This window comes from Nymphalis io, chromosome 14, assembly GCF_905147045.1.
Source record: "Nymphalis io chromosome 14, ilAglIoxx1.1, whole genome shotgun sequence".
Classification (NCBI taxonomy): domain Eukaryota; kingdom Metazoa; phylum Arthropoda; class Insecta; order Lepidoptera; family Nymphalidae; genus Nymphalis; species Nymphalis io.
In genome coordinates, this window is record NC_065901.1 from 4128442 (window position 1) to 4416799 (window position 288358).

Consider the following 288358-nt stretch of genomic DNA (forward strand, 5'->3'; position numbering starts at 1 on the left):
TATATTCCACCAAACCGCACTGGAGCAGCGTGGTGGAATAAGCTCCAAACCTTCTCATCAAAAAAGGGAGAGGAGGCCCTTTAGCCCAGCAGTGGGACATTCACAGGCTGTTACGGTTACAGTATATTAGCGAATATTTTTTTTAATATAAAACATAATCAGATAAGTTGATACTATCATTTAAATATTCTGGATTTGGATTTTTTATTTTTTTATAACGGATATCACACTTCAACGTTTTGTTCATTAAATATATCTTTCCACGAGTAAAAGTCAATTGTCTGTTCTTAAAAGTATAATGTAATAATCCGTGACTTAACAAGCTCCAACTCAATTTTCTACTAATTAGGTCAAGAAAGGGTTGTCACAAGGGCAGGAGTATTTAAGACAACCTTAATCATTTAACTTAATTGACAAACATCAAAGCTGAAATACGAATACCTGTTAACGTGGACATAAAATTTTCGTAAATATTGCTATTATTTTGAATTTTGGATTTTATTGTGTTAAGCGATACATATCTTGCTGATTGTACTGAACGTATTTTTTATGATACCACTGATTCACAAGTTTATTTACTGAGAAATACGAGTATATTACGGCAATAGTGTAATTATACTAAAGGTGATAACGCTAGTTTCGTAGAAAGAGTAGAGTTAGTTCCAACAAGTGAGATAAGGGATTATATAATCAAAATGGCAATTTGTGGCTGAGACTAGACCGTGATGTAAGCGCTCACTGGAGATGGGAATAGCTAACTTGAACATTGAAGCTCCCGAAGTATCAACGCTGCATCTACATCGGAAATCATTACATCGATAAGGGGCGCAAAGCCGTTAATATAACACATAATAGTAAGATAAAATAATTGCTGTTGATTTAATTAGTAAATGAAAAAATAATAAAATCAATTTAATTAAGCAAGAGCTTGGACGTTTATTCTGTGGTAAATAATTACATATTACAAAATATTTTCTTTTTAATAATTAATATTTATTTAATATAATTGTATATTATATGAGAAGGTTTTTAAATAATAAGCCCATATAATTACATAAACAAGGAACACGATATTAGATTCCATGGTTGGCAGCGTAGAAGTGGGTTATACATCTGATATTCCCAGAATCTATGTGTGATGGTAAGCTTAGCATCAGATAGGCTATCTGTTTGTAAATATTTCTAAAATAGCTAAACATTAATTAATAACGGCTAAATCGAATTATAGAACATATTCTTCTGACATTCATATTGCAATAATGCTCCAGAAAAAACATTAACAATCATCGTTTGTAGGTTAGATCATCAGATTTTACGTGCAGGCTCTATGTAGATTCGTCTGGGTGAGTACCACTAATACGTCAGTAATTTTAGATAAAGTTTTTTTTCAACGTTGAGATAAAAAAATCTGTGGTCTTTATATTATTTATTTACAAGTACATTGCATAAGTGTGTGTTTATAATAGTTTGGCTTAAGTATTTCTAGAGGTTACTTGTGTAAAAAGAGGTGTGGCAAGTTTTTAATTAATAAAGGCTTAACGAAAACGAATAGTGTGATAGTTGCTTAAAAGCCTTCAAAAGTATTGCTATGTGGCAGTAAAATTATGAAACGAATGAGCGTTATGCACGACCTATCACAGGATTTTATCATTTGTATTAAAATCCTTATAATTTTTGTGATTCCTATTAAAATTCGTGAGATGAGCGCACAAGCAGCTCAAACACTTTTTTATAAATTTGTTATTCGTATATCGATAATATTCAAAAAGAAAAGTATTTTCAGCTTACAAAAACACATACATACATATATATAAACACAGACAGGTTTGTTATATAGACAAGGCGATATCGATATATTCACGACTCAGCAACGTTGTTCCGCGGTTTAATGTCGCATATACGTGGACAATTTAACACGATTGCTGTAGTTCGTTCCACTTGACTCTTTACGCTTCATATCTTTGCTTGCAAAGTGACAACATATTGCCCATTGAGCCTTTAAATATAATAAAAGATACGGTCGTACTTGACATCTTTGTAGATATTATTTTCAGTACATTAGATAAAATAATTAAATAATATCCTATAATAATATCCTAGGACATTTTTCATACACGGCCATCTGATCCCAAATTAAGCTTGTACAGAGCTTGTGCTATGGAAACCAGACAACTGATATACTACATTTACTATTTTCCTTTTGTAAATACATACTTATATAGATAATTACACCCATACTCAGGACAAATAGATATGTTCATGCACACACATGTCTGTCCTGGGTGGGAATCGAACCCACAACCTTCGGCGTGAAAGGCAAGCATCCACCAACCACGCCAACCGGCTCGTCAAAATGAAATAAAGTAATAATACTAAAATTCGTATAAAGGTGATCTTATCTTCTCGGACGTCTTAGTTCCCAAGGTTGGTGTCGCATTGGTGATGTAAGCGATGCTTAACATTTCTTACAATGCCAATGTTTATGGGCGTTGGTGATCACTTACCACCAGGTGGCCTATATGCTCGTCCGCCTATTCTATAAAAAATAATAATAATAATAAAACATTTGATACATTCTTTATTAAATTAGTTGATTTAATATTACAAAAATATAATCACAGTAACAGTAACAGCCTGTGAATGTCCCACTGCTGGGCTAAGGCCTCCTTTCACTTTTTGAGGAGAAGGTTTTGGAGCTTATTCCACCACGCTGCTCCAATGCTCCAATATAATCGTTAATTTGAAATTAAAGAAATAATTGGTAGCGACTATGTTCGAACATAAGAACAACAATCACACATTTTAATTTCATGAAAATTAAATATGAAAATCAAATTATACTATACTATAACTAACTAACCTTTTCTTCCATTTTCAAGGTTGCTTGCAATATGCCCATCACAGGATGTCATCATCTAACCAGTAAACTCGTGGAAAAAAAATATAAAACGTTTTTGGAAATATTTTTAAACTTTAAATAATATGTACATCTCTTTTACATCTGTCGTCGTTTTGCCAGTGTGTTACAAACATGTTGAGACACGATATTTTATTTATAACTATAAAAAGACAAGAATTCACTAAATGGATAATACGATACTGTCTAATAAGTACGTAACACGCGTTTTATTTTAAAAGAAAATGATGAATTAAAATTATGTCAAATTTTAAGCGTTCCAATAAATATTTTTGCCTAATGAATAATATAATAATTTATTGATTCTGAAAACGGCTTAAGCGTATTAATCTCGTTTTCAAATTTATAATATAACTAAAGATAGTAAACACAAGCGTCCTTGCATCAAATTATTAATGTCATAGTAACAACTGAAATTTTGCATAAATCATTAATAATAATTTAACCAAAGTATAATTCTATATGAAAACTTTTATATAACAATTAAAAATACCAACAAATTACCACGAAACAGTGCAAAGCGGAGCACGCCCACGAAACAGACAGGTCGAGTGAGATAAGGCGTTACTTCATAATTCATCGGCCCCATATTTTGGCTCTCAGAATGTATAGGATTTATGTATAACACGTTTGTAAGACGTGTTCGGCTTCAATTTTATCACGAGAGTCACGTCAGGATAAGATATATTTTAGCAAATTAGAATGGATGAAATTAATAAGGAAGATTGCGTTCACCGCATAGAAATATGACGTAAATATTATATTAATATAATATTCTCAAGTACCTAATAGCAATACATTAATCATGGCCCTGTTTTTGTATGTTTCGATGGATAACATGTAGTGTAATGAAGTACACATAGATATAACTTTCAAGCAAATAGTTGAGTCAATTTTTAATTTAGTTATTTAGAATTTTTCTTAGCATTTATCGGGATTTCTCGTATTAAAAGTATGCAAACATTTGCATATACCTAGTAACGTGTGAATATAATCTCGATTGCGTCCAATTAGGGGTAATTAAAAGCACCTATGTAATGCTTCGACTAATTAATTTACATTAACTTTACACTATTTATATAGATTGTATATTAACTGCAACAATTTAAATAAATTTAACATTTTGCTTTATAAATTCTCGGAAAATTTATTCAGATAAAGTAATCAAAACTTTTTTTTACATTCTATAAACCATGGTATACATTTGCAGCGAATGATAATGTAAAACACCGTTATTTCTCTACCATCTACTGAAACCAGCATAACCCTTATAAGCCTTAATGTAAAGATATGGCTCCGTCCGCGCCTTCTCATTTAAATCATCAGCTCATAAAGTGACCACTTGAAGAGCGAATAAAAATCCACGTCCACGTCGTTCTTATAAGTCCACAAAATTTCGTCCCTTGATTTCGTATTACTCCACCGAACGTTTTTTATTCCTTAATACGTGTCCTCAGGAAAAAATGATGATCAGTAATTATGATGTGAGTAAGTTATGTGGCTGACTTATATCTCCGAATAGCCTTTGGTCAATATTCAAGATATTATTGTTTTAATTTGCTATGAAACTATTTTGGATATCAAACATAAGATCCTCGGAATGAAAAAGTTTATGTACCATCATTTAGTACCAACCTTTAAATATGTTTCGGACTACGGACAAAATAAACAGTAAGAATACTGTAGATAATAATCGTCACATTTAAATTGAATGAAGGAATGAACGAAATTCGATAAACATAACGAATTGATTAAATCAATGACTGCTAAGGTTTTGTTGTAAGTCGGTATTCGTTTCTATTTTTTAAATGAAGCAATATCATTTCGAACTTTTTTGATTTAAATTTTGAGCGAATCCTCTGTTGTATTTTCGATATTTTGCATGTATTACAATATATTCTAGGAGGCACATAATAATAATGTCCTCCAGACTGATTTCAGTCACGGAGAGTTTTTTAAAATTGTGTTTATTTTGAAATTGTAATATAAATCCCATCCGAAAATTTATACACCGGTATTTAATAAAATTTGGTGAAGAAATATATGAGTTTATGAAATAGAATATTTCAGCTATTATTTCTTTAATTTTTTAAATGATTTTCTATGTTAGTTCAGTAAGGAGCAATTATTGACTTTGAAACAAAAATCCTAAATTGATTACACAAACATTTTCAAACAACTTAAAAGAACATTCTAATAAACAGCGTTCTAGTAAATAACAGAAAATGTCGTAGTTAAATTTTAAGTTCACAAAAGAAAACAGTTTATGATTTTTAATATAACACTCGTACTTATACTCATACTAGTTAAATTAAATTTTAAAACGGTAATTTTATAAGAAAAATACGTGCCTGAAAAATTTACCGAATTTATAAATCAATTTAAAACAGTAATTACAGTTTGTCCGATTCTTTGTTGAATTACATTCCGGCTCGTCGGTAGTTTTTCGACAATTTACAAGTGCTTGCGGAATACTTTTTAAATAAATCATATTTTAAATTGATGCAATGAAATATTTTTGAGGATATTGTTTTTGATAAAGCATCATATTTTATATAAATAGATAATAAGAGGTTTGTAAGGTTGTTTTTGTTATTTTAGTTCACCATAATCGCCATTAGCCAATTATATAATCCACTGCTGGACTTAAGCCTCAATCCAGGTGCGCTTAAGCTCTCGTTTCTCCTCCCTTCCCCTCCAGTTAGGCCCCAACCTTCTTCAGGTCATTGAACCACCTGGTGGCCGTTGCAGTTTTAGTACACTTTTTATAATTTATTGTAACTAAAAAAATTGATACAAAATAGCACTAAGAATATAAGCCTTATTATTAATTATTGTGTTCTTTTATCTAATCTATTAATAATCTATTAAGAATCTTAATTCTTGTTAAAACGCTCTTTTGAAGATATAATATATTTGTATTTTAAATTAAAAAGCCTTTATTTTTTGCAGTAGTTAAAATAATATAGAACGTTAAACTAAAAATAATTCTACTGAGTACAGAATACATTAGATGGATAGCTTAGTGCATTTAATTAAAAAGCAATTTCCTTTCTTGCAAATTATGTAGTTCGTGATATATTTATAATATAATATTTCATTAGAACACGTGAATCGTATCAGAAGGTTGCGGGCTCAAACCAGGCCAAGCGCCACTGAATATTCGTGTGCGTTCAAACCCACATTGCATGCTTCGGATAAAAAATCTGGCACCATGTGTATCCATAGTTTTTAATGTAGCATTGTTGTTGAAGCGAGGCTATAGCCTTACCAGTTGTCCTAGGTGAGCGACGGAATGCGAATGTAGCGACACGACGCGAAACGACATAATGCGACCAATACTTCACAGACATGTGAATGTGACATGTGTCTATTCTGGCGTGGCGTTTTTATTTCATTATTGTTTTTACCATGGGTAAACGTACCGCATTATTAATCAAAATTTTGAATACATAGCTCCACAAAAACTTGTTAAACAAAGAAAAAAATATCAAAATCATATACTTAGAGCGAAATAAATTTATTGAATTTTGTCATTTATATGCGTCACAATGCGTCGTCTCGTCGCGTAGGAAACAAAGTCGCACTTCGTCGTGTCTAATAGCAGACTGAATAAAGCAAAAACGTGGCCACATATACGAAAGTAATATTGATAAATCATTAAGACGAATTCGTTATATTTGTTTGTACCTTGACACCGTTTAACTTTTATCTATACTAAAGACAAAGCTTTGTTTTGTTCTCAGAATCAGTAAGAATTTTAAAAATATTTCAAATTTGGGTCTTCTTTTTAATTCATTTGTTCGATCGTTATTAAAATATGGTTCGGTCATTTGAAATCCCTATTATAAAGTCGACATCACATATAATACATGTTGATTTTATAATAGGGAAATGAATGTAAATTCAGTAAATATATTTAAAGTATTTAAAGTTCAGATGCGCCGTTATTGGTCAAAATGTTCCTGATTTGGTTTCTCAGGAAAAATGTCGCATTGTGAAGGATCAGACACTTTTCCGTATATTACTCCAGAACGTAATCGATTCTCTATTTCTCTTTGATTCCCGATGTACTAGATAAATTTTGCGATGTAAGTCTTTATTTGATTTATATGTTACACGTACTAAATATACACAAAATGCCTTTATTTTTATTTATTTCATAGTTCATATTTTAAATAAAATAACTAATTCGATTCGATGTATTATTTACTTATATATAAATGCATTATGTTGCACTGTTGGTGTCCTAAATAAAATAAAATAAAACAAGGAAATTGAAAAAACTAACGAATAAAAATACTGGCGAATAATAATAATGATCCGCGCAATATTCAGCATTCTGCGTGAAATTAGAATGAGACATATATAGCAATACTTAAATACGCTTTTTCACACGCATACCAGTTAAATCACACACATTAGCAGATCCATAAAAATAATCATGCATATTTTAGTTCTGTCCCACACGACTCTAGGTAATTGCAAATTGCATCAATTTGCATCAAGATGCCGTGCCACGTAGTACTTAACAAGCGGTATCTCGCGCCGCATCGGGAGGGGCCCGCTTATTTCACCGCTAATCGGTTTATAGCGGGCTAATGCAGCTGAATGAACTTCCTGCCACTATCTAATCTTAAAGCTTTGTAACAACGCTAGTGGCCGACTTATTTCGTGATTATGAAGTACATTCGATGATTAATTGAACAAACATGGTTGTAAACTATTTCCATTAAAACTACAAACTTTGTTTAGCGCCCTCTATATTAAAAAAAGTATGAAATATACGCCGGAAGAGACACTCATATATTTTTGTTAAGTTTCTGAATATTTACTGTCCATCGTTTAAATTAATTTTATAAAATATGCAGTTGAGATATGTCATATACCAATGATAGATTGAAAGATGAATAAGCAAGTGTAAAACCCATGAGATATAACACCTTAGAACACGTGGTTGGCCGCACATTGACGATGTAAGTAGTGCCTTATACTTACAGTGCAAATGCCTTACCTGAGCTGGGCAACGATAACAACGCAGCACCACGAAGCAAATTTGTTGTCTTACTAAAGCTGCAAATACATATAAAAAATCGATTACGGTTGTTATATATTTTATACTTTTCGGTGGGTAATTGAATAAGTTTACCTTTCAATACGAGTACCAAAACAATTATACGAAACGTTACTACGTAGTTACATAGAAACAAGTATAACTCCTCTATTTCCTGAAATGAACAGTTAGGATCACTTGATAATGTTTATGTCTAGTTTCCCCAAGTGTATATTTTATTACAGTCATAGGCAAGTGCTCAAATGAAGTGGATGTCGGCAATTGGGGGTATAGAGAGTGTTGAGCGCAGTGCTATCTGCGCTTAATGAGGGACAATTAACGGAGTGGCTCGCTTGGATGGTCTCATGCGGTTTCATGGATACATATGTTTAACACGTATGCGATATAATATTTTAAATTACTTGTTTTATTATTAAATACCAAATAAATAAATGGCTCGTAACAAAAACGAAACTGATGTGAATTAGAGTTACTGGAATGCATGGCGAAATTTGAATATATTTCGAAAATATTTTTCAGTATATTTTATTAATTACCCTATTTATAATATTAGTAACAGAAATAAGTTTTTTAATTATTCATTTCTTCAATAAATAAAGCGCAACAAAATCTGGTATATCTATTGATTATCATAGCAACAAAATAAAATTTTCGTTTTCAAAATTAACTTGATGGATTTTAAGTTTTATAAATTAACTTAATTCGTCAAATAATTTATTTTTATTGTATTAGGTTCGTCGATTAAAATTTATATTGTTTACATTATCAATTAATTAAATAATCTAAATATAGAATTATTAGTATAATGATGATAGGTACACTGTAGACGGAGGACCCTAATGGAGCTATTCTTTATCAAAACAACTCACCGTAGGACTCGATTTAGACATATCAAAACATTAAAATTTAAAATAAAAAACACTTAAAATTATTATAACAACGTATGACGGTTTGTTTATTACATAACTGACTTAATTGAAAGGTTTCATAAATGTCATTATTTGACGTTAACAAATATTTATTTAATAAAGTAGTGATTAAACGATAATAAATGAATAAATAAATGATCCAATTTCCCTCGATATTTAACTAATTCTTTTTTCAGGTAGAAAACATTTTATAATGAAAGTTAATGTAAGTCTGTGAAAAAGGGGCTCATAAAATATCTAGGATGAATAAGCAATATCCAATGAGAAAGTATAAGAATATATTCCATAGCACGAGATGGGAATTGAGGAACGCGACCCAGATTTCGTCGACAATTTAGGAGAATAAATGAATCCAAGTACTAGGTACATATTATGATAATATAATCTGTCAGATCTGATTTCATTTTTATTTTTACAGCTTCAAAGCGAAATAAAGTTATATTTTGTTTAAAAAATATTCTTAATTGTTTTGTTTACAGTAGAAGTTCGTAACAGCCTGTGAATGTCCCACTACTGGGCTAAGGCCTCCTCTCCCTTTTTTGAGGAGAAGATTTGGAGGTTATTCCACCACGCTGCTCCATTGTGGGTTGGTGGAAATGATGCAGAAGTTAGAACTACCTAACTATTTTGTTTATAACTATGTAATGATCACATTTTTAAAAATTCTCATATCATGTTTGGTAATAGGAAAGTCCCATATAAATCAGATTTCGTATATCATAATAAGGATCAATACAATTTAATATTCATTACAAAATATATATATAGAATTTTCTAAAAAAATCTAAAATCGAAAATAGAACTTAAATCAGTATTAAGTTTCAGGCAGCGACTTAAAAATTATCATAACCCTTACGCAATGCCCTTGAAACGGAGCACAAAAAATACTGCGTTTTAAATGGCGCTGAATAAGTCGTATTACTGGGGTATAAAGTTGTTTGATATTACTATCATAAAGTTGGTAGTTGTTGGTGGCTCGTATATTGGCGTTGGAAGGATCGGTCGACTGAGTTATATTTTATTCATGAGGAGAATTGGTGTTTGTCTAAATTTGACGTACTATAGCTCAAGCTGGATTGAAAGCGTGCCAGAAAAGTTTCCTTTAGTTGGCTACACGTTATGCCTATCTGTTATACTTTGAATCATATTTCGTTGAAACCAGAAATTTGAGAATGAATATTGAATCGGATGCAGAAAGATTTTAGGGTACAGAACGGCTCAATCAATTTTGTGGAATATTGGCGTTAGCATTTATTAATTTAAAGTAACATAAATATTTATCTATTTATTTAAAACTAAAATAAAACAAAAAATGTGTATGTACATATAATTTTTTAACTGTCATAGATTACCAATAAAGAGGCCAAGACATATTATTTTAAATTTTCTTTTTTTTCATCCGTGCAAAAACAACGTGGAATCTGTTGAATTCATTAAAAATCAGCGTGGATTTTGTGTGTGTGTGTGCGTGGTAGTCTTTTACTATACTAGCAAAATTCGGCTGATCTTTTATTGTCTAAGTAAATACATTATAATATATTATTAAATCAATTGTCATAGTGATATAATTACAGAGTAGTGTTCGCTCGTAGACTCACACGCGTGTTGAGAGAGGGGAGGCGTGCGTAGGTGTTAGTTACTCTATGCCCTTCTTTGTCATTCAAAATTTCATGATGGTCGGTTGAGTAGTATAAATTGTGAATTATATATATTATGTGTCAGCTTTCATTGGTCAAACGGTGTCGAAGTCTGGTCATTTCAATCAAATAACCAAACATTTTTATATATAAGCTGCGGTCAGTTCTTTCATCCGAGTTAAATTTGTATTATAATATAATTTCCGTTTTATGTTTTAAAGTTAAGTAGCGTCATGTTAGGTATGCTATATCTAACATAAAAAACGGATTATATTACACAAAGAGAAATATTTAAATCGGACTAATAGTTACGGAGATTAACGAGCACGCTCAAGCATAGTATCCAGTTTTATAGTATAAACTAGATGTGACATAATATACTATAGCCAAGCTTTTTCAAACAAATTTATTTTTTACTAGAAGCTCATCACCCGTGTTAATATTTTATCTATGTTATATCCAGCTTACCGTATTGATTGACGTTTATGGTCACAGGGGACCAATATCACTAAGCTATAATGATTAAGTGTTCCCGTTTCTATTCCGCTTTAAAATAAACTTCAGTTGAATCTTAACTGGGAGCCAATTTTACTAATTCGTAATGGTTACGATACGTTTTCGATTCCATTCCGATCCAACTTCGACTAAATCGCAACGGATAGCTGTGTTAGTAGAATAGAAAACGGCTAAACGGCAACGATCACGTTTTGATTCGATTGCGATAAAGTGACAATTTGCCCACTGTTCCGCTTCTTATGGTCGAGCTTTAGTTATAATATAATCTTTCTCTAAAAACAAATGCAAAAATATTTTGTTGAATTCAATCGTTATTTGCTTATGTAAGCCAGTTCTATTATAATAAAATCTTAGCTTAATAATATCGATCTCTAAATATAATGAAACAGTACAAGTGTGTCTATACATTAAATAAATTTATCCCAAAAAATGAGTGCGGGCGATAAAAAAGAGTAACAGAACACGAAATATTTTTTTAAATATTTATTTATTTATTTACTAGGGAAACATACAGCATATCGTATATTACAACTTAATATAATAATCATATTTTAACACTTATGCCAGTTAAGTTTCCACTACTGTTTTAACAGGGAAGTGGACTAATTTTGATGTTACATAAAATATAACTATTTATGACAAAGTAAAATTTAATTATATCGCAGTAAAAGCGATTTTCACCCAGATAAAGTCGCGGATAATTATATAAGTATTCCTTTTGTTTTCGTAGAGGTTTTTTATATATTTGCATTGATTGATTTATTTTAATAAAGTAATGTATACAAATATTATAATATAACCTTGTTCCACTGTAATGTATCTCCCTACGCCTACTACATCAGCCTTTCACCCATGGCTAATACATCTTTCGATGTTTTCATTTGCGTTCTTTAAGACAGGCATGTTTTGTTTACTCCATGTAGTTTGCCATTCAATTTGCATAATTAAATGTTTCAAACAAGCCGAGATGGAACAAGCCGAGATGGAACAAGCCGAGATGGCTTAGTGGTTAGAACGCGTGTATCTTAACCGATGATCGTGGGTTCAAGCCCGGGCAAGCATCATTGAATTTTCATGTGCTTAGTTTATGTTTATAATTCATCTCGTGCTTGACGGTGAAGGAAAACATCGTCAGGAAACCTGCATGTGTCTGATTTCTTTAAAATTCTACCACATGTGTATTCAACCAACCCGCATTGGAGCATCGTGGTGAAATAAGCTCAAAGCTCAAAAGGGAGAGGAGGCCTTAGCCCAGCAGTGGGGCATTAACAGGCTGTTGCGGCTACGGTACAATTAATTATATTTAAAAAAAATACGAAATATTTCGATCTATCTGTATGCAAATCTCACAACAGGTCTAACTACACGACCAGATCTCGTTGTCATAGGCTTATTGTTTTTATTAGCTTCTACCTTATTTGGAATTCGATCAATGCTATCTTCGCTGGTAATTAGAAACGCCGCCTTAAGGCGATTGATGCTTACTATTTTTTTCGATACCATTAATCACTATATTACAACTACTAAATGTTTCATGTTTACAGCTATTATTTATTTAGACATTTTATAAATGTTTATCTTAAAATTAATGTTGGTTGGTATAGCTGTTTAAGATAAATACAATTTGATACTTGATAGACATACATATACATATGTATGTGTAAACAATATATACACAAGCAAGGTAGCTTCTGCTGGGTTTTACTAGGTTAAATGAATTTTAAATTTAAGTTTTCATTCATTTTTTATACATTTTATTTCTAAATAAAAAAAGTTATGACTTGATATATAAAACAGGCCAGTAAAACTTCAGCGAAGAAATTTTTGAAATTTACATAGTGTCTTTACATAGTTTGCCTCTTTTATAAATGTATTAATATATTTTAACGAAATCATAAAATAAATTTAATATATAAGTCACTAATGAGAGTAGCGATGGTAGAAGAACGACATACAAGTATACGACAATATAACGAAGACGATACTCACAAACAAACTATATAATACGCAAACTTAATTTACGTTCGAGTGTTTCCTATCAGCGCGAGCGTCTCTTATTGACGGAACGAAGGAATTGTTTTTGTAGCATCTCCTATCAAATTGAACAATGTAAGTTATTCCGTTCTCGGCCGTTCAGATCAGATTGACGCGCATCTTTTTTATTTATCACCGCCGCAGCGAGCATTCGCGGCTTTATTGCTTCTCTACTGCTAGGAAAGTGAATTTTGATGTGGCTCTTTATGTGTTTTAGAGAAACGTTTACAGAATCCTTTTGTTTTCCGTTCTTTGTCTCCAGCTGATATTGCCTATTCCGTTTTTGCTTACACTAACATTGTACGTTTGAGGACGAAAGCTATTTTTATTGGAGTTGCGTGTAATGGTCGGGAACTTCAACTATCATTTGGTATTTGAGGTCTATGTTATGTTAAGTTGTTTCGAATATAGCTTGTACAAAAAAAATACAAACATTGCTTATATCAACAATATTACGCAAAAAGGCATATGTAATATAAAACAACCAATTACATTAAAACGTTAAATAGTCCTAACAACCTAAAAATATATAGGTACGATACAAAAGAAACGCTTATGCTAAACATAAGACATTATAAATACTCACATATTTATTTATATATTCATCTAAAAGAACAGGAACATTGAGGACTTCATTGTAATTTATTTATCATAATTTTGACTTTCAAAAACTAACGAATACAACAACTTTCAAGTACTAATCGCCAACAGACGTTGCTTTCAATAAGAAGTTTATTATGATTGCTTTTTAACTATCTATATTTACAACAAATAATATTGTTAAGGATATATTTTAAATTATATACACATTGCATATTCTCGTAATTACACAATGCATATTATGACTATTGACGTGCAACATATAACTTTCTTATCTTGTCATAAGATATTTCAAAGGTAACATCAAAATGTTCAAGGCGTTCGGGCTGAAAATGGTTTAAAAATAAACTTAAGGTGTACCGTCATCGGGTAAAATCAACTTTCTATCAAAATTGCCATACACGGTATCAGTTAAGTTTTATTTGAATACTTTAAGAATACTCCAGGAATATATTAAAGGTGGTAGGGATTTAAAAAGCACTACTTGGTATTGTTGTATCCGGTTTGAAGAGTAAGTCAACCTGTTTAATTATTGAAGGCGCAAGAAACTTCTTAATTCTCAAGATTGGTGGCGCATTGGCAATGTAAATAATGGTTAATATTTGTTAATTACTACTTACCATTAGCTGTCCCATTTGACTACGTTCACAAATCTATTAGGGAGATCCAAAAATATACATAAGAATGATTTATAATATGTTGCTCGGAAAATCGACATAATATCTACAAAAAATAATGTAAGAAAACGTAATGTACAGACGGACCGCAGTAATACTTATATACAAGTAAAATATAAGTATTATATACAAGTAAGCTAAATATTCTAGTATTTCCTGAATTACTCGACAAAGGAATTGTAGCTTAAATATTATATGAAATGATCACTTTACACAAAGCCCTGGTCGTACTCAAAATGTCAGTAAAAAATATTCTCAGTGTAGTCGGTAAATAGGTCAAGTTTCAAAGGCCTAGGGAGCTCCCTAGAGAGGGCCCGGTCGCATTCGGCGGGTGCAAGGCTACCATTTGTCTTCATTGCGAGGCTGATGTTATTGGACACATTTTAGCGACGATTTGGGAACGCTTCTTGAAGATTACATTGAGATTTTTCGGCAATGCTGGAGATTAGTCGCAGTTCGGATTTTAATACAGGGTTTCAAAACTATTTATTAATATCAATCCTACATTGATCAAAAATTGAATTTCAAAAGATAAATACCTTTCGACTACCTTAAGAAAGTGTAATAATATTATCAGATTGTGTTTTGATTCATCATCACTTATGTTCATGTTTTTGTAATGATTTAATGAATATATTTGAGGTGAAAAAAAATCACATTTCATTAAAATTATAGGACTCTAAAACCTAATACATTAAAAAATATTGAAAGTAGCTACTTTACAAAGCATGAAAGTACTAAATATTTAAAATTATAATCATAAAGCATACTGAGTTTATCACCTGTGCAACGGGCGACGACGAATGCAATGATCACTTATTGCCTTTTAAGTTTATTATCTCATAGTAAACGGTTTTTGTCATAACCTTTAATCAGCAAAGAAAAGGATTGACGTTTGTACCCACATAGAAAAAAAAATCCTCCATGTGAAATATGGCTCATGGCTCATAATCCAACACTTATATTTACAAACAACGATGACTTCTTAATGACTATTAGTTAAGCAATTGTGCTTATCTGTTCCAACATTTTAAATAAACGTGAATGTTTTAATATAGAGCATTCGAACAATAAAGCACTTCATGTCAAAAATAAGAATGATTTCGCGTATACAAATCCATAACTGCACAATCGATTTTAAATTGTAGAGAACTTTCGAGAAATCTCAACGAATTACCGATTCAATGATTCGATTGAGCCCACTCAGTCGGACAGTTTGCGATGTTTTCAAGTCCCTCGAAGAAAGTTATTTAATTTCACGATAAACGAATGTTCTCAAACAATTGCTCATTCAACGCTAAATTGGAATGCTTTAAGAATATTATGACGTCTATTAATAAAGCGTACTGTGAAATACCATTGTTCATATTATGGTAAAAAATTATTTATTCAAATAATTAACTCAGCTCGTAAATATTCCGTTTATGGGTAAAGATCTCTTCTATAATTGAACTGGTTTTGAAGTGTATTCTACCACGGTATGCTTCTTACATAGTTTATTTTGAAATTATTGACGAGCATAGTGAAACAATGCTTTTAAATAACCAATGATAGAGCACTACCACACGATTCGTTTCGTCTATAAAAATATATGAAAAAAAAGTGTGGTCGAGAGACCCAGTCAGGAACGAAGTTCTTTGCGATATTTTTTCGACTAAAAACGTATATTTTAACTGATTAAGGTACTGTAATTTTGTCAGACCAATAAGCGCCTTCACCTCCTTTATTCAACTCTGTCTAATCAAACATTAAGAAATAATTTAAATTTAAAAAAATTATGTGACATTTCATGTGACCTACTAAATTTGAATAAATTACTATTTATTCAAATTTAATAAAATAGCGAATTATAAGTTATATATAAAAAAAAAAAAAACTTACTAAGTTTTTTTTTTCACAATTACACAAAACCGTAATGTAACAATCAATATAGGCAAACATTATTTTAACAGGTTCACAAGAGGCGCTGCTAACAGAATTCAAATAGTTGTATTTGATTTAGAATAATGATAAATTCAAACGGATTTTATTTTGAATATTGTCACAGTAAATTAAATATTTTAACAATATATTAAACATCAAAAATGTATTTAAAGGTTTCAAACAATCAAAGCAGTCTACTATAAATTAAATATATAAATTATATATAAATTAAATATATAAATAGCTTGAAAAATAATGGTCTAGTACTTTACAATAACTATCGAAACTATATATCGTATTTTAGACATTTATAAAATAAAATCGTATAAACGATAACTTAGAACAAAACTAATTCATATTCAAATTACATCAGTATGGCCTTGGAACTACTCTACTTAGATGGTTTCAGTCATATTTGACACAAAGATCTCTTACAGTTGCCGTAACCGGGTTTGAATCTCAGATATATTTTGCTAAAAGTGGGGTTCTACAGGGCTCACATTTGGGTCCTCTCTTGTTTCCCGTTTTTATAAACGACATAATTGAGAATGTAAAGTATTGTAAGTGTTCATTGTTTGCAAACGATCTCAAAATATACAAAACAGTAAAATCCAATTCAGACATAGATTTAATACAATACGACCTCAACAATATTATTGCATGGTGACATCTCAACAATGTGACTCCTAATGTAGGCAAATGTTTTCATATACAATTTACTCGTAAGAAAAAACCGCTTGTTTCTAGTTACTCAATTGCAAATAAAATATTACAAGAGTTATTGCAAATTAAAGATTTAGGAGTCACTATTGACGGGCGTGTAGCTTTTGTAACGCATGTTGATAATATAGTTGTTAAAGCTGCTCAAAATCTTGGTTTCATAAAGCGGAACACTCAAGGCTTTTCAGGGAAAACTAAATTACTATTACAACTAGTTCAATTCATTAGTGCGTAGCTGTTTTGAGTATGCCTGTGTTATATGGAATCCACTTTATAGCGTACATTATCAGCGTATTGAGAGTATTCAACGAGCCTTTACGAAACATCTTGCTTTTCATGAAAAGGATTTTTCGCACGGATATTTTTATATATAGTTATGCAAAGAACGTTTTGCAAAATTTAATATGATTTATCTTCGAAGTAGGTGCGAATTGTTAGAACTTAAATTCCTACACAGTATTATTAATTATAAGTTAACTAACTTAGAATTAATTGTAAGAATACTGATATCGGTTCCGTCTAGGGCACACAGAAGTACTCACACGCACAAAATATTTCATACTCCTAACGTAAAGTCTCATATTGGGAAACAAGCTCCCTTAGTACAGTTGTGTAATAAATATAATAATATCGTTAAAACAATTCCGGACATTGACATTTTTTGTGACTCTCCCTCTATCTTTAGAAATAAGTTACTTAATTATTATAAAATTGATTAGTTTTAATTAATACTTTTAATAATTTTTAATTATGATTTCGACGATTGATTTTTTATAATGGCATTATTTATTATTTAATTTTGACATTTTTTTTTTAAATTACTGATGATTTTTTGTTACTTTTAATTTGAATTTGTTTAGATGAATCTGGAAGTGCTATACACTTCTAATTGACATGCATATTAGATATACTATTATTATTTTATAAATTAATCTTTTCAATGCTTTATATGTATGTTGTAAGTGTGCTATTATAAATAAATGAATTCATAAAATATATTCAAAAAGATAGTTTTCTTTAAAATGACAAATACTTGCATTAATCTAAGAAAGTATTAACATTATATATTTAAAAATATACTAACCTTCAAGAAAAAGAAGCAATGTTTAAGTATCTTATTTGTTTATTTAGTCTGTTGGAAATTTAGATTTACCTTACATATATTTTTTTATAATTTTTTTTTATAAAAAGTTTTTTTTTTTTATAAAAGCCGAGATGGCCCAGTGGTAAGAACGCGTGAATCTTAACCGATGATCGTGGGTTCAAACCCGGACAAGCACCTCTGAATTTTCATGTGCCTAATTTCTGTTTATAATTCATCTCGTGCTTTTCGGCGAAGGAAAACATCGTGAGGAAACCTGCATGTGTCTGATTTCACTGAAATTCTGCCATGTGGTGTATTCCACCAACCCGCCTTATAGCAGCGTGATGGAATAAGCTCCAAAACTCCTCAAAATGAGGAGAGAAGGCCTTTAGCCTAGCAGTGGGACATTCACAGGCTGTTTCGGTTACATATATTTTTTTTATATTTTTGCTAGTTATACAAGAAAAAAAAGAAGCGCCATCTATGGCATACGATATATAGTTATTGTGAAAGATCTTGTCATAACAACTTATACCCATTATTGCCGCCAGAAATATGACGATATTAATTTAATAAAACTTAAAAAACATTATATATTTATCCATGACTTCCTTTTGTCTTATTTAGAGTATTTTTTTAAGTTTGAATAAAGTTTTATCATGTTTTAACTAATTTTACTTTTGTTTACACATCAACTGTATAAAACAGAAAGAAACAGTAATAAAGAAAAAGAGACGGGTAAGCATAACGCTATTTCGTTATGCGACATTTTCTGCAATTTCACTATACTGTTAGTCGCGTAAAATAAAATAACTTCGTTCCAAAAATAAAACTGATGTCTGACTTAGCTATATCATTCGTGAACAGACCCCATAACTGAGTTAGTTATTTCCTGAGCAAGTATGAAACACCAATAAATTACTTTTAACCTTTTAAATTGATATCCTCCTGACCTGTTTTAGCTACGGTGACTAAACTCAATAAACCAACTGCAATTTAGATATTATGGTACAAGAGTATATAGGTAAACACAGGTGAAGTTTTTTACACTTCACCCTTATAATTATATGACAAGCTAATCCGATATAACCACAACATAGAGTTCAGACGTAACAACAATGTACTTTACGGGATACGGTGGTATCAGATAAACATATCTATTATTGCTTCAACCATGTGTGAACCTTATAATATAATCTTAGAATCTGTACAGTCTTATAAGCTAGTTTATAGAATAGGAATAGGAAGGTGGACGAGCATATGGGCCACCTGATGGTAAGTGGTCACCAAACGCTCTTAGACATTGGCATTGTAAGAAATGTCAACCATCGCTTATAGCCAATGCGCCACCAACCTTGGGATCTAAGATTTTATGTCCCTTGTGCCTGTAATTACACTGGCTCACTCACCCTTCAAACCGGAACACAACAATATCAAGTATTGCTGTTTTGCTAGATTACTTTATATATTACTTTTTACTAGATCTACGAGACAGTAAATGAAAATGTTCTTATATTATATAATTATAAAGTCATCTTATATACCGTAGCTGTTCTACTATCATGTAAAAGCCCTTTGCGTTGAAGTGGATCTGTATAAATATTAGTTCGTTGTATGTGTGAATTATTTTTACTTAAATTTTAATAAGTTATAAGAAGAATTGCTAAAGTTATTTCAGTCCAATGTTGTTTTGCACTTTAACAATGATTAATTGAATATCGCTACGAATATATATTGAAGCAAAGAGTTATCTGAACTTCATTCTGGTCTAGTAAATATTTAAGAAAACATTTTAAAGTTCTAATTAATTATTATGCAATTTAGGTCATTGTGTGGTAAGAAAAAGTATTTTAATGAGAACGCTAAGTTTTAATTAACACGAGAGATAACTTTATTGTAAATCTACAAGAAAAAAATATAAACCCTATACAGAAAAACCTTTGAAGTAATTGGATGGAATGATAGCTTAGCAATACTTGAGGTATTTCCTATTTAAGCTATTTTATTTAATATTATTATTACAAAATATTAATACCGACTTCTAATTTAATTTTATTATAACAATATCTAATACCTTCGAAATTGAAAACGGTTCACCTAGAAGATATACTGAAACAAATAGTCTTTAAATATGTCACTGATGGGCCAAGATCGCCTCTCCTTTTTGAGGAGGTTTGATTGAAGGTTAATTGTTTTGAAGCTTATTTCACCACGCTGCTCCAATGCGGTTTGCTAGATACATGTGGCAGATTTTCATCCGCCACATACAGGTTACCTCATAATGTTTTTTTTTTCACTGTTGAAAACGAGATGAATTATAGACACAAATTAAGCACATTAAAAATCAATGGTACTTGCCCGGGTTTAAGCGCGGAATGATTGGTTCTCGTCTTTTAGCCACTGGGACATCCGACTCGAAGCAAAAGATCGAAATTATTAAGTACAAAAATATTTATACCCAAATATAACCCATAAAAATACATTTATATGTATTTTTATGGGTTGTATACAGACAAATCTTCTTCTTCTTCTGCCTAGCGTTTTTCCGGCCAAGTAACGCCAGGGTCCGCTTTCCTGCATCTATGCCTCCACTTTGCCCGATCTAAAGCGTCCTCCTTAGTTAGATCGTGCTCTCTCATATCGTCCCTCACAACATCGAGCCAGCGCTTCTTGGGTCTGCCGCGGGATCTAGGGCCTTCGACAACAAAGTTCAGGCATCGGTTCCCGACATAGTCTGGTGGTCTGCGGCTAATGTGGCCAAGCCAAAGCAGATGGATTTCCTGCAACTTATCCGCTACATCGCAAACTCCAAGGCTACCACGGATGTGCTCGTTACGAATGCGATCTAGTCGCGTAACGCCACACATCCACCGCAGCATCTTCATTTCCGCGACGTGAAGTTGCTGAACATGTCTCGCGAGAGCTGGCCACGTCTTGCTACCGTACAATAAGACTGGTCGGTTGATGCACTTGTACACAATGCCCTTTAATTTCACCGGTATCCTGCGATCACAGATTACCCCGGTGACTTCCCGCCATTTGGCCCAGGCTGCGTTTATTCGAGCTCTGACGTCGTGGTAGACTGTACCAGAATCATGCAGTACGGACCCGAGGTGTTTAAACTTTTCCTTCTTGATAAAGGATTCTCCGCCTATCTTTATGGGTTCGGGGTTCTTACTGCCACAGGCCATATACTCGGTCTTCGCAACATTTAGCATCAGACCTCCCCTCTCCGGCACACCCTTCCACTGGTTCACCTTTTGCTCAATACCTGTTTGTCCTCATCTACCAGTGCAATGTCATCAGCATACGTCATGAGCCAGGGAGACGATTTTCACTGTGACAACGTCAAGCACTACACTGAACAGAAAAGGACTCAGGGCCGAGCCTTGGTGGACACCAACTGTGATCGGGAAAGGGCCGTCTGTCGCCAACGGCAGTCCTTACCATTGATTCCGAATTATGGTACATGTCTCGGATAATGTCAATATAGACAAATATACAGACAAATATAGTATATAATTTAAAAATAAAGTTTTTAGTTATACTAGAGGAATGAAGCTTACTGAGGAGTAACGTATAAAGTGTTCAAAGTGTTCAATAAATCTAGTAGTCCCATAATATGCTTGTTGTAAAACTATTGCAATGATGAATGACATAATCGCCTGTTTAATCATAACAATAAAGATAGATTTGTAAAAAATGACGTATGTGACATGTTATCAGGATGTACTTAGTACATTTCGAGTTTGTATAGTTGGAAAAATATAATAAGAAAAATTTAGTTTAAATGTTTTAGATACGCATAGAGAACAAAAATACAAAGAGCATTTTTATTTATAAAAAAACACGTTTTTAATGTCATGTCGTCATAAATAATAAATAACTTTTATCAAATGTTTTTGAAACGGTATAGATTAAAATTTATATTGAGAAATAATTATAAGGATTCGGAGTATTAATACGGAACCTTGAAATAAGTTACATAAGCTAAATAAACTTTGCATACATGCAATGACGGGTTTTTTCGTTTATTTTCATTTACAGTCTAAGAGCTAAGTAAAAAAACGAGTTAAATTGTTAAAATATTTTTTTTATAAAAAAAATGATATTAAGGAAAAAACATTTCGCTTCTTTAGTCTTTTTAAAAATTTTGTTGGCTAAAAAATTACAGAGAAATATATGTAATTCTATTTATATAGTTTATTAATATAAAGTTCATAATTTTTTTTTAAAAAATTTAAGCGTTTTGTTATTTTTAGGCAACAACGTCTTTTATTTAAATGAGCGTTTTACAATTTAATAAGATCCAACGATAGATATAATATATATTCTTAGAGAATTTGCAAGAAAATGAGACATATCCAACATCCTACCCTCCAATTATTTGTCAAAGCTTGACAAGTGTCCGGTAGAAAAAAGAAGCTACGTTACAGGGTTCACGGCATCCTCAAATTCACTTTTGTGCGGGCGGTTGCGAGCGGCAGCCGTTAGATAGTTGTTTTTACAATATTCATGTTCCTTTTTATTTTATCAATAATTATATTAGTTTCGTAGTTCGTAATAAGTGCCTAGTTCCAATTAGTTAAACAGTTGTGTTGGTTAGATGTGTCCATATTGGTTATAGTCAGTGCAAGATTAGAATTAGCGAATGCTATAATGAATGAATATTCACGATATTATTTTAATTAATTAATGGTTAGTGTTAATGTTGAATAATGGTGATTTTATAATTTTGAATTATAAGAAGGTAGTAATTGAATGTTGTTTATTTTTTATTTATTTTTTATTATCCTACTTCTGGTTTTAAATAATATATTATAAAAGGGGCGGATGCAGAAGTTTGTGGAGATAAAAAGAAATAACAGTACAAATTTCATTTAAGTAGTTATCATGTGGACTATGCACGATTTTTAGAAATTAAAATATTTTAAATCCATTTATCGTTCATCTCCTAGACTATAAGAGACAAGATATACATGGCTAGGGTACAAAGAATCAATCGGACAGCGGCGATGCTGTTTTCTTTTTCAATCAGTACCCGCCCCTTGAGAATGTTCGTGCAGATGTAGACTACAAAACATTTTGAATACCACAGGTAAAATGTATATTGTACACAAAAATCGGTACTCTGCTTTTCAACATTCATACTTGATGGCACATTATTTAGTCTGTGGTCTTAAGTTGCTGCGTCTGTAAGGTCTTCGGGTGTGTTAGTTAGAAAATAAATTGAATATTGGAATTGTATTCTGGGGGGGTTCGTTTCGCTAAGATTGACTGCGGTTGTATGTTTTAAGAGTAGTGTTCGTTTACATGTTACCGAAAGATAGAAAGCATTTTTTCAGTTGAATATTTGTTACTTGTTTTTAACGTTTTTTTGGAATAACATATTTTTCTTTCGATAAAATAAGCTTTTATTTAATTTGAGGAACTGGAATTTTACTAATTTATTTTCAATGCACTTTATTAAAATTTTCCGTTGAATTAATCGCTTTTACCGTTAATGAGTTTTGTGCAAAGCTTTACAATCCAAGATAGTTCATGGATTTAAAGAAGCTTGTGGTCAGCTTTCATATCAAGTGACGGGTTGTAATTTATTAAGCAGAGACAATTTTGTACTTTATAGGTTGTCATTACTAAAGATTAAATCTCTCTCCCTTGTCGTCAATCTTTTTAATGTATTCAATAGTACACCCAAAGATAATTAGTCAATAGCACTTTAAATGTTTCATGAATAGCTTTTGTGGAATAATAAAAATTACAAAACGTAATTATTTATTATATACATTATTTATCCAAAGGGTTTGTAGACCCCGTTTTTTATAATGATTACGTGGTTTAACTCGTCGCTCTACGTGGCATGGCTTCACTTGCATATGAAAGTGCTTTGTGGGTCAGTTTTAGTGGAAGTGCAAATAATGAATCCATAGACAATTGACTTTCAAGCCTTAAAATGCAAGCACTGAGAAGCTGTAATTTAATTATCGAATTTATAAAACATCTAGCCATCAATTTTAGTTTAGCACGTGGATATAACATAAAACGGATATTAGTATTTTTAATTGCACATCAATACTAATCGATTAATACATTCGTGCACTATGAAAATATACATATTATACTTAATCGTATATACTATATTTATTTTATTATATTAATATGATCTTAATTTCTTATTATTTGCACTCCAGTATTAGAGTGGGCCAAATATAACAACATGCATAAAAATAAATTCTTATCAGACCATGAAGAGTCCATAAAATAATGCGGTCGTACTGTTAGAGGAACCGTAATAAATATTGCAGGCATATGCGGACAGATCAATCAACTACTATATAATTTAGATGACTGCAAATAAGTTTCGTGTTCAATACAACTAAATAAGGGTTATATAATTCTATTTAAATGGCTACGATGCTGCAGCGCACTCGCTATGTTTTTGTTTTCCGTTTTTTTCAAAGTGGTCACCAACGCCCATAGACATTGACATTGTAAGAAATGTTAACCATCGCTTACATCACCAATGCGCCTGTAATTTCACTGTCTTACTCACCTTTCAAACTGGAACACAACAATATCTGATGAGTGGGTGGTAGTAGGTACCAGACGAGCTTGCACAAAGCTCTACCACCAGTAAAACAGATAGAAGACTTCATGACATTATGATTCAAAAATTGTTATAGAAAATATACATCTAATTTCAAACCGACTGCAATCAAATGTAGAGATTAATAACAGTTTGTAACTTTGTTTAAGTGCACAACTATTATAATAACCTTAAACTTTTAATATCAAAACAATAATGTTATAATATTTTCCTTCATTTAATATTATTTATATCCAAGTTTTCCTAAGATCATTGTCTTTAAACTGTTTAATCATATTTAAAAAAATAATATATAAAATATATAAAGAACAAGACATTTAAATATATAGAAGAAGAAAATATATAGAAGTGTTTACGTAAACCATATCAGTAACATTATCATTTAAGACAATTTCTTAAGCTTTTTTAAGATTTCTACGAAGAAGTCGTGATCGGAATATATTTGTTGAGTCCCTTATTTTTCACTTCATGCAATTTTTTTTGCGTTGTGAAAATGGATTTGTAAAAATTTCTATTGTAGTCATATTTTATTAGGATTGACTGTTATAAAGGTTTATAAGCGTAAATTTATTTATTAATATATTTAGATTTTGTCATTACTACTATAGTATTTTAATAATAATTAATTCACATGATATCGATACTAAGCTGAATCCTGGGTCTAGTAGCTAGCTCAAGATGGTAAAAAAAAGACCGGAGTCTGGAAACAGGCAGTGCTTTACCCCAATATCTTGGCATGTATAGTGCTGAGTCTTATGCCTGAACTCTTTTCGGTTTTCTTGAGCTTATCATCACACACATACACAATTGTGCTCTTGAATATAGCCTGCCCGTTGATTAATTTTTCTTGGGTGTCCGGAATCTGTCAGGAGGACATTTTTTATTGTCACCCTGATGGATGTCTGTAATGTTTGGGTAAAAAAGAACTTTTTTTATATAGAATCCGAAGGTGAAAAGACAATTAGACTATCTGATGGTATATGGTCACCATCACCCGTAGACCCGGCCCGGTAAGAAATATTAACCATTCTTTGCATCATCAATGCGTCGCCAACCTTGGGAACCGCGCGATCTCGCGATCTCGCGACCGCTTGTCGTGAGATCGCGAAGCATGCAAGTGAAATCTGATAATATTTTTATCTCGTTTAAACTTTGCGATCTACTTAAAGTCTAAATATTCTGCAATATAAGATTCGTCGTACAGAGTGGTTGGTTGTAGATTAAACAAATCAAATCTGTTTCAGAAGAAACAACACAAAGACCATCATCAACTAATCTCCAAGTACTTTTTCTTAAACATATTATCCGTTTTACTTTCTTGACCTACTAAATGAAATAACAAAGAGGAAACGTAAGATCTGTGAATGAAAACAATTAGAAAAGGAAAACAATTTAAATATCGGAAAATCCAATAAAAAATATCAACTCTTGTAATTCATCATAATCATTTAATACTTTTAGGATTATTTTATTGCAAAAAGGTTCCAGCTTACATGGCTGGTGAAAAACTTGATTTATAAAAAAACTATCAAACCATTGTATAACGAGTTTTATGGCTATTTCGTTGTTTTTCTGAAATAATGTAGATGTGTTTTTTTACTTTGTAAAAGCCTCAACGTAAAAGAAGACATCAGGTCCGTTTATTTTTTTTTTTTATATAATAGGAAGGTGGACGAGCATATGAGCCACCTGATGGTAAGTGGTTACCAAACGCCATTGGCATTGTAAGAAATGTCAACCATCGCTTACATACTTATTACCATACATATTACATAGCCAATGCGCCACCTACCTTGGGAACTAAGATTTTATATTTAATCGTTGTAATGAAAATAGAGCTCATTCTAATAAAAATATTTAATAAATTAAGGTAACAATCTCAAGAACTATTTTTAAGGACATTTAAAGAAATCTAAGCAACATAAAAACATTATTTAACATTCTTAGGCTAAAATTTTGAAGATAACTTCATTTACTTTGCATATAACGTTTCATGTAGCTTCATCTACGTCTCTCAGTTAAGCTCATTTAATTTTCTAAACCACACAAATGTTTTGTTTTAATAATAATGCATATGCAATGATACTGTTTTATTTATTATTTATTCATAATAATTATATATTTTTGTTTATGAATAAAAAAATCAAAACTATTTTTAAGTATAATATACTTTAGATTAACTATCAAAGAAAATATTTTTTTATTAATTAATATAAATAAAGTATAATACAGATAAAAAAATGAATAGCACTGTTTCTTAAAAGTATAATCACCCTTGAAATTTACAGAATATCAGGCTACTTTTAATCACTCAGTTAAATGTTTTATTGGTTCTATTCCACCCGTGTATAGCTTAAAGAAATCACTAAAAGCGGACGTATATAATTTCAGTAAGAACAACATTTTTAGATTCATTTTCGTGGGATATTAGTATTTATTGGTTTTCGCCGCATCCAGATCAAGATAGGGCAACATACAATTGGCCATGAGAAAAACTGAATTCCCTTAAATCTATTTCGACATATTTTAATGTCTGTCTCATTGCTTTATTTATTATGACTGCAAGCGATACCTTCATAAGAAATTGTATACTTTTAAAACTGAAAGGTAAATCTGTATTAAAAAATAAGTACTAATGATTAACTAACTATTAAAAAAACGAGTAATTATAAATTTAACAAAACAATGAGAAGAAAATCTACGCAAATAATGGACTTTTTTAGAACTAATTTGATTACCATAAAAAAAGGTTATAGTAAGTCATCCTTAAATGATACATATATGATATCGTGGATGCTTGTTTTTATCTTTTAAGAAAAAGAATTGTGACATACGTGATTGTTGCTTAACTTTAACCGTTTAGGCAGCGCACGCAACGGAAGCTCTCAAAAAGAATACATTTTCTCCGTTTCTGCAACATTTTTTATTGATGCTTAGCTCCTATTTTTTATAGCTTGATGGTAAATATTATGTTAATAAAAAAATAATGATTATGTTAGTGTTCCCCTTTAAATTTTCAATTTGAACCGGTATTTTTTGAGATTAGCGCGTTCAATCAAACAGTCTTTAGTTTTATAATATTAGTAAAGATTAGTTACCGAGTATAAAATTTAAAAAAAATCTTATGACTCAGCAATTATGATCACTTTCAAACTACTTCTTATGGAAAAAAAAAGAGATCAAAACGTAAACGCGTGCGAATAAACTTAGTTATTATTTAAATTCTGCGTCGTCAACTGCTGTTGATTCTAATACGCTACTGTGTTTGATATTTTTGTAAAAATCATGGTAGAAACTAATATTTTAATATATAATTTTAACAAAAAGTGCGATAAATTAACCGCGTAACCGCGTATGCGCAAGAGTGTGATAAGTGACTGATGTCTTTGTTTGCGGTTCAATCATCTGTGGATACTCCAAAGTAAAGGCGGACAAATTCAAATATCCGTTTCTCCTGCGGCGTTTTTTAAAATTCGAGTGTATATGTATTCATTTACGTACCAGAAAATTGTAATTACCTTTAGAATTTACTAGAAAAATTAAAAAACTTTAATACAGACTTTTAGATAAAGTTAATATAAGCTTATTTTCGTAAAAAACCATTTTCACAAAAATGGAGATGTCCGTATCTACTTTGCTGCCATCGATATTATATATATTGCATTAAAATGCAAATATCAAACGTCATTAATGGTTACTAGAACTAATAAAACTAGTATGGGTGATAACGCTGCCGAGTATCTTTTTTCTATTTTTTTATAATAAATTATAATAAATGTTTATATTGCCAATGCGCAACCAACCTTGGGAACCCAGAAATTATGTCCTTAGTAATTACAATTTATAAGTGTAGATATATTTTACAGCTAAAAGTTTTCAGCAGTATTATTATTCATGTCAGTTTTTTGTGACAAAAAAAAAAGAAAATTATTTCTTAAAAGTTCTGTGACAAGCCGTGCGGAAGTGCTGATAGGTTGACGTTACGAATAAAATGAGGTTAGTCAGTTATAATAATCCTTTAAAAATATATTTTTGATAGGCATTTTATTTTAAGCTAAAATTTTCAAAACCACAATAGCCAGCCAAGTCACCTACTGTCTTAATGATTACTACGATTATATCACATGAAATATTTTATACATTTTCTTACAGAATATTACGAAAATAACATTGAAAGAAATTAAACATAAGATGCATCAAAAGCACGGACAACACGTTTGAACAGATATATTTACAGGAAAAGTAAATACGACGATTATTAAAGCTTTTTTTTATATAACTAAGAGGCAAACGAGCAGACCGCCCACCTGAAGCAAAGTGGTCACCGTCACCCATGGATACTTACGACATACAGCTTGCTGATACATTATCGGCCTTGACTTGTGTCCTCGATGGTTGAAAGCTCTTATACATTATACCACTCCGGAAAACCCTCAAGAGGAAGATAATTCTACAACCTGTAGGTGCGTGTTAAGAATTATCATGACTCAAAGGGCGAAGCAACGAAGGGTGCGATGGCGGCTATGACTGTAGTACCATGTCAAACAATTCCTTCGAACTTATTATGATGTAACAATTTGGCACAAATTTAACTTAAATTATCCTTTATAATAAAGATATAAATAAATATTCTTAGGAAATTTTCGGTAAACTTTTTCAAGATCGAAAAATCTCATACACAACTTTTTTGTTCATATTAATACTATCATTATATAGCAAAAAAAATATAGTGTCTAAGAGACCGAGTTAAAAATGCACTTATGTACCTCATTAGTTGGAGTGGGTAAATACTATATCATACTCCGCTGTGCCCCAGGGGGATGGAACTCCGAAGGTTAATGCAATACAAACAAAGAACAAACTATTGTAGCTTATAATTTCAGGAAGGATGAAGTGGATGTTTTATATAATTTGAAATATACATTTTTGCATGAACCCGGAAAAACAAACTAATGAAATCCTTCTTTGTAGGATTAGAAGGATGAGCTACGAGTAAAAGACAGGTACTTACTACTAATAGACTGGCAATTCGGCCATATGATGGTAAGTAGACACCATCCCCTATAGATATTGGCATTGGAAGAAATATTAATCATCCCTTACATCGTCACCACTGACCTTGGGAATTAAAATGTCCCTTGTGTCCCTTGTGTATTGCTTCAAGTCGAACATATCAATACAAAGGTTTGCTGCTGGTGGTAGAATATGTTATAATTCGGTAGTACCAGTCTGGGTACCATCGATTGTTCTTGCACAAAGCCATAATACCAAAAACCATCACCACAAAACGATTTTAAGAGTACATTTATAAATACAATCAAGGAAGAAAGATGTAGCAGAGATTAATATTGACGCTTATAAATAGTGGTTTTATGAATGTGTGGTATTAAAATTAACATATTTTTAGTTATTACTAGTTTTTACAATATTTTAAGATCTTAAAATAGACGTAAGAAAAGTGTAAATTTCTTTTTAATACGAAATACTGGTAGCTCCTTTAAATCTGGCTTTCCTTAGCATTCATCGTCGTATTCGTGACACCTTTTTAAAAGGAAATAAAAATATGTGACATAGATTGTAATAAGTGGAGGGGAAAAGTGTTATACATAGTGCGAGTTCACATCAAAGATGGCGGTATGTGGAACATCTTAACTTCCCTGAAGGCTGGATACGAGCCAGAAGGCTTACTCTTACTAATAGACTAGGAGACGAATGTTTTAAACATATTTATATCTACATTCAATTTCTTGTATGTTTTTTATATGATTAATATACTCGTGTGGAATTAGTATCTCTTGTTGATGGGTACACGTACTTCAAATGTAATTTTATTTCAATAACTCAAAGATCGAAAGTCGACTTACGAATTCTATTTAATAAATAACTTATTTTTATTTTATTACTATAAATAACTTATACTTGGATAATTATTTTGCTTCTAATCTAGAATGATTTATGGAATCTAATTGATTGTAATACTTATTGATACTAAAATAAATAAAACAAATTCACCAGTTTACAAAAATTGTCTTATATTTAAGAACGAAAAAATATATAAAGTCATTTGGTGGAATTGCCGTATTTCTCTTCTTTTTTTTTAGGAACTAGTCTTTTAACTTTTGTCTCCTGGACTATCGTCTCCGCTAGTATACAGACAGAACGTTCTGTCAACGTCTCCTCGACTCGAATTTAATAACATTTCCTCTAGACGCCGTGCAAAATTTATTAACTTCTTATAAAATATTATCTACTTTAAAAATTGAGTTCAATCAAATTAAATGTGTGTAAAAATATACCACTTGTTCCTAATGCGCAATCATACAAATTTATTTAGCTTTATATTAATATTTAAATATAGTACTTGATACAAAATATTTGTAAATACCAAAAATTTCCAAAATCTTTTTTAAAAAATAAGTTTTTTGAACTTTAGTTAAGTAACATGGTTTAAGTTATTAACATGAGGCGTTAGGTTAGTTTAAACATACAGTAACAGCCTGTTAATGTCCCACTGCTGGGCTAAGGCCTCCTCTCCCTTTTTGAGGAGAAGGTTTAGAGCTTATTCCACCACGCTGCTCTAATACGGGTTGGTAGAATACACATGTGACATAATTTCAATGAAATTAGACACATGCAGGTTTCCTCACGATGTTTTCCTTCACCGTCAAGCACGAGATGAATTATAATCACAAATTAAGCACATGAAAATTTAGTGGTGCTTGCCCGGGTTTGAACCCACGATCATCGGTTAAGATTCACGCTTTCTAACCACTGGGCCATCTCGGCATTAGTTTAAAAATAATTGTTCGAAATACCGACTGTCACGATACCTATTGTAAGATAGTTGAATGAAATCAGAAACCTTCTTGGGTGGGCGCACAACACAACACAACTCAAAGTTTCATCGCACTCGAATGAATGATATACTGACAGATACGGGACCAAATCAAGATACACTTGTTTAAGGGGTTCCGAAAACATAGGATGAAAGCCTATCGCTAAGCCCATTCCGTTTGTCTATCACGTCTCTATCTTTAAGACCGCAATAGCTATAGTTGAAATTTTCACCTAATAAGCATAAGAATAACACTGAAAAATTTATATTATAGACTTGAGAAATATAGTACGAGGTACGTCATTAGAAATATATATCCTCGTCTGTTATTTGATGATGGCAAAGCTTATATTAGATTTACTGGTGGTATGGCCAAACAGGAGTACATGGTTTTTTTTTATATCTTGGGACATTTTTTACACACGGCCATCTGATCCCAAATTAAGCTCGTACAAAGCTTGTGCTATGGAAACCAGACAACTGCTATACTACATATACTCGTCAAATATCCCATGTGTCTGTAATTACACTGACTCACTCAACCTTCCAACCGCAACACAACAATACCAATGACGAGCCGGTTGGCGTGATTGGTAGAACACTTGCCTTTCACGCCGAAGGTTGTGGGTTCGATTCCCACCCAGGACAGACATTTGTGTGCATGAACATGTCTGTTTGTCCTGAGTCTGGGTGTTATTATCTATATAAGTATGTATTTACAAAAGAAAAGTAGTATATGTAGTATATCAATTGTCTGGTTTCCATAGCACAAGCTTTGTACGAGCTTAATTTGGGATCAGATGGCCGTGTGTAAAAAATGTCCCAGGATGTTATTATATTATTATAACATCTTTGTTACCAAGGTTGATGGCACATTGGCGATGTAGGCGATGGTTAACATTTCTTACAATGCCAATGTTGGACGTTGATGACCACTTACCATCAGGTTTACAAAATTTCTTTTTATCTAGTTTGTTGCATATGTTTTTAAAACATGTGATATCTAACGTCATTAACGCTTATACACTGTTTGCTCCCTATATGCTCCATGAATAAGAGCAGTAAACTCCTGAATACATTCAATTTGGTCTTCGACGAAAAGATCTGCTGGATCTGTCAATTATGTGAATATTTCCTGGAAATCCCTTTGTCTTGAAAATATTTTAAAAGGCATAATTATTTAGAGAGTAAAATAACCTTTTATTTAATAAACAATAAATATTATAATAAATTACTACTGAGGGTATATTAATGACGCTATTTTACCTTTTTGTACCTGGCAGCTTCATAGTTGGGCTAAAGAGAAGTAGAAAACCTATATTTTTCCAATTCCTCGTGTAAAATTCTCTCGATTAATGTTAGTTTTTCATAAATAACAAATCAGGAAAGTTGATTAAAAAAGTGAATTAATGTTAATGTTAATTAAGTGTTGGCCCGTGATTTAGCAGGACTACCTATTTGCGATTTATCAATGTACACATTATCTAACATATAAGCTTTGTCATCATCAAATAATAGATGAGGGTATATATTTCTAAAAACGTGTTTTAGACTTATATACTTAAAAGTAAAACATATTGCTGCAGGTGATCTTTTTTCGTAACAAGGAAAAAGGATTTTTCGTTAGAGGTCACATAGGTTATATACTATTAAAATTTGTTGCGGATATTATTAAAAAAAAAACGATATCATTTAAAATATTTAAGTCAACAAAATCGAGTTATTTATTATAGAGATTTACTAAGATTTAAATTTGATTTCGGAAAATCTTTTCAATTTCACAATATCAATCTTATGTGGAATGTGCTTGACAAGAGTGATATATTAAAAGTATTAAAAATTCAAGAAATTTCAAACGAAATCAATCTATCATATGATGTTTGACGCAATACTGTTACAACATTACGTCGAATAATACGTCCAACGCCCACAAAAACGGTTCCTTTATATATTTAATATAAAGGAACTTTATGTGTATTTAGAAAGTTTTCACTTTCAGTGTCATTTAACTCAAATGGTTTTAAAAACAAATTGAATCAGTTTCGTAAAAAATATCTATTTTTTTGTTCTCAATAATCAATAATAATGTATAAATTTATCTTTTTAACTTCTTTTTATTTATAAATGTACCTCTTACTTTTTATTGCTTTTAATCGTATTCAAAAATTTTAAATGTTCTCAGATATTTATATTTTATTTAGTTTATACCAATCATGTGATATTTTTATAATAATTTAATTGTTAATATCTTTTCTATTTGTTACAAATATTTTAATTTTTAAAATTATTATTTTTGTTAACTCGTAATGTTGATATATTTTGCAACACCTATAATTTAGGAGACACTTGATTTATATGACGTTATGTTTAGAGACTCAATTGTATTTATTATTGTACTTCATGTTGGTGTTGATATTATAATATATAAATAAAACCCGCGTACAAAATTATAACATTTATTTAGATATTAAGTACTTTAAGCAATTGTGTTTACGTAAAGTAATTATGTATCGTGTTAATTTGAATAACATTATAACGTTCTGACGCAAATAAAAACCTCTAAAAAGTAAAATATCCTTTTAACTTTATTTAAGAACCTAGTAGTAATTTAATTTACAAGTGCTTGCGGAATACTCTTTAAATAAATAATATTTTAAATTCGGAAGTTTTTTATAAAGCATAATATACTTTATGTTTACCTCGTAGAGTAGACATTTAATGAGTAGTTAAAATATAATAAAAAATACAAAAGAAAACTAAATATTAAACGCATGCTTATCCCTAAATGAGATTTCTTCGAGCACATCCAAAAATGATATGTAAAAAAGGAAAACAAAGCGCTTAAAAGAACGTGGCTGACTTCCAATACCATTGATAAAATAGCTTTTACATGCTTTTGTAACTTCGACTATTTCCATAAAAATTTTAATATGATAGAAATGTTAAATCATAAAAAAGATAAGACGCATTAAAAAAATTGCGTTTACCCAAATCATTGATCTTACGTGAACGATGGAATAAACATTATGATGTAAAATGTCTGACATTGTTTAAATCAAGAATATATATTTTTAATTCATTAAAATTTTTAATATACAACAACATTGATTTAATGAATTTTGCTTTATATCAAGTTAATTAAGCTGTATTCAATTAAAGTGTCTGAATTCTTGTCATAATTTTCATTTATACAGTTACATTATTTAAATTGCTTTATCTACTTATTAATATATTTCAATATATGGCTTACAGCTGTGAGGCTTGGTTAATACTTCAAAAAATGTTTTTTCATGCTGGTCAGATTTTTTTATTTACAGTTTTATTATTCTCGCTTCTTATTCATCCTATATAATAATATTTTTTTATAAAAAAAATTGTTTAATGTTCTTGCAAGATTAATATTTTGGGCATGTCAGTGACAGCACTTTTCTTATATTTATTCAGAAGGCAACCTAAGCTTGCTGGTAATAAAAATCCTTTTTTAGTACGGACATTCAAGTGTTTCCGCCGTGTAAGCTCAATTCAATCAAATAATCGCTATAAAACTTCCATAACATGAGTTCGGAAGAGTAATAACTTATTTGGGCGCGTTGAAGTGGTTCTGGTAAAGACGAAAACATACTAAAGAAATCTGCCTACAAAGAAAATGAAATGGAATCAAATAACTTTATTATTTGAGAATTTTATAGAACTCACGATATAGATATATTTTTTTTTATAATAACTATGACTAGTTCGTAATGACTGACTTTTAATAATTTACGTAGTATTGTTGTATATATTACTTTAAATAAATTATTCTTTTTATTATGTTGTTTTAAGTTAATTAGGACAGTATGTAAACTTTTTTTTTCATATTGTCTTTTGAAGCGTAAATCACAACTTGGAATGCATGGAATTTAATGAAGTAATTCTTCTTATTAATTTTGCCAAGCCAATAAACCGATCAACTTCTACATTAACTGCGTAAGATATGGTATTATAGTGCACTATTGTATGCAAAACACAGGTGCACTGTATATTACCTTACTTTCATGATTTAATGGGACGGCAATCCAACACGACCAACCGGGGAGATCAAATAATGGATTTATATTTTTTTCGTCATTGGTTTGCTTGGTAAAAGGTTTTAAAATTAAAAAGTCAAGTTAAAAAAGTTGGGTGCAAACGCAGTCTCTATTTCTTCACACTCATATTTAGTTACGTCGAAAATTAAATATGACACTAGAAAAAACAGACGGAGAAATCACAGCTTTAAATTATACCGTAAAGTAAATTCATATACATAATTTCACATCTTCCAACTATACATGTGTTTTATTTAATACATGTCGTTTAATAAATTTCTATTCAAATATACATTAAAAGAATTATGAAACACCCCAGTAATACTGTTAACAATATTATTTTATAACTCCAATATTAACAGATGGAGTTTCAATGAGCGTCTCCCTTAAGATCATTATTTGACTAAAAGGCATAAAATAGTCGTAAAGATTTCGCAATCGCAGATAGTCTGATCTTTCAACGAATACTGATCGGAAAATCGTAAAATCGAGCGAAATCATCTGTATAAAAACAAATATAGGAAAGAAGTTTTAGAATATATATGAATTTATACTTTGATTTGGCCAGTAATTCAATTTCAAAATGGTAACAGGAAGGTTCTCTTATACCGCATTTAAAATACTTTGTTATTCATTTTTATAATTATTAAACGTCATCACCAGCTATTTTTGATACATTTCCACGGTATCTTGATGCTTTATTTATGTTTATGGTAGTAAAAGAAAACGCGTTTATGCGTTTCCTATACATGAAGTCGAGTGCGTGAGATTCGCCGGCACTGAGTATACCTTGGAATAATAATAAAAAAACAATCGATAGTCCGTCTCTCCGGGGGCGTCACGTGTCCGCTTGGGCATACTACCGTAACAACCCGACGGTTGGCTTGTTCCTGCGAGTCTCCAATTCCTATCGAGTTTTTCGGGAGATAGAGACACCATCTAGTCCTTAGTCTCTCCATTTTGTCTAAGGACGTTCATATTTCGCAAGACGCGTTTTTCTTCTATGGTAGATGTGACCGGCCCACTTTAATTACTCAGCTTACTAATCCTCTTGGCTATCTCGGTTACTTTAAATTTTTATCAAATTAATTAAATTTTTATTTGATTTACAGAAACTCCAATTATAGTCTTTTTCAAAGCTGAATGAATTGGTGAATTAGTCGCACTGTGAGGGTCCACATCTAGGCTTCGCATATCATTACAGCAAGAATGTGTTGATTAAAAACGGTTGCTTTAGTCTTTGTAAAAAATATAAGAAATATTCCAAGCACTAACCGGCCCAGTTGAATTCTTTAGCGAACCAATTTCTTGAAGTTGTTTTTACCTAGTTGCAGTATCTGACCGACGTACATAGTGTTTCTTGATAAGCGCTCAGACTTTCTCTCTGATTACATTGGCATGATATATTTCAAAATATATACACATACGATATGAAACTAAGCCAGGTCTTAGTTAATGTTTTTTTTAAAGTACCATAACAATCAGTGTAATAGTTTTTGCATGAATCCGAAAAACAACAAGTTATTCTTTTTTAAACACAAACCAATAAAATATTATTATTTATAATGAAATTCTAAATTTTTATTTTTTATTAGCATAATATAATTATAATAATATTGACTTGCATATTTGCATAAAATAACTTTGGTTTACAGTGATATGATACTGTAAATATTTATAATTGCTACACAGAGGCTTGCTCCACATGTACAAGCATGATGAATAACCCTTTATTAGTCAAAATAAATTAAAATTTATAATATAAAAACAATAAAAATTACAGATAACAGTTTTTCTGCGGTGGCATAGAAAATAAAACGTTCTCATTTCACTGCATAAACTCTATTCCATACTCAAATAGAACAGATAGACAAAAGACAATATGAAGGCGCGTCTTAACATTTCTGGAATAAATCGCAATTTAAAATAAAACACTGAACTCTGCCAAGAAAGCTTTCACCGTAAGCATTTCAGAACATGTTGTAAGTCGTTCCTTTGAGATACATGTGCCGACATTTGATTTTAAATCCAATGCCTTACGCATTACGGTTCAAAGGCTCACATGTCCTTGTGTGTTATATACAAGTGAATAGAAGCTTTATGGTTATTAGTTAAGGTTGGTTTTTAAATATAAGTGCGACGTATCACCTGTAATAGGTCCCAAAAGTGGAATCCTGACGGCATAACATGTCTTGCAACTTGTTTATTGTCAGGAATTGCTTAAAGTAGTGACACTTCTCTTATATATGTTAGATTTGTATATTTTTAGTTTTGTACGATTCCATTTACAGTACCATTATATGTATTTCACAGTTTATAACAATTAAATTAATCTTATATTAATACCGAAAGTAAACGAAGATCAAAATTAGTTTTGAAATCAATATTATTGTAATATCTTACTGGTGGTAGGGCTTTGTGCAAGCTCGTCTGGGTAGGTACCACCCACTCATCAGATATTCTACCGCAAAACAGCAATACTTGATATTGTTGTGTTCCGGTTTGAAGGGTGAGTGAGCCAGTGTAATTACAGGCACAAGGGACATAAAATCATAGTTCTCAAGGTTGGTGGCGCATTGGCTATAAGCGATGGTTGACATTTCTTACAATGCCAATGTCTAAGGGCGTTTGGTGACCACTTACCATCAGGTGGCCCATATGCTCGTCCACCTTCCTATTCTATAAAAAAAATATATATATATAAAGTCTATCTTTACTATTATCACACCACTTAAAATTTAAGTACAATTTAAACCACTTTTTAGTTTGATAGACTACCGGCTGTTTTGAAATTGATAAAAAAAATATTATGCCACGTTACACCCTTATAAAAATATATTAATGACGCAATATAATATCAATAACGCAATTTAAATCCATTGAGTAGCTTACAAGATGAAATGGCTTTGTAGCCCAAGAATTTCTCGTCTCACAGAGACTCTTTAAGGTGGCACTAAAATTTTATAGGATAACAGAAGCTATGCGCAATATTGGGTGCTATTTTTAATAGCCTACTGTGGACATAGAACAGCTTAGTATAAGAGGAGGGTGACAACAACCATATAAGTACAAAAACAACTGATTAAATTTTATTTACAAATTGACGGCAAATTTTCTAACGACTAAATACAAACAGCAATACTGAATAATTTGTGAATATGAAATACATACGAAACAATAACAATACAGATTACACTTATTTTATGTACTGTAATTACCTGATATCGATTGCAATCTTGTCGCTAAAATAGTTACCGCGACCTTAGTGTAGTTTTCGATCGGTGATTGTCTGTTCAAATTTGATTTGCAGATCTTTGACTTAAAAATTCAAGCAGAGTGGTGAAATAAGAATATTCACCTCAAAAAATAACCTTTACGGGCTGTCAGATTTTTATTTTTGTTTGTATTAATTTTAAACGACTATTACTTCAAGGTCAAGGTATATTATTTATTAGATATATAATTTGGTGTTAAAAACGAATAATTAATTCGTTTGCCACTCTTAATTTATTATTAAATAATATCTCCTTCGTAGATTAATAGTATTTAAGATTGGCCGCTATGGCCGAAGTACGGTCAAGATGGATTATTTTTTCTGACATCATTTATTACAAATCCTAATCTACACGAGACAACCACTATAGACTGGTAATCCGGTGGTATTCACTAATCAATGATTGTACCGTCTCAAAGCAAAAACGAGCTTGTTTATTTAGAGAGATTCACCACCAATTATAGCATCCAGTTTCAATAAAATCGACAAGAAGTTTTGTCGATTTTACTGAAACTGGATGTTTTTTTTTTGCATTTCGACGACATTAATTATCTTGTAACATATTTTACAGGTACAAATTACCTAAAATTTATGATTGTGAATAGAATTTATCAATAGATGTCGTCATAAAATGATACAACATTAATACAAATTTTCCACAAAGTAATATTTAGTATTGGCACCCTATTGTAAGGACGCCACAATTTTATTGACGTTATATCAAACAGGTACTCCTGTGGCAGTGAGTGGTAATGGCGTCTTTAGAAAGGCAGTAAAAGACATTTTGAGCAAAATGTAAAATTCATGCACACTGAAATGAAAAATTATAATAAAGCCTCTTTAGATAACTTTCATGTTTATTTAAGGTTACAAAAAGATAGAAATAAAAAATTACAATTATTGTAATGAACTTAGACGGAAAAAAACTGTAATAAAGTATTTAGTTAACTGTAATATCGTATTTACCTGATTAAATATATACCTACTTTTAAGAAAAAAATATTCATAGGTTTAATTTTTAGTCGCACATTAAGACTTTTAAACAAAAGAATATCGTAAACTAAAATGTTTTGAAATTGATAAAAAAAATATTATGCCACGTTACACCCTTATAAAATATATTAATGACGCAATATAATATCAATAACGCAATTTAAATCCATTGAATAGCTTACTGGTGGTAGGGCTTTGTGCAAGCTCGTCTGGGTAGGTACCACCCACTCATCAGATATTCTACCGCAAAACAGCAATACTTGATATTGTTGTGTTCCGGTTTGAAGGGTGAGTGAGCCAGTGTAATTACAGGCACAAGGGACATAAAATCTTAGTTCCCAAGGTTGGTGGCGCATTGGATATGTAAGCGATGGTTGACATTTCTTACAATGCTAATGTCTAAGAGCGTTGGTGACCACTTACCATCAGGTGGCCCATATGCTCGTCCGCCTTCCTATTCTATAAAAAAAAAAAAAAAATTACAAGATGTACTAATCAGTATCATAATTACGTGTGAATTATCATACTAGTTGTTACACCTGAGTTATTTTTATCAAAGACAAACGGACATGATCTAATTATGCATTCAGTTGCAACAGATACAAGCTATTAATATTAATAAGATTGGAAGATGCACGTCTACTTAGTAGAAGCGTGTTGATGCGTAATTTGCGAGGTCAAACACCTCAGCTAGTTGAACAGACTCATACATATTAATTAGGCATTATCACACAATACGGAGCAAAAAGTAAACATTCTAAACCCATCTACATTAAACGCGAAACCCTAATTAGATAAACATAAAATAACTATAACTATAGAAGGAAAGGTTATTATAAGGTCCTTCGTTTATAATGATACTTTTTATCATTTTGTGCCACTGATTCATATTTTTGTTGTTACTATCGTGGATATGATAGTTATATTATTTGACAAATTATATAACAGAAAAACTAGTTAAAATATATGATACTATATTACTTAATTATTGTAATGTACGACAAAATATGTCTTTTGTACATGTCATGTGTTTTCAATATTTTACTCCTTTTTCAAATAAGTTTCACTTAATTGAGCTGAAATTTTTATGTATTTTCATTATATATTCATCTTACAATATGATTTTATTTAGATAACTTATTAAATACTAACACTTTTTTAAATTTAAGTGTACCTTAATTCCTTGGTAAATAAAGCGTAATTTTGATTTAAAATAAACGTTGGTTTATCACAAGCGTGTTGTTCCAAGGAAACAAATGGAACAGTCACATTGTACATTAATTGTCGTCAAAGCGTACAAGTTTTAATGTTGCCTTGAAAATAAAATGGCACGGCCACTAGAAGATTATGAACCCATTAGTTGCTTAGATGTATGGCGTTGATTTATGTGCTGGAAAAGTAGTCTTTTATTATTTAGTGAAAGCTTTCAGTGCGGGGATTAATGGGTTCGTCTAAGAACAGATCAGTTGTTAAATGGACTTTGGAAATTTGAGACGAAAGTGATCAGGTAATTCTGACAAATAATTGATATGAAACTATAATCGTTTACAAGCGTTTATCAATATTTTTAACATAGATTTGATAAGCAAACAATTTTAATTTTCATTTGAATTATTTCAATAAAATTTTGCCTGTTAAGCAAATGACTTCTGCTGTTATATATTTTAATTCAACTATACTAATTCAGACTATTTGGATAATTGCGTTGACAATAATAAACATTTAAACTAGATTAATTATCTGCATAATTCACACTTCAATTCGTAGCAGAATGTCTTGTAAAGACGAAATTTATTATAAATACCAAGTGTTTCTTGCCTCGGGAACTATAACCGCCATAAATATTTTACTGCTCGTACAAGAACTAACTCATGTGTATGAATTCTCAGCAAATGCTACGCCATAAAGTTTTTATTGACACTAATGGACGATTCACTACAAGAATAGTTTACTTTTGTGACATAATATTTCCCTTTTTACTTTGAATATAAGTGATTTGTTTTTTTGTTATAATTATTAAAAATTAAAGTTTTAATTTTATAAGATTTTACTCACCGTTTTTGATAAATTATAAGCGTCGTTTTCATTTACCATAACTGAATTAATATTTATCCAGTATTTTATGCAGTATTTATTTAAGTACTAATTTCAGCTCGCGCCTTTGTCCACGTGTGTAGGGTGAAAGGTTGGCAGGTATCAGGTCCCCTATGTCTATTTTCTATATCCCTGATAACGCGTATCCAAATTTTCATGATGATCTCTTGTGTAGTTAAGACGTGGGAGCGGAACCAATGAACTATCAAATAAATAAACTCACTTTCCAAATTATAACATTAGCAACGAAAATTTTTACATTGAGACAAAATATTCAATGATAATATCAATAAATATTTTTCATAATATGACGTGATAAAATGTATATATTCATATTATATGAGTCACATAATTATAGTGCTAAAACCCAAAATATATTTTCTTTTATATTAAAAACTTAAATAGCACAGCTCTGTTGACTGACTCTTAAAATATTTTATTTATATATTCAATAATATATATTATATATATTCAATAAATTATTAAGAAGTTTTAATTTATTAGCAAAAAATATTTTAAGAGTCAGTCAACAGAGCGGTGCTATTATATAAATATATATAAATAAATAACGAACAATAAATTCTAACGATAAATAACGAAGTATCTCATGAAATACTTACAAGTAATTAAACATACTCGGTGACCCTCATTTAAAATTCTACCGATAAGTTAAGCTCTGTTCATCTCCTAAAATAACAAAATATGCTACTTTCACCTGAAAAGATTCATTACTAAAGTTGCCGATACGAAATCAGGACGACGATCTGTCAAAGGGTGTCCGTGATAACTCGCCTTCTATCACGGGAAAGTTAAATTGATAATTTTTTTAGTTTTCACTTGTTTTTTTTTATGTACAAGTCATAAGCTTGGAAATAACCTTTTGATTTTACTTCACGTATTCCGAACCGTAGCGAATATGTATATTGTTCCTGTAAAACATTATTTCCTTGTTTAAAAGCAGCCTGTTCACACCATTAACAGCGGAGCGATAGATCATTTTAATTAATCTATTGCTGTTCAAAAATTACTAGTGTAAATTATAGTTTGTTAGCAAATCCATCATCTTTAAAGTTAATTCTAACTTTTTCTCATTTAAAAAGTTTTCTAACATGATTATCAGCAGTTTTTATGCATAAAAAATATTCAGATATACATTTTATAGTATATTTATTACATTTGATCTTATGTTTTAGTGTCGAATTTAATAAAACTAAAGTACTTATTTCTTTTAGGTGATTAACAATTAAAATTTTTATGGTTTAGATTTAGATTTTCTTCGTTCTACGTAATAAAATCTAGTTATATAGTTTATAAGAACACTGTACTTGTGAAATAATATGACAATATTGATTTATTACTATGCATTAGTTGCTATGTTTATATTGCCCAATCCTAATAGATATCTCAATTAACAGTAATTATCAAACATGGCTCCCCTGGCCTGACTGAAACCAACGTTTGAGAAATAGTAGAAATAATATTAATATTTCCAGTAACCAGTAAACCAGTAACAGCCTGTTAATGTCCCACTGCTGGGCTAAGGCCTCCTCTCCCTTTTTGGGGAGAAGGTTTGGAGCTTATTCCACCACGCTGCTCCAATGCGGGTTGGTGGAATACACATGTGGCAGAATTTCGATGAAATTAGACAAATGCAGGTTTCCTCACGATGTTTTCCTTCACCGAAAAGCACGAGATGGATTATAAACAGAAATTAAGCACATGAAAATTCAGAGGTGCTTGCCCGGGTTTGAACCCACGTTCATCGGTTAAGATTCACGCGTTCTTACCACTGAGCCATCTCGACTTATAACTTAATATTAATATTTGTTTTGAGAAATAGTAATAATATTAGTTTAAGGTTCAAAATTATCGATTTTTACATTTTTCTCATAAACGGTGAGAGTTATCATAAAAATAAATAAGATAAAAATTGTAGATCATGCAATTGCATGATTAGATAAATCGATAATCTACAAAATGGTTGAAAACTTTTTTTAAAAAAAGAGCCTTTGCAGAGTTATCACCCTTTGAATCATCGAAAATAATAGCATGCCTACGTTTGATGATGTGTATAGATGGTTTTATATTTATAACGTCCAGTACTTAATGGATAACCTAGCATGCACTTGCAGATTTCCCTAGATGCTCAGAAAAAAATGATTACTAACTACTATGGGCAATATGATACTCTTAAAATAATAATCGTCCCGGCTTCTCGGGGGTAGGTAAAAGGAAGAAGGATGGATTTTGGATAAGATTTGCATAAGAACCTTTTAACTGTGACAAATTTCAAGTCAATCGGACAGATAGTTTAGGAGATTTCGTGATGAGATTTATGTAAATAGTGTGGCTTATGAGATGATAAGCAACAAAATCTTTTATAACTTAGACCACAAAAAAGTGAAAGAGTATTCCGTAAGTTTTAATCAAAATATCTTTTACCGGCACCGAGACGACCCTCCCTGTTTATATTATCATAATCTTGAGCACTTATCAAGAATTTTAAGGAATTACATAAAAAATATTTCATAAAGTTCAATTTACGTTTATTAAATAGGGAGATTCAGTTTTATTTGTTTATAATATTACCAAAACGGACGGACAGTGTTTTATGCAATTCAAGAAATGTGTATTTTGTTTCAAGTAAAGACAACCAGTAAAAATTATGTGTAATAAATAAAGAAAAAATTATGAAAGACTGACATGAAAGCCGATTCAAAACTCTTTAGTTCTAAGGTTTCATAAGCCTTTCAGACACTTTATTAAGTATATTGAAAATTAAAATGCATTTTCATTCGTTTATTATACTGTTCATTTTAACTAACTCATTGATCCTGTTACTGGCTTTTAAGGCTTCAGAAGTCCGAAGTCAAAATTCCGGGTGCGACTAGTGGAATATTATTGAGTTTTTGCTGTCCTATATCCGAATTCTCCTTGGTCGCGTTCAATTGCTGTTGTATCGGATTATGAAGAGAAGATAAAAGTGATTGCATGTGTCTTTGTATGTTATAATATCTTTTGTACAGTTGGCCTTCGTTGAGAATAGCCAACATACCCAAAATCAGTCAGGAGTACTATAACTTATTGCTATAGTGTTCATATTTATCTCTGTAACGATAATTAGTTTTTTATTAAATCAATGATTTAACATGATGTAAAGTAATACACTGTATCTAGTATAGTATTTTTTTAACAAAAAAGAAGATCTGAATTTAGTTAATCTGTATACAAAATCGGTCAATGCCATATCGATATTAAGACAGGTAATTTATTGGGTATAATGCACTTGTCAAGGTTTAGAAAATTTAAGGGAACTGCAATATAATCGTCGATAATTATAATTTGATATATTCATGTTCTCGCATTTGTGACATAGAAATTACCAAAAAAATGTAATTGTAATTTTATTTCAATTTAACACAATGTTCCGAAAAACAATAATAGAGACATAATAATTAATAAAAATGTTGGTTACTACTAATCCCAAAAATGGTTCAATTATGCGCGAAATTCGTACACTATATATAATGACTGGGCATTACTATAATCAATGTTGAATGGCACGAATGTTGCTGATCATTATAGCCATAACGCACGGCACCATTCCACATTAACTTGGAAATAAAATCGGAAAATAAAACAATCGTTAAGTTGGATCTGTCATTATCGCAAGTCATTTATTTCCGCTTTAATTATTTTGTATTGATAAATTTAAATTAAATGATTTTGTTTGTTCCAAATTCAAAACAAAAATTTGTAAATCATTATGGATAATTATATGAAGGTTTTTAGATTATATTGCTTTTAACGACCATTAATATTATCACATGAATATTCGATCCGTGATCATTAATCACCATTATCATTTAAACATTTTAATTATTTTTGATTATAAGTTATAGGATGGAGAACAATTTATGCAACCCATTTATTATTAGTTTATTTCATTTTGTTTGCAGCTGTTCATCAATACAATAAATAAACATCTTGTTTAAAGATTACTTATAAAACAGGTCAATAAGGTTCAAGTAACGTAAAGGACATTTTCAAAGATAGTTTTAGAATGACGATGGAAGTTATAAAATAAAACATGTGGATAAATATTAATTAAAAATGTTAACAAAATATTCAAACATCATTGTTTATACTCCTCTTCAAAAAAACACGTCCTGGTTAATGATATAAATACAATTATTACGATTCACTATGACTTATTTTAAGCATACACACTATGTATATAAAGTACAATAATTAGTACTCTTACAATTTTTAATTATATAAAGAATCGAGCATCGTAACGCCTGCCTAATTGTCACCAATATTGGGGGCGAATCTTTTTTTTTAAATCATAGTAGCATATAATATTAGTAGTTAGCTAGTAAATAAAATTTAAAATAATATTTTATAAATATAATAATAATATAATGCTATTATAATTTGTAGTCATTATCATTAGTAAACCTCACACGACAAAAATGCACCACAATTATAATAATAAAAAAAATATATATGTCAGAAGTGGGATTTGAACCCACGCCCTCAGAGAGGACCAGAACAGCTCAAACCTACTCTGTAGGCAAGGTAACCTTGAGTCTGGCGCCTTAGACCGCTCGGCCATCCTGACTGTAAGATATCTAGCGAAAAATTGAATAGCGTTCATAGACTGATGATAAGGCAAAATTACGTTCTATTATCTTAAGATTATTAATTTATGTGTATGGTTGAAATATATTTGCGGTACATATTTTTGCACTGTAACAACTCCTGCGCAGAATGATAGTCATCGCGATGGGTAAGAAAATAATAATTTAACGTTGCAATATATTATACTATATTCAATAAAAAAAACGTATACAACTTTCATTATTTTAGTGCGATGATTACCTGCTTGTAAAAACTCAGAAAGACTAGTGTACTTTTATTTGAATTACAATGACATATCTAATTGGGTACCTATGCATAAAATATAATTTTTTATATTAATGTCATTATTTTACGTCACTCTGTATCTATATTTTTGTCTGTCTCTTCTACTTTTGAAACATACGAAAAATCTGGAAAATTCGCATTTCAGACTTAAATGAAATTTTCAAATCGGTATCTTTGCTTCTACACAACAGAATTAAAATCATAGAAATTAAATAATGTGATAGAGAAGCTTAAAAACGCGTTATCTCAACATTCAATTACATAAAAGAATCATCCAACCGATTTTAATGCTCACATATTTCTCCAAAAGCAAAACCGCTCAATCCCAACAAAACATTGAACTACCCATTTCCTTTAATTTACAATGCAAAAGATAAATCCCTCGGGTCACAGGTCCTTGAGAGCTCACAATGGTTTTATCAGAATTAATCATCGTTTTAACTCGACTGCAAAGTCTGACGAAATTTCATGATATTTTTTCAAACGTCCCGCGTCAACGTTTTGATTTTATTCGTTATCTTTTTAATAATTTCGTGCAAAGACACAAGTGGGCTGACGGTCTTATTTTTCGTATGAAACTTCGTTTGCGTGGGGTGGGAATTATTTTATTTCCTGGGATAGAAATTATGTAAAACATTTATCATATACCGTAACCGTAACAGCCTGTGAATGTCCCACTGCTGGGCTAAAGGCCTCCTCTCCTCTTTTTGAGGAGAAGGTTTGGAGCTTATTCCACCACGCTGCTCCAATGCGGGTTGGTAGAATTCACATGTGGCAGAATTTCAGTGAAATTAGACACATGCAGGTTTCCTCACGATGTTTTCCTTCACAGTAAAGCACGAGATGAATTATAATCACAAATTAAGCACATGAAAATTCAGAGGTGCTTGCCCGGGTTTGAACCCACGATCATCGGTTAAGATTCACGTTCTTACCACAGGGCCATCTACCATATGTTTATAGTAAAATCTAATATATTCAAAATGTAATACCGAGGTAGTGAAATCCGTATTATTATGTCTAGTATATAATTGATTGGCTTTTTTATTCCTTATACGTTATCATTCATATGACTACGGTAGATTCACGAAAATTGAAGCATTTATTTAACACGATTTGACTTTGTTGTTGTATTATCATAACGTATTAATAATAAATGAAAGTGTACAAATTAAAATAATTAAGAATATTCATATATATATAACTTTGAAATTTTATTACAACATGCTTAATCTAATAAACCAAATCCTAATAAGCAAACTAAGCCGAACATTCAAGTGTAAGCACATAAAAATAACATATTGATCAAACGAAAATGATTTCGATGAAAAAAAAATAAACTAGGGACCGAAAGTGAATTCCGGAAAAGTTTTCTACATGCCCAGTTTATTTATAGTTTTGCGCGTGAGTGAAATCGAAAGATAACTTTGTATTGTCATCCCGTCGTAACTCTTCAACGGGCGAAACAAAATGAGACCGGTGTAAGTACAACATCTGCGAACTATCGAACGCTTAAAATATTTATTTTCTTTGACTATATGTATATGTTTCCAAATTAAAATGTACTTTAATCAAATAGGCTTTTACTTTTTTAATAGAAATTTTACAAGATATAATTAAATTTTAAGTTAGCCCTGGTTTAAAATATAACGAGTATATATTAAAATGTATTAAATATCCACTATTTTCTCATTAGTCTCTAGGAAAATGTCTACGGGTATGTTTATAACATGCATTGTGTACCTCATGTAACACACAATGAACATTATATGTGACAGCAGCCAACGGTTCTTCTACCTATGTTTCAAGTACAGTTATAGCTCACAATAGCTTCTGGACCTCTAAATGTCCTATCTATATCAATATAGACATCATATGACCGTAAACGAACATGTCGGAACTGAACTCGACCTTGAAGTTTATAGAGATCCTTCTTTACTACATCTTTCATAATTATGTTCGTTATTTGACCTCAGAGTTTAACCATGAACATTCCATTTGATTCCATTGAAATAAATATCTCGTATAATAACATCTTGTTTGTTTTATGTGGTAAATTTCGAGAGAGAAAATAATAAAGTCGTCTTCTTTTAAAACGGAAAATGATTTTCTGGCATATTATCTGCATTAAATGACTGAATCTGTGCATATCTTCTATTGTAGTTGTGTTTGAAAACCAGATTCTCTAATGTATATACTGGTGGTAGAGCTTTGTGCAAGCTCGTCTGGGTAGGTACCACCCACTCATTAGATGTTCTATCGCAAAAAAGCAGTACTTGGTTTTGTTGTGTTCCGGTTTAAAGGGTGAGTGAGCCAGTGTAATTACAATCATAAGGGACATAACATCTTAGTTCCCAAGGTTAGTAGCGCATTGGTGATGGTTAACATTTCTTACAATGCCATTGTCTATGGGCGTTGGTGACCATTTACCATCACATGGTGGCACATATGCTCGTCCGCCTTCCTATTCTATATAAAAAAAAATAATCTTGTTTCGAATTATTACCAAAAATGTTTGGGCCCGTACATTGTGTCCATGATTACTTGGTTGGCATTTAATAACGTGGCATTGAATTGGAAAACTTATCATCATATGGGCGATGTGCGATTGTTATGCACATTTCTCAGTAACATTAATTCCCTTTTGAGTCTTCCATTAATAACTTCCAAAACTCAGCTTACAGCGTACGTATTGTACTTATGAATTACATACGTAAGTTGCGTTTCATTATTATGTTTTGGGCATATGTACAAAGTATTACTAAATAAAAACGTCTTCCAGTTAAAAAAAAACAGTGAAATGCGCTTTCTCTATTACACTGATTGCGTTCTTTTTCTTAAACGTAGAAACAAAAATCTTTTTATTTTTGATCGAGGCATTAGAGACGCTTTACTTCCACTAGAATTTCTCGGAAACTCTGTACATATGCCTGCCATATAACTTATCTCATATATACAGATATATTATACGTGTTTACATAATATAACATATTCCTCGAACTAAAATTGCGCTCTGGATAATATTTTCCCATTTTTATTTAATGAATTCAGTCATTTTTTTCGTATAATTATCTCTAGTTCACAGTTATCGAAGTTCACCTATCCGGGCAGATAGCTCATAAAGTGTCGGAGCGTTCTGCCAATAAAAAGTTTTATCTCCTAATGGCAGAGTCTCTATCTTCGAGGCGATCGCTCCTCCAGAAATATAAGACCCCTTGTATTAGACATTCAGTTAATGAGTCTAGTTTTTCAGTGGTAAAATAAATTAACAAATAAAGTTTGCGTAAATGAATTGCTTTTTCAATCGAAATAAAAATCAATACTTTAAATTAATCTGCAAAATATATTTATTTTATTGCTGTTTATTTCCACTAAATAAAAATCCATTTCTAAAGCAATTACTCTTTCAGAAATATGAAACCTTTCTTGGATCTTAATGAATCATGTTTTACTAAAGTAAAATAAGATTGAAATACAGTTTTCTAGTATCGTTTCAAGTTTATTTATTACTAGTATTTTACTTTAAAAATTGTATTTAATCAAATACATTATGTACTATGTAATAAGTATTTCTATTTAATTTTATAACAATTAATTAATTAATTAGGTACAGTAAAAAGAGATGAATAAAATTAATTAATCATTCTGACAGTTCAAGTTTAAGTCTTTAGCCGATTTTTTTTATAATTATTTATTACTACCGGTGCCCCGCTGTACCGTTTAAGGCCTATTTTAATTATTTTATAAAGCAACTTGGTTTTCTTATAAAATGGACAAGCAACGTTTCATTAACGTATAACGACATTCGTTAAGTCAACCTGGCCTATATTGATTATGGCTGCTATCACGAGGGAGATTAGCCAACTGCCCAACATATATTAGTAGTAAGTATTATTGTACGAGTGTGTGAGTAAGCAGTGTACTGTCTATTCCTTAACTCTCATAATCCGATAGAACGGGATTTCTTGACAGGCAGTTAGCCTCTCAAGAAATTCAATTACTTTTCATTGGTCTAGATACACGAGGCAATCCTTTAACCATTAATAAATGTATAATTGAATATAAATGAGACCTTCAAGTAAGTTATCTTAACTTAATTTTAATTTATGGCACAATACATCGTTCATCTTTGACATTGTTTGCTTGTGTTAAATTATAATTAATGTTAAATTGTATAACAATGTTTGTTCATTATTTTGATGCTATTTAATATAATGTTGCAGAAAAATAACTATTTATTAAAATGGCCGTAAAATCTGTGTTATAATTTTAATAAAAAATATAATTAATCCATACATGTAATCAAACAAAATGTAAAGAAGTTATTTTAGATATTTATATAAAAACATACAGCAAGCCTGTCTGTGTACAGGTACCGGTCACTTATCACATATTCTACCACCAAAGAGCAATACTTGGTGTAGTTGTGTTCCGGGTTGAAGGGTGAGTGAGTCAGTATTACTATAACAACAACAAAGAACAAGGGACATGATATCTTAGTTCCCAAGGTGGATAGCGTATTAACGTTCTAAGGAATGGTCAATATTACTTACAGTACCATAGTCTATGGGACGCGCTGAAAACTTAAATCAGGTGGCTCGTAGGACGGCAGCCGGGATGACCTCGCCCTGCCGTACACAGTAGTGAGGAGTGCGGGGAGGGGGGGGCGGATTACCTTTGTCCCCTGAGGAGAGCTCCGCCGAGCCACGAGCGGAACAAATCACGGGAGAGGCCGCGGATACGTTATATCAACACGATCCCGCAGCCTCTCCGATCCGTGTCGAGGACGGCCATCGCAGTGGTTTTATGTATCCCACATAACCCACTTCCCCCCCATGGGAGCTGGGTACCTTTCTGAAGGTTTCCACTGTGTGAAAAAAAAGTGGCCCATATACTTTGACACAAATACGTGAAATGTGTGAGAGATTCTAGTTTAATAATGATGATAATTAACGAATATATTGATGAAGAATATATTCAGATAAAATTACGATGTGATAGGAATCAAAAATTTATACATCAACGACAAAATTATTTTTCTAAACTTAATTTACCGATAACAAAATTCATCTCATCATTATTTATTTAATGCTTTGGTTATATCGAAAAATGTGCATAAAGGTATTAGGATAGATGTTATGTACAATAATGGCTTTTATGCGCTACGTGATAAGCACTTAGATTTTTATTGTATGTGATCAAGCAATGGGGATTGTATGGCTGGTTTTATGGAGTTTTAAATGTTTTATCGGTTATTTCGACGCCCTTTATGAGTTAATCTGACAAATCGAACGTAAACTCTTAACCCAACGTTCTTACGTTACTTAAATCGACCAAATGTCTAACCGATTTTAATAAATAACATGACATTTATTTTGTGACGTCATCAATGAAATTTTAATAAGGACAATTATTCATGATGTTAGTAAGTATCATTCTGTAAATGTTCCACTGTTGGGCAAAGGCCTCCCAATAAGGCAACGTGAAGAGTTTATTTCAACACGCTGTTCCAAAGCAGAATTTCATTATACACGTCCAAGTTTTCTCACGACGCTTGCTCAAGTTTGAACCCGCAATCTTCGGTTAAGATTCGTGTTTTAACCACTAGGTCATCTCGGTTCAGTCAGTTACTACCATAAAGCAATTAATACCCAAACTGTAGCTCATTCTATTTACCAGGTTATCAGGACACGAACAAACATATCCAAGCCGATAGTATCGCCGATAATTAAATTTCATACTAGTGTTAAATATATTGATATGTTTTCAAAAGGACTTGAAATTGACTTATATATTAAGATATCTAAAATAATTACTTATGTATATATATAAAAAATACTCATTACAAACTTATAATAAAAATATTAAATTAATACATATAGGACCTCATTTTAAATACTAAAACATTAATATAAAATAAAACATAAATTCTTTATACATAAAAAACCGATAATTTCTGTCTGTAAATAATGAAACTCGAATAAATTTTTGTATATATATATAATATAATAATAAATGAGATTATCCGGAAAAGAACCGGAGTCACCGACATAGCTTGCAAAATTAGCAGGCTGAAGTGGCAGTGGGCTGGTCACGTATGTCGTAGGACCGATGGCCGTTGGAGCAGACGAGTCCTAGAGTGGAGATCGCGAATCGGCAAGCGCAGCGTAGGGCGCCCTCCAGCCAGGTGGACCGACGACCTTAAGAAGGTGGCGGGCACCAACTGGATGCGGAAGGCGGAGGACAGGGAGCTTTGGCGCACCTTGGGAGAGGCCTATGTTCAGCAGTGGACAACGATTGGCTGTTGATTGATTGAATAAATTTTTCACAAAATATATTGACCTTATGTATAACTCTATCCATCTCAACAAGTAAATTAATTTATACTATTTCATTCATTAAATTTTTATTTAAGAGAAAACTTTGGACCCATATTTAAGCTCATTTCACGCACGGAGGGCTGTAAGATGTATAAGCATATTAGGCAACGACACATTGGAATAATCATTATGATTGTTTTCTTAATAATTTAGTAGGGTCTTGACTACAAATTGTTTAGCCTTTTAATGTTGTGCTGTACGAATACACACAGTAGTACACACTTGTCAAAAAACAAACTCAACTATTAAGTTAATTAAAAATCATTTTAATAAAAAATCCAATTGAGTTTTTCATTCAATTTTTAGTACAATTTATGTTGTATTTAAAGTCAGTTTATTACAGTACAGTAACACTACAGTACAGTAACAGCCCGTAAATGTCCCACTGCTGAGCTAAGGCCTCCTCTCCCTTTTGAGGAGAAGGTTAGGAGCTTATTCCACCACGCTGCTCCAATGCGGGTTGGTGGAATACACAAGTCTAATTTCATTGAAATTATGCCACATGCAGGTTTCCTCACGATGTTTTCCTTCACCGTCAAGCACGAGATAAATTATAATCACAAATTAAGCACATAATATATTTCAGTGATAAGCAGATAATTCAGTGGTGTTTGCCCGGGTTCGAACTCACGATCGTCGGTTAAGATTTACGCGTTCTAACCACTAGGCCATCTCGGCTTTATTAATTGTTTTGTGATTTTTATCGATCGCATTTAGTAGAAATACCATAATTGCTATGAATGTTAATTATTCTACTTCAATGTTTGTTATCGTACTGCAGTATTACTTATTTATAAACGTTACACAGATAAATTATGGCATAAAATAAGCCTATTTTCGTTAATGTTAACGTACCGTTATCTATATGTAGTGTGTATATTATAAACATTATTCATAATTGTTTTGACATTAAGCTGAAATAAAGTGCTGAAAAAATCTACTTAGCATTTTGGTATGCGACGCGCGTCTAATATTAAGTACGGTGAGTAACTTAGGTTTCATTGTAACATTTTATGATTTTTTTTTCTTGTGTTTTTCTGTGAGAGGCTCCGCATAGCCACTCTGCACAGCACAGGGAGGGGATGGCACAACATGGCACAGCTGTGGATGCGTCATAACAACACTCCCGTTGCCTGTTTTTAAGAAAGTCGCTAGTTAAAATTGGTCAGGTAGTTATCGTCACTATCACCATCATCAATTTTTTTTATATAAGTTATACATAATGGTCTGAAATCTAACTTTTATTTTTTTTATAACGAATGCAAAACATCGTAAGAAAACTTGCGTAGCGTGTGTTGGAAACAGTTAAGACGGATCTTATCTACCGTATCTTACCGTAGAAATGTGTTATAAATGAAGATTATAATCAACCATCTTAATAAGAGTAAGTGAGACCCACCGTTGAATATTGACCTAATTTTGTATATTTATTAGGTATGCTTTGCAGTTAATGAGTAATTACGACTTTATATACTAAAATTGACTATGGCCTTACCTCCATGATCACTGTTCTGAGACTGCTGATAAAATGCCCAAAAGTCTCAATTTCAATCATTAATACTTAGTATTGTTGTGTTACGGTTTGAATGGAGAGTGAGGCAGTGTAACTATATACAGGCACGGGACATAACAACTTAGTTCCCAAGATTGTTGGCGAACTGAGGTGGCCTTGCCACCCAGTTGGCACAAATGTCCGCCCGCCTACCTTTTTAAAAATAGCCTTAGAAAAGAATCATTAAACTAGTTTTGTTTTTTAAGATTATTTTTCATAAAATCATAGAAACAGTTTTAAAATGATTCTATGTATTTTTGCACAACGCATTTCAGTTTGAGTGCAAAACTCGTGTAGTCGTCTGTATCAGCAATTGTCACGCGATACGACCATCTACTACAGTTGTGTTGTAATTACTATTATTCATTCCGCTCGATACAGATAATTGTTGTTTGGCCGAAAGCATTGTTGTAATCATACACATTGGTTCAATACTGATTGCTCTTGATTATTGTGACTTATAGGTTAGAATTCTAATACATAAAAAAGTAATGTATTCTAACAAAATTTATAACATATTTAAAAAAAAGATATAGATTAATATTTGATGTTTTGATGTTTATGTTTCGATATACGTTTACTATTGTTGTATAGTTGTTTTCATTTATCTTTTTAAAAACCTATTTCTGTACTGATTCCTAAAAATGTCAAACATCGCTAAAAAAGACAAGTGTGGTAAGTATAAAAGTTTGTTTTAATTTGTTTCTTCATACTATTTTAAGACCTTAAGAAGAGAGTCCTTTCTCGTAATGTTGTTTTCTAACGTTAAGTATTCGTACAGTCTGTATAAATGTATCATTAATACCATTGAATAGACTTAAATTGATTCGGTGTGCTCAAAAATTTTTATGCTATAAGATCAGTTCAGAAAATCAGAAGGTCAGAAGATGTCTACTGTTGGTAGAGCTTTGTGCAAGCTCGTCTGGGTAGGTACCACCCACTCATCAGATATTTTACTGCAAAACAGCAGTTCTTGGTATTGTTGTGTTCCGGTTTGAAGGGTGAGTAAGCCAGTGTAATTACAGTCACAAGGGGACATAACATCTTAGTTCCCATATGATCCCAGGTGACCCATATGCTCGTCTACCTTCCTATTGTATAAAAAAAAGATGTCAATAAAGTTCGTGTGAAATGTATTTTCTTATATATAAGAACTGTATAACATAGCTGTTAGTCTCGGAAGCTGAAGAAGCAGAATCATATTCTGACAGGAAATAAAGTAAAGAATATCAGTTTAATCGTTTTTTTTCAAACAACGTACACAAGCTGTTATTTAATTCAGTGAAGCGTATGGGTAAAAGCTATTTACATATATAAAAGCAAACATTCCGGATGCTGTGGCTTCTGAAAAATGCCACCCAAATGCGAGTTACGGATGCGGAAGAAAAAAAATGCGAAAAGTTGGCGGTTGAGTCGGCCCCAATCGCTCATATTTTGGGCATTGAGCATGAATTTTAATGTTCATCTGTTATGTAACTAGTAAAAGTAGGTGTTCAATTATTCTTGGCCTAAATTCTTTATGAATCACTAAAAAGTTTGTAAAACTTTTGTATAATAATTTTCTTAAGAATGGGTTAATTTCATTCGCTTATTTACCTTCATTTCTCAATACCATCTTGTGATTCAAAATTTAATTTAAATAGAAAATATTAATTAAATTTTATTAAAACTTAATCAGTACTTATTTAAGCCCGAAGTAGACAAAGACACCTAAAATCTTGAATGAAATCACTCTTCATTGAACATAAAGTTGATCAACATATTAAATAACATCTTATTCATCTTTATTTCTTATATTTATTGAAAATTATTTTTAGATTTTATTGAATTTAGCTTATAAGTCAATATCATCATTATCTTTAGATTCAAGGTACGTTAAATATAAGTTTACGAACATGTATACTCACTTGAACATGCAACTTGTGCAAAGCTGCCTGGGTAGGAACCAACCACTCATCAGATATACTACCGCTAAACAGCAGTACTTGGTATTGTTGTGTTCTGGTTTGAAAAGTGAATGAGCCATTGTAATTACAGGCACAAGGGACATAAGATCTTAGTTCTCAAGGTTGGTGCCGTATTGGCGATGTAAGCGATGCTTAACATTTCTTACAACGCCAATGTCTATGGGCGTTGGTGACCACTTACCATCAGGTTGGTCCACGTGCTCCTCTGCCTACCTATACTATAAAAAAACCACCCAATCATCGCTTATCGTAACGTTAAACAGCATTAGTATTTTTTTGTTCTGTTTTAAAGAGTAAGCGAGCATGGGTACTTACTTGAACAAGGGACAATTACGTAGTGCCCAAGATTGAAGGCGTATTTTTTTTTATATTCGCCGAGAGGGCAAATGACTCTACTCCACCTGATGGTAAGTGGTAGTAGAGTCCAAACGTGACGACGGCCAGTACAGACGGGAAGAATGTTCTGTACTAGCCGCCTTTGCCTTGCTGGCCCGCAAGATGCCTCTTCACGCCTTGTTAGAAGGAACCCGGGTTGTAAGAGGGGGAACACGCGAGCTGGTAAGGAATTCCATTTTTTGGAAGTACGACAAAGAAATGAGTTGCCAAATTTCTTTGTGCGCGATGGAATTGATGTCACAGTTAGGCGGTGACATCGAGAGCCAGCTCGTGTAGATTTATAATAGAAGGAAGATAGAAGATATATAGAAGGAAGGGGGAAGCAGGGATTAGAAAGAATAATTCCTCAGAGCACTCGGCGTGATCCAGTCGATAGAAAGCGCTCAGCGCTGCTATCTCTCGACGCAATTGTAAAGGTTCAAGGGTGTTTGTGACCTTTACGTCGCCAATAATGTTGACCGCACGTCGCTGCAACTGATCGAAGGCCTCCAGTAGGTACTTAGCGGAGCCATCCCAAAGGTGCGAGCAATATTCCACGCAAGACCGTGCCTGTGTTTTGTATAACATGCGATGAATTGGCAATGCTATCTCTAATTAACATGGATAAGTTAGTTACATCATTCGAAATATATTTGCAATTTACTTAGTAACGTAAATGCATTTTTTATATCAGAAATATTGTGCGCGCTGCCAGCAAAATAGCTAATAAATATGAATAGAAAGCCAAGTTAATGAGCCCGTGAATCTACGCCATGAAGGCTTATCCCAAAGCTATTTCGGAGCAATTTTCGCGGAAAACGCGACATCATCACGAAAAATCTCTTTTCGTATCACTTACTTACCATACGACTTTGCTTCGATTTTTTTTTGCTTTATGATATTACATAAATTATACTTTCGTTGATGCAAGGCAGCCATCAGGTCAATCTAATAGTAAACGACCACCTCTGTTAATAGATATATTGTTAGATATAACAAAATACATTAAAATATACACAGTTTTTTTTAAATTAATTAATTACATTAAGGCAAATAAAAAAACTGGGTTATCTTCCAAAGCCTCTGTTTACGCCGTAAATTCGCTGCTAACCATAGAAACTAAGATGTGCTTTTAATTACAATGGCTCACTCACTGGTCAAACCAAAACCCAGCAACATTAAATATTGATGTTTGGTGATTGAATAACTGATGATAAAGATGGTACCAACATCGTCTGGACTGGCCTACACATAACGATCAGTTAGTAGTTTTCTAAACGAACTGTAAACATTATGTCTCTAATTAGTAGTTTTTTTTAAATATTTTTATGATATACGGTATGTTATGTCATTTTTATAAAATTATATGTATTTCAAGTAAAACATTAACAAAATCGAGTTGAAATTTTGTACACGCATATTGTTCTGCTGATTGTACATTATTTAAATGTCTAAAACGTAGTAGTATTAAGAAGCTATTCGTAAGGGGACACCCCTTACTATACTATAGTTAATAGTATTGGCTTATATTTGGCATAAGCATAATGTACTTTGTACATATTTTATTTATTACCCTTATAATAAAATAAAATAAATAATAATATTTAATAAATTTTCATTAATCTACCAATTAAATATAGCATTTTTGTATCAAGTACTTGTTTATTAATATCACTTAAAAAGATAAAATGTTATCGTTTGTGAAATGTTTCAAATATATATACAGATATTTACTCGTAAAACAAAATATTTTATGCTTTCGCAAAATAACGCGATGAAAACGCAAGGTCGGTGTTGTAAATATTTCTCTATTTTTACAAAGATAAGAACTCTTTGAAGCGTATTTTGCTAGATGACTGATAAGTTTATCGCTTTAGTACTCTAAGTAATTTAAATCATACGAATATTATAAATATTATATTTTCTGTTTTAAGTTAAATTCATATTAGAAGAAGAATTAACAGATACAATTTTCAAAAGCGTATACTTACCAAAATATGCACTATGTATATTATGTATGTATTTATTTTTATTTTTATAAAAATAAAAATCGTTGTAGATCTGCCGTCCCATTAGATTATGAGAGTACGGAAAAAAGATAACGCACTTGAGTTCACGTACATACTTGTGCTCTATAATATTTCCTGTGCAGTTACTATTGAAAACAGGTAAGAAAAAATTTTATAATTATCAAACTTTAAAATTTGAAGAGTAATGAAACATTGCAATAAAAATGCGTTTAGTAAAATGACTTGATGGCACTCGTTTTTACCCGTATTACGATCATTTTAAATAATATAATATATATTTCTTTTAATGGCGTTATATTAAAAATGACTAAGATGGCCTGGTGCGATAACATCGAGCGCTTTCTTAATTTATATATACACATACATAAAATGACGAAAAAAAATAAAAGCATATAATTTTTTTGTTTCTTTTTTAACTATTGCTATATTATATTGCATTTATTAATTATTTTTATGAAAACATTATTCCTTTGTCATTATTTTGTTATACGTACGTAGAAACGATAAAATGAATTCTAATGAAACTTGCTAGAATTGAACCTTACATACATACAATACATATTCTGACAAAATACATGCTGACTTTTGTAGAAAGCCTTTACCCTGTGAAATAAAAAAAAATAAATAACGACACATATACTGTACATTTTTTAATTTTTAAGTGACCAAGAGCACCAAGAGACCACAATACATAAATAATATGACTTATTAACTAGTTTTTTATCTTGATATACTCATATGCTCTATTCTGCTTTTATAATAATATCATAATGCTTATACGGTCCAGTCTTCGAGGATATAAACACACATTATTTGATTTGAATCTTAAAAAACTCACACAATGGCTGTTTTTGTTGGAGATGTAATGTTTCTGTAAGTTTTTTGTTATACACATTTTTTTTAAACTCCATTCCATTTTTGAAATGTATATTTAATATGCCTGTCATTCTTAATAAGTACAAAATATGTATTAGGGTGGGGATATGTGATGGATGTAAATTCTGAGTGTTTTTATATTACGACGACGAGATCTGTCTCTCGGAAACTCGTTTATATTTATAAAAAAAACACTGTCCTTTTTATTTTTATGTCTTTGTTCATAAAAATAAAGAGGTATTGTTAAGTATTACATTACATTGCCTTATATTATATCAATAGTTCACTCAACGTCTTCCATAAATTATATAAAAATTTTCATTAGCTTATAAAGTAGTTAAATTCTTGCGCTAGTTTTTTTAAACATCAACATTTAATAATAATAATAATGTCCGCCAGACCGATTTCGACCACGGCGGCTAATCTTAAGAGAGATTAGCCAACTACGCAGGAGATATAGTGCACAAGTATGTGCGCAAACACAAGTGTACTCTCTATTCCCTAACTCTCATAATTAGATGGGACGGCAATCCGATACGACCGGAAAGAGTTCAGGCGCACGACTAATACCTTTACGTGCATACCGAGGCATGGGAACACACTTCCAACTTCCAGACTCTGGGCTGCTACTGAGAATTTTCTGACAGAAAAACCCAATAACTTTTTATTGACCCGACCTGGGAATTGAACACAGGACCTTCGGATCTGCGGCCTTACATCAAGCCACTAGACCAACGAGGCATCAACACATAATACGATATTTTACGTATTAAATAGCTCCCCAAAAAAATAAGCTTACTAACTAGTGAAAATTAAAGCAGAGAGACAAAATCTTATCAAAATATATAAGAAGTGTTCGTAGTTCTACTACAAATACTTCATATTTAAAAATATATTAAATATTAAAAATATTCTACTGATAAAGTTAATTTTCGCTAAACTTAATGTCTTCCACTGTATCTAAATCAAGTGGAGAGTATAATTCATCCGAATACGTTTGTACATACTGTAATAAAATAGATAAAAAGGATCTGTTGTACAAAATATGTATGAGCAAATAACGAATAAATATAACACGTGTATCACATTAAATGGCTTAAAAAAATCTTTGAAGGTACAACTCAAACAAGAAAAGGCCTACTTAAAGGATTACTCGAGAAATATAATTTTCAACATTTGTACTTCAAAAGATTTGTGCTTATATAGCAATTTTGTATATACAGTTATTGTGAAGTCATTTCTTTTCTCGAAATTCATTTTATCGTTTCGAAACATCGTCGCGAATTTTATTCCTCCTTTCTTGTTAACGCCAAATTTGGATACCATTATGCGATGTGTGTTGCGAAAATTATTTTTTCCTCATGAAAATCATAACGACGTAAGATGGGAGATACATAAACTTGGGGAATATAAGGATTCAAGAATCTAAAGTACTATGAGGCAAAAAAATACAAACATATGGAAATAAATGTGTTATTATTTTGTATGCCAGAAACACTGTAACTTGGATTCATATTCTGCTCGAAAACATCAGATTTTTAGAGACGTCCTCATTTCAGTTAGTGTATAAATAGTATCTTAAAGGTACCAAATTATTTCGTACAAGCTTCACGTCTTGACCTAAGTTAGGGTGAAAGTTAAAGGAACACTCCTGAAATTACCCGTTGCTGGCCAAAGACCTCGTCTTCTTAAGCAGGTTTGAGTTTTTTCCACTGTGATGCTTCAATTTGGGTTGGTACTACGTTTGTCAGAATTTCAGGCGACACTTCAAGATTTCCTTATGTTCTGCTTCGACAAAGAGCACGAGTTAAATGACTTGCTTCTTTGATACATTAAATCACATCGGTGCTTGCCACGTGTCCATTTGGTACTTTAAAAATAACTATTTTATAAATAATTAGCTAATCGTTCCGGCTTCGCACGGGTACATAAGAAGAAAAATGTATTTTGGATAGGATTTGCGTGAAATCTTTCTTAGTGACCATCTATTTCGGGTAAAGAGTAACTGTGAGAAGTTTCAATACAATCAGGCCGTTAGTTTATGAGATCACGTGATGAGTGATTATTTCACTTATATATATACTTAAATAGATATGAAATAAACTTATTCCTCATAATTATTTATCTTTAAAAAAAAATATATTTTTTTTTTGCGTTTTTTAAGCTTGTGTATTTCACAACTCATCATTTCAACTGTAAAAATAATTATTATATTATGCTGTACATTTTATTAAAAAGATATTTAAAAAATAGTTTCATCTTTATGTAGTTCACTCAAAGTAAAGCTGCAATGAAGTGAGGTTCAAATTAGTCTAATGATGGCCAGAGATGGAAATTCATATTTCCGTGTATTCGTGGATAACAAATAGAGATATAAAGATTCTAACGATACTCCTTACACTAAAATCTGATTAGTTATTTAAAATTTATGGTAAAATATTAAAACTCACATACATTTTACTTTAAAACAATGGAGTGCATGTTTCATTTTTTGGGCAATCGTGTAATAAAGCTGTCTTCTTTTTTCAAATGTCAAATAAAAGATCAAAATCAGTGTTAATAAAGAAGAATGAACTTAATAAATAAAAAAATTAACAAAGCACCGTTCATATACAAGCTTATATAAAATATAATTATAAGTTTATAAGATGTTTATATAAAAAATATTGAGGAGGAGTATTTGAGGGAGTCAAAAGATACAAAATATTATAATTTATTAAAAAATAGTTGTGCGGTGTTCGTCGGAACAGTGCCATAGAGATTTTGCTAACATGACAATTGAATTGAAAGCTCTCGTCATTATTTTTCCTTTCATGCTAATTTCACTTGTTTGTATTCAATTCAAACATGACCGTTTAACTTTTACGCGATTTTGTGGATTTTTAACGGCTTTTAAGGGATGAGCAAATGTTACCTTAAAAAGGCATATTTGACGACAGCAACCTGTTATTTAATTTTAGATCAAGTGGTAGAATTAAATCTAGACAAATAAGCAGCAAGTAATATTACACATACATTGCAGTTAAAAGAAGGCTGGAGGAGAGAAGTGCCATATTAGGCTATTATTGTCACTGTAACGTAGGTACACGATACAATCAACGTATCAGAAACTAAATTATCATCACATCATCCTCCTATATACATCTATTTATTATGTACTTAAATAATTACAGACAAATAAAATAGCTTTCACTTAATATTGTTTTATTATTATTTTTTGTTTTTTTTTTATTTATTAAAAAACCCTATGAAAAGCGCAAAGGTTAATTTTTCAGTAAATCCTATAGACGACTCTAGAGATCTACAGTCTTCTCAACAGATGTCTCTCTTCGCAGGCACTAATTAAGAATAGACAACATATATTATAATAAATTGAGTTTGATTTAAATAAACAAAAAATACCAAAATATAATATAAAACATACCCACGCGTATTTACAAAATACTACCACTGCAATTATGGGCAATAAAATAAATCTTAGTACTTCATGCTCACATATGTAACTCGCTAGAGCGATAAAGTAGATACCTATATTAAACTTATTCAAAAGAATACTATTCTAATACAATTGAACAATAACCTCTACCTGTGCTAAGTACATTAATAGTTTTATATGTGAAGTTTGCCACAAAACATCAGTGATAACCGCACACAAATCAGTTGAGCCGTTTCTAGGATTAGCTCGCACAAATGCACAGACAAACAGACAAATATTCTAACAATCATTGTTTTGGTTTCTGTTGCATTGACAAAGACCTTCAATAATAGTTTTACTCATATATACTTCCATAAACAGACAGTGATCAGTTACATTTTTATTATATGTAATAGAAGAAATGACAGCCTCAATGTTGCTTTAAAGCTTGTCTCACTGTTTATGATTGCCTGGTACATGAGACGCTTAATAACCAAGATTGGTGTCATCAGCATTCTGAGACGTTATATACTTATAATAGTATACTATAATACTATACTTTTAATAGTCTCCTAATATATAAATATCATAATCGTTACTTTGTAAATAGTATGTAATCTATCTAACTATTTTATATATTTTAAATATCGATCTAATGATAAAGACATCACTAAAAGCATATTGTAATATTTCATAACAAACAATATTTTTAGTTTTATTTTCATGGGATATTTAAAGATAATATAAAAATTACCCATGCGTATTTACATAATGCTACCAATGCAATGTTGGGCTATGAAATAAATCTTAGAACTTCATACTCACATACGTATCTCCCTAGAGATATGAAGTACATACTTATATTCTATTATCTACTATACTTGTATTCATAAAAATATTATTCTCATACAACCTTTACTTGTACTTGGTACATTAATAATTTTAGGTAATTTTTTACTTTATCTTTTTTCTCCCACTTTTTTAGACTTACCCTTTGCTTTTTTTTTAGTTTTTTCCAGTTCTACAACCATTACTAAATTTCCATGTTGTACGCTATCGCTATCAATGGGTCCCAAAAACATGCATCAACAACATCCCGTCATTCTCCATTTTATTGATTTTTAATTTTCGATGGATCTTTCATATCTTTCTTGTAGAATAACTATTGTGTTAAGAAAATAACTTTACCCAGTTCTTTATTTTCTTAGTGATTACATAAAAAAAATACTTTTTTTTATTTAATCACTAAGCACAATACTATGTATATCTCATCGTATCTGTATCATATGTAGTATGTATCGCCACATAAATAGCGCTTTACCTGCTGCTTCGCTTGCGTCATAATTCAGATATACTAAATAACAATTTCCATATACCTTTCTCTAAAAATCGATTTTCATACAAATCTTTAGCTCCTTTATCAATATCTTAATGGGTTAATTTTCAAAAATTCTTCCTTAATTTTCAAAATTTCATGGTCAATTCATGGTCCCAGTAGTTTGGGATGTGCGTTGATATGTCTGTCAATTATTCTTTTATATTTATTATATATTTATTATATATATTCGTTATTGAACATATACATAATCAAATTACTAAAGTTAAATAACAATAGTCATAGTGACGAATTTTTATATTTCATGTACCCAAATTATTTATTTAGGCATATTAAAAGAAGTGGTACTGGTTTTAACACAGTACAGTAACAGCCTGTAAATGTCCCACTGCTGGGCTAAGGCCTCCTCTCCCTTTTTTGAGGAGAAGGTTTGGAGCTTATTCCACCACGCTGCTCCAGTGCGGGTTGGTAGAATACACATGTGGCAGAATTTCGATGAAATTAGACACATGCAGGTTTCCTCACGATGTTTTCCTTCACCGAAAAGCACGAGATGAATTATAAACAGAAATTAAGCACATGTAAATTCAGAGGTGCTTGCCCGGATTTGAACCCACGTTCATCGGTTAAGATTCACGCGTTCTTACCACTGGGCCATCTCGACTTTAACTGGTTTTAACAAGTATAACTTAAAGTGCCATCCTTCATTACGTGATTCTGGCCAACCACGGAGGCCCACACACAAAAAAAAATAGATACAAGTCTTACAAATGTTTTAAGCCTGAGTTATTTATATTTATTTTCATTATAACTTCCAAGGAGGTCTTCGATACTTACATTACAATAAAACAACAGAATAATTTTCAATGTTTATTTCTTAATATCCCACTTCGTTTGTTACAATATTTACAAAATACAAAAAAAGAAAAAAAACCATCACGCGGGGACATTTACAATTGGTTTGATTAAAAAAAACTTGTACGGTCGTACAAATTATTTTGAATTACATTTAAATATAACATCCTACGCGTATTATAAGGAACATATCTAGTTATAATTTTCTACCGTGCTATAATATTTCATATTAGCCTACTTTACAAGAAGGGGAATAGAAATTTTAACAGTTTCAGGCAACATCTTATTAATACAATTTACACCGCACAAATTACATTTTACTACATACGAATTAGTTTATTAAAAATTAGTACATCACTCGTTGGCCTTTTAATCATATTCCAGTGATCTAGAGCAAAATTAAATCAAATCAATTGAGTGGATAAGCTGTTAAAGCCTACCTATTAGCCTATCAGCCTTCCTTATTAGATAGGAATTACTTGTAATAGTTTGTAAATATATACACATATAATATGAACACATATTATTAACTGAAATAATAAGTGCTTTTTCTGTTGTATGGATGTGTGAAAAAGGATATTATAACATACAAACTGTTTGAACCAGCGCCTCTCGGGACTGCGTTATCTTAGCTTTTAATTTTACCTGTAATGAATGAAAACCTATGAATACTTAGTTTGAGCTTATAAAAGTCATTACGGACCGCAAAACATAATTGTTAAACTATTATCAATAAAATGTATGATTAAAAATTCTGCATAAATAAGCAACGCGGCAAACGTTTGACTTGTAACAACGCTAACCCCTTAGGTGTAATAGTGCTCTATCTGTTATCTCTTTCTCCGAGGTTATAGGACGGCACCCCGACACGACCGGAGAAATTTTGGATTAGTAGAAGATTATATAACTGCGAAGCATGGGAGTGAAACTGCTCAAACTTCTTGATCCCAACTGAGAATTCTTTTATAAAAAAAACCAATAACTTTATTGGCCCGATCCATGATTTTTGTAATATGTTATGTATGGAATACAAACTAGCCACCAAATCATCAAAACGGCACAGATATGACAGGGGCTCAACAATATTAAACAAGTTTTATCGTTTGACTTTCAATGATCTAGATAATTTATATTATTTGTTGATATATTAATTTTTATACTAATCATTTGAAGAGGCAATGTAATGTTTTTTATTACGTTTGGTAATAAAAACGGAAAAAACAATAAGCAATGTCTATATATTAATACGTGAACTTTGGAAAATTGCCTTTCTTTTTTATTGTGAAAGTAAAGGAAGTAAATTAATATAATTTTCAAATATAGTGTGACAGAGAGAATCGAAATACGAAATAAATATATATAATCGTACTCTTTCTAGATTAATTTAAAAAAATGTACCAATATTATAAACGATTTTTAATAAGAAATCAGAAATATGACATGTCATAAATACATAATCAAGTACTTATTATCTACATGCAATTATAGTGCGGTATAAGTTATATTAATATGAGCTTAATAACAGAACAGATTAAGAGTTTTATTTATGTTTTAATAGAAAACAGTCAATAGATTTTTAATAATATTATTTTATTTGTCTTTATTACCTAAAAAGTACATGTATACGTATCTAGACCCCTTTTCAATAATTATGAAACTTATTAAATAATAATAATTTTACTATAATATTCAAAATTAAGTATAAAATAAAAAATCTCACAAGAAAACCGGTGTTAAAATGTGGAATTTTATAAACACTTTTTTCATATTGTGGGTCTTATCAAAACAAAAATTCCACTATCTATAATAAAGTCTTCTGGCTTTATTATTTTCTCAGTTCGAAGCTATTAAATTATTAAATGCTTGCAACATTTCAAATCGATACAATATCAGAAGTACTCGTAGATTAAAATCGATTTCCTAGATTTGTTCATTTCCTGACTTTGTAGGAATAAAGCTAATACAAAGCGTGTAAAGTGGTTATTAACAGTCGTACGTGAAATACATACAATTATTTCATTAAAACTGCAATTTTTAGCTCTTCATACACTAAGGAATTCATCTCGCGCTCAGTTTTTGTTTGTTTCCACTTTCATTTCCCTTCGTTTTTCAAATAAAGTAATTGTATAAATGTTTGCTGCAGCTATTTTAACGTTTCCCAGATGTGCTTATTTAGAATTTTTACGCTGTTGCACAAATTTTCAAGTTATAATTATTTAACATTTTTTGTCTTTAAATGTTATTGAAAAAAAGTATGCTTGAGTCACAACAAGTGATGAAAATGTTTTCTTTTATCCAGAATGGTTGCATGTAAAAAAGAAGTTTTTAAATATCGAATTATTTATGATAATATTACTAATACAATAACGAGTTATTGTATACGCTATAGCTCTTTCTCGATAAATGGGATATTTATTAATTTTTTTAGGGAAACGTACAATGCGATGACTCTTATACATAATATATAATATAATAATATATATAATAATATCCTCCAGACCGATTTCGGCCACGGCGGCCAATCTCAAGCGAGATTAGTCAACTACGCAGGAGATATTATAGTGCACAAGTATGTGCGCAAACACAGGTGCACTCTCTATTCCCTAACTCTCATAATCCGATGGGACGGCAATCCGACACGACCGGAAAGAGTTCAGACGCAGGACCAACCGGGCTGCTACTGAGAATTTTCTGACAGAAAAACCCAATAACTTTTTTATTGGTCCGACCTGGGAATTGAACCCAGGACATAATATATATACATAATAATATATAATACATATTAAGCTACAGCTAAGCTTCCGCCGATAATAACTACATAATTACTAAAATTTAACTAAAAACAAAACATACATAAAATCACATAGGTTAAACATAAAAAAAATATAAAGGTGTAGTAAATATTATATATATTTTTTTCAAATATTTACTTTATGAAAACACATTGATATATTTAACACAAAAATATGTTTCCTTTAAAATATAATAAATTAAATATAATTAAATTGAATTACAAATAAGATTGAACCCAAAAAGAGACTGAGCTAAGCATGGCGCGTCACATAACGCCAACGTTGCCAACATTATTAAAGTTAGCGTTATGTTTTAAAAGTTTATTTTAATCAATCGATAAGTAAAAATTCTGAACAATTAATCGTATATACAATGTGTTAAATTATGTTGTCAATGTACATTTATAGTCTGTTGGAACTTTAGTCACAAAAGACTGATATCGGATTGCATGGTCCAAAGCCCACTGGTAATTTTGAGATCGTATGCAGAATTATTTAATGAATACATAAAAATAAGATGAACTTCCAAAGAAAAAAAAAAACTTTAAAAAAGTTATACATATTTGAAAAGAGGTCTATCTTATTGACTAATAATCGTTCTAGGAACAAAACAATCCGTTTACCATCACTCATACGATGGAACTTCTACAAAATTAATAGATTTTATTATCATAATTATTTACAACAATTCAAAGTATGTACAATGCCGTGATATAAACTTTATACTACGTTACGTATCGTCTTACTTGGCTTATTTACAAAACGGACAATTTACATTAAATTATATTGTATAAAACTTGTTTTTATAACAAAATAAAATGCATTGCGAAATTTCACAATGTATAACAATTAAATTATTCATTCAATAGAAACTAGCGAAAATAAAATACATATTAAAACGGATAATGTGATTTTTGTTTGATGGGAACATTTTCAAATATTAAATTAAAATGAAATATTTATATTGGCATGGTAAAATGTGTCGTAAACAATAGAATAAACATTATTGCCGGACTTTTGATTCATCGTTATTAATTTAACAGAATATTTTATATTTTGTTACTCATGCGAAATTTGATTACAATAACCACTTCTTCGCATATAATTATAATAATATAAATAAAATCTCCCTTGTCCATGTATCGCAATTCATTAAGATCTATACCAACGGTATTTGATTCTTAAATCTATACTTAACTTTAAACAATTACTTTCATTCGTCTATAGACTGGAGCTTTTGTTTTGCTTCTGTTATAAAAAAGAATTATTATTCGTATTTAATTTAGTTTAAAGGTGAAACATTTGAAATAATGTCGGAAATATGACTTTTGTTTCTCTCTTAACTATAAATATGATTTAACATTGCAATAGTAATGACCTCTAATTCCACATAATACTCAATACTAATAATTAAAAACAACATTCAACAATTTTCCGATTAAGAAAATTCCAACGAAATAGTTACAAAATGACTTATATTTAATTTACAATTTTAAGAATTCGACGCGTCGGTAGCTTAACAAAAGTCCCAGCCATTCACAACAACTTAAGGTGATCATCTGCAGGCCATAGATGAGAGGAGGTATGTAAAAGCCGCGCAGCTCAACTGCGAAGTGAGATACGATGACGCGCGATTACTTGTCTGCATAGCGGCCGGGTGTTCCCCTGAAAAAAAAGTATGCTTCATTTTCGCGAAAAGGTTTTTGTTATTTTGTTTTATATTCGAAGGTTATATTTATGAATTATTCTCTATATCAAATATTTTAAAATACGCTATAAAGAGTCTAACAAGAAGTACTTTTATAATTTAGTCGTGAGATTTGACTCGAGGTTTCACACGCCTTACATTTGCTTTGTATATGGAATATAAATACCTTCCTACATAAATGGACTGAGCAAGGAAAATATTTTTTTTCAAATCAGGTTTATTATATTTTAGCTTGGCCAATTACACAAACTCGCCAGGTTTATACTTAAAGCATAGATTATGCTGTCATTAAATATACGTTATTGACACAAGGTTGAACGATTTGAACAAAACACTGTCCGAGTATTTCTATAAATAAAAAATTTAAAATTATGCAACTTTATGTTTTTTCTTTAAGAATGTTTATAAATAAAAGAAGTAAACTCGTTTTTGGGAATACTAGGAATGCAAGATACAACGTGTCGCCTTTTTATTTGCTCGCATACAACAGACGGTGCTTTGTACGGAATATTCTGTAATAATTTTATTCCATGCATGCCCCATTTCGTCCACTCTTGTGTAATTTGAGGAAAACAATTTAGGAATTCTTGCATACCGTTATTATTATTTGCCAAAAACTCAACATAAAAGGTTATTTGAACGGAACAGAAATTTAATGTCGGCATCATTTTCGTCTCGAAGAAAATATGATTATACACTTAAGTTGATTAACATAAGTTTGCAATTAACAATTTTAAGAGGTAATATTAGCTTGATTGATCTTTTTTTTTATTAGGTGGAGGGACTTGTATCTGGGCCACTTGATAAGTAGTTATTACTACACATAGATATTCGCAATGTGAGAAATATTAACCATCCCTTCCATTGTCAATGCACTACCGACATTGGGAACAAAAATATTATGTCCTTTATGCCTGAAGTTACACTTAAAATAACTTATGATAACATAGATTACACATATATATAATATAACATACCATTAAGTACATGAACGGAGACGGAAGCGGGGTGCGCATTGTTGGGCACGCAAGTGTAATTGCCGGAATCTGTTAGAGCGGCTTTTGTGACCAGAAGCTTGCTAGTGGTACCACCCTCCGTCTTTTCTGTTTCCAAGCTGATGCCACCACGTGGTGAGTCGAAGTCGACAACTGCATTGCCATGGTACCTAATAAAAACTCTTACGCGTTAAAAATATTAATCAAGATGTATTTTTCGTTTCATTGACAATTCACAAAAAAAGTCTTGTCAGTATCATATTAATATTTTGTAATATATTATAGTCATCAACTTGTGTTCTTGTGAGTCTTTACGCGTATTTTTTTTATCAATCTTATAAATTTTATCTTTATTTCTTTACTTAGACCCTAGACCATATCTAATTTTATTACAATCAATTCAGTGTCTTAATAAACAGAGAAACATAGCTAATTCCGCATTTATGATATTAGTATAGAGCTTTATATTTATATTTAGGCAAGAAATTTTAAAAGTAAGATTAAACAAAATTATATATTTATTTTATGCGCAAAATATTTTACCGAAATAGTTTATGATAGCAATAAGGGGTTTACTAAAAATTTACAATAATATATTAAATAACTATTTAATTCAAGACATGTATTGCAGTGCTTCTTTTAAAGTTTATGAACAAAAACAAGAATTAACTTTAATATTAGAAATATGACGACTTATTTTAAAAAGTGCTTTTTAATGGTCTTGATGTAACCTTGTCATACTCAAGGCTTTAATAAAGGTTTATAAATACAAATTGGCTTCAAGTAATATATCTCGGGTCATTCTCGAGGGAACGTTATGTTGTCTTGAATCTCATCGAATTTAATCAAAGGAAAAATAGGAGAAAGCTACAAAAGTAATTCAATTCATAATAATATTTTCTTTTTTTATATACAAATTTCAAGACCTAACGTTTTATGTTAAAAATGATAATCTATAACGTGGCATCAACATTTTCTATAACGTAATATCATGTCATTTGATGCTTACAGTTTCTATAAAATATAATTGCGATAATATATGATACTTTTATTTTAATAAAATAATAATAATATAATATAAAAGCCGAGATGGCCTAGTGGTAAGAACGCGTGAATCTTAACCGATGATCGTGGGTTCAAACCCGGGCAAGCACCACTAAATTTTCATGTGCTTAATTTGTGTTTATAATTCATCTCGTGCTTAACGGTGAAGGAAAACATCGTGAGGAAACCTGCATGTGTCTAATTTCATTGAAATTCTGCCACATGTGTATTCTACCAACCCGCATTGGAGCAGCGTGGTGGAATAAGCTCCAAACCTTTTCCTCAAAAGGGAGAGGAGGCCTTAGCCCAGCAGTGGGACATTAACAGGCTGTTACTGTAATAATAATATGACAAACGCAATGAGCATTACTTGTGTTAAAATAGTTATAATTATAAGAAATTAATTACGTTGTAAATTATTTTGACTTGCTTCTCAAATAATGTTTATGCTGAGCACAAAAAATAAATCTTAATGCTTAGGACATGATTACAAAATATTAAAAAATTAATTATGATTGAAAGCATTATATATGTTAAGCAATAAAGTTCAAGTTTTGTAGACGTATAAGAGAGAAAAGTAAACTTGTCTTTCCTTTTACGTAGAATAATTAATGCTTAAACGGATATAAGATTTTAAATAAAATTATGAATAATTTAAACAGAAAGACATCAATAGAAAACAGTCACAAAACAAGAAACTCACCATAAAACAGAAGCACTTGAGGGTGGCGACGAGTGAACATTCACTGAGCACGTCAAAGATATCGTACTACCTTTCTTCACGTACACATCCTGAGAGCCCCAGATGGTAGCTGCCGCAGCTACAACAAACAAAAATGATCCTTAATACTTGTGCATTTGGAGCGAATTTTGGCAACAAATCAGATTGTTGAGTAGTCAACTGTGAAGTTTCTAGATTCAAATGTACTATTCTGTCCATATTTGAACTTAAAGACGTGTCTGACATTCGTGAGAAATCTTTCAATATATTACGAGTATAAAGTGCATTAGAATATTTTACCTAGGTTGAACGTATCGTCTATTTTTAAAACTAATGTGTAAACATTAGTTTCTTATAAATATATAAAAATTCTTAACACATGCAATGAAGCTGTAGGTATATATTTGTATTTTTTTTAAATCCTATATATTCATATTTACGATTACTTTCTTAAAGTTCTATTGAGTAATGAGATGAATATTTTAAGGCACAAAAAAAAGCTTTAATTCAATTTTTTAAATAGAAATAAATGAGTTCAATTTAATATTAAGAAGATTGAAAATGCAAAACATCAAACATTTATATATAAATCTACTACGGGATAAAAAAGGCATAATAGGTACTCAGGAATAAAAGCTTGAAGCTAATTGAGGACTAATGAATAAACAAAACGTAATAGAGGAATTGAGAGTACCTGAGGATCGGACCGGTGGCTGAGGCGCGGGGGTGTAAGACTCATCTGGAATTCACAAGACAACAGCTTAGGGAGGGATGAGGAATACAAAACAGAATATGACCTTAATAGCCGAGCGAAAGGATACGTCGTTTCGAAATTAACTTAGCATTTTAATTTCAAGCAGATTAAAAATCTATTTTTAAATAGATTTTTGTAAATTATATTAAAGAAATGATAATCAATGTATTAGAAACTGCACCAAAAAGATGATAATTTTAAAAATGAAATAAAAAATAGATATGTTTTGGAAAATATTACTTGTTTTGCTCCTTGTTATCAATTTAGGCCAATTGTTTAATAAACCCTTTTCGAAATCTTTTTTATTTATCCATTTATTCCACTTTTATTAAAAAACCGTATTTTAATGAATCTTGGTATAGTCGAGAATTATCTTTAAGGTTCCAATTTAGTTTATTTTTCTAATAGACATTAAATAAAAAAGGCAGTTCACATATCAAGTATGTTTGTTTTAGCCTGATTGGGGGTTGGGAATACAACTAACATCCATATAGAAATGACATATATTGAAATTAGTTGCGGGGAACAAAGTGCCAATCAGTCGACAAAGGTAGAAAAAAAAGGTATGGAGTGGATAATCGAAAAACTAACAAGCATGTCCAAAATTCAAGCGAATGGCACAGTTCATATGGGTCATGTATGTGATATATAAAATTTGAATAGAAGAGTTAATAAATAAGTTTGTAATGTAAGAAGCAATAATGAAAAGGTCGAAATACGATAGCAGAAGTTTTATAGTTGCCTACGAAATTTATGCACATTTCGCTATCATTCGCCATTTTTCAGCATAACAAGCGCTGTAATTGGCTGGAGCAGAATTTGAGAGGCACGCTTGATATATTTCTGGTAGTGAAGCGTGTACTGATAAATGACTCTCGTATTACTACAAACGGGAAAGATAAAAAAAAACAACTAAAGCGTTTTTCGTATATACCAGCTACTGACCAATTAATTCAACAAGCCTAAAAATTATACACGTTTTTTTTACAATAATATTTGCATATTTTGAAAACAATGCACTGTTATGATTTGCTGTTAAAATTTCGGGTTTCGAGAAATTATTATATTTCTATTCTTCGTATGTTTTTAGACTAATAAGTATACCACCGTTAGTTAAAATGTTCTTATCATATTTAATTCTAAATTAAGAGTTAGGTGTACAAATTATGTACATTTTAAGTGAAGTAATTCTTCCTTTAACACCTCAATAACTCTTAATATTAGCTTAAAATATTAACAAGTGATCAACGAAGCGAACACTTACCAAGAGCTCTCCGAGAGTGGTTAAAATTTATATGCCGAAGTTCTAATTGTTTAATTTACATTTTAATAATGTCTTATTGTATTATCAAAAATGTTATATTATTTTCTTTATATATTTTTTCAAATATCGAAAATAATTATATATATAATAATTATATTATTAATATTAATTATATTTAACTTTTTAATAGTTACTCGGGAATCATTTGCATGGCATAATTCCCATTTAATCGCCTATTTATTTTTCTGAAATATTTCTAGAATTTAATGATAAAAATAAAAGGTCCATGCATTTGGCATGTTTTTTTTAAAATAATTAGTGAATAAATTATATAAAATGAGCCATTTTTGTAAATATATAATATTATATAGAATCTCTGTAATATTCGGGACACTAAGATTGTCACCATTAAGTTTAATATTCACATTCTTGACTTAAGTAACATTTTTGAAGAGCATCCTTTTGTTAATTAAGCTATACAATTTTAATAAAGAGGACCGTTGTTATTTAAGATAGCTATTAAGTTGTAATCTTTTGTTTGAGGTTGAACGCGAATCTTAAATTCTTCTAAATGTTACAGTGTTGTTTAATAGGTTGATGTATAAAAGGCCTATTTGTACAACATTGAGACTATAAAAAAGTAAATATGCTAATAAATGCCCCAATCCAGTGCAAGAAAAAGAAGAAAGTATGGAACATATCTCACAGAGTTGTTGCAAAAATTTTAGAAATGTTTATTTACAACGTTTCACAACCGATTTTGAGATGAATTATAAAAACAAATCAAGGACATGAATACTGCCCGATTTGCCAAAGACACTTTCCATGAGATATCACGTATCTATCTTATGACTAGGTGACCTTCTTAAATATGCTTAAATTCGTTATGGGAAAATCTTCAAAAACTGTTTAGTTAGTTTTCAATCAAAGTCAATAATCAATGACACCTTAGTGTATTACCATTACGAAGAAAACTCATATTCTTACGTAAATCCCAAGACCTTACGTCACGTCTAAGTGAAAAGTATTCCTTATAAAAGTTTCCTGAATACCAGCTATGTGTTATCAAAAAATATTCGCAACACGCGCTTGGCTGGAGCCCAGTGGTGCACCGAATATAGCTAAGAGAAATTGCGCCCACTTTGTAACCAGCGTTATACCTACTCCTAATATGACGAGATGAATGTGAGATTACATCGTCATATTACATAAGGGTGAAACTTTGTGAATTTGATGATATCATTAAAATGATAAACAATTCTTTATTTTGTTCGTAATGTTAGAAACATGCTTAACGTTTCAATAGAAGAAATATTGAAAAGATTTTATAGCATTTGTTTCGAGATAACGAAGATAACCAAATATATTGTATCATGTCTAATATGAAACAATATATATTTTTAATTGGCACGGTAAACGGATCACGTGATGGTAAGTAATCATCACAGAAAATACACATTAATAGTGGAATAAATATTAACACCACAACCTTAGGAGTAAAATGGTATGTTCCTTCAAACCGGAATACAACAATACTAAGTATTGCTGTTTGGCGGTACGATATGTATTGAGTGGTACCCAGACGGGCGTGCACAAAGCCCTACCACCAAGTATAATTATTCAACGACGATAATTTCAACAATTAATCAAATTAATGAAACCTAATTCTCTATTGTGATGAAATCAATATATCAATTTTTTATTTATAATTATTAAAACATTAGAAAATGGAGCAGCGTGGTGGAATAAGCTTTAAGCCTTATCCTCAAAAAAGGGAGAAGAGACCTTCGCCCAGCAGTGGGACATTAACAGGCTGTTACTGTTCCAGTGACAAAATATATTGATTATTAATAAAAGTAATAACAGTTTTATAGCACTATTAATATGATAATCGGTATATACAAATAAACATATATATATAATGCAAAGTGAAACATTTTATAAATTATAATAATTGTTCAAATCAACAATTAGAAAATATATTTATACTAAATGATGTTTTTATGATATAAAATATTTTAAATAGAGTAAGTATCAAAATTCTATAAAAAGTTGCTTAGAAGGGATTGCCTTGCAGGTCAAAAAATCATTTAAATAAACCACAAGTACATTAAGCAAATCTACACAGGTCACATTTGCATTGTAATCACCTTCAACGTTTAGGATAACTGCCATGTTGATTTTCGGTTCAGTATTGATCTGACATTCGTAAACACCCGCATCACGTGGCTGAACGTAATCTATCTTCAAATCCCAGTCATCTGATGGTTCGGGATGTAGCACGCTGAACCTCGCATCTCCCGTGTACGTGAAGATGTGAGATGTCAGTATATGGAGATCTCTTTTTCTCATCCAAGATACCTAGAACAAGAACATGTTATTAACAAAAAAAAACAAAGAGATAAATAATAATAAATAGATCAATATCAATAATGAAACTGAAGACTGAGCTTTTCTGTCCCTAGTCTAATTGTGACTAATTTCTGATCATAATCATCACAGATCAACTGAATTACTCTAATTGTAATATTACTTTTAACATTTTTTTTTATTGCATATTACAATACAAACTTTTTTAACACACGAAAATTTCCTTGTATACATAACATTGCGTACATATTTGGTATGCTGTTTTAATACCGTATACATTTCATTCAATAAATCGATGAGTATTTGACGTGTTGTTAGTATTATTAAATCTTATTTTTTTAAAACAATTTAAAAATACATAACTGGCGAGCAATTTCACTTTATTCCAATGCTCTTTATATCTAGATAATAAAAAGAAGTTCGAAGAATCGTTGATTAATATTACACCAACAATAACGTCTACAATTATATTTTTAATTCGGATGCCTCAGAGAAATTAGAAAATAAATTCGTTCCGTTGCAGGGTTTTTGTTTTTGAACGTAATTAGAGTGAGCTTGAGTGAGCTTGCGTAAGCCTACGTTGTAATTAAGCAAGATGAAGCATTCGAGCCCTCTTTACAGCCCTTAAAATAATAAAATTAAGCAAGGACTAAGAGAAATATTTTTTCCACTTAAATTCTGCATCTCGTTTGATGAATTGAATCCAGTTATATCTCACGAAAGCGTCAACGTCGCTAAGGCTTTTAGTACATTCAATTCTGTTTCCTGATGCGAGTATTTATGCTGCCTTTTTTAGATAAATTGCAAAATACTATAAACTGAATCGTATCGTTCCAAAGAACAATTTAATTTTTTTATTTCAAATTTGTAATTTTTACTATTTATCGAATGTTTGATAGTCATGTAATTATTAGGGAACTACCAAATTATAATAATATTATGTACCAAATTATTCAATAATCAATTACGCTGATAGGCTATTTTGATTTTTGTCATTATTTTGTCACCTTTAAATATTATAGCTATTGTAGTCATTATCGAATAACACTTTCGTGACCGTATTCTGCAGTGAGTTTCGAGTTTGTTCTAACTATATAGCTTTACTAAATATTGACATAGCAAATGTATAATTAAGTTTTTTTTTACTTGTGTTATGTTATATGACAGGTGTAGTTCTAAACATAGAGATGAAAGAGACTTAAATTAAAAAATGTTTTTTATGTATATATTTTTTATTAAGCCTTTGGGCCATTTTTGAGACTTGATTTTAAAGTTGAGCGTTAATGTTACTATACTATACTAATTGAATACAAAAACTAATAAAACTTAAAAAAAAAACAATATAATATAAACGAATGCCATTTGCTGTTATGTCTAATATAATAAAAACCATACAAAATGATGTAGAATGATTCATCTCGAACAATACATTATAATGCATCGCGGGATATGTCAGAGAGCTATTTATTTCCCGAAATGGGTCGTAGATCCCTCCACCATTAATATGGCGGTCAGTGGAGCGGCTCTGAGGAGGGATATCGAGGACCCAATGAGATCGACATTGAAAAATGATATTTTATAGTCTGCAGGTGTCGAGATAAGTTTTGGTGAAGGGTTAATATTATATTTTTAAATTTACACTATTTATGATTGATTTAGGGAGAGTTATTAACCCTTTTCTTTATCGTATAATATTCTACTTTCCTTCAAGAAAATCTACTGATTAAAATTTTTTGATTGAATATATTATTTCATTGTTTACAAACCGGTCTCTATGTTAAGTTTTTAGGCATAAGTGTTTTCATAATTCATATTAAAATAAAAATGAAATATTACAATTACAGATTCATGTTTATTAGAAGCTAATTATTATAGATCATATTTGATCTGTACCAGGCGACGCTAAGAGTAAAGCCTAAATCGGAAATTATAAAAGTTTATACTTGCTTCCAGATGTGGCTACAATTATATAAAATATATTTAATAACCAATTAAAAACCGTAATTGATTATAAAATAGTCTAAATGATTAAAAGGATTCAAAGATTTAAAATAAAATATAATGGCTTCATTAAAAACTTAAAATACGAATAAACAACATTATACCAAATTAGTTGGATTAACTTCGGTTCGAGGTCACCTTCACAAAGTTGATCTTAATTTTAATCTAAGTTATATTCCCTAAAGTTACAAAAGCTATAAGCCTAGAGGCAAAAAATTAAAATTAACTTAGTAAAGTTTAATGCCTAATAAAATTGTCAAGATGAGAAGTAAATTAAAGTTGATGCAGAAAAAAAAATAACGCCCTCCGGACTGAATTTTGGCCACAGCGGGCATTCTTAGAAGAGACTTGTTTAATACGCAATTTATATTATAGTGCACAAGTGTTTGTATAAGCACAGGTTCATTATACTGGTGGTAGGGCTTTGTGCAAGCCCGTCTGGGTAGGTACCACCCACTCATCAGATATTCTACCGCAAAACAGCAATACTTGATATTATTGTGTTCCGGTTTGAAGGGTGAGTGAGCCAGTGTAATTACAGGCACAAGGGACATAAAATCTTAGTTCCCAAGGTTGGTGGCGCATTGGATATGTAAGCGATGGTTGACATTTCTTACAATGCCAATGTCTAAAAGCGTTGGTGACCACTTACCATCAGGTGGCCCATATGCTCGTCCGCCTTCCTATTCTATAAAAAAAAAAAAAAATACGTCATCTCGATTGCATAGTCTAAAGACAAACCAACGAAAATCCGATATATCTGTAGGGATCACTGGAAAAAGGGTTTTACGTGATTTCCGATGCACGGGAGAGGAACACCGCTGACTTTCTAACATCGAACTGCTATTGAGGATTTTTCTTGACGCAAAAATAATAGAACTTTTTTTCACCTAACCCGAGATTTTAACCTGGGACGTCATGATGAAAGTTAAAGAAATAGTTATAGTGCCTGCCCATATAAGGTAGCCGTCTAATAAATGTAGCTTATTGTTTCGATCTCTGTTTTTTTTTTATAAAATAGGTAGGAGGTATGGGTCACCCGATGGTAAGTGGTCACCAATCCTCATAGACATTGGCATTGTAAGAAAGTTTAACTATCGCTTACATCACCAACCTTGGGAACTAAGACGTTATGTTTCTTCTGCTTGTAATTACACCAGTAAATGTTTCAATAATTAATTAAAGATCAAGTAAATGAATTATCTGATAATATAATATATTAGTCTAAACAATAACAGATATTTGGAAAATTTTTTGTACCTACAAAAAGAGCAAAATAAAATACTTACTGTCCTATTTCCTATATGTTTTGCGCGGCATCTGAGAACAGCTGATTGACCGACGACCGTAGACACATTGCGAGGAGACACGTCGTCGAAGTACGGCCGTTCCGCCCGTGTCTCCCCACCGCCGCTCACACCTGGCAAGACGCCTAAGCCTACGAAAATACAAAATCTTATTACTAAAATTTCACAGTCTAAATTTGACACCTTCTTAGATGACAGTATAAACTTTTTGACCACCGATTTACATTTAAGATAAATGATATACATATACTTCATATGCATAATTCTTATAAACTCCTCCTAAGCTGCTGCACTGATTGTATTCTTGCAGATTGGACCCGGTATGTGGTGATGCGATAGGGACGATTTATTAAAAAAAAAAACCACTTTTTTACCAGGCAGGCTGGTACCAGGCAGGCACTTAATTAATTATATAAGATTTTGTTGTGACATTATATTTATATTTTGTGCATAAATTCAGAGAATCGCAAATATATTAACTATCATTTTTATTTAATAAAAATTGTGTTGACAAAACATTACTTTTTTGAAATTGCGTAATGATAGTAATGTCATTATGACTTTCCCATCGTCACTTGTGCGAGTATAATTTATATTATGAGTTGCATGTTTATAGTTAGCAATAAAATAATAATAAAATTAAATTAATGTGTTCATTTAATTACAGCGATAATTAATTTAGCAATTTCGTTCATTTCTTTATTTAAATTATTGAATTTTATACTGTGAAACACGAAATTTCTGATAAACTCATCGTTTGATATTTTTATGTAGATAATCATAATAAATGTATTGCCTAACTTGGAATTTGAACCTAAGACGGTATAATCTGCACTCAATGCTTGTCACACCTACGAGGCAGTGAATAATAAAACAAATATATTATATAATAATTAATACAAATGCTACTTTTCAGAATGCCGATAATTTTATATCGTTTTATACCATGTATAAATCGGTGATTTGTATGATGTTTATAACTATAGTTAATAATAATTACTTTTAAGTACATCAGCTCATTATTTAGTTCAAAAAACCCAGACATTTAGAACTCACATTCAAAGTTCAAATATTATTAAAATAGTAAAACAATGTAACTTTGCATATTAAATTTCACATACGATAACCTTTACTCGAGTTTGAAATGTAATTTATTATATCACGAGACTTGACAAACTGTTATTAATTCTTTTAAACATTTAAATTAAATTTGTTTTAAAACTATAAAAAAAGTTGATAAAATAACATTTTCATTTAGGTAGTAAGGCACTTTTATTTAGGTAAGATAAAGGAGTCAAGTTACGTAATAAATATATATTTGTTCCTAGATATTAAAAATAATAAAAATTAAAATAAATATAAATATTTTTTAATTTTTATTCTGTAAAAAATATAAAAATTACAATGACATACCGGATATCCCTGAATCCAGATAAAATAAAAAGCTGAAGCTTGCCTACCTTACCAAGAAAACAAAAAAAAACTATTTCAACAATATATGCTACTTGAAATTGGTACACTTCTTAGTATATTTATAACCCTTTAAATAGTGGTAGCTATATATATGGTGGTTAAATCGTTTAGCTAATCAGGGCGAGGCAATAAAATCCAAACAAAACTATACCGGCTCAAGCGATTAAGCTTGAGGCCTAATTGTGGTGGTACTTTTGTGATCCAAGCAACCAGTGATGTATTTATAATGTTTTCACCACATACCTAACAAAAATTCTATTATCCCTAATTTTGCTAAGACCAACTTTCACTGGTTGTCGAAAAAATTTTCGGGTCATGTTGCTGAGACCGAGACTGTTATATACTTTAAGCAATTACATAATTCAGGAATGAAATCACTATACTTTAAATAGCTACAGAGCACACTCATACTTGTAATAGGTTCGTATATACTTTCATGTGATGGAATAAAAATATTTTTCAAAGGGTATTTGAATAATCAACCCATACTCTACTTACTATTATATACAATAAACTCTGAGACATGTTGAGAACGGAACCTTTTCTTTGTAACAATGAACAATCTATTTCAATACACTTATCCTCAAACGAATACACATTCTATGAGTGAGTGGTACCTTCTCACACATGCTTGCACAAAGCACTGATGCGACCATTGAAAACTGATTGATAAGTTTTAATATTATTATTATCCACAATTTTTCTAATAATAAAAGTTATTTAATTCATTAAACAATCACTTTTGCTGTGTTAGTTATCTGTTTAGTTCAACTCACTAAGATTTTTTTTTAATTATTGATTTCATTTCATACAGTACAGTAACAGTAACAGCCTGTGAATGTCCCACTGCTGGGCTAAGGCCTCCTCTCCCTTTTTGAGGAGAAGGTTTGGAGCTTATTCTACCATGCTGCTCCAAAGCGGGTTGGTGAAATACACATGTGGCAGAATTTCAATGAAATTCGACACATGCAGGTTTCCTCACGATGTTTTCCTTCACCGTCAGCCACGAAATGAATTATAATAACAAATTAAGCACATGAAAATTCAGTGGTGCTTGCCCGGGTTTGAACCCACGATCATCGGTTAAGATTCACGCGTTCTTACCCCTGGGCCATCTTGGCTTTTCACTTCATATCCATTAAATATTATGATATAATATAAAATTCAAATAAGTAACTAAATTATTTTAGCAAATTTATTAATATTAAAAGATGACGTATGGCCACTCACTGATAAACTTTACGCTTACAAACAACATTTTTATCTTCTTCATAAAATTAGATCATTTATTAAATTAATGTTCTCGCATAAAAAAACTTGCATTATTGCGAAATCCTCAACACATTTACTCGTTGAGGATTATTCGATAACGCAAGCGTGATTTCTTGATTGTATTGATATAGAATTGAAGATGAGATTTTTTTATCATGCTGGAAAAACGCATTACGCATTTCTCCCACGGGAACAGACAAACAGAATTAAATATAAGATACTAAAAGTATATGCGAGAGAGAAAAGTATTAGAAGAAAATTTTATAAACCAATGTAATATGCAAAAAATTATATTTTTTTTTAATTTATTTTTCCGTAATAAATTTAAAAGTGAGCTGTTGTTCATTCGTTTTTGTCCTAAGAAATGTTTCGAAATCAGCCACAAAATGGGTGTTAAACAAAAAGTCTCCATTACCCGAGTGTCAGAATGTGACGCGTGCGCCGAACCGGAAATAGGAACGCAATATGTACTTGCTTTTTTTTGAAGAAAGGCGTTTACTTGAGGTGGAGCTATTGAATAAGCGTTTTGATGATTTGGATTTTTATTTCTCTGTTCATAATAAAAAAAACATGGGTGATTATCGTAATTATTTAATAAAAAGGTAAACAAATAGACATGGTCAACCGTCAATTAATACACAAAAGTCAAATTGATGTAAATTGTATGTATATTAAAAGTACAAATATAAAGAGTAGACGTTTAGTTCAATCAATCAATCAACAGCCAATCGTTGTCCACTGCTGAACATAGGCCTCTCCCAAGGTGCGCCAAAGCTCCCTGTCCTCCGCCTTCCGCATCCAGTTGGTGCCCGCCACCTTCTTAAGGTCGTCGGTCCACCTGGCTGGAGGGCGCCCTACGCTGCGCTTGCCGATTCGCGGTCTCCACTCTAGGACTCGTCTGCTCCAACGGCCATCGGTCCTACGACATACGTGACCAGCCCACTGCCACTTCAGCCTGCTAATTTTGCAAGCTATGTCGGTGACTCCGGTTCTTTTCCGGATAATCTCATTTCTGATCTTATCCTTCAAAGATACTCCGAGCATAGCTCGCTCCATAGCACGCTGAGCGACTTTGAATTTGTGGACTAGTCCCGCAGTTAGTGTCCACGTTTCGGCACCGTATGTCATGGCAGGTAAGACGCATTGGTTGAAGACTTTCGTCTTCAAACATTGCGGTATAGACGACTTGAGGACTTGACGAAGGTTGCCAAATGCTGCCCATCCCAAGTCACATGTCGTGCCGGGACCGATATACGTCGAGGGGAAACCTCTCGAAGTTGTTAGTGAATATACCTACCTAGGACAGATTATACAAATCGGTAGGAACAACTTCGAGAAGGAAGCCGATCGAAGAATTCGCTTGGGATGGGCAGCATTTGGCAACCTTCGTCAAGACGTTTAGTTAACAAAATATATATATATATATATATATATATTACTAAATGGCATAAGTTTAATTAATGGAATAATTTTGTTATAACACCAAAAAAAAAAATTGCAATATATTTCATGAAGTATATTCAGACAAAATAATATTTTTTATCTATGCGTAATAAGAATATACAAAAACAACTACAAAAATCGCTCGTTCAAAACCCGTACATGACCACGTACTGCGGTGCAGTTGGAAAATGGAAATGACAGCGATGAAGTTCTTTGTAGCGTCGTACTTGCACTAAGGTTCTCTTTTGTTTTTCTAACACGTCTCGCGTACTGCCCCGGTCTCACCGTCTCACTATGATAAAGCACCTTGCGGTTGCGATATTGCACCAAATAAATCACACACCGTGCAATCTGAGGTTCTTTTGTTGTCAGCTCCGGCTACATTGTTTTCGTTTTATTTTTGGCAAAGCAGAATGGGTTGTTTACGGTGTCTTGATATTTTAATTTATAGGTGTCGATGTTGCGTGTCTTGTTCATTTTTGTTTGGGATTGATTTTTAATGCTATCTTGGTAATTTATTGACTTTGTTAACATAGAAATTATGCTTGCGAATAGATTTCGTGTTTTAAGAATTATGTCACATTTGTGTTCGAAATGACAAATAGCTTAATATAATAATTTCTCTGAGATAAGACAAAACTTAAAATATCATACAGATAATATCGAAATTTAAATATAAACTAAATCATTATAAACAAAAAATATATATAATAAATAACTATGTACTCATGTTAACATATTTTTTCTTTTTTTTTGCTTTTGTTATGCAAAAAATAAAAAAAACTAAAGAACCTACCACTTACGTCGATACTAATAAATATGGAGAATTTTTGACTAAGTCAAAATACATAAAAAATATAGCAGCAGAAACGCAGTGTATAAGAAACTGCGCTTCGCATTTTCATCCACTTTGAATTCAGACTATTGACGTGACAAGCGTGAATTTCACATTCTTGCTAGTAGCAAGAAAATAATACCATATAATATAAGTAAGTTTTCCTAAGATATAAAATTATTTATGGCATGACAGATTTTCTCCAGCTATTGCTTTATTTATAAATGATGAATGAACCGCGTAGACAATAGTAAACAAGAAATCGTCTTAAAATTTATCAGTCATTGTACTCTTATTGAACGGCGTTGTTGTGTACAAAAACAGAAAAGTGCATCGTATCGTTGCACTGCAGACAGCGAGTCGTTTTATTTCAGTCGGAACAAATGGCCCCAGATAGGGGCTCTATCGGAACTGGGCCCACTTATCACTCTTGTTTAATCTTTTAAGTTCCGACGATTCGAAATCTAGTTTTACACAATAAAAATCTTTCAAACGAAAGTTGTTTTTGTAAATGTACTGTTTGTTATAAGAGTTTAAAACGAATGAAATGTACAAAACTATAATTGTGTTTTTATGTCTTAAATACGTATATGTTTTTCTTTCTTTTAATTTTTAATCGCTTAAACAGACTATATTTCTTGAAATATGTAAATTATTAAATTGATTATAAAATTTAATTTTGTCTTTTTTGACTAATAATTATTTTTCATTGGAATTCTTTTTAAAATAATATTTAATAAAATTTTAAAAGTTATTTTAAAACGACCGATAAAAGTGACGATTTGAAATAATTTTTAAAACTTTAACTATTCGAACATATTTCGATTTGCATCGGATATTCATGCAATACAAAATCGTATAAAATATTTACCATGTCACTATTGCAATATGTATGAGGGCAAAAACTCGAGGCGAATCGCACTCTGTCACGTGATCGGAATGTGTATATATGAATACAATGCCACTCGAATACGAATACAGTCACGGATCACTCGGATTCCGATATCTGATGTACTATAAATATTATTTCAGCTTAACGTATATTTGTCGAGTAAATAATAAATGTAATATCAACGAAAATAATTTGAAATGTATTTGGGTTTATTTTTCCGATCCGAATATATGTATAAATAGAGTTATATTGAAGTGTTTATTTTTTACTATAGTTTGTGATATGCCCCGTCCCGTATCTATCAATATATTTTTTAAAGTTATGGATACATTTTATTGACTCCTGTTATTTCTACCTTTCAGGTACCTCAAATTTCACTTATTTGGTCAGTACATAATTTATGAGGCCCAAGCAGAAAAAGTTTCTTATTAAAAAGTTTCTATATTTTAAATAATACCTGGGAGATTCATAAATGGTAAATAATGCAAGAATTTTCTGTATCTTTAATTAGATGCAAAAATAAGAGGTCTTAAAAGCTTCTGGTGTTAAAAATTTTAAATACATTAATACTACAATAACTGGTCCCATCACTACTGCCCAATATGTTCCGGTAGCTAAAACACAAGGGTCGTAATAGCACAACTGACTAGTTATGTACTTAATTTGTGCGTATAACTCATTTCATGCTAGTTTATGATGCGAGGGTCATTTTACTGTTAGTCTCTTACGGTATATAATACCATATGTCGATTAATTTTTTAATCATGAAAGGGTGACACTACCTGGTAATAAACACGAAGGCACATTAAAATAACATTGACAAGAATTAAAGATAATATACGCCAAAGGAAAGGATAATACCTCTTTGAAGATTCAAATACAATATAAAAAATTTTATTTAAAAACAATATACAAACTACGAAATAATAAATTTTTATTCGAAAAAGATTTCACAGAAACTTAAAATGAAGTGATGCGCACAATTTTAGGTAAAACTTTCGAAGTGAACAGCGTCTTTTGCACTAAAAGTAAACGAAGAGAAATCCCAAAGACGGCTGGGATTCTTAAAAAATATTAAACTTTGAAAGCCCTCAAACAAATATGGAAGCAGAAAAATCTTGAGCACAGGGTGCATCTTTCATTTCGAGCTCGGGAACAGGCAAGGTGTCGGGCGCTTATTGCATTCATTTTGTGCTTGAATCTACCAATAAAAAAGCCAATTTTACTCGTGAATTTGAGTTTGTGCCATACTAATATGTATGAGAGAGAGTATAATTAAAAACTTTATAACCCTAATTTACTCTCATTACTCTCATGTTATATACATATGTATCTACAAATAAAACTACACAGATATCAAATCTTATTACAGCAATAACATGCAAACTATCTGCGGTACAACTTAAACTGGGATTGAGTACAGACGAGAGTGACTCTATCTCGTCATAAAACGACGGTAATAACTTCTGTATTGCACGCCGACGTTGTAATTTACGTCACCGTTTGTCCACACTGATAGCGGAGTCGTCTTGATAAGATGTATTAATCGTTTTATTTTTGTTGCATTTTCTCTCTTATTGTTGTTCTGCCAAATCGATTTAAGATTTTTTTTAGGTCGAACCTGAGCGCGACGATATCAGTATTTCTTGATTTAATTTGTTATATAAAAATGTTATATGTATATAACATTTGGAAATTGGACAAAAACGTTACGTTAGTACTAAGTTGGATTTGCGACTTTTTTTATAATAGTTTCCTTATATACAATCGGAAATGATTAATTCATTTATTATCTTCCAAGATTGTAAAGTTGCTTAGATTCTTGTGCCATCAGAAATAAAATTAAATCAAAAATTTAAATTGTATTATATAAAAAAAAAAATCATCGAACATTTTCTTGGTCACATTGAAACTTTGCGTGAAATTCGCAACTCATGGTGAAATGTTTCTAATACACCTAATTCACTTCTGTACACTTCGCCTGTGTCACCTGTATTGAGTTGCACACCCTTAAATTATTTTTACTCCGTCATTGCTAATCTAAGATAGCCTTTAACAATACTTAAAACATCATTCAATTGGACTTGAATAGACAACAGTACCCTTTGTTAGATTTTTCTTTGAATTAGCTTTATTTTATTTTAAATTCAAGACATTTGTACTTACAGTATCTGATGTTGTACCTTTTTAAAAATATACTTATTCTTATTAAAAAAAAAACAATATATAATTTTGTAATAACAATAGTTTAATCTTAATAGTATGTAGTATTTCGTATTTATATACTCATATATTTGATACGATGTTGTCGTATGAGTTAATATGTCCCATTCTAACATAGTAATTAAAATGAGTGGCGCTACTGATAGCGGGATTGGGACCGTGACTCAAAACTTGATAATATAACATTTTATACGATAACATAGATGTATTGAAGTATATGTCTGCTGTGTCGTTAACCGACAGAAATAACTTCTATAATGCTCAGTCATAGTTTGAGTCATAATTTATGTTGGAAGTTGGAACTGTGGTTGCACTATTAACAGAGGTTTCCAACAGCCTGGCAATCTGCCCTGGCTTTGTCCAGAGTCTTCAAGTATTTGATTTCACTTATAGTACTTATTTATATCGACTCTTACGATTATTGACGACTTACCGGTTATAATTATATCGCCTCACATTAGCAATACACTAAAAAACTATCAGTACCCACTTCGTCTATTCGAGAGACGTTACGGGCTTGTGCATGCTTCCGTGATGTCCTGATGATTGGAACGCCTATGCGGTACTCTTTCTAGGAGGGTTCGCGGATACTGAAATGAGTTCCCTGGATTCCCTAGATCTGTCGGCGCTTACGGCAATGGGATAGCGTTGACGCCTCCTCGCAATCTTCTTCGGCATAGGGATCAGCGGAGGCCCTCTCCTTAAAGTTTCTTTGACAAATTATTCTTGACAATTCGAAATGTTTATAAAAATATATTTTGATTTTTAACCAAATTAATATTTTATTCATTTGGTTAATAGTATTGGGTATAGATTTAAGACAGTCGAAATCTAAAAAAAAATCTGTTATGTCATAATTACAGTTCACGCTGATACTGGGGTCCGACTTTGTCAGGTAACTGCCAAAGTTTCTATTTGAAATGAAGTTCGTATCCGTCAACCTTATCTCGTACAATCTCACTTAAATTAATTTGTGTTCTAAATATTCATACATACACATACAGTTATATTATATACAGTTCAGTATAAATAAATAAGTGGATCCAGATTAATTCCATGTTGCAAAGTTACACAAACACAATTTATGCCAGTTTTTGTAAATACATATTTTTCGTTTGTTTTTATAGTGTCGAATAAATTAATAACAAGTATTTGTGTATTGTATAATATATATTTAAAAAAATAATTGTGTTATTCTCTATATATTATAATTGTTTGTTGATAAACCTTATAATCATAAAACTATCATTGAAATATATGTAAATAATATCCACTATAGACAATTTAAAACAACAAAATCAAATATTTTTATACCTGATATATTTTATTGATATAGTTATTTATATACCTGACTGGCAAAAATTAGAAGTGTCAACCAGGTTCAAATTTACATTTACAGCTTTATAATTCATTACCAAAGTATAAATGCATGTTCAATTAATATATTTAAAAAAAAAGTTATTTACTGGCAAAAAATGTAGACTTATAAGTTATGGTATAGTACTTTATATTTAATGCTATTTCCTAAGTTTAAATGGACTTTCTTCTTTTTTAGGAAATAAATGTTATAAACCTTAACCTTACTTTTCTGTCTTATAAAAATACATTATATAAAATGACGTCTCATTTCTCGTTGACGTCATTGACGTTCTCGTGACTTTTTCTTGTAGTAGTTTCCGTTCATACAATCGAACGCGTAGACTTATTCCTGTCTTAAATTTCGCGGAAGGTATTATGCGACCCTAACTTGAATTACAAATTATTTCAATCAATTTAACATAAAAGAAAACTACAATTGCTCTAAGTGCTCCTTGAAAGGCAAATGCTCAGTCCAATTGGTAAGGCAGTGTTCACCTAAGATAATTTTCATCCTACATTACGCACGGAAACGCTTACAAAAGTGTCGCAATCGGACAATGGACCGCCTCAAACTACTATAAATTCGCTATAATGGCCCCATTCGGAACCTCTATTGAAAGCTGGCCCCTGAATGATATACTATCAGTTAATCTGTTTGTTACCATCGTGTGTTTATATTTATTGTTATTGGATCTATATAGAATTGAGATTTCATATAATTATCATAATTATACCTTTAATTCATCTCGTGCTTGACTCTGAAGGAAGACATCGTAAGGAAACCACCAATCCGCATTCGAGCAGCGTTCCAAGCCTTCTCTTCAAAAAGGAGAGGAAGCATTAGCCCAGCAATGGGACATTCACAGTCTGTTACTGGTACTGGTACTGGAAACAGTTATAGAGTCTTCTTCGTGGTAGACTCATCATGATATCTTAATGACTCATGTTGTTATTGGTTTAGTAGTAATTCGGAATGAGAATAATAAACTGTTTAATAAATTACCTGTCTCGTCTTAAAATTTTCAAGAATAAAGATTTAATTTAAATAATTATGCAAGCAATCCGATATAACATAAAAAACAGGTATAGGGGAGAACGATAGAAGTGAAAAGTTGAAACTATTATATTATTTGTATGTACTGTTAGAATTTACATAAATTTCAATCATTATCGTCATTAATTTTCACAATATTTAAATTATTTGTACTTTCAACGATTTCATTATATTAGCATTAGCATGTCGGTGACGCGAAACCACGAGTTTATCCTCTACCATAAACATGCGCATTGTGCTGATGCGCCTAAAGAAGTTTTCACTTCAAAAAGACATCTCCGATATTATCGAATTAATTATTTATTTTACCAATAAGCTTTTCTCATGCATTTTTAACTTACAGAAAATGTTAAAAATTAATACAACTTTTATACAATTAATAATACTGTATGTGAAATAAATAGATTTAGTTATAATTATATACTTATATACAATAATGTCATTCTTATGATATTCTGAAAAAATGTTGACATTAATCAATTTTGAATAAATCCGGTAAGAAACAATTAACAATACACAAAACTGACCTCTCGATAACATTAGTATGATGAAGTTGAATTAAAATAAAAATATCTCAATTTTAAGAGGTATTAACAGTACATTTTTGTATCCATTCATTTGTTTTTAAGCTTTATTAAAATTACTCTGCATTATGTAAATTGGGTTATCATTCCATGCATTACAATGGTCATGAACTATTGTTCTCCTTCTAAACGAATTAATTAATTAAATTAAATTTTCGTTGTGATTGTAGTCTGAGTTTTAATACTCTACTTAACTTGTTAATTACACACATTGCTACTGAATGTAATTTCTCTCAAACCGTTATTATTTTCAGCACATACAAACCGATTTAAATTTTTTATTTAAACTAGTAAAAATGGTCAAAGCGTCGACAGTATAATTATGACAATGTGAGGTAATGTACGTATATTTTAAAAGCCTACGAAAATATAGAACGTTATTTTGCTGTGGAAACAAGAGTGAAAAAACGGGTGCTCTCAATGTTCACATCTTGTATTTTATTAATTTAAACAATTTAAATGAAAGGTCTGTTCTCAATTTACAGGATTTTAAGGTAAAAAAAAACAAATTTTCTTAGGATTTTTGCCACAAAACTAATTTGTTAATTTTGAAAGAAAGCATATTTATAGTGATAGCATTGGTAAAAGGTGCAAGTTTTGGGGAAAACAACTTGATAATTATAATAACCCAGTAATCTGGGCCGTAAACTCACGACCTCGGGTTCTGGGGCTTTTAAGTTAGCCACTAGACCTATTTTTTTTATTTTTTTTATAGAATAGGAAGGTGGACGAGCATATGGGCCACCTGATGGTAAGTGGTCACCAAACGCCCTTAGACATTGGCATTGTAAGAAATGTCAACCATCGCTTATAGCCAATGCGCCACCAACCTTGGGAACATGAACTATCGACAAGCATGGAGAATCGTTGGCTGTCAGCCTCGATATCTCCAAGGCTTTCGACAGGGTCTGGCACAGAAGTCTTCTCTCCAAGCTACCGGCATATGGTCTGCCTGCTCAGCTATGCACCTGGATTGCCAGCTTCCTACACAAGCGTAGCCTTCGTGTTTTAGTAGATGGTTGCGCTTCACAATTCTATGTAATGAATGCTGGCGTCCCCCAGGGATCTGTGCTATCTCCCACACTCTTTCTTTTGCATATCAATGATATGCTCTCTCTTAGGAACATACATTGCTATGCAGATGACAGTACAGTGCATGGTGGATACCACGGACGCGCAGTGGCTGGGCGGGCGGAAACTGAGGAGAGGCGGGAGAATCTTGTTATTGAACTCGATAGGACATTAGAGCTCATCGCCAAATGGGGTTCTGATAATCTTGTTGAGTTTAATGCCAAGAAAACACAGGTGTGCGCTCTCACAGCGAAAAAGTCACCATTTTACCCTCATCCCTCCCTCTGTGGCACACCGCTGATGATACAAAGCAAAATCGCCATGCTGGGGATGGACGTTCGCTGCGACCTTAGTCCAAGGGATTACATCGAGGCTATTATAAAAACAGCTTCACGAAAACTCGGAGTTCTGAACAAGGTGCGGCGTTTTTTCACGCCACAACAACTGTGCCTGTTATACAAAACACAGGTACGGTCTTGCGTTGAATATTGCTCGCACCTTTGGGATGGCTCCGCTAAGTACCTAATGGAGGCCTTGGACCGGTTGCAGCGACGTGCAGTACGCATTATTGGCGACGTAAAGGTCACAAACACCCTTGAACCTTTACAATTGCGTCGCGAGATAGCAGCACTGAGCGCTTTCTATCGTCTGTATCACGGCGAGTGCTCTGAGGAATTATTCTCTCTAATTCCTGCTTCCCTCTTCCTTCTTAAGTCCACGCGAGCTGGTTCTCGATGTCACCGCCTAACTGTGACATCAATTCCATCGCGCACAAAGAAATTTGGCAACTCTTTTCTTTGTCGCACTACCAAAAAATGGAATTCCTTACCAGCTCACGTGTTCCCCTCCTCTTACAACCCGGGTTCCTTCAAACGAGGCGTGAAGAGGCATCTTGCGGGCCGGCAAGGCGGGGACGGCTAGTACAGAACATTCTTCCCTTTTCTTCTGTACTGGCCGTCGTCGCGTTTGGACTCTACTACCACTTACCATCAGGTGGAGTAGAGTGATTTGCCATCCCGGGGCATATAAAAAAAAAAACTAAGATTTTATGTCCCTTGTGCCTGTAATTACACTGGCTCACTCACCCTTCAAACCGGAATACAACAATATCAAGTATTGCTGTTTTGCGGTAGAATATCTGACGACGACGAGCTTGCACAAAGCCCTACCACCAGTAAACCTATGAAGCAGTCAGTCGCAATCTGATCAATCAATCATCACACTGATCAACAAAAATATAATGCTTAGGACAATAATGAAATAGCATATATATATATCGAAGTCGAGATGGCCCAGTGGTAAGAACGCGTGAATCTTAACCGATGAACGTGGGTTCAAACCCGGGCAAGCACCTCTGAATTTTCATGTGCTTAATTTCTGTTTATAATTCATCTCGTGCTTTTCGGTGAAGGAAAACATCGTGAGGAAACCTGCATGTGTCTAATTTCATCGAAATTCTGACACATGTGTATTCCACCAACCCGCATTGGAGCAGCGTGGTGAAATAAGCTCCAAACCTTCTCCTCAAATAGGGAGAGGAGGCCTTAGCCCAGCAGTGGGACATTTACAGGCTGTTACTTTTACTTTATATATATATATATACATATATATATATATATATATATATATATATATATATATATATATATATATATATATATATATATATATATTATGCTGTAAAAGTCGCAGGTCTGATCCTGACTCCTGGGATATTATTGGCCCCACTTCTAACGCAAGCTGTACGCTTAATTGAAGGCGTAACGGTATGGTCGTTTTGAAACTTGAAACAATAAAAAAGGTTTACATTGTTAAAAATATTTTAAAATGTATTTTGAAAGAAAAAAGAAATTCTCTTTTCAAAATGAAACAAATTTCCAACTATCGCTTCCCTTTTAAATATAAACATCTATCCAAAGTAAAATACCGCTCAGCTATATTTCATTCAAACTTTCCAAGCTTCGAACTACGACAAAACGTGGTAAGGAACTGCTTGCTGACTTTTAATGAAGTTGTGTCGATAGAAACAGAAACTTGTATTCATATTGGTCAATATATTTTCAAAAGAAGACAGTATTGTGATAGAACTTCATTATGATTAAAAACATTTAGCTAAGAAACGTGGCATTATATAAGAAAGTTTCGTTCGTTATTAAGCAAAAACTATTGTTACACTATATTTGAAACTTTGACGCAGTTATAGTTCATAGTTTTAAGACAAACACAAAGTGTTAAGTAGACTTAAATATTGTTATTTTATCTATAAACTTTCTTTACTTTATCTATAAACTGATCTGAAATAACTTGTGTGAGGAATTTGCAAATATTTAAAATGTCTACAAAATATTTTATTAGAGACAGTAGGCGTACTGGATAGTGTTATTTAGTTAACAATTATATCATCAATAATAATAATAATATAATAATATCCTGAAACATTATTCACACATGGTCATCATCCCAAATTAAGCAGAGCTTGTGCTATGGAAACCAGACAACTGATATACTACATATACTACTTTTCTTTTGTAAATACATACTTATATAGATAATTACACCCAGACTTAGGACAAACAGACATGCTGAAGCACACAAAGGTCTGTCCTGGGTGGGAATCGAACCCACAACCTTCGGCGTGAAAGGCAAGTATCTACCAACTACGTTGTCCGGCTCGTCAATAGCATATCACTTAACTTAAATTTTTTATATCACTTTACTCATGAATAACAGTCTTGCAAAGTTGGTCGTTTATTGAATTATATAATTAAAATAAACTAACTATAAAGTTATGAAAAATGTAAATAAAGACAATACAAATCAGTTTGATTTTACTAGTCTACTATGAAGAGGATGTACAGTAGTACCGCCAAAGTATAATAGAGCGACCCTGTCTAACCCCATGGGTCTTGTAAGAGCCGACTAAGGAAATTTTTGTTAAGCGCAACTAATCGAGCACGTAAGCGCCTTAACCACCCTCGCGGTGACGGGAAAGAAATTTTAGTTGGGTAGATGGTACCGTTTCCTATTAAATAAATATATAAAGCTTAGTTAAGTACTACGAAAAAAATAGTTACCCAGTAGAAATATCGTTATTTCCAGATTTTACCCAGAATTGAAATTCAGTGCAATTAAATGTTCACGAATCTTTTTCTGTTTAAACGCTACAGCCAAAATTGCTTATTATTAAATAATAAGCCTTGAAGAAAATGCAGTCATAGGGACTGCCGATAGAAATGAAAACTTGAAACTGTTACATATAATTGTCCAATTTCCAAACCATTTGGCACATCTACTTAGAATTTATTTATTTACTCCCTTTTTATTATATAGCCTTTTATTCATCAAAATACACATTTATGTCGGTAACTCGGTACTAAATATTCATACAGATTAATTTAAATTAATGATAATAGTTAAAATACACATATTATATGTATATTTTGTTAGTATTTACATACATTTCAAATATTTAATATTAGCATACCGCTGACGGAAAGCCACGGAGTCTATTTCCTATGATAAACCAGCGCAACACGCCTAAAGAAGTTTTCGCTTCAAAAGTGATAATAAAAAAATTATAATATTTCAAAATGTCAATAAATAATTATGAAACTTTTAATTATGTTTTCAGGTCGGAATCAACCTCGGTTCATTCGAATAATCGTAGTATTTGAGAACTTTAAGCCAACTAATCGTTACACGGAGGAATTAAATTTTTCTTCATTATATTTATTCTTTCATTATATTAACATGAGCGAGTCGGTGACGTAAAGCTACGAGTTTATCCCCTACGATAAACCAGCGCAACGCGGTTAAAGAAGTTTTCACTGCAAAATATATAAAAAAAATATTACGTAAAAATATTCTAACCATTAATGACATATAGCAATACAATGTATAACTGTTTAGCGGTAGAATAACTGCTGTCCTACTCACCCAGACAGTCCTGCGCAAAATTCTATCGTCGGTGCACTGTAATTACACTGGTTCACTCACCCTTTAAATTGAAATACAGTCTTACAAAGCATTGTTATTTCACTGTGCCATATATGATGACTGGTAACTATCATATGAACCTGCAGCATAAAATCCATGTACCAGTTGCTAGGGAAAAACATGTTCTCATTTAAAGGGACATTTTAAGTTTATTACACGACGCGGTCTATTTATGGTGTCTCACGACTTCCAGCAATGTTCTTTGACGCATCTTAGTGTTCTAAAGATTACCTTGTAAAAAAAATCTATCGTACCCATTAGATACAATAAAATAAGTAGGAGATATTATAATGCTTATATAATATGCTATATGAGAAATTTTCGTCAGTGTTAACCCTGCACTTTTTGTTGTACATACGTCTATGTCGCATCTAAAAGAGCTCGTAAAAACAAAAATTAAATAATAATGTCATTTTACATAACGTATTTATGTAGGTTGTGTCTATAAATATATTTAATACATAACAGAAAATGTCATGAATGAAAACCAACCCACAACCTTTTCTAGCCATAACTGTAAACCGTGTGTGGCTTATTTTGACAACAATAAAATGAAATACTTGTACAAAGAACTATTCTTCAACAGCATCCTATTCACACATTACGAAATATATAATGCCTAAACATTATATGTCTCTAAGTGGTAATGTACATTATATACAAACAACGCGTTTTATTGCCTTCACTTCTAACAGGAAACTTGATGATTCTTTTTCGTCAAGAACATGAGATTTGCCATTCAACACGAATTCCTTATAGCAGTATGTTAGCAGAAGCTGTTTTAATTTTTTATTTGTGTATAGTATTAATCAAGTCTTTTTTAATGAAGAATAGGTAGGAGGTCGAGCATATGGGCCACCTGATGGTAAGTGGTCACCAACGCCCATAGACATTGGGATTGTAAGAAATTTTAACCATCGCTTACATCGCCAAAGTGCCACCAACCTCGGGAACTAAGATGTTATGTCCCTTATACATTGGCTCACTCACCCTTCAAACTGTAACACAACAATACTAAGTACTGCTGTTTTGCAATAGAATATCTGATGAGTGGATGGTACCTACCCAGACAAGTTTGCACAAAGCCATATCACCAGAAAATTCTTTGAAAAATCTTTGACATATGTATGTATGTCAAAAATTGTTGTCGTTTTGGCTACTGTCGACACCACTACTTCTTTTGCAGGTGAAATCTTCAATACCCGGAACCTGAATTCTAAACCTGTTTATTCGACCCCACTACTATATTTATATTAACAGAGAAGTACATAAAATATTAGCAATTCCTTAAAGAGCTTGAAAAGTAAATGTATAAATTTCATAAGTAAATAATAATTATTACTATTAATGCAATGACATATGAGTATTAATGTAATATCTCCTCCCCTGAACATAAATCGACTATATTTCCGTGTACTTATTCCAAATATGTACCAAGTAAAATTTCTGATGATTAGCCGCTCCGTTACTTAACGTTACAATTCATAAATTGGGGCAAAAATAAAATTTAACAACATCAATACCGCCCCTATTCCAAACAATACTCGAGCGCTGAAGTGTTGAACGCCTCAATTTGAGTGTAACTTAATTTCGGCTCCATTAAGACTAAATGGGCCGGCACTTATCGGTACATCAGGCGATTAGCTCATGATTTTATGCTGAAACAATTGACAGAGCGATAACAATTATAAACAAGCAATTGTTATTTAAATTTATAAACTTGCATAAATCATTTGTTTTATTTTAGCTACTCGACGCACAATCTCCAAGTTCCAACAATCAAAGTTGTTTCTCTACCAAAACTAAAAAAAAAATCTAAACGACGGAATGAATACTTTTAGTAAAAAAGATAATTTGTAATCCATTTTTATTTTAAACTTGTAAATTGTAATGAACTCTACCATTGCTTCCCTTCGACTTATAAATACTAATCACTTATTTGTTTGACTCTCATTTATCAGTACTCTGAATAGAAGTGTTATGTATTGTAAGTTATACGCTCAGACACTATATTTAACTATTTATTAAATGCTTAACATGCGGTAAAAATATATACAGCTTCCATAAAATAAAATTGTCACAAAATCAATTGTGGTTATGGCACCTTTTTACGTTGGGAACAAAAAATAAAAAAGGAACGTTGCGATTAAATAAAAGCCCGACCAAACCAATGAAAAGCTGTTATTTGATATCCCACATTGGCTTACAGGATACACCAGTGTTCATATGAACAACTCATAAAATATAAAATATCGCTTAGACTTTGTAAATAGGTAAAGTTCCTTCACTGCTATTCGAAAAACCGTTTAATTTCGCATTCAAAATGTTCCATTAAAATCCAACACTGGTTTAATTTTCATAAATAAAAGATAATATTATAATACTTGTAAAGATCTGTCTTGATAATAATGATCGTTACATTTTGTATTGAATTAACATACGCATTTAATTTTATTGTCGGAAAAGAGCAACTTTATATTACTATTTACCGATTTAATTTAATTTCATCTTGAAAACTTCGAATTAAAAGTGCTTATAAGACGATATTTAAATATAGTAAAGTATATTTTAATTATGATTTAATGAATAACTACTAAATAATGAAAGTTTCATTATTTAAATACGAGTATGTATTTCATAAGTGTGTATATATTTCATATCAATTGAAATATGTTTTATGTATTATATTTCTTATATTTAATATTATTTTTCAATCAAAATCAGCTCTTTATAATATTAATATAACAAAACGTATCACTTGATCAAAAGCCAGATATACCAGAATATTTGTATAATGTTATCCGAACCTTAACGCCCCAACTAATTTTGACAAATGAGTTGACATTAGATTTATAGTAGTGTCGAGAATGTCAAAGGCTATGACGTCACCATAAATTTAAATTGGCGAACGACGGCCGCTATATATTGTAACTTATGAATATAGTTTATTCGTAAGTAAATAAATAGTGATATTTGATTTGGTTATTTTCTGATCGATTTAGAACGGTAATTTACCAACAGCACAGGAAATATTAATTATAGCGCCATATACTATAAGGCACTATAAACAAATAGCATGGTAATTTTTTAAGGTCTATAATGAAACTCAAGAGATTTTTTCAACTAAGTCGAGTTAACAAATTTTAATCATATATTAAAAAAATACTTTTTTTAACAAAATATTACTTACAGCATATTGCCCAATACAAGATTATATAACTGACAAAAAATGTGAAGGTATTTTATGCAATATATGTATATAAACTTAATTGCATTTAATAAACACATCTATGTAATTTAGCTTTTATGTAAGAGTAACCGCTGTTACTTGTGGTCTTCTAGTAGAAACTATATTCCAAAGAAATTGTGTATGAGACAATTTGAGGTGATTACACTGACATTAGTCTCAGGACTCTCTGAGGCTCGAGAACGTAACCAATTCCTAGCATCGTGTTAATACCGAAAAATAATCAACCTAATTTTTATGTAATGAATTTTAGAGGGTTTCTCAGAATTCAAGGGATTTTATTGCAGGCAAGCAGGATAGCCACTAACTAGACAAATAAAACAATTATAATTTGATTGATCAGGTTAATTTGTGATCAATTTCTAACATCAAATTTTTATCTATTTTTCTAAATACAATTTAGAAGAATCGATTGCCATTTTACATTGGCTCAATAAATTCTTCCAATAATCTCGTTAATCAACATAATTGGAACAATCATTAGTCAAGCGTCAAGTTCGACTTATCCTCTTCGCTTCAACAACTGCGATACTGGTTTGGTAATTAACTTTATTAACACCTATTAGCACTGACTTGCTTTTTGGAAATTAGTTCTAAAGTAAGAAAGTAAATGGCTTATAATTTGCTGTAGGCACTTAAAGGAATACGAAATTCGATAATTTCTACCTTACTGACAGGTTGAAATTATCGAATTAATATTTACCGGGGTCACTATTAATCAACTTTATATGCAATTACAATCATATTAAGAAACTGTTGATTTTAACTAGGCTTAAGTCTGGGATAAATATTCATGTCATGATTGGCGAAAGAAGTCAAAACCCAGACAGAACTGAAACCGATTTTAGTTCCTATTTTACTTGCCTCCATTTTCTTTTGACATATTATCCGTGTACGGAGAATATTTTTCCTACATTTGTAATTATAGCTCTAATATTCTTTTAAATAAGCTCTTAAAATATATTGATACCTTTAAACATAACTTTATTGATAAGATTATTACTTATGTTTAAATATAATCGCAAAAAAAAAATTTGCAAAAAGAAACATGGAATTTCATAGCCCACTTCTCTCTTTCTCGTGTGTTTACTAGTTTTAAATAACTTATTCCAATTTGTATTCCATTAATTTCTTAAGGTACTTCTTGAAAAAAGGAAGTGACTTATCAATTCTACTGCGTTGAAACTATAACCCCAAACTAGTGGTAGAAATTCAAGGCACAAAAACACCCATAATAGTATATTCGTATAAAGAATTATGATTTAATTGGTTTTCATTTGCAGGATTTTCACGATTAATTATATCATGTATTAAAATTATGTTAAAAAAAGTGTTCAATCCTGTGTAAAGTAAGTTTTACTGTTTACGAAAATGTTTTTTATTACTGATATAAATAATACGAGGAAGTGGGCCATATTATATAATATAGTTTTTACATTAGTAATACTTTTACAGCCATGTGTGATCTAAGTTGGTATTTCTTTCAATAAACGAAAACTTATATACAAATTTGAAGGCTTTTTGGATATTTTTTAAATTGTTCTTCTGTTGTGATTTATGAATCAACATGAAATATTCGAAACAATATGCTCACTTCTTTATGATATATACTGTAATAATAAAGTAAGAAAATTAGCAGAGTATGATGAAAATCAATCGAATTTGAACTTGTGGTCTGAAACACCAGGAGTAAGAAGTATTAGCGGGAATACCGTCGGAACGTCACGGTAGTATGCGCAAGCGAAAGAAAAGACAGTGAGGGTACCGCTGGATTTTTAGTGGGTATTCCGATGCACTGGACATTCTAGGTGCCGGCGAGGCCCTCACACCCCCCACTTCATGTGGGTGAAACGCGTAAATGCGCTTTTTCAGTGAGACAAAAACGACTAAGAAGTATTGTCAACAAACTAATCGAAAAATAGGTGACCGTAATAGACACTGAGTGTATTTCTAAAGCAAGGCAGATCATTGTCGTTTGTTTTTATATAATAAAAATAAAGCAAAACCCCGTGTTAAAGTTAGTTACGATTACAACAAAGTCACTTAATTCAGAAATGACATAAAATAGTCTAACGATATAGTGTAACAGCGAAAAATAATAAAAAATCGACAATCAAGTATTATAATGTCACATAATTCTGTTTTCTCAGGGACAACGGCTACTATTGCCCGTTGTTCTTTGACCCATTTGAGGCTTATCGCGAAACTTTCTGTATTAAGATTTTATTGTTTCGTTTTATAGACATATTTAGTAAAAATTATTGTCACATTCGCGTTGCAATGAATTTGTTATTTCTATTTGTGAGCCATAAAATCGGGAGGGTCGTTTGCGGATGACGTAGTGTCCGAACGCTCGAGGGCTCTCGAAAAATGTTTAATTTTGTTCAATATTTACTCGAATAACAATATTACGACCTGTTTAGAACATAAAATAGAATATAACTCGATATTTTGAATTAATTTTTAAAAGCTATATAACGTCGATTTTATATTTGGATCCCTCGTTTTCGAAGTGTTTCCTAATCCCAATATGATTGTTGTTACACATGTCTTAATGTCGTTATTTTTATATCGGTCTCTATCAGAATAATTTGATTATTATTATATTTTTATTAAAATTATTAGTGGTCACAATTTTTTTACTATTTACTAATCATTAACAAAATCGACGTTTCCAAAAAAAAAAAAGTTTTACATACATTTTACTACCTAGTAAGAAAATCTTAATAAAACCTACTAAAAATAATCTCGTAGAATGTATGAGTAATAAGCGTCTACATTGTATAAGTTATAAAATTATAATTATATATAATTCTATGAAAATCGTACTTGCATTAGCAGCAAGAAGGCAGGAATGATGAAAGAATCTTAATAAGTTGTACTACAAATTTCCTTTGCTATTTTTATCTTTGAAACTGTTACTTACTAAAAAAGAAAAAGAAAAGACGACGTAGAAAATGTTTTTACTCTTTTACAGCTATTAGATAAAAACTGTTTGAAATATTTACGAAACCATTATTTTAATCTATACAAATAAAATAACCGTTTAAGAGAAGTGTCTGTTCAGAAATGTCGTGAAAGTTGTCAGCGATACAGAGGCTATGAACACAATTCACTAAAGTATAACATATTTTCCTTTCTAGGATAATGATCGTATGACGTATTATAATTTATAATACTTATCATATAAATGCTTATATTTACATAGTTAACACTAATAAAGTATAACGCTAACATTTATATTGATACAGTTTTCTTTCCTAGGGAAAAATAACCTTCTCTAATTCACGACGATTCGTTCCTTGAACTAGATTTCAGCCGGTATATTTTGTTGGTGTCAAATAAATTGTCCTCCGTTCTATTAGCAATGCTAAGATAAATCGTTAGCAGAATGTGGTTAAGAGTTGCTAACACGAACGGCTATTCTGAACGTTTTAGTGGAAATATACTCTTAAATGGGCTATTTACGGACGTATTTACTTTGCTTGGACGAAATGTATTTATAAAAAGATTGTTGAAGTGGGCGATAATTTGTCGAATGTATCAATAACATGTTCCCTGTTTTAGGAATCGTGGGATAAATTTTAGTTGTCGTTATAAAGGATCTCTGTGACATTGGCTCGATTTTGTTTTGCATCTACTATAAAGCAGTTTAAAGATATATTGCAGTACAATGATATCGTGGGAATAAGCAAGTGGACTGGTTTAAGACCTACTTACATTAAAGAATTAAGAAGAGAGTTTGTAGAATTCCATCATGCCGTTTTAGGGCTGGCTTTCATCCGATATATGTAAGTCGTTACATTGTTTTCTTTCTTTATTGAGTACGAGATAAGTCATAACTGTAACTAATTCAGCTTGCTTGCCCGAATTGGAACCCAATTTGCACCATCTCGGACCAAGGTAGGTGCTATCGAATTGTAATAAACAATTCGTTCATTGATATATCAAATATTGATGGAAAGCGGAAAACCAATAACCATCGCCGTTTTTATAATAACGTCGTATGCCACATAATATCTGATTCAGTGCGTTGATTTATTGCATTACGTTAAAATAATATCGGGCGTAAAATTCTTATTTTCATCAATACATTTTATACACATACAGGACATGATTTTTATTTTTATAAATCTATATATTAATTGTATATTAATTAGAATAATTTTAATTTATAGTATATATTATTGTATACTTTTAGCAAGGCAAGCAAAATTCATCTAATGATAAGTGGTTCTTCAATGTTAATCAAACTGGCTTTGTTTCTTAATTTTCCGTCAATTAGCCACTTTGGTGTGTTATATCGCGAGTCTTTGTCATAAAACTGGCTTATTTACCCTTCAAATCGGATAATAACAATACAAATTATAACTTTTTGGCGGTATGTATGACATATATGTAAGTATGAAATACAGTGAATTCCATGACATTGTCTTATAGCCTGTTTTCTCAGTTCTAGTGAGCTACCTGTAATAATAGTAGACAGACTCGTCTATAAAAAATACTTCACAATTTTTTTTAAATAAAATACCATTTAACATGAAGTATCACATTATCACGCTAATATTTAAAAACTCTTAAAAGTTAACGCTACTATAGCAAATCTTGTATTCGCACAGCAAACAAATCCATTACAAACAAGATGATGAAAGAAATAAAAATTCTCTTATTTAACCTTTAGAGGTATTTTCAAGTTGGAACCCAGACTAAGTAAATCCGAAGAATAGCAGAGCTCATTTCAAATATTAAAAAGCTGAATCCGTCGTCGGGTTACTTGGAGAGAAAACAAGAAATGAAGATGCCCAACTTTCTTCTCCATAGACTAGCTTCTTACTAGATTTCGATATTAAAATTAAAACTTATAGTTAGGTTTTTTTGCATTAAATATAAACTATACAGTTATTCAAAAGTAGAAAATATTTTCTTTACATTTAAGGCTGTTTGCGTTACTCGATTAAAATATTTGATTTTGTGTTAAGATATTTATAAAATAATAACATAACATAGTCATAATAGTAAACTACACTATGATATGTGCAGAAATTGCTTATATAAAAGGGTTCATCGATGAATGAGAAATTAACTGTGTTTACTGATTTATATATAAATATCACAATTGCCTTGGAATACTTCTTTTTTAATAATCAAACTTATATAAAAATATCTATGACTCAATATAAACTTTTGTAAACGGTATTGGATTCAAAATTTGAAGTGCTTCACAATTAATTCAAAACTCAGAAGTAATCATATATACCAAATATAATTTAGCCCAGTTTTATAAAATATGAGACCGAACACAAACTCCTCTCATCTTTCAGCGAACTCAAATAACTTAGCTAAAAAAATATCCAAGGCCCTATGGAAAAGTTGAATTCCTTCCCCGGAGCTAATGCCCATAATCTTGGCAACTTTTAATAGGACAGGCCAAAATTTGATGGCTATTATTCAAAAAAAATATACGTTCGGGGTTGTCCATCCATCTGGAGACTTAATTCAGATTATGTCGACAGAGTTTTTTTGCGAATAAAAAACGTTTGCACTTTAAGACATCTTTAAGAGTGTATTCGATTTGGTTATAATAATTGGCTTTTGTTTTTGTTTTCTGTTTGTTGATTTCTAGTTAAGTTAGGTGATAACGATGGAAGCCTGTATATATATTTGCAAATTTTTAATAGAAACGAGGAATCATATTGGAAAAAATCATATTGCTTATTTGTCTTGTCATCTTGAAACAATGCTACTAATAGTAATAATCACCAGAACAGTCATTAGAGAAAGTAACAAGATTGTTAAATGCACAAGTATTATCGAGTACAGTTAGCGTAAATAAAAGGAGCTCAAGGAAAACATAATGGGATCCACAGTTGACATGTGACAGGCACAAAGACACTTGACCCCGCTGTAATAACACTTAAGATCTTAGTCCACTTGGTAGACAGAAATAAGAGTGGAATATCGCTCGATATATCTGTTTTTTTTTTTGTAGAAATGTAGACGAGACATTCTGATATTTACGATCCAAATAGTCTTTAATTCGTTTGTTTGAAATTGAAGTTTGTTTTTAAACTATACTTAAATTTTTACTATTGTAGTTTCCATACTTTATTCGAATCTCTTTTGTTTGAAAAAGTAATTTAATTTCATTATTAATAATGGAATAAAAATTGCAATCTGCTGCCTAAACTGAAATCTTAGATCGAATATTAAAGACATTTTATGTATAAATATTACATTATAGAAAAAGCATTCTGCATCCTGTGGTCATTCAGGCTTACTTTCACCTCCTCTCCCGTTCCTCCCTTGAAACTTGATCTCGGACGCTCTCAGATAAGTAGGTGGGGAAAACACGCAATATCAATCTATGAAATGGAATAAGGTTTTAGTTGAACATATAGAGAGCAAAGTGTAATAATAGATTAGGAAAAGATCGTTCATTAACATCGAATATATTCCAAATAAAACTGTAGATTCTATCTTTTATCAATGAGTATTTAATATGACTCTAACTTTAACTAAAATATATTAAATAATAAAATAAATTTCGCTTCGTGTGAGGTTAATCTAATTTCATGAAAACCGTAGTTTTTAATTTTAAAGTGCTTGTGCCTTTTTTGTAAATATTTATTTGACACATTGAAATGAAATCGTACAGTTGTTTTTATTTGTGTATTGGTAATGACAACCAGATTTTTATAAACTTATGTACTCTCAATATCAAAATGATACTCGCAACTTTGATAAACGTTTCTAGCATGTGATGCTGATGTGAAACACCGAAATTGATCGTTATTAAATAAAACAAACTAAATTTGAGTAAAATAAATATTAATCATAGCGTTGTCATTATTTTCTACGCCATGCACTCTAATGGATATACTAGTCTTAAACAGACATATACACACATAGTACATACTAGTCTATATTGATTGAATAGATGTTTCACATCAAAATGTTTGAACATTTCTAATGTTGTTAATTTAACCATATTAGAGATCAAGGTAAATCACATTTATAAGAAAATGTCATAGTACTACGCAAATCTACATAATATTATTGTAACTCATTGGAAACGAAAAGTGGAGAATAATTTAATTTTTTTACATTGTTACATTCAAATTGATAAATAAAAATTAATATTGGGTTTTATACACACATCACAATAAATCCATATCTTAAAATGTTAAAATCGAAAATCCCAAATTCCTAAAAATTTGTTTTGAAATATTGTAAATTTTAATATAAATTTAATATTTTTAAAACAATAACACTAAATTTAATAAATTATCGTTCTAAAAACAAAACTGTTTAATATTTAATATAAATATGATACCATAAAATTAAAAACTCGGAATCAATTTACAATCGTCAACCGTTATTTTACTGAAGAAATGATATAACTTTATTTTTTAATATCAAAATAAAATTTAATTGCCATTCCAATTTAATTTAATCGAGAAAATCTGTATTACGACAAAGGAATTTTATTATCATCTACGAAAAGACATCATCATAATTTTAGACCGACGATAAAAATGTTTAGCATGTGACTGGCAGGAATGAAAGTTACATAACCTTGAATAAAAAAAGACAGAAAGCGAAAGAGAGATAATTGAAAATATTGACCGACAATACACTTGTATAAATCTTGTACAGATAATTAATAATTATATTGAAAATATGTTAAAGTTAACTATGTACTTCACAAACTGATGGCTAGGTACAAAACTGGTGCAATATTTTACGGTTAAGATTTATTGCTAGTGATAAGAATCCAGTGTTAAGTGAACCTAATTACGTCGTAACTGACGACGAGAATGTCCTTATCATTTATATCAACACTTAGCCACTACCGATGACGCGTGAAATTAATTTTTTCGCTGATTTATTTTAAGATTACAAAGGATTTTTTTATAAAGTGCGGGATTGCACGGGCTTAAATATAAAATGGGCGCCTTTAGGCTTTATCCCTTAGAGTTTTTACATTGTGTTAATTAGACCGTTCGTAGGTAATAATAGGTAACCTTACAGTTATTTCGTTTTAATTAGAAAATTTGAATGTTAAAAAATTTAAAAGCTATTCTTGGAATTAGTTGTATTTTATCTTTACTTGTAATACGTTGCCTTCTATTATTATATTCAAGCCTTCTATTAGAATAAATGCGTTTTTTAAGAATTGTTATTTTAAACAATAATATTTATTTGAGACATCTTTAATGATTTTCTTAGAAAAACAAACGTTAAATCAATAACATCGTCATTTCAAAGTCTAAGTGTCAAAGAAACCTTAGGATCAATTTATGGAGCTATTTCCTGCGAATCTCATCCAGCGTCAAATTTTTCGTCATCCATCTACACTCGACATACAGCTACGAGTGAGTTAGAATTTTTCAACACGCTTTTATTGGCTCCCGACACCCGTTGAACTGTTTCCACTTTATTTTTTTTACTGGCTATTGCAAAATAAGTGTTATAGGTTACGAAACTGAATAAAAAAACCTGACATTTTTATACTCCATCCATTTTGGAGGGTCGAATTTTTTGTACATTTTACGGCACAATTTACGGAACAGATATATATTTTTTCGACTGTAAACTAAATTTTCGCCTGTGATTTCCGCGTCAACAATAGATATCTAGTTGTGTCTAGAAAATCCTATCACAATTATAACATATAATAAGTGGTTTGATTTTGATATAAAATTCTAGTTCTATTCTAAAACTTGCAAATTAAAGCAGATTATTCAAATATAATAATAATAGTAATAATATCCTGGGACATTATTCACACATTGATCCCACATTAAGCAGAGCTTGTGTTATGAAATTTTGTAAATACATACTTACATAGATAATTACACCCAGATTCAGGACAAACAGTTCATGCACACAAATGTCTCTCCTGGGTGGGAATCGAACCCACGACCTTCGGCATGAAAGGCAAGTATTTACCAACCACGCCAACTACCGTCAAATATATAATATAAAATTGTCTTTTGTTTAATTTTTTTATTACTAATACAGCTTATTATGTTATGCATACTTGGGTAATTTTGCATCGAAAAACAATTCATTGAAAGACCATAATATGGAAATCTGATAAACATAGAACCTTCACTTCCGCAGTCGGTAAGCCATAACCCATTAAGATAACAAGCCATGCTCATTATGAGATTAACGTTATACATTATCATATAAATGATTTCCGTTTCAGTTGAAATTGGAAATTTGAATTAAAAATATTCGCTTATCGAGAGCTTACTGATTAATTGGTATTAATTTCTCATAAATTGATATAGGTATTATGATTTAGTTTCATGTATTTTGTGATAATACTTATTCTAATATTCATGATTTATTATTATTAATGAATTTGATTTTGATAATGGCTAAAATTATTTTTATTAAATTAGATTTTATATAAATATTAAAACTTACTTTAAATTATGATTAAGCTTCTAACTCATACATTAAACAAAAAAATTAACTTAAGCTATTATTCTACTACTCACTGATATTCATAACACGTGTGCAATCTGTAGGAATTGATGACATAAGCATTTAACTGCGCACCAGATATAATAGTGGTATTCTCATAGTATGATGTAACGGTAATCTAAGCTTCATGTGCTTTCCAATATATGACGGGACATGGGTATAACATTAGCAACTTCTTAACTACGAGCTGCTACTGAGCGTTTTATTGGCCCTACCCATAATTCGAAATATTGGACCTCGTGATTGGCACAAGCTAACCAATAATATGGTTATCAGGCTTACCAGCCAATTTAAAAGAATCTCGGCAAGAAACTACGAAACTTATAAGGTCTATTTCTGAGAAGCATAAGGTAAAAAATAAAAAGTTAGTTTATCTTCGGAGAGTGGGAAGATAGACGAGCAAATAGGCCACTCGATGGTCCCGATATCCCTTGCTCGCAGACATTGAGATTGTAATAGGCAATAACCGTATCTTACGTTGATGATGACAACCTTAGTTCTTATGTAAGTACCATTTATAGTTCCTGTCATTACATCGTTTTCGTTTCAGAATATCAATTTTTTTTTGATCGGTAGACTACTAAATGGTCGAAAATCATCTTCGTTCATAAACTTTGGCAGAGCAACAGCTATAAACCACACCTTACACCGTCAATCCACTGCTAACTATGGGATCTAAAATGCTACACTAGAATACAACAATAGATAATATTGATGTTTGGCGATAGAATTGTCATAATTATAAATGCGCGGATGAAGCTATCCTCGTGAGACTTGTTTGAGGAATGTACTTATCCTAATAACATTAATGTAGTAAGCAATATTATTTTATGGTGGTTGAGTATCACCAAGCTGTCATATAAAATTCTCTTCTCTTCTCTCCTTTTCTCCTACATATCTCAAAGTACACTTTTCCTATCATGGTTTTGATCCGGATCCAAACATACGTCTCTGCCTGAGACCTGAATTTGCAATGGTAATAAACTCAGGCTGCATATTAGCCATACAATGTGATATCCATCAATCTTAGTCGATAGCTATATTTAAATAAAAAGTTAAAAAATACTATTTATCCATTTGATTATATGTATATATGTTATTTTTATTTTATGTTATCACCATTATATTAACAAAGATATATTTTTTTTAAATAGCTCTACCTTGTTATATATCCTGTGCTATAATGTTTGTGTGCAATAAAGTTTGTCAAATAAATAAAATATACCTTTCATGTATTGATTTATGACAAAGCTTAACGAATTATCCCTAAACTATTTCTTATTCACTCACCCAATAAGGACTTTCGATATGCTAACAAGGTTGACAATCCCTCGCAACTAGTAAATTGAATAAAGAAGTTCAAACAAATCCAAATGCTAAGAATCATATGGAACCTTATTTGGCAATTCAAACATACGAATAAGTCTATGTTTAAAACGTACCAAAATTTCCAGTAAAACGAAAGTTACAGTGTTATATTTGGGTATTTTCCACTTACTAAATTTCTGATTAAGTCATCAAATAATTTACTTAATAGTATATAAAATTTATTTACCTGTTTTCAGTGATACACTTTATTATAAAAATTACCCACATTGAAACATAAAGTGATTGGTTAACTAAAAACAATTTGTAGATACGTTGCAACCATTTAGTCCCTATTAGAATTGCTGAGGTGGACAGTCTGGGAACCAAGTATTGTCGAATAATTTATGGCTTGCAATCCTCTCAGACATATGGATTCTATATCAAAGGGAATGTTTCATTGAACTAAGATAGATCAATTTGAATTGTCTCACTAATAAAATATTCTCAATATTATAACACAAAATTAGGGGAATTGGATTACAGTTGTTTTGAGTGACAAAACAATAATTTTTTTCGTATTCTGAAGTAAAAAGACTGTCGTAATAGACTCAAAAGCTGATTAATACCACATTTAAGATATGGCCTTCCTATAGCTATTATCTGATTAAATACGGCATTTACGTACATAAACGTTTTTTTTTATTCTAGTTGATGTAAATGGCACAACTTTTCATCTATAACGTTTTAATAAATGAATCTATTGATAAAAGATTCCACCTTTAAACCGCAGGTACACAGTGAAGTAGTTAATTCAACGCGTAATCGAATTTCCTGAGCTCGCCTCGCAAATTGCATCCTCGCAGCATGAATTACGATAAAGGGTTTTGGTTAGTCATTTCTGCGGATAAGTCGGGGCTTAAACCAAAAAAAATCATGAAGGCTTTGAAATTTTTAACGATCAAATTTCTACTGTTTGCTTCGATAACTTTATAAAACTGTAAAATACTCAGCTGTTCTCAGCGAAAATGCAATAATTAAGTACGAAAGGAAACAAACGGTGATAGTTGTTCCATGTTTTATTAATGTATTGGAACAGGCATTGGGCAAAAATTTAATAATATATTTATTGTAATTTAATATAAACTCTTTACTTATAAACATTATTTCCTAAGTGATTAGTTGAATAATGCTGTGACAGTGACAGAAAGAGATAAATCAGAGTTTAGCCAAATAGCCGCTACACCACATTTATAAGTAAAGCGTATGAGCATTTAATTAATTTGTTTATTGTTTAACGTGATTTATTTAATTGATAAAGTATTGAAGTTTTACTATTTTAGAATACGTTTTGATACATACGTATTGATTATCGAGTGTTTTTTATTAAAACTCAGTAACATCCTGCAAATATATCGGTTAAGATTGACCTTCCGTACCAGTTTGCCTCAGTGCTCGTTGGTAGAAATAAATAAGGCAGAACTTCATATAATTTAAGCAGATTTTATCATGATGTTTTTTTTTTTCATCGCCGTTCGCAAAATAAATTATAAACTAAATTATACGTGATTGCACGAATGTAACCCTATATTTTCTATATTTGGTTAAAATCCCCATTTTATATCCACTGAATCATCTGTGTTTTCTTTTATTATTCATATTATTACTTAGAAATATAATATGATAATTATTAACAATTTTAGAAGTAGGTTTACATTAAAATGTAATTCTAAGCCAAAATATTCCATATAAGCCGTACGTGTCGCGTTTCTTTCTTTAAAAAAATAAAATTAATACAAAGCGACAAAAATCTGTTTTTTTCCAATGTTTTTTCATTCGACAAAGTTTGAGTTTGTTAAATGAAAAATACTCTTTCTGTATGTTTTACGACGAAGTTAAACGAAACATTTTTGCGAAATAAAAAAAAAACAGTACAGAAGAGTATACGAAAAATACCTTTGTTATATGTATTTTTGGAACTTGTTCCACAAAAATAACAATTTCATCATTTAAGTTGCTTTTCTTATTCGAATCTGAGTATTTGTTTGCTAACAAATTGTTTTTCATGTACTATTGTAATTTTTATTGCCTTTTAAGAAGCATTTTAGATTTAAACAATTATTTAAGTTACCAACGGTTAAATGCTTTTCGCTGGGAAAGAATCACAAAGTACATATATGATCTGAAACAAATACTATGTAGCGGATATAAATAGCTATTTTCAAAAACATAAAATATTAAGCGTTAGAGGTATATCTATTTATTGTCTCTTCCTATAAGATGCATCAATTTTATAACACATCTACTCGAAAAGAAACATATTATATTTTTATAATGATAGTCATATTGTGTTCTTCATAAGATTATTATTGCTTACTATAATCACATATTATGATTTTTTTTTCATATAAGTACAGTAGGCATATACTTAACAGTGGGGTTTTATAAGCAAACTTTGGCGTTTATCGATTCACAAAAACATTTTGCAAAGAGAAAATATGATCATAGAAGAAAATTTATTGCTTATTAGACTAATTTCAATAAGTACAATAAACCTGATTACTATTTCAAAATGCTTAAAATAATATGAAAAATGTAATTTTAATAAAAGAAACCCGATGCGACCGTGTTCTCACCCTGGCTTAGAGTTAGGGCAATACAAGTAAATCAACGCGCATGTAATTAAATAACACGGCTTTTCAGCTTGGGGGTTATAAATTTTTTCCTCTTACAAGGTCCGACAGGAAAAATGTTGAATTATGTCTATGGAGGAGTATAATAATGGCGAAAGTTAATCGTTAGGTCCCCAGGACCCCGGGGAGCGATACGGGTTAAGCTACACGCGAAAAGTTGACGGGTCACGGTAGTTTGTGTTTGTTTGTTGGAAAACATATTAAAAATTGTGTTCGGATATATTTGAAGACAGTTCTGAGTTTAAATTAGGATAGTAATACATTTTTAAGTAAGTCTGTGTGTTTTATGATCAAAATATTTAGTGTTAATGTTATTTTTGACTGTCAATGTTCGTTAGTTAAATGACATGTAACAAATGTATAATATGAATATATTATGAAAATAAAATATAAAAAGACAAAAGTAATACGCCAGAACTGAAATAAACAGTTTTTTTATACATTATATTATATAAATTTATAAAATAATTTAGCACTAAGTATAATTTTAAGATTAAAATTAAAATATCACACATTTAAAACTAGCTTAAACTTAATTTTAGAAAAGACAAAGCAAACGAAGTTTTAAGACCCTAATGCGAGGAAATACTAAAAACAAAAACGCAGCGGAAATTTAAACGTGCTAACATCGTAAGCGCATTACTGCGCAATTGTACTCATAACCAACTAGCATGCAACCATTATCATGCTTTGCTTCTAAATTATCATGCTCAGCACAGGAACTGAGCATATAAACATAAAACGAAACGATTTTCAAATTTCATGTTAACACATTTTTAGAAGTAGCATGATTCAAATTACTTATAATAAAAAATATTATAACACTAGGAGTAATACTTATTGCTCTAGTGGTGACAGGCTGTAGCATTTTTCGCCCTGAGGAACGGAACTGTGATTCAACGAGCAATTTCTGCTACCATTCTAGCCACCATTCCATGCGGTCATTATTTGTATAATAGCTGTATTTAATTTATATTTACTTGGGGCCTTAATATAAATAATTCATATACTAAGGTCATAAGGCATTTAAAACAGGTGTGTTTTATTAAGAATTCATATAATTCTTCTATAATATAATAATATTTTATAATTCGACTAATTTTGATATTTAAATCCGATAGTTTATAGTTTCGTAATCGGTTCGGATTATTGACGTTTATATAGTCTATATTTACTCCCGTTATTAGATAAAGCTTACGAGTGTAATGTAAATGTGAATAATGGCAATACTATAAGAGTCGTACTAAAACTTATTGCCTGATTTACAAATCTTCAAAAGATTTATCGAGAAAAAACCAGTCACAAAAAAAGAAGGTTATATAAATAATTCAAATTACAAACCTTTGCGATTTGGTACAGTATTTAGTACGTAGTAGAGTAGTGAGTAAAGGCGCATTGGCGATCAAAGGAATAGTTAAAATTTCAAGCAGCACCAATTTTTATGGGATTATCATTAGGTGGTCCATTTGCCCGTCAGCCCATACTTTTTTTTAAATATATATCTCTACTAAAATAGCATTATTATCACATCGCCATGTATATAATTGTAAATGAATAAACTTTCGTATTTACTCAAATACTGCAACAGACACATTTTAGTAAAGGGATGACGAACTAATTTAAACTTTATCTTTTGTAAGATCTCTTGTACGAAAGTTTTATGATCTGGATGCAAGATGTTTTAATACGCATTCCTGGAGAGGAATGCGTCATGGAGCATGAGAGTATTAGAATTATACGTGTTCGTGGCTTAGCAATTTTTTCCTTTTAATGCTACTGTTTCTTGTCCTGCTCAAAGTTTATTATTATACGTATATACATTGTTTATAATTTATATGTTCATTTTGGTATCTCGAGTGATCTGAGCCAACAGAGACGATCGTGTGTTTAGTAGTTAACGAGCATTTTCGATATTGTGTTTGTATAATATTCGTTGCAAGTTAGTTTTGTTTGTATTTCAGCGTACAAAGTCATCGTCGTCGCGTTATCTCAGTGCACACGTACTGTGAAACTCCTTCAATTTTCTTGAGAATTAAAGTAAATTGACTTCATACAGTTTTCGTTAAGTTCTAAATCCGAATTAAGCTCTTTGTTTTGGTTACTTTGTATTAACTTTAATTTTTCAATATCAAGCTTTTTAATAAAGATTATTATTTGTTGTCTATATATGTTGAACTGCCTCGTTGATCGAGTAGCTTCATGTAAGGCTGAGAGATAGGGAAAAGAGAGTGCACTCCTGCGCAGTCCGTCCTGCGCAGATGGCTAAACTCTCTTTAGATTGGCTGCCGTGGCCGAAATCGGTCTGGAGGACCTTGTTATATGTTGTAAGAAAACCGAAAGGTTCCATTGGTTAGAACAAGTGGTTCTTCAACAAAGATTACAGATTCAAATCCGGACAAGAACCTTCATTTATATTATTAGTTTATCTAGTGCTAGGTGATTATGGTGTGACAAGTAGGTTTGTTAAAAATGTTTTCATTGTTAACAAACCTACTTGTCTCAAATGTAATTTTGACAGATTTGCTAATCTGTAAAGGACTCACTTGGATAACATCGTTGCGGAATCATTTCTAAGGCTTCTTAAGCTGAAAAAGATCCCAGAACTTTAATGAGTAAATTTATTTTAATACATGAAGACTGAATATAAAATCAGTGTTCAATACTTAATATTAATATGATCTGTTATTTGATTTCATCTTTGTTTCTTAAAAAAATTCTCAATCTGACGTCTCAATAGATATAAGAAACATAAAACGATACAGGGCACTCTGAAAAGGCATCCGATGAATATTTCAAAGGTTTCTGACATCAGACGGCGGCTCTTGAGCGTGTGCCGCCATTTATATACGATATTTTCATTTTTTTCTATTTCTGATGGTGTAATTGATATAAATTGAACTTGAGGGCAAGTGAGTGCTAATAAAAGGGCCGTATGCTTCTCAAATGTGACTATCTTTTATATAGTTACTCTTATCGTTATTGTTGAATGTTCGAGGTAAGAACATATCAAGTGAATTTCCTTGTACCGTCATATTAAAAAGCTCGGGTTTTTTTTTATTTGTAATAGGGTTAATTAATATTTCTTGCAGCCAATATCTATGGGCGATGGTGATAATTGAGAATCAGGTGGCCAGTCTACCTACCTAATTTTAATTAATAAAAATCTTATATCATGAATCGAATTAATTGTATCGAAGAAATTACAATGCTAAAAGAAATAACTTAATTTACCATGTTGTGGATCAACAAAAAAATGTATCTAAAATGTAGCACGAAAATATAAATAAACCTTCTGTTCTGACAGTTAATACACTAGGAAAACTTAGTGAAAGCTCGCTAACGCCATTTACTATTTACATAGCGAAACGAGTGTTTCAGTTTCTTTTCAGCTTTAAGCGATTAATTATTTTTTAGGATCTAATTCGTATTATATTTTCAGTTGGGTAGATTGACAGTTATTACATTAGAAACGTTAAATAAAATTTTAATATATTATTACTTTTTGTTATATTATATATATTCTTATGTTATATTATTTAGAAAATGATATTATTAATTCGATTAAAACTTCGATGTTATTAAAAAATTGTACATATTTTTCTTTACGTATATATTTAATTGTACTGTTTTTACAGAATTAACCATTATTATTAACCATTATTTTAAGTTGCAGAAATTGCTTAAAATACGGTTAAAGCTATAAACTGTTGATTTCGATAATTAGGATTTTTATTGTATAATTATAGTCAAAAGTAAATATTGGCAATGATATTTTGGCTTGAACGGCTTTTAAAGACCGAACCATTGCTAGGCAACGGTTAATCTATACGCATTGAGAGGACTACAGATCTTTCAAGGGTCCATATTAATTATGTTTTGTCCAATTTCACTTTTAACAAGACTTGTTTTTTGAACGTCTTTCGTGTCCTCTTTTCATATCTCTTCAGTTAATGAAGGTCATTATTTTGAATCGCTACGAAGTTTAGTGGAAATATATAAAAATATTATTTAATAAATTGGACTAAGCTTCAATTTATAAGTAACTTAGAGATAACATTTTCTTTAACGTTAAAATGAATTTTAATTTTATATTAAGTCGACAGACAAATGCACTTAAAGTCTTAATATTTTAACGACAGAAAGTGCTGCTCGAAAAGGAATTTTACGTTGTGTAAATATTTTGATTCTTTTATTTTGAATGAGCATAAATAATAATATTTCAAAAAAGTATTTGATACATACAAATCTAGATTATATTTATTCTGCCAAGATCAAAACGCCATTGGAAACAATTCAATCTCTTTTATGCAAAACGTGTAATTGAAATTGATGGAAATTTAATAAGGTGTTTATTATGATATTTCGTGGCAAATGAAATCCAGTGTTAAAAATGTTTGTTTCTGTTTCTATAGAAATCATGAATATTCATGTAGTTAACTATACATGACATCGTTGTTAATACTAGATTGTAAAATATTCTATTTTATCAAAAACTTTCGCATCTCATACAAACCTAAATCCCGAGCACTGTTATCGAAAACAAGTTGATCAACTATTTGTCAAAGCTTATTATATATACTATACATTTAAAATTGCGACACAATTAAATACCGTACATGGAATATTTATGCACAATAAAAAAAACCTTATTTATATTAAAGCAACAATAACTAAAAGGTTTACAAAATTCGCCTGACGAAAACACAGTCTTTGTCACAGGTAAAATAATATTTAAATTGAAGCAATTCGAACGGTAACAATAATTCTTCGGCACCGCATCTGCAAGCCGCAGTGTATTGCAAGATTGCGAATAAATTCAGCATTGTGGAGCGTTATAAGGATAAAACTTGAGACGTATTACTTTATCTCAGCTTAACAAGAGATTGTCTGAATATCGACTATGTTACTCTATAATCGAACGTCAACAGAGAAGTATAATAAATATCATCGAGAATACTCGCTTTGCTTACATCACTAAAAACATATATTATCAATAGAAGGTGGCGTGTTGGTAACGATAAAGGCTTAGGGTTAATCCCAATATGGAAAGAAAACTGCCAAATTGACAGAAAATTTACTCAAAACATACTTTACGAAGTTATGAATAAAAAAATACGATTTTCATATTCATCTGAATTAATGATTTAGGTTTTATTTTATTTTATATTTGTTTCTATTTACAGAATATTTATCTTTTTATAAACTTTTGATTTATGTATTCATAATTAGATCATAATGCTATTCATTAGCTTATGTTAATGTCAAAATTCATTTATATATTTTGTTATTTAAGTTAAAAAAATGTTTTTTGCATATTAAATTACCCTGTAATTGGTATATATTTTGTTACACTATTTTCCTACAATTAATAAGAAAATGTATATTTGATGTTGGCTTCCTAATTATTAAAAAAAAACAAGTGTATTAAAAAGTCAGCTTTACTTTTCTAAAAGGAAGAGATTTGATACTCGACATGTATGTTTTGTATTGTATGTATTTAAAACATTTATTTGTGTGCATTGAGAGTAAGACCGACTCGAATGCCGTAACAACGCTCTCTTATTCCGTTATGCCCGCCTCTCTCTACTCCCTTGTATGTGCATAGCAAGTATAAAAAATTGTGCGGTCGAGGGACCCCCGTCAGCAACGAAGTTCGTTGTGATATTTTTTCAACTGAAAACGTGTTTTAAAATGAAGATTTTTATTGATAACACTACTGTATTTTTGTCACATCAAAAAGCTCAGTCCTCCTTTATTCAACTGTCTCTCTCTAATTTGTATATTTTATGTTATTTTTCAATGTAAAAATGTTAAGTAAGGATTAACTTAGTTTTAAAAATATGTATGTTAATATAATTCTATGTTTATTTATTACTTTTCCTTAGTTAATAAATCTTTGATTAAGCATTAATTTTGATGTTTTACATCCGCTGAGCGTCCCGTGACGGTCATAATTTTTAATTATTTTTTTATTAATTAGTTAACATCCGTAAACTTCCTATACATATACATTTTTATTATATGATGATTTACTCTTCAAACCGAAACACAACGAATAGAACGAGCAGTAGAATATCTGATAAGTGGGTGGTATCTACCCAGACCAGCTTGCCTAAAGTAAAAAGTATTTTGAAAGATACATCTAGGTAAGATGAGAAATATTTAAAAGGAATCTAAAATTGTTTGAACGAGTAAAAAATGCAGATGACATAATTAACATTTCCATGATAAAGCAAATTACGGCATTATGAAAATACAATGAGTTTTGGTTGTGATTCCAATCATGCGCGATCTATTGAGAGGCATTTACTAAAATAAAATGAATTCTGTTTAATTGGTAAAGTTGGTGGTTAGAGCAACTTTAGCGCAAAATTAGTGAAAATTTCTCCATCGGACAATAAATTAAGGAACCTCAAACTCAAACACGACGGTGGAATGCTTTTAAATAATAACCTGCCAAGCTATCAAACAATACCGAGATAGGTTAGTTATTTAATTATTCGCAAACAAAATTAGACAATTCAATCAAATTGATTTACAGTGAAGGTGCAAACAGTCTGAAAATGAGTTTTTATGTTTATATTATGAGAAATAACTAAAATAAGAAGACTTAAAATTATAAGTTATACAAATCGAAATTAAAAATATCTACTGGAAAAATCGAGACCGCATGTAATGGTGATGTCGTGGGCCGGTCAAATTGTGACGTACCTGTGTATCACGATGTGCCCGGGCATATCATGTGGCCAATCCAACGATTGGCCCACGACAGTGGCAAGAATGAATATTCACATTCAAAACTGTTTTTAACAATTCTATTAAATTTATAAGTTCGGTGAAGCACTTAGCTTTATTCCCGATAATCGTACTAGGACTTTATTTCTGTTTGTAATGTTTTTTCTTAAGGAAATCTGCATGTGTCTACCAAACTGCATTGGAGGAGTATGGTGGAAGAAGCTCTGAACCATTTTCTTTACAGGAAAGAAGACATTAACCTAGTAGTATGACATTTACTGTTTGTTACTTAATTTTTTTATTTTAATTAAATGAAAATAATAACCTTTAATTAATCTAATGACGTCACAAGAAGCATAATAGCCTTTTTTATTTTAAGCTTGTTTATTGTCGACATATTATTTGTAGCCGAAAGTAAATTAGTTATTTTAAAAGTAAAAATTTTATTTTCTATTTTCGAAATTTAACATAATATCTGTGAATATCAAAAATAAAGATAATAATTTTCGAATAAAATGTTTAACCCACAACGTGACGTAAGCTCAATACAATCAATACAATCACAATTGAACACGTTTAAAAAAGGCTATCGAGAAGTTATAAAATTTGAAAGTTGATAAACATGTTGATGACAAGTTGATGACAATGATCTGAAAAATGCAGTATGTCGAAACGGTACCATCGAACGATCAGCGTAAACATAAAACCTGCCACTGACATTTGATTGGCATCATCATTCCATGCCATGGCATATTGGTGCCGTATCGATACGATGCGAATAATACCGTCTGAAAGAAGCGCATTTGATATAGCCAGCATTAAATTAATAAAGAGTAATTACAAAATATATATCACAATAATTTTACTTTTTTTTCGAAACAAACTAGAAATTTTAACCTTATAACAATAAAAAAATTTCATAAAATACTTTCACTCGAAATTAAATTCATAAAATACATATATAGAAAAAGTGCATGAATTCATATTATATTTTTGTAAATGATTATAAGTATTTCTCTTAGTACTCTACAGTTTATTATGCGAATAATATTCTAGAGAAAATTCCCTTTATCTAACGCTAAAAGCGTACGAGAAATTCTGAGAACGTCCCAAGGACTTTATTCTTCAGATTTACCTTTGTCCCACCACAATGGAGTCTCACTAATAGAATGATCGTTGAAACGCACAATTATTTTGCAGAACAGAAATGTGACAAGATAATACCTTATGTAGGAGTAATTTTGGACGTTCCGTATAATTATTAAATTGAAAAAGCTTATAATTATAGGACCGCAACAACAACACTTAGTTGTTGTTGTAACACAAAAGTTTTATAATAATATTAATATCACACGCTATTAAAATAAAAAATAGCCATTTTCTTCTTGGTTTGACTTTAACACTTTAATTAATGTTAACAACTGCATTTAAAAACTTTTTATTCTTCTTTAATAATAAAAACAAAGCATCCAATAATATTATTTTGCATTATGTTTTCGTTTCAAATGACTTAAACGCACATTTGCATCCCTGCTCAAAAAAAAATGATACTCTTTAACATATTTAAAAGTTACATGTAAATTTATACTACTTATATACTTTATACTTACATAAAATTATGTAAATAGATAAATTATGTAAATTATATTCATTGATAATGATCTATTAGATCACCATACGCTGTTGCTCAATCAAATTTCAAGTATCAAATAATCGTAAGCAATTTATTTGCACAATTTATTTAATAACACGGTAAATATTTCCAAAGCACTTTATTAACTATTTTTATTTTTTTAACTATAATTGTTACAAAACAGCACATTATTACTTTTCTAAATTTAGACATAGTTCAGAATTAGTCTCTAGAACGATTTAGTTACGTAATAATTAAGTTATAAAACATCATATTTCCAATTCTAATTTAATATGTTAATACGAAATTGAAAGTACAAGACAATAGTCCATCTCTTTCGCTGAACTGAAGTATTTCCTTGTTAAAAGCAGATGAAAAAAATGTGAACGGAATAAATCACGACGGTAGCGTTGTAAATCCGTCGGTACTATGAAAAACGATGTACGTCGCAACGGTTGAAGTACGGATTGCAATTGGATCGGAATACGTTACTGTACTTAACTGTGAATTATCATTTTATTTAAAATCAGAAGATTTAAAGGCAACTGTCGTTCCGTTTGTATTTGAAATGGATCAGATTTAAATAAATTAGATTTCTTTTTTAATAAAATTGTCTTGTAGACATCGACATTTATATATATAGTATTAAATGATTTTATTGTTATTTAATTAAAGTTGATAGGTGTTTTTTAATTAATACAATACAATAGGTATTATTTTTCCCAATACTATTAATATTTAAAAAGAGCCGTGATGGTCCAGTAGTTAGAACACTGAATCTTAGCCAAGGATTATAAGATCAAGCCTGGATAAGCACCACTAAATTTTCGTGGCATGGATGACATATACTAATAAATAAAATGTGTGACCTGGAAACGATTTTATGATCTAAAAAGCTAGTAGTACACACTCCGTAATTAATTGATATCCGCGACGTATGTATGATTAATTTCAATACAATTAAAGTCCAACTTTTTACAGAACATTCTACTACTAAAAAAAATTGTTTTTTTTTTTATAAAATAGGTAGGTGGACAAGCAAATGGGCCACCTGATGGTAAGTGGTCTCCATCAGCCATACACATTGGCCATATACATTTCTTACATCGCCAATGCGTCATCAACCTTGAGAACTAAGATGTTATGTCCCTTGTGTCTGCAGTTACACTGGTCCTCACCCTCTAAACCAGAACAAAATAATACTAAGTACTGCTGTTTAGCGGTAGAATATATGATGAGAAGGTGGAACCTACCCAGGCGGGCTTGCACATAATCCTACCACCAAGTAAAGTGTATTTTTACTGTAAGTATATACATAAATAACTAAATGTTATTACAGAGAAACTTATAATTTCTTAAAGTCTACGCATCAATAAAAAATTATAATTCCGAACAATATCTTACAAAGTAAAATGAAAACTGTTCTTTGTAAATTGAAAGCTGTTGGGAGTAACTTAAGTGCTTTTTAATATTTTTACATCTTTTAATGAACCTCTTGACGTTTTATGCCAGGCTGCGGTTCTAAGTTTTTCATTGAGCCTCCGAAAGCTTTTCTATTCCAAGACATTAAGTTAAGTCAAAAAGATTAATTCAATTCTTAATATTATATCTCATTTTCGGAATAAACTACTATATAATAACATAAGTAAAATTATTCTTACTAATTTTACTTATTCAGTACTAATTTTACTTAACTTCCTACTTTTCTTGACAGAACACACAAAAACTTTTTAATGGTCTGACCCAGGTTTTGAATCCAAGACATCAGGATCTGTAGCAACATACTATTAGACCAAAGAGGCATGTAAGAGGTATGTATATGTCCGACAGTGCAGTAACAGTGTAAGAAGTGGTTTGTACGCCTTGCAGTGCCAGTGTCTATTCGCAGTGACAAACCATCGTAAGACTCATTTCTCATCTACCCTGTGATATTTTGTTATTGAAATATTCAAGAAACGAGATGGCGCAGTGGCTAAAACACATGACGCTTAACCGATAGTCGCGGTTTCAAAGATAGGCAAGCATCATTAAATTTTCATGTGTATAATTAGTACTTATAATAATACATATTATAATATTCATTCTTGGCGGTGAAGGAAAATTTCGTAAGATAATATGTACAATGTGTTTAATTTCATTGAACTTCTGCCTTATTAATAATACACTAACCCGCATTTAGTTGACTAAACCCAAAAACCTTCTCCTTAAGGCGGAAATATGGGACAGTTACCGTTACTACTTGTGATATTTTTATTGTCATCATACTTGTCTTGTAATTAAAGCTAAATTTTAAATAGTTGTCTTTGCATATTAAAAACAACCAAATAATATAATCAACGGGTAATAAGACTTATTACTCGCATAAAGGATTATTTATACATAATATAATAAAAAAGTGGAGTTAGTATTCATTGATTTTATGCAGGATTAGTAAAACTCTCATAATATTTGATTAACAAACCTTTGCTATTTACTGAAGTACAATGTAAAATGGAAACGAGTGTTGGTTTTTTCTGGTAGAATTTACATTCTAAACCGATTGTATACCATATATTTATTATTGGATTAAAATTCAATTTAGTATACCTACTTAAATAAAGATTTTTCGATTTTATACTTTATATCTATATATACATGGAAATACCAGCTTACATTGATCGTCAAAAAATTACACGAGCTAGTCCGAAAAGGAAATTCAGGGTATAGCATTTATACGACTTACAGTATGCTGTGCAGTGCCAACTGGCTCCGACGATAGTACACATAAAACTGCTGGAATGCTCCTGTTATTTAGAATTATTCCCACACGCTATATGTTCATAGTTATATTCAATGTGGGGATAAGTGTCAGATGCAATTGTATATTTTTTCACATTTGAGATTTAGTTCAGTTCCAAAGTTTTCTTATTATATTTTGACATTTTTATAATGAAAACATAAAAAACATCAATGGGTATTTCAACATTTGATAGAAGCATAGTTTATTCTATTTTTACATTCAATATTATATTATTCAATCAAGAAGCGCTGACTCGATGTTGTGAGGGACGATATGAGAGAGCACGATCTCACTAAGGAGGACGCTTTAGATCGGGCAAAGTGGAGGCATAGATGCAGGAAAACGGACCCTGGCGTTACTAGGCCGGGAAAACGCTAGGCAGAAGAAGAAGAAGACATTCAATAATAAACTATGTAAACATTTAAAAAAAAACAAAATACACATTACAAATTTATAGCAAAAACATACCGTCTAAGAGATTGTCATAGAAGCATAGTTACTTTTTTTTAAATTATTTAATGTTATCTCAAGTTAAGTCACGATATACATATAAATGAAATGCATTACAAAATTGCCACACAGTAGGACGTCATTGCAGTCAATATGACGCGTAGCTTAATTATAACATAATACTCGAAGGTGGGCCACGTCAAGACGTGGTAGTATGTAACTGCTCCTGACGTGTAACTGCTCCAAATTATAATGATGGGCAAAGTAGAGGGCAAACGACGCGGTGGAAGAAGAAAAAAGTCCTGGTTGCGCAACGTCCGTGAATGGACGAAGATCGCCAGCGTGGAAAAACAATTTCGCTTAGCGCGAGACCGCGAAAAATTCGCTGAGCTGACAGTCAACCTCCAGTAGTGGAGAGGCACAAGAAGAAGAAGACTCGAATGTTGACCCTTAAATTTCGTTATTCAAAATCTATTTTGTTCCAAATTTTAGCTACCGCCCTATTATCAGTATTTCTTTGGAGTAATTTACCTGTTTTTAATATTATAGCTCTAGTGAATGTACGTACTTTCATTTGTAGCTGTAGCATAACAATATTGTCCGGCCACAACACCCAATATCAAAGAGTGCCATTGCGAGATATAACATGGTTGGACAAAGACCAAGCGATCCACTGGTTTATGTTCATTCCGAGTCACAGAATTATTGTAACAGCTAAATTCATGATTGCTACTGATGTCCTTGAAAGTAAAATCCGTTAATTAAAAGTTAATATGTTGATAGCCTGACCTGGAATTCAAACCAGAGATTTCGTACAAGATAGCTAACTATAGGATAGGAAGGAAAGTTCCGGAATAAAAATAAAGCCTATGTAGCCGGCTCATAAACAATCTCTTTGCAAAAAACCTCTCGTTCGTTTGTTCAGTTGCTGTGTGGACACACATTCGCTTTCAATTTAATATTAGTTTTATATCATGCTCGCAATACTTTACAATTAAGACTTACCGAATAATGTATTTCACATGATGTTATTACTTACGACGTTTTGACACTATACGTACCTGAAAGAAAATAAAAGGAACTATTAGCTATAGAACAATAGTAATAAAATCATAACAAGTAATAAAATATGTGAATACGAGTGGAAACTTTGCAGACATAATATTCATGTCGAGATTTCAAAATAACAAATAAAATTGGATATTATATTAGTCTTACAGAAGATTTCACTTTAAATATGAATTACAAGTTCAATAAAGATTCTTAGAATGTATATTATTATACCTACATATATGAGTTTACTTAAATCGTCTTGCTATTCAAATAAAGTTACACTTTATGTCAATAAAACTACGTTTTGCCTTTGTTTTTAAGTATTTTTCATCAAAAGTATAAATCTTTATTGATATACGAATGAAAACCCGTCGACAGCTTATTTATGAGTTTTAATGAATCTTGATACTATAAAAAATCATAATTATTATAAAGGAAAAAATTAAAATGTTGGTATAAAGACAACACTCAGCAAATGAATTGATGATAACAATTTATTAATATATATATAATAAATAAAACAACTATAATTCTTTGGACATGAAACAAAGTTTGTTTTGTATTATTGTCAAAGTATTTCAGGCGACCAACTCCAAGTGGATAGAAGTTCATGTCTTGCGTTTTTACCGTTATGATTTTAAATTTGATTTTACATAATAAAAATATAATTTAACAAAGACATATATAATCACGAAATGCATTACAAAACGTGATTTTATTTTGGTTTGGGATATTTATATAAGTTGTCAAAACTCAATAATAGCATATTTTACACAATAATTCTTGGTAGTAGGGCTTAGTGCAAGCCCGTCTGACGTACCCAGCTCCATACCACACCACATATCCTACCAAACAGCAATACTTAGTCTTGTTGTGTTCCGGTTTGATGTGTGAGTTAACTACACTAGATACTCCTAAATGAGCTTGTGTTATATAGCCAAGAATAAATAATTTATATCATTTAAAACAATAATATTATAATATAATTTTAGTATTAACGTCTATCTAAGAATTACGATGTATATATTTTTTTTTCCTATTTACAAAAGATAAATCCTCTATACTTACTTCGTTAAAGTAATCAGACAATAGCATTACTTTTCATTGTAGTGTTAATTGAAATAATCTTTTAAATAAAGGAAAAGTGATGACAAAAGAAATCAAGAGAATTGATAAATCACTAACTTTTCACTTGAAATAGTCCACGAATAGAATTGTGATAAACGACGCCAAAGTGCCTACTGCCGTTGCGAGGTACAATTGTAAGAGGCACTAAAATAAGGTCCTACTAAAGGAACGACTTTTTTTATTGTAATGAATGCCTACTTTATTTCTGTACTATTAGCAACAAAAGACACTGGAAGAAATATTTCGTAGCAGTCTTTTTCATTATAATGAAAGTCGAGCACGTTTTATATTCAGTGAAGTTAAATTGGCAAAACATACATAACTTTAAAAATATTTAAATTACAAAGAACAATTTCAAATATAAAATAGTAAACGACATTGTCAATATACGAATACATAATGGGCAAATATATTAAAATTACTATTTTGCTCTAGAATATTAATTACAATTGAACGGACACTTCTGTACCTCAAATAAAATTTAAAGAGTAGCTTTAACTTATTTTAGTATTAAATTATTTTGTAGTCTTTATTTTATTTCTGGACACTACAATTAAAAACAAAGAACAATAGCACTTTTAGAGCTTAGATAGTATTTTTTCAATTTAATTTAGGTAGATCAAAATGAATCTTAATATTTTACGTTAGGCACTTTTTTGATAGTTGATGAATTGAATTTAATTTGTGTATGTTTGACACTTCGGTACATATAATAAAATTGGATTAAAGACGGATGTTTGTATATTATAAATATTAGAAAAAAACTAATGTAGGGGGTTTTTATTAAATCAACAACAGTCAAAACATTTTTTTAGAATTTTTGTCTGTCTGTCTGTATAACTATTGCATGGAATTGAATGCGATTTTTATCGATGTATTGTTAAAGGTCTAATTTAAAATAAGGCCTTCATTTTACCGCAGAAAAATATCTTATTCTGATTGTTTTTAATGTAATATTAGAGTTATGTTTATGCCTGATTAATAGAAGAAAGGGAAATTCTTATTTTACCCGTACGATGTCGGGGTGGGCAGCTAGTACACATAATCAGCTTATTACCTTTTATATATACACACGTGTTATTTAAAACAAAAACTTTGCTTTTTTTCTCTTATCTTTAATTTATATTAATTTTATTTTAATGAGCCTGCATGTTTATTGTCAGGCAGCAACACAGTCAACGTTACAGGACTAAAAAAATGATCGAGATATGCTATTCATTTGCAATATAAATATTGTATCTCTTACATTTTGTATACAGCTTAGCTTAAGTATCTAATGTTTGTAACTTGGTTATTAAAAGAAGTAAGGTTATGGATCCAAATTTAGTACTGCGCTAAATATCACATTCACAGCAAAAAAATAATAGTTTAACTTACTGCTTACGGCTTTTATAAGATCAACTACCAAGCCTTATAATAAAACTGATAAATTAAAAATAATTTTATTACGTTATTTTATTTTGCCTACAATAATATTGATCAATTGATACTATCAATAAACATAGTGTTAATAATAGTCGTTATTCAACCATTTTTAATGAATTGTTGTTTTTACTGTGAAAAACCTTTTTTAAACTGTTTTAAATATAAGTGTTTTAAGAATAAATAAGAATCTTTTGAACCCAATATTTTAGGTAATATATTAAATTGATATAAAAAGCCTATTTAAAAATAATATTAAAAAAATATATTATATAAAAGGTCTCAGACAATTATTCAAAATAGCCTCAGAATTTATTTTTTTGTATAAAAAAATATTTCCATTTTTTAATTAATAAGTTATTGCGCTGATTTAGCACACAAAAATATTTTTCGTGACTGTTAAATCTTTGGCTAACTTTGAGTAAAAATATATCAAAGTTATTGAACTTAATAACGAAAATAATAAGTCGCTTTTGTTTTTACAAATAATTTATAAACATAAAATCTATCTTAATGTATTAAGAAAATTTATTAAGATATATATATAATATAACTTTTTAAAGGTTTTACCAAGCGGGTGATATGGGTTTCTAGACTAACAATGTAGTAAAATTTTCAATTACATTTATTGATAGCCTTATATTGGCAAACATTAGGAGTCAGGATTAAAATAATCGGTCTTGCATACTTTATTATCTGTAATTGCAAGTAGAAATTGATTTCGTCTATTCTTTTTTGTTTTATTTACTGTACTGTTTATTTAAAAGCTTAAAATGTAATTTTATCCAACAGAATCTACTCATGGGAAGCAATTTGCCTTAGTATCAGCGGGAAAGATGCCAAGACGCCTTTGGGAGTGGCAATGTGCATTTGTTTAACTTCATTTGCATCAGCGATAAACGTTTAAAACTGCTTCTTGGTATAAGCCATAAATTTTACCAAACTTTTTAATAAAATCATTATAATTTACAGTGGTAGTATTCTATTTTAACAGCTGTAACCATATTTTAGAAAACTGGTTACGTCATAATGTCAGTGCGCTTGTTAATAAATGCAATGGCCAATAGTCTACCGTCAAAATATATACATGCTAAATGCTTATATGCTTATTCAGTTTCAATACACATTGCCGAACCCACTGAATAAGTACGAGTAATTGGGCTATAGGTATTTTTTATTTTTATTTATTTGTATTAAATACAATTCTGATGAAGTTTTACGCAGAAAAATACTAGCAATAAATAGTAGACAATTTTTTTTTCATACTACTCCAATTTTGAAGAGACTTGTTATGAGAATAGCGATGTACTAATGACTTTATTTATTTCTATTTGGAATAGGCAAGAAAAGTGGCAAAGTAGTGCAAAAAATGTGTGTAAGAAATATTAACCAGCTCTTAAAACGCCAATAATCCCAACCTTGGGAATTAAGAAACGATGTCCCTTGTTTGTGCCTTTAGTTACACCAGCTTACTCATCTTTCAAACTTAAATACAACAGTTTTGCTGTTTGGCGATAAATTAAGTGATGGGCTTGCTCAAAACTCCACGTTTTATACTAATCAAACATATTATTTTGTAAAACAGTATAAAGATTATAACAAAAGAATATGAAATTAGTATTCGTTCAATTCTATACAGGATATATAAACTTAGTTGGATATGACTGATAAAAAAGAGTAACTACTGACTTTCTTGGAGAGTCTATTTAAATAAAGTATTTTTTGGATATGTATATAAAAACGGTAATATTTTTGAGACCAAATCCTTTTTGAAAAATTTAAATACATGTTTATAATAATAATAATCTTATGACAATACGCTGGACTGTGTTGTTCGTTTCGTTTCTTGATGCTTCTTCTCGACATGATACACACAACAAAGCGGTTGTAGCTTTTATTTAAAACTTAAAATTAAAATGCTATTCAAATATTTAAACTTAGTCAAACGTTTTAACTTAGTGGGTTTCAAGTTTGTACAACAATTAGTTATACAATATAATAAGTTATATCAGGTCCTTACATATGAAATCAGCGTTTTGTCGTACTGATCACACACTTGATCTGAAATATCTCCTCTTTGGTTAAGAATTCTAAATTCAAATTTATAAATTCATTTAGCTACATACATACATCAGGTACATTTGAGTTTTGAAAATAATCATTCATTTGTTTTTTTTTTACATTATTTTTTTCTTTGGCGTCGCTTGTTATTATATTAACCGCACAACTACGAGTACGAGTTCTACCGTGGCACCAGTACTGCAGAAACAGCTCAAAAGATTAATGATGTGTACGGCGCTGGTGTCGCAAAAGAAAACACGGTGCGTTTTTGGTTTTCAACGTTTTCGTTCTGGAAATTTCGACCTTCAAAACCAACCCCGTGGACGGTCGGAGACCAAAGTGGAAAATGAAGAAAATTAAGGCTATGGTGGAAGCGGATCTATCATAAAGCACTGCAGAGATAGCTGCGGGCTTCGGGGTAAATGATAAAACTGTATTAATCCACTTGAAGAAAATCGGGAAAGTAAAAAAACTTGAACGATGGGTACCTCATGAATTGAGTGAATCGAACTTGCAAACACGCGTCGACTGCTATGTTACTTTGCTCAACCGACACAATAATGAAGGGATTTTTAAATCGAATCATTACTTGTGATCAAAAGTGGATACTGTACGATAATCGGAAGCGTTCGTCGCAATGGCTGAACACTGGCGACCAAGCCAAATCCTGCCCTAAACGAAAATTGACTCAGAAAAAGTAACTTATGAGTTTTTGGTGGACTAGCGCCGGTGTCGTACACTACAGCTTTCTAAAATCTGGCCAAACGATTACGGCAGATATCTATTGTCAGCAACTGCAAACCATGAAGGAAGAACAAGCTGCTAAACAACCGAGATTGATCAATCACTCTAGGCCACTGCTGCTTACGACAACGCAAGACCACACACTGCACAACAAACAACCACTAAGTTAGATGAGCTACAATTGGAATGTCTGCGACATCCACCGTACTCCCAGGACCTTGCTCCAACAGATTACCATTTTTTCCGGAATTTGGACAACTTCTTACAAGGAAAAAAATTCAACTCCGATACGGCAGTCCAAACCGCCTTCATAGAGTTTATTGATTCTCGCCCCCATGGTTTTTTTTAGTAAAGGGATCAGTAAACTACCTATGAGATGGCAAAAGTGCGTAAATAACAACGGTGCATACTTTGATTAATTAAAGATATTTACAAAAAAAAAATTGACTTTATATTTCTCCCGTACAAAACGCCAATTTCATATTTAAGGACCTAATATTTCCTAAACTTGCGTGAATCTAAAATTAATAAATTTACCTATTTATTCAAGATATATAATTATTATTTTCGTCAGTATTTTGAATTACTTACGTTTGATAACTATCACAATTTATAAACGAAGTTAAATATTAACTGCTTGAAGAAACTTCAAAGACACGAGACTTTCCAAATCAATGATTTGTAAAATATGAATATTTCTACTAATGAAGTTATTATTTGTAAAGCTTTTTCGTAAATATTTATCTCAGACTTAATTTTTTTGCCTATTTTACTTAAATGCTTAAGTTGCTTAATTAGCTTAAGTTAGATTTCGTAATTGTTTTTAATAAATATATATTATATTTCGGCTTCAGCTTTTTTTATTGACGCTAGCCACAGCCTGTCTACCTGTCTACAATTTTTTTTAATGCAATTTAGTTAAATATATTAACTAATTTTATCTTTAGTATTAACTACATAATTATGATCAAAGATATTAGAGAACAAGTTTTCAAGAATAAGATTAGGAGGAATATTAAGATTGATGACACTTTATTTGTTGTATATTATATCTGTATGGTTTTAGTGCATTACGAGAGTGTTGTGATTGATCAAAATTATTGAAGTACTCGTAAGGTAGGCTCCGTTCAAATATGTATTTAAGAATGATTTCGGTATGTGTATGCTAATGTTTCCGCATATTGTGCGATACATTATATGTTAAGGACAACGATATCGAATTTTATTTACAATTTTATTATATATTTATATGCACCAGTTTTCGCCCGTGGCTTCGCTTGTATGCGAGACGAGAGCAAGTGCTAGTTCTATCATCTTTTATGTATCTTTCACAACGTGTATGCAAAATTTCATGATTATCGGTTGAGTAGTTAAGAAGTAGGCATCAAATCAAATATACGTCGTTCGATTTTAATAAATTATTTCTATGAAATGCTCATACCCGGTGAACTATCATCTCAATCGGAAATGAATTGTTGTGCGTCGGACTCATGTACAATTATAATCATATTTAATTTACCTATCTTTTTGAACTACTGGTATGCTGTAAGGATAAAAATCCCAAGTTTTCAAGATAAAAAATTATTGATGGTAACACTATAACTTGTTATTACCAGCTCGACATCGACAGGCACTGACTGTTTTACATGCCTCGAAATATAACGAGAGTGTACCGTTATAGCGCACACGCTAATTGTACATTATAATATCTCTTTGCCTTGTGTAACTTGAGATTGGTTGACGAGACCAGAATGCAAACAGGTAGAGTAGTAGAGTAGTGGTAAGTTTAGTTGAAATGTAACAAATTGGATTCGTCAAATATTCTATTGAGACAAATCATAAACTTTTTGATTAATTATGTAAAGGAAACTTGACAACAAAGTTAAGTAAATAAAACTCCTAACAAATAAAAGTAACGAAACGTAAGGTTTTTCTCAACAGTGCCTTCAAATATATTCATGATAACTTTTTACTTGGTATCTACCTTTTCAGAGGGCAGCTACCCCTAATTATTAGCCTCCGCCGAAACGAGCTGCATTCATCGCAAATAAGAATAAAAATTCAGATGAAATCCGGGCAAATTACATCATCATCGACTTTATTAGCAAGCAATAAGACTTAATTTTCATTGCCAGTTGTTTAACTCGATGAAAATAAGAGATTTAAAATTTCGCATACTGCGCGTCTCTGGGACAAAATTTGGCTCATAGATGTCATTAGCTTTTAGACAAATTGTGTTTATTGTTGAATTGTACTAATTCAGTCTATTAATGTACATTGACTGTATATTAATTCTTATCAAATCAAATCAAATATAATTAATGTATTTGTTTATATTGAAATAGTCATTAAGTAAAACATTTGTGATTTAATGATTATTTTACGTTTTATTACTTACAATTTATTACACAAAGGATTATTTAAAGAACCCAGCGACCGTGAAATATAAAATAAGCCAACTGTAGTATGAAATAACTGAGATGGCTCAGTGGTAAGAACGCGTGATTCTTATCATGATCTAATACATGATATAGGCATGTGTAAGACCTACAAATTTGTAAGACCTGCGTTCTAAAAAAATATATTTAGGATCATATCATCATATGGCGTTCTGGTTCGGATGTGTAGATATTTGAATTGCTTATACCTAATTGCTTTTAAAAAATTTTAAAGACGAAATCATTAAATAAACTTGCTTGGTACATTAATTATTATACGTTGTAAAAACCAATTTGCATTAAAGAAGTTCAAACATTGTTTAAAAGGCTATGCGTCATGCTTAGAATTTTTGTATGAAATTTTACATGCTCGTGTATTTCAAAAAGATTTCTGTAACAAGGTTCTTAGGTTTCTTTTAGACTGTAATGTTTTAAAATTTGTTAAGCTGTCAGCGAGTGAAATTTAAGGGTTGCACGTGCCGTTTTAAGTGCATTCGTTTTCTAGGGAATGCTCGTTTTACGACACATGCTGACGTTCAAAAAGTTCTTTGTCGGCGGTCAGTAAGGATTTTTTTTCTAATTGGTTCATAATTGTATTTCTATAAATGATAAATATAACAGGTGTACAAATTGTGACTTGTAGTTACAGAAAATCCGGATTTACCACACAATATTATAAATCAAAATCGCTACAAAAATAATAAATCTGTAGCGTTTGTTTGTTTTATATTTTTTTTTTTGAAACCGCAAATCTTTCGAACTACTGATTAGATTTGAGAAATAATTTTGCATTTCATAGCTCAATACTTGAAGATATATAAGCATTTTAATATCACGCTACGACCCACGGGGTTGCAGAAAAGTTTAACGGAGCTAAAAACAAATATATTTTTTACCATTTATTACAAATGAAATCAAATATATTTTTATTATTACAATTTAACAAAAAACTATCATTTTTACGCGATTTAATACCATTACATACCATTACACACATCACTTTCTATATTGTGCTTAAATGTACATTTCTACTATAATCCTTTATAATCCTTTGACTTTACGTTGTGACATCCAGAATCATTTATCCTATACCTCAAAGCTTACATCATGGTGCACCATTTTGATCTTTGTGGTCATCAATATAAGACTCAAATGTTATAATATATGTGGAGCAAGTTAGTTATAGGACATTAAATAAAAGTCAAAAGCTTTATCACTACATACTAGGTACTATATATGTGATATTTATTTAAGTGTTTTCTAATATATCATTAGAAACCAAAGGACCTTCTGTGAAATAACATTTAGTAAAGTTTAGTTATAACGTATATCTAGATGTCTCACTCCTTGATTATGGTGTTCTCTCCCATTAATGGGAAGGCTAGGAGCCTGTTCCACCACGCTGATTCTCTCGTTATCTTAGGTTAAGATTCACGTGTTTTAAACAATGGGCGAATATATAGCATATTAAACATTTATTGGGATCTTTATAAATTAATTGCTATTTTTATCTTACACTTTATATTAAAAATTTGTTTGAATCCTACTTTTACAAATAATATCATAGTAGGTGGTACATTTGAATAAGTCTTATTACCTTCCGTCTATGAAAGTAATAAAATATTGTGTTATTATTTTATTGATAACATTTTTAATGGTATTACATATATTTAATAATTAAATCATTTATAAATAAAATAAATTCACAATATTTTTTACGACAAAAACGATATATAACAAGTTGTCATAATAATTATATATATTTTGTGTCGTGTCTTGTCCAAAGGTTTTCTAAAAGAGATCGCTCTAATAACGATAAGATCGTCCTACTTAAGTAACCGTAACCGTAACAGCCTGTGAATGTCCCACTGCTGGGCTAAAGGCCTCCGCACTTCTTTTTGAGGAGAAGGTTAACCTACTTAACCTTAACCTACTTAAGCTTAACCTACTTAAGTACGATCAATTAATAATTTATTTTGGAACAATAACAATAGAAGTAGAGCTATTTAAGAAACAGCTATGAAAATATTTATTACGCATTGGATTGAACTTTGTTCTTATTCAATAAATAAATATTATATTTTTATGTTACGAAGATCGAGCGGCTTAAATCGTTAATAGTCTGCGATGTTACGATTCGAATTCTACCATCCATTTCTTGAATATAGTAACCGAATGTTAGTTAACCTATTAGTTCAATGTGAAAAATAAGATTGACTTTTTTTAAATGTATAGGCTAGCGTTTGACTGTTATCACACCTGATGGAAAGTGAAGATACAGTTTAAGGTGGAGCGCGCTTGCCTAGAAGATGCCTATGCACTCTTGACTTGAAGGTACCCATATTGTAGGTGTGGCTATAATATAATAATTTTAATAAAAATAATCTTAATTATCAAATTAACTATTGAAACGCTGATCAATATCAAATAACCATATTTAATAGGAATTGTGATTTTCCGATAGCAATCGTTAACGTGACTACGACCGTTTAGTATTTAGACAGATAGTAAATCGTCGTCGTCGTCTTCAAATATTATTTTATGTAATTTTTTTTTCAGCCTTTTGCCGTCCACTGCTGGACGAAAGCCTCCCCATAGAACGCCAACCATCCCGATCTTGGGCAGTCCGCATCCATCCCGAACCTGCCACCTTTTTTAAATCGTCGGCCCATCTTGTCACAGGGCGTCCTACACTACGTTTGCCTAAGCATGGTCTCCACTCCAACACGTGTCGGCTCCATCGGCCATCAATGCGCCTGGAGACATGACCAGCTCACTTCCACTTCAGCGAGCTAATTCTACGCGCGATGTCGGTGACTTTAGTTCTCTGGCGAATGTCCTCATTTCGGAGTCTATCTGCCAGAGAAACCCCAAGCATCGTACGTTCCATTGCTCGCTGAGCGACCCTAAATTTGTGGACCAGTCCTACGGTAAGTGCCCACGCTTCGGCACCGTAAGTCCTTACAGGTAGGACGCACTGATTGAAGACCTTGGTCTTAAGCGACTGTGGGATCGACGATTCAAAAATATGACGTAGCCACCCGAATGCCGCCCAGCCCAAACGTATTCTTCTTTTAGCCTCCTTCTCAAAGTTGTGCCGGCTAAGTTGTATAGTTTGGCCCGGGTAGATATATTCCTGCACAACTTCAAGTGGAGAGCCATTTACGACCACTGGTCTCGGGGATACATGACGGTTTGCCATAATTTTGGTCTTTTCAATGTTCATCCCGAGACCTACTTGTCTTGAAGAATCGTTCAGGCTGTTTAACATCTCTTCTTCTCTCAGAACTGGTGTGCCTCCTGCTTTGAGAAGCTCTGAGGTAATTCCGTCATCTCCTGGAGCCTTGTTGTTTCAAAGTTGCCCGAGAGCAATCCTAATCTCGCCCAAATCGATGTCGGGAAGATCGTCTGATAGGTGGCGTGTTAGTCTGGCTCGTAGGTCATCCGCACTGTGTGACTCAGGTGGAGGTACTCGTGATGAGTATAAATCGCCATAGTACTTTTCGACTTCAGCTAGAATCTCTGGTTTTGAGGTGACGGTTGTGCCTTGTATGGTTCTGAGTTTTGTCAGGTGACAACAGGAGGTATGTGACTTTGCAAATACCTTTGAGCCCCTATTGAGTGCTATAGCATCTTCAATATTCCGGGTATTCGCTCGTCTTGTGTCACGCCTTATTAGTTTTTTAACCTTCCTGTTAAGTGCCTGACACTCAGATGGCGTCATGTTCTGCTGTTCTCGTCTCCTCGTCATCTCGTTCAGAGTTTCGCCTGAGAGCTTCGACTTACGTCCATTGCTCTTTTGTCGAAAGTAATTTTGGCCTACCTCGCGGATGACACGCACCAGACCATTGGTGGCGTCGTCAATGCCCTGCCCAGTTTCCAACATGGCAAATCGGTTCTGTAGTTCCAGCTGGGAGCTTTCGCCTGCTTCGACCTGAGGCAGAGTTGGTCTAAGAGTCGACTTCATTAAGCGCTCTTTCTATTTTAGTGTTAATATTCAGGGTGCCTCTTACCAGGGGGTGATCACTTCCAGTGTTTACCCTTTTGATCACGGAGACATCCCTGAATATTTGGCGCTTATTGGATAAAATGAAGTCGATCTCATAGCTATGTTATCAGGGCTTCGCCAGGTCCACTTCCTTTGGGGCTTTTTCTGGAAAAATGAATTCATCAGAAATAATCCCTGAGCCTCGAGGAAGTTTACCAGCATTTGCCCCCGATGATTTCTGCGCACATAGTCGAATTTTCCTACCCTCGATTCACCATTTTCTTGTACTCCCACTTTGGCATTGAAGTCACCCATAACAATATATATAAATTTCATCCGTGTAGTGACGGAGAAAGAATACATTTCACTGCCCCTCTCGTTCCCATGAGTGTCGTAAGAGGTGACTAAGGGATATCTGAGCGACCATCTGCTCATCTTATCTCTTGCGTACGGATTCTGTCAGATGTTCGTCCAGCCGCAGAGAGCGTCCAGTATACGTGGCCAGAAATAGTCGCCGTTTGTGGTACCCTGCCGTAGCCCGGGGATTCTTAGCACCCCCCATCGCACCGTTACCATGGCCAGTACCGTGGCCAGGAATAGTGCGATTACCGGGAATTGGGGCCGTGAATTTTTGTCGTCGCTCATAGGGGGGTATTTGCCTTAGGCACCACGCTTGGCAGGCGGGTTGGTGACCGCAGTGGCTGGAAATCTTTCACTAATAGCGCTGCTGCCCGCTATCAGGATTTGCATTTTCGGATTCCAGCATTTGTGTGGTTATACCGCCACGATTTCGGTCGCCAGAGCCTCGTTCGTTGATTAGCAGGATGTACCACGAGCAAGTGAGGTTACGGTAGAGAGCGGTAGGTTGTTGTCGGCTCCCCTTATATCCCATAATATTTTAAAAAGTTTTAATTTTATATTTAATAATTTTAATAGCACTTAAGGTTTATTTTTATATTTTTCTTTATAATTAAGCATATTGAAAGTTAAAAAGGGCAACTTTTTTGATAAAGTAAGTATTTTTATTACGTTACGTGCACACGGTAATGTGTCGTACGGTTAAAGAGGCTAAGCGGTTGGAGAGCACTCGTCCAACCCATCTCGTGCCGGCCTTGGTCTCGGAGACCCTTTGATAAAAAATATAGTAATTTTAATGAGAGAAAATTCAAGAGATACAATTTAACGCGTTTTTTCAAGTATTATTAACCTATTTAAATAATTTTATAAAGAACATTTTAATTACTTATAATAACTGGTTCTTTTTGATAGCTTTAGGTGTTTATTTACAAATTAATTTTATACCCAGCTGCGTACACTTTTTTTAGTATGAGAAAATAATAAACATTCTTACTTACAAACTTAATTTTTGGAGTATGCCCACGCAAAAAAGCACCTAATTCTTTGCATTTATTAAAACCTACGTTTTCTTGGTAAGACCTTTACTCAGCATTGGGACATTGTGGGAGATAATACTTTGCGCTATAATTTATTGCATAAGATATTAATTTTATTATTACACTGATATTTTATATGAATCCCATCAAACATTTAACTAAAAGGAACTTTTAAGAGTTTTAAAATATATTCTTATAAATAAGTACTACGAAATGAATTTGTAACTTTAACGAATGTTAAGTATTTTGGGAGTTTGCCAAATCTTAAGAAAGCAACATTAACTAAGACCGCTCTCGGCGGTTTTAATCTTCGAAGCTCGTTGTGATTAAAAATAAATACAAACATGTAAAATAGAAAACTCCAAGGTTTAATTTCTTTGAGGTTTATACATTTTAGCTTTCATATTAAATTATTATTATATTTGACCTTTAGTTTTGTATAATTCCTTAAAAAAATTGGATAATATTATACTTATTTAAAGAAAAAAAGATTGCAATTTAAATATATTCATTTAAATGTAAAATAGTAAGACATTGCCAATAAATGATAATGCGTACTGAATATATTTAACATGTAATTTGTCACACACACATAGAAGATCAACTCAGAGATAAACATAAACGAATAGGCAACTAACAAGTCCACATTCTCGGGCATTACGTTCCAAACTCGAAAACTGTGCAAATCGCCTCGTTTGTCTTTCCCATGAAACCAGTTGTCAGCTTAGCTGTACTGTAGCCCATAGCTAACTGTGTCGGCTGTCGCGTGTTTTCGTTCCCAAATTGTCCCTGTCACTGGGCCCGATCGAACCGACAATTAACATGAACGAATTGATATTCCGCGAACACTGATTGGTAGAATGGTCAGGTATTGTTCATGTTTTGTCACGTTTGTTTTTGATCACGTTCTGCAGAGTTAGGGTTGAATCGATTTTGCAATTAACACTCAAATTGTGTGTTCGCCAATTGTGTTCAGCAATACAATTATTATCTAGATAAAGAGATAAATTTTATTGTTGCAATCGATAACAGAATTAAAGTGTACGTATCTGAATAATTTTTCTTTATTCAAAGAATACTTAATAGTGTTGTAACAATGATAATTTACATTGAAAGTACCAAAATGTACTATAAAATAAGTATACAATTAAATAAAATATTCTAAATATTCTATTTTGTACTACTTCTAATATACTATATAATATTATTTAAAAAGATAAGTAGACAACTTACATATACATTTAAATAGTTTTTTCGTAGTTTTCAATTTTTTTTTTATTTCAATTCGTTAATAAATTAAAATATGTAGTATTATATGTACTATTATATATAATAGACTTACGTTACAGGATAAAATTCAAGCAAAACAGCGAGCGAGAGTTTATCTAGATGCTTCTAACGATACCTCATTTGTCGAATTATGATAATTATTTTTTTTATATAAGAATAGGACGGCGGACGAGCATATGGGCCACCTGATGGTAAGTGGTCACCAAACGCCCTTAGACATTGGCATTGTAAGAAATGTCAACCATCGCTTACACAGCCAGTGTGCCACCAACCTTGGGAACTAAGATTTTATGTCTCTTATGCCTGTAATTACACTGGCTCACTCACCCTTCAAACCGGAACGCAACAATATCAAGTACTACTGTTTTAGGTAGAATATCTGATGAGTGTGTGGTACCTACCCAGACGAGCTTGCACAAAGCCCTACCACCAGTAATTTACCAGTTACGCGGGAACATATGAACATATATACGGAACCATTCCCAAACGACTGGACCACTTTTGATGTTTTTTTTTTTACAAAACAAATAAAATACCTATGTAACCCGTCAGAAGATGGGAGGGGCATCTAGTATTAGATAAATTTATTATTGTCCCCATGATTATTACCGCTGGCGTTCCTATACAAAGTAGTCTTTCAATTTATTTAATGTATATAATGTTCAAATCATTAAAAATGAATGTTTTTAAGTTACTAATGAAGTTCTTCATCGGTGTTTTTTTTTTGAAACTCTTATTTTATTTCATAGGTTAGTTAAAATGTGTTCATAAAATACGTTTTTAATTTAGTTATTTATAAGATTATACGATAATTGTATCAGTTATCCAACTCCAAGCATATATTATTTATTGTAGGTTTTTTTTTAACCAAATATTTGGCCTTTACTTGTTGTATCATTCATAATTTTTTAATTCCCGATGTCACTACCATTCTACCATCTTGGCGATATAAGCAATGGTTAATATTTCTTACGGCGCCAACGTACGTGAGCGATTTTGATCACTTACCATCAGGTGGCATTTACCCGTCCGCCTTTATTTTATGAATAAAATATAATATTGCCAAAAAAATAGTTATAATGAATGAAGATTAAGGACGCGCACTTCCTGTACATTTTGTAGTTAAATGCAATATGCGCCTGCGCGACAATATGGTTGATCAGCATGATTCTGGTTTGACCTTTGGACTCTATTCAAAATATTTGACAGCGAGTCTTTCTAGATAATATCAGTCTTTAACATATAGAACGAAGCAAATAGAGCTTAACGTAGTAAAGACCCAGTGGATAGAATTTATGGTTCGTAACGGAAGATCATGGGATTAAATCCAGGCAGGCATAACTAAGCTTACATGCGCTTAAATCATGTTTATAATTTAATACGTGCTATGTGTTAGAGGGAATTTGAAACCTGCACTAAATGAAATTCTGCCATATATACATATCATATATATAGTGAGAGGAAGTAAGCATAAGTGGAAACTGGCACGAATATAAATTGAGGAACAATTTACGTATTAATAATTTATATTATTTTTACAATTTTATATTATTTTTATTTAACATATTATAAAATATATAAATGATTATTTTCTAAAACAGGTTTTTTTGTAATTTAACCAAGAACAAGAAAAAATCTTCCAATTACAAAGTAACTAGTTGGATTATGATATCACGACCTTAACATAAACCTTGTAAGCATATCATTTGTTCTACTCACAACAGCGATTCGGAATAAAATTAAAATCATCTCATAGACATTCTAAACCCAGTGAAGTTTACACACATTAACGTGGACTAGTTCTTTAACAATTATTCACCTATAGAGCCGAGATACCGAATCATTTCTCGCAACTATTCAATGCCACTAACCACTTATAGAACAAAATAATTATGTCTTGATAAATAGTCCTTATATGCATAGTTGATAATGTCAAATATTTTTTTATATTAAATTAGTTTTTTAAAGAGATTGTTGTTCTTGTAGGTGAGGTGAGGGCACTGATTTTATTGGCCCGTTTGTTTACTGCATTAAGTACATTATAAAATGCGAACTAAGTATTTAAGCTGAATGGTTTTGTCAATATGGAATTATGTGTGAAATTTTTTGTTTATTGAGTAATGTTTTGTAAGAACAGAACCATACTTAATGCAGAACGCTCATTGATTGGCAATAACTATTTAGCTTAAAGTCAAATTAGTAATCTTCGAATAGCGTTTCAGAAATTGGAGTTAAGGTAAATATTAAAAACATTAATTTACTTGTATGCGGTTGCTTTTATTAGATCGTATGTGCCCACCTACGGGCAGGCAAAAAGGCCACTTAGTGTAAAGTGGTCACCACTGCCCATAGAAATTGGCGTTGTAAGAAGTATAACCTTGGGAACGAAGATTTTATGTTACTTGTGCCTGTAGTTACAATGGCTCACTCATCCTTTAAACCGGAACGCAACAAAACTATATTGCTGTTTGGTGGTAGAATATCTAATGAGTGGGTGGTACCTACCCAGACGGGCTCGCACAAAGCCTTACTACCTATATGCTTTCATATATAAACATTTGTGTTAGGCTTTAGTTTGCGATCGCTCAATTGTGTTAGAATCCCATTTAATCAGTTATACGAAATTGTTAGATTCAAATAGTCATCTGCGGGCAAATAAATTGATCATTACTTCAAAGTCTAGTTTCCGATACAACAATCACGAATTGTATTTATTCTATAGATATTTGCTTTTAAATATACGATTATCTATTACGACAATTTAATTAAATTATAAATAATAATGGCATGTGTACGTTTAATTTAATGAAATACAATAATATTATGAAGAAGCTTTAATAATGTCACATGAATAATTAGTCTTAAATAAGATTATTACAAACATAAGCTACATTAAATATAAATATATATTTTTTATTAATTATGTCATATTTATTCGAAATACGGTAATCAAAATATTTTAAGCAAATAAGTTCATTCGAATTATTTATATTATGACGATTTCGCGAGATTTATTATATGTAATTAGTAGTTCACTTTAATTAACTGATTTAATTTATTGTTAATTTTCATTATAAATCAATTTAATGTTTGTAAATGTAAATGTAATCAATAAATATAGTATTTTGTTTAATTGAATTGTTTTAATAACTAGTTATAAAAGCCATAATAATAATATGAAAAATCTCATATTCGATCGTGATCCTTTTAAGGAACAACGTGTAAACATCCCACAGTTGGGCATCCTCTACTCTTGAGAAGTTTTATTCCTAAACGCTGGTTGATTGCAGATTGGTGGAATAATCTTTAATCTAATCAGTAATTCCTAGTATAGATGTGTTGTTGTTTGAACTGTGAGTAAGCCAGTGTACAGGCATAAAGGACAAAACATTTGATCTTCCAAGGTTGGTGGCGCATTGACGATGTAAAATATGACGATGTAATATGTGATTGATAATGAGTGGTGATGACGAGTTATCATCAAGTGAGACTTTTGCTAATCTGTCTATTTTTTTATATAGAAAAACAGAATATGGTGTTTCATTTTCAAGACTTTGTTCTTGAGTATATCACGATTATTACTAAAATAGCCAAAAACATGGTGAAACCCAAAAGCAGCGCTTTTGAGTTTTGAGAATTTTATAATTAGTAATGTGATTGTGGGTAATATTAAAACAATGTATAGAAATTGTAAATAACTTGTGATGGCTTTACTATTTTTTTTATTATCTTTACAATATGGGTTTAGCTTTGGGATTTGGGACGTTAAAACAAGTTGTAAAATAATTCACTTCTTTTAAATTTCATATTTTCAATGTAAATTTCATAATACCTCCTTCATAGAAGTCACAAAGCAGAATGAGTGACAATTCAGCCACTTACAAAAAGTATGTACGAGTAGACAATAGCTTTTCGTGGCGTCAACGACGTTATTCACTGAATCCTCTTTGTTATAATTAATCACCGATCACAGCGCTCGATGGCGGCGATGACGCAGCGTAAACGTCGACAAAACGTCGACGAAGCGTCTGTAAAACGACGTGGTAACAATAACTCGACGCCGCTATGTTTAGTATGCAATTAGTATTGTTAAGCGACACAAACGCGCCTTTATAACAAATTAACTTTCGAGTTTGAACCGTGTTTTATATTGTTAGAGTATATTTTTGAATGTATGGCTGGGTTAAAGAATGTTTCATATCGTGTTTACAAATTTTCTGGAGGGCTTAAATGTGTTCATAAAGTTTGATGGAAATGCCGTTACCAGCACCGGGCTTTACGTCGGCTAAGGTATACATGCGAAATATTTTTTGCTATTATTAAATGAAAAAAAAATGTACAGCCAGTGTATTAAAAGGGAAGAGACGAATAATAAATAAGAGTTTCGCAGCAGAATAATAAATGCCTTCAGGAGTTTTCATTAATAAGATCTAGCAGAAATAAAATTAAGCAAATATTCACGATCCAAATTATTTTTCACAAGAAACAATATTTTGCATTCATATAATCTAGTTAAGTAATATTTCATGAAAGATCAAAATAAATCAGAAACGACTAGGTAAACTAAGGTGTTAAATAAGAACGGTGTCTTTGAAACATGTTCTAAAGCTACAATTGTTAGTACGGAGCTACATCTCAAATTTTCAACTAGCTAAAGTTTTATAAGTACACATAATTTATTAGGAACTAAAACTATAGCGTTATCAAAATATATATAAGACTTTACAGAAGTACTATTATATACTAAGAATAAAGTTTTTTTTTTTAAAAAATTGCAACTTACTGAAGAAGTGTTCCAACTATTGTCTTGTAATATTGCTGGAGTGTGTATTGTCTATGAAAATTGTAACTAAATGCTGAACTTCATAGAATTTGTTACTGAAGCAGCTTGTAAGTGAAACTTATAAATATTCAATAGCTTTTAAAGTCTATTTCACGAACGACTTTGCCTTCGTCATTATCCGTTTAGACAATGAATAAATAGTTATAGCTTCAATATCAATATGAGAATTGAGTTTCAATAACTAATTTCCGGTTTTACTGAAATTTTATAATTCTTAAATAACTTATGATTTTGATCTTATGTAATGAAAATGAGATATAAATTTTTACTTTTAAATCTCGTCTAAATAAAAAAATTATGATATGTCAATTGTTTTATAAAAAAAAATAAAGTTGTGTAGTAGAAAGTAATGTAGTATATTTTGTTTTGTATAGTTTTAATAACTGCTGTTGGTAGTGAAATATTGAGATGTATGTTCAGATTATTATTTAAAACGTATATAACAACTTCAAGTTAAAGGTAACCATATATTTATAGTTATTCAAGACATCTTAAGTTTTTATTTTATAAAATAGAAAGATGGAGAAACAGATGGGTCACCTGATGATAAATTCTCACCATCGCTCATAGACATTGGCGCTGTAAGAAATATTAACTATCCCTTACCACGTCGCCCAGAAAAAAATGTAGTTGTTTGAAAATCACAGTAGTAACACACATCTTTAAACGCAAATAAGCAAAATATAAGATGTATGAGATGATGACGTAACCAATAAATACATGATATGAGACCACAGATCATTTTATATCCTTTATATCCTGGGACATTTGCACACACGGCCATTTGATCCCAAATTAACCTTGTATAAAGCTTGTGCTATGGAAACCAGACAACTGATATACTACATATACTATTTTTCTTTTGTAAATACATACATAGATAATTAAACCCAGACTCAGTACAAACAGACATGTTCATGCACACAAATATCTGTCCTGGGTGGGAATCGAACCAACAACCTTCGGCGTGAAAAGGCAAGTATCTACCAACCACGCCAACCGGCTCGTCAAAAATTCATCATTCATCATTAAAATATTAGATTTTGGTGTCATGGTACAATCTGGTGAGTTGCTGAATAAACCCTACACAGAATGAGTTCCTGAAGAGAGAATAATCTAACCAAGTCAAGTGGTAAATAAAATAAGTAGCTTGTAAAATAAATAATATCAGAATTATTAAAGAACTAACCATGATGAATAATTTTCCTTTTAGAAAAGTTTGTTAGAATCCTGGTTGTAAAGTTAACATTATACTTGAGTACTACTTTAATAGAGTAATTTTAAATGAAATTCATCTTTTAGCGTTTGATCATAGTTTCAGTCACTAATTAAAATAAAAGTAGTAGATCAGTATTCTAATAACCATTTTGCTAACCGAATATTAAATATCGAGGATGAAATTTCAAGACCTTTAACTGAGAACTATTACTGATCGCGGTTAGATCGAATGAAATAAGTTATTTTGATAAATATTTCGTTGATCAGTAAATAGACCACAAATACTACAATAATAAAACAAATAATATTGTGATCGTGATTTTAATCCGATGCGAAAATAATTGACCTGTGTATTCGAACTTGTAATTTAATTGGAAAAAAAGAGTACTGAGTTTTTTGTCGGTTCTAGAAACTACATTCGGAACCTGTGGTATATTTAATTTGTTCATCTAATATGCAATCAAAAAACGGTGTAATCAAGTAACCTATTAAAAGTGCTTATAAATTTTAATATACCTCTGGTACGGTCGTTATATTTTATACCTATCTCAGCAACCACAAAATATAGAAGTAGACCAAACAATTCATTAAATTAAGATTATAAAATATGTATTAGCATAATTATTAGTTGATAGAACTTCGATTATTGATCGCTCCAATGGTAATTAAGTCGCAGAAATGCTCAAAATACTCAACAAGCAAATGTATCAAAGACTTCAGTCAAAAGAGGAAAAAAACTTCTGAATAAATAACGTTAACTAAACATCATTATTCAATAGCGCATCAATACAAACTTCACTCAATAGGAAACACTTTTTAAATCGCAATTCCCTCGATGTCAGTTAAAAATTGTACTATCAAACCTGTCATCAACTGACATACAATAGCGAGTCTGTTCCATTGACTCAGATTCTGACTTTTTATCAATTCGAAATCAAGTTCCAACGGAATAAAATGTAACATTTCATTCAATATGCTTCAACAATAGATTGTTTTCAGAGATGATAGATAGAGTGATGAAGTTTCTAACATGATTTGTTATAATGTAATCAGATAGCTTTGAAATATATATTATGATAAGTTAAAAGAATATTAGTTGGTCGCGGTTTTTCCAGGGTGGAAATAGTGAGTCACGGTAGCATGCGCAAGCGATCCCGTGGCGCTCCTTTAAGACGGAAAAGGTACCGCTGGTTTTTTAGTGGGTATTCCGATGCGGCGCACTCGCACCTTGGACACCAACGAGCCCCACAAACCCCCCCTCCACACTTTTCCCGTGGGAGAAAGGTGTAACGCGTTTTTCCAGCGTAAAAAAGGGTGACAATAGTGATGATGTTCCCCTAATATGGTTTCCGTGTACAAGTGACATTATTAATACTTATCAAGCGAAGTGTTTTAACAAATTCGGTATAGTTTATTTGTGTAACATAACACTCTTAGTGGCATAGATGCATGTTCTTTAAATTGATGATGCAGCCATTAAAACAATAAAAGGTATATTGCCCATGTAACCACATTTACAAGCCGCACTCAAGATTCCTAACTAATCGTATTCTACGCAAACTTGACGAAGCTATCGATATAGACGATACTGAATTTTGGATCTACAATAGTGTCATAAGGGTATATAAGGGTTGCGAAAAAGCACGAGCTCCATCTCATTGCTGAGATGTGTTAGGCAAGGGACGTTACATGTGCGGCAGCAGGGGGGTCTGTGGTGGACCTATCGTTCGCCACCCCTGTCGCAGCACACAGAATCAGGAACTGGAGTGGTCGCTCGAAATAGCAGAGCTGCGGGCGACATGTAACCTAGCGCGGAGGGCATACGTCCGTTGTCGCAGGCGCAACGGACTCGACACGGACTTGGAGGGACGGCTGTGGGCCGCTTATCGCCAGTTGAAAAAGGAGCTGCAGCAGGCGATAAGTTGTGCCAAGAAGAGAGCAAGGGAGGAGCTGGTGGGCCTGAACAGGGACCCGTGGGGGCACCCGTATCGTAGTGTGCGAGGGAAGTTCCGTACACACGGCGCTCCTGTTACGGAAACGCTACCGCCGGATTTCCTCCTGCGCCTGGTTTGGGAATTATTTCCTAACTCAAGCGAACACGTCCCACCAAGTATGGCCCCTGGCTCCATAACAAATGACAATATAGCTCCACCAAATATCATGGAGCGAGAGATGGAGATGGCCCTTGATCGACTGAGGGCCAGAACAGCGCCGGGCCCGGACGGGGTTCCAGGGCGTGTTCTGCGTGACGCCCTGGAACACCTAGGAGGGAACTGTTCGACGAGTGCCTTTCTAGTGGGCAGTTTCCGAAGCTGTGGAAGGAAGGAAAGTTGGTCCTGTTGCCGAAGGAGGGGCGCCCACTAAGCTCTTCCTCAGCATACAGGCCAATTGTGCTGCTGAATGAGACGGGCAAACTCTTTGAGAAGATTGTCGCTGCCCGTCTTGTTCAGCACCTCTCGGAGGTGGGACTGAAAACGTCATGTCGCAGAAGGAGGCCGCGGAGCGGGAGCGTGAGAACAGTGCTTCCGCTGACCCGCTTCGCCGAAGAAAACCGGGGAGAAAACGTCAGCGCTATGCAAACCTTCTCCTCCCGCCGTAAATGTCGCCGGGGCTAGGGGGTGCCTGTAACCCAAGAACCCCTTAGAATTTGGAGGCCTGCAGAGGAGGGCCTACCGTCGGGACGTCACGGTAGTATGCGCAAGCGATCCCGTGGCGTCCCCCGAAAAGACGGTGTGGGTATCGCTGGTTTTTTGGTGGGTATTCCGGCGCCTTCAGCGGCGGCAAACCCCACATACCCCCCCACTTCAAGTGGGGGAAACGCGTAAATGCGTTTTTCCGGCGGAAAAAAAAGGGACGTTACATGGAAAAACTTAAAATATTATTTCTGTTACATTTGCTGAGATGCTCGGACCATTACTTCAACTCTCAAATAAAATAAATAAACTTCGGATGAAATGTAACTAATGCGTTAATTCAATTTTAATTATTACTTTGTAATTTTGCTAAATTTGCTTGCTGCTAAATTTAATTTAATAAATTATTATTTATAATTATGATACTTGTTTATAATATAGTTTTGAATGTGCCGTTCAGAGTTAAAACCATTTTGCAGGGCATTTATATATATATACGTACATAATATATTCAATAAAATAGGTTTTAATTTAATAGGTTTTTTTCACATTTTAAACCAAATACAAAGATAAAATATATATTTTTGCAATATTTTGTGTAATGACATATTTACAGATTAATTAATAACAATCCAGCTTGAATCGACTGTCACGTGTTATAATGGTCTAATGACCATCGTACGTTTCAATTTCATTGTTCGAATTGAAAATGACCACAAAATATAAGTCAGCGAAACCAGAGTCGTTAGTTTGAAATAAATTGTGTCAGGTCTGCGTATCAAATAGCATTTTGGTAGCATTTTGGTACCGTTGAAAACAATAACCGTCGCGAGCCTGTCAGCCTGTCAGCTGACGGGCGAAATGATTGAACCGAGCGAGTTTCGCTATTGCCAAATTGCGTAGCGGCTGCTTTGTGATCCAGTGAAATTAGAATTCCTTTGGATGAAATAATTGTGAGTTTTGTAAGTTTAAAAACTAGAAGCTTAAAAGTAGAACGTGATGAAGAAATGACAGAATAGCCAAAGGTAACGAGGAATCATTACCTTCACGTTTAATGCAGAGTAATGAAAATCATCAATATGAGTAGTAATATAATTTTTATTTTCTTTCTTGTTATATTTGAGGACTTGTCGTTTTTATTCGTTCTTATTGTTTATAGTATGTATTTATAATGTATACTTGTAATTTTATATGCATTGATAATATAATTCAATTATTTATATATATTATGTTTATTTTATTTTTATTTTTATTTACTAGTTTGTTTTAATCATAAATTAATATTATTTTATTTATTATTACAGCACCACCTACCTCATATCCTATGAGTTATTACATACACCGTTGATTGCCTGGAAGAGATCGCTATGTAACGATGAGGTCGCCAAAATTGTATGCTACTTTTATTTAGGCTGTATCCATGTTTTGTATTTTTTTTTCTCTTTGTGGTGTACACTAAAAGAATTAAGTAAAAATAAGTATAAGTGTAAGGTATGATATAAGTAGATGATATTCGAAAAAATAGAGCCCATAAAACAAACAATTAAATAGAAATATATAACATACATACCACGCTAATGTCATGTGTCACTAAAAGCTGTATTTATAATTTATGTCTTGTCTAACATTATTAATGTGATGATGCCAAATATATTAATATCGGTCAGTTTCCAAAAATCTGTTAGCGTTATTATTTATTTTTTATTAAAGGGGAGGCAAACGAGTAGAAATGAATTATACAACTCGATAACTAGCCTAATAATACAGTTGTATAATTAAGTTTCCAAATGAGCGATGGCCCAAAGCGCTTCTTTCCGATCATAATTATTTTTTTAACGCGCTATATGTAGTAGGCTTGATCGGTATGGATTAGTATCAAAGTTTTATAGTTTTTAATTCAAATAAATAATCAATTGACAAAAAATCTGTGAATTTATTTGTCCTAATTTATATTAAATAAGTACTTAAAACATTTTTCGTTGATTTAAATAAATATCGCAAATGCCAATGCCAATAATTATTTGCTTTCTGCCTTTTGATCACCATCGATAAAAGTATGTATCAATTTCAGTCAGTTTACACCAAAACGAATTGTTATGCATTATTGAAAATGGAAATGTTTTATTTCATATATTTTCAATGTAAAAGTATTTTTAGTAAAAATCCTCTTTTAATGTGTGTGTGATTTTTTTTTGGCAATTGTTATCTGAAAAACGTATTGGTGTGCGTTGATTGAACCTTTAAAACGTGAGTAATGTAGTAGTCACTGAGTTAATAGCTCGATTCTACCAATAAACTGAATTTCAGTTGGATTGGTTCACTAAAAATAATGCAGGTAAAAAACCTTTTATTGCAATAAAATACCTGATAGATAGGTGGTACAAATATACGTTCAATATCCCATCGGTCAATGCATTATTTGCATATAATAATAATAGCTGCGTACTAACGATAAATATCCTTTAATCCCACATTAAATACAATGCTCAAAAGTATTTGAATTGAATGCCATATTTTAATATAAAAAAACTCTCAAGATATTAAATTGTTAAAAATAATGATTTAATCTGCGCTTTCGAACTGGAAATGCCTCTGCCCATCTAAGCCATCTGAATGGCCATCAGCTCACTTTGTTAGAACGGTACATTAGAACTAGGCAATACTCTACCGCAATTGTGGGACAAAGCGACGGTAGAGAAAAACCATCAACAAACGAATACGCCGCAACTGGGACGCGCACAAAGCCTCAGCCACAAAGGTGTCCGTTTGACGCGCTACGATTACGTTGCAGAGACATTGATAAATTTGTTTGTACTTCCATTTGGATTGCGATTAGTTCCAACTTCATTTGTTTTAGTTTTGATTGATTTACTATAATTAATTAATCTCCTTATCTAACTATCAAATAATTAAAGTAAATTATATTTTCTTACTTTGTCTAAAGAGTTATTCGGTTTTTTTAATTTGTATATTTATAATGTAGTTTCTATAAGCAAAAAGTATATGTAAGTAACCAGGTCATTTGGTTTTATTTCCAGTAATTTAAATATATTCGGAAAATTATTAGATAATTCACAATAAAAATATTAATAATGGCGACGAGTTATATAAGCCACATCCCTATATAAATGTGTATTAAAATTCATATTATTCATACAAATAAAACTATATATATGATAATCGTATTAAGAGACAGAATGATAAGTGTGAAATAAGCCTTCAATGCATCTTACACACGTCATGCAAGCGTATTTTAAAATTTAAGAAAACTTCGAATTTGTCCTAATCCATCCATTGAGAGGTCGTAAGCGTGATCCGGGGTAACATTGCATTTCAGTAATTGATGTCATCGCATATCAAACGTATCTCATGAAGCGTTACAGTAATTGACGGCCCGCATCTCTTGGGGCGTGTCATCGTTGCTGCGGAGCTCGCTCGTTGATTTCACTCGAGTGTTTGTCCTGTACTGGACACTCTGATCTAGCGTTGTTTAGACCAGCAATTAATTTCCCGTCTACCGTTACGCATTTGAATAAGCCAAACGAATTTGAAGCACGTTTTGCTAAAACGTTTTTTGATCAAATAAAATGTCCGTTGTCAGGTCGAACGGAAATTGTTAAAATATCAAAATTCCCATAGCTTAATAGAATTTGACAGGTTTTTTTCGTTTTATTTTCTTTTATTGTTCAAACAATAAATCTAAATTTAAGTAAAGCTTAAAGTTTATTTATATCTTTATTTATGAAATAGGAAACCAACGTTATACATTAAAAAATATTCATTATTGCATGTATAAATATATTTTAACAAAATATATATCAATTTAAAAGGGTGAGATGTCCTAGTGGTTAGAACGCGTGAATCTTAACCGATGATCGTGGGATCAAACCCGGGAACCACTAATGAATTTTCATGTGCTTAATTTGTGTTTACAATTCATCTTGTGCTTGACGGTGAAGGAAAACATCGTGAGGAAACCGGCATGTGTCTTATTTCATTGAAATTATGCCACATGTGTATTCTTCAACCCGCATTGGAGTAGCGTGATGGAATAAGCTCCAAACCATCTCCTCAAAAGGGAAAAGAGGTCTTAGCCCAGCGGTGGGACATTAACAGGCTGTTACTGTGATATATCAATTATAGGCTAACGTAACAATCAAAAAATATCTAATTGACGAAAAAAAAAACATTTTTAACTTAAATAACAAAATAAAATAATTATATTAATTGCTTCCGGCTTTGTTGATGTTGATTCAAATTGCTTCAGTAATATCGTGATGCGGTTTAATATGTTATTTATCAGTCGATGATTTCTAAGAGTTATCGTAACAAATAGAATAACTATAGATAAAAAAAAAATCACTAAAATGTACAAGAGTAACAAATTGATAATAGAGTATAATAAACTATAATTAAATTTTGTAATTATGTTATAAATGTCAAAAGAAGCAGACACATGCGCGCGCAGGCTGAATAATCCAAAACGTCCGAATTGGGAAGTTCTACGTTGACGGATCGACTAGTACACACTAAATACGCAAATTTATTTGAATATTTCTATTTAAAGACAATTTAAATTTCGAGTGACACATTAAATCTCCCGAGTGACATCTATGCGATGTCGATACCTCTGTATTTATAAAGTAAGATGCGAAATCAAATGTAAAAAAGAGGAAATTAGAACAAAATAAATGTGTTTTAATTTGTATCATGTTTTATTTCTGTGCACTATCTTTTCCCACACATGCTTGCTTGTTTTTAACTCTATATGATAAATATGTATAATATTTTAAAAAAATATATTAACTCGGAACATAGTTTAATAGTTTAGTAGTCCAGACAGGACTTTAAGAAAATATCTTAATTCGGTAACTATGATTACATAGAAATAATTTAAATCGTAGAACTAAATACCGTAACGATACACAAAATTATATTAAATTTAAATCTTACTGATACTGAATAATTTAGTCAGGTATGCAATAATAACATAATTATAGAACTAGTTTCCTAATGAAGTATTATGGATGTTTATAAAAAGAGCATAATAAAATAATTGTTACTGCTATAATATTGTATTAAAATAGTATCTATATGGAAATATAAAAAAAAAAAATTTATACTTTGTACAGACATTTTTATAAAATATAGAAATTGTTACATAGTAAAATACCTTCTGGCTATTTATTTTCGTTAGTCTATTCCAAAACCAAAATTGGTTAATCTGTGTCTAAATGACAAACACTTGTGATCTGTTATTTGGTGTTAGTTAATAAGCCATCTCGTTCGGCAATATAGTAAAACTTAACATATATTTTATGTAAAACAGTGAGTATGAGGATGAAGATACGATATATCTAAACTTTTTAAAGGCATTCTAATTACCGTAATTTTATATTTATATATTTTATCTGTGCTTTAGACTAAATTTTTATTGCTTTAGTATATTTAACTTCAGTATATTTTTATTTAGTATATTTAATATATATTTAGTATATTTAACTTTACTCTACGCTAAGTATACATTTTGTAGTACTTAGCTTAGAGGTAAATTACAATTATAGTAACTGTTACTTAAAAAATGATAAATGTTAATTTCTTCACTAAATGCAAAACCAAATGAAACGAAACACACTGTAACATTATTTTCCTCATTACTTATTCCACTACGTGTTAAATTTAGTAGAGGTTCATTAAAAGTTGGCCACAGTCCAGAAAGATATTGGGCATTCGTACTAAGCTTGGCTCATTATGCCTGCACGATTCGAGATACAGTTTTGTGACTTTTGACTTGATTAATTAAAAGTTGTCGGCGGCTAAATATAGTTAGATATAGTTAGTTAGTAGAAATTAAAGCGGAAACATCAAGCCGTGCATGCGGTAATTTCGTTCAATTGTTCTTTCCCTCAGTGTTACTTATGTCTTAAGAGATTTGTTTAAGTTCATATTATAATAAAAATCTGTTATTATTCTTTTCACGTTTAACTTTTTTTGGCCGATAATAACTTAAAAAATGATATTTTCATTCAAAAGAGAATTAAATACAGTGTAATATATATAATTTTATTATTTGTAGGATGTCAAGACTTCAGACATAAATGATGAATATTTTGTTTAAGCGTATAGCTTTATTAAATAATAAAGGAAACGTAGTACAAATAGCTGAAGTTAACACATACAAAATGGCACTCGTCCTCGTTATACACAAAGCCCATTCATAATGAGAACACGTATAAGGCAAAAACAAAATACACCTTCGGTACAAACTCGGCATCAACATCTGTCAAGCTTTGTATGACACTCGCGACGTAGTTCTGACCTGACGCCACCGCAATTTCGTCTTTAATCTCAAACCAGAGAATTCATTCTAAAATGAATGATGACAAGTTGTAATTTACATGCAAGTCGGAAACTTGTCAGCATTGAGTTGGGACCGGATGCTTTTGGCACCTGGCGACATTTTGTGTCTGACCGCTTTACATTCGCACATATGGCATAACAATTATACAGTAGTGTTATAGAAAAGAATTGGACAAAAAAGTGTATTAAAATCAAGAAAACATTTTACCAAATAAAAGTGCATTAAGAAAGAAACAGTATTAAATCTCAAAGAACCTAAAACATAAAATACGAAAACTTTACGAGAAGACATTGCACGGAATAGTGTTTAATATCTTAAAATTATAGGCAAAGCACTTCATAAATTATTTGAATGCACCGCAGTTTCATCGCCGCAGCCATCCATTGGACTCACTGGTCGACCTCGTCCGAATATTGAATATAAAAATGATACATTATAACTGCCGCGTATATTTCCAAATTGAGAACGATATTATTTCGAAATTTCAAGTGAATTTTAACAAAAAAATGTCATCAAATTAAAAATGGAGAAATAATTTTATTTTTGCTTTTAAAATTTCATCGAAGTTAAGTTTGAAGAACATTTTACTGAATATTTTGGCAAAGTAAAAGTTTGTTACAATACTTAACATGCGCACTCGTATGAGCCAAGTTTCTTGTCTTAAAAGTGGCACAAATTCTTAACTGTTTTATCATGCTCGTGTCAGGGCTCTTATTTCATAAGTAGGATTGTGGATGTCAGTTACAATGTTAGTGTTTTTTTTCATAAGAAACTGAGACTTCTTTAATTGTTGGGATTCAATATTTTGTATTTTTTCGGCAACATTTAATTTATTAACATTTGATACACTTCTTTTTTGTTTTTGTTTTTTATTACCATTAATCTCTAGCTTAAGCTCTAATTTGTTTATTAATCTATCAGAACAAATCGTATGTAAATCAAACGTTAATTTACCAAAGACAAATATTTTATTTGTTTCATTTCCGGAATTACGAGATAATTTTGGGCATGACTTTTCAGTATGCGTATAATATTTTGTCAAATATAGCAATTAATTAATGTCACAGTTATTACAGTCTTGTAACACCTTATTACACAGCTTCGAAAAAGCGCTTCTTTTAATTAATCTGGTACCGTGTTGACAATGATCATGATTGAATATTTATAATTAATTGAATACTATGCGAAGTCAAATAGAATAATATCAAATTATTTATTGTAATATATAATATAATTAGTAATATTAAAACATTGTACTCATATAAATTATGAGATCTAACTACCACTCATGCACAAGTTATACCCTAAGATACTGATAAGATTACGGATTTAGAAAATTGGTAATTTTATCACTCCGGTTGTTTTGATTTCAATCTCATACAATGAGCAAATATAAAGTGCATAGAATTTGGGTTCCTATTTAGTTTAGTTCCGTTGCGTATGACAATCGTACCGATTTTTGTCAGGTCTTCGTCGTCATAATATGTATACATTTGTTTTAGTGAGCAACCCAGTTCATAATACATATAAATTGTGGAATTTTTTGTTGATATTGTACATATAAAAATACTTGAATTTTATTCATGAGGATGAAATAAGTTAAAAAAATTAAGTTTTTTTTCAATAAAATCCAGACCTATAATAAATAATCTATTATTTTATAACATAATATTATGATGTCATATTACACAGATACTCGTAACTATTGAAATGAGATATTTTGTAATACATTTTATTGTTTCGGATTTTGTTTATTACCCAATATAATTTAATTTGCTAACAACGATTCAGCATTGTTATCGAGTTCGGAGATCGGACATATTGTGCAATAAAAACCGAATGGATTACAAAATTGACAAATTTATGAAAGTCATAAATATGATTACAAAGAAAGCGATCCTTAAATGGTATTGAAAGATTGAAACTTTTATTACCTTATTTGAATAAGATCGGAAATACGATTACGCATTATTGCAGTAAGTTATAGCAATACATTACATCGCATTTGGCTTTTTTTTACTTTCGAATATAATTTACATATTCTAAATATATATATATATATACAATGCATAATATATATATACATACATATATATATATATATATATATATATATATATATATATATATATATATATATATATATATATATTATCAACCATGTACAATGCAGGATTGGATGTTGTTTCTTAAGTTTCCAATTAAAGGTCTACTAATAAAACTGTGTCTGAGCTTCGCAAGTGGTTCGCACCTATTCCGTATTAAGCCATTGTAGAACCGATATAATCAAAATATACTTATTTACTAAGGCTCTAATCTAATCTTTACTGATATTTTGAGCCAAATACTTTATTTGTTTTCACACACTTATGTAAATATCTTACCAGGAGGATACCAATTTATTAATTTAATAAAATATTTTTGGCCTAAAGTATATGTCTCAAGGCTGGCATACTCTTCCTTTTGAGTAAAAGGTTTGGGACTTATTCCACCACGCTGCTTCAATGCGGGTTGATGGAAACACGTGTGACAGAATTTCAATCAAATTACACACATACAAACTTCCTAAACACAAATTAAGCATTGAAATTTCAGTAGTGCTTGTTAGGGTTTTAAATTCATGAATACGCTTACGAAATAACCCATTTATCGTTTCTTACAACACCGATGGAAATGAGGTGGTTCTATCCTAGTCTACCGTTACCACATGGTTTAAATAAGCTCTTTATCAGAGTATTTTAATTGTTATGTCCTTGTCGATGTGGTTAAACTACCGCTGACCCTTCATACCGTAATACTACCAGGTAAAGCGTTGTGGTTTGGCGGTAGTATACTTTGGTGAAATCTACATTGCACAGGTTTGTAAATTCGTTTTCATGATACATTCAATTGTAGTAATATTTCTTTTAATTTTAACCAATAATAATTAAATATTGCATGACAGGTAATTTTGTGTAATTTATTGATGACATAAGTCTACCGAACGCATTGCATCGTCGAATTAATATTAACGATCTTACCCATTAATTGGGGCATTAAAACATCCAGCCGAATCAATTTCCGTATGTTTTCCGTTATTTCTTTCTCCCGATTGAAAATTGTTTATATTTGTTACGTTAATTTTGTATGCAATTTTAGTTCTTCATTCTAAAAGGGGTGGTGTCATTTTTGCTTGCACGGATTAAAGCTTTCAATGTATTTTTGCCGGTTCGCACTTTAGATATGAATTTATTTCGGTTATAATTGCCTCATGTAGCGTGCTTATAATATGAAATAACGGCCCGCAGCGCTTTGCTGACATTAAAACGTTTATCCTGCATCTGTTATGTTTTCATTTCAAGAATTTTTTCATCGTTTTATATGAATAGTCTCTATTGTACTAATTTTTGTTACTTTATAATAATAAGAGAAATATTTAATATTAGCCACAAATTAAAAATATAATGTATATTATTTCAAAAGGATGTCATTCATTTAGGGCCTTTTACTCGAGTATATATATAAATTATTATGTATGTATGCGCATAGCTTCCGAACGACTACACCAAATTGGATTGTATTGTATTATCAGGACAAGATTTGTATAATAAAGAAATTAAAAAAAAACGATTAGTTTTTTAAATCTACTAATATGAAAATTGAGAGTTAATGAGACAAAAGACTATCATTATGTCAATCTATCCAAACTGTCAAGATTGTCAGTATGGTGACATTAATTCATATACAATTACCGCTTCTTTTGCAACAGCAAAATGGTGTTTCATGAGTTTTGATGTGTGCTTAGAGGTTTATCTTCGTGTTATTCATTGTTATTGATGATAAGAAAAAGCCACCAGTGAGGCGTCAGTTGTTTGTTTTTTTGTAATGAATAAACCCAAAAAATACTGAACCGATTTTGAAAATTCGGCTATATTTAATTTTTCGTTTAAATGAGGGATCCGTACGAAAATTGCAATAACCCATTTTTTCCTATGAAAGTATTTGATTGGCGTGCGCTGCGAAAAGTATTGATGATGCCTGAAATAATGTATTACATGTACTCATTATTAACGACAAAAAAGTCCGCGAGGCTATATATATAACTCATCACCAGCCGAAAGACGTCCACTGCTGGACAAAGGCCTCCCCCAAGGATTTCCACGTTGGCCGATCTTGCGCTGCCCGCATCCAACGGCTTCCCGCGACTCGTTCTAAGTCGTCGGTCCACCTTGTAGGGGGCCTGCCCACGCTGCGTCTTCCGGTTCGTGGTCGCCACTCGAGAACCTTTCTGCCCCAGCGGCTGTCGGTTCCCCGCCCCGCCCACTGCCACTTCAATTTAGCAATTCTTCGGGCTATGTCGGTTACTTTGGTTCGCCTGCGGATTTCATCATTTCTGATTCGATCTCGCAGAGAAACTCCGAGCATAGCCCTCTCCATTGCTCTTTGAGTGACCTTGAGCCTTCTTATGAGGCCCATTGTTTGCGACCACGTCTCTGATTCATTCTGATTCTGATGATGACACTGGTCGAAGACTTTCGACTTGAGACACTGCGGTATTTGGGATGAGAAGATATCGTGTAGCTTCCCGAACGCTGCCCAGCCGAGTTGAAATCGACAATTGACCTCTTTGTCGAAGTTGGACCTACCTAGTTGGATGGTCTGACCTAGGTAGACATAGTTGTCTACAACTTCGAGTGCAGAATTTTCAACCTTGACTTGAGTGGGTGCAACATGGATGTTCGACATGATTTTCGTCTTGTCCATGTTCATTTTTCGACCCACTTGTTGGGCAACCCTGCTGAGGTCATCGAGCATAGTGCCGAGGTCTTCCAAGGTCTCAGCCATAATTACAATGTCATCGGCAAATCGATGAGTGATGTACTCGCCGTTGATATTGATGCCAAGTCCGTTCCAGTCCAGAAGCTTGAAAACATCTTACAATGCAGCGGTAAACAGTTTCGGAGATATCACGTCTCCCTGTCTTACACCTCTCTGCAGTTGGATAGGTTTTGAGTTCCGATCCTGGAGTCGGATCGACATGGTGGCGTTCTCGTACAAGCACTTTAACACCCTGATATACCGATAATCAATTTGGCACCTTTGAAGAGAATTCAGCACGGCCCAGGTTTCGATCGAATCAAAGGCTTTCTCATAGTCCACAAACGCTAAGCAAAGTGGCTGGTTATACTCCTCAGTCTTCTGTATAACTTGCCGCAGCGTATGTATGTGGTCTATGGTGCTAAAGCCTTTCCGGAATCCAGCTTGTTCGGGTGGCTGGAAGTCGTCAAGCATTTGCTCGAGACGATTCGTAATGACTCTCGAAAACAACTTGTAAACATGACTCAGCAGTGAGATGGGCCTGTAATTCTTCAGAAGGGTTTTATCACCCTTCTTAAAGAAAAGTACTACCACACTTCTGTGCCATGCTTTTGGCGTTTGACCTTTGGCAATGACGGAGTTAAAAAGCCTCTGAAGAGCCCTGAGGATCGGTGTACGGTTGTCCGAGAGCCATTCTAATCTCGAAAAGACTGACGTCCTGAAAATCTTCAGTGTAGTGTCGGGTTAGTCTTGCTCTGGGTCTGCAGCATGACTACTGACAGGTGATTGAGCTGTCGTGTACAGCTGACCGTAGAACTTCTCAACTTCTTCCAACTGCTCAGATCTTGACGTGACTATTCTGCCATCCTCAGTTTTCAGCCTTGTCAGTTGATTCTGACCAACAGACAGATCTCTGGCGAACACTTTAGAGCCTTTGTTCCGCTCGATGGCCTCTTTAATGCGCATTGTATTAAATTGGCGAGTGTCGCGAGTTAGAGACTTTGAAATCTGTCTGTTGATCAGCCGATAGCCGGCAGCATCAGCTGGGGACGTCAGAATCATTTTCCGTCTTTCCTCCATAAGCCGTAGGGTAGTGGCAGAGATTTTTTTGGTTCCTTTTGTACAGCTGGTCTTGAAGGTCTTAGACCCAGCCGTATGGACAGTTTCCACAAGCCTGTCGTTGTATGTGTCCACTTCCTCGCAGTCTGCTAGGCAATCGAATCGGTTTTGGAGTTCGAGCTGAAAGGCTTCGGGATTTCGGATTTGAAGAGGTGATGGTTGGAGCGTAGACTTCATCAGTCGGGACCTCTGGAGTTTAACATTGATATTTAACGAGCCTCTTACGAGTCTGTGATCGCTCCCAGTTTTGACTGCATTGATCACGGAGACGTCATTAAATATTTGTCTTCTCGTCGACATGATGAAGTCTATCTCATTCTTGGTTTTCCCATCAGGGCTCACCCAGGTCCATTTACGCTGACCTGGCTTCTTGAAAAAGGAGTTCATCATAAAGAGTCCCTCCTTCTCCATAAAGTCGGCCAACATCTTGCCCCGAGGGTTGCGGTCTTCAATTCCATGAGGTCCCACCTTTAACTCATCACCGAACCGTTTGCCCAGCTTCGCGTTAAAGTCCCCCATTACAACAGTGAAATGAGCCTTGTTGGTATGTATGGCTTTAGATAAATCCTCATACATGACCTCAACCTCTTCGTCGGAGTGTGTCGAAGTCGGCGCGTATACCTGTATGACCTTCAAAGAATACCGCTTGGTGATTCTGAGTATAAGGTACGCCACCCTAGCCGACACGCTCTCGATTTTCACAACGTTGTTAACGAGGTACTTGTGGACTATGAACCCGACACCACCTTGAGACAGTTGATTACCCTCTCGGAAATAGAGAAGGTTACCGGATATCAGGATCATCGTATCCTTCCCCTGTCTTCGGACTTCGGATAATCCGACGATATCCCAGTGTAACCTGCTCAATTCTTCCTCCAGTTCGATGATCTTCTCGTCGGTCCGCAGTGTACGCGTGTTATATGTTGCCAGGGCCAGAGGTCGTCGGTGTTGGTAACACGAAATCTGCCGGGGATTCTTAGCACCCCCTGCCCCGCCGTTACCACAGCTGTTACCAAGGCTAGGAATAGCAGGGCTGCCGGGGACTAGGGGCCGTGGTTTAGTTGCGCGAATCATGAGGGGATATGCCATAATCGCCACGCTTGGCAGACGGGTTGGCGATCGCAGTAAGTTAGTCATAGTACTCAGAGAGACGCTGCTGCCCGTTCTCTGGTGTATATTCCCTCGGGTCGACTTCTACGCCCCCCACGGGATGAGATGGGGTGGTGATATTCGTCGCCGTCACCACACGGCACAATATAATACATATAACTATATATATACATATAACTATATATAAAAAGTGGTAGGGCTTTGTGCAAGCTCGTCTGGGTAGGTACCACCCACTCATCAGATATTCTACCGCAAAACAGCAATACTTGATATTGTTGTGTTCCGGTTTGAAGGGTGAGTGATCCAGTGTAATTACAGGCACAAGGGACATAAAATCTTAGTTCCCAAGGTTGGTGGCGCATTGGATATGTAAGCGATGGTTGACATTTCTTACAATGCCAATGTCTAAGAGCGTTGGTGACCACTTACCATCAGGTGGCCCATATGCTCGTCCGCCTTCCTATTCTATAAAAAAAAAAAAAAAACTATGAAAGTTAATTCGCAATAACTGTTTCATATTAAATCAGTAAATAAAAACACGAATCGAAAAATGATGACATTCGTATCATGATATTAATCCTAATGTAATTAAATAGATTTTTAATAATGGTTGATTATGTATTCCTCTTTAAATTAATCGAATCGCATCTTTTGATTAGAAGTTATGACTAGCATAATAATGCAAAAAGTAAGAAAAATACCGCGGTGTGAGCGAACCACGGATCAATACGGTAGTTTATTATTTATCTACATCTTTTATTATTTGTAAACAACAAATTGTTGAATAGTACATTTTTTATTTTAATATATTTTTATTACTTTAACGCTATATAAAAATTGATCAGTGCACTTTCGAACTTTGAATATTAGTTAGGAATATATTCTGAAGGGGCGTGGCCGAGCGGCTCGACTGATTCCTAAAAATATGCTTAATTTACATTAATAACTTAAGAGTAACAACAAAATTTAAATATATGATGGTAGTGCCCAATGGTGCTTCGGCAAAGTAGCCAGTGCAAAGATTACGTATGTTCCATTCGTATTTACCACGTTCATCACATATTCTACCGCTAAACAGCAATATTTAGTATTGTTGTGTTCCAGTTTAAAGTACGAATGAGCCATGTAACTGCAGATACAAGGAACATAACAAATTAGTTCCCAAAGTTGGTGGCGCATTGGTGATGGAAGAGATAGTTAACATTTCTTACATTGTCAATGTAGTATGGGCGTTGGTGACCACTTACCATCAGGTGGCTCATTTGCTCGTCCGCCTACCTATAATATAAATATACATATATATACGAATTATTTTTTATCTCTATGTGAATATACAATATACATACGTTTATTTCGTATAGTGATTTATGTCAAAGAAGATAATGTAACCGGATTCTTCCCCAGCGAAACGTTTTGACAAAGTTCTTGCTCCTTCATGCAAGCGGTTTTTATTGATGTTGACAATATAAAACTTTTATCTGACTTTATTGTTATTTACGAGTTTGTGACTGTGACTTTTGTATTTTATTTGAATTTTTGTCTTCAACTATCTACGATTATCTGCGTAGACTTGACTATAAAAATTAAAAAGTAGCTTTTAAAGCGTTATTTTCACACTTTAATCAAAGGTGAAGTTGCTAAAGGTTTGTTTTCAACCAATCGTATTGTATATAGACAGATATCGTATTATAGATAGTAACGATGTACTATCTTGTATTAAATATTTAATAACAACTTGGATTTGACATTCGGATTCCTATAAAATACTCGTATAGTTTATGTATTAAATATTTTATATATTTGTTTTTATGTGAATCATTCTATGAACCTTGTACAATATTGCATTAGATTTATTGTTTAATTGCTTGCTTGTCAAGTTGCTATCAATCGTGCAACGTACATATGTTATGTTCGTTGCGCATCTGATTAAACTAGCTTATGCTGTACATTGATAATAACAACGCATAATATTGTTTGCCAGTTTGCGGTATAACTTGTGAATCAGCTGAAACTATCCAAATGAGCCGGGAATGCTTAGTAGAGCTTAAACTTAAATCTTAACCGTTTGCGAGTTCGAATTCAAGCAAGTACCACTGGGTTATCATTTGCTTAATTTAAATTTATAATTCGTCTCGAGCTCGGTTGTGAAAGAAAATATCGTGAGGAAACAGAAAGAAACTTTGTTCCATGTATATCTAAAATGAATTGGATAAGCGTGGTGGAGTAGGTTTCAGGTCCTCTACCCAGGAGAAAAAGCCTTTGCCTAGTAGTGGTTGATATTTACGGCCATTTATCCAAGTGACACTTATCAGTTACTCTAACTTTAGTTAGACTATTAAACAGTTTTTTTTTAATAATATCCTGGGACATTTTCTACACACGGCCATCTAATCCCAAATTAAGCTCGTACAAAGCTTGTACTATGGAAACCAGACAACTAGTATATTACATATACTATTTTTCTTTTGTAAATACATACTTACATAGATAATTAAACCCAGACTCAGGACAAACAGACATGTTCATGCACACAAATATCTGTCCTGGGTGGGAATCGAACTTACAATCTTCGGCGTGAAAGGCAAGCATCCACCAACCACGCCGGCTCGTCATATCTTTTAAAACTTTACAACGTGTAAGTAACCCAACAAGTACTTACTGACGTTTAATGACTTAAAAAACTAAATTAGCTCAACGTTATTTTCACCATTTACTAATAATCATGCGCAGCCAGTTCTGTCCCGCGGCCTCGTGTCTACAATTTCCGTTTAATTAACTAACTTAGAGATGGGGCTGGTCTGAAATAGTAATTGGCTGTTTTTTTTGTTTATTATTTTGCATTATAACAAGGAAAATAATATTAAGAAACTTATAACTATCATTGAGAATTATACGAATTTAATTTTTATTTTATTACGCAATATAGTGGTAAATGAATATTTTTTCGTATCAATCAAATGCTTTTGTGAAGACGAAATTCAATGCTAGTTTTACATAAATTGTGCATGATAACAGACTGGCCTTTCCTTGTTCAAATGGAATGAAACTAAGAAATTTAAGTGGGCCAATGCTTTTCCTTTATTGTGCTACTTTTTAAATTAAAAAAATTACTATATAGATACACAAACACATATAATTGCTTTTATTGAATGTTTTTAGTGAAAACCAGCTAACCACTATATAATTGACAATTAATAAATAACAAACATATCGCATGTCCATAAAACCACGTCAAAGGCATCACTTTTTACTCTATAACAATCAATATTAAATCATATATGATACTATCCATAACCTGACTGTACAAATATTTTAATATAATAACTAAAACAAATTATTTTTAGTGGTTATAAATAGATATGTATTTCATATTCTGTTTAACGAGAACACAAAAGAAAAATTTGATTATAATAATCATATTTACTTATAATATTGTAAATAATTCCTCATACATTTATCAATAAAATATTTTGAATTTATTTTGTAATTGTGGATTGGTTGATATAAAATTATTAATATTTCTCTTGTAATATTTTGTCTTAATGTGTTATTTTGTATTACATAGATAACGCATAATTGTATGAACCAAAATACTTGGTCTGTACTTTTGTTTTATTTAACAGCTTCGTTTGTCTAAAGAGTAGTTTTTTTCAAATATTTTTTCAAACTCGACTAAATAAAAAGGGCAAAAAATGTTGTTAGGTTTTTAGCCCAAAAACAATTATTAGTAAGCCTGAAGTTTGGAAGCTGGTAGTGCTAACACTATAGTACTTTAAAAAGTACGTAATTCCATTGGTCTCTTGTCTAAATATCTCCGCTCGTTTAGGATTGACGAAAACTCCAATATTTTTAAAGACAACAAAATATTTTAGTTTCGTAGTTCTAATAACTTTATATGCATGCTCGAAGAATTAACTAAAAAAATACATACTAACATTTTTATCAATAAAAATGTTACGGCTTTTAATAATAATCCAAATAGAGTTTGTAACTAACTTAAGTAATCAAATACTCTAATTTAAGTAATTATTAAATTAATTAAAGATATTATTTCTTAAGTGATTAGCCATATAAAATTACAATTTCATTTATATCAGTAACCACAAAATAGTAGCGAATATAAAAAGTAACAAAATATATGGTCTGCATATCGTATAAAATTGAAACAGATCCATTCTAATGCTACATATTTATGAAGGATGTCGATCGAAGTGTTATTTATACCATCTCGTATATAAGCTGATATTGCCCCCACGGAAAGCTTAAGGATAATGCGATGTAAGTATAACACCGATTGCTGGATTACTCGGGTGTTGACAAGACAATAAAGCGGTAAATATTAACCTCAGTGTCGATTTAGAAAAGATTTTACAATTTCGACGCCTTACAACATTACTTTTACTTTTTTATAATTTATTTAATCTTTAAAATCTCCACAGAAGTGTTGTACGGGCCTTTGACGTGTGACGTCTTTTTATTATTTTGATTGTGTTTAGTAGTTTGATGTCCTTGTATATTAAAATGTTTATGTAATATGTATATGTAAATGTTACGCTGCATCACAATCAATATTTAAGGATTACAGTTATAATTTACTACTTCAAATTTTTTTTCTGACTTCTTTATTGTTGTGTGCCAGTTGTTTATCTTGCAATCTTGATATTAGGGGGATAGCTGAATTCCTAACTTCGTTTGAATGTAATTTAGAGGGTGATTAGTTTAAAATATACTGTCTTATGCTATCGCATATCAAATTAATGATGACCTATAGTCAGAATATATCTTTTTTTTCAATCTATTCTTTTGCAGCATTTGTTATACTCACCGATAAAGTGTAAAATATTTTAATTAAAGAACGGAAACCGATTTTAAAGTTTTCATTAGGTATGAACAAGTTCTCGGCACACAGTTTAATTCATAAATTCGCTAAAATAAGTACAAAAGTTTCTTAACTTATAGAAAATTAAAGAGAGATATTTTATAAACAGCAGGAATGTTTTTTGAAATTGTTTTTGTATATTTTTAATAATTTTAATTAATTAACATAAAATATACTAGCTTTATATAGATCAAAGTATGACTTTAGACAAAATAATCTTAAATTTTAGACAACATATTGTAATATTGCATTGAGGCGTCTGTTGTCTAAAGACGTCTTATCATTTAGCCAAAAAACAAATGACTGTTTTCAAAACTCAAATGTATCAGCTAAATGAATTTATAAATTTGAATTTGAAATTCATACCAAAGAGGAGATATTTCAGATCAAAGTGGTCGGTACGACAAACTGCCAATTTCATATACAGTACAGTACAGTAACAGCCTGTGAATAGCCCTCTGCTGGGCTAAGTCTTCCTCTATCTATCAATTTCATATGTAAGGACCTAATATAATAAAGAAACTTGTAATAAACTTATTTTAAATTGTTTTAATAGTAATTTTTTATGAAATTATGAATAGATTATTTTTATAATTGATTTATTAGTTTTGTAGAGTTGATTATGCAGTACAGTTAAAAAAGTATGACGCTTCTATGTAAAATCGCTTTCTAAACAAATTCGACAATATGCATATTATCAAATTTGTTTATTATTATAATGACTCACGTTCGGTTTAGGCTTTTACATTATTATTCCTTATATAATATCTACTGTCTAGTTATTAAAGTTGTGTATGTAATATGTACAAAGGTAATTTAATATGTACCAACTATTTCTCAAAAACAATAATCTTCCGAATATAAAAAATTACAATAGACTAAAAAAGAAAAAAACTCAGTGACTTTCTGTTACCGTTTCTATTCACGATAGTGTATTCTTGTATAATTCTTGTACTTTGACAATTATAAGTAAGTAATGCATGAGTCATTGCATTTTTTAAATATTGTAAAATATATTTACTATATTAAAGTTAAAGTGAAAGATATTTACTACCCCAGTGGCTATGTAGCATTCGGAGAAGCACAAAAAGCATATACTTATCATAAAAAACAACATTTTTACACAAAATTATAATATATAATTTATTATTGTTCACATTTGATTAACTGCAGAAAGCTTTTAATTAAGATATAAAAATGAAAACAAAAATATGTACTCAATAATTTCAATATATTGTTTTTGTAATATGTACCGAACACATAAAAATACCAGTAATATGAATATTTTTCATTAATAAAGAAAAATAAACCTAATTTCAATAGTTCACGCAACATTAGCCTAAATAAGTAGATATACAAGCACCGGACGGAGAGACAGGAGAGATTTATATCTCCACATTAGTTCCCGTCCGCCTGTCCTTCAGAACACTCGGAAACGACGAAAGTGGGCACCATGTAAAACTACCCGAGGCGTTTTCAGCAGTTACTTACAATTTCCTCGTAACCCTCCGTTTTATTTATGCCTCCCTCACAAAATAAATTCACTATAAGTGGTATTTGTGACCGAGGACATCTCTCTACAGAACGAAGTTTTATGAACGATTAGAGATACACAGAGCTATCGCTTTTTCGACTATAAAAATGTTAGGGGAGTAACTGAATAAGTAGGTCGTTACGTGTTATACATGATTTTTTCTAATGGATTCCTTATAAAAAGTTTTTATTAGATTTTTGTATATTTGAAATTTGTGGGAGTTCCTGGAAATATGAGGGAGAGTTTAGCATTTCACGTAAGGATGCCATTATCCAATATCTTGGGAAAAAATTAAAACAAAACTTCTTTGTCTGAATTAATAGGTAAAAAAGTAGAATTGTAGAAACCATATAGCTTAGCGTTGGAATTAACATTTCTTTTCTGTTTGTTTGCTAGAAAGAACTGCTCTTAAATAATGATTAATATATCCTCTGTATTCCGTCAATTGATGTGAAATTATGAAACAAGATTTTAAATAACTGCAGTGCTATTCAGTTATACCACAGCATAGCACATTATGATATTTCATGATCCAGTTCTATTAAAAGTTTCTTTTTTTTTTGATAAACATTCTCATGTACATTATATAATATATATATTTATATATTATAAATGATAAAAATATATTTAAATTTTAATTTCGGAACTATGTGTAGTTTGTACATTTTTATAATATATCAAATAAAAATAAAAAAACAAAATACACTTTACAAATTTATATCAAAAGGCAAATAAGAACAATAGTAATGATGATGATATGCGAGAAGAATGCATATTTCAAAAGTGTGTGCGCTATCACAGGTGCACTCTGTAATTCCCTTAATCTCAATATCCGAAAAGCCGGCAACCATACATGACGTAAAAGAGGCTCCGTCGCAAGACCACTCTGTCAACCACTTTAGGTGTTTTACGAGGCACGGAATGTTAACACTGCCAACTTCGGACTACTACTGAGAATTGACAATTCAGATTTAGCTGTCAAGCTATTTTAACCGGAATTACCGACATAAGGACCTTAAACAGATTTTTGTGATAGTCAATCAACAGCCAATCGTTGTCCACTGCTGAACGTAGGCCTCTCCCATGGTGCGCCAAAGCTCCCTGTCCACCGCCTTCCGCATCCAGTTGGTGCCCGCCACCTTCTTAAGGTCGTCGGTCCACCTGGCTGGAGGGCGCCCTACGCTGCGCTTGCCGATTCGCGGTCTCCACTCTAGGACTCGTCTGTTCCAACGGCCATCGGTCCTACGACATACGTGACCAGCCCACTGCCACTTCAGCCTGCTAATTTTGCAAGCTATGTCGGTGACTCCGGTTCTTTTCCGGATAATCTCATTTCTGATCTTATCCTTCAAAGATACTCCGAGCATAGCTCGCTCCATAGCACGCTGAGCGACTTTGAATTTGAGGACTAGTCCCGCAGTTAGTGTCCACGTTTCGGCACCGTATGTCATGGCAGGTAAGACGCATTGGTTGAAGACTTTCGTTTTCAAACATTGCGGTATAGACGACTTGAGGACTTGACGAAGGTTGCCAAATGCTGCCCATCCCAAGCGAATTCTTCGATCGGCTTCCTTCTCGAAGTTGTTCCTACCGACTTGTATTATCTGTCCTAGGTAGGTATATTCACTAACAACTTCGAGAGGTTTCCCCTCGACGTATATCGGTCCCGGCACGACATGCCTATTGAACATGACCTTGGTCTTGTCCAAGTTTATACCGAGACCGACACACCGGGAAGACTCGCCTAGGCTACGCAGCATTTCGGTGAGTTGTTCCAGCGACTCTGCTATGATGACGATATCGTCGGCAAATCGAAGGTGTGAGATGTACTCGCCGTTTACATTGACTCCATACCTAGTCCAATCCAGCGTTTTGAAAACGTCTTCCAACGCGTTGGTGAACAGTTTCGGGGATATTACATCCCCCTGTCTCACCCCTCTGCGCAGTTGGATCGCCTTCGTCTTACAGTCCTGGATGTGGACAGTCATTGTAGCGGCGTTGTACGGACATATCAGTACCTCGATATATCTCCAATCGATATGACATCTCTGCAATGAGTCGAGCACTGCCCAGGTTTCGATGGAGTCGAAGGCTTTCTCGTAGTCCACAAATGCCATACACAGCGGCTGATTGTACTCTTCGGTCTTCTGCACAATCTGCCGAACAGTATGGATGTGGTCCACGGTGCTGTAGCCTGATCGAAAGCCGGCTTGCTCTGGGGGCTGGAACTCGTCAAGTCGTCTGGCGAGACGGTTCGTGACGACTCTTGAGAACAGCTTATACACGTGACTCAGGAGGGAGATTGGTCTGTAGTTTTTCAAGAGGGTTTTATCACCTTTCTTGAAAAACAGTACCACCTCACCTTGTGATAGTATGAAGTAGTTATTCCTGTAGTTGGCACTAGCCTACTTTCTTTTCTATGTTCTATAGTTAAAATTTTATTTTAATTTATGGATTTAAAAAAATGTTATTTTAACAGAATCTAGAACGGCTATTTCAAAACTACAGTAAACTTACACGTGTTACAAAATTATCATTAAAATTACGTCGGATGAACTGCTTCTACCCTCAAGTAATTTAAACAATGCAAATACCCTAGTAGCTAGTATATTATAAAATTTAAGAAATATGATGCTAGAAATTTTCTTAATTTTAAACTTTCAAAATGTTTTTAATTAAAGTTTCATGTGTGTGTATGTATTTTGTTCACTCGATGCAGATGTGCCTGATTTATTACCAAGAGAGTTTTGTTGGCTTTAGGTTTACCATAAGTTAGCCAATATAATTACAAATAGTTAAGAAGACACACGTTAGCCTTTTAATTGGTAATAATAATATATCAGAATATCACTAATGTATTCTAATTGAATTAGTAATATACATAATTACAATGATAAATGACTATTCACTTATTCATTACTTCAATTACCTACTAACACACGTTAGCGTCTACGTGATATATGTATGCGTGTATTTAACATCAATCTCCATTTGCTTGCCCTTATGCCATTTTTTGGGGTCAACGTAGTATGATTTTTTTTCCATTTATCAAAATACGTCCACAATTGGGTAAGCTATCGAAGACACTCAAATAATATAAGACTAAAAACAAAAGAGAAAATAGATGGTGGGGCTTTGTGCAAGCCCGTCTGGGAAGGTACTACTTACTCATCAGATATTTTACCGCTTAATAACAATACCTAGTATTGTCGCATTTCAGTTTGAAGGATGAGTGAGCCAGAGTGAACTACAGGCACAAGGGACATAACATCTTCGTCGGTAATGAAGATTAGTGGCGCATTGTCGATGTAAGGAAAGGTCAATACTTCTTACGTCGCCAATGTCTATGGGTGGTGGTGACCACTTAATAGCAGTCCCATTTGCCCGTTTGCCTACTTATAACATAAAAAGGTGTAAGCTTAGTTACCAAAATATTTAAAAGTTGAAATTTAATATCTTACTAGATGGACAATAATAACATTTAAATTTAAATTATAACATCAACAATATATCTAAATAATTATGTATATATAACTTTAAAATTTTTCTTTACGTTTAAATAATCGTAAATAAACGTAATCAAGCAAAAAGTAAATATTAAATCAACTCAAATTCAACTTTGCATTGAAGCAGCGAAAATGCAATTTGTGATTTACCGACGTACTCTTGACCTAAATTCGTAGCTACCGACCCGTTTCACCACACATGGATACCACTCACTTCACGTGGATGTGCTTATGACATTCTTATAAGGGTTATGCCATGAATACATTTCATTATAGTGGATAATATAATTAATTTATCATACTATTATAAATGCACTTAATATACTTGGAGCTATAATTTTTTTGAAAAAGAAGATATGCATCATTCAATAATACCGCTTTATTATAAACTTTATGAAACTTAACGCAAATAACATAAAATTTCAAGGTCAAATTTAAGTACGCCGTTTCTATTTGCTAACCGTTTCTTTCTAAAGAAGGTTATACTTCTGTTGCATGTACTGAGTTGTGTTATATTTGTAAAGAGTTGCTATAGGTAGCCAATACAATTCTTCCATTTCCTTGTTCCCGTATTCTTTGTTGGCCTGTATAATATTCCATGTACGTTTTTTTTTCCCATTCGGAAGCTGAGGTATATTTTGCAAACATGAGAGACATTATCTTATCAAACTAAGCTCAAATTCATTTTACAACATAATATTTTATAGACCAGCTCATGTCCTTGAATATAAATATATTATACCTGGAATACGGGATAAGATAAATTTCACAACGATCGATTGAAACACCAGCACGTAAAATGAAGACAAACAACATTTATGTATAAGAATTTATACAATATAAGTAAGTCTTCTTTAATTATTAGCACCTTATTTTTGCCTTATACTAATTAATAAGCACCTTATATTAATTAATAAACAAGGTGTTATTGTATAAAGATTGAAAACTTATTTCCGCATTGCCTTCACTCATCGCATAAGTAGAGCGAAAATATTTATTAATTATATCAAATGGTAAATTGATACTTTCCCATATATGATATATTCTGATATACACATGTGTCTGAAAAATCATTAATACAGAATGTCAATTGACAACGAAACGCGTAGTGTGAAATTTCGCTTCAGCAGAGTCCAACTAGAGGTTCGTGCACATCGATTAAAGGGTGATTGCCTGTTATGCAATTAATTTTTATTACCACACATCGGGAGTACGTGTTTTTAAAATGTTTGATATTTTATTATGCAGGATAATATTATTAACTACTAGGTGATGTAAATATATATCGTATGAATTAATTTGAATATAAGCGAAATATCTTTAAAGACAGATTTCCTTCACGCCACACCAATTTGGTTTTGAAAACAAAAAAATATTTTCTTTTCATTCGTCACTAAACGAAATCCTTTGATGTTTATATACAATAATAAATGAAGGCGTAAAATTCAGGAGTTTTATGAGCTTTATGCTCGTGTGGACTCGCAAAGGAACGTCGAACGACATTGTTTTGTTGTTATGGGGTAAGGATGTTATTAAATCTGGACTGTGGATTACCGTATCATTTAATATTGGTTTATTATTCTGAAATTTCTCCACGTATAATAACCATGCTGTAAGTTGCTGTTTTAGGATAAATTAAGGTAAAATGATATTTTACTTTAATTTAAAAACACTGAATAGCTAGTGAGTGGATCAGAAAGATATTTTTTATAGATTATATATTTATAAAAATATAGATATTTATAAAAAACATACACATAATAAATATGTCGTTATCATCATCAGTCACATCAAAGTAGCATAGCTGGAGGATAGCTTAGATACTTTTTAGAAGCATTGGATATAGTATAAGTATATCATTGCTATTTGTAAATTATTGGAGCAGCTATTTTTAGCATTTATATAAAAGACTTTAAGTGGGTGTCACTTTGTGCGAACTCGTCTCTTTAGGTAGGTACCATCCATTCATCACATGTTCAACATCCAAACAGTAATACTTAGTATTGTTGTGTTCCAATTTGAAGGATGAGTGATCCAAAATATCTACAGGTATATGGGACATAACTTCTTAGTTCACAACTGGTAGCAGGAAGGTGGCATATTGGCGTTTTAAGGAACGTTTATTATTTTTAACAGCTCCATTGTCTTTTACCTTACGGCTTGGGCTGCAGAAATCACAGAGGGCAAATGCTGGTAAACTTTCTCGAAGCGCAGGGGCTTTTTTTGATGAATTCTTTCATTCAAAAGAAGCCTCAGAGGAGGTGGACCTGGCGAAGCCCCGATAACGTGACAAGGAACGAGATAGATTTTATCATTTCGAATAAAAGGCACATATTTAGAGATGTTTCAGTGATCAACAGGTTTAATACCGGATGTGATCACCGCTTGGTTCAAGGCACTCTAAATATCAACTTAAAAGCCAAAAGATCGAGAATGATGAGGTCTACTCTCCGACCTACCATGATCCAAGCTGCTCAAGGCTCCGAAAAGTTCCAAATGGAACTTCAAAATCAATTCACCGCGTTGGAAACCATAAGCAGCATTGATGAGAGAACCGACACGCTGGTCAAAATACTGCAAAACACATCCCGCAAGTGTTTTCCGCCACAGAGAAGAGACAACGCACCAAAACTCTCTGCTGAGACACTCGAGCTCATGAGAAAACGACGAGAACTACCATCGTTTTTGTCAGATAAGGCCTTAAATCGCATAATAAAAACGCTGACGCGACGCGATCTACGACGCTCCAATACCCGTGCCATCAAGGCTGCGATTGAGCAAAATCGGGGATCGAAAGTGTTCGCTCGCAAGTTTGGGAGGCCGCGTCTGACAAAACTTAAAACTGAAAATGGTGGGGTCGTTACCTCTAGGCCTGAGATTGTCGGAGAAGTAGAGAGGTTTTATGGGCAGTTGTTCTCTTCAAGATCGGATAAACCCGTGGGAATCAGTATTGATGACCAGCGCGCCCCTCTTATGCGCCATTACTCCGAGGAGCTCCCGGTCGTTGACCAAGGAGAGATTAGGGCGGCTCTAGAACAGCTTAAAAACAACAAAGCTCCGGGAGATGACGGAATCACAACAGAGTTGCTTAAGGTAGGCGGGACTCCGGTCCTGAAAGAGCTAGCAAGCCTCTTTAATTCCGTCATTCAACATGGCAAGACACCGGAAACGTGGAGCGGGAGTGAGGTGGTACTGTTTTTCAAGAAAGGTAATAAAACCCTCTTGAAAAACTACAGACCAATCTCCCTCCTGAGTCACGTGTATAAGCTGTTCTCAAGAGCCGTCACGAACCGTCTCGCCAGACGACTTGACGAGTTCCAGCCCCCAGAGAAAGCCGGCTTTCGATCAGGCTACAGCACCGTGGACCACATCCATACTGTTCGGCAGATTGTGCAGAAGACCGAAGAGTACAATCAGCCGCTGTGTATGGCATTTGTGGACTACGAGAAAGCCTTCGACTCCATCGAAACCTGGGCAGTGCTCGACTCATTGCAGAGATGTCATATCGATTGGAGATATATCGAGATACTGAGATGTCTGTACAACGCCGCTACAATGACTGTCCACATCCAGGACTGTAAGACGAAGGCGATCCAACTGCGCAGAGGGGTGAGACAGGGGGATGTAATATCCCCGAAACTGTTCACCAACGCGTTGGAAGACGTTTTCAAAACGCTAGATTGGACTAGGTATGGAGTCAATGTAAACGGCGAGTACATCTCACACCTTCGATTTGCCGACGATATCGTCATCATAGCAGAGTCGCTGGAACAACTCACCGAAATGCTGCGTAGCCTAGGCGAGTCTTCCCGGTGTGTCGGTCTCGGTATGAACTTGGAAAAGACCAAGGTCATGTTCAATAGGCATGTCGTGCCGGGACCGATATACGTCGAGGGGAAACCTCTCGAAGTTGTTAGTGAATATACCTACCTAGGACAGATAATACAAGTCGGTAGGAACAACTTCGAGAAGGAAGCCGATCGAAGAATTCGCTTGGGATGGGCAGCATTTGGCAACCTTCGTCAAGTCCTCAAGTCGTCTATACCGCAATGTTTGAAGATGAAAGTCTTCAACCAATGCGTCTTACCTGCCATGACATACGGTGCCGAAACGTGGACACTAACTGCGGGACTAGTCCACAAATTCAAAGTCGCTCAGCGTGCTATGGAGCGAGCTATGCTCGGAGTATCTTTGAAGGATAAGATCAGAAAAGAGATTATCCGGAAAAGAACCGGAGTCACCGACATAGCTTGCAAAATTAGCAGGCTGAAGTGGCAGTGGGCTGGTCACGTATGTCGTAGGACCGATGGCCGTTGGAGCAGACGAGTCCTAGAGTGGAGACCGCGAATCGGCAAGCGCAGCGTAGGGCACCCTCCAGCCAGGTGGACCGACGACCTTAAGAAGGTGGCGGGCACCAACTGGATGCGGAAGGTGGAGGACAGGGAGCTTTGGCGCACCTTGGGAGAGGCCTATGTTCAGCAGTGGACAACGATTGGCTGTTGATCGATTTTTGATTGTCTTTTAGCGATTGTGACCACTTATTTTCTTTGATTCAAGTATGAATCAATAAGATCAACTAATTTTTTTTTAAAACCGTAATTTTCAAGATAATATAAAAACCGTTTCGTTGACCACAAATTGATGCCTTAGATAAACCGCAGAGTACAGTAATATTCGTTAAAAATCATTTTTATATATCTTTAATTTCCAAGTTTTGTCGCTTATCAAGTGTTCGTAAAATCAAGTGTTGTTTTCTACCAGGGCTACATCAAGAATGTTCTTTATCTTAGCAAAGGATAGGATTTTCAAAAAACAGACAAAAAAGTGATGTTCATATCAAACGTCCGCTCAAAAGAGCGAGTGTTCATAAAATGTCTAACCTAACAGCGAAACATACCTCTTTCACGAGATATGTTGCGGCGTTGGGTGTACTCGCCACCCTCCTGAAAAACTGAAAATTGCTGGAATAAACAAAAACTTAATCCAACTTTATTATCCATCTCACATTTTTATTTTAGTAAAGTATAACAGTTAATTTAATCCAGCTCATTTGCATGTAATACTGGATAAATTTAATCTTAAGGCAAGAACAGCGTTTAGGCTATATAATACAATAAATTAAAAAAGGTTTTCTTTTTAAAAGGTACGAGGACTTAAAATATTAGCAAAAAATATTTAGGAATGCAGTATAACCTTATCCCGAAATTGACGTTAATTTTTGAGATTTTTATTAATGAGAAAAAAGCTCGTGCAAGCTTGAATCAGTTCATATTTATTCTAACTACAATGCATGAAAGTCAGATTTTTAATAAAAAACAGTTGAAGTAACCTCAACTTCTAAAAAAATACATAATACGTATTAATTAAATGAATATACAGGACATGATTAATAAAACACCTTTAGTTATAACTTTACATTGTTTAAAGCTTCATTCATAAGTAATAATAATAATATCCTAGGACATTTTTCACACACGGTCATCTGATCCCAAATTAAGTTTGTACAGAGCTTGTGCTATGGAAACCAGACAACTGATATATTACATATACTATTTTTCTTTTGTAAATACATACTTATATAGATAATTACACCCAGGCTCAGGACAAACAGATATGTTCATGCACACAAATCTGTCCTGGTGTGGGAATCGAACCCACAACCTTCGGCATGAAAGGCAAGCATTCACCAACCACGCCAACCGGCTCGTCTATATATATCATTTCCTTGGTTAATGATTTAACCGTATTCAAAACTAAAACTAGAGAATTTACCATTCGCACCAGGAATCAAATATTAAATTAACAATAAACAAACTAGAAAAATGCTTTATATAATACTATGTAATCTCATTAATTCTTCAAATATATTTTACAAGTGAACTATCTATTCTAAGAACGAAATTCGAACCAGGTTATATAATTTATGTGTCGTTAAGCGGAAACTACGTAAAATACTTATATGTACCTCCGACATCGTGTATACCTTTACCGATATCATGAGATTTCGTTCATTTAACATTTATACTGAACATATTTATAGTATTTTGGACATTACATATAAGACAGAAAAATATATATTTCAATATATTGTTGCTATCTTCTGGAATTATTTACATCAATATAGCAGTATTCTGGGTGGGTACTCCCACGCACCAGTTATTGTAACATCAAATAGCGATACAAAGTATTGCGATGTTTCAGGTTTAATGTGAAATTAAGTGAGCAAGCAACTACTCGCACCATATTAGACTCCGTGGTTTGCGGTGTGAGAAGTAGTTTAAATTTGTTACAGTACCAATGAATATATACGAAGGTGCTCACTGGCTATTAGGTAGAATAATGTAATACCAAAATAAAAATCAAAACTTACAATATTTGAGTAGGGTCGTAAAAGTAATCTTAAATCGACATTTTACAAGATAAATTAAATGTAAATATTTTATCGGTTCGCAGTGTAAATTCTACCGAAATAAAACAACGAGTCATTCTCTATAATTATTCGTCTTATATGGTTTTAATTATAAGGAATAAAATGGATATATCCTGCATGAAAGAAATACATGTAAGTATGATAGGTGAGTATTTATGCCCCGAATGAGCAGAACATAGATAGCCCAGTGGATAGAGCACTTGAATCTCAATTAAAGATTTTGGTTAAAACCTGGGCAACTACTACCGGAGTTTCAAGTGTAATTGAAAAACATCGTGAAGATATCTGCATGAGTTGGATGAAAATCTTGGGGAATATTTTTGTATATGCCTATTTAAATATTACTTTTGGAAATGTTTTTGTCGGTTATCTTGTCTGTCTGTGCACGTAATGTTCAGAAAACTCCACACAAATATAATAATCTAGATTATTTCTAAAAAGCATGATCATTCTTATATAATATAATAAATTACTTAGTATTTTCATTCATAACGAAATTTAAAGAAAAAAAGGCGTAGGTCGTGTTTAAGAACCTAACCTAAGTAACACCTACATATAAAGTTGATATTATCATAATTATATTTTAAGTATAAGAAGCGTCTACTGTGATTGATGATGACAGAAAAAATTGTCTCTAGGCGGCCTAGGCGTGTCATGGAATATGTTCTATCAATCACTCTTATCTTTCTGAATCTGAAGTGGGCTACGATAGGCAGTTGTTATCATAAATACTCATATAATAGTGCTTGTGGTCCTTGTAATTTTATATTTGAATTGTATATTTGAATCTAATAAATAATATTGTGGAAATATTTTTGATCCTTGTCCTCATAACGTATAAAAATATTTCACTTATATTTAACATTCACTCACAGTTTTGATCACTAAGAAACTTATATAACAAAATGACCTATTCGAGTCTACGTTATTCATGTTTTTTTTAATTACCGGTAGGCGAACGGAACGAAACGGAAAAAATTGAAACCTGATGTTAAGTGATCACCACCGCCCATAGACATTCGCGATATAAGAAATATTTACCATTCCTTACATCGCCTATGCGCCATCAACATTGGAAACGAATATGTTATGTCGATTGTGCCTGTAGTTACACTGACTCACTCATCCTTCAAACTGGAACGCAACAATACGAAGTATTGCTGTTTAGCAGTAGAATAGACCTACCATATAGAATATTTATTGCTCTAAAGCATGTCTATTATTAAGCTACAGTCATCTCTAACTTCGTTTCAAGTTTATGGGTTCATTTTGTGTCAATCTATATTATTTTACGGTTACATATATATTTTCATTTTACTATGTATCTGGTACGTTAGGAACGTAGTGATGTTGAAACGAGAATTTTTGTCACAAACGACTTGTTCTGTTGCCTCCTTTTTTTATGGCTGGCGTGCATGAACAACGTGACATATGCCGAATGCCTATTAATATATATAGATGAGTTTATATTTCTTAAGATCAAGTGAAAAAACATTCGCTTGTTAGATTCTTTCTATAAATAAAATGCATGCAAGACTAAACTAGCTAACTAACTAAATTGACGTAACCCAATTTAAAGTTAAGTCTTCCTCTAATAATATAGCTACTACATAACCGAGTGTCATCTTTATCTTATCTTATAAATATAAGAAAATATTTTAAACTTAAGTGTTTGAATGAGTTTATATAATATAAAATATAACCTCAATTAACTAGGAACTTTGCAAAGTGCTTTCAAAGACTTGATGACCAGACCTGACCCAATGGTCACTTCTATTCAACATATTTTATCTTACCGTAAGTGTAAATACACTTTGTCATTCAAATCAAATCAAAACTTTATCAATATTGGTTCTTAAAAGCACTTTTGAATGTCATTGTGCAGTGATAAATCTAATATAAAGCTTCTATTACAAAGGATCAACAAGAAACTCAATAGTAACTCGTTTTCATTAATCATGTAAATGTAATAATATTAAAAAAAATCAAGGAATATCCATTTCAAGCTCTTAAATCTATTTAATCTTTCTATGATAACATGTCGAATTTTATAACTAATATTTTTTAACAAATATCTAGTAATATTTTTTATTTATATATAGCAATCCTTAGAAAAATATTTCAATTATTTTTAACACAACAACAAAAATTATTTTTAAAATCACGATTTGAGAATATTGTAATTATACAAAGCAAATATTATAAATTGCAAGTTCCCCAAAGTAAGCACAGTAGAGAACATTTTGCCGTAAGATTTTCTAACAAGATCCAACTCACTAAGCCGTGAAAGTTTCTCTCTGCATAAACAGTAACAGGAAACACACGTCGTGGGCGAATACAAACATAATAATTATGAAAATGAGTATCAATATTGCTTCCCTTCCCCTTCTATTAAATGTTTTATAATATGTTCAGATTAAATACAACGAGATATTAATTAATAGATTTTATTTATTTTTTAAAAAGTAAGTATTTAAAAACCTTAGAATTTTATTTGTTTTTTTTCTTGTTTGTGTATCATTCATGGTAAATAATAATCTCCTTCAGATTTCATTTTGGATATTCTTCAAACTAGTAGAATTTTGTCTGCAAAATTATAATATACAATTTCATTTATAAGCTATAGTAGAATTTTCTTATTTTATTTATATAATATAAATAATTAGGTTCTAATCCCCAGTAATATTGGTGTATCGGCATTATTTATTACTGCCGATACTACACTAAAATTCTGCAAATACTTCCAAATCATACAATAAGAGATACGGAAATGTAGTACTGACTGGATATTAGGATCTGCAACATGAAAACAAGTCCCATCATCAAACTCCAGAGTAAAAGCTGATGTAGTAGGAAATTGGACAAACAACGCCCAGACCTGGCCATTAATACATATCCAAACATCGCCAATATCAATATGGTCCCAGCCCGGTCGCTATTAAACCTGAAATCTCAAACGCAAACGCTCAATAATCGAAAAACTATCCACTATTCTACAGCTATGCAAATTTCAGCTTTAACTCGTAGTAAAATGGTACAAAATTTAAAATACACATTCATTTATATATAGGGTTGCCCCATGAGATTTTTCGAGATTTAGCGTTTTTTATTTATAGCATAGGATATGAACATTATTTTGTGTGAAACTTTATTAAAAGTAAACATTCGTTATGAAATAAAATCATGTTTACTCGTCATGGGATTTAGTGTTTTGAATAAAATCATACATTTTATTAGTGACAAGGTTTTTAAAACAAAATATTGTATAAATAACTCTTTGAATGAAATTTTTTTATATATCATTTAATAATTTTGGAGCCGAGGCGGGCCGGTGGTTAGACAATCTTAACCTAAGATTACGGGTTCTAACCTGTGCAAGCAGCACTGAATTTTCAAGTGCATAATTTGTGTTTATAATTCCACCATCTCGAGTGGTGATGGAATATATGTCAAATCAATGTGCATGTTATCGGATGATAATCTGCTGCTAGTGAAACCACCAACACGTATTTGAATAGCGTGTTGGATTAAGTTCCATGCCATCTTCTGGAAAAAATGATATCTTAGCATAGCAGTAAGACATTTACAAACTGTTTATTTTTATCAATAATATTTTGTTAGAAATATACATTACAATGATATTGTTTTAATATAGTAATACTAAAAAGCAGCTTCTTATTTTCGTCGACAACATATCGTTAATGAGAAGCTATTAAATAAAACTTAAGCTATTAGTCTATGTATTTTAATCTTTATATCTCATGTAGCTGCAATCTGCTACAATAATTACAAATAATTCATATATAATCAATGGGAATAATTTATTTAGGCGTTTACATAAAATGGGCGTTCCACAAAGATCAAATTTAGAACTTTTTTTATATTTTAAATTTCCTATTTCTGATCTGCCTTAAACTTCATATTGATATTATCTTTTTTTCTCATTTAATTTAGGGATTTTTTCCTACAAGGGCACATCAGTCCCATATATAGATTCAAATGAACTACAATGAATGATCGACATTCACATTATTGCAATTACATAAGCTATTTCAAGCTATTTCAAGATTAAATAAAATGGTACTTAAAGAAAGTATATTTTGACTTTTACAGTAGTAGAAAATATTAAAAAACTCGATGAAATTAAATGTACCTTACTGACTATCTGAAATTAAACAATATCTATAAAAATCCAGGTAACACACAGTATTAAATGTAATTAAGAGCTCAGCTAGCAAAGCGCAGGTGAATCTATGACAGTATTAACTTGCGACCACTGCTATAAAGAAATATACGTATTATTCAATACTGGAATATGTTAGTAATATTAGTTTACCATTTTATTTATTTGTATGTTTGATATTAAAATGAAATGAACTGAAATAGGTAATTGCATTGATAAACAATTAAAAATATTGTTTTATTAATTATATTTTTAGAAATCAGGATGGAAATAGTTTTTTTAAAAAAGATAAATGAAAACAATTATACAGCAATAAAGTAAACGTATATCAACACGTACAATGTACACACAAAAATAGAACAAAGGAATCAAAACTGAGCAACTGAAATATTATTTATGAGATATTCTCCACAACCAAGCAGAAGTGAAGTAAAGCCAACCTGGCCGAACTATGAGTTCGGCAGGGCCACTCCCCACCACGATGACGCTAGGCCCTGTCCCTTCGGAAAACATTACTAACAATACAAAAAACGGCAACAGTCATTTTGTAGCTACTGCATGCATAATTCTCGTGATTACTATTTTTTAAAATTATAATAAAGGTAATATAGGTACGCGGACGGGCCAATGGACGAATGGATGGATGAAATCTAATGGGCTAAGGTTGGTGGCGCTTTAGTGATGTAACTGTTCCTTACATCGCCAATGTGCCACTAACCTTAAGAAACTAAGATGTCACGTCCCTTGTGTCTGAAGTTATAATGGCTCACTCGCCCTACCAACCGGAACATAACAATACTAAGTATTGCTATTTTGCGGTAGAATACTTGCTGCGAGGATGGTACCTAGCCAGACGGGAACAAACCCTACGTCAATTTTAATTACAATGGAGAGTTAGAATTCTTTAAGCATGTAGGTTTTTCTTACTAAGAATACAAATGTTGTAAAAATATGTAAATGTTTCAATAATGCTTTCTTAAAATAAGAAATTAGACAAGCCAAGCCGAGCCGAGCCGAAGAAGAGCCGAGATTCGAACATTCTACGAGTTACATAGCCAGCTTCCTTCTCAGTGATTTTATCCTTTTTTATGAACATTAAATTATTTCTTGTGCATAATTTTTTGTAAGTTTATATATTGTTAATAACTGTTATTTTCTGCTTTGTTCTTAGTCTGTTTACTCTTTTCCTTCTGTTTTGTTTTTAGTAAATTAACTCTGAAAAAGTCAATATTTTTTACTGGCCTGACCCAGATGAACCCAGAACCTCGGAACCGGCAACCTCATAAACTATCCACTAGAACAACGAGGCAGGGAAATATAATAATAATACATTATCTGGATGTATTTTTCGAAATAAAAATAATATTTACGTCTCTAACGGTTTCCTTTTATCACGCGCGCACTTTATTGCGTACCGGTATCTAAAGGCTTTTAATGGCTAGGGTTACGGTAGGCCGTGCCTAATGACGTGTGAACGGGGACGAGGTACGTGTTGTGGATACTTTTAAGTATGTTACGTTAAGTTATAAATTATTAAGTTGAGTTATGATTTTTTTAAATGGCATAATTTCGGAAGCTTATCTCTTATTAATAATATGTCAATGGTCAGTCCACTCGTATCATAATGATCCGAATTTTAACGCACCTGTCTGATAAAAAAAAAATAAAAAAAAATCTTTTATTTTTTAGTGATTTATTACAATGATAATGTAGTAAGCAGCATTGTTGTGTTTCGATTTGAAGGGTGAGTGAACCAGTGTAAGGAAAGGCAAAAGGGACATAACATCTTAGTGCCCAAATATTTATATTATTAATTTGAATGCAATATAAATTGCCTTTAATAATATTCTGCTAGATAAATAAAAGAAAAATACAAAATTTATCTCTTAATAAAAATAAAATTGTATTCTGAAATTGGCCAAAAGCTCAAAAAAATCACGTCCGTCACACTCGAGGTACACGCGGGCCTCAGCAGAGGGCCACTCGACGCTAATAGAACCTTTGATGTCCTCCCTAGGGACGCCGAATTCTAACCCTTTTGTTTTTATCTCCTTTAGAAAACTTTCATGTTACATAATTTTGGAAATAATTCTTAATCTTAGGTTAAAGATTTTTCTTTTCAAATAAAAGTAAGATTGCGACAATTTAAAGTAAATATACGAACCAGAAACCAATTGAAAAAAGCGAAGATACTTAAATAAGCTGTATATTTGTTTAATTATTACGTATGGGCTTAATTTATTTATTTGTAAAACAATTTTGATCATTCTTTTTGCGTCGGGTTCAATATAACATAAAAATAATGTGATCTTATTTCATTCATATTAGACATAGTTATGTTTTTTACATTCAAGCAGTTTTTAAGGCTTTTATTTATTTTTACAGTTTTTATACATTTCTAATATCAATTATGAGTCTTCAGGTGTTGATGCTGTTTGTACTTGTTATTATAAAGGTTCGTCATTTCCATCGAAACACGGCATAGTAATATTGTACAGTAACAGCCTGTTAATGTCCCACTGCTGGGCTAAGGCCTCTTCTCCCTTTTTAGGAGAAGGCTTTTTTGGAGCTTATTCCACCACGCTGCTCCAATGCGGGTTGGTAGAATACACATATGGCAGAATTTCAATGAAATTAGACACATGCAGGTTTCCTCACGATGTTTTCCTTCACCGTTAAGCACAAGATGAATTATAATCACAAATTAAAAAAATTAAAATCACACTCATTCTTGTGAGTAATATTGCTTGGCAGCTATTTATAAGCAGAGCCTATTGTACATGGATTTAAAAAGCATCACATATGAGTTATAAATATATGATATAGAACTATTGGCAAATAAATCATAGATAATCATAAACCCAATATAATAGTAAATGTGTTACGTAGTTTTATACGTGCACTCTGCAGAACAACTAGATACGATCTATGTCTTTTTTCCTGAAAGCTTACGTCAATGAATTAAAGGAGATTTCATAGCTTTTAAATACTACTAAATAAATATTACTAATTAAATACTAGTTTTAAATACTAATAAAAACTGTTTTTAATGTATAAAGGCCACATGAACAAGGTCACAGGCACTCATCATAAATATTTATAACCGTTTCTATACGGTTATATATAAAAAAAAAAATTCAGAACGTTTTGGGCAATACGGCGTAAAAATCGCGACTCAACAAACCCAATCAAATGAAAGGGTTTGATGAGCACTCTTCAAAACGTATACAAATTTATAATAGTAATATATATATTCGTGGGAAAATATATAATTGGATATTACACGGTGAAATAAAATATTATATTAGAGGCAATTCGAACGACGAGAGCAGTAAATAAAATGAATTTATTATTAAATAAATAATAGCTTGAGATCTGATATGTAAATGAATAATTTAATTTGTTGTTCCAATAAGAATATTTACATAAGTGTTATATTAATAATGTAAAAATATATTGTTGTTCTACTTTTGTTTTTTTTTAGTTAAAATTTTTGTTTTTGTACATTTCTAATGTTTGTTCAAATATTTTACAGAAACAGATTATTTCATTACAATGCGTATGTCTGAAATAATGTTTCTATTCCACCCTGATTACATCAATACTAATAAAACTGTCCAAACAAAAAAATACTTATTAACCGGCAGTAGGGATCGTCTGGTTATTACTGACACAAAATATTCTCGAAACAATTAAAAAAAAAATTATTGCATTTTTCAATTTGTTTAAAGCGCGAGTGAGTCAGTACAGGTAAAACGCACGTAACTTAAGTTTAGTTTCACATTGCGGCAGTCACTATGAGTAAGCACTAAAAATGTTAAAAATAAAATCGACTACAAGAATATAATCATCAAATTTAAAGCTATTACTTATAAGATTTTCATGAATTAAATGAAAGCAAGATCACAGTTTTCGATAAAAAGAAAATCTCCTTACAAGGGCGCGGGCGGAACATTAAATCTTTATTGATTGCGGTTTCCAAGATCAGATTGTCCGAGTTAGTTGTACAGTAAATAATTTTGTAGGCAAAAAGCTAATCCTGGCCCTTTTCCCGACTCAACCTTTCTTGTTTATTTCGGTACTCGAGTCAGGTTACGAGAAATACGGTTCTTGTGGGAAATAAAACAGATATTCTTAAGATTTTTTGTTTTAGTTTTGCGAAATTGTTTATTGTGTTATGTGAGTGTATTAGTAACGTTATTTATGTAAATGTAATGATTGTATTCATTTATGCTGAGTTATCTAGTATGTAAGATAATTCTGTAATGTTAAATGTCCAAGCTGAGTAACTTGCTTCATAGGGCCTTAATGCATTTCACAAACTGTCGGAATTCGTTTAATTAAAGCTTTACATTCACCAGACAGCTTGCATATAATATCTATGCCAACCATTTGTTTGTTTTGTAAAGTAAATTAAATGGGATTAGACCTATTTTAAACGAATAGATTCTTATATTATCTGTATGTTCTAGTTTTAAATAATTACCAGCTAATGTATTTACAGATGAATAGGAATCAAAATTCTGCTTGATGCAAGCATTACTCTTAATTTGAGGTTCTACATCACTATATGGGTAGTCGAGGTTCTCGTGTATTCGAGTGATTGATGCGCTGAATAAAAAAATAATGAAGTCATGGGGTGGCTCTGTTCTACTCCAATCGATTCACATGGTCATTCCAGTTTTATTACTAAAATTACTCAGTAGAAAGTCTACGTGTATTTATGATAAATTAGATAGATTGGTACGTTATTTCTTATGTATGATGTGATTATGACGTATGACGAACTTTTTTTCTCATGTTGCCTGTGGCGACATATAAATGTGTATCGTATGTGCGACGTGTTTTAAATTTAGCCAGTTTAATGAACTATTTGTCTTCTATCTCACAAATATGTGAGATAGAAGATTGTATTATCACCCAAAGACCGGGAGCATGCCTACGAATAATAGTGTTTTCTTTATTAAAAGACCAGATTTCGAGGTAACAATCCCATTTTCTATTCATCATAATACCGTCGACTAAATTATTGCAAAAGTATTCGAGAGTTTATTTCAGTGTGTTAATAATATCAAAATATAAATCTCAACTCAAATGACTGAAAAATATTCATGCAACTCTAAACATACACCCGAATCAATGTTAAACGTAAATTCAATCTTATACTCAATAAGCTTACAAATCGCAAAGACCACATATGCACATATGAATAAACATTTGTTCAACGGTAACCCTTCAAGAGAGCCGCATTGATGTCATGTCAATATATTTCGCTGTCTCAGCACTCCCTCGATGCCTGATTCGTTCCAATCGATTTCAACTGAATACTCGAAGCTCGCTCGCGTGTATAAGATTTCGGAAACGAAGAGTATTAAGAAAGCAACGTTTTTTTTATCTGGATTAAAAACCTTAAAGGCTTACTGAATGAATCGTTCGTGTTTATTCAATAAGAAAATGTAAGGGGATTTCAATCAAAGAAAAAAAAACCGAGCGCGTGTTATGGATAAAAATGTGAAGTGTAGCTTAAAAATTTTAATTTTCAACTCATATTGTATATAATTGTTGATAAATCATATGGAATACCACTAGCATCAGTATTTCACGAATTTCGCTACCACCAATTAATACTATAATATTTTATATGCGAATAAACTCATATCAAAAGTTCTTCTAATTCTTCAAATTTCTCTGAAATTAAATATTTGATATAAGCAATTAAACAGTAATATGCTGTAATTTTTTTATACTCTTTACTATATTTTTATAATTTAATATTATTATAAATTAAACATTTTTTCGATTATGTTCCATAGATAAAAAAATATAGAACTCCACTCTGCCCTTTTTGTATAAAAAAACATAGAGAAAGATCAAAAGATTAGCACAAACGCGCTTTGTTATGTGCTGAAACCATGTATTTATTTACACACAATCATATAAATTCACATAATTGATAGATACAAAGCATACACATTTAAATTTTTTTTTCTTATAAAATATAGTATATAATACATAATTATAAAACGAGCATACGTGCCAGCGAGTTAATTGAGGTGGACGTTGAATTTGAGCAGTTCAGAATACATTTTCAACTATTACGTAGAAAGCCTTTCCGGTGTATAAACTACACCGTGTCATATTATATTAAAATCAAACCATTGACATTTGACACTTACATAACAGTATGTAAAATATTCAATAGCGGAGTACACGCTTTCGTTCTAGTCGGTAAGAAGGTTTATAAGCTCATGCTGATACACTTTGGGTTTGTTCATATATACATTTTATGCAGTTGACATTAATGTTTGTGGTAAAATAGATATATATAAGGTTTTATTAGAATGTAAATATAGAGACCCTAGGGAAGCAATGATAAATAGATTTCAGCTATGTCGATTAAATTTCGGAGTCATGCAAAGCAAATATAGTATATCCTTAAACTCATCAGTAGTACCAAATACTATTTGATTTTTATTCTCCTTGGACAAATTCATCGAAATTCTTTTTTTCGAATACCGTCCTGAATTCACCAAAAAGTAAACATAATGTAACTTTCTTTTGGATGAATATATAGTAACATTTGTATGAGAAATTAGTATGAGATATATTCTTACTCTTTTCCGTATGATATTAAGCTATGATTCACTCGGATCCCACTAAGACCAAACATTTTACTCAGTCACATTATATCCATCTGTGATTCGCCTTTCATAATATGTTGTTGAGTACACACTACTATATCACTATCCTGATATTATATTTACATAAGTAATGCTCTCTCCACACGCTCAAGTTATATACTTCCGAGATCTAGAAATTTCAAATATTTAAAAAAAAATCCAAAGAAATAATTATTTTAAATCATTCTACTGATATTATTATAAATGTTGGGTTTGTATGTTTGGATATTTGTTACTCAGTTACGCAAAAACAGCAGAACGGATTCGGGTGAAATTTGGCACTGAGATCGTATGTATAAGTAATCCATAACACATAAGTTACTTTTACTCCTAGAAAATGACATGACTTAACCTATTTAAAAAAACTACCTTGCTTAATCGTATTGCAAACTCGTACATTACTGATTCGATTACGTACATAGACTACTTAATATACGTAAAAATTTGACAAAATTGTTTCATGTTAATATTACAACATAATCACATACCCTTTCTCCAGCGGAGTCCCTTATAAAGAAATGAACACAATAAAGCGCTGTGTGTAAGCGACATTATATATTAAATCTGTACCAAGTAACTTTTGTTAGATGGTACTTCAGATGCTCTCGTAGGTATCTCACATCTCCGTTCCTGCGGGCTTTAGAGAGAATATTTAAACGTGATTCCGAATGAGGAATTGTTCGTAGTGAAATGTATTATGTATGTTACTTTAAATGAATGGAGGTTTTTATTCTAAGAAGCTATTTCTTACAACCCTTCGTGTGGGGAGCTCCTTTTCGATAGCAATGATATATTGCATTTACCGTCTCTTTACGTTTATACTGAACGTATTACACCCCTGAGTCCAATTATTTGATACGGTAGATCAACTCTTTGCAATTGTAGTGAAAAGTTGAAAAGTTTCTCCTTGCATTTAAATATTTGCAACGAAAATGTAGCGAAAATAATAAAATTATTACTACTGATTAGTTTTGCATACACATATAACATATATTTTACGGACTGTATTCAATTGAAATGAAATAGTTATCAATTAATGCTGATAGGGTCTCGTGGTCTTTTTTGGGGTAGAAATTTAATAGGAGATAGCTCAGTGCTTAGAAAACGTAAATCTTAACTAAAGATTTCTCTTTATAATTCATCTCATACTCTGCGTTGAAAAAAAATAACAAGAAAAAATCTATATGTTTCGGATATAAAATTGAAACGTGTATCGACCAATACGTATTGGAATAGTATAATGGAATACTTTCTTTTCAAAATGAGAGGAAATCAAAGACAATATTAATATTACCTTTTATTATTAACTCTCGGTTTGTTTTACAAGATAAAATGTTATTAATAATATTGCGTCTTAAAGACTAGAGACGTAAAATCAAATCAAAATTTATTTTAAATTGTATGGAACTAATCCATCTAATCCAGAATATACATATAAAAACAAGACGTTTTCTCTCTATATTTCTGTTTGCCAAAATTAAAAGAAAATTTAACTATGGTATCTTGGTAATTCAATAATTTAAAATTAACTTACCTCCAGGCATCGAAGCGGTGGTTACATAAAAACAATGTAGAAACAGCGATAGAAGCATCTTAGTAGTCATTTTACCGCTCACTCGTACTCTCTCATCCCGTGCCTCCTCTCGACCATATTCTAGGTTTTATCATTGTCAATCGTAACTAGGACCGGTTCACATTTCTGATTTCGATTTGTTTTATCTGTAACAAAAGAAATTTATAAGATTAGGATAGTTTGACAACTTTGGGTAATCTTCAAACTAAATAAAATAAAACCGATAAATGCTATATTATCTAGTATGCTTTTAAGTTTTTACTTTATATAGACAGGTAAACGAGCAAATTGGTCATCTGATGGTAAGCGGTCACAAGTGGGTAGTCGCTAGTCAAGCACTTTGCACTTTGCTGCCAATTTGAGAACTATGTTACTATATTATGTCTCTCGTGCCTGCGATTCACTCATTCATCTAACTGAAAGAAATAGAAATTCTTAGAATAGCTGTTTGACGGTAAAATAGCTGATGACTAGGTAGTACCAGTTGCGGAAATGACACCATCGTAATTAATTATCATTAGCTTATATATTATAGCGCTTTTTATAACAACTTCACTTTTTCTTGTTCTATATTCAAAACTTCAAGTGCATTGTAACTGACTATAATGTTGTATATATATATTATAGCGTTATAGCTTATAATACTGCAAATTCCGAGGTCCTAAGTTCAAGACTATATACTAAACATATTTGTAAAGTGTATAATAAGAAAGGGATGGGGTAGGAAGGAAAAATAAGTTAGGTCAATGTTTTATTAATCGTTTTAGTAATTATTCAGCCTCATCATAGCCCAAATTGAGAAGCTAGTTGGTCATTTGCATTTTACACTGGTAAGTCGTTACTAAGAAAATATTGATCTTCTTATTTATTCTATTAAATTATATAGAATCGAGCTCTACACTCCCGCGCCTCGGGAAGCACGTGAAGCCTTTCGGCCTGTGACTAAATTTTTTTCGGGTTTGCCATCCCATAGCATAACGAGAGTTAGGGAATAGAGAATGCACTTATGTTTATTTTTTATTGCATACAGTTGTGTTCTAAAATACATCCTAAGCTGGTTAAGCTAATGATCTTTGAGAATGGCTACCGTGACTGAAATTAATCAGGACATTTTTTAATGTTTTTTTATTCATTACCAGTTGCGATGATTTAGAAGGAGAATTCCGTCCGCAGTAATATTTGTTTTTGTGTGTTATCACTAATACTTGTCTTATCTTAAATAAGTATTTAAATGCATAAATTGATGATTTAATAAAAAACATATGTTACTACAACAACAAAAAGAAAACAAAACGTCAGGAGACTTATGGTCTCCACTTTCATCTAGGGAATAGAAAAGATCTAGTAATAAACTTTTAATTCTATAACCGCTTAAACAGAATCTCAATAACCCGGCACGCTGTTCTGCGGCTTAAGAGTAAATACGTTATAAGCCACGGGGGAAAATTAGTGGCTATCCAACTTCGTAAACGCGAAACTTCAGCAGACTTATTTCAGTCTTTTTTGCATTATAAAGTGAAGTACAATTCAGTCAGTTACAATGCACTTGATGTTTTGAATATAGAACAATAAAAAGTGAAGTTGTTATATTTTTTTACTTTATATTGTTTGGTAAAAAGAAAATAAATTAAAATAATGAAAAACAGAAACACACATTGTAATGTGTGTCGAAATGTCATTTAATTTTTTTATGACAAGAATACTGAAAATCTGGAAAACAATTATAAAGGTCGAAGCCGTCGCGTAAAAATCTAAAGCGAACAAACTACGCAAATATTCGTCGCTAATTCCAAATTATGTCTTTCTCCCGTTTGTAGTTGAAACACTTCCTTCAAGTAATATAATGCAAAAAACTTTGTTATGCATATTACACCCCGTCTTATTATTATCTTACACTGGTGATCGGAGAGCTGGTTCATTTTGCGCACAGATGATTGTAATTGAGATTCAATGATTAAGGTCGTTAATTAACAAGGCATGTTAAAATTTTTACCTTAAAAATTATATGTATAGTGAATGATCAGGTTTTGTTTCTATTACATTATATAAAGGCCGTTTTCTATGAAACTTACACTAAAATTAATTAAACCGTATAAAGCCCTACGGTGCTTGGCTATAAACTATTTCTCAAAGACTTTACTGTCGAAAAGATCATTTCAAGACTATTCGAAGTCTATTACTATTATACAATTTATATAGGCAAAGTCACTGGTCAACGTTAGTAAATATACTACGCGACTTTTACATCTAAGGATTTTCCGTTACTAAACTGCTGTTTGAAAAGTATTTCATCGGATAGTGTACGTCGAAGCTCGAAAGTATTACATGCAACAATAGTTTGCTATCTCCGTCGATTTTTAAAAGCCCCGAACCATTTTATTAAAAGGTTACATTCAGAACGAAAATATTTTACCGCTTTTACAATACATTATGAAATTCCATTATATTTGGAGGTTCGACGCTACTCCTCAAAATATCATTTCAACACCACAGCTTATTGAGTGCCGCGTCACAGAATTTAATACATTTAGTGTATTTTCCATGGCGGATTAATATCGGAGTGTGCCAAATACGTCGTTCGAAGTGGGTCAACGGATTTACAGTCGACCTCTGGTATTCGGAGTTCCAGAAACGCTAATCTTGTGATTGCCAATACGTTACGAATTGTTTTTGTCACTAAGAATATTAGAAACGTGTCGGATTTACATTTTATTTTGCTAGAGGGTAATTGATTTTTTATAGAATATCTCTCTTCCCATCTCATAAATCATTTTATGAAATTTATAAAATATATCTTAGATCCATTATAAGCTAAATTTATCAGAAAACCTTATATTTATAACTGCATTTAAGGTCAAATATAAAAATAAATATCTGTATATTATACAAAATAGCAATTATTACTTAGTTTGCTATTATTCGCCCAATAAGAAATACACGTGCTATTTATTTCTATTAATCTGTCATTTCTTCATATTATCATGCTAATGTTACCATTACTGACTTCCTACTTATATAAATGACGCTAAATAAAGCTATTTTATATTAATTTGTGCACTAAGAATTTCATATTTTAGATTAATGTATAACAAATTTATTGGTGTGTAATAGGCAAATATGTTGTGAGACCTCATGGTAGAACCTGGGTTTGGTCGGTAGGTATCTATCCCACAGCTTTCCTTAGAGGAATAGTCGTGGAGGCTGGAACCAAAACCCTTTTCTTCCATCCTCTAGGCGAGGAATTATTACATAAGACGAATTTCGTCTACCTTAATTACAGCTTTGCCAAATGTAGGAAGAGTACTGCACAGAAAACAATCCCGTAGCGTGCTTAAGGTTTTGGCGTAAGGGGTTCGTGCAGTGGGTACAAATTGCACCTACTCCCGATTATTCACAGAAAGTACTTTTAAAGGATCCTGCCTAATAAAAAAGTAGAGGACGTTATGTTGACTAAAAAAACTACACGTATAAATATGGTTTCACCACTGTTACATGTGACATAACAAACAAAATCAGTTTATTACGATACAAATAAACAAGCCTATTAAATACATCGTAAAACAATAATCTGAAGATTTGCACGTACAAAATAGAACATTACCTGCCCATAACATTATCGATGCCATAAAGATCGTCATTGCTCTGAACTCCAACAGCAAATGCTCTCAATTTGCTTTATTGCAGTAGGCATAACATCGCCAGAGAAGTTGGACCTTCCGGATCTTTTCGATCACACCAGATTGCACCATCTGTCTTAGTTAAACGAAAGGCATGGCGGTTCAGTCCATTTTGGTCGAGGCGAACTCCGTGGCAGGTCGCAAGGTCTCTTTCCGCATATTTTTTTGCTTTCCAAATTCGTTTCACGATACCTTTATTTGTCAAACGTGCTCTCCTGGGAGATTCGGAATACACAGTCACTATTGTACCCGATAAAGATGAAGTAGCTAAAGAATTTTAACAGAAATTTAGCAGATGTTCACTTTTATGCTCTTTCATTTAATTTGAAAGATCACAACGAAGATACAGTAGATTAGATTCTCGTTGAAAAAGAATTTGGTTCTCCAGAGATAAATTAATGAAATTAATTACTTTCCCTTGAGAAATGCCGCGACCTATTTACTTTGCTGATAAAACGACCTTTGGTCTCTAATTTACTTGTAATCGGATTGTGGTATATTTCTATTTGTTATAAGATACAAATATGATTACTCTGAGATAGGTATTATGTTTAATAAAATATTAAGTAAATGCTTTAAGTATTTTTTCTTGTTTCAGAAAATAAGAAATAATACGCAATATAAATATCTTGACTTGGTATGTTAAATTTTAAATAAATATAACACCAAAGATCTTAAGGTTAAATGTATAAAAGATTAAGCTCTCTGTTCAAGAGTGCAGATGTTAATTAAGTAAAATTTTCTAATTAAGATAATTTTAACAGTGGACAAGAAAGTAATCAAGTTTCATAGACCGAGAGTAGTAATTGAAAACTAAAGTTTGTGCCGTAATTGGGTTAGAGATAGGACTTTCCTTAATCACCCAATGGATCTTTCGTGAGATAAGTCCTTATCTGGCTAAAATTTAACTAGACTAGAGGCAATTAGACACAGGCGTTGTGTTGCGAAGGGATTCTCACAAATTAATTGCATTTGAAATAGTAAATTCGTGACTATTGGTGGTCAAAGACAAGAATAGAAGCATTACTATAACAAAAACTACTATCTTTATCTTAATATGATCTATGTAAAATATTGTAATAAAATAATTATTACAATATTTTACATAGATCATATTAAGTTTTTATTGACATTTTTGTCAAAAAATAGGAATGCAATTTACAACATACTATAATGAATTATAACAAAAATCACTATTTTTATGATTATATATAAAAAAAAAATGATTTTTACTAAGTTCAATTATAGGTCTTCAATACATTATTTAATCACAGAAAATACAGAATATGCTAATAACGTAACCAATAAAGTAGCTATTAAACTGTGAGGGAAAAACTCGATTGAGTAAGTTTAATTAAATAAGTTCTACATAATGACATGGAAAGTGTATAAAACAAAGGATTCCGACATGTGGTTACACTTGAACGCTTCCCGAAAAATAGTGTACAAAACCTTCTATAGTAGACTTCATAAGTACTTACTTTAGTACGTATTTTAGCGACAAAAAGGAAAGTTTTAAATTTTAGAAGTTGCTAAAGTCATGATGATTTTTTTTATTCTTATATCAAGTAATTGGATATAAACCACTAAAATTTCATAAGGAAAAACAATCGCAACAAAATAAAATAATGCTAAAATATGACATAGCGACGATAATATAAAACTTTTCACATCATTGTTATAGCAGTGTGTTTATTCTCTTTGCTAAATAGGTAAGTGTTTCATTGTAAAGTGTAGAGCTAAACAAGCCGAGTGGCGTCAAGTTAAGTCGTCGGGAAATGCTTTACTGCCTCTTAATCATGCAAGCTCTTCACGACTTGGTACTTACTGCATTTTGTTTATATTTAACTTCAACTTTTAAAAGTTCTATTTTATTCGCTTTAATTGAAATGAGGTCTTTTTATTTAAAAACATCAAGAATTGTAAGATTATTATCTTTTTTTAAATCATAATCCATGTTATGTATTTTACAGCAATACTTTTATTAGTACAATGGTTACATTACATGCTACTACTGATATATATTAAATAATAATAATCATACTTGATGAACAACGAAATAAAATAGCCAACATTTCAAATATAAAACGATCTTATCATTCTTATAATCAGAGATTTTATAACATTTAAAATTATACAAGCAACAATTAATAATCCGAACAATTACAATGGTCCCCGTTAAGAAAAACGCTATATATGGCATAGTTTCACCAAATATAAAGGTTAACCTTTTTGTCTAGTTTCAACTACTAGGTAATAAAAACATCTTGTTTAAATATATATGATTTTTTAAGTATGATTAATTAAATTAAAAACACCATGGAATCTTAATAAAACGTCCCCCCGAGGATATTGTAATTGAGTTCCGTTTTATGTAAAGAAAAAAAAGCAAACATTTAACGACTACGGCGTTATTGAGATTTGATGGCCTGCGTTAATTTAATGACCCATGTACCGAATATTGATTAGTAACGGAGAGGCGTAACTTGGGACGAACACACACACATATATATATATATATATATATAGAGAGAGATATTACTTTCACTCTATTCACTACCAGGAAATTATTTTGATATTTGATGTATATTTAGGACACTGGTCTGCGCCAAATGAAATTTAAGCCAAGTTAAAAATGGTTAAGATTATTCTGGATCACAAAAGAATAAAAAACAAAGAATGAACTTCTATTTGTTATAAATAATATATGGAATAGAATATCAAAACGCGTTTCCTACGATCGAAACTGTCAATAAAATTGAGTAAAAGCTATTTAAATTTTCAGTGACGTGTTTAAATATAAAAAAAATTTGAATATTTAAAATGTCGAGTTGTATAATAGCATTAACGTTATTAAATTTAAAATCTAGTAGCCACGTTTTGGTAATTTTCCCTATCGACATCAGTCATGAGGGGCTGTCTTCGTACAACCTCTCACTCCTAACCGCTATTACAATCGGGTCCATTTGTACATAAAGTGTTCCCGCTATTAGATTCAAGAGTAATTAAATCGATTCCTAAGTGAATGGAACAACGGTTGAGATTAACTGATGCGTGGTTACGTGATTTTAGTTAGAAACCAAATATTGGATGATTGGTGTTTTAATCATAATTGATTAATTTTGTTTTATACTCTGAAACTTAAAAGAAATTAAAATGAATTCAAATCAAATTGGAAGACATTTAACTGGTTGTTGATCCAAGCTACTATAATAAAATAGATTTTTAATCTTAAGAGAACTTCCACATTGTAAATTATTATTTTAATTGATCAACGCTCTTTGTTTCAGATTATCTTGAGAAGATCATTCAAAATAGCCTTGCTTTGCAGTACTAGTTGGTAATAACGAGGGTAATATTATGAGTATTGTATTTATATACTGCCTCGTTAGTCTAGTGGCTTGATGAAAAGTCGCAGACCCGGAGGTCCTGGGTTCAATTCCCAGGTCGGGCCAATAAAAAGTTATTGGGTTTTTCTGTCAGAAAATTTTCAGTAGCAGCCCGGAGTATGGAAGTTGGAAGTGTGTACACTCCCGTGCCTCGGAAAGCACGTAAAGCCGTTGGTCCTGCGCCTGAACTCTTTCCGGTCGTGTCGGATTGCCGTCTCATCGGATTATAAGAGTTAGGGAATAGAGTGCACCTGTGTTTGTCATACACTTGTGCACTATAATATCTCCTGCGTAGTTGGCTAATCTCTCTTGAGATTGGCCGCCGTGGCCGAAATCGGTTTGGAGGACATTATTATTATTATTGTATTTATCCAACCCTAATGCTTGGATTAAAACTATTTTACTTTTTAATATAATAGGTAGGCCACCTGATGGTAAATGGTCACAACGCCTATAGACACCGGCATTGTAAGAAGTGGTAACCATTGCTTAATTCTCCAATGCACCGCCAACCTTGGGAACTAAGATGTTATGTCCCTTGTGCCTATAATTACACTGGTTCACTCATACTTCAACCCGGAACACAACAATACCAAGTACTGCTGTTTTGCGGTAGAATATCTGATAAGTGGGTGGTACCTACCCAGACGAGCTTTTACAAAGCCCTACCACCAGTATCATTGTTGTGTACCGTTACAAACTGACATATGTAACTGCAGTCTCAATTATATTTCATTCTTTGTCTTTTTTTCTCGGTCTCTGTGTAGATCATAATGTTAACGCAACATTTTTTAAAGTTTATTTCAAATACGATATTATTTACTTGCAGTTAAATTATTATGAATCGATATTTAAAATATTGGTCAACACGTGTTGATTAATAAAGTTAGTGATATAAGTCGATTTTGTAATCCCGTTATAGTAGTAGTAGTCTGTAGTCGGAAATTTGTCAATGTGTTATAACGTCTCGTCATCAATTAATTTTGAATCGTTTCTGCAATTACTTGACATTTTTATCAAACATGTACACTATATAACACATTCTTTCATTTAAATTTAAAATAGTCAAATGTACCATCGAGTCCCTACAAAGGTAACAAGCCGCCAACCAATAACAATTAAAATAAAGTCTTAGATATTATTTTGTTCTGCCTGTTATTAGGTTGTTTAATTCAACATACATATCTAAACCGGTAGTAAGAAGAATTATTGTTCAATGGCGGTAAACTAATTCATGAGTAGGTGGCACTTACTCAGGCAGACTTTCACCAACAGTGTACGACGGCTAATACCACCATAAATATTAAATGAATTATTTCTTTAACAAACTGTTTATTTAATTTTATTCTTAAATATTTTAATAATAATAATAATATTTCAACATAGATTTTAACTAACAGTGAATTTTTATAATAAAGAGAATAGTAAAAATATAATATGAATATTATTGTGTGATAGACTTTTTTATAAGTACACAAACTATATACTACATGAAATAATTTGAAAAAAAAAATTAAATAAATTTTCTAATCTTTTAATTTTATTAGTTTAAGTAAGATTTTTATATAATACATTCGTTTTGTAGTGGCAATAAAATAATCTTACAGTGCGAATGCACTGTTATAGGCATAAGTAAGTTTTTCAATTGGATTGGCTCAATCAAATATAACATAGCTATACAAAGCATTGCTTGTTTGATTAGCCTTGCGCTAAAATAACTGTTGACTGTCCTACTAAGACGTTACTTGCGCTGGCTTATACAATAAGTAAACATTTGATTCTTATATAAATCCAAAAATCACTTTCTATAAGCCTGGGCAAACAAAATATGAAAAACCTTTTAAAATAAAAAACTTTAAATTTTACAAAATTGTACACTTATTATAATTGCGGACGTACTAAGAGCCGTCTCGTGTTCATTAAACACTGGAGTACCTCAAGGCGCTTTAATGAGGCTGCTACTTCTCCCTCGTTATCTCATACGTAGCCCCCTTTGTCAGAACTGCTGTAGTTACTGTGTTTGTCCCGTTAGCCTCGCCTCACCTGAAGATATCGTTAGGAAGGAGGTACATACTATTGTTTACGCCAATAGTGCTACTGAACAGTTTTAAACACAGTTCGAAGTCGAGTATGAAGTTTTGTGTTTCACGTACAGATCGTATCTAGTAATGTTTCTTGTTTGTTATTTAAAGTATGGTTAACTACACTCCAACGTGTTGTCTTAATCATGTTGTATTTGCTCGCGCTATTTAAGCACTCACTATGCCAATTAGTATAATTATACATTTGTGTATATTAATGTCAACTATGTGATAAATGAATGTGATGAATATGAAAACATAACTTATATTTGAGTTGTTCTTAATTTATTGTTCAATTTTTCCTTAACAATGCTTAGAAAACTATTTTATGTATATTATATTTTACAAAATCTCATGCATCTTTGTATGCCTGATAAAGGGATTTTAAATTGATTCAATTTATTCCAACTAATGATTTATTAACTCTAGCTTCTATTACATACACGAGTACAGGTGGATTATCTGTAAATTTTGAAGTAATATATATAAGCCTCTGCATCTTTGACAGATGATTTAAGCGGCATCGCGAAGGCACTTGCGTTCATGACTGAAAAGACCAATGCGAGAGAGGATCCTCCGGCCGCACTTCCGACAAGTGTATGCGCCCCCAGATGGGCGGGGGTTTGAAGCCCGCTCATAACGCCTAGTGCGTTTTTCTTTTAGTAGTTTAAACCAGTCATTGTCATGCTTTGATTGACCTTCGTAAATAAGGCGTCGCCACTTGGCACGGTCCTCTGCCAGTTCCTCCCATCGATTGCTAGGGATGTTAAACGCAACCATATCACGCTTAGCGCAATCTTTGTAACGGAGCATAGGCCGCCCAACAGACCTCTTTGCATCCACAACCTCTCCCAGTAGTATTTGCCTTGGAAGACGGGTCTGCTCCATTCGATGCACGTGTCCCAGCCACCGTAACCGTTTTTTTTTGAGAATGGCCATGATGCTAGGCAGCTGTGCCTTGCCTAGAACAGACTCGTTTGTCACGCGATCCTGCCATGTGATGCCCAGAATGTTCCGAAGACAGCGCAAGTGAAATGTGTTTAGTCGGCGTTCTTGTTTTGCGTACGTTGTCCACGTTTCTGCTCCATACAAGAGTGTGCTTAGGACACATGATTGGTAAACAAGCATTTTCGTTTTTACCGTAAGGTGTCTGTTATCCCAAGCCCTTGAACAGAGCCTCCCGAACATAGAGGCTGCTTTGCCGATGCGGAAGTCGATCTCTGCATCAAGCGAGAGATTGCTTGACAAATGCGACCCAAGGTAGCAAAATTTGTTAACCACCTGTAAAGGTGCGCCGTTAAGCAAGATGACTGGTTGCTCTAAACATCCTTGCGCTAAAATAACGGTCTTCTTGCAGTTTATTTAGACATTGAAAAGAGGTCGCACGCTCTGTCAAATTTGTCCATTAGACTCTGGAGTTGAGCTTGGTCATGAGCAACGAAGGCGGCGTCGTCAGCGAAGAGGAGACTATCTACAAATAGGTCCTCCCTGTAGCGTTTGGACTTGAGCATTGAGATGTTGTACAGCCTACCATCGGTTCGCGTGTGTAAGTGGACGCCTTGCTGTTCATCTCCAAAAGAAACCTTCAGAAGCACCGAGAAGAATATTCCGAACAAGGTGGGGGCCAGTGCACAACCTTGACGAACGCCACGGCGTACGTCGAATGGCGTGGATGCGTTGCCATTGTGCAGGACGGTGACTTCCATACCTTCGTGGAACGATTGCACTATCCTTAGGAGTTTTGGGGGGCATCCAATTCTGACAAGAACCGAGTACAACCCCTCTCTGCTCACGGAGTCAAAAGCCTTATTTAGGTCTACAAATGCAATGACTAGGGGGGTATGTTGCTCCCTACACTTTTCTTGTAGCTGTCTGAGTGAAAATATCATGTCGACAGTTGACCGTTGGGACCTAAAACCACATTGTGCCTCAGGGTATACGCGGTCGGCGAGCCTTTGTAGTTTGCCTAAAATGGCCCTGGCAAAGGCTTTACCGACGATGCTAAGAAGAGATATACCGCGGTAACAGTTGCAGTCGCCACGATCGCCTTTGCCTTTATAAAGAGTGACGATGTTAGCATCTCGCATATCCTGAGGGACGTAGTTTTCTTCCCAGCACTTAGCCAGGTGGTTATGAAGGATGGGCAAGAGGCACTCAAGCTTGACGACTTCGGTGACAACATCGTCTTTTCCGGGGCTCTTTCCGCATTTGAGCTTCTTGACGGCCAGATAAAGTTCCTCTACTGTGGGTGCAACGTCTAGCTCGTGCCAAGTTGCCAGATTCGGGACAAGCTCCATTGCTTCTGGCTGAATATCCACTGGGCACGAGTAGAGCCCCTTGTAGTATTCTACCCATCTTGCCATCTGACGGGTGCTGTCTGTTATAACAGAACCGTCGGTTTCCTTGAGAGGTGCCGTCTTTTTTGGAGTAGGTCCAAGAGCTCTTTTGATGCCCGCGTACACCCCGCCAATATCCCCCGCGTTTGCGCACGCTTGGATGCTTTGGCAAAGCTCTGTCCAATACGCATTTACAAAGAAGCGCGTGCTACGCTGGAGTGAGGCTTTTGCCTTCGTGAGATCTTTACGCGTCGCATCGCAAGGGTTAAGGCGAAAATTTAAAGCGGCTTGGCGTTTCGAGTCAATCAAGGGAAGTAAGTGCTCCTCGTTTTCTTGAAACCAGTCGTAAGATTTTGCCTTTTGATAGCCAAAAATCTTGCCTGCAGTGTCAGTGAGAAGAGACTTGACTTTTTCCCATTCGACTCGCGCTGATGCCGTACTATCCCAAGTTGCAACTTCTTCGCGGACGAGTTCCCCAAATGACTCCACTACTTCCATGTCACGAGTCTTGAAAAGATTTATCTTTTTACGACCGGGTGGCTTGGAAGAATGGACTCTTCTAGGGACAAGTCGGACTTTAGTACCAACGAGGCTGTGATCGGTGTCACAATCGGCACTGTGAAACGCCCGCGTGTGGAGCGTTTCCCGTAGATCCCTCCTTCTTGTAAGAGCAAGGTCTAATTGGTGCCAGTGTTTAGATCGAGGGTGCATCCACGAGACTTTCCGCATCATTTTGCCTTTAAAAAAGGTGTTGGTAACACACAGCTGGTGCCTTGAGCAAAACTCCAACAGTCGTTGTCCGTTGTCGTTAAGCTTCCCTATGCCGTGTGCACCGAGGCATTCAGGCCAGGCTGATGTGCCCTGACCGACGCGGGCATTAAAGTCACCCAAAATATGCAGTCTGTCAGTTGGATTTACCCTGCGCACTGTCTCATCGAGCTGGCCGTAGAATTGATCCTTGGTCTCGGGTTTTGAACTAAGCGTCGGTGCGTAAGCGGAAATTAGCGTGACAAAGCCGCTTTTTGTGTTTAGACGCAAGACCATAATTCGCTCGGAAACGCCTACAGGTGTTTCTATGGCGTTGATGAGATGGTTTCGAACCGCGAAACCTACACCATGCTCTCGTGTTTCCAAGGAACTCTTGCCCTTCCAGTAAAAAGTTTTTTTTTTTTTTTTTTTTTTTTATAGAAAAGGAAGGCGGACGAGCATATGGGCCACCTGATGGTAAGTGGTCACCAACGCTCTTAGACATTGGCATTGTAAGAAATGTCAACCATCGCTTACATATCCAATGCGCCACCAACCTTGGGAACTAAGATTTTATGTCCCTTGTGCCTGTAATTACACTGGCTCACTCACCCTTCAAACCGGAACACAACAATATCAAGTATTGCTGTTTTGCGGTAGAATATCTGATGAGTGGGTGGTACCTACCCAGACGAGCTTGCACAAAGCCCTACCACCAGTGTAGTTAGCTTCACGCAAAGACCCTTCGTCTTCAGTTCTGGTCTCTTGTAAGGCTACAATATCAATATTGAGCCTTGTAAGCTCCACGTCGATACTGTAAGTTTTGCGCAGTTCTTGGGCGCAATCGGAGCTTCCGTAGGTAGGTAGGTCTGCAAGACAGATGAGCGAAGTGTCCTCTCCGTGGATGCTGCTACGCCTGGGCCTGGCGACTTTATGGCAACACGGGCTTGCCCAGTACCCATGCCACCCTCTCCTCCTCCCCAGCAGGATCCGCAGGAATGACGAGTCAATACGTGTGGTGCTGGTTTGGCCGCAGGTGACTGGCTTACGCCTAAACGGAGGCACCGCTCCGGGTTTAATATTAGTTTTCCTTCTTCTTTGGCGTGACGCTGGGATAATTTTGGGAAACAACGTATCAAGGAGAGGGGTGAGGATACTGTGATCACGGAAGATACAGGAATGTGACACTAGTAGCTAGAGCAGTCCGGGGTCGCGTACCCGTAGTGATTCCAACCAGCTATCGGACAGATAACTGGTAGATCCACCCTCTGGACAAAATTGAATTTTGAAGTAATAATGACCATTTAAATATATGTTTTTTAAGTACATAAATACTATTTTCGGTATTACAAACAAATTGTATATTTTTATTTCCAAAAATCAAAACCATCATCAACTATTTACGTTGAAATAAATCGAAAATGTAAAATTTCGAATGAATCACGAGCCACCGATTCCATTTCACACGTCCACCATCTCTTTCCGTTTCATTGACTGTTGCAAAAAGCTTTATCCCTATTTTGATATTTCGATCAAATGCCCCACTACTGTATTCGATGCAATAAATTTAAAATAATCCATTTCTGACAACATTCCATGCATATAATAAAATTATAATTGCGTAAATTCTTTATTTTAAAAGATTATATAAAAGCAGTACTTTTTATATTCACAATAAAATAAATGAAAAAACATTTTTTTAATAATATATATACTTTTTATTTATACATATATAACGTACACACTTACTTGCTTTAGATATTTTAAACAAAACTAGTAGACAACATGTCACTTTAATGAAAATTGTACTGTACTGACTGACTTCTAACTGAATTGGTCTTGCAATTCTATTATAGGGATGCAGATCACGAGATCAAAGGCTCAAAACAGACAGTCAGGCTAGGTGCGACCTTAGATTTAGACCTTATATACACCAATGTATTCGTGACTGCGCCAATCCTCGATAAAGATAACATTTATATGTTCCTTAACATAAAATAATTAGAGAGATTAGAGAAAAGCTTATGTACATTATTTACTCATCGACTTAAGGAAATACTTTGAAGCACGGGTCGACATTTCAATTGGACAATTAATTTCGTAATCAAAAATGAAGGAAGATCATGAGGAAAACTGCACATGTATGATAAAATTCTGTCACATGAGCATCTTATCTTTAAATAAGCTTGTAATCCTTCTAAGAGAAGACCTCGTGACTCAGACAAGAGTGGGTCATTTAAGTCATGGTACTTTTTTACTTTTACAATATAATTTAGATTAGATCGCGATTAAATCGTAAAAGCATGCACGAAGCTGTTTGTTAGTATTGCTTATATATGGAGCTGGAAAAAGAATCTGATGTCAATAATTTATTATTTTCACTCCGTTCAAGCGACACCATTAGTACGTTAAGTGCTTGTTCTCGAATTTTCCATTTTGGAGATATTCGAACAACGAGGCTTTTACGTTTGATAATAATTCTTAAAATAATGGGTTTTTTCTTCATTTAATTGGTGTATGGAGAAATATTTATACAATTCTTTATTTAAATTATATAATATAACGGTGGGTTTAGAACTGTGGTAAATTAAGAACGATAACTATCTTATACTTCAATTAAATAATATGTAAATAAGTCGGTATATATTATGTAATTTAATGCTTATTGCTAGTCAAGCTAATCTATATTAGCACTATCTTTTAAGACTTTAACGAAAGCGCGGATAGTAAATATTGTTCAAGCGTAACGTTTATTTTTTTTATTTTGAGTAAATATAATACATAGTTTAATAAAATATAAACAAAATAAACATATACAATTTACTTTCAATCGTTATAAATCTTTTCATCGCTCCATTGCATGGAGTAAGTTAATTTAAAAATAATTTGAAATCGATATCAGTCGATACTGTCAAAGTGGTCGTAAAGGTCGTAACTAAACGAGAATGTAACGGTAGGAGCCATTAAGGGCTGAGTTTGTAACGTAATATTTCCTTAGAAAATGTCGTATCCAAACGGTTTATGATCTTGGGCATTCTTCGGACAGCAGTTTATAATCAAGATAAAGGTCAATGGTTAAATTTAAATCAATTAAAAGTTTATCTTATGCAAAAAATATTTATAATAATATAATTATTAAACCATATATAAGAATGTTTTCTGAGTACGAAAATTGTCATTTTATTTGTATAATAATTTTATAATTATATACAAAGTATATTGTTATCTGTTATAAAATGGTAGAGTAATATATTATTTCGATCCTCAGCATACCTAATCCAACCACTTTAATAACTATTCCTATATTCTAATCTCCGGATCTCAAAGGCCTTTATATCTAAAACGTCACACCATCCATAGTGTGAGGACTATTATCGCGGGACTTTTTGTCCCGCCCTTTTTTGTCCCGGACAGATAGCGAATGGGTAATTGGAGACTGATCCCTTTTTGTCCTGCTACGGTTTGGGAGGGACAAAATTCCATTACCCGCGTCATTAGGTTGTGTTGTACACGCATTTGATGAGACACGTGGCTAAGTTTTGAGACTCTTGGCGAAAATGTTGAATTAGATGTAGAGTACATAAAAGTATAAGGAATAAAAATCTCAAAGTTCGGTGATGTATGATTTACCATAAATTAACTAAAATTTATTTTTTATTTAGATAATATAATATCATGATGACCTTTAAGGCTAAATTTTAGTTAATAAATATAAACCCTAAGACGTTGAAGACTGTATATTGTTAGAAATAATATAGATTTCTTCTTATTAAAATTGAAAGGGTGTCCAAAATCATGGCATGTCTTGATGATTTGGTGGAATGATATTTGAGGACGTCGGTCAACTAACATTTTGTTGATAGACATTAATATTTTTAAATTTAATATTCTTAGAAATAAAGACATTTGTGTCTTTAATAGTTCCGTAAAACAAATCGATCGATTAAAATATATTATAAGGTAGTACAATAAATATAAAATTCAACTATGGGTTATTTTTGAACTCATTACGAACGACTAACCAACTCCGAAATTTAGTATAGTTTTCTGCTAGGTACAGTGTATTACTTTTATTGAACGAATGAGTTGGCGGATATACATGAGACAGAATATCATCGGACACATCTGGTGAGCTCATAAATCTGTTAAATTTTAAGAAAAATCACATAAAACTCAGTACTGCTTCTTCTTCGTCGTGACACTCTTGTCAGAGCGGTCGTGGTCGCCATGAAGTATTATCAATTATTCGGCGCAGATGATATTCGCCTCACGAGCCTTCGCCTAGTGCATTCATGCAAAGGACCGCCAACAGTTGTTTTTATTTGGTCGGTCCATCGCATGGGGCGTCTTTCCACGTGGTCTGGTGCCATCCACCTTGCCTTGAATTCAGTACTGCTAGCTAATATTAAAATCCGCGATCTTTATTTTAAATCCAGGTGTTTTACCCATCTTGACTTATTTAAACGGGTCTTGCCTAACGTTGGCTTCGACGGCCAATCTCAAGAGACTAACCAACTTTGCAAGTCACAGTGCACAAGTGTTTCTGCAATCACAGGGGCACTCTACTCTATTCCATTGCTGTCACAATTCGATGGGAACGCAAATCCGAAACGAGTGGACAGAGTTTAGAACCAACGACTTAATGTGCTTTCCGAGGCACACTTAGGTTCTGCTAGTGAGAATTCTTAGACAGGAAAACCTAATATTTTTTTAATGGCCCGAAGTTTAATACTTCAGCCAGTGATGTTATTTAAATAGACTAATTGACTCAAATCAGATTTAAAATTAAAATTATGTCGCAACTTTACGATATTCTAATTAAAACATCTGTTTTTAAAAATAGATGTAACTAATAACATATTTCGATAAGGTAAAAATAAACATTGTAGCCCTTAAAACATAGTATTATGTTGACTTCTTTTAGAAACTGATACTTTTCTAGTTTAACCGAATAACGTATAAAACCGGTAAAAAAACCATCCCACGTGGTTAGTCACGCGGGAAAATATTTCAGTCAGATGCGTTCAACCGTGGAAATGAGATTGTGTTAAAAATAAAACAGGTTTAAACAATGCATGTGTGTGAAACGGGTGTGAAAAGTTAATTTTAGTGGATTTTTTGTACAATAACAATAATAATTAATAAATCTAATAGTTAGTCATCATTTACACTTTCTATATAAATGTAATAAATAATAAAGTTCTTTATCCATTGAAGCAATAAAAACTTAAATCGAGTTTATTAACTAATAAAGAATTAGCTTGTTCTGAATAAAAACATAAGAAACAAGAATGTGCGATTTTTTTTATTTATAATTATATAAAGCATGCTATTAAGTGTTTGTTTTTGACTACTACGTTGGTCTAGTTACTAGCCTGATGTCTCAGGTTCAAAGTCAAGGTCAGGTTACTGCGTCCTTAAGTCAAGCAATTCTCAGTAACAGTCAGGAGTTACGCGTTTTGAGCATACTCCCTTACTTAAAAATATACGGGTAGTCGTTGACCCTGCAGCTATAATCTTTTTATTAATTTCGAATTTATATCTCATGGGATTATAAAAGTGTGCAAAGAACAAGTTTACTCTTTCATTGTACAGTGTAACGAAAATTATTTTTATTTGCCACCCCTTACGTTTTCAAGGCCCTACCAAACTTGGGAACTATGATATTATGTCCCTTGTGCCTCTAATCACACTGGCTTACTCATTCTTCAAACCGAAAATATATAATACTAATACTTTTAACACTAAGTATTTCTGTTTGGCAGTAGAATACGTGATGAGTGGGTAGAAAGGCTTGCAACAAAACTTCAACTTAGACACAGATTTATAGTTGAAGGTTATCCTTTATCCTTTAGTATAAACTCGCTATGAACTTTAAATGTTTAATTTAAAAATAATGTTAACGTACCCACGTTAATATTATATAATGAATTCACTATTTTAAAAGATTATATATTTGTCTTGCTACTAAGCGATCTCTGTGTTACGTTATATTTTTAATTATTTACGTAATATCTTTTTCCAAACGGATACATACGTAACTCGTCATTTAAATTCCCGTAATGTTAAAAACTTTCTTGAACTCAACAAAATTAAGCAATACAATTGCTTGCTTTCACTTATTATACTGAAACGGAAAGCGAATTAATTTATAGGTTAATGCAATTGCGGTTAAGATACAACAGGAAGGAGATACGGAAGTGGGGAGTAATTGTTTGCAGACCATCCTGTATATGACATCACAAATGTTTAGCTGTCACGTTACTTGCTACCAAATAAAGTACATAAAAGATCCTATTTATTTCTCATTATTATTAATGATAAAATATAAACGAAACAACTATTACAGATTTAATTTGTTTTAGACATAACCATAAGTTCTAATCAGACATAAATATTTCGATAATCCACTGCAGAACAATTGATTTATATATAGTTATAAAAAAATATCTGACTGACACACAGCCCAAACTACTGGGGCTTCGAAAATTTGCACACAGGTTCCTTCTCTACCGTAAGCTACTGAAACTGGTATAAAACTGATATAAAATCTTTGTTATTTTGATTGCCTTTTGACAAAGCTTCAAGCAACTGATATATGCTTCACATAAAATATAAGTATATTTTGTGAATATGAACTTGTACGGATCAGTTCCAAATCCTGATTTGTTTTCCAATGTTTCAAGCAATTATCACCAATAATGAAGCAACTGTTTATTTTCGTCCAATACAAATATTTATCACAGATTATATTGATTAGTAAGATTGAGTGATTTTTCAATGACATTGTGCATTGACATTTTGTTGTAATATATCTATTTAGTAATTTTAGTATATATAACGATTCACGTCAAAACTAATTTCAGTCTTCAATTATTCTGTGATGTCATACGTAAGTGTACGTATCTACCTACGTCAGTTCCAATAGATTCGGGACACTAACTAAGAACACTTCTATAATTTAGTTATAATGTTCAACTAAACTTGTGATAACTTAGCACAACTTATCATATAGCTACCTAAATATTATATAACCTTATATACTTAGAGGCAGATTTAAACCTGAAGATTATACTTTCTATGACCTTTAAAGGTTGTATTTAAAATATTGTTTACGTGGGTATTCATATTATATTATACATAATGATTGTATTGTAATGTATTAAAAATTATATATATATATATATATATATATATATATATATATTTATATTATATATATTTATCTTGCACTATCCATCGAAACCTTGGCAGGTAAAAGTAAAAATATATATTTAACAACTGGCAACTTTAGAAATGGCAAAAAAGGGAGGGTGAGTTAGCGCCTCAAGTCTGTCAGTCAGAACATTGATCTTTGTACAGTTAATTTTGAAATCATTAACAATTCTTCGCACGAATTGACTTAAAAATGAGTAGAATAATAAATTTTGAGTAATATCTTGTACTATTCTAAATGAATACACAAACAAATAAATAAAAATACGTGATAAATAGACAGTATTAAATGATTTTTCGTCTCGATATCTAACGAATACTGTTCATATGTACGAATGCGTCGACTTGCGTGACCTCCGTGACCAGCGTGCTCACACGAAATCGCTGATAGATATAGATATATAATGAATTTTCTTATTTTAACCTTTGCTTTATTTTACCAGCTTAGAACAGTAATACGTTATATTATTAATAGTATATACGTTAATATAGAAGAAGAGCCAAAGACCAACCGACCATTCCATAGGAGAGCGAAATTAAGATCAGTTTGAAATTCGAGTTCAGTGGTTAAAGAATTCGTGTATCCCAAACAAATACCGCGAATCATATGTAGGCCGAATGCGTTATACTTTTGCTTATTACAAGAAAGTTTGCGCTGAACGACGTTACAGCAGTTGCAATTTGAAAACTTAATTATAAATATATGGAATTGAACAATATTTGTTATCAATATTATTATTTTTAATTTCCTTTTTTAAAAGAACTTGCTTCGGTTTAAGCTGACTCAAAATCTCATTGTAATGATATTTTTCAGAATAAAATTCGTTTAAAGTCAGTAAAAAGAAATTAAGGAAACCGTAAAATTTCAACTTTACTATATGACACAGACAATGATATTCAATGCTACACTATATTGAGAGTAAATTTCATTACATTGTGGACTCTATTTTTAAAACAAGAAGGATCAATATGTATAATACCAAGTCTTTGAGCTCATTTCAATGCAGTTTTAAGAAACTGAGAAATAGAGAACATTTTTAGAAGACTGTAATAAAAATACTCGACATTGTTGCGTGTCTATATGAGAAATATTTATGAACTGAATTTAAAACAACATAGCTAGTATTATTCTACGCTGCTATTAATAATTTATAGTGAATGCAATATAAAATTTTAAACATAAAATATTAAATGCATAACTCCTTAAAGTAACTGACGCCATATCGATTTTTTGTATAATGACATATATAAAATAAATCAATTAACTACTAAGACGAAATGAAATGAAATTACAATATACTTTTAATTGTAAGAAAATCTTAGGACATTATTTTCCCCCTTTAGTTATTATTGGGAAAAGAAGATCTATTATCAGTCGTAACCAATCACAATATTGACAAAACAAATATATTCAATCTAGCCGTACCGCAAAGCATCTGGGACTCTAAATGATCGAATTAGTCAAATGCTTGCCTAAAATCATCCAAAGCGTTAAACAAAGCAAGCGCCGAGGCGCAATTTGTTACAAGCATAATACCGTGCATTTTAATTGGGGCGTAACTCAGTCTCAACTTGCCCTATTCTCCTCCCCGCTTCCCGTTTATCCGAGTTCTGTAGATCCTGTACGCAAGTTGAAGTGATAAATAGTGTTCCTGGGCTCATACTAAATCACACCTTATGAAAGGAACTGAATTAAGACGTTACGACGTAACGCTTTAGTTTTAGCCGGTTAGTGCTGAATTTGTTTAGCACATAGTTTGTAGTTTGTAAGATTTCATTATTCATCATTTCATTTACGTAATGTTGTTCGTTATTTTGTGCATAATATTGTTGAACTTAGGCAATACTTACTCTATCTTGAATTTAATAACCAACGTTTTACTTTTGGTAAATATGTAATTACAAGATATTACAACAACGTATATTGTTATAGATGTAATAAGTCTTCACAAAATAATATACATACAATCTCAATTGCGTTTCGTCATTTCTTTTCTTGTTTGACAAGAAAAGAAAATGACGAGACGCATTTGCTTAAAGCCTCGGTAATACCTCCGTTTCATTCTTTGAAATAAACAATACATAAAACAGAAAATAAATTTAAGTCTCGTTAAATTTACACGCTTCATACTTTAGTACTGGATCAGATTGATTGGCGACGTCACTCGCAATTCGCTAGACAAGACCCTTTTGTTGCTTGCAAATTGTTCACCCATCGTTCGCATCGCGATTGTTATTTTGCATCTTGTCTTATGGAAATGAAGCTTAATGTTATGTTATTAAAATACCTCGGGGATAGGAACTTTACGAGACGCTCGAATTCCGAGCACGCTTAAATGGATACAACGATGTGACCGTAAATAGACATTATGTAACAATGGTTTTGGTGTGTACAATATTGTACATAAATGATATAAGGATATTGCGTACAATAAGATTTGATTAAAATATGAGCGAGTAAATTAATTTATATTGATGACAAAAAAATAAATAAAGCTTTATTATTTTCTTTTTTGTTTTATGAAAATATCACGGAGGATGTTCCGAGGAATTGTTTGGATTAGTCTTGGCTGCTGAATTTCACCACTGGACGTCACGCCAGGATTCTAAATTTCATCCTCACCACCTCGATGTCTGTAAATCCACAACAGCACAATTTTTTGGAACCAGCTTTTGCCTGTGGTAGTCCATGGGCGGTGGTAGTCACTCTCCATCAAATGAGCCTCCTGCTAGTTTGCCCACTCTTATATTAAAAAAAAAGTGTCCAAAACTAGTTTAAGAGACAAATATTGTAAATATTTTTTATGGTTTCATAATTATTTTAAACTTTATGAGAGCTCGAAACTTGCTATTAATTGTTTCGTTTGAGTTTAATTAGCCGGCTTATATAGCTGCATATCCCAAGATCATGACTGCGAATCCCTAGTCAGATCAGTAAAAAGTATTTACATTTTTGTGTTGAGAAATTCTCGGAGTTTCGATGTTAGTAGTATGTACACTACAGTTCGTTGGAAAGCAAGTAAAGCCGGTCGTGTCTAATTTAACGTCCCATCGGGTTATGAGAGTGCTATTGTGTTTGCTTGTGTACTGTAAATGTATTTCGCAGCTGACAAATTTCCCTTGAAAATATCAACACCAACAGGAGGACATCGTCATCATCATCAATTACTAGTCAATTTTAGATATTAAATTTTCCAATTCATTATAAAGCGAATTTAAAAACATACAAATTAATGGTGATTACGAAAGTATCAAAATTAGTGTTCGCTGATGTCCATAAAGTATTAAAAATTGTAATTATAGATGATAACTATCAAAATATGTATTTTTACAAAAGAGTTACTACAGCGTATCTTATCTGGTTGAACAATGTACAATAATGATTCACAACTGCTTGTGATAGCCTATTTGAATAATGACATAGTTCTGAAAAACTACAAAACACACATGAATTTAGTCATATAAGTGAGTAATTGAGTAATACTTTGTTTTTTAATGTATGAAGTTCTACTTTCTTGTCAAAGGGTAATCTTTTTTATTTAATTGTACGAATTTAATAGTAAATATTAAAAGTACTAATAATATATTGTAAAATATACATTAAAGCCTTTTTGTAATTTAATTGAATATTTTTAGAATATATAATCTTTCTAACTTATTAGCTTTATTATAATTCAATTATTTGATTACGAGTGATAAACTGCGGTATTTTTAAAAAATATTTCAAACAACGGGAATATTAATCAATTTCGAAACCACATTTGGGTGAATGTTTTAGCTAAATTGCTATTAATGAATCAGTGTTTCGGATACAAATTTTGATTCAATAACTGATTAGTCAACCTATTTTAATTTTTCAGAACAGTTAAACAGATTTTCAACAATTGATAGAATTGTAATGGATTTAATAAGAAATTCATAATATTATTATTCTGCTATATATTGTTATAATATTAAATAAACAACATCTGTACATATATGTATTGCACCTAAGCGACCAAGCTTCGCTCGGCTTTAATAATTAGTTATAATTTTTTTGTGATAATGTGCGTTTTTAAGCCTGCGTGCGTTAGAGCCGTGTCCGTAATACATAAAAGATTATAAAAAAAAAGATGGCATGATACTCGTTCGCTCAGGTCCAGTATTAAAACAACAAAATAACAGAACTTGTTGATTTACAGTAAAAATTAAATATTATCTTATTCGTGTACTATCCTTCAGAGATTGGATATAGCTTTATAGTTTTCCATGTAAGCTTCAACCCGTTGCCAAATTGATAAAAGTTATAAAGATATATAAAACAGTCAGTGATTTTTTTTTGATGTTACTGACCTAAAAACTTTGATTTGTTTTTCGTGTTATTTTGGCAAAGACGCTCCTTTATTAAGAGCTGTGATAATCCAATTGGAAAATCTATTTTCTTCTGTACGATATGGATAAGAAATATCAAAAACTAAGGTATTACTATATATGTGGTTCTGATTTAAAAGTTTTCATAGCATTAAGAATTTTTAGAATCTTGTTAATTTAAAAAATAGAAAATTGACCTTAAGGTACTTCGCGTGATTAATCAAAACCTGCCAGTGGTGTTGCCATATTTATTTATCTATTCAACTGTATGTTTACGACTTCCGCTTACTTGTCTCTAATATCGACTGATTCCTCACACAAGCTCTTTACTCTTACTCTTTACAAGCTAATTACACTTCGGGTAATTCAATCTTCTAGTATTTTCAGGATCATTGAAATGATTTCCACTGATAGACTAGATTCTGTCATAATAATAATGTCCTCCAAACCGATGTTGGCCACTGCGGCCAATCATAAGAGACTTAGCCAACTGTGCAAATATTATAGTGCACAAGTGTGTACAGGTGCACTGTATATTACCTAACTGCCACAATCCGATGGGACGGTAATCCGACACAACCGGAAAGAGTTGAAATGCAGGACCAACGGCTTTACGAATTATTGTAGCAGCACGCTTACTACGAAGATTCCTTTTATGAGATTATTTCGGAAAATGTTATACAGTCAAGAGCTTATTTATTGTCAAAACTGCAAAATTTTCGATTTTAACTACGACATTTTACTTATAGCGATTTATTTTGCTTCTAATTTTCCGTTATAAGCGTCTCTAGAAGAGTTATTTGTCCCTGTTATTGGAAATCTCGCGGATTTATCTCGCTTTCTCAGAATTTGCTTTCCAAATACCTCCCGATTTATATTGAGCTCTTGAATAAACTCCGATGTACAACCACGCCTCGGTATATTGTCAGCTATTATTTTAGTATATTTCTTGCGAATAAATGTAAAATCTTTGCTATTGTTATTTTGATCTCATGTGTTGTGATATCACGTAGTAACGACTAATCCTAAGAGGCAGATAATCGTTTTATAACGTAACATAATAATTACTTTGGGGACCATTTAAACATTAAAGCGGCTTCCAATAAACAGTGATTTTCTTCAGTGTCAGCAAAATGTATATTATCGAAATCTGAAATATCTTACGTAAGTAAATAATGATAATATTCATTACATGCCTAATAAATGCCGCTCAAATAATTTAAATTTAATTTAAAATTTTATTTCGATGCGTTCAACATCAATTTTCAAATCACGATATTGTGTCAGTTTGATAATGTTTGTACAATTCGAAGGATGATATTATTACATAATATTTGCATTCGTTTTAATTACAAAACAGTGTTTTAGTATACTAGTCTAGTAGTTATATAATCATACTACACAGTTCTAATTAATATTCCATCTGAGTGTTATTGAATCTCATAATTCGACATAAACATATACTAACACTTTACGTACATTTACATCGTAGAATAATACAATTCTTAGAAACCTATTGTCTTAAGGAAATATATTCTCTAAATTTTATGTATTTCAGTTAATTCGGAAAATATGAATAAGTGTTTATTCGTTATTGAAGTTTGTTTATATAATATATTTATTTCTATACATACTATCTAAATTCGTGTCCATGTCTATACATGACAATAATGGAATACGTAAAACTGAACGTGTAAATCTGAATTTTTAGTCTAACGCGTAAATGATTAGGATAGACATAAAATATAAACAAATGTATTGCACAAAGGAGGATCCCATAAATGACTATCGAATGACTACGAGTTAATACTATGATCTTAGTTGTGGACTGTATATTAAATAAAATCTATAATAATAACCAAATACAAAAGTTGACATGGAAATAGCATTCTTTTGAACTGTAATGTCATTTGGAATTACTATTGTTTGTTTGCTCCTACGTTAAAAGATTTCTTTGCTTTGATGTTTATCTTATCATAAAAACCTCCTTTACATGAGTGATCGTATTTCAACAAGAAAATTAGATTAATAAAAATATAATTTCTGAGCACGCTTTTGTAATTATTTATAATGGGGTATTTTTCTTCCAATAATAATAATTATAATATTATTTATTGATTTCTGTCATTTATAACTGCCATTTTGATAAACATATATTTGTTAGTTTTTAAAAATAGTGACAAGTTTTTTATTTTGTTTTGACAAGTTAGAACGTTCGTACATACATATTCGCTAAAAACTTCATTAAATACTTTTGGATACAAAAAACGAAATGAAAATACACAATGTCTTAATATCAATATATCCTAGGAGGTGCAAGTAATCCTTTTTTTATACAAATTTCACTAAGGTTATGAAGTTTGTATAAAGAAAACGTATTCCATTATAGTCATGTATACACTTAATATGTCTCGAAGCTTTACCTCAACATGATCCTCAATTCCTAAAGATTTATTTTAGGGTGTGCTCAAGGAGGGATAGTTTTAATTCCAACAATACCATCCATGTAATCCGTAACAGCCTGTGAATGTCCCACTGCTGGGCTAAAGGCCTCCTCTCCTCTTTTTGAGGAGAAGGTTTGGAGCTTATTCCACCACGCTGCTCCAATGCGGATTGGTAGAATTCACATGTGGCAGAATTTCAGTGAAATTAGACACATGCAGGTTTCCTCACGATGTTTTCTTTCATCGTAAAGCACGAGATGAATTATAATCACAAATTAAGCACACGAAAATTCAGTGGTGCTTGCCCGGGTTTGAACCCACGATCATCGGTTAAGATTTACGCGTTCTTACCACAGGGCCATCTCGGCTTATCATCCATGAGAATATATCATTTGAATTTCAAAGTATATGGTTCCCTCTTAAAATGTGGGAAGCACATATGACAGTTAAAAGTCACATTACCTATCGTTGAACATGACCGGCATTGATTTTAAAAAAGTGAGAGCTGTTATCACTTGGACCGTTTTTATGATGCTCCATAGTCTATGAGATATGAGTCTGCGAGTAACATAGTGATTTTAGCCCTAAAAAAAAAACACCGCAAACGTCTATTTTATGTTATAGGAAGCCACCTGATGTTAAATGAACACCATAGAAATAGGCGATGTAAGAATTTTTAACCATTCCTTACATCGCTTATGTGCCACCAACCATGGCAACGAAGATGTTATGTCCCTTGTGTCTGTAGTTACACTGGTTCACTCGTTCTTTAAACCAGAACGCAATTGTACTAAGTATTACTGTTTAGCGGTAGAATATCTGATGCTCTACCACCATTTACAAAGCTTCAATTATTGATTATAAATAGTTTTCAGTGAGTTGAGTAGTTTTGTTTATCTGAGTTTGATAGAATAAAAAAATTTTTTTTTTGGTACGCTTGCTCATTTACATTTTTATCTATATCCAACAGCGGGGCTATTTAAGCAACACAATCGTGGATTGGAAGGTTTGTATAAGATCAATTTCTTTTTCTTCAACCCATTTAAGTCACTATAAAATACATTCACGTTAAGGTAAAATATTAAAAAATCCCTTAAAATACTTTTTTTTAACCAGAATGACAAGCAATCATTTATCCTTTACTTATACTTAAGCGCAAGCGAAGTTGCGAGTAACAGCAAGTTCACAATATGAAAATATAAAATTTAGTTTTTAAAGATTAGTTCCAGTACGGAGTAAGATTTTTTTAATAAACAAAATTGTATTCTCTATACGAAAATTCACTCCTTTAATAAAATTTTACTACCTACACATACTATTAGCAAGCCGAAGCAACGGTTCTTTAGGAAAATAAGAAGGCAACGTTAATATAAGCGTCCCTCGAGCATAAATAATTTAGGAGCGATTACACGGTACATTACATTTTGTAGTTTCGCACTTACTGCCTCAGATAATCCCTCATGTTAAATAGCAAACTTAAATTACAAGCAAAATTCGCCTTTAATACATTGGCATAAACAATAGAAATATGCTAAGTTTATTCGATACAGTCTTTGATAAGCTTAAGATGTAACGTCCTAAGAACAATAAACTGGCCGTATTGCTAAGATATATAGAATACAACCATAATCAAATTTAGAGATTAAGTTTATGGTTAGGTACGTTTATATAAAACAGACAAAGATAAAACAAATCAATACGCTTTTTCCTCAGTTTCCTCATTTTTTCAACAGATTTTCTTTTTTTCTTGGGTTTTCAAGTAGAAGAAAAGAATTTTGTATGTTTATGCAATCGAGTAGGTGACACTACTTACTTCAAATTTTAAAAAGTTATTTTGTGGTCACGAACTCTAATAATGATTAAATTTCATGTTTAAAATATAAATTAGTATTAATGTAGTGTTAATCAAAGGAGTTAAGTCTACTTATCATATCGGTGCGTGGGAACATGTTGGTTCTTAGTTTTGGCGAGTTTATAGCAGTAAAAGTAAAACTGCTCTCAAGCAATCTCTCAAAAATTTCATACCAGCGCTTTATGGATCAAATTCACCTAGCAAATCTACATTGCTCTTCGTATATAATATAATGATGCCTTTAGAATTGTACTGAGACTTCCTCTACAAACGTTGTGATAATCTACGACTCACAAGATCCGCGCAAAAGTCTACTTGAATGTATTTTAATTGCATTTAATTAGTCTAAATTTATTTCATATTAATCCATAATAAAAAAGGAAAAATATATATATATTATAACAATGAAATGATGACTAACTGTAAGCAACCTTTGGCTATGTATCTCCGTGGTAGCTGAAGACTGAACAAATACATCGTATCATAAATTTCAGCAATGCAATAGCTGGGACGATCAATTGTCAGAACCCTTTGAGCATTATACCCCGAGTAGTATAAATTTAAATACATAAATAGCTATTAAATATCTTGATCGTAGTTAAACATTAGAAGTATTTACATGTTAATATATTCTAGACATCTAATAAATATTACAAGTAATTAAAGTGAAATTTCAGTTAAGTTTTTTAGTCAAAAACCCTGAAAATAAGAAAGTGTTAACTGCTATTTATATCTTATTGCGGTCAGAATAGAACACAAAATGCTGTGCTTGTTAAAAAACTGTGACATAAAGTACGAAAATATCATCCAGGCTTGCTTCGTTTATTTTAATATTTGAATACAGCAAATGTACAATGCGTGTTAAGCTCACAGGATAAGTTTTTTGCAAGTATAGTATTATAGTATATTATTAGTATAATAAACTATTTAGATAGTTTATACCCTGCACTTGAATATATTATACCATGATGTTCGGTTGAAAGGTACAAAAGTTGATTTGCTGGCGTAATATTCAGGGAAGAATTATAATAAATAAGAAAATATATTGATTGGTATTTAATTCTTAACTTAATCTGCAAAAATAAAAATATATATACTTGATTATATTTATACATATATATTAAAGGTAGGCGGACGAGCATATCGGCCATCTGATGTTAAATGGTCACCAACGCCCATAGACATTAGCATTGTAAGAAATATTAATCATCTCTTACATCGCCAATGCGCCACTTTCCTTGTGCCTGTACTTACACTAGCTCACTTACCCTTCCAACCGGAACACAGCAATACCAAGTACTGCTGCTTTGCGGTATTTGCTTTGCTAAAATATCTGATGAGTGGGTGGTACCAACCCAGACGAGCTTGCACAAAGCCCTACCACCAGTAAAACGACGCGTACTGCATCGTGGGCAAAAGCTAGTATTTAAATAAATGTAAAATAAAAATTAAAGATTCATTATTAAATATTTTGTCTTACTATTTCATATTTTAAACGAAAATGGAATAGTCACAGCCATCATGGGACTAGTATTCTTTTTGTGTTTTATTCTGTAAAAACAAAGTCGAAACTCACCGCAAAAATTGATCGTGAAATGTCATAAAGTGATATGCGCCATTGAGCGTAATAATTATAACATTTCAAGAATACACGTATTAAAATTTTAATATGTTATATACACCATGAGTCGTTTGTCAAATTTCACGGATAAGTATTGAAGTGAGTTCTTGCAGAATAGCACTGCTGCTAATAATTTAAAGTTTAAACAAAATACAAATACATAAATTCATGCCAATCACATTCTTATCACACATATATATTTACTTTATCATTAAGTATAATTAGTGATAATCGTAGGTCTGAAACCGCTTGACAAGCCACTAACAAAACTAATTGATAATATCTAATTGGACTTAAAGTGGAATTGATAAAATAATTATACTGAAGTGCTAGTCTCGATTCCTTTATAAACAAATTCTAGAATTATAATATATATCCAGTATTATTTTATATATAATGTTTCATATTAAATAATGCTTTAATGAATATTATTAATTGATTTCTATTATATAGGATATAAAAATCATTTGAGGATCCTTTCATCCTTCCATCCTTCTTTACTCTTTAGTAGACTGTAGATTTTTGTCGATTATTCTCATCAAGTTCAGTATTTTTAAATTTAATTATTTAACATGATTCAAAAGTACTAATTATAAGAGTCTATTGGAATAAAGAATATTTTGATTTAATTTGAAATTTGTATTTATAAAAAATATTGTTTATTATATGAGTGATATCATAAATAAATATATTTTTTTATCATTATTCACTGCAATTACATCTGATACAGTAACAGTAACAGCCTGTTAATATCCCACGGCTGGGCTAAGGCCTCCTCTCCCTTTTGAAGAGAAGGTTTGGACCTTATTATTACATCTAATAGTAGGTGTATAATACTTATATAGTATTTTATTCCATCTAACCTAAGCATTTTCGTTGACGCGATAGTATGTATATCGTGAACCAGGGCAATTAGGGTGCAATGGATATTGCCATCTATGAAATTGTTTCGTTAATAACCAGACGTACGATAAAAGGCAAGCGCATCCTACTTTTACTGTACTTGAACACGAATGAATCGTCGGTAGAGGGTATAGTAGCAAAAACCAGTCAGACTGAAGCTAGAGGTGGTGTAATTCTGTTTGAAAGCTTAGTACTAACGCAACTGCATGCTTCGATTGCAATTTATTTTAAATATTTTGCAATAAAATTGACGATAAGCATTGATTGTTGCAATTAAATAATCCCTATGCTCTACTCGAGCACGGTATCATCTACTGTGGTGTAGCATCACGTAGAACAGGTCGGAATACTAAGGCCTCTAAGGTTCGATCTAGCCATTTATGGTACTTAAAAGTAATCCTTTTGAAAAGTATTTTAGCAAATTTAACTCGTAACATTTTTTTTTAATTGTTGCTCCATTCGAAGTTACTAAATGTTCATACAAATCACGTAAATAAAACGTTAATGTTTCTTCACAATAATTTTAACTAACTTACAAGATTCAATACGACATAGCAATAAAAACCATCCAGTTAGTCCTGAGAATCTTGTCTGTTGTTTGTCTTACTAGAAATTTCACATGGAACCCCATGAGTGCGAGAACAAAGCTTTGGGTTTCATTGAGTCGTTTGTCCAACAGAGTAAAACGTTGGACAGTTTCTAAACACTTTGTTGTCTATTGGTGTAAGTGAATTGCAGGACATTATATTTCCTCTTTTATCGACTTGCAGAACATGCTGGTTAGACTGTTAAAGCACACCAATAGCACACTAGCGTTTCATTATCAACTGACAACCCATAAATAAGGACAATAATGACCTTTCCGATAAATAAATAGTTTAATTCACATTATAGTCTTGGCTTGTTTTGTCTTAGTCTTAGTCTTGGATTTTAGTTACTTTAGGTTTAATGGTATATTGGGATTTATAATTTGAATTTTCGGAAAGAAATCAGTGATCGTTACAAAATCTACATTTCACAATAAAATCAAGTTTAAAAAAATTATTTATTCAACATTTGAATTATCATGTTATGCTTAAATGCCTGATAAAAATCTACAATCGAATCGATAAACAACAACTCCGATAGCCCAGTGGTTAGAACACATCAACCTTCACCTAAGACTGCAGATTCAAACCCGGACCAACCACTGAATTTTCATAAGCTTATAATATATTTATCTCATATTCGATGGTGAAGGAAATTAACGTGAGGTAGATCTTTCCTATGTACAAACCTTCTCCTTAAATGAAGAGAAGGCCTTATCTTAGCAGTGGGACATTTCTTTTTTACAGCACCATAAGAAGAATCACTGATAGGAATTGATTGAGTTGTTTTACGCTTACACCTTTCTACTGTCTTTTATATATAAAAAGAGACTGAAATCAATTATTTAATTTCCAAGATATCTATAAGTTTATTCTAGTTACTTAGTTTTATGAATTAATCTTTAAGTCAGACTTAATTTTTTTTATTTAATTTTATGATTAAAATGTTTTAAGTTTATTTTAAACGTGTTGCACATAAATTATTGTCGTTGTCACTCATAATAGTATATGACTTAGTGAAATCGAGTAAGGCAAGATGAACATGTATTCATTGCAAAATACTTCAACTCGCTAAAAGCTATTTACTGATTTAAAAAAAAAACAAATAATTTAATTATCAAACAGCATCATAATTATAACGACTTAAATAGAATTATAAAATATAGGTAGAAAATTTAAATACACAAAATATAATAACAGGTAAGTAGAAAATGTGTAATATTCAAGGCATGTTCTTGTCATTTGTGCGTTGTGACACGACGAGCCGTAATGTAGGGAGTATTCAGTGTAGATGTCAGCTGGGAGACAGGAGCTAGATACACCGAAACAATTCATCCACCTGAGAACAACCGCAGTCGAGTGAAATAAATGTGCAGTGAATTTCAGTACTTCATTTATAACTGTAACTATATTTTATTTTATAACAAAGTCTTTGTGTTCATGTACAGATTAATTTTAAAACTTTAAACGAGCTTCGCCAAATTAGTTTGTGTGAATTTTTGTTGCTGTTGGTATGTCTTTATTCAGAATTATATTTTTCAAACCAGGTTCTAAAATATCTCTTTCACTCTAGAAGAGTAGAAACTCTTGTTATGAGGTAAAAGTATCTATTTGTAGTATATTTGTAAGCTACAGTTACGCTTTAACACTCTTATATTAATTTGTAAGTTCCCACGTGATGTATGCCATAACAGGGGTATGTATCATATTAAAATAAATATGTATTCCAAACATTGTCCCCTATATTTAACCTGGTGGTAGGACTTGATTACAGCTCATAGATATCCACCCATCATTTATTGTACTGTCAAAGAATAATAAATTACTGTGTTCCAGCTTAAAAAGTGGCATAAAATCAAAATATACTTATTTAACTAGGCTATAACAAGCACCTTGAACCTTACCGGATTATATTATAGTAAAGCTTCCACCGGCTTGGAATGTAGATTCTACCGAGAAAAACCGACAAGAAACTTAGTAGTTTTCCACAGAATAAATTATAAAGTTATATCAATTAAATAATTTTCTTTATATATGTGCAGAATTTAAAAACATACAGCTCATAATGAATCTTTAAGGCATATATATTTGGTTTAATTCATTTTGTGGCTAAATAAGAGCATATGCATATATTGAAGTAAAAAGCCGCTGCTTCTTCTGGATAAAGTAGCTTTCTAATTTAGAAATACTTTTTTTAAAATTAATTTATTGCAATACAATTTTTATAAATAAATATAATATAATCTATTATTAGGTACACTTAAAAACCACAAAGGTTTGACCTTAATACACCAAGGTTAGCAATCGATTAGCAGTTACCGTAGTTAAAATCAGCTTAATAATTACAAAGGTTTCGAATTAATATTAATATTATTACAAGCAAACTAATCTTTCCATTTAAAATTGATTAATTGCACAAAAAATTAAAATGAACAGAAAAATTGAAATGTATATTGTGGATGAAAGCCTCATGGCGGTACATCATGACAACATCATCGTGTAAAAACGAATGACAGAATTAACAGGCTATGCTCGATTAATAAAACGAACGTGAAAAAATATTTTCTGATAGATTTTGGTGAAAAAACATTCTATTAAATTTGATCAATATTTTTTTATTATCTAAATCATACGTCGTTTTAAAATGACTATTATATTCACTGAAAACATCACCCTCGAGTCAGTTGTATACAGGAGAGTTAAGTAATATTCTGTAATTCAGTCTCGTGCCCGAACGAACCCTCACGTCTAATTAAGAAAGCGTAATTGGAAGGGACTGTTTTTGATATTTGAACAGAAACGAGGTCTATCATTTGAATCGTCTGATTCTGTTTTTCAGGTAACGGTCTGTATTAAGAAGTAATTGAAATGGAACAAATTATTCCGGTAATGTTTGGATTTTTGGTTTCCTTGATTATCATTAATTATCCGTACTACATATAATTCAATTTTTTGTATTCATCATCTAATTATCATTTATCGGTAACGTATTTACGTGTTTTTTGCTTTTTAAATAAACTGAGACAAATTGTTTTTTATATCAGTTTTTATCGTAAAAATACGTCAATATCACCAATTACGACAATATTGAAAAAAAAAAAATCAGGATTTATTTCAAACAATGTATTACTTTCTTATAATCAAGATATGTCAAATTTGATAAAGTTTAGGCGTAGGACTAGGTGCTTTATCTACTTTATTTCAATTAAATTCAATACGATTCACGATAAACATTAGACACAGATAAAAAATTTATCAATCAAAAAGAAAAACATATAATTTCAGCATTATCTTTTATGGAATTTAATTCTTATGCAACACATTTGATCTTTAGTTGTTTTTAAAGATTTCTATGCAGATTGACTCGAAGTAATGAAATTTATTACTTTGACAGCTGCATTGGACATTGATCTTTTTATTTGTAAAAGGTAGAATATGATTGATTGTATATAAAACATTTTATTATTTATATTGTTGTAATATATAAAAAGTGGATGCAATCGTAATTCAAATCCTTATTTATTATTTAAGATTTAAACATAACATTAACGACCATTTTGGAGTGCTTGTTCGTTGGAATGATTAAAAACGCTTTTAATAAAATATAAAACTAATATAATGGATTCTAATTTAAAATACAAACGTTAAGGAGCTTTGAATTCTTAAAGGCATTCATTATTCAGCTAATTTACGGCTTGCAATCTAAAACGAAACAATTAATTCTATTGTGGTCTTTATTTCTACCGTCTTAAGAACTATATTTATTAGAAATGGAGGTTTCGTAAAAGAAGCGGAACGTTCACATGAAAGCTCATGACGGCTTAATATGAGGTATTGTAAAATAAGCTTAACGATGTACGTAATAAAGCACAAAATTGAACCATAACTCGTCGCAGGCGTTATACATTGTTGAAATAATTTATTATTACATGCATGTGTTAGAATTTTTATTACGTGAAATGTTAAACAGGACGTTAACAAATTTGTTGACAGAATCAAAAAATATACTTTTTATATTAATTCATTCATAACATTTAAGTTCTAAGAAATATTTCTATTTGTTCGTTAATTTCTATTTCCTTTTATATCGTATATTTTTATAATATTTGTCAAAGCATAGATATGAATACAATGTTTATTATTGTATTATTTAATACCCAGTTAAACGATGGGCGACACATAAGCTGCGTAGAAACTGCCCTTTTTTATAGTATAGTTTGGCGGGCGAGCATGTGAGCCACCTGATGGTAAGTGGTTACCAACGCCCATAGACATTGGCATTGTAAGAAATGTTAACCATCGCTTATATCGCCAATGCGCCACCAACCTTGGGAACTAAGATGTTATGTCCCTTGTGCCTGTAATTACACTGGCTCACTCACCCTTCAAATCGGAATACAACAATAACAAGTACTGTTGTTTTGCGGTAGAATATCTGCTGAGCGGGTGGTACCTACCCAGACGGGCTTGCACAAACCCCTACCACTAGTAAGATATTGCACATTTCGTAAAATATTGTGTTTAGTACTATGAATTTAAAAAATTTTAAAATTATGTCTAACAAATGTCCCTTCTAGATTAGTCCTCCTTTCCTCTTGAAATATGTATTGCCTGGATTTGAATTCGTAATTTTAAGTTGAGATTTACGCGTTCTAAACACTGCCATCTCGGCACTTTTCTCTTCAACATGAAGTTTGTTTATTTATAATTCATAATGTAAATTTACACTGCAGACGAGTCCTAGAGTGGAGACCGCGAATCGGTAAGCGCAGCGTAGGGCACCCTCCAGCCAGGTGGACCGATGACCTTAAGAAGGTGGCGGGCACCAACTGGATGCGGAAGGCGGAGGACAGGGAGCTTTGGCGCACCTTGGGAGAGGCCTATGTTCAGCAGTGGACAACGATTGGCTGTTGATTGAATTTACACTGACCACAATGTATAAACAAGAATAATTGACGATGATACGAGATACACGTGAAAAGAGTTAATTAAAAATATAACTTCACAACTTTAACCCTTGACGCTTATTTTAATGGAGCGTATTTTTAGCCAATATATAACCCCTTTCCGTCTCAAATGTGCCGTAATGAAACATGGTTGTAAGATGTACAGGAGGTAGAATATTTTTTACAAGTTCCAAAGGTTTACGGCCTCCGATTGATTTCGGGCCAGGGCGTAAATAACCGAAGATTTATTGCGACACTTCATTTTGTGAACACCGTGTATAAAAACAGGTATACCTTCGACATTCATTCATTCCTACGTTCATAGAAGTTCAATACACGAGTGAATAGTTAATGTAAGCTTAAAATTTTTATATTTCTCAATCCAACCATCACGTGTAATCTAGTCGGATATTTTTATTATTTCTGGTATGAATATTTTGCTGATGTTAGTGTTAGCTAGTTAGTGTATTTAAAATTTCCAATGGTTGCTAGGCAACACGATAAATTCTTTCTATTTTTTTTTATTCACATAGCTATGAGGATTAAAAAATATTTTCAGATTTGATTGATATGTCTGATGTCACTCAGGATCAAATGGCTGGTATGCGTTTCGGACATAGGATTAGCATTCATATTACAAAAAACTGAAATACAGCTTGCCTTCTCGATACAATTGCAACCGACACTAGGATTATCCAGTTTGTTTTTTAAATTATTTGTAAGTCATTTCTATTATTTAATTTGAGTATGTGATAATTATTTAAAAATAAATATAATGAATAATTAATTCCAAAGTATTTAGAAAATTTTGATTAAAACAGGAGGGACGACAAGTAAATGGATAACCCCTAACGTGCTTTGTAATATATTTGTGATTTTAATTGTAAGTAAGCTAGTGTAATAACAAAACATCTTAATATTTGTTGTTGGTAGCGCATCCACAGGGTTAGGAATACATATTTCTTACAGTGCCAATGTCTACGGGTGGTGTTGACCATTTACCGATATTAAAAAGCCTCTTTCACGAGGTCTGTCTCATAATGTGGGACGAATGTACGATGAAGAACACGCACATTGAAGTCGTAGACGGAACTTAAGAAAATAATAATAATTAACGCATGAAAAAATACGCAGGGGTGCTTTATGTATATTATTGTATATGCTGTTTGCACTTTAACGCCTTTAACGATTTTGATTAAAAAAATGCTCGGGATAAAATCCTTATTTTATTTTTTAAGTCGGGACGGGCATCTGGTATTATTATTATTTTTATTTTATACGCTGCTGTGTATTTATTTTATATAAATAATATATTTTTTATGAATTATTTCATCTTTGATAATATTGAATAGCAACATTAAACTTTTGTGACAAAGTGAAATTAAACAGAAATAGTTCATAGATTGGATTTTTTTCAGCTAATGAAATAAAAGAAGTTTTGTAAATATTTTATGTGTATTTTTTATATATAGGTAAAAAAATTAAAAATGTAAGATATCTATGAAGTATGTAAATGACTATATGATTTGTTAATATAATTGTTTTTTATACATTTTCGATTGATTTACTTAGGAATACGGAATGAAAAATGGACCTTGAGGTCATTGAAAATTGTATTAAAAATTCAGTATCCAAGTAAATTGCTGGGCTTTGTAGATATTTGAAAATAAATTAACAAGAAAATCTTAGTTAGCGGGATTTTTTATAATTATACTATTTATATGACGGCGACTGCGATAGATCAGCGGCACGCCCGTCATCGGTAGGAGCTGCTGGTACAGGGTCCATGGCGTAGGTCTCAGGCAATAAACACAAAGATACAGTATGATAATTCTTGTATTTTATGTAGGTAATCAGCAATCACAAATTATAAAGTAGTTATATTATAACTATCGGAGTTGCGTGAACCAACGGTCCCGTTTGGAAGGTCCTATATCGCTGAAGAACTGTATCGCTCTCTGTAATGAATTGAGCTTCCGACTCACCGCTCTCTAACCATTAAAATGTGGAGGGGTAACCCTCCAAACGATTCCGATCACGTGACTCATAACGTCACGGCGTTCACACTCCACCGTTACAATAAAATTAACCGAGTTACTAATTAGTCGTAATCGACGACATATATTATTGTTATTGTATAAAACAAAGTTACAAAATAGTATGGAAACTATTGCTATTGCTGTACGAACATAGTGAATGTATTGACGTTGACACAAACACATTTGTGTTATAAAACTTACACAAACTAATATATTCACTATTAAAAATTGCAATTGCAATAACACTAATAATTGATTATGTAAATAAGCAATTTAAATTTTATCTTACCTTTTCACGAATACCTTTAGTTATAATATATAGATTATAAAGATATTTTTTTATTAGTTCATTTGACGAAGTAAATTTTAAAATACATGAATATAACTTCAATTGAGTAGTCAGACTGATTCTATGTTTATATTTTATATGCTAAATTATTTAAACTAAACAAGTATTTTTAAACACACTTTAAAATATTCTACTGATCAGAGAAAGGACTGTTTTTCTTTAAAACAAAGACTAATTTAATTCAGAAAGTAATCCCTCTTACTTAATGTACTCAACAACCTTTAAATAAGTAACGATGGCATTAGTTAGAGAATCCTACTAAATGCAAAATTTTAACATCAACGAAATATAAAGCAACTTACGTCACCTTATTGTCATTATCTTCCTTGAATGGGAATGAATTTTACTGGTGGGTTAGTTCCTCATCACCATATGTGATGGTTAAATAATTACGTGCTCTATAGATAAGCTGAAAGACGGCTCTTACGATAACCATGTTATAACTATATTAAAGCAAAGGCTAATACTAATCATATCAGCATTTATTATAATACATACGTACGGTATGTTAGGTGGTTTTTATTCCATACAGCAATTAAAAAAATAATGGATCTTTTGCGTACTTCGTATTCAAGTTATAATAAACATTTTCTTGACAAAATTTTAAAAAAACTCTTTGAAATAACCTCAAACTCATAATTTTCTTGGTTTTTATTCCCTTCGTTTTTGCGACATGGGAATAACGATTCATTTTTATTAACTTTTCATAAAAATCTAGAACTTTATACAGCTTTAAAGAATATAATGAATAACTCTTCTATTGGAACTGATTAAAATACATAGGAATGTTTCTTTATTCCTATACATTTTACAAAATCTTAGAAATATCGTTTAATCTAGATGTCACAGTTTCATCGCCGGTCAAGCACCTCTCAGTGCAACTCATGTTTCGCTAACGTCGTAGTGCTGAAGCGAAAGATAAACATCGTTAAAATAGTTCTCGCAAATTTAAAATTCCCAATATTTAGCGTCTGTTAACGTACTTGAGACGAGCATGCTATGCTCTGATCTGATTAAAAAGTCGGAATTATTTCCTTAATGGAATGAACGATTTAATCTTAACTAGATATTATTCTCAAAAAAAGAAATTCACTAAATATTATAATTAAGTTACCCATCAAGCTATTTATATATTTTTTTTTAAGTAAGAGAGCAAACGGGCAGTAGACTCACCTGATGGAAAGTGACTACCACCGCCTACCTATACCCGCAACACCAGAAGGCTTGCATGTGCGTTGTCGGCCTTTAAGGAAGAACATACCTTTGGGTGTGCTTGATATTTAAAAAAAGAACACCTTTAGTTCATTCCGTTGTTGGTGGTTTTGTATATAATTACTCAGTATTTTGTGTAACCTAGCTTAATACTATTTGTGTTCGTATTATGTAAATTAATTAGTTATATAAACGTTATGTATAGTGGAATGATTGTTGTTACTTATACATAGATCTAAAAAGTCCTCGGCACGCTGTTTCTATATGTATCATACAATATCACTCATATATTATTGGTCAGGATTGTATTACTTATTCATTACATCAATAGTTGTAAAATCGTATTTTAGAACTATTGATGTAAGCAATATTTCATTTCTTAGTATGAGCAGATAAATAATTTGAAAAGGTGTAGAAACTGTTTATAATATTTGAGAATTGATATTACTTGTTCTATTAGCAGAAGAATAAAGAAGCTATTAACTTAATACAATTTTATATAAATAATCTTTTTTTTCTGACCAAATATAACGACAAATATCACTATCAATCTAAAGTATTAGCCAACTGCGCTGAAGATATAAAATATAAAACATAAGTGTGAGTTTGCAAGAAGAAGTGCATTATCTCATAGTCCGATGGGACAGCAATCCTTTAAAACAAGAGGAAGATGTTTTGGAAACATAGGATTACAGCACAGCCAAGTTACTTACTCCGACCTGTTACTGAAATTACAAAGCAATAAAATCCAGTGACTTTTTTGACCTAACCCAAAGCTTAGATACAGAAAAACGAGAGGTGTATCTGCCTTATAAGTTAGCAAGTATCACATATACATTGCATTTATATTCATTGAAATATTTTCACATTAAACTAATGACAAAATTACATAGTGGTTTGAATTATATTTTCATTTATCAAATCAATAACCAGAACAAGAAAATAATCTCTCTCAATACACGAGATCTCAAACTAATGCCATCCCACTCGACAACCACTCGACAAATAGTTCTCAGAACACAAGTCTGCATTGTCCAACTAACGAGACCCCAGATTTTATTTCCTGTTCCCCGTATAAACCTGACTTGTTAAGTAACGAAAGGGTCGTGAGAGATCAATGCCGAAGTCAATAACTGAATGAGGAGTTTTTTCTTTTTCATACTGAAATTCGAACAAAATATATTCTTGAATAGCATTTTTGAAGGATAATTCGTTTTTTGTATATTACTACTGGTTCGAAATGCAAATTCAACATAGTAGAACAGGTCACTGTATTAGTACTTGTGGATTCCTCGTTGGTCTAGTGGCTATATGTAAGGCCGCAGACCCGGTGGTCCTGGCCTCCGGTCGGGCTTTTAAAAAGGTAATTGAATTTTTTGTCAAAAAATTCTCAATAGCAGCTCGGAGTCTTGAAGTTGGAAGTTTGTAAAATACCATTCCTCGGAAAGCATGTAAAGCCGTTGGTCCTGCGTCTGAACTCTTTCTAGTCGTGTCGGATTACCGTCTTATTGGATTATGAGAGATAGGGAATAGAGAGTGCACCTGCGTTTGCACACACACTTATGCACTATAATATGTCCTGCGCAGTTGGCTAATATCTGGCCATATTTTATAAGTGGGTGGTACCTAACCAGACGGGCTTGCACATAGCCTTATCACTAAGTAAGTTATTAATTTATATTATAAACTATCACTGGTTTTTAAACTAAACTACAACGCCCTGTCATTACTCAAAAGATACAAAACATGTGACCCTTGACGCAGTCAATATTGATGAAATATACTAGGTATATATCAATTTATATGCATACATATATACCTAGTAAGTATATACTTTTAACGGTATTTACTGGCTTATGACCTTAATATGATTACACATATAATGGTTTTATGTAATTTTTTATTTTGTTCTTTAGATATAAATATGCTGCTACTTGAAGAACAACATTATTCGGAATAATAGATTAATTAAATTAATAAATTAATACAATATTTTTGTAACGATAGATAAGAAAGACCAAAATGTCATTATCTAAAAATAATTAGGTTTTTAATTATGATTATAATCATACAAAGTAACATTAGGTATACGTCATAAATTATCTAGAAAATAATATTAATTAAATGTCATATTCGAAAGGACATTTAATCATGAAATCAGACTCAAAGGCTTAAGTTGAGAACAGATGGCTTGCGTTAATTGTCCCTTGAGAGGACGCAATGCCAATGTTCGGAGTTGAGTTATTACGAGAAAATCGTTTGAACTAAAACAAAAATATTCAGCGTTCTTCTAGAGAAGTAGAACATTCTTTTTAGTTTATGGTTGGAATTTGCTTGTTTCTAATTACATATTAAATAATTTTCCGTATTGCAGGCTTTATTTAAGATTCACTTTATAGTAACAAAGAAGGTTTTAACGTGAAATTATAACGTGCTACTAATTGTTGTTTAATGTGTATAATAGTAATTCTATTACTTAAAATAATTGTAAAGAAATATATTTAAAAAATATTTTAAAATCGTCTAAAGTGTGTTCTTTAATATAATTATACAAACAAGATGAAAACAATTAACACAACAAATAGTATTACTGCTTAGAAACTCCAAGCATTTACTTGTTCGTGTGACGTGACTAACCTAAATTTACTTTCGTTGAAATCTCACTATTGGAATTGTGGTGATTGTATTACAGTCATCTATCAATTCAATTGATATCTATGCTCTATAAATGTGAAAGTTACTCTGTTACGCTTTCATCATTAGAACACAAGTAATGATTCCTCCCGCCCTTTTACTATCGAACGGCCAGGCAAACGCGACCAAAGCGCCATAGGTACACAGTGGAAATTCCCCGCCTACGTACGAAGCGCTTTGAATCTACATTCATCATTCGCACTGCGAAAGTATGGAATACTTTGCCTGAGTCCGTATTTCCTGATAGGTACAATGTTGGTGTCTTCAAATCCAGAGTAAACAGGTTTCTTATAGGCAAGCGTGCTTAACATCAGGTAAGTCAAGCCTATTAATTGTAAAAAAAAAATGATGAAATTTGGTATGAAGCAAGCTTGAACTCCGAGGAATGACTTAGGCTACATTTTTATAAAGCTCTCCCCAACACCTCCCCCCTCTATACTAAAATGCAGGCGAACACTAGTATATAAACTATAGAATATAGCTATAATCAGTTAAAGTGATATAAAAGTACACCAATGTGTTATGATAGGAGAATAATTTCATTTTCAAATTGAAATGATGTTCCTATACTATTCATAGCTAACGTACAAGTCAATCGATAAAGTGTAATTTATTGTGAATCCACCTATCTACCCATACCGCATCATTGATATAAGGTACCGCCAATTCAATCAGTATGGTTTTTTTTATTATGATAGCTTCTAGATTTTATTATATCAAAGTAAGGGAACACAAAATAGTCCATATACTTTTCAGAAATTTAATAATAATAATAATGTCCTGACCAATTTTGGCCACGGTGGTCAATCTCAAGAGAGGAAAATATTAGCCAACGGCGCAAGAGATATTATAGTGCACATGTGTGTGCGCAAATAAATGTGCACTCTCTATTCCCTAGGTATCATAATCCGATGAATTTCAGCATGTTACCACTGTTACGTATATTAATGAAGTAAGATCGATTTTTTTTTTTCTATAATGTATATGTAATGTGTAATTATAAAGATTTATATTTATAATAAAAAAAATCCAAAATATTCATCATCAATGTGAACAACGATCATAACCTTTATAAAATGAAAACTATAAAAATCTTGTGTATAAATATAAAATGTTGTTAAATACAACAAAGTTATAATCTAAATATAATCAAGACAAAAGCATTTTGCTTATTTCATTAGCGGCAAACCGGGATAATACGTTACGTGCCTGAATTTCTGGGCCTTACGAATTTATGTGCGGTGTTGTCCCGCAGAAATTAACGCCAGCTCGCCAGTTAACAATTGTGACTGGCCTACGGATTATTTGAAATTAATAACCCAACTGTTTCAGAAATATTTCACCGTCGAAGATAATTCTAATATTTTAATATTTCACTCGCAAATTTGAAAACTGGTGCCCGAACAAGTTTATGGGTGGAGTTTTGGATAGTTAAAGCATTATGATTTTACTGAATGCCGAGATTTATTTATACTCTTTATTGTCTCCGATTTAAAGTTAAACTTTGAAAAAGCTTTACAATATTTAATAAAAATAATTAATTCTATTTTACTGTACCTAATACGTGGTTCTTTTTTGATAAAATTGAATATTATGTTTTTATCAAAATTTATATTTTGTCATTAAAATATTTATAGTATTTTAGAATTCGAATGCTGTCACACTTTTATTAATATTTTAAGATTTTTTTTTTATTAAATTCTGAAAGCTTCTTTAATTTTTTACTTCTCTCCGTCGTCCTCCAAACGATTAAGTAAAACCACCTGGTCTTGACGTGCGCTTCAGTCTCATGAGATTATAATTCCTTACACAAGAGTTGATTCAGGTTTAATTATAATGGTTTTTTAATTATAATTTTAAGTTTTTCATTTACATTTTTTTATTTTACAAAATCCTTTTAAATTTTCATTGTAACGGTTATGTAATTTATCAATATAAATAAACTTCTTTAAGATAATTTTAAGAAGACCTCGATAAAATAAACTTTAAATAGAATTAATGTTTCCAAGTTACATCACAAACAGTTTTACGCGTTAAGCTTTAATCGGATTCTAAGCTCCTAAGTTGCGTCATTGTTGGCTTATAACTAATTGTGTTACACTGATAATTACGTAGAAACTACATACTTAGGTGTTTCTAAGTAAATCCCGGATGAACTGGATGATCGGCGATCCAAAAATGTGTGTTAATCAAATATTCCAATATTACTTATATTGGAATCTTTGATACGTACGTAAATAATTTAAAACGAGAATAGTTCTCAATTCAGACATATTTGTGACTAAGCTGAATAATCAGCTGACGTAAGAGCTGGGACAACATGTTGGCGTCTAAGATGCTTGTGGAAAAATATTTACCCGCCTCGCCTTCAGCCAGTCGAGACCTAATCTTATTACTCGTAGATGGAGATAAGAAATGGGTTCACCTCACATTTCAAAATGTCTTAGTGCGGACTTATGAGTTAGCTTTATTTAAACTTCATTACTTTACTACAATTTTTGATATTGTGTTTAATATATAAAGAAAAAATTAAATTTTCTTAGAGCTGAAGTACTATTCTAAAATATACGTATTACTATTACGTACTACGTTTTAAACGAAGCCTTTATCTAACGTCAAAGTATTATTAGTGTACTACGTAAACAATACAATGAAGCCATACTAGTAGCGCTATAAATAAAAAAAAAACAATTCATATTTGAGTGGACATTAAAACTGCCAGTTGCGGTACTAAATATTCAAATCAAATACATAATCAAAGGGCCGGATCTCTATCTATATAACATCGAAAATGATGAAATTATTCAGAAAATTAATATAATATAATAAATCCATACCCTAAATTTAATATAATTGTTATTATTTATATATTGATTTAATTGTTCATATTTCATCTGTATTTAAAACTTGACTGGTCGAAAATGAACACAAACAACATTAAATTTTGTTAACATTGACTTGAATAATATAATATTTTTACGACAAAAAAGTCACTGCTGGGGTGATTTTAAAAAGATAATCAGCTGTTGTAAGAGCTACGAAAGCATGCGGTCTAAAATGATCGTAACAAAATATTTGTCCGGTCGCCTCGCCTGCAGCTCTGAGTGCCCTAATCTTATTAGATGGAGATAAGAAAAGGCTTTACATCATATGTATACAGTCTTCGCTGAAGTTTAGACGTTAGCCAGATTAAAACAACCGCAGACTGGTCTACGGCTTCTAAGTGTGGTGCAGTTTGCTTTGTACTTAACTTTTGAGAAATATGTTCCAAATAGAGAACAAAAGGTACAGTTATCATCACAATGGAATAAAAATAGAATGGACTTTTGTAATAGAACATGTTTAGTTAAATAAACTACAAATTATATGCTTTTTACATTCATCGAATACTTAAATATATATTTTATTATCAGGTAAAATAATGTTAGCCGTAAAACATAAAAAATAAAGATAAAAAAATTCACGAACATATTATTATATTGCGAAATATTTGTTTAAAATAAAGTATTTTAAATTTAATTACATAACATTTTCACAAATAGTGAATGTCTCTTTTAGATATACATATAAACCAGTAGATAAACTGCGCAGATATAACTGAAATCATAGAGTATTTTGTATGACGTACTCTCATTGGTGTTGAGACGGTCGAAGACGTTAGAACGCGGGAATCTTAATCAAATATTACGGGTTTCTTTAGTTAATTTTCTTTATAACACATCTCTTGCTCGGTGATGAATTGTGATGGAAACTTAATGCGCGAATGAATTTTTTTTATGCAATTGTATATCAAATTCATATAACACAATCAAACACATATAAGACAGCGGCACTGGAGACAATAACAAATAATAGTATAAACTGAATTTTATATAACTTTAAACTAATGTACTAAAGAAAAACGTATTTGTTTTATTTCATTTCACACAATTTCAAAGTCTGTAAACTTGTGTTTCCACTGTTTTATACTTATTGTTTTACTCTATTATAACTCTTACATTTATGTCACTAAGAACTAAAACTGTGGCCCATAGCTTTGTATTAAGTTCAGTGGCGTGTGGACAGGGAGTAGTAAAGGTCGAACCGCCATTACATGGTACGTTGAGCACCAGCTCTTTGCTAAATGCATGTTTTATACTAAGCAAAACTGCTTTTATGTAGCAATTCAACTCTGTGACTATATTGCACGGTACTTCGATAAAAAGATTTGTATTCTAGTAAAATAAGTCTGTATCTACATGTCGTCTTGATAATTGACTTCTCACCTACTAGGGAGTCTTCAGAAGCTTTTTTTTCAGGCAGTGGATTTCTTCAGAAAGGTAACTAGGCCTGGGGGAGGCGGCAATCAAATTATGTCGGATTCTTACCCGCTAAACCTGCGATGTTGCGGGATCGCGTAAATTTGTATTCTAGTTGTAAGAGCTTGTACATGTCATCCAAGTTATTAACTTTGCACCTATCACGAAATCTTCAAAGCCTGTATAAATCCGCCTGAGGCGAATGATATTGTAGAACCGACTGTCAAAAATTTTTGTGTTTTTATTATGGAATCGATGACCCTTTATAAGTTCAAGTAAATTTTGTTACATCTTTATGCGTATATGCACCAAATTTCTGACACCACAAGACCGACCAGTATACAGCCCTGCAAAGAGTACTAAAACTTTTGAAATTAGAAAATCTTTCTCTTTAATTTATCAATTAACAATTACTTCATAGAATTTGATAATTATTATTAGAATTACTGTTGGTAATTTAATACATGATATTTTAATATTCTAAATCTATATATAATTTTAATAAAAACTGGCTCTGAAACTGAAAAAGCTTTTTTTAGTATTATAATATGGAATTAATCTCTTACACTCAATTCAAAATATCACTTTATAATTTGTTAAAACTTAATGAAAATCTTCATTAGGACAAATAATAGTGGACACAATATCACGTGAAAAAAGGAATATTTGTAATATTATAAATCACCTTGGTAAATGTTCCGCTAATTACAGGTAGTTCAGCATGCACTATCACATTCATTATACAATAAACATTAGCTTAACTGTAAATATTAATTAATTACATAATATATGTCAATATAAAACACATTGAAGTTGTAAGAGATAAAAATTGTACACAATTAAGAATTAAAATATAATTTATAATAAAAAAAGCCGAGATAGCCCAGTGGTAAGAACGCGTGAATCTTAACCGATGATCGTGGGTTCAAACCCGGGCAAGCACCACTGAATTTTAATGTGCTTAATTTGTGATTATAATTCATCTCGTGCTTTACGGTGAAGGAAAACATCGTAAGGAAACCTGCATGTGTCTAATTTCACTGAAATTCTGCCACATGTGTATTCCACCAACCCGCATTGGAGCAGCGTGGTGGAATAAGCTCCAAACCTTCTCCTCAAAATGAGGAGAGGAGGCCTTTAGCCCAGCAGTGGGACATTCACAGGCTGTTTCGGATTTCGGAATAAAAAAATAAAAAGATCTTAGATATATATATATTATATATGTATAAATATTACTTAATAAAAATCATACATGTATCTAGTTTTTGTAGATAAGACACAGTTACAACGTTAAACTTTACGATTGTTGAAATTAGCCTTTAGTGAGACGTGTTCTATCCGTTGACCTTACTCGATTTCAACACAGCGAATATTCACAAAAGGAAATTAAAGATCACAATCACTTTCTCAAAATAAGCAATAAACTTTCGTAAATCACATGTTTTATCGCTTTTTATAATATAATTTAACATTTATTTTATAATTAATAAAATCGTTTAATGTTACGACTTCCAAGAATATATTTTCAAGAATTATTTTGATAGAGCTGAAAACAGTAATACATTAAAATATAGTTATTTGTAAAAAAAATTATGCTAAGAATAAAGAAATGACTTGAAAGTAATTATTAAGGATTAGTTTTTTATATAAATGATAAAAAATACAAATTATTATCTATCTAAACTCCGATTACTTTCGAGATATTATTTATATTTTCTTTTTTATTGTAAAGTGATTGAACTTACGACTTTCACATTGATATTAGTTTGGAGCTTATTCCACCACGCTGCTCCACTGCTGGTTGGTGGAATAAACATGTGGCAGAATTTCAGTAAATTAGTCACGTGTAGGTTTCCTGATAATGTTTACCTTCACCGTCACGATTATAGTTCACGAGATGAATTATAATCACAACTTGAACACATGAAAATTCAGTGGTGCTTGCCCGGGTTTGAACCCACGATCATTGGTTGAGCTTCATGCGTGTTTACCACTGGGCCATATCGGCTTCAATTAACACATCAAATATTAAAAGGATGTAATTTTAAGACGGATGTAAAATATGTTTCATATAATATAGCTTTGTGCGTCAACGTACTTGAGAAAATCGTCAATCAAGACTGTTCGGACGAACTTTGGCAAAACTATAACCGATAAACTAGAACTTTGTATAAGATATTTGAACGTATAACTTTAAAATACCTACAAAATAGTTCGTGACATCATACTTTAAATATTGTAGTTTACTATACTATATATAGTTTTTGAAGACAAGACACAGTTATAACATTAAACGTTACTATTTGCTTACTGGGTGATAGGACTGTAGCGAGCTCGTCTGGGTAGAAAATAAATACTTAGTATTTAATGGGTGAGTGAGCTATTGTAAATACAGAGTAATTCTGAGATGCTCAAGTTTTCAGTTCTAAGGGCTGGTGGCGCATTTACGATGTAAGGGATAGTTAATACTTCTTATAATGTCAATGTCTATAGGCTGTAATGACCACTTACCATCAGATAAACTTTTAATAGCCTGCTAACCTAATTGAAAAAAAAAATCCTACTTACTTCAACAATTCGGGATGCTCAAGTCCAACTCGGGATTTTAGTAATTGGAATCTGTGTATTGAACTAGCCTAGGCACTGCCACCACTCCTTACGACCAATATATATTGTAAGAAGAGAAACTAAACCGCGATTGTCTATAATAACTAAGACTAATTTAACCAAATTTAGATATTATGCCTGTTAATATTGTTCGTGCTAGTATCAAGAGCGAAATACGAAATGAAATAATAAATACACAATAATGTTAGCTTGCAGTTAGAATCAATACCGTTTATAACAAACGTCACCGATACTGCAAGTATGAAATAAATCCAGAACATTTACAGATTTTTCTATTTTAGCCTTTATAATATAACAAACAAAACATTGACCGAACGTTGAAGTTATATTAAAAATATACAATCTCAAGAAAAGACCCAACAAAGAAAATAATAATTAATCAGTAGCTACTTCCATTATATTAATAAACTTTTTGCAATTAATTGAAAAGGTTGAACTATAAGCCATAATATGAACACCGTAAGGATGTTATTTGCATGTGTACATTGTAGTTGAAAGTAATAGTTTAAAGCTATAAGCTATGCGATTATCGTTTTTTACGTTTGTTACGACATATTACGTTTTTCATTTCCCGCTAACATTTTACTGCATTCAAGTAAGCATTTGCCACAGCTGTGCCTGGTGTGACGTTTTTTTAATAATATTTGAATGAATTTCAAGAAAAGTCTAGTACGTTTATTTTAATATTTTTATAACCTAAGAAATAAAATAAAACCCTTGGAATTATATTACAAAAACTTTTATTGAAGATATAGCACCTTGTCTTATGGCCTCTACTGGTGTAAGAAGACCTTTTTTTTTCATTGGAAAAATGCATTTACGCGTTTCCCGCACATGAGGTGGGGGAGGTGAGGGGAAGTAGGTGGGACTCGCCGGCGCTAAAAGCGCCGGTATACCCACTAAAAAACAGCGGTACCCACTCCGTCTTTTCGGGGGACGTCACGGTATTGCTTGCGCATACTGACGTAACGTAATAGGAGGCCTAGTTCATTTTGGGGAAGAATGGATTGCGATTCAAAGGGTAATTGCTTATGTCATTTTTGCCAAGATTCCATGCGCTCATGATTTGTACTGTTACTATTTTTAGATATTTATTTAAAAAAAAAAAACAATATAATTCTATAGCTGTGTCTTTCCGTAACTATATGTTTAGTTGGTGTTTGGTTATCAAGGTTAGTATCATCAAAGTCATCATCATTTAGGACCATAAGAACGTATAGTTGCGGAAAACCAAACAACACGCAAGACTTTTTCGGAAGAAACTGTATTAGGCTGGAAAAGGCGGCTTGCTATAAAAATATACCAAATATTTTTTTATTCATCGTTATAAAATTAAACAAATTGTGCTGACAAAATAAACAAATATAAGTAGGAATAAAGGTTATGATGCTTATGTCTGTTTAAGCACCTCATTTAGTAATTACCAAATTTAATATCCATGGGAAAGAATATTATAAATCGATGATTTAGTATCATATCAGTTGCACCCGAAAATATGAGTAAATCTCGGAGAAAGCAATTCATGCATATAAATTATTTTTGAAGGTGGTTAAAAATCCCTATTGATAATTAAAAGCGTTAATAATACATAATAGTAGCAAATTTATTTAATACATATTATTATTTAATATCTAACCTAGATTGTCCATATTTTTTAACAGTTGAATCCTTGTATAATAATCAAAATTAGTATAGAGGTTTATGTATACCTATATATAATAACTTTAATCCTAGAAAAATATATGACTAGTATTTAATATGTTGATAGAAAAAATAAAAAGGTATGTTTAAGATTTGTACATGAAAACAAGGTTTTTGTTCGTAGATAATATACGTAGTTCCGATATAATTAAAAGTTATATAAGACGTACTGAATGTGTTCTTTGTTTCATATAGTTTTTACTACATGCAATGCAGATGAAAATAATAACGGAACATTTTTACTGAGCTTTTTATCATTTGTGACCCAGTTTCGTGCATCGTTTTTTTGTTATTATCGGTACTAAGAAAGCGTTTTTCAAATGAAACGATATATCATTTACAAACGCTTTGCAAAGCTGTTGAAGTATTCAATTATTTATATTTAATTAATCAAAATCAAAGTATGCTTTATGAAGTGCTTTTACAAGGACTTTTGATTCAATTTGCAAGATTTAATTAAATTTTAGGTTTCCAACGATTCGGAATGTACAATCTACTGGGACTCGTAACATATATAACATTTTACAAGTAATATTTATTAACGTTATTATACCTTTTCTAACAAATTTACTATAAATTTGACTGCCTCGTTGTTCTAGTGGCTCACATCTAAGGCCGCAAATCCTGAGGTTCTGGGTTCAAACCGAAGGCCGGGTCAATAAAAGTTATTAGGAGGAAGTAGAAGTTTGGGAGGAACAAGAGGAAATTTACTGGTGGTAGGGCTATTTGCAAGCTCGTCTGGGTAGGTACCATCCACTCATCAGGTATTCTACCGCAAAACAGCAATACTTGATATTGTTGTTCTGGTTTGAAGGGTGAGTGAGCCAGTTAATTATCTTAGTTCTTAAGGTTGGTGGCGCATTGGCGATGTAAGTGATGGTTAACATTTCTTACAATCCCAATGTCTATGGGAGCTAGTGAGCACTTACCATCAGAAGACACATACGCTCGTCCGCCTACCTATTTTATATAAATAAAATAGAAAGAGCATTACAGTTCGTACTGAATTATTATCTCCTGCGCAGTTAAAATCTTTCTTGAGAGTGACCGCCGGGGCCACCACCGGTTATGAGGACGTTATATTAAGATATCTCTTTTTTGTTTTTCTTATAAAATTATTTCCATAAGTATATTTTTATATATTTTACTAATATTGTTTTATTTAATACTTTATATTAGTAATTATAACAATATGTTAATTATGAGGTGGTGTTTTTTTTAATTTAATGCTTTTGGAGACAAGTATTAGTTATTTCTTAAATTTCTTCAATATTACATTTTAAACGATATAATAAATTTGATTGAGTAGTATTAGATCACCGCGATATTTAATTTATTGCTTATGTTAAAAACAACAAAAAAACAATTATACTAAGTGAAGTATACTAAGTAAGAGTGTGTTTACCTTGAGACTTTTCGATATATTCAAATAACAATGTTTAACAGAATTAAGTTATGCTTCGTGATACATACACATTTAAATAAGGGCTTTACTGGAAAAATTGGATAAATAAAATACAGAAAAAGTACTTTAAACGATCAAAAAGCTTTTAACCTAACAAGGACCTGAACAAAGGCTACACGTAATATTTAAGTTATTCAGAGTCATTTATTAAATCGAAGTTCGGCAAAAAACAAATTAATTTGATAAACATTGCTTTTTTTACAAAATTCCTAAAAATATATTCCTATATCAATATAATTCCCGACTAAAAGCCTTTGAAAAATTTAATATATGACCAAAAACTCCAATATAAATTCCCGTGCACTCTCAAATTAAGTCTACAAATACCTTTACCCCGAACCTGGACGTTATGTTTTCGTAAATGCTCGTATAACTCAGAACAGTGGGAACGCTAGAAATGTCATCTCTAAAAATCTTTACTTATTATGAAAAAATGCATCAAATGCGCCTTACATTTTAGATTACACCAGACACTAGTTCAAACATGTTATATCTTTTGTGCCACACAGATTAACACATATTAAAAACACTCCATATTCTATTTTAATGGTTTTATAAGAAAGTATGACTTTATTTTTAATACCAAAGAAGAAGCACAAGTAACCACGCACACAACACATCAGAAAATCAAAGTAATTCGCACGGCAAGGATTTCTTTAAAGAAAGGCTAAACATAATCATTTTTGAAATCAAGGCTATCCTGTACAACTAATGTCATTTATTATATATACTTTTTATATGACCAATAACAATATTAATTTCGCACCTAATATATTTCTTTCAAGTATTTTATATTCTGCGGTGTAGGCATATAAACGTGTGTCACGTTTTCGCATTACTACAAGTTAAATGACTCGTCGTCGTCGCCGTGTGTCGCCTCCAGGCGTCGTATAAGCCCCTTGACATGTTTGTATGCAACACATACGTAATACAAATACGAAATTAGAAGCAAATGGACTGTACGTACATTGTGTTTGTATAAGAAAATTTTAATATTTTATTTAAAAAAGATGCTTGTTTGGAAGTGGTTATAAGACTCACATTTAGAAGCTAAAACATAGCCGAATCATAAATCGTAATATCAAACGTTAAGGTTGAAAATACCTTGTGTGTCACAAAAAGGAAGATCTTCCATAAGCCTTTTTAAAATTACAACTTTTCATTTTTATAATAATTTATAGATTTTCCTTACCATCACTGGGTACCAATTCAAAAAGTTCATAATAATGAAGACCTACGTATTGTAAATATTTAAAAAACAATAATAGCGTATTGTAAACATTTGTTTTTAAAAATGCATTTTATTTTTAACTCAATTCTTACGAGAAAAACCAATTCCGCTTCGCCTGTTTAAAGTGAAGCCAACTAATTTATGTTAGCAAATATAATTGTACTAACATACGGGCTTAATTACGTTTCGCTATGCTGAAAAACACTAATGAGATTTTTGTTCGTAATACCCTAATTACTTATGTTGATAAAACTCCTTAGTTTTCTACAAATTCTTTTCAACTTCACGCAGGGAAAGCGCGTTCATAATTTTTATTCAGCGACAAAATAGCAGAAATGATTTTAAATTTATGTTTTAAATATATATAACAATATGAACTGTTTTTTACATGCCAAGACAGATGTTAGGTGTGCTCTTTTCTCTACCCCTGATAATGTGTATGCAATTTTTTTTGATAATTGGATGAATACATAAGACACCAAGCGTAACGAACCAATAAACATATTCACTTTCTCATTTAAACTATATATTTAGGATTATAATCATTACGGTACGAATCTGTTTGTATTTCTTTGTTGCTAGTTGCTCAACATGAGATTTTTTGCGAGAACTTAAGAAAAAATATATATTGATACGTCATACGAATGTGATAAGGGCAAGTGAATGATGAACGACGTCTTTCTGGGAACCCATTCATTTCCAGGAATAGTATCACATATGTGAACTATTGTTAACCGTTTAAGTGGTTTTATTGTATTAGTTTCAGTTTTCTTTGTGATTTCTGTTTCTTTTTACGATTATTTTCTTTTATGTAATACTTCAAAAACAGATATGTTATATTTATAATATACTAATAATTTATTTCTTTCTTATAATAGTCATAAAGAAATATATATTTTTGTTCAACGTTCAATATATATTTTATCATATATATAAATACTTGAGTTATATAATATGAGTTAAACAAGTGGGTAGTTTATAAGACAACATGTCCTTCTACATACATAAGGCATATTATGTATCTATATTTTTACCTGTCTAGTCTATTCAATAAAAAAATAAGACTTGAAATTGTTAGTCGTGGTCGAAGTCGGTCAGAAGGACGTCATCATCACTTCAAGGATAACTAGTGACATAACTTAATTCGTATTTTAATATTTCATACTACTTTATACCAATCCGACTCAAAAGGATTTATTAAAATATTTTTAGAAAGGAAGGATACTTACCGTAACAACCTGTGAATGTCCCACTGCTGGGCTAAAGGCCTCCTCTCCTCTTTTTGAGGAGAAGGTTTGGAGCTTATTCCACCACGCTGCTCCAATGCGGGTTGGTAGAATTCACATGAGGCAGAATTTCAGTGAAATTAGACACATGCAGGTTTCCTCACGATGTTTTCCTTCACCATAAAGCACGAGATGAATTATAATCACAAATTAAGCACATGAAAATTCAGTGGTGCTTGCCCGGGTTTGAACCCACGATCCTCGAACGGACTCCATCGATCGAACTCCATCGGTCCTGGTCTCCTCGGTAAGTCGTATATACGTGTCAAAACGTATATACGACATGAGATGATTTCACTTTGACCAAGGATACTTAAGGAATTGTTATTTTAGTTATCAACAAAGGGGTTTTCTGACAACTGGGAAAGAAAACTGGTGGTAGGGCTTTGTGCAAGCTCGTCTGGGTAGGTACCACCCACTCATCAGATATTCTACCGCAAAACAGCAATACTTGATATTGGTGTGTTGCGGTTTGAAGGGTGAGCGAGCCAGTGTAATTACAGGCACAAGGGACATAAAATCTTAATTCCCAAGGTTGGTGGCGCATTGGCTGTAAGCGATGGTTGACATTTCTTACAATGCCAATGTCTAAGGGCGTTTGGTGACCACTTACCATCAGGTGGCCCATATGCTCGTCCACCTTCCTATTCTAAAAAAAATAAATATTGAAGTGAAATAAGAAAAATATATTTTTATTATTATAAGAAAAATCCATTTTTCTTATAATATTACTACCTGTATTAAAAAGATGTAATCCATAGTATTGTAACGGTTATTTTATTTGTTCAACGGCTAAGATTACGTACATACAGTACACAGTGCAATACTGTACATTTTATAATAATGTAAAAAATATACTTCATTGTGATAATAATACTAAATAATAGTCATGTTCAACTTTTTTCTATTACTAATTATAAATAAATAAATTTAAAAAAAACCTTATTTTGTTGTTTGAAGTTTTGAGTAATCTTATGAATTCCCCACTGCTAGGCAAAGACATCTCTTCTCCTGGTAAGGATTAACATTTTATAACATCTCGATGCAGCCAGTGTAAATTAAGTAATAGCAGGCACACGACACATGACGTCTTAGTTTATCCTTTGTTTAAGTGAGTGAGCCAGTGTTACAAGCACAAAATCTTATATCCAAGGATATTATATACTGACGGTGTTAAGGATAATTTACACTGCTTACAAAATTTTCTAGAGTAAATATAAAATTGGCATACATATTATGCACATATGCATATCTTATCAATCGACTATTGGATGTTTAGTTCTATTATATTATATATTTGTGTTAGTTTATTTGCATATTGTTATAAATCTGAACAAAGAATGTGAGCTTTGAGGGGCGATGTCGTCGTCACTTTGGCGTCACAGGCGAATATCATTAATTACAATTGTAACATAAAACATGCTAATTTACGGACGCATTTGATATAACAATATGTTTCTTTGACATTTCCTGAATTTAATTTTTTCAATACTTTTTCAAATAATATACTTTTCGTCGTTTATCGTCACTAATAATTAATATACGCATAAAATTTTTGCGCGCAAAAGTATGTTTGAGCCAGAATCGCCTGAATGAAATTAATTAAACCTATAGAGCTTCTGTTAAAACCAACTTGGAACGCCGCAGGACACGATTGTAACGTAGCGAAAATGATGACACTGAAAATAATTATAACATTCAAAGGATACGTGCATCAAAATAGCGTATCAATATAAGTCGGGTTCAACATTTCATGAGCGAGATAGGAAATTTACTATTACAGAATACAGCATTAGTTTTCTAAAAACTTTTTTATTTTATTTTTGGTGTTAAGACTTTATAATCCCTATGGGATAACAATAGCTTATCAGTTATGAAACTTTTTATTATTATTACATCGTGTAAGTAAGTAGTAGTATGAAGTACCCATTTATAAGTAAATAAAAATGGGAATGGTTACAAATTTAGGCAAAATTTGTAAATATACTATAACTAATAAAACAGTTTGTTAGTGTATACATATGACACTCGCTGTACGTATAATAACCTTAACGAAGCTTATCGCAATAGACACATTCCCTGTGAATAACTATAGCGTAATCAGCTATCATAACGGTAGTTGGCAGTACGTTACAATCGGTACTATGTAGGTGAGGCCCACGATTGACACTAGACACGAGACCTTAGTAATAAGCAAAGCGGGTAAAGGGGATTCGCTTACATAGGCCCTGCTTGACTCATTAATCTAGTATCCGGTTTATACAGCAGTAGCTCATGACATTCCAGTTTGATTCCACTGGGGCCATTAAAAGTTACTTTGCTTTTGTGTCACTAAAATTTTAGCTACAAACTAGAGTTAGGAAGTTGTTCTGCTCGCCCGTGTTTGGAAATATATGTAGAACTGAGGACGAATGATGCTCGTGTCAAGTTACAGTCTCGCTGTATTATGAACGAGAGAAAATAAATTGTGCAGCTGTGTAACAGAATACGGTTTATTTTACCTAGTAAGGAATAGTGGATATAGCCGAAGTCAATAAGTTAATAACTACAAAAATATATACACGGACAACTGTTACCGTCTAATGAATTTTACTTTTGAGTGTTTTAGATAATTATTCATTAATAATCAGGTCATTGAATTCGTGACCAATTTCGTAATATTTTTAAATAATTACTTAATATTATAAAATGGCGGATTTTTTCAGAAACACAAAAGTAATAAAATTAAGCCAAAACCATATGAGTAATAGATAAAAATGCGCCAATCGCGACGACCTTGTCCATAATCCAACCACAACATAGCATAGATTTTAGCGATATCTGAAATGGAGACCGACAATTAGGATAGTTTGCGAGCTATATTGGCAAATGATCTGGGAGTTACGATAGCGAACCAGCTACCAGTTGTAATAAACGGTCGCCATGTTGGGACACTTTTGAATTGCGAATATGTTCCATTGTTTCGAAACGGGTTGAATTGCGGTTAGAGCCGTTAATTGCAAATGAAAAGCGACGGATTTAAGCTATAATTTTGAAGGATTTTCACACGATTTTCGAAAAATAATTTATACATTTTTAAATGAGAAATAAGTTTAATATGTAGTTTAAAACTTCAATGTAAATTTCTGCAACGTAAAATAATCACTTATATAATACAACATAAACTGTAAGTAGATTTTTATAAAATAATTCAAGAAAAACTTTTTATTTGCCTACCTACATATTACCTTTGTTCGGACTTATTAAAATCAATTATGTGTAGCGTTACAACTTATAGTATATCGAAAAGCTGAAACACGATCTCTATATTCAAACATATTTTATTACGCTTAACTCGATCTTTGACTTTACTTTGTCACTTTGCTTTGACTTACTAAGACACACTAAGACGATTCTTTTATATAGTTTCATTCGATATAAGCTATTAATAAATACGGTTTTTTATACAGACCCTATATGTATCAATAGCTACATTATCTACAGTCGAGTTAATCGTAATCACGGAATGATGGAGCAATTAGAGTGTTAAGGTTAAAAACCTTCGCTATACGGCATTAGGGTCGGGATATTGCGGTCGTACGCAACTTGTCTTCGGTTCAATACACACTGAGATGGATAAGGAAAATGTTAAATCACAATTGTAGATATATGTTAAAAATATATAAATGGATGGTTTGGTTTTATGACATATCTAAATCCAATCCAGTTTTTTTTTCATATGATTAGTCAGGTTTTTTATTCAACTTACGTATGTATCATCTTCGTCAGCTGTTCAACAAATTTGGTTTGAAGTGTGAATAATCCAGTGTGATCATTGTAAATTATGTACTTATGTACAGTTGAGCCTGTAGCTCAGATGGGAGATGCATTAACAGTGAGAGGAAAAGCCAATATATTAATATCTTATAGTGGTTATTACTAAGGGCGTTCGTAAATTGGCTCATCGACTCGTTTATTTCGCATTTATAAATATTATAAAATCAGCTTGTTTGATTTCCCATTTGTACCTGTTTTTGCATCATTATTAACATTTGGGCTTTTAGGTCACATATTCCAAAAAGATTAAGGTTATTTAAAATCTGATATAATACTTTAACCTAAATATATACATAATATATACTAGTTTTATGCTAGCAAAATATAAAGAAACTTATGTAACTAATATTCCATAACAGAATTATGGTATGCATTTTTAATATAAAACTTATCTATATTAGCAAAAGTAACCACATGGAGCTTTAAAAAAATAAAGAAAAAGTAAATATTGAACAAGTTTCAAGGATAAAATATAAAGCTGAGTAAATCGCGATTTTTTAATTTCTGGTGGTATTAGAGTAGATACTACCACGCCGATTTGCGTTCGAGTTGACTTAAGTGTTTGGTAGGACTGAACGTAGGTGATAATGTCTTGCCTGGCGGAGTTCGAGTTCTTTCTTGGCTCTGTCAGAGCTGCGGTGTCCAAGCAGTTGCCGAAACCGATAGTGGTTGAAACCCTGTCACGAATCCGCAAGGGAGGGCCATCCAGGTGTGGGCCCCACTCTTCAGCCAACCATGCTCCCGAGGTGGTCTCTTGGCCAGCTAAATCGTGAGATGGTCAAGGAGGCTGCCATCGTGCAGCGGTGGGGTTCCGCGGGAAATGCCATGATCGGTAGCGAGAGGTGCTGAGTGAAAATGGTCTCTATCTGCGAAAACGTCATGTCGCAGAAGGCCGTGGATCGGGAGCGTGAGAACAGTGCTTCCGCTGACCCGCTTTGCCGAAGAAGTCCGGGGAGAAACCTTCTCCTCCCGCTTTAAGTGTCGCTCCAACAGTTGTACATCAAACACATTCAAATCACTTTTACATTAACTTACAACTAACTATGAACGACCAATTACAGGAGAACACACCATGCACAAACACAATTACAAAATATACGAATCAAAAATAAAATAAAAACAGAAAATAAAAATATTTAAATAAAGAAAAAAAACAAAAATAGAAAAATAGGGAACACTAACACAACCATTTATTAACAGTTTATACTAAAAGAAACAACCAATGACTGGACATTGGTTGTGACGGGTAACTGTGTTTTTTACGCAATAATAATATTCTCGCGATATTGGAGCATTCTGTCCAAGTTTTGCGGTCAATTTTAAAGAACGGACATGGGTTGCGAGGAGGTCTTTTAGGTACATTAATATTTAATCTACTCAACAGTCTATCGTCATCGATTTTTTCATGAAATACTTTATAAAGCAGTTTTATGTCTAGTAGTGTCTTCGAATCTCCAGTGGCTTCATTTAAAAAAATCTAGTTTGTTTTTGTAGGACAAGACTTTTTTGAACACGTTCTATTCTCTCAATATGGATCTTGTTAGCGGGGGACCATATTTGACAACAATATTCCAGTTTACTTCGTACCAAGCTACAATTGTAGGATTGGTGATGACTTTTTGAAATCCTGTCTTAAGATAAAGCCAAGTAGCTTAAAAGAACCTATTAATTTAATAATAATTTAATTATTAAAAGTATAGAAGTTTAAGAATTTGAAAGACTTACAAATCCATTATTTTGCTGCTACATCTATGGATCTGGAATTTTACATACCTTTTAATACCTGAAACAATAGAAATAAGACAATATTAAAAAATGTTTAAGTTGTCAAGTTAATATTAAAATACGGTAACATCCTGTAAATGTCCCACTGCTGAGGTAAGGCCTCCTCTCCCTTTTTGAAGAGAAGGTTTGGAGCTTATTCCACCACGCTACTCCAATGCGCGTTGATGGAATACACATGTGGCAGAATTTCAGTGAAATTAGACACATGCAGGTTTCCTCACGATGTTTACTTTCAACGAAAACAATATTAAATTAGATTATTACAATTACAATTGAAGTTTTCTGTTCAATATAATTCAAATATTAGTTCATTAAAACTACATTTGTCGTTATATAGTCATTAATTATTATTTGGTGAATTCATGCGTTTATCCATTGTGGATAATAGCGTCCTATAATTTGAATTCAGATAATATAATATAGAAGCATTAAGCTAAAAACTGATACAATTTTGATGTTTTTTTTATTTTACTTATTATTTATAATGTTGTTATTAATATAACCAACGCATTATAAAGTTTTCAATTAAGTTAATAAGTTAATAAATTATTAGAGATGCCTCAAAATACACATTCAAATTCATTCAAATCATACAGAGGAGGCCCACTGCCCATAAACATTGTCACTATAAGAAATATTAACCAGTACTTATATCGCTAATGGGCAACCTAACCTTGGCAACTAGGAAGTTATGTCTTGTGCATGTAATAATACTAGTTTACCCTTTCTACTGCTTAGCGATAGCGAAGTTTGCACAAAGAACTGACACCAAGTAAAATGAGCCTGAGCCCGAAATTAATCATAAACATAAATTTAGTAGTGTAAATGGTAATTGCCCAGATTTGAACTCGAAAAATTCAGGTTAACGACTATGCGTGTGTATTCATATTATAAAAGTTTTAATCGTAAGATTTAAAGCTCTTGTTATGATTGTTTTTGAATTGTTGTCGCGAAAGGCTGTAATAATTCTCACACAAAAACGATTTTAAGAAAACAATATGCTATTCTACGACATTGTAACATTACTAATAAAAAATTACTGATATAAATGAATGATATCGTGATTTATTTAGCTTTACATTTTGGTTTATTTAAGCGTTATAAGTGCTTATAAAATTACGTGGCTGTTCCAATTTACTGAAGTATAAACGAAAATGTACGAGCGTACGCTGATTTCGTCTCGATTTCATTGAAGAAACATTAATAGATTTTCTAATTTTTACTTATATAATAATGGTAGAATAACTTTACAACTATTTATTAATTCTTCAGTCTATGATGTGACATAATGATAATAGCTACGTTTCACTCTTTCTTTTTCTAGATGAGGAAGTCCCTTCGAGTATTCAATTCATCCAGAGTAGGTTAATGTTAAGCAATGTTCTTACAAAAATCAAATTAAAAAAAAAACAATGCTTAATACTTAAAAAAAAAATCAATATTCTTAAGCTGCTGTTTAAGATTTTGGAAATACGCAAAATCTTGTCCATTATACCATCGGTCACTTCTACTGTGCCGAGTCAGGTACCGTCAGCACAATCGGTAGGAGTCGCTTTGTTAATTTCTGATATATTAACCACGTTAGCCTTTTGCAAGGTTCCTTTAGGGAGTTGCTCGTTACTTTGAGTGGCTGTCAACATTAATTGTGTTAAGGCTAGAATTATATACTCATATTTTACGCCCTGAAAGTAAAAAGTAACTGTTTGAATGATGAATGCGTGTAGGTTGTACAAAGTATTAACAATGAAAAATGTTATTTTAATAGCGATTGACGTCACTTTAATGGATCACTATTTCAAAATACAAGAACCGCGTATTTTATTGCAAATGTCACCATAGGCACCATACATTTATACGTCACCAATTTAATTTTCATTACTCTTTTGGAATTCTTTCCGGATGGTAATGTTATTTCGAAGTAACTATTAGGTAAGCTATGTAATGTAACCGTAGACGTTATTTTTTTCTACACCTAATATACACCATTTCCGGTATCGATGGCATTCGTGCCTCGCCAAAATGATTAATGGATTCGACTTATCTGTGCCACACGCGAAATAATATTTAAAAGCATTTCGCTGTAACCAGCTGTATTGATTTCAAATGCTAATCCCTCCCTTTACTGTTCCATTACAAAACAGGTTGCAGATTTGTATAAGAATAAATAATTAAATTTATCTTGCTATCCTTGGAAAATAAATTATTCGATGTCCTAGCATTGAATACGTTTGAATGCATTGATTAATTAACTGAAATGTCTCTAATTCCAGGGAGGAGATCTAAAGATATGAAATTGTATCTGATGATTATTTAAAATCTGTGGCTGAATGAAATTTATCTAAATAACAAATGTTTGAATCATTTACTCTTTAAATAATAAGAAATAGGTTTACATGTTTCTTTTCGTATAGATTTAAAGTGAAGCAATGAAAAAAAAGTCTTTAAAAAAAGAGACGAATACGAAGACTTATACTATTACTCATTTCTTATAATACCCATGACAAATACTTTAAAATATGATCAATCATTACAATATAATTTTGCTTTCAATGCAACCGCCAAGCATTGTTAAAAAGGTACTTAACACGAACTATTTGCATTTATAAAGTATGGCATAGCCGATGTGCTTTTACCGATAACCCATTTTAACGATACGCACCAAAACAAAGTATTTTTATTTTAGATCTCTGTGAACAGGGATAAGCCTTATGGGATGCTACATACGCTGACCTCGTTTCATATCAGAGATACGATGTTCAGGGCCGAAAAAGCAGTGGATAATGCTGTAGCGAACGGTGCAAACAATATTCATCTCTAATTTTTAATTATATATGTGTCGTTTGCAGTTAAAATACCTTGAAATAACAATAGCAAAACATTACTAAAATATGTAACATCCCATCTTATTGCTTCTACGTGTGGGCTGGTTTTTTTAGCCCTGATGATTAGAATCTCGATCCGAGGAAATATTGATAGCATTCCATGAGATCATGATTTATACAGTTAATATTTGAAATGGTATACGAGTATATTTATTTAAGTCCGCAATGTGAATAATTCTTATGAAAATAAATGTTTAATTTGTTGATAAAATTGACTCACGTTTTAATGTGCAACTTGTATATAAAATAGTACGTATAATATTACAAAACCATTTACAAAACAATTAATTATATGATATATTTTTGACGTACAATAATAAGCGGTTTCAATACCAACTAATTAATTTTGTTTTATAAACATTTTACTCAGGGGCAATGAACGTTATACTGGAGTCGATGATAAGCCGATTGCGACTTCGAGTGGAGTAGTCAGATATCAGGAATTGGGACGGTGGCGGCTCCGTGTACAATATTAGCAACACTAATAATAAAATCTAAAAGTAATCGATTTTGATGTCAGTAAGGTAAAGTGTAAAGGATTATTAGAAAGCACAATAAAAATAATTTAATTTATTAAAAACAACAAAATAAATGATAAAAAATGCGCGTGTAGCACCGTACACTTGATAGAAGTAGAAGTTCTCAAAAAAAGTTTGATATTTAAAGCATGCAATTTGTGGTAAATTAAATGTATCATTTTCTAGTTCCCTTTATGTCATATTTTTCTTTTCTCTAATGCAACGAAATATGCTTAAAAATGTTACTCTAAGCTATCGTCTACGTACCGCCTAAGAAGTTTCACCCAAAAAATTTTTAAATTAAAAATAATAAATAATTAACCCGTTGATAAGGTTTTCTATTTAAAATAACCCAAACTTTTACAGTGTGACTATTGGATTACGTCCACATTATACTGTAAATGCGGATTACACATTCGAAACATGTAATGAATATTAAGTGCGCCTTAAAATATTTATGTCACGAAAACCTTACACGTACTACGTCTGGGAAAGAAATATATATATATTTACCGTAACTTTTCTGACAATTGAGAATACTATACTTATTGCGTCTATTTATATACGCATAATAATGTGTGTGCCTAGAAATCAAACTTTAAATCTAAAATCTATCTTTAATACAGTATATCTAATTAATACAGTAATATGATTATCTTCTAAACGATTAACTGAATGGCATGTCAATACGCCTATAGCATTTTATTAAATCATAATTTTTGCACGTCACCTGCATGCGACAGACAATATTTTCTAAATTGAGTTTTTGGTGTCTGTAGTAATAAAATGTTCAACGTGATTATTATTTTCAATATGAAATTTCAAGAAAAGACAAAGCTTTTTCTCTGTTTTTATGTATATTTTATCTTTGTACACGTATTATGCATGAAACTAGTTTTGCAATATAAGATTTTGCAAGGAAATTTGCGATTATATTCCCACGAATGCTCCGGTTTCTTAAAAAGCAACAGAAGATATTCAGGAGGTAATATTAGATTATATGATGAGCACCATTTGCTCATGATTGATTTATATTATGATAGATATATTTTTTTATTTGCCAGGAGGGCATATGACTCTATTTCACCTTATGGTAAGTGGTAGTAGAGTCCAAACGCAACGACGGCCAGTACAGTCAGGAATTCTTCCTAGGGGTAGCAGTCTGCAGGGGCAGCTAGTACAGTTCTGTACTAGCTGCCCCTGCCTTGCCAGCCCGCAAGATGCCTCTTCACACCTCGTTTAAAGGAACCCGGGTTGTAAGAGGAGAGGAACAATATTGTTTTTGATATATTCGATCATTTGCATTTTTTCTCATCATCATCACCTGCAATTCTCTTTCTAAATGGTTTCAATTGATATCGCATCGTAAGGTAGGAAAAAATGTAGCTGTATATTCCAACTGAATTGGAAGTCTTGTTAATGTGAGCAGCTTGCAGATGATTTAGTAAATTTGCCATAATAGAGCATCCAGTTAAATGTAACAATTGCAATTGGTAATTTTCAGTTCCTTCCTGATATTGATAAAACTCTCTGATTTCTGCTACGTTTAATTCTACCAATACCTAACCTTCATTGCACTCAGCTAAATATCTCGGGAATGTATATAAATATCACATTGAATAGTACCTCTTTAAAATTTTACTGATACTCTAAGATTTTCAATAATTTTAAGAACTCCTTCTCCGTTGAAACCGAAATGTTTTTGGTACAGACTCGTATATCCATAAATTGATTATGCTGATGCCCTAACCTTACTGAAATTCGTGAATACTACAAAGCAACCCCATTAGATTTGTCATTTACCTACAAAAATCGCGCTAACTTAAAAGGGTTTATTTTAAACAACGGAGAGATTTTCGCATAATATTGTCTCTCTTTAATCACTGAACCTCATCCCATTATTTTAAAAAATAAAATTCCCCTGTAACAATCACGTTCGTAGGCTATGTTCAAACACCTTGCTCCTATATTCAGTTCTTGTAACTCGTAACTCTGATTTTCTTTTGTGTTATCCTTTTCATTTCTTTTATTGCTTAGAACAAGATCCATATATATATTATTTTAAAGGTTTAAATTTTCAACTTAATAAATTTATCACTTTTAAAAATCACACACGGAACCATTTTTTATACATATTTTCAAAACATTTATTTATTTACTACAAAATTATAAGCTATTTTACAAAAGATTTTTAGTTTTGCACTAATATATTTTATACATTTCCTTTCTAGCAAAACATTAAATTGAATAATTATTATTATGTGTGTACATTTTTATGTATTGTTTTTATTATTGTTAAAGTTTGACTAGTAAATACTGCCATAAGGGATTAAATTATTCTTTTGTTAAAATGAAACAATTTTGCTGATTAATAGTTTTTAAATAAAGAAAAAAATATATAAAGTAAATCAGCAGCCGAATCTCGAAATTGAACAAAAAAAAATTCGTTTTAATGAAACGGAACTATCGTGAAATACAAACCGCGGCACGGAATTGAGCTGGTTGTCACTCGCATGCCACACATGAATTTATTAATATCACAAGGCATTAATATAAAGGCATAATCTATTTTTTTTTCAGCCTTTGCCGTCCACTGCTGGGCGAAAGCCTCCCCCATAGAACGCCAACCATCCCGATCTTGGGCAGTCCGCATCCATCCCGTATCCATAATCTATAAATTTATCTTTTAAATAATGATAATTATAAGTAATATTTATGCGGTTTAAAATATATTTGCATGTTCAAATATTAAAATTAAATATGTAAGTAATTTTAAAATCATCAAAATTTACTTGCCCTTATTCCATGTATAGTCAGTCATTCATTCATCCATGTATATTCCATTTATCGCTGGCTAATGCCATTACACCAATCCTCCAGAGAAACAATATTGCAAATAATATCAAAACATCGTTTCAAACGCTAATTATGAATAAAAATGACACATTATTTTCTTTAACGATAAAGAACATATTACGAGAATATATACGTATTTGTGCATTCGTGAATGAAAGTAAACGCACGACTGTGCAAAGTTACGCGCGTAGTCGATATTAGTCGTGCGGGAGTAATATATTAAAATACTACATACACCAAGAAGATTTTTCCCTATGAAAGGAAAGAGAGAAGTAAATTTAATTTAATGTGACCTTAAATCTGACATATTTTACATTTCAACTAATTACCCGTCTGCAGAAGCTTATCGGAGTCAAAAACTTTGCTCGTTATATGTACGCAGTATTTAATAGCTAGTAAATAAACCAACCGACGTGCTGCCTTAGAACTTAAATGTATTTCGTAATTAAATGTATGAAAGTCATGCCTAAAAAATAATAAAGATTAAAATTTTAAATAACAAAAATAAGTTTTATTTGTTAGTCTTAGGAATTATTTAACTTTAAATAGTAACAATGTTTAGTAAATTAGTAGTAGTAATACTTCACATAATTGACTATGTGTAGTTGCTTTAGTGATAAAAATACTTGTATTAATAAAATATGTATCTAGCCTAGCGAAAATGACAGAACTGTTACGCTACTGTTATCTGGATTTGGTCAGCCAGCACAAACTTCAAGGCCTGATTTGTCATTTTCCGATATAACTGAACTAAGACGAACGTTTCAATCGACACAATTACGGGTGCTGTAGCTTTGAATCTAGCGTTATATCTACATACCTAAAGCCTCTTCGACTCGTCGTCTTTCGACTTCGAAGTCGTCTTTCAACAGTTTGTGAAATGTGATATCTTTGGCTTTATCTAAAACATCCCAATTATATATTTTCTAGTATTGAATAAAATTTGAGATTTATTTTTAAAATATTATATACATGGTATTACAGATTTTTTTATAGAATTTATTTTGTAAATAATTCTAATATTTTCCAGTCTTTTTTATTTTGTACAAACATAAGCTATTGTAGTATTACAAACATTTCCCATAAACGCGCTCGCAGAAACTACATATTAAAATAAAATAACTCGTAGAATGTACATTTTATACATTAAAACTTATAGCTTATATGTTGTTTATATTTCTCGTGTGTTTTATATACATCAGATCAGAACTTTTTTTTTCTTTTTTTTTTATAGAATAGGTTTGGTGACATGACGAGTCACCAAACGCCCTTAGACAATGGCATTGTATGAAATGTCAACCATCGCTTACATAGCCAATGCGCCACCAACCTGGGGAATTACACTGGCTCACTCACCCTTCATACCGGAACACAACAATAACAAGTACTGCTGTTTTGCAGTAGAATATCTGATGAGTGGGTGGTACCTACCCAGACGAGCTTGCACAAAGCCCTACCACCAGTAAATATTTGTGCAAATATGCAATGCAAAGTATTTGTGCAAATGAACATAAAAACAATAAAAAAGACATGTAGCAAGACTATTGCAAACTTAATATATAAAGAAGTACCGACAAAGCTAGTAAAAATAATTTTAATAATATTGCTATTTCCAAAAACTTTATACTAACAAAAAAAACTGAAATGCTTTGTTTGTTAGCATAACAGCTTTAAATTCAATCAACGCAAATTTAATTTACACAAATACAACACAAAAGCATTTGTTCGGGTTATTTACGTTGAAAACCTTAATTTTATTAAGAGAGAAAATTACAAGAAGACATAACGTGAAGGCTGACAGAGGCGACATAAGAACAAAATGTTTAATTCAATTTACTGCGGTCTTTCCGGAAACCTATTTCTTAGACTCCATCTTGCATATTGCTAATTATTATTACTTATATCCTGAACGTAATAAAGATGCTTGTTTGATTAATTTTCTCAATATTTCTTTACTCATACTTTCATTTTCACTTTTTTTGTAAATTAAGTAAAAATTATTAATTATATATAGGATTTAAATCAAACGCTGAATCGTAAAACTCACACAACCGTTTGTTATATTTTAATATTTTTTTAAGAAATAAATTGAATTAATAAAAATGCAGCCTTTGCTAAGTTATTTTCGAGAATTAAAACAAATTGTGGTTGGTCCATTTTTAAATTTAAGCTAATGGGATACTTAGTTTCATATTCTAGTGCACAATCGTTAGCCATTTCTTACTGCCATATTTCATATGTTTCTACAACAAATTAATATTTTTATTAATTCATTTAATGTTTAAAAAAGGAATTTATTAAATACATTTTCTCATTTTAGCTCAGAAAAAAATAAATGTCTGCAAACTAGTCGGGGAAACATGCCACTTAACCAAAATTTGCAAAAAATTAATTTAGGATATGTCATTTGTAATAATACGAATAAAACTAAATTGTTTTTTAGTTTTACTATTGCTTACATTTTAATACCCTAATATTGAAACCAGTTTCAAATCTTAATATGTTATGTCGTGACGTCTACACGACACTTAGTTTTTGTTTGATCACATAAACAATGCCTCAAAGGGGATTCGATACACTGATGACTGATGATATGTCAAGAGCAGTGATGTTTGTTCCGGAATATATGATGAATCTGTCCAACTATCGAATTGCTACACTGAAAACATTTTGTGCATAGTCTATTCAATGATATCAGGAGTAAAGACAAATAACAACTTTGACCTTGAAATGACGTCATGTCATTATTTTTCGAGATCTAGAATATTTTATATAATTCTATATATATTTGTGAAATAAATGCGCTTTGAATGACAGTGAAATTTTTGCTGGAGCATGGGAGGTAAAATTTAAGTGCATATACATAAGTAGTAGTGGCTTGACTGCCTCGTTGGTCTAGTGGCTTGATATAAGGCGGCTGACCCGGAGGTCCTGGGTTCAATTCCCAGGTCGAGCCAATAAAAAGTTATTGGGATTTTCTGACAGAAAATTTTCAGTAGCAGCCCGGAGTCTGGAAGTTGGAAGTGTGTACACTCCCGTGCCTCGGAAAGCACGTAAATCCGTTGGTCCTGCGCCTGAACTCTTTCCGGTCGTGCTGGATTGTCGTCCCATCGGATTATGAGAGTTAGGGAATAGAGAGTGCACCTGTGTTTGCGCACACACTTGTGCACTATAATATCGCCGTGGCCGAAATCGGTCTGGAGGACATTATTATTATTAGTAGTGGCTTAAAATTGGTCTGCTTTGTTTCCGTTAGTAGTAGGTTAAGGACTGATGAAGGGAACATTAGCAATGGCTAATAAATTTGATAAATTATTGTACCAGATTTTTTTAAAAAAAAACTTCGTAGTTTTATTTAATGCTTAAAATATAATAAATAGACAATTCGATGTATAGTATATTTAAAATTAGATAGTAAAGATAGTCTATACTTATTTTATAAAATAAAATAATCAGATGATTAACATGATTAATTTAGTCTCACGTGCGTAATAATTTTTATATTCATTATTTTAATAACAATTTAAGTGTTACGAAAATGAAATAATGCCTTTATTAATTTTATTAGACGAGTTATTTGTTATTCTTTTTGCTATTCTTAATGTAAGTGGCCATTAAGCTAAATTATCGCATCGTCAGTACTTCCTGTGTACATTTTACATAGTTAATTTTACTCGTGGCGTTACTAGCCCACACTGCGCATTCAACTAAGCAATGGAATTAAGTGCCTCGACAGCGGACCGTTAAACAAATTTATATATCACTAAACGATAAAGTTGTACAAGAGTTACCCTAAATACGCTACAATATAAGGATTTTTACACAACTACGACAAAAAGGTCTTAAGACATTAATACACAATAAATAAAAGTCGCAATTGATTCATATTAGATTTATTAGCCGCAAGGACAATTTTTTTCTTGCATTAAATATTAATATTATAATAGAAAACAGTATATTTAACATATTTTCCATGAAGGTATTTTTTCAAATAAATAATCAAGTATTCATTGGAAATGATCATTTTGAATTGAGTATTTCCCACAAATCGCGCTCGGTGATTTCATTTACGAGTAAGTACGATTTACCAATCTGTCGCTTTCAGGTTTAAAAAACAACCCGAATGTTCTGTCAAATTTTGTATCACGTAATTTACGTTATGTTAAAAAAGCGTATTGTCAACAGCATTAAAAATTGAATGTACGCTTTTACCGAGGATTTTTTTTAAATTGTGATTCGTATCAAAGTAGAAGTTAATTCAATTCAGTCAATATTTGCTTTTAACATAACATACAATTAAACAAAGAAAACAATTAAAACAGAACTTTTTTTATATAGACCACACGGAGCTTATTGTCTTAAGACAATCATAAGTTCTTGCAACGTTTGCGGTCGTCCTAAGCGATAACATAGTACAATGCCGCTAAATTCCGCTTCAACAGTAAGCTAGGGGCGTGGTAGGGCGGTCCCGAAATCGCTGGATTTATAACAGAAACCCGTAACAAATCTTCGGTAAGCCACCGTCGAAACAGTTCACTTTGTAGCAATTTTCAAAGGCTGTAACTTTATGAAGTTAGTATTGTAAAGAAAATCAAAATTCATTGTCTAAAGCGACTGACTTCTGAATTCATGCCAGGAAAGCTTTTTTATATTCCTTACCACTTTTACAAAAGAACGACATTATAATTATAAAACTTAAAGTACATACATACATATACGAGTTCAAGTCTTTGTTGTTATATGCGTGGACAATGGATGTAATATTTATGTAGTTATTATTTTAAGAATAATAACAATTAAAAATATAACAAAGTTCTACTGTTGAACAAAGAACTATTCTGTAACTTAGTAGAGTCTTATTAAATAACAACTAGTAAGAAAATAATTTAAATTGCCAATCTTTATATGAGTGATAATTATTTTAGATTATAACTTTTCATCGTATACAGTTTCATGAAAATTATTTGATAAAAACACACAGGTATTTAAATTAATATATTAATCTCTTGTTTTTTTTTCTATGTCTTTATCTAACAGTAACAGCAGCAATAGTAACAGTCTGTGAATGTCCCACTGATGGGCTAAGGCCTCCCTTCCTTTTTTTGCGGAGAAGGCTTGAAAGTTTGTTCCACCACGCTGCACCAATGCGGAGTGGTGAAATAAGATGTTGGATATTTTACTTCTTAAAAAAATTCTACCTAACTATGTGTAATCAAGTTTTTTCGAATCTTCTCAGTGTGACTAACTGGCATCCTAATACCAATCTTTGCATTGTAAAATTTGTGAGACGTATACAGCATGTTTACAGTACTTCTGTATATTATAATAATAATACGTTTTCAAGATAACACATTTGACTGTAAATCACTAAAATCAAATAAATATGAAAATTATTAGTATATCTGTAAAATAAAATAATTGCCAAAATGTAATCATTTAATAAGCTAGCTTGAATATGGTAAGTTATCACGTTTGGCTTCAGATGGTAAGGTGTGTTAACCGTTGGATACATTTTCATTACGCTGGCAATTATTGGATTAAGGTAAATGTGCCTGCAATTACACTAGTTGTCTCACACTCCATATTACAATACGATGCAAAACACTATCTCCACCAATTACACTAAACGGATTCCAATAATTCTTATCACCAGTAGCACTTAATCTACAGCTCTAGGAATGTCACCTACATTTCGCTACGATGTAATTCTACACCGCTTTGAAACATCGGATTTCATCGAACATATTATAGTAATGGTACTGATTCTGCTTTTCATATCTCGACAAAGCTTGACAGCTATTTGTCTATCCGTTTTATTCCCACGTATAAGAAAGAGAAAGCGATGCTTTTATGTACAACTTTGGAACCATATTACGTCTTCTGACCATCTTTTTATTCTTCTCTCGTATTAATAATGATTACTGTATGTATTCAGTTGATTACACCTAATTTAATTATACTTTTATTGTAATCAATACGAATGCTACTGTCTGTTTGTTATTTTATTTTTTTGATACGGATTGTGTCGCGGAGAAATAATAGAATAAATTTATATCTAGTGACTAAATTAATAATTCCAATGATTCATTTCATCTAATAATTATAATAAAGTAATCAAAGTTGAAGAAGATTTCTCTGAAATCGGTCAAGAAGACGGTTAAATCTGACACCTGTCTACCAACTGTACAAAACATAATACACGCTCCACATACCACCACTTCATCTGGGGAAAACGAGTAAATGCACATCTTCTGCGAAATAAAAAAGGAGAATTGAACCTAAGACCTGATATGCATTTTATGATAGCTATTAGACCAATGGAGCAGATTAAAGATACTAAATATGTCATAATAAATATACTCGAATAAAATGCGAATATATTTATCAAACAAGATAAATAGTAACAAGTAACCCTTACTTTGTCTCAAACTAATTTAAAACCACGATTGCTTAAGGTCTGATGGCAAAAACAGAACAAATCACTTTCACTGTACATTGTTATATATATTTTAGTATTACAAGCTGATAAATAATAATAAAAAGTGGTCTCAATCAAAGTTTATAAATAGGCAACGTAAGTTCCTTATTATTCCTCTGCCTGACAAAGACATCCTCTCTCTTCCACATCATGTTAATTGGAAGATTTTGGTACTCATTCCACCATGCAGCTTCATATTGGGTTTATGAATACACAACTCTCAAAATGTCTAAGTCATGAAGTTTTTCTTTCCTTATCAAGAACTATTGAATTAAAAGCACTAGCGCACGAAACATCTATTGGCTTGAACACGGATTTATACTATTTTTAATCGTCATTCAATTGTTTTATTAACTATGTATTCTTGCCTCTAGCTAGTCAAAGTTCAGGATGTGAATAATTTAACATATGTATATATAGGTAAATATATAATATCCCTTTGTGGTTCATATCTTATGATTATTACATCAATTCATTGAAATTTAATTAGCCTCAGCGAATAGTTAACAATGTTATGACGTATCATTCGGATTAATACTTATATAATAATACTAGCTACCGAAACTGACTATGCACGTTCAGTTAAGTTTTTAAAAATAGAGATGAGATGGCAAACACCAGAAATCTTAAAAGTGCTCAATTTGTATTTATAATACAACTTAGCTGTAAAGAAAAATATCGTGAAAAATCTTCCAAGTGTCAGACGACCGTGTGTTCTTATGTATCCACCGAACCACATTTAAGCAACATAGTAGAATCAGCTCCAAACCTTGGCCTCAAAAATAGAGCAAGTTCCAGCGGTGGGACAATTACAGACTGCTACTTATTATTTATTATGTATGCTTAACAACAAACTAATTTTATATTTTATATATAGATTTATAGTCGAGATTATTACGAAACATCGAACAAAACTTATTTATTTATTTTAGTAGCACAATATAAATTCCAGAAGTACAGTATGCACCTCTGTTTGGACACACTACGATCAAATATATTTATACGATAAAATATCATCGTAAAATTATATCTTTTGCTCAGATGTAGTCTTTCTAAATGGCAGTGTTTTAAATTCGGTCAGAGGTATCATCATTTTTAAAATATAAGCAAATAAAATTAAAATGAATAAACAATGATAAATAATATGGTTAGCATCGTCGTTCGAATATATTAATTATATATTATGAATACAAAAACAATTAATTTAAATTATGTTATCGTTATATTAAATATTACATTTAATATTGTTATGCTCATATTCACGATAATCTACCGCCTGTTTACTCTTCGTGACAAATTAAATTAGATAACTACCCAAATAATAATAAGGTTTTATTACAGTACATTTTCAATATAAAACTATAGCGCAACTATAAAGCACTAACCCGTGCATGTCGCTCACACTACGGCATAATGTATTTTACTGTTAAGAATAATTTCAGGAATTATTCAACGGGCTATACCAGTCTCTGTTATCTATGTCAGAGTTTACTTATTGCATTGTAGCCTTACTTGATTTGTCCCATCAATTTAGATGACATTTTAGCTTATTAAATAAAGAACTTTGCTTAATATTCTATATAATTTTAGTAATGGTAGGGCTTAGCGCAAGCTCGTCGGGGTAGGTACCACCCACTCGTCAGATAATTTACCGCAAAACAGGAGTACTTGGTATTGTTGTGTTCTGATTTGAAGGTTAGGTGAGCCAATGGAATTATAGGCACAAGAGACATAATATCTTAGTACCCAAGGTTGGTGGCGCGATAGTTAAAATTTCATACAATGCCAAGACATTCTTGGGTGTTGGTGACCGCTTGCCATCAGGTGCTATACTACATAAAAAAATAATAAAATATATCATATTAATCATACGGTAAATGTTTTGCTGTGTTAGCGTTTAACTACTAGGAGTAAGGGTAACGTTATGAAGCTGCTTCAATTAATATCCTATTTCATTTATTTACTTTGTGAAGTTCAAGAAAACTTTCTTGAACTTCACAAAGTCAGCTATTACACGAATACTCCACAAGTTCATTAGGTTTCTTGACATATATATACACAATATCATTAAACTGCGCAATACCTTAGGCTTTCACAATGCTATTATTATAAGACAGTAACATGCATGGTGGAACATGCTGAAAAGAAAGTACTCATACACCACAAACCACATGATAGACAGAAGTTAAGCCACGATCTTTAAGTCAACGTGCTATATGTGCTTAGCCATTTTGACTAATGCTAATTATAAATATTTTCACTGCCTTAATCTAGTATGGTTTTTAAAACTGCATCTTGAAGTCCTGGGCTCAAGCCTTTGGTCACGACCACATAAAAGGTTTTTGGATTTTTTGTTAAAGAGTACTCAGTTGTAGCTCGAAGTTTGAAAATTGGCATTGGTCACAATCCCATGCCTCGAAAATTACGTAATTTTATATTCCGTTGAGAATTTCAGAAAAAACAAAAACAAAAATATTAAGTAACAAGAATGTTTGTCAGCTTATATTATATATACATTTAGATTGATTTTTATGAAGTTTATTAATATAACAACAATATAATGGATTCTATTAATGCAAAACGTGAGCAAAATGTAAGAGGATAAAACATAAAACTTTTCGGCAAGTACCCCTTATTGACATGTAATTAATTTTGCGTTCAATTGCCTCAAAACTGTAACCGATCTCTGTACCCTAAGGTTTCAAATTTTCAGAATTCAACAACTTTTGTGACATGCGACCATATTTGCAAGAAATGAATTTAATTTATAATAATTAATAGAAAATAAATATATAATTATGTACTGAGATAGTCTGAAAATGAAATAATTAATAATATTGGGCATAACTACATACTTTTTATATTTAGCTGAATAGAAAACTTCTGTTAAATACTTAAATTGTTAAATATCAATTAAAAATATTATTATGTTTCAAGTTTTTTACTAATAAAATATATTTGAATAGTGTTGTAATAATGTAATCTTGTTATTGCAATTAAATTAAAATATTCAAATTCATATTATTCTAATAGTTTTTTATTTATAAAATGAACTCATTATAGTGTAAAAAGTATCAAATTTACTTGAAGGTGTCGCCGAGGTTTTATTACCTGAAGAATCTAATTAACATTCTTGCGCATGACTTAGAAAATTTCATGCTCACGGTGTGAATTTTAAATATTATGTAGTTTACGTAACCTAGATAAAACAGAATACATAAAATTTTTGAAAGCACTATTATGACGACATATTGGATATTCCTCGAAGAACTTTTGGTGTGTAAATCGATAGTCACGTGTTCAAATACGGGTTTACAAAAGTAAGACTACGAATAATTTGATTTATCTAATAAATTTATAGTGAATTATGAGTGTAACTCTCTCATTCTGTTTTAAAACTAAGTTTTTTTTTAATCAACATCATCAACGTTAATAACAAACAAAAAAGAAATGCTTGTAAGGAGTTAAAGAGGATTATAAGTCATTTCCTATTCTAAACTATATCATTCATTCACTAAAAATAACACTATTACATCTATTTATCTGCAAGAGTTGGAATTTATCTGAAGAAAGAATTTTAAGCACATACGTAATGCCTTCATTCATGTAGCGAAAACTTTTTAAGTTATTTGTAATATTGAAGCTTATATGAAGCGCATCGAATGCCACATAATTTATTTGCTTTGGATAATCATCACAAAATACTTCAATAGTATCCTAAAATTTTTTTTGCACATCACATATATGCCGAAGCAGCGCCGTTCCCGCGTCAGCCATGGAACGATTCAGTTGAGAATGACCTTCGATACTATATAAAATAGGCGGGCGTTACTGAAAAAATGCTAACACAAAAAAATTTAAGAAGAAAATAACGTTCCAAGCTTAATAATGCACATAATATTTAAGAAACGTCGTCGAAGCTATATAAGGGCGGGAGTTGTAAAAGTTGACTAAAACTAGTTCATATGGCCAAAGTTAGCGACACTTTACCGAATATGGCGATTTCCACAGACGAAGGAAACAACAACAAGTTTTGACTTATCACCGGATGCCGGCTTTCGTAAACATGCTTCTACATGTTTTTTACCGGCCTCACTAGAGCGACAAATTAGGAAACCATTTCGAAACTCATAAAAAAATATTATCGTAGTTTGTTGGTGTAGTTTAACGAAGTACATTTATAAGTTAACCTTCACATTGAAACTTGCAAGAAATAAGAGAGAATATGACTTGACATGGCTAATTGTAAGTGAAAATACTGTCCAAAGCGCAAAATTAATAGGATAAGGATAGTGATGGATAGACAGGTAACGGGTTTCTTTATCATGTAATAGTGTTATCGAATCTTATTCTAGAATAAAAATAATATGTGATGAGCAGATTGTATTACTTAGTGACAGGGCTTTGTGCTAAATATGAGATAATAAATATGAGCACAAAGCCTTGCCAAAATGTAATAATTTAATTATAAAGACATGACATTTTAACACTGTATTAACAAACTATAGAGAATAAAAAATATTACTTCACTCAAAAAGTTATTCCAAACGACAAAATCTATATATTTTTTTAGTTCTTTGTTCGAGCCAACGCCTACATTTTACATACGTCACTCTACGCTACACTTAATACAAAGTAAATTTATTCAGTGTGCAAAGATGAACCACGTGTTGTCATACATCAATATTTTTATGCTATTATTACTTATCTTGATGACCTGTCTATATGCATTTTTTTTCATTAAACATAAATATTTTTGTTATTAAGCTCAGTAGGTGCTTTTTATTGTAAGATTAATATATTAACTCTACAAATATAAATAAGATCAAAAATGGTGATACGATTTTAAACAAAAGTAAACGATTAAAATCAAGGCAACTTACTATAGTTTTTGCCTAATTTTTAAGTACACAGTTTTAAAGTTGAAAGTTTTGCAAGTTGCACATTGCACACAAAAATTTAAGCCAAATTTATTTAAAAAAAAAACAGCAAATCTTCTTAACATACGATGATCCTTTATACAGCAGTAGGGTATTTAGGACACTTTATCATGTTTCTTTTGTAGAATCAAGTTATACCGTAAAAAATGTGCTTAAAACTACCAATCCAACCCAATCTTTATTTTTATTCGCTTAACCCCAATGGAGTAAAAGGAATACAAATAGGAACATATCATTTTATACATACAAGTTAACCCTCATAAAGTAGGGCGTTGCCAAGCAGCTAATGAATAGACTTTATCATTATTTCTCGGGAAGAATAAAACGAAACCTTGGTACGAGTTAATTAATTTAAACTGTAGGTGTATGGAGTACAGTTGCTACTTCATTACGTTATGTTAGACGCAGTTGTAATTTATAGTAGGTAATGTTTCACTTCCAATAGAAAGCTAAAATAAATTTTATATTGCTTTTCAGACTCGAGTAATTTAATCTTTGTCAATTTCACTTTAGTAAGTTCTGTAGGAACAACTGAAAGCCATTAAGCTAAAAAAATAAGCTTAGAACTAAACTAATATGTGACTCAAAATCGTAACGTCACTTTCTTAATCTTTAGTAGATATAATTATAATATATTTTCCATAATAAACATTATCTTTGTTACGAAACTAGTAACAAAGACACAGTATATTTACTTGAACACATCTCACTCCAATAATAATTTAAATACTAGCGAACTGGAAACCAGTAAATTATATACCTAATCGTATAATTAAGATTTTGCCAACCCATCTTGTTTTCATAATGTCTACTTATCTTTATTAAGCCCATCGTCTCTTTTTTTTAATTATCAACCAATCAACCGATCCTTCCATCCCTCTTCTAAAAGTCTACTCGTCAACTAATTGATTTCTACCAATATATCTAATAAATCAATAGGTATCGTATATATGAATTTTAATTGTTAACAACATGACGAAGTTTATTATTATTTAGTATAACTATGTTTGCGCAAGTCGATTGCAATGATTAAAATTGAAAAAATAACTATTTTATAGAGTTACTATTTGAATATCGAACGAATAAATTAACGCAAAATGTATTACAATTTTTATAGTTTTTTTGTGATGTGGAGTCAACTTATCAATTATATTTATTTTATATTAGATTTCGCCTGCGTGTCAGGGGTGAGCAGGTGTAAAGTATAAAAAAGTAACATTTGTCTGTCCTTGGGGTTCAAGCTTACTTCATACCAAATTTTAACAAAATCATTTCAGTGGCTTCGCACGGCGTAACAGACAAACAGAGTTATATTCGTATTTATAATATTAGTATAGTTTTAAATAAACAAAGCGCTGACAAGACTTGTAAAAATAAATTTTATTTTTGCACGTCAAGTATTTACACAGTTTAATGCAGTAATTATTCTTACAGTTTTTCTATTGCATAAAGCTTTTACTGCAAACCGCTTGCGATATTATAGTTACGTTATTGTAACGGAAATCTGGAGAGCCATTAGCTAAAATAAATAATAGCAGTTCACGTTATTTCTTTCATACTTGAAATTATAACCCATCTAGTATATCCAGATAAAAGATTTTCAATATAAATCACTCTTTGTAAATTTTGTTACAAAAGACAGAATCTTAAGGTTATAATTTAGCGGAATAAGGCAATTGTAACGATTAAAGTAATACAAATGATCGCCATTGAAACAGCCATCAAAGTAAGTTTAACCCGAGGAGCGGACGTCATTACGAATTTTAATTAAAACATTTTTAACCCAACTTAAGGGTTGAGTTTCAAAGAATTTGAACTTCTCTTTTTTAGCTTATTAATGTTCTTAAGAAAACAGTAACAATCCTAAATTTGTCCCACTGCTGGGCTAATTATAAGTGCTTAAGCTGTGGTGGTCCACTGTGGAATAATAGTGTGTTCAGAAATGTGGAATAATTCATGTGTTCAGAACTTCATCCGACGTATGCAGATCTCCCTGCGATAATTTTCTTCGCAACCAATTACTACATAAGTGATAAACACAGATTAAGTAGTTGAAAACTCAATTATTCTTTTTTGATTCAACACGTAGCCTATGATAAAGATTAGCTCTTTCTGTCCACTACGCCTTCTTGGCTTCTAATAAAACTCAAGTCAAGGCACTATGCCTCACATTCTACCGGCAAACATCAATACTTGGTATTCTTGTGTTCCATTTTAAAGTCAGTATAACTATAGCCTTAAGGGACATAACATGTTAGTTCCCAAAAATGGTGGTGCATTGACGGTGAATTATATGGTTAATAATTATTACGGTATCAATGTCTATATGCAAGTCATACTCATGTGATCTTCAGGTTTATATTCCAAAAGATCTCTATTTTTAATTAAAAAAAAAACGTAATTATTATTATATGAAAAATAAACTACGGCTTGATATAAAAAAACTCTTATTATTGAATGTATATACAAATAAAATCACAGTAACAGTCTTAGCTTAGAATAATTTATTAATTACTCGTTGCTTATTACTGTTAGGTAAAAGTTCAAGTTTTTCTCTGAATAAAAGTAATATTATTTCTTTGCTTTGTTTTTTTCCGACTATTATTCACATTTCTGTAAAACTGATGTTATTCTAAGTAACGGAATAATTTCGTTAAAAAAAATAGTTATACCAGTACTTCCATAATGGAAACTGAATTTAAAACATGAAGTGGCTTCCAAATTAGCTCGGAAATAGTTGGCAAAAACATGTTAGTAGCTTGTTTACGAGAGAAGACCATCCGGCGATAAATCAAAACTTTTTGTACAGTTGAGATTCACAAATAATGTGATTTATTTCGTACAGATCTAAACTTTTTCGTACGTTAGGTGACTTTTATTAAAAAACATGATTTTGACCGGCTAAGAGATATTAAAGTTTATATTGAATGACCATTAGTAATTCATAAACTAAAGCTACATCATAAAAAATAAAATGAAATATGATCATAAAATGAAGCCGAGATGGCCCAGAGGTAAGAACGCGTGAATCTTAACCGATAATCGTTGGTTCAAAGCCGGGCAAGCACCACTGAATTTTCATGTGCTAAATTTGTTATTATAATTTATCTGGTGCTGCTTCACCGTCAATGGTGAAGGAAAACATTGTGAGGAAAGCCGCCTGCGTCGAATTTTACTGAAATTCTGGCACATGTATATTCCACCAACTCGCATTGGAGCAGCGTAGTGGAATAAGCTCCAAACCTTCTTTTCAAAAAGGGAGAGAAGGTCTTAGCCCAGCAGTGGGACATTCACAGGCTGTTACTGTACTGGACTGTATGTTCATAAAAATAACATTAATTAATAACGTATAAATTGGTGAAGTTTTTTTTATTAGTATAAGATAAATCTCAAAGCTATGAACAATTTAGTATATTAAATCATGTCGTTACTGATTTTGATTGAAAGAAGATAACCTAATCACCCGCTAAACAACGTTATAAGTGTGCCCATAGACTCTAAAATTAATTTATTAAAATATAATTTGTCCAGAGAGTGGATCTACCAGTTATCTGTCCGATAGCTGGTTGGAATCACTACGGGTACGATACCTAAACAACGTTATAAGTGTGCCCATAGACTCTAAAATTAATTTATTAAAATATAATTTGTCCAGAGGGTAGATCTACCAGTTATCTGTCCGATAGCTGGTTGGAATCACTACGGGTACGCGACCCCGGACTGCTACTAGCTACTAGTGTCACATTCCTGTATCTTTCGTGATCACAGTATCTTCACCCCTCTCCTTGATACGCTATTTCCCAAAATTATCTCAGCGTCACGCTAAAGAAGAAGGAAAACTAATATCAAACCCGGAGCGGTGCCTCCGTTTAGGCGTAAGCCAGTCACCTGCGGCCAAACCAGCACCACACGTATTGACTCGTCATTCCTGCGGATCCTGCTGGAGAGGAGGAGAGGGTGGCATGGGTACTGGGCAAGCCCGTGTTGCCATAAAGTCGCCTGGCCCAGGCGTAGCAGCATCCACGGAGAGGACACTTCGCCCGCCTGTCTTGCAGGTGGAAAACAACACGGAGAGTGGCAGTCACCGGTTATAAGTCAACACGAATAGGCGTAAGTGCGGACGCCAGGGGCCACTCTTGACAGTAGGAGGATCCATCGTAGATCCATCGTTCAGTTACCGCCTGCTTTAAGTCGGGCAGCCCCCGATCAATAAGGTACTGATCCGCCTCAGCGTTAACTTGTTCCACCTGGGTGAACGGAACACAAGCCTTACAGCTAGGCGTTGACGCTGTGACATTAACCACCTGCTCAAAGGAACACAAATCTCAAAACCCACACAAACGCTGCTTACATGCGCTTTGCGACATGAAATCCGAACGATGAGGACAGGCTTTCCGAACACCTACGGAAGCTCCGATTGCGCCCAAGAACTGCGCAAAACTTACAGTATCGACGTGGAGCTTAAAAGGCTCAATATCGATATTGTAGCCTTACAAGAGACCAGAACTGAAGACGAAGGGTCTTTGCGTGAAGCTAACTACACTTTTTACTGGAAGGGCAAGAGTTCCTTGGAAACACGAGAGCATGGTGTAGGTTTAGCGGTTCGAAACCATTTCATCAACGCCATAGTGACACCTGTAGGCGTTTCCGAGTGGATTATGGTCTTGCGTCTAAACACAAAAAGCGGCTTTGTCACGCTAATTTCCGCTTACGCACCGACGCTTAGTTCAAAACCTGAGACCAAGGATCAATTCTACGGCCAGTTCGATGAGACAGTGCGCAGGGTGAATCCAACTGACAGACTGTATATTTTGGCTGACTTTAATGCCCGCGTCGGTCAGGGCACATCAGCCTGTCCTGAATGCCTCGGTGCACACGGCATAGGCAAGCTTAACGACAACGGACAACGACTGTTGGAGTTTTGCTCAAGGCATCAGCTGTTTGTTACCAACACCTCTTTTAAAGGCAAAATGATGCGGAAAGTCTCGTGGATGCACCCTCGATCTAAACACTGGCACCAATTAGACCTTGCTCTTACAAGAAGGAATGACCTACGGGAAACGCTCCACACGCGGGCGTTTCACAGTGCCGATTGCGACACCGATCACAGCCTCGTTGCTACTAAAGTCCGACTTGTATCTAGGAGAGTCCATTCTTCCAAGCCACTCGGTCGAAAAAAGATAAATCCTTTCAAGACTCGTGACAGTGAGTAGTGGAGTCGTTTGGGGAACTCGTCTGCGAAGAAGTTGCAACTTAGGACAGTACGGCATCAGCGCGAGTCGAATGGGAAAAAGTCAAGTCTCTTCTCACTGACACTGCAGGCAAGGTTTTTGGCTATCAAAAGGCAAAATCTTACGACTGGTTTCAAGAAAACGAGGAGCACCTACTTCCCTTGATTGACTCGAAACGCCAAGCCGCTTTAAATTTTCGCCTTAACCCTTGCGATGCGACGCGTAAAGATTTCACGAAGGCAAAAGCCTAACTCCAGCGTAGGACGCGCTTCTTTGCAAATGCGTATTGGACAGAGCTTTGCCAAAGCATCCAAGCGTGCGCAAACGCGGGGGATATTGGCAGGGTGTACACGGGCAGCAAAAGAGTTCCTACTCCAAAAAAGACGGCACCTCTAAAGGAAACCGTCGGTTCTGTTATAACAGACAGCACCCGTCAGATGGCAAGATGGGTAGAATACTACAAGGGGCTCTACTCGTGCCCTGGATGGATATTCAGCCAGAAGCAGTGGAGCTTGTCCCGAATCTGGCAACTTGGCACGAGCTAGACGTTGCACCCACAATAGAGGAAAGAGCCCCGGAAAAGACGATGTTGTCATTGAAGTCCTCAAGCTTGAGTGTCTCTTGCCCATCCTTCATAACCACCAGGCTAAGTGCTGGGAAGAAAACTACGTCCCTCGGGATATGCGAGATGCTAACATCGTCACTCTTTATAAAGGCAAAGACGATCGTGGCGACTGCAACTGTTACCGCGGAATATCTCTTCTTAGCATCGTCGGTAAAGCCTTTGCTAGGGCCATTTTAGGCAAACTACAAAGGCTCGCCGACCGCGTATACCCTGAGGCACAATGTGGTTTTAGGTCCCAACGGTTAACTGTTGACATAATATTTTCACTCAGACAGCTACAAGAAAAGTGTAGGGAGCAACATACCCCCCTAGTCATTGCATTTGTAGACCTAAACAAGGCTTTTGACTCCTTGAAGGCTTGAGAGAGGGGTTGAACTCGGTTCTTGTCAGAATTGGATGCCCCCAAAACTCCTAAGGATAGTGTAATCATTTCACGAAGATATGGAAGTCACCGTCCTGCACAATGGCAACACATCCACGCCATTCGAAGTACGCCGTGGTGTTCGTCAAGGCTGTGCACTGGCCCCCACCTTGCTTGCTTCTCGGTGCTTCTGAAGGTTGCTTTTGGAGATGAACAGCAAGGCGTCCACTTACACACGCGAACCGATGGTAGGCTGTACAACATCTCAATGCTCAAGTCCAAACGCCACAGGGACGACCTATTTGTAGATAGTCTCCTCTTCGCTGACGACGCTGCCTTCGTTGCTCATGACCAAGCTCAACTCCAGAGTCTAATGGACAAATTTGACAGAGCGTGCGACCTCTTTTCAATGTCCATAAACTGCAAGAAGACCGTTATTTTAGCGCAAGGATGTTTAGAGCAACCAGTCATCTTGCTTAACGGCGCACTTTTACAGGTGGTTAACAAATTTTGCTACCTTGGGTCGCATTTATCGAGCAATCTCTCGCTTGATGCAGAGATCGACTTCCGCATCGGCAAAGCAGCCTCTACGTTCGGGAGGCTCTGTACAAGGGCTTGGGATAACAGACACCTTACGGTAAAAACGAAAATGCTTGTTTACCAATCATGTGTCCTAAGCACACTATGGAGCAGAAACGTGGACAACGTACGCAAAACAAGAACGCCGACTAAACACATTTCACTTGCGCTGTCTTTGGAACATTCTGGGCATCACATGGCAGGATCGCGAGAGAAACGAGTCTGTTATAGGCGAGGCACAGCTGCCTAGCATCATGGCCATTCTAAAAAAAACGGTTACGGTGGCTGGGACTCGTGCATCGAATGACGCAGACTCGTTTTCCAAGGCAAATACTACTGGGAGATGTTGTGGATGCAATCGATGGGAGGAACTGGCAGAGGACCGTGCCATGTGGTGACGCCTTATTCACGAAGGTCAATCAAAGCATGACAATGACTGGTTTAAATTACTAAAAGAAAAACGCACTAGGCGTCATGAGCGGGCTTCAAACCCCCGCCCATCTGGGGGCGCATACACTTGTCGGAAGTGCGGCCGAAGGATCCTCTCTCGCATTGGTCTTTTCAGTCATGAACGCAAGTGCCTTCGCGATGCCGATCATCTGTCAGAGATGCAGAGGCCTATATATAAAATATAATTTTATAGTTATTTGTAAGGATATAATATGTTGACATAAGTACGGGCCGAACGTAAAATACAAATGAGACAAAGATAAGGACTCGTATTTCTAATTTATTATACATTTTTTCAAGTACATAAATTTTGTTAAATATATCCGTATTTTACCCAAAATACTTATATACTTTATATATTAGTACCACATAAATGTGATGTGGTACTTTCACAGCATGATTAATGATTATAATTTTAGTACGGATATAGTATGTTTATGTTTTTGTGGATATTGGAAAATTAATTGATTTGTGTGTATTTTTTTAGAACTTCAACATGTCTACAAAAAAGTCAAAGATATTTACTTTTAAAATTATATTTTTTTTTCCTTTAAAGTAATTTTATATAAGATAAGCGAAGAAACGGAAAGGGTTTCGTGCGAAGTCGGAACGAATAAAATAAAACTAAACACTTACTATATTTTTGACTGCCTCGTTGGTCTAGTGGCTTGATGTAAGGCCGCAGACCCGGAGGTCCTGGGTTCAATTCCCGAGTCTGGCCAGTAAAAAGTTATTGGGTTTTTCTGTCAGAAAATTATCAGTAGCAGCGCGGAATCTGGAAATGGAAGTGTGTACACTCCCGTGCCTCAAAAAGCTCATAAAGCCGTTGGTCCTGCACCTGAATTCTTTCCGGTCGTGTCGGATTGCCGTCCCATCGGATTATAAGAGTTAGGGAATACAGAGTGCACCTGTGAGCGCACACACTTGTGCAATATAATATATCCTGCGTAATTTCTGTAGAAATTGGTCTGGAGGACACTATTATTATTATATTTTATACATTAGTAGTAAATGTTTTTAAGATTCCTTATTAATTGATAATATTAAGGCTTGTCCGAAGAAAAGAAAATTGGTTGACAAACATAGGAGAATAATGTACTCAATTGTTTTGCCTTTGCTATATATGTGTATAAATTATATTACTGAAAATGATATTAAAGACATTCAACATCAAGTGGTATAATGACAGCAATAAATCCTTGAAAGTTTCAAACAAATGAACGTTCAAACAGTCGTCATTCACAGTGTACCGCAAACAACTGTCACTCGAAAGTGCGTGCAGCGTAAATAATACAATAACTGTTTTATATATTTATTTTGTATCTGGTCTGTGCACTTTTATAAAGTTTTCAAATAATCGTATAGTATAGGTCTCAATATATCACGTTCTACTGATATAGTTTATTGTCCTATGTTTAATTACTAGCTGATTTCGGACTGGTCCGTGTAAGTTTAAATTTTATGAGAAACAATAAAATTTATATTAAAAACAGTACGTTACGTTCCATGACTCGACTAGTTTTTGGAACGCGATTGAAGGACTACAAACCAAACACAGAAATTATTTAACGCTTAATTACTTTAATACTTATCAAGACCTTAAAAATGGGACCGTTCTTAAGAAAGCAGAGTGCTTGATGGTTCTATTTTAAGGTAAATAATTCTCAATGATTTTTATACGAACATCTTGTTTGTAAGTAACATGTGTAGCTTTACAATACTTTTTAACTATCTCGACACGTGCTCACAACAAAGTTAAACTTTGATTCTCTTTACCTCGTTCCGCGTTCGACTCGCGAGGCAATAATTAACGTTTGCCTTCTAAGAAACAACTGAATAAAGAAAATATTGCAACTGAATAATGATTTTAAATTGCAATTATTTATTGGTTACCAAATACTTATATAATCTATAACATGTCATCTAAAAATAAAATATAACTTTTCGTTTAAATAAGCGCAACGTCATTATCCATAATGATACCTACACTCGTACCTACCTCCTACCTACCTCCTACGGACACTTTTAATAAGTTAATTTATATGTTTAGATATCGTGACAAATTGAACGGAACCATACTTTTAACACTCATATCACTAACATATCTACAATGAACTAAGCTACATTGGTAGCTTGGTATATTGAAATTCGTTTTATGATTATTATTATGTATATATTATTATTAAGTCAATGGCATAGTTAATACATGTTTTTTTTTTTATAAAATTAATTTATTGACAATATAAGCAATGGTTGCTCACTCTTGTACCAAAGTTATGGTCAGACGTGCCTTCATGACGTCACTTAAACTATAATATACTATTATTGAACTAATTGCCTATTCGATGTTCACTTTCGTGACTGGTTTGATATTGATATCCAATGAAATTAATAAGATTAATAATAATTATACGAAGCATGTTCAAAACAACGTGTCATCAATATTACTCACATCTTCAGACGCAATGAATTAACTTTGTGCGCATTCAAATAAAAGTTGAACATCATCCTTTAGTGTTCTGAAAAATAATACCTATGTATAATTTGTATACTTTTTGTTAAAATATTTATCGTATTAACGGTGAATTTAAGATTATTGTCTGTTTCATTATAATATTATTTTTGGGGTTTGCCTGATTCTTTCACAGATATTTAATGATGATGATAACGTTCGTTTGTTCTCAACGGAGAATTATAATCTGCGAAAGAGATATATAACCAAAAAATACGTAATAATGCAAGACAAACTCACAAATGGAAATATCATACGAAGGATCAACGGTTTTCCGTGATTTCTGAGACACGGCCTAGTAACGTTTCTGACAAATGGCTGTCACTGAGAATATATTGATAATAACTTTGATTGACCTATATCAGGATTCGATCCTAGAATCTCATGATCTGCACCCGAACAGGCTAGATACTAATTTAGTTTTAGTTTCGTAATAATTACTATATAATTATTACGAAACTAACTTGACTTGTATGTTTTATTGCATTATATAGAAATAAAACAGTTTCATATTTTTAAGATAGACGTTCCTTTTACTTCTTTTGTAAAGATAAGATCAAATAGCTTACTAGAGGCAAGCATATAACCGTTTCATTTTTTGAATTCGAAGCAATGTTTTGAGCAAATAACGATACGGCATCTACTTTGAAATGTACGTACAGGACGACTTAGTTTTTGTGTTAGTTATTGTAACTAAATTCACGTTTTAACTCCATAAGAAAAGATAAATACTTTGGTACTGTGTTAAAATAATTGCACACTTTTACATTAAAAAACTAAGGTATTTTTATTAAGCAAAGATCGTTTTCTTTATAATTGCACGTAGATAAAGTCGCAAGTTAATTATAAAAAGTTATGAAAATGTTATAAACTTTAATAAATAACATATTCACAGTAATGTCGTTCATATCTTTCATGTCATCACGACTCAATGAATTTGATACGAAAGTCAAAATATCACAAACAATTACAACTCACTGAACATAAGCGCACAAGGCATTTTCCATCATAATTAATGGTGCCTTTGCATTGTGCGAATGACAGCGTTGAATGACTGAACGGCGACAGTTTTGGTGTCGATTTAACAGAAGAACGAATTAATGAACAACGAATAATACACAATTTAAATTGAATGAAAAAAATGAATTTGCATTTAAATGGAACTGACAAAGATATCAAGTTTATTTTTTTTATATATATAAAATCATCTAACATTAATATTTAATTTTTTGTTATTTTTTTAAGTTAAGCTAAAATAACACTTTTATGTTTGTCTTTTTCAACACACTCGAATAGAAATATTCGAAATAAAACAGTCAGTTTTTACTAGGTCTTAGGGCTTTATACAAGCACGCCTGGATAGATTCTCTCATCAGATATTCAATCGTTAAACAGCAATACTTACTATTGTTGACTTCCGGTGAGCCAATGCAACTTACAGGCACAAGGGACATCATTATTTCCAAGGTTGATGGTGCATTGGCAATTTAAGGAATGGTTAATATTTCTTATATTGCCATTGTCTATGGGCGGTGGTGATCACTTAAGATCAAATGGCCAGTTTGCCCGACCGCACAATTCATCATTGAATTAACAAGGAGTATCAGGAAGTAAGAAAATAAAACGTTTTTGATAGTTTCGAGAACCTTTTACGTTACGTAACTTTTCTCAAAAAGAAGACATACAGTGTGAACTCCGTGAAGCCGTAAGAAATCATTTGCGTTCAGTTCAAGTTTATAATATGTATAATTAAACTTACAGAGCCTGAATACAGCCATTCTTATTGCCTCTACTGGTGACAGGAGGGCTGGTTTATTTTTTGTTCAGAGAATCGGAATTGCAATTCAAAGGGAAAACACTGCTAGCATTCTTTTCACCATTCCACGCGGTCACGATTTGTACAGTGTCTTTTTTATCTTTTATTTGTATTCATTTAACGCTTTAATGTAAATTATTACGTATAAAAGCTTATTAAGGTGATTACAAATGAGTTTAGTTTCATAAGATATATTGAAAAATTTATAAGTCACTTTTAAGCCCCTTCAATGCTTTGCATTGGTATTCTTAGTAAACAAAAAAGCCATAACTTAATTCAGTGAGATTTATTTTTTATTACATCGGAATTGTTGGACGCCGTTGTATAGCAAAGAACAAATATTATTAAAAGATGAGTACTATGACTTTAAATACACTTCCGACAATAAGTGCCTTCTCTAAATTATGCTACTCGCCCAGGAGTTTTTCCAGTAATTGCTTTTACCAAAAAATACTTTTATGGTCGTTTTGTTGCCTAATTAAAGCTATTTTGAATGATTATGCTAGTGTGAGGTACCGCTATACTGGTTGTTACAAAAAACAAAAAAAAAAAAAACGATTACTTAAATAAAAATGTTCAAACAAAATAGTTTTATATTAAAGTGTCGATGTCGTACGACGTCTTTTGAATAAATTATGTTATTGTGTTGATTTTGACAATTTTCCATTACTGTAATACATGACACATTGTTTATCTAATTAGGAATTTGATTAGTATCTCAAAACATTGAAAACATGGTGTATACGACAAATTGTAACATTTTCGCGATAATTAGTGGATCAAATTGCTTTAACAGTACGTGTTCTGATAACTGATGTTCAATTATTTGATACAAAATTTATATTTTGCCTAAAAAGAGTCGCAGAAGTCAGTAACTATTGCTGTAAGTAAATAAGCGACCGAAAATACCGTACTGATACGTAGCTTTAGTTTAAAACATCATAAGTTTAATATGTTATAGCATAAATGTATATACATATATATGTTCTTTATATGATCCGATATTTCAATTTAATAATATAATAAATATAGCAAGCCATTTCATCTTTGATTCAATTAAAGTGTACCAGTACTCTTATCGAGTAATAATAAAAATTTAATATTGTCATAATTCCGAGTTAACGGTTAAATGTAGTTCCTGGCTCAAAAAGAAAATGTCCTTCATTGCGAAAACCAATCTTGTTAACTCTTTATTACCCATAACAGTTTTGTAAGCCCATTAGTGGTGAGCGGTTTAGACGTTCATTTTTCTAAACCTTCTTAAATGTTTGAATGTTTGTAAAAAGGATACCATTATTCCGTTTAAAAATAACCTTATACTCATAATAATATTTAGAAGTAAATATTTAGGCACTGATCCGTTAAAGCTAGGATATTGACGAAATTGTGTTTGAAGAACGGAAATTAAAACGAAGTGAGCGGTGTCAAAGGGTGCTGATATGAACCCTCATGTTGGAAGTTTATTTAAAGTTCGATTTTAACATTATTGAATAGGAAATCAGCTTCCTTTAATTTATGCAACCAATATTTGAATTTAACAATATGAAAATTAGTTCATGAATACATTATTTAAAAAAGTCAAATTAAAAATAAAATCTTTTTGCAACTCAAGAGTAAATTCCATTCCACTCAGACTCAATTGTCTTCCACGAGACAAAGGTGTCAATGTTACATGGTAGCGCTCCAGTTTGTGAGCCAAGGTGAAGTGTTTTCACTTCTTGTGTCTCTTTTATACGACATTGACATTTGTTTACACTACGAAAGGAATTCAAATTCCACGTTGTCTTCCAATTATTCAATACAATACATTGTGTACACCTGAAAACTTATTTAAATTGTGATAAGTTATACATTACATTGAAACTACTAATATCTGAATAGTATGTAGAAAATATATAATTATCAAAAACTCCCATATTAGGGATATAGCTATTTGGATAAACTGTAATAAACGATAAACTTTCGGCTTTCAATTTTGGATATATATTTTTTAATATTAGAGAAAACTATTTTTTTACCCAGCCTGTTGTTTAAACCAAAGGATCTAAGATACAGCCTTTAAAGCAGGCCAGTAGACCAACGAAGTAGTGAAGTCAGTTCCTTATATAACAAGTCATGAGGCAAACAATGTCTCAGAGTTAGATTATAACTTCGTCGTCTAGGTAATATTATATGCAATAATAGGCTATCTAAGTTAGTATTCTCATACTGTGCATTGTCAAGATTGTCTGTCAAATAACTTTCCAGGTATTTTACTGCAGATCTTATTACGCACAAATAATGTTTTCATCAGACTCTTATGAAATGGAAAGACAGATTATAAATAGTTTTTATAAAAAAACATGCTAGTATATCTATGAATGAACATTATAATTTTAAGCAACTATTCAAATTATTTTTGTCTTTCCTATTTCATAGATAGATCTTGTCTATATATGAAATAGGGTTGAAAGAACCGATGTGAAAAAAGTAACGTGTACAAAATTTTGCTCAAAATATTCTATACGCTTGGTACAATACAATATGTTTAAAATAAGAAACATCTTGATATTGTACTTTAATTGTACTCATGCGGCGCAGAACTTGAAAACCTAGACTAAAATAAAATCTGAAACAGAATTTAACTTAATTCTACAAGAAAATATTTTGCCAAACTACAATAAAACTAAACAATATTTTATTCAAAAACACGAATACCGAACGAGATGAAATAAAATCTATGCATCTATCTTGTATCATCGAAGCCTTTGGGGGAGGACGAGATCTACCTCCCGCTGCGGCAAATCAAATCTCGTGAATATCAAGTTGAAAATAGAATATCCCAAGCAATAATGTAACCTATCACAACTGTATAAATTTTGATTTCGTATGCAGTGGTATTTGTGGTCAATGAAATAGATGTATTTTTCATTCGTTCTGCCTTATCAGATCACATACGTAACTTCAAAGCTTTTGCAGCGAAAACTTTGACGAAGTCAACCGTGTACTTGCCTTCAGCTGCAATTGTTTGTCAAAGGTATTAATAACATTTTCTTCTATTCTATTTACAGAGAAATGTTTCATTTTAATTCACTTTAAACATGATAATGTACTTTAAATGTAATTAAGTATTTAAAACTACGATTCAATTAAAAATGCCTTTATTTCCCAATAATATCGACACAATAGTTATGTAAGGAGTGGTATATATTTCTTACATCGCCAATGTCTATGTGATGACCACTTACCATCAGGTGGCCCATTTGCCCGTCCGCCTACTTTTAACATAAAAAAACACAGTCTGTCATCAAACTAGATACTGTAGAAAAATAAATATTAAGTATTGAAAATAACAAAATGTAAGTAACCTAACTACATCTGTTAAAGTCTTATCAATATTTTTATATTAAAAACCTTGTATTGGCTTATAACTCGCTGATTATATTTATATAACGCATAACCGCATAATTGCTCAGAAATTGTATGAATACAATTAAATATCGTAAATAATTTCTATAGTAACTAATCAGATTGTAATTAATTACATTGCCGCCTGATTTCGACTCATCCGCTTTATGACAATGGGTCCGCAGTCCTCGGAACATCGAACAATTGCACAAGTACATAGCATACATGAAACCGAATTAGTTAACAATAGAATGAATACTTGTGGTTATTTAGTAATACCTATTTAATTTCCGTCATAGACTTGAGGTTATATTAATGAAACATTGGTGACCACTTAGCATCAGGTGGTCCATTTTTTTTTTTTTTTATAGAATAGGAAGGCGGACGAGCATATGGGCCACCTGATGGTAAGTGGTCACCAACGCTCTTAGACATTGGCATTGTAAGAAATGTCAACCATCGCTTACATATCCAATGCGCCACCAACCTTGGAAACTAAGATTTTATGCCCCTTGTGCCTGTAATTACACTGGCTCACTCACCCTTCAAACCGGAACACAACAATATCAAGTATTGCTGTTTTGCGGTAGAATATCTGATGAGTGGGTGGTACCTACCCAGACGAGCTTGCACAAAGCCCTACCACCAGTTAAATTTACTCATCCGTCCGTCTCTTCTATAAGAAAAAACACGAACTTCACGCCTTTTTATTATCTTTAAATTCTGGTATTGCGTTTAAAAGTAAAAATAAAGTAACAGCTTGACATTTTTGTACGATTTTAAATATGAGACTTAAATATAATGAATAGGCAATATTATTTTATTAATGTATTTTATTTATTGTTTGCTTCAAATAATTATAATATAAATATACTTTAATTCAATTGCAATTTAAATAGAATTACAGCCCACACAAAACACTCAAAATATTTTAGTATTAAAAGCCTAAATAGAATTTGACGAGATAAGTTTTTTAATAAATCTTTTGGATTGGAGTGCATTGACATCACTTATATGAAATACCCTTAACTTTCAGTATGCCTTTGCAAAATATAATTTAGTAAATAGCTCTTCCAGAGTCGCATTTAGATGCGTTCTAGGTAAATTGCATGACCCGAGTACCGAAAATATGTTTTCCTAATAAAATTTATATTTGCAAAATATATTTTTGTATACTTTTTAAATCTATTTAACTCATTTATATATAAAGCGATTATTTTATTTCTATAGATTTGTCAATTTATTAAGATATATCTATTTTTGACACAATGGTATTTTTTCAATTAATAATTAAAGTTACATGGAAGCTTTGTTTTAATTTAAACAATGTTACTAATAAAAGCTTTATTTGTAAATTATGTTTCTGTGCTTATCATCTAAGATTCATCATACACGGTTGAAACCATGCCATCATTGCTATGCTAATAAGCCAGCTTAGAAAAGCAATCTCTAGAACATAGTAACACCATCATTAACACTGGAAAATAATCCTTATCACAATATAAAGGGTTGTAGTTATCATGAATCAAGTGGTACAAAGCTCTGAGCTGTCGGGTCGCTTATTACTACTGCAGGATCAAACGGGGCGCAACTGACAAAGGGTATTGTTATCTAGAATAATGTTGGTGGCGAGTTAATAAAATATTCTGTAACCTATGAGAGATTGATTAAGGATTGGCACAATTATACTTAAATATATTTACTAGTTGATATCGCTTAGTGTAATTAACAGTATTTTCATGTGTTTTTTAATAATTCTTAATATTGCTTTTGTTTATAATTTTAGTGAAGATGTTTAGAAAAGCTAGATGAGTCGGATGGAAATCTTACACATGCGTATCCATACCAGATAATAGTAGCGTGATAGGACGAGGCCTTAATTCTGTAGTGGGCCATTTAGGCTGTTACTTGATTTTTAATTTACACGCCTTATATATTCCATTTCCATCCATACACATATCTTTTATAAGAAAACACGTTCACTTTAGTGTTTTTCTATTCAGCTCCGACTTTACTTCGTATATAATATTATGGATTATAGAATATTATAAGTAGATACGAAGTACATACGAAATAAGTATGCATACAGGTAAATGGAACTAATATGTTATATCCCTTATGCCTAAAGTTAAACTAGTTCACTATACTTTAAATCGAGTGATCCATTCACCCTTAAAATCAGAACACAAAAATACTAAATATTAGTGTTTGGTGCCTACCCAGACAGGCTTGCAGTAAACCCATAGGTCCCTATTATATAAGTAACAATGTTGTAACAACAAATGTATCAGTAAAAATAGATTTTTTTTAATATTTTTTACTTATACACAAATAAATATTTTAATAAACAAGACATCACATCGATGAGAAGACTCCTTCATTCGTGATTAGCTCATATACTTAATTAATACTAAGCTCCGGAAACAAGAGCTCTTCATGATAATAGTCATGAAGCCTGCATTCATGTTCTTCGTTCGTGAGATTAGACGGAACATTATCTCAGAGTACATCACAACTTCTGAAAGGTTTCGTTATTATAAAATCAATTGTTATAACAAATAGACAAGAGTAAAGGTATAAGTAACAAGTTATTTATTGTTTTTTTAATATTTACAATTTAGCATTTTCATATGGTATTAGGAACAGAATTTATAATTTTTTACGCTATTTTTCTTTTGACTACTTACCATTTCTTTTACCTTTAATTAACTTTGGTAAGAGAAATATTTTTTCGATTGACAGCTATTTTTTCTGCATTTCATAGGACTTAAATCATTTAAGGTAAAATCAAGCTCGATTATCTCATATGCATTTTAGACAAACATTTAGTGAAGTCATTGAATCTGAATTTTATGTTGGATAAATGAGTTTATGCATCGCTGTGTCTAATATTGATCGCAAGAATATAATCTTTGTGAATTTTTGTCATTGCTACAAGATAGGCATCCAAATGGATCGATTGATGTTATATGATCGTACCATTGTCATGCTTCGCTATCCATATGTACCAAAATTATTATTAATTAAACTGACTTACTCGAAATGTTATATGTGTTCACACCATTGTCTTGCATCGCTAACCATATTATGTACTAAAATATACTGTTTCATTCTAATTTAAAGCCGAAACACTACAAAGTATTCATGCTTACATGTAGTCTGTAATATAATTAGTTGATGTATACAATGAGAACAAAACATAAATGATGAAGTTGGCCTAAATTTTTTTTTATTTTATAAACATGAGCCCGAATTGTCCTGAATATAATTCATAAAAGCACGCCTCCCATGACTCATAAATAACTGCAGCATCGATAGAATATCGAAGAGACGTGACCACACTACGTACTTGAAGAATATGAGCCCTATACGGGATAAAAGTTTTAGATACCCTCGAAACTTATGATATAAAATTGCTGTGAAATATTGAAAGAAAATGCCATTACGTCATTTTATATAAAAGTACACAGCATTTCTTGATTCTATGACGCGT

The 288358-nt window shown here is 32.1% G+C and overlaps 1 protein-coding gene and 1 non-coding gene across 3 annotated transcripts; both read right to left on the reverse strand.

Annotated features, from left to right (window-relative positions):
- Positions 1–46491: 46491 nt before the first annotated feature.
- On the reverse strand, positions 46492–46605 carry Trnal-caa (transfer RNA leucine (anticodon CAA)). The gene is made up of 2 exons: positions 46568–46605; positions 46492–46536 (listed from the first exon to the last, which is right to left on the reverse strand). It is a non-coding gene; the product is annotated as a tRNA-Leu (tRNA).
- A 23211-nt stretch (positions 46606–69816) lies between these two features.
- On the reverse strand, positions 69817–191704 carry LOC126773415 (T-lymphocyte activation antigen CD86-like). Of its 2 annotated transcripts, XM_050494358.1 has the most exons (7): positions 191540–191704; positions 80635–80783; positions 77125–77335; positions 73651–73695; positions 72939–73056; positions 71174–71361; positions 69817–70153 (listed from the first exon to the last, which is right to left on the reverse strand). In XM_050494358.1, the coding sequence occupies exons 1-7, from the start codon at positions 191607–191609 to the stop codon at positions 70044–70046; spliced, it is 891 nt and encodes a 296-aa protein (XP_050350315.1). In that variant the 5' UTR covers positions 191610–191704; the 3' UTR covers positions 69817–70043. The 2 variants fall into 2 exon arrangements, with proteins under 2 accessions (XP_050350315.1, XP_050350316.1); XM_050494359.1 differs by lacking the exon at positions 73651–73695.
- Positions 191705–288358: the final 96654 nt, after the last annotated feature.

What these genes read in the sequence shown, in the direction of transcription:
- LOC126773415 (XM_050494358.1), bottom strand. Translation starts at nt 191,609, where the DNA reads ATGACTACTAAGATGCTTCTATCGCTGTTTCTACATTGTTTTTATGTA. An exon ending in CACCGCTTCGATGCCTGGAG is followed by an intron (nt 80,784 to 191,539) that starts GTAAGTTAATTT and finishes GTATTTTCGTAG; the next exon opens with GCTTAGGCGTCTTGCCAGGT. An exon ending in CTCCGTTCATGTACTTAATG is followed by an intron (nt 70,154 to 71,173) that starts GTATGTTATATT and finishes CTTTTTTTTCAG; the next exon opens with GGGAACACCCGGCCGCTATG.